The 288,358-nt window shown below is 36.9% G+C and overlaps 1 protein-coding gene, 1 long non-coding RNA gene and 1 pseudogene across 4 annotated transcripts; 1 reads left to right on the top strand and 2 right to left on the bottom strand.

Annotated features, from left to right (window-relative positions):
• The first annotated feature begins 30,551 nt into the window (after positions 1 to 30,551).
• LOC121498094 (thymosin beta-4, Y-chromosomal-like) lies at positions 30,552 to 30,698 on the top strand. Its single transcript, XM_041768094.1, has one exon. It carries the CDS (start codon positions 30,564 to 30,566, stop codon positions 30,696 to 30,698), a length of 135 nt encoding a protein of 44 aa, XP_041624028.1. The 5' UTR covers positions 30,552 to 30,563.
• Positions 30,699 to 89,082: 58,384 nt separating this feature from the next.
• On the bottom strand, positions 89,083 to 271,702 carry LOC121497915. 3 transcript variants are annotated; one of them, XR_005989561.1, is made up of 4 exons: positions 271,621 to 271,702; positions 257,087 to 257,197; positions 256,541 to 256,638; positions 89,083 to 89,178 (listed from the first exon to the last, which is right to left on the bottom strand). It is a non-coding gene; the product is annotated as an uncharacterized LOC121497915 (long non-coding RNA). The 3 variants fall into 3 exon arrangements; XR_005989560.1 differs by lacking the exon at positions 89,083 to 89,178 and adding an exon at positions 250,491 to 250,707; XR_005989562.1 differs by lacking the exon at positions 89,083 to 89,178 and adding an exon at positions 250,491 to 250,695.
• On the bottom strand, positions 113,318 to 113,386 carry LOC121498264 (annotated as a pseudogene).
• Positions 271,703 to 288,358: the final 16,656 nt, after the last annotated feature.

Below are 288,358 nucleotides of genomic sequence, written 5' to 3'. Positions count from 1 at the left end.
TCAGGGTCCTAAATGACAAGAACATGAAGCCAAGAATACTTTATCCAGCAAGGCTCTCATTCAGAATAGAAGGATAGATAAAGAGCTCCCAAGATAAGGCAGAAACTGAAAGAATATGTGACCACCAAACCAGCTCTGCAAGAAATATTAAGGGAGAATCTGTAAAAGAAAGAGGAAGCCCAAAGAAATAAGCCACAAAAACAGGGACTGAATAGGTATTAGGATGACACTAAATTCATATCTTTCAATAGTAACTCTGAATATGAATGGGCTTAATGATCCCATCAAAGGGTGCAGGGTCTCAAACTGGATAAAAAAAGCAAGACCCATCTATTTGGTGTCTACAAGAGACTCATTTTAGACCTAAGGACACCTCCAGCCTGAAAATGAAAGTTTGGAGAACCATTTACCATTCAAATGGTCCTCAAAAGAAAGCAAGGGTAGCAATCCTCATATCAGATAAATTAAAATTTAACCCAAAGACTGTAGTAAGAGATGAAGAGGGACACTATATCATACTTAAAGGATCTATTCAACAAGAGGACTTAACAATCATGAATATTTATGCCCAAATGTGGGAGCTGCCAAATATATCAATCAATTAATAACCAAAGTAAAGTAAAGACATACTTCGATAATAATACACTTATACTGGGAGACTTCAATACAGTGCATTCTGCAAATGACATATATTCTAAGCACAACATCTCCAAAGAAACAAGAACCTTAAATGATACACTGGACCAGATTTCACAGATAGTTACAGAACGTTACATCCAAATGCAACTGAATACACATTCTTCTCAAGTGCACATGGAGCTTTCTCCAGAATAGACCACATACTGGGTCACAAATCAGGTCTCACCTCACACCAGTGAGAATGGGGAAAATTAACAAGGCAGGAAACCACAAATGTTGGAGACCATATGGAGAAAGGGGAACCCTCTTGCACTGTTGGTGGGAATGTGAACTGGTGCAGCCACTCTGGAAAACTGTGTGGAGGTTCCTCAAAGAGTTAAAAATAGATCTGCCCTATGACCCAGCAATTGCACTGCTGGGGATTTACACCAAAGATACAGATGCAATGAAATGCCGGGACACCTGCACCCCGATGTTTCTAGCAGCAATGTCTACAATAGCCAAACTGTGGAAGGAGCCTTGGTGTCCATTGAAAGATGAATGGATAAAGAAGATGTGGGTATGTATACAATGCAATATTCCTCAGCCATTAGAAACGACAAATACCCATGATTTGCTTCGACGTGTATGGAACTGGAGGGTATTATGCTGGGTGAAATAAGTCAATCAGAGAAGGACAAACATTATATGGTCTCATTCATTTGGGGAATATAAAAAGTAGTGAAAGGGAATAAAGGGGAAAGGAGAAAAAATAAGTGGGAAATATCAGAAAGGGAGACAGAACATGAGAGACTCCGAACCCTGGGAAACGAACTAGGGGTGGTGGAAGGGGAGGAGGGTGGGAGGGGGTGGGATGACTGGGTGGTGGGCACTGAGGTTGGTACTTGATGGGATGAGCACTGGGTGTTATTCTGTATGTTGGTAAATTGAACACCAATAAAAAAATAAATTCATAAAAAAACAAAACAAAACAAAAATCAGGTCTCAACCAATACCAGAAGAATGGGATTGTCCTCTGAATATTTTCAGACCATAATACTTTGAAACTTGAACTCAATCACAAGAAGAAATTTGTAAGAAATTCAAACACGTGGAGGTTAAAGACCATCCTGATAAAAGATGAAAGGGTCAACCAGGAAATTAGAAAAGAATTAAAAAGATTCATGGAAACTAATGAGAATGAAGATACAACTAACTGTTCATAATCTTTGGGATACAGCAAAAGCAGTCCTGAGAGGGAAATACATTGCAATACAAGCATCCTCAAAAAAATGGAAAAAACTCAAATACAGAAGCTAACCTAGCACCTACAGGAACTGGAGAAAGAACAGTAAATAAAACCTACACCCAGCAGAAGAAGAGAATTAATAAAGATTTGAGCAGAACTCAATGAAATAGAGACCAGAAGAACTGTGGAACAGATCAACAAAACCAGGAGCTGGTCTTTTGAAAGAATTAATAATATATATAAACCATTAGCCAGCCTTATTAAAAACAAAACAGAAAAGGCTCTAATTAATAAAATCACAAATGAAAAAGGAGAGATCACAACCAATACCAAGGAAATACAAACAATTTTAAAAACATATTTTGAGCAGCTATACACCAATAAATTAGGCAATCTAGAAGAAATGAACGCATTTCTGGAAAACCACAAACTACCAGAACTAGAACAGGAAGAAATAGAAAACCTGAACAGGCCAATAACCAAGGAGGAAATTGAAATAGTTATCAAATACATCCCAAAACGCAAAAGTCCAGGGCTAGATGGCTTCCCAGGGGAATTCTATCAAACGTTTAAAGAAGAAACAATACCTATTCCACTAAAGCTGTTCTGAAAGATAGAAAGGGATGGAATACTACCAAACTCGTTCTATGAGGCCAGCATCACTTTAATTCTAAAACCAAACAAAGACTTCACCAAAAAGGAGAATTATAGACCAATATCCCTGATGAACACAGATGCAAACATTCTCAACAAGATACTAGCCAATAGGATCCAACACTACATTAAGAAGATGATTCACCATGACCAAGTGGGATTTATCCCTGGGATGCAAGGTTCAACACTCGTAAAACAATCAACATGATAGATCATATCAACAAGAGAAAAAAACAAGAACCATATGATCCTCTCATGAGATACAGAGAAAGCATTTGACAAAATACAGCATCCATTCCTGATCAAAACCCTTCAGAGTGTAGGGACAGAGGGAACATTCCTTAGCATCCTAAAAGCCATCTACGAAAAGCCCACAGCAAATATCATTCTCAATGGGGAAACACTGGGAGCCTTTCCCCTAAGATCAGGAACATGACACGGATCTTCTGCACAGCAAAAGAAACCGTCAACAAAACTAAAAGACAACCTATAGAATAGGAGATGAGGATGTCCACCCTCACCACTGCTATTCAACAGGGTACTAGACATCCTAGCCTCAGCAATCAGGCAACAAAAAGAAAAGGCATTCAAATTGGCGAAGAAGAAGCCAAACTCTCCCTCTCAGCAGATGACATGATACTGTACATAGAAAATCCAAAAGACTCCACCCAAGATTGCTAGAACTCATACAGCAATTTGGCAGCATGGCAGGATATAAAATCAATGCCCAGAAATCAGTGGCATTTTCATACACTAACAATGAGACTGAAGAAAGAGAAATGAAGGAGTCAATCCCATTAACAATTGCACCCAAAAGCATAAGATACCTAGGAATAAACCTAACCAAAGAGGTAAAGGATCTATCTAAAAACTACAGAACACTTCTGAAAGAAATTGAGGAAGACACAAAGAGATGGAAAAATATTCCATGTTCATGGATTGGAAGAATTAATATTGTGAAAATGTGAATGCTACCGAGGGCAATTTACACATTTAATGCAATTCCTATCAAAATACCATGGACTTTCTTCAGAGAGTTGGAACAAATCATTTTAAGATTTGTGTGGATTCAGAAAAGACCCCAAATAACCAGGGGAATATTGAAAAAGAAAATCAGACCCAGGGGCATCACAATGCCGGATTTCAAGTTGTACTATAAAGCTGTGATCATCAAGACTGTGTGGTACTGGCACAAAAACAGATAGAGATAATGGAACAGAATAGAGAACCCAGAAATGGGCTCTCAACTCTATGGTCAACTAATATTCAACAAAGTAAGAAGGACTATCCACTGGAAAAATGACAGTCTCTTCAATAAATCATGCTGGGAAAATTGGACATCCACATGCAGAAGAATGAAACTAGACCACTCTCTTGCGCCATACACAAAGTTAAACTCAAAATGGATGAAAAATCAAAATGTGAGACAAGAATCCATCCAAATCCTAGAGGAGAACACAGGCAACACCCTTTTTGAACTTGGCCACAGCAATTTCTTGCAAGATACATCTAGGAAGGCAAGGGAAACCAAAGCAAAAATGAATTATTGAGACTTAATCAAGATAAAAAGCTTCTGCACAGCAAAAGAAACCATCAACAAAACTAAAAGACAATCTATAGAATGGGAGAAGATATTTGCAAATGACATATCAGGTAAAGGGCTAGTATCCAAGATCTATAAAGAACTTATTAAACTCAACAGTAAAGAAACAAACAATCCAATCATGAAATGGGCCAAAGACATGAATAGAAATTTCACCAAGGAAGACACACATGGCCAACAGGCACATGAGAAATTGCTCCACATCACTTGCCATCAGGGAAATACAAATCAAAACCACAATGAGATACCACCTCACACCAGTGAGAATGGGGAAAATTAACAAGACAGGAAACCACAAATGTTGGAGACGATGGGGAGAAAGGGGGACCCTCTTGCACTATTGGTGGGAATGTGAACTGGTGCAGCCACTCTGGAAAACTGTGTGGAGGTTCCTCAAAGAGTTAAAAATAGAACTTCGCTATGACCCAGCAATGGCACTGCTGGGATTTACCCCAACGATACAGATGCAGTAAAAAACTGAGAGACCTGCACCCCGATGTTTATAGCAGCAATGTCCACAATAGCCAAACTGTGGAAGGAGCCTCAGTGTCCATTAACAGAAAAATGGATAAAGAAGATGTGGTCTGTGTATACAATGTAATATTACTCAGCCATCAGAAAGGACGAATACCCACCATTTGCTTCAACGTGGATGGAACTGGAGGGTATTATGCTGAGTGAAGTAAGTCAATCGGAGAAGGACAGATATCATATGGTCTCATTCATTTGGGGAACATAAATAATAATGAAAGGGCGGATAAAGGGGAAAGGAGAGAAAACGAGTGGGAAATATCAGAGAGGGTGACAGAACATGGAGACACTTAACTCTGGGAGATGAACAAGGGGTGGTGGAAAGGGAGGTGGGCAGGGGGTTGGGGTCACTGTGTGATGGGCACTGAGAGGGGCACTTGATGGGGTGAGCACTGGGTGTTATGGTATATATGTTGGCAAATTGAACTCCAATAAAAATATATACAAAAAAAAGATTTTAGCATTCACACAATGGAATACTATTCAGGAATGAAAATGAATGGCCACTGAATACATGCCACCATATACTAATGCATCTTAAAAACATCATACAGGTGAAAGAAGCAAAGGAGTTCATATTGTATATTCCACTTATATGAAGTTATAGAATGGGCCAATCTGTGGTGGTCAGAATAAGAAAGGTGGTTGCTTACAGGTGGAGAATTGAGGAAACGGACATGAGAGCTTTCTAAGATGATGAAAATATTCTTTATCTTGAAAGTAGGGTGGGTTATACAAGCTCATATATTTGTACACCTAAGTTTCATATATTTCATGATACGTAATTACCCTTTAATGATGACAGGGATGAAAAACTACAAGGAGAGATATTTTTACCCAATGAGATTGATAAATATCTACAAATTTGATAATACATCCTTCAGTCAATGCCGTGAGTAACAGATACTCTCACAAGGTGGTACTGAGAATATAAATACTAATTGATATTTGTTATGGTGGGGAATTTGGAAATATCTGGAAAGCATTCACACGTACTTACCCTTTGATACAACATCTCTACCTCTTAGATTCTAGTCCAAAGGTATATTTTCAAAATACAAAATAACTGATGGATGAGTTTATTCATTGTATATTATTTTTGATAGTAAAAATTAGAAATAGCTTAAAACTACACTCAGAAACTTTTGCAAATCACAATAGATTTACACAGATTATACTATGAAAATTCCTCTTAGCCTATCCTCAAAATGAGTAAGGAGCCATTAACCTGAATAATACAACAAAGGGAAAGGAAACAACCAAACTTTGGGATGGGTGGGTAAAGATTAATGGATGCTTATACTAAGCTGGCACTCTATGTTCAAACGTAATAAAAACTTCTTTCAAAAAGCTGTAGAATGTTTTCAGACCACATTCAAGAAAATGTATAAGTTTAAACTTTTCATTATTAAACATAAACGAAGAGACCAATTCTAAATCTAAAGAAGACAATAGCTGCCATTAATTTGTAAGAAAATACATAATAAAGGTAATATAGCACAATTATAGGAAAAAGTCATTTCAATAAGTAAATGTAAGAGCAACATCTTAAAAAAATTAGATACATCTATTGCAAATCTAAAAGAGAGAAAATGGAAATAGACCAGGAGAACAATGACAGAGGGAATTAGAATCATAAGAGAATAATAATCATGAGCATGATTTTTGATACATTTGAAAATCTTGACAAATACTTGGTTTTCAAGGAAAAAAAAGTGACTAAAATATTAATCAAGAAACTGAAAATGAATAAATTTTAAAATTCGTCAAAAGATGTCCTCTAAAACAGTCTTTTCAGTTAGTGTGATGAACGATTTCTTTCTAATTAAAGATGTAGTTTTAAGGAACAGAATACAATGAATTCGATGGAATTGGTCATACCCTAACCTAGCACAGAAAAGAAACTAATCTATGAATGTGCTTGTTAAATCCTAAATAACACAAAAAGCTGAAATCAAACATTAATGTATATTAAAGAATAATCCAGCGTGATCAAATAGGGTTTATCCCAGAATTGCAAGTGTAACTTTTTTCTTTTTTCTCCATTTTCTCCCCTGTTCCTCAAAATATGCCTGCAGAATATATTGGTGAGAGAAGTATTAGAATTTTTTTTTTTTTTAAATCACTCTATAAGCAGGTGAATTCTGATAAAGAGGACAGCCATTGTAATGGATTGGGATCAGAGATCTTCCAAGCAGCTCAGCCTAGGGGCACACTCTGAACATAGAAGCAAAGTGGGCATGGAGAGATCAATAGGCAATAAAACAGGTCTAGTCATAATATCCCTAAAAACTGTTCAAACTCAGCTATCTCCAGTTATGGATACATAATCATAGGGTCCACGGAATAAGAGACTCACTATGTAAAGAGTTATTCACTATGTAGCAAAATTTCTTGAAGATATTTTGATCAGAGGCCTAACTTGAATTACTTGTCTAGTCACATTCCTTTAGCCTATTCCTCGACCTGGTTCAGTTTACCAATACATTGCTCCTTGAAGAGCAAGAAGCTTACAACACTTGATTAAAGACTCTGTTATGTGGTCTAAGAATATATTATGAAAACCCCACCTCACCTTTTTTAAAGGAATGCGGAGTTACTAAACGTCATATGAGTGCCAGGGAACAAGAAATAACCCAACATTGCCACTGGGGGTAGGGGGTAGGGAGGGAGGAGTAGATGCTTCCACTAAAGTAGCCAACACTATTTTTTTTATTCATAAATGTATGGCAGTCAAGTCCAAAACTGTGAACTACCAGAATAGGACTAGCATTTCTGGTAATAAATGGAATTTTGACTAAGACTATTTTTAGGAGGCCTAATGTACTGCAAGTTATATAATGAATACTAATCAAGTTCTTGCATAAATAGATGTCCTGAACAATGGACAGAATCCCTGTGCTGCCTGCTTGATTCATGGAATAAGGGCTATTGTGGTAGAAAGGACAGTGGATCTATCCTTACCAGTCTCATACTTTTACCTCTAAATCGGATTTAGTGTATTTCATCAGGCGAGCTAAGGACCTAGAAAATGGGTATATTTTTTAAAAAATGCTATTTGTAAAGATGCTGTAGAAGTTTTAAGAATGTGGTTAATTAAAATTCCACAAAGAGCTCTTCTTGTCTGGGCTGATAATATTGTTAGCCATTTCCTGCCCTGGAGGGATTTACTGATTCTAAGGGCAGGTGAGAATCTACTTGACCTAGGAAAAGACACCCTGATGGGAAAAAGAGAAACCAGCAGAGTTTTGACAGATGTGGTGGATTGGAAGCTGGAAGACTCCCAAACAAGTGACAATTGTCACCATGCGATTTTAGCTAAATTCTGGGATTGTGCAAGACACAGAGGCGCAGCCAAGAAATCTTATATAGATAGAGTAAAATCTCCTGCAATGCACAAGAAACAAGTCTTGCTACAGTGGGAAGTCCGACACAAATATGCAGTGTTTCTCAAGATATTTGCCAGATCTTAAACTGGGTGGGATAGAAACTGAAGCACTAAACTCACAATCTCCAAAGAATAGAACTTATTCTTATGTAAATTTTAGGGCTAAAGAGCTGAGACTAACCACAATTCAATTAAAAGCCAAGGAGGCTAAACCTGGGGAACAAGAATGAGCCACAGTTGAACACAATTTTACTAAATATCACAAGAAGACAGGACAAGTGAATCTGAAGATAATTTAGTTGCAAATGTCCAAAACACAAAAGAAACAAAAAGTAAAGTAATAGAAAATAGCCAAAACACCAAGAAAAAAAATTTAACTAAACAGAAATCAACAAACATGTAAATGAATTTTCAGAAGCAATACCAAAAGAGATAATTTTTTTTAAACTCCACTACTGATTAAAGATATCAACTCAAAAATTCAAGAGGCTAAGGAAATCAAAAGAAGAATCAATAAAGAGAAAACAAAACCATGGTCAAACTAATAAAAAACAAGACCAACGGGAAAGTCTGAAACAGCCAGAGAACAAAAGACGCATCTTCACAGAAGTAGCACTAAGATATTTATTTCACTGCTTTCACAACAGAACTATGGAAGTCAGAAGACAATATAATAATATCTTTAAAGTAGCGGGGAAAAAAGTGCTGACCTAGAATTCTGTACCCACTGAAATATGCTCCCAAATCGCAACGGAAGCAAAGATGTGTTCCAAGACAATCGAGAGTGGAGAAACTATTTTTAGCAGACTCTCACTATAAGAAATACTTTAAGAAATTCTTGAAGTTAAAATAGTCCGAAATGGTAGCACAAACTGCAGAATCTAATGAGGTAGCACAGTGTTTGGTTCTCCTTTTTCATGTAAAACATTGGCTGGTTCAAAAGCAATAGCTCAGGGGCTGAAAAGCTTAGAAGGAAGTTGTGGGAGGATTGTATATCAATGGCTATAAGGAGTCAGGGTCAAGGTCAAAGCGTCAGGTGGTCAACTGGGGTCTTGAAAGGTGTATACCTAAGTATATAGATGAACTTGAAATAGATTTACCCCTAGAAAGACTGAAAACTAACTGTAGTAATCAAGGACTCCCTATTTGCTGTAGTGATGTGCTTATATCCTAAATGCCTGCTAGAAACAAAACTAAGTCCTCTCTCTCTGAAGAAAGATATCATTATCCAAAGCCTCAAATTATCTCTTCAAAGTTTCATTAATAATGAAATTCCCTAGAATTCAGTAAAAGACAAATAGGCAAAGATGATGAAAAATGATGAACTGGGGAAAAAACAGCAAATTGTAATAGATTCAGAAGCCCAAATATTGGAGTAATCAAGCACAGTTTTTAAAACAGCCATGAATTTCATCAGGATTAAAAACTATATATAAAAAAAAAAAAGAATCTGATGACAACCCCAAAACAGAACAATGTAACAAATTATGAGCTAAATCGGTGAGTTTTACAGCAGATTAGACATAGCTGACACATATTTTGTGAATTGTATTACAGATATGAAGAAAACATTCCAACTGAAGGGGAGACAAAAGAACAAAAATACAAGAAAGAACATAGGAGACGTATGGTATATGTTTAAAATTTCTTAAATGACATGAAATCGGTGTCCTAGGAAGCAGGAGAGAGGGAAGAAGACAGAATCAAGAAGAGATGATGGCCAGGCAGCCCCAGTGGCCCAGTAGTTTAGTGCCACCTTCAGCCCAGGGCCTGATCCTGGAGACCTGGGATCGAGTCCCACATCAGGCTCCCTGCGTGGAGCCTGCTTCTCCCTCTGCCTGTGTCTCTGCCTCTCTCTCTCTCTCTCTCTCTGTATCTCTCATGAATAAATAAATAAAATCTTAAAAAAAAAAAAAAAGAAGAAGAGATGATGGCCTAGAATCCTATGAAGCTGACAAAAGATACTTACAGGTTCAAGGACCACTACAAACCACAAGTAGTATCAAAAAGAAAAAACATCATCTGGGCTTATCATATAAAAGTGTTGAAAACAAAAGAAAGAAATTTAAAAATTGTCAGGAGGAAAATAAGCAGGATCTCTGAAGGGTTAACAGTGAGACCATTATCTTCTCAATAGAAGCAATTGAAGACTCTATTAGTCTGCTAGAGCGGCCAAAACAAAGTACCACAGACTGGGTGGCTTACCCAGAAATTTATTTTCTCACAGTTGAAGGATAGAAATACAAGATTAATATGTTAGTGGGTAGGTTCCTTCTGAAGCTTCTCTTTAAGCTTGCAGATGGCTGTCTTCTCTGTGTTTTCCAATGTTCTTCCCTCATTTTATGTGTCCAGATTTACTCCTCTTTCAAGGGCACCAGTCATAGAGGATTAGGGCCCAACCCACGACCTCATTTTTAATTTAATTAAATAAATAAAATATTTTTAAAAATTAATGTATTTGAGAGAGAGAGAGAGAGAGAGAGAATGCTCAGGGGGAGTAGCAGGGGGAGAGGGACAAAGGAGACTCCATGCTGAGCCAGGAATTCCCCTCTGGAATTATAATTACAATCCCCCCCACCCCCCATCATTCAAAATGAAAGTAAAATTAAGAACATTCCAGAGAAAAATTGAAAAACTTAACAAGTAGCAGACTATGATAAAGAAAATTCTAAAGGAGATCCTCAGGCAACAGCATCTATTCTTAAGGGACAGAGAAGCAGGGAGAAATGAAGAGTAAAAGAAAGGATAAAAAAAAGAAAGGATAAATCAAATCAAATAAATAAATATTGACTGTGAAAGAATAATCTTGGCTTCCAGCATTCAAAATGTACATAGAATTAAAACATGTATTAACAACAGCACAAAACAAAGCATAGTGAATAGAATTCAAATATTCTAAGGTCCTTCAATTACAAAAGAAGTCATAAAGTATAAATTCACATTATAACTTAATTAGGTAAAGTGTTGTCATATTTAAAGTTATCATTAAATCAGTAAATTGGGAGAGAGTAACAGAGATGGCAGTTAAGATATATGCATGTTTATATGTATAAAAAATATATATGAAAGGACTTTGTATATTCAAATAAACAATTTAAAAATGAAATTTTCAAAGGTCCCATTCATAATAGCATCAAACATCATCAAATTTCTAGATGAATAAAGTAAAAGATATTCTAGACCTCTCCATAGAAAACCTCAAATATTACTGAGAGAAATTAAAGATCTGAATAAATCAGAGGATATATAGTATTCCGAAATCAGATTATAAAAGCATCCTTTTCCCCAACCTGATCTGTAGATTCAGTGTAATTCTAATCAAGATCCTGGTCAGTTTTGTGCTGTGAAAATTGACAAGAAAATTCTGAAATGTGTACAGAAAAGCAAAGAGCCAATAATAGTTGAGACCTTTTTGAATACACAGAATAAAATTGAGGGGCAATACTCTATCGGAGAACAAGAATTATTATAAAAACACAGTAATGAATATAGTTTAGAATTACTGAAAAGATAGGCATATAATCAAAACACAAAACAGCGTCCAGAAATAAATCCACATATACCACCTACACCTCTACAGTCACCTGACTTACAGCAAGGTTACACCATAATGCAATGGGTAAGGAATGATCATTCTAATGAGTCGTGCAAGAGCATTAGGTTATTTATATGGAAGAAAATGAACTTTGATCTTTACCTTGTACCATTACAAAAATCAAGTCCAAAGAGCTTATAAATCTTAAAAGCAGAAGATAAAATAATAAAGCTTCTGAAAAATACCATAGGAAGCCATCTTCCTGATTTGGGAGTAGGGAAAAATTTCTTATATATACACATCCTATTCAAAAGGAAAAATTTTTAAAAAATAAAAAAATAAAAAAAACAAAAGGAAAAATCTATAATTGAATGAAATAAATTGTTTTTCTTCATCAAAAGACATTATTAAAGGGGTAAAAGGGCAAGTCATAGAGTATTAAAAGATATTTATAAGATGAACACCTGACAAATGATTCATTTTCAAAATTTATTTTTAAAAAACCCTCCTTCACTAATAGAAAGTTAATCTAAAAGGAAATTAATAAAAGACATAGCTGCTACTTCCCAATAGTGGATATCCAAGTAACCATAAGTAAATGAACAGGTGCTCAACCTTATGAGACAATGGAGAAATGTAAAAACCAGAAACTTAATCTATGGTATTACCAAATGACATAGTGAATCACTTCTGTAAAGGGGCAGGGCATATGATTATGAGGGGGAATGTGGAAGGCATTTGGGATACTGAAAAGCTTCTCTGTATTATCTGTGTAGTAGCTATTTGTGCTCACTTTGTGGGCTCAACACTTTGTGGGTTCAACACTTTGTGGGCTCAACACTTGTGATTTGTGCACTTTTGTATTATATTCCTAGAATAAGTTTTTTTTCAAACTGTGAAAATGAATGAACTAGAGGTACATTCAGTAACATGAATAAATCTTAGTAATGGAATGAGGTAACAAAAGCAAGTCTCAGAGGACACTATATAGTATGATATTCTTTCTAAACATTCAAAAATGAGAAAAACTGCATTATTTAGGCTTATACGTATGTGAGTAAAAGCAACCTAATACTAAGTAAGGAAATGAAATGGTACAAAAAAAAAAATCAGAAAAAAATAGCCATCTTTGAGTGATAATTAGACAATGGGATAGGGGATTTCATATAGTTTAGAAGTTATTTTTTCTTAAAGATTTATTTATTTTGCAGGCAGAGGGAGAAAGAACCTTAAGCACACTCCCCACTGAATGCAGAGCCCAACCCGGGATGGATCTCACCACTCTGAGATCACTACCTGAGCTCAAGAGTCCAAAGCTCAAAACACAACACCAGCCAAGTGCTCCTAAATTTAAGTTATTAATAACATTTTAGATGCTGAAATGTGTGCTGGGTATATGGATGTTTGTTATTAAAATGGATAAATAAAAATAGGTCAGAAATGGGTGCAATGACTAGAAATGATGGGGTCATGAAATAAGGACTATGAATAAATTATATGCATTTGTGAGCCAAACACTAAAAACATTAAAAACCAAATACGGCTCAACTAATTCTGAAGCCAGTCACTTGGAGAGCAAGGTAGCCATGATCATCAATGAGAAAACTATCTTGCTGAAGTGCATTTAATAATATGGAAAAGAGAAAATGCATATGACCAAGGTATATCTCAGGAATTCGACAGCATATCTATTAAAGAGAAAAATTATATAATCATTAATTTCAAATTAGAAAAAAAATTGGTAAAATTCAATACCTATTCATTATTTTTTTAAAAAGATTTTATCTATTTATTCATTGAGACAGAGAGAGAGAGAGAGAGAGAGAGAGAGAGAGAGAGGCAGAGACACAGGCAGAGGGAGAAGCAGGCTCCACACACTGGCTGGCTGTGGGACTTGAACCTAGGTCTCCAGGATCACACCCCAGGCTCCAGGTAGCACCAAACCACTGCGCCACCAGGGCTGCCCCCTATTCATTATTTTTAAAGTTACTTACAAATAGTAAATAGAGAAGATTTTCTTAGGACTGGAAAGAAAGGATGAAATCTTTCTTTACTTTCCAACAATATGATTGTCTCAAAGATAATCTTCATACAAATTATTAAAACTTCTAGGAAGATGATTCAAGAGTTGAATATAAGATCAGTATTCAGAAATTTTATGAGGAACAGTCAGAAAATGCAAATTAAAAAAAAAACTATGACACTTTCAATTGCAGCAAAAAATAAATTAGGAATATATCTAGCAAGAGATACCCAATACCTTTTTTAAGAAATTAGAAGACTTTATTAATGGACTATAATAATTTTTATTACTGCATAACATTACCACAAATTCAGCAGCTTAAAACATCAGTCATTTATTATCTCACAGATCTGTAGGTAAAATATAAAGGCAGGCTAAGTTAAGTTTTCTGCTTAGGGGCTCACGTGACCAAAGTCAAGGTATCAGTCAAGTTTGGCTTTTATTTAGAGCTCCTAGGAAAGAAACTACTTCCAAGCTTATTTGGGGTTTATGGTAGAAATGAGTTCCTTGTATCCAAGGGCCAAGTTCCCCATTTTCTTACTGGCTGTTGTTTGTAGGGATGGCGCTAGCAACTAGAGTCTGCCTTTAGGTCCTTGCTCTGTGACTCCCTCCATCTCAATAATGAATTTCCCTTACATTGAATCCCGGTCAAGCCCTGAATTTCTGCCTTCCTTTTCTGCTACCAGCCAAAGAAAACTCTCTACTCTTAAAGGGCTCATGTGATCAAGTAAGACACAGCCAGGTAATTTCTCAATATTAAGGTGAACTGATTAGTAACCTGAATTTCATCTATACAATCCTTTTGTGTATAAAAATAATAATAATCATGGGGTTAAAGTCATTGGAGCCATCTTAAATTCCTGCCTGCTCTAAGGACATTAAAGCAGAAAAATCATTTCAAATCATTATGTTTATAAAAATGGTGACTCAAGGGCAGCCCCGGTGGCTTAGTGGTTTAGCAACACCTTCCACCCAGGGCGTGATCCTGGAGACCAGGGATCAAGTCGCACGTCAGGCTCCCTGCATGGAGCCTGTTTCTCTGTTTCTCCTTCTGCCTGTTTTTCTCTCTCTCTCTCTGTGTGTCTCTAAAAAAAAAAAAAAAAAAAAAAAAAAAAAAAAAAAAAAAAAAAACCTTAAAAGAAAAATGGTAACTCAAGTATCAAAATGATTGTTTTATTTGTGATTTGGTTGAGCTACAAATAACAGAAAATCCCCAAATAGGGGAAACCTACACAGAAATAAGCTATTTATTTATATTACTCTGGTTTTAATAATTCATATTTATCTTTATTTCAATACCATGCTATATTAATGATAGCTTTATAGTAAGTCTTGAAATTAGGTAGTATGAATCCTCAAACTTTATTCATTTCAAAACTGTTTTGGCTATTCTAGAATAATCTTATAACAATGTAGATGTTTTTAAAATTTCTTTTTATTTCCCTACTGCACTAGCCAGGACCTCCAGTAAATTTGAAATAGAAGTGGTGAAAGTAAAAAAAAAAAAAAAAAAAAAAAGTGGTGAAAGTAGAAACTGTTGTCATATTCCAAATCTTAAGAAAGTGCTAATATTTCACCTTAAGTAGGATGTTAACTGTAGCCTTCATATATTTTCATTATTTGTAATTCCCTTCTATTCTAAGAGTCTTATATGAATGGATGTTGAATTTTATCAAATGCTTTTTTTAATGTTTATTGAGGAGTATGTATGTATTTTCTATTTATTTTGCTAATATGGTCAATTACATTGACTTCTTGACTGTTAGCCTTAATTTCTGGCATAAATGCCATTTGTTTAAGGTATATTATCCTTTTGATAAGTTTGCTAACTTTAAAGCATTTTTATGTCTATTATTATGATATATATTGGTCTGTAATTTTCTCATACTATCATTGTCAGATTTTGGCATAGGATTATTTTGCTCCCATAAAACAAGTTGGGAGGTATTCATCTTCTCTTTCTGAAAGAGGTTGGGTATAATTTTTTAAGTGCTTGATGAAATTTATCAGTGATGTCATCTATATTTTAAACTGTCAGGCCAAGAGATGGGTAGCTGTTAAAATTCTAGCCTGTTTTTCCTATTCTCAAAAAAGTTCTGGGATGCTTGGGTGGCTCAGCGGTTGAGCACCTGCCTTAGGCTCAGGCCATGATCCTGGACTACTGGGATCAAGTCCCACATCAGGCTCCCTGCATGGAGCATTCTCCCTCTGCCTGTGTCTCTGCCTCTCTCTCTCTCTGTGTCTCTCATGAATAAATAAGTAAAATCTTAAAAAAAAAAAAAAAAAAAAGTTCTGCCCATGTCAGGCATACTTCTTCTTTTGCTCACGCCCTGAGATTTTGCAAACATCCCAGTAATGGAAGCAGTCACTGGTCCCTGCTTACCAATGAAAGACCACTGACTTCAGAATTTTGTTAATTTAGATTTCTGTGCATCTATAGCTCTTAGTACCTCTAAAGAAAAAAAATATATTATTTTTCTTTTAGTTGATCTGGTGTTTTCCTTTGTTGCTTCAGTAATGAGGACCTTTGGTGACCATACAGAACTTCTTCAGAAACACAACTCTCTACTTCTTAATTTTTAATCTCAGGAATGTGATTGCCCAAAATTCTCTGGATTTAAGAACTCCTGAACAGCATATTGTCTTTGCTGTTTTAGATTTGGCTCAAAAGACAAACATGCATAGGTAGACTAACATTGTGCTTTTAAGTTCAGTCTTTAGAGTCCAAGTACCTAAGTCCAAATTCAGGACCCATCAAGTTACAGGCTCAAGGCTTGAATTACGTAAGCTTCATTTTTCTAGTCTGTAGAACAAAGATAATAATATTGCATGTAGTTAAAAACACACTCAAAAAAGACTAAGAACAATATACGGCACAGAGAAAATACTCAATAAATACAAACCAAAAAATGAAAGACATTTGGTTAGACCTAAGATTGGATCTGCCCAGCTTTGGTCCTAACTAACTCTTGATTTCCTATGATTTATTATAATTTCTGAATCAGTGAATCCATTCAATAATTTCTTAAATTTGTTACTGCTATTAAATATGGGATGAGTTCGAAGATCATCTCTACTAGCCACCAACCTTATTCGGCCCTATTAACAGGAGGGCTCTGTTAAGAATGGGGTTTAGAGGGGGCACCTAGATGGCTCAGGCAGTTAAGTATCTGTCTTTGGCTCAGGCCATGATCCCAGGGTCCTGGGAACAAGCCCCAGGTCAGCTCCCTGCTCAGAGCAGAGTCTGCTTCTCCCTCTTCCTCTGCCTACTACTCCTCTGTTTGTGCTCTATCAAATGAATAAATCAAATCTTGAAAAAAAAATAAAGAATGGTGTTTAGAGTGACACGTGAAACTCAGTCTAGCAGTATCTTGTAGCGATGCTGTACTAAGACTGACATTTGGAGTGAGGTAGCAGATTACCTCTGGTTGGACAGCAACCTACACTAATCCAAGCATCATAAGATTTCAAAGTAATTTTGGTTGTGGATATTTATTTTGAATTTCCTACATGGCTAATGATGAGGATATTACATTTATTATTATTATTTTTTTAGCTGATAGCTATTCCTCTGAGCAAATGATCAATGTCAAACAAATCACTTGGCTGACTCAAAGGATATTGCTTCTATGAGGCTTTTCGGTACCTGAGGCAGAAGAGAAAAGAATAGGATTAGGACCTAAAAGAGATTTGATGGCTATCATTTCCACAATAGGAATGTTGACAGCAGGAATAAATAACTTTCAGAGAGCAACTTGTTAAACTGGGTTAAAAGAAGGTCTGTACGGGCATGGCCGAGTCTGATGCCGCCTGCCAATGTGATTATATTTTATTACTCAGCTGAACTGTATGCCATGATTCAGTTTGTGGTTATCTAAAGGGGTCACAAGCTGCAGTAGCTCATATTTCCTGAACATATCTTGGCAGAAATTGTAGATTGTTTTAAGAGAATGCCAACTAGTGTGAGAGATAAAGACAAAGGGCTCCTTTATAGTTAACATTATCAAACCACAAACCAAGGAAAGGCAAATAGCCTCCTTTGTGGGATTCCAGGGATTGTTCAGGCACATCCCAGAGACAAGGAATGTTCTACTAGAAAACCACACTTTACAACCACAAGATTTATGCTCATGTGCCATGAAGCCCCTGTCTTTGAGTCCAGTTTCTCTGGGTAACTCCATTGTATTGTTTTGAGATCTCTATCCTTATTCAATTTCAATAGCTTCCCCCTGGGTCTTGTCATCTTTCACTTGTAGTATATTTCTGAAATTATTAAAAATCTTTTCTTTTTCCCCTCCTACCTTATTCCCATTCTGACCTGTTTTCCAATTCTTTGACTTTTCTGTCCCTAAGCAATTATAAGTCTCCTCCTGGGTTCACCTATTTACCTATCTAGTCTAGATCTCATAGCTAACCAATTTATTTATCTCCTTATTAGCATAATCCATACTTTTTCTCCCTTAGTTAAGCTTCAGCAACAACTGCCCGGTCTTGGGTCAAGCTAAACATTCTCCTTGTCTTTCCAATACTGAGGCTGCTCATGTTGCTGAGATTGGGGAGACTGGAAATGCACAGCTTCTACTATGACTAAAGCCTGCTGCAAATCTCAGGGTCATTATTCCAAACTTTCAACATTCTTTGCAAGGTCTTCCATATCATATTGTCTTTGTGCCCTCTCATACATACGTGTACAACTCTCAAAAATTATCTCTTTCCTCCCAAGGAAATTAAAGATGACCAGGATTCAGCATTTTCAATTTAGAAACTGCCTCCACTGACTTATGCATGTGAGAAGTAACTTGGAAGTGTGATTTTGACCTGAGTCATGGTGTCAGCCAAGACTGCTGATACCACTGGTTATGTGTGTGACCTTCAGTAACATAGTTACTAATCTAATCTTTGGTTTCCTTACATATAAACTGATGAAGATAAAGGTACTTTCAAGTAAGAAAGCCCTTAGTAGAGTGCTTACCAGTTAGTAAGGACTCAGGAAATGTTCATTATGAAAATTATTTCTGTTACATCTACATTCATCTGTGCATCCTTCTATCTCACAGAGCTATTCCTGGTTATGCTCAAGACTAATTTCTCCATATTCTCATGTTTTGTTAATATTCTCTTCCAATTCTGCATCTCTTATTATGTATTTTTCAATCTCTCAGCATATAAATTCATACACAGACATGTACACACAAGCATTTACACACTCCCTGAAATCCTATATTCTCCTATGCAATCCTAGTTTTGATTTCTTTTCACAATTATATGTCTATAAAGATAGTTATCATTCATTAGGTTGGTTTCTTCAACTCCACTCCAGTTGCTACACACACACACACACACACACACACACACAAACACACACACAAGACATTTGACAAAGTAATCAATAACTTGTACATTTTTAAGTCCACAGATATCTAATGCCATTTTCAGATTATAATATTTTAAATTTATGTGCCTAATGTTATGTGATGCAGTTTTGGGTCTATTTATACATTTAATTCTTAAAATAATGCTAAGAGGTAAGTGTCATGATTCTTATTTTATATAGGATGAGAGAGAAGTGCCACCCTTTCAGTTACCATTATTCCCTGAGTACACACTATGTCCCTGCTTTCCATGGAGCTTACAGTTTGGAGAAGGAGACAGATTATAAACTGGTTGGCAAACAGCTCTACTATACCAACTGAGATCAACGTTCTAAGGAAAAATAGAGTTCTGTGACTGACAAGAACAAGGGGAAACCTGTTGGAAAGGTCAAGAAGACCTCTCTGAGGAGATGCAGTGAAACTGTTACCTGAAGATTGAAACATGTCTTCCATGCTAAGTAGAAGTAGAAGAGAGGTCCAGGAAAAGGAGACACCATGTTTGAATCTAGTGCCATGGCTGGACAAGAACTTTCAGAGTTGGAGTTGGGTTTCAGCTTTTCCTAATGGCCCCTGGCAAGGTAGCCAATCATCCTCTCTTGACACCATGCACACCATTTGTCTATTTTTTTCACTAGATCATAAGCTACCTGAAGATAGGGGTGCAGTCCTTGGCTCATGTGTAGCCTACAATAAGTGACAAATAATAAAGAAATGTTTATTGAACTAATTAGTGGCAACTTACTCTACCAGGTATTGCCAACCTATTTTTTTGACAGGGAGACTGATAGCTTTGTCATTTCAAGCAGGGTCTTCATATCCCCTGTGGCCACTCTATGCTCCTCAGCATTCTTTTACCTGGTCCATCTGAAGAGTTATGTGCAGTCGACTGCTAGTATCTAGGTGATTAGTGAGGCTCAGGGACTGGGATCTATGTGCTATATTAGCACAATTTAAATAGCTCCCTCTTGCTACAACCATTGGATTTTATATCAAATGGTCACCAATTAGCATCAAAGTTGGGCTGATGAAATATTGAAAAATGCTAGATTTTTCTTGGGAGATTTATGAATATGCATGTTGGAAGCTGCTCTTCCTTCAATGTGGCCTCCTGGAGAGAATATTAAACTGGAAGGTCAAAGCTCTGAGTTTTATTCTTGGCTTTGCCACTCACTCCCTCAGTGACCTTGGACAAGTTGCTTAGCCACTCTGCAGGCAACTGTTTCCTTGTTGGTAAAGATGTGAGTAATGATAGCTGAAACTGCCTTCCATATAGGGAAGTTGTGAAGATTAATGAGATACTGTTTATAAAGCACTCTGAACTCTGAAAGAAAGGTGCTGTATAAATACAGAGTGTTGCTATCGTTATTCAACAGTATCTTTCCTGCAAATTCTCTGTATATTTCTTAAAAGCTGGGAATGGTGGTCAGAATGTATGGATTATTTTATATGGCATGCACCTATTTCCACCCCTGGTAAACTGTCCACTGAGTTTGCCTCTATCCTATTTCTTATATATAACCTTTCCTTGAAATAAAAAACAAATATGATTTTTAAAAATTCAAATGGTTTTAGAGGAAATCATCTTTGGTGGTCATTTGTGGACCGTTTGTAGGAACCATTTAAGAGTGAAAGCCTAAGATCCTGATTTTCATGATAGGTTACTCAAGGGACAAGATATGGGTAATATTTTCTGATTAATGATGATTTCAATCTGGCCCTGCATCCACATTTCCCCAACCAGTAATGAAGCAATGAATTGGAAATCAAATTGCCTACTCTCCTTTGATTTCTTTTCCCTGAGTTTGAAGGTCTTTGAGTAGAAGGGGCAATGGAAAAAGAAGGGGAAAACAAGAGAGACAAAGATCTCACTAATTCTCAATGATTAGACTCTGCTGTGGTCATACATACTAAAAATGTGAGACTGGCTGCCATTCCCTTCATTTGTATCCATTATACTTCAAATACTACGTTTCTCAGAACTAGCTACTGTCTTAAATGTGATACCTTAATATTCAGAATGTGTGGAATGTGGGAAAATTGATGTTCCTCTGAGAATCTCAATCTTGCATTAGCAGACTCTTTTGCATTTAATTTTGTCCCTTGTTTATATTAAAGGCAGAAGAGGTTTCTTTTGACATGTGAAATTTTAAAATGTATGTAGGTAAAGTCCCTTGGAGAATTCTATTTTTCATCTGCTTATTAGGACCGATGGGAACAGCTCTTTTCTCAGATTTTAAAGTTCCAGATGATCCACAGTTGTTATAAGTGCATTGGCCTTATGGTGTATTTGTTTCTAGAAAAGAACTGGAACAAGTAATCTGCAAAATGCATGCAGTTGGAGTTATTGTATAAGCTTTTGAAAACTACTGATTATCCCCTAAGACATGTTAAAGTTTAGGAAAGAATATGTTCAGCTAAGTTTGAGGAATCCTGCCAGAATTTGATAAAAAGAAAGCTAGAAAATAATCCAATGTAGTAAATTATTTTGTTTTTACCTTACATGGTTGCATGTCTTTTCTTTTTAACTGTAGCAGATTTATCTTTGTGAGGTTATCTAAATGATATACTATATAGCAATGTATTATAAATAATATTATGCTTAAAATTTAGGAAATATGAGGTGTGCTCTTTGTATCACTTCTATTTTAGACTTTTTCCCTGAAGGAGAGAGAATGGGATTGATATATGTTTCAATGACAATAAAAATGCACAAATCATGCTTGTATTTCATATAATAGAATTATAGAAAGTAATGTTTCTGATTCTTTGATAGCAATGGAAGAGTGAGGATCCAGAGTTGATCACTCCGTGTAATCTTTCCAACACCCTGAAGCCCACTCTTTCTAGTAGGATCAGATCTAATGTTGAAAGAAAGAGGGGAGGAGAAAGAAAGGAAAAGACATAGGAAGGGAAGAAGGAGAGGAGGAAGAAGGGCAAAGAAAGGAGAAAGGAAGAGAAAGAAAGGAAAGGAAACAGGCCAGGCTACTTTATTCTTCTACCACTTTTGACATCAACATTAAAAAGGAGAAACCATTTGTTGTAGGCTGAAAATAATTCCCCAATGATGTCCACATCCCTCATCCCTAGGACCTATGATACGTTGCCTTATACGGTAAAAGGGAATTATTAAATGTAATTCAGTTAAGGATTCTGAGACAGGGAGATTATTCTGGATTACCCCAGTGGGCACAATGTAACTGTAAGAGTCATAACAAGGTGGCATTTTAAGCGTCATACAGAGAGAGAAGCTAAAAGGACAGAGGCAGAGGTCAGAAAGGAGAGAAGATGCTATATTACTGGCTTTGACGATGAAAGAAGTGTCTATGAGCCAAGCAAATTGGGTGATCTCTAGAAACTGGAAAAGGCAAAACAAAACAAACCCCCCAAAATCAAAAACCCAGATTCTCCTCTGGAGTCTTCAGAAGGAACACAAATTTATTTTAGTGGAGTGAAAGTGATTCTGGATTTCTGACCTCTAGAACTGTAAAATAATAAATCTGTGGTGCCTTAAGCCAGTAAATTTGTGGCAATCTGTTACAGTGGCAATGGGAAACGGATACATCACTTTCAGGTGATCTAGCCAGTGTCCTTCCTGTCTCAAAGTGAATTAGTGAGCAGTGTTTCAAGTGAACTGTGAGCAGGGGGCAGTAGTCTGTACTTTGATCCTCGTATTTTAGAGGGAAGCAGGATGCACTGCCCTAAAAATTGCCACCTGATGGCTCGAGCTCTAAAAGTTGGCCAACTTGCCCTGCGGAGGGAGCCCATTATGCTTAGAAACTAAAAGCTGCTCAGGAAACTCTAGACCCACCTTCCCTTACTGCCCCAAACTTCTCAGATTAATAAAAACCGAGAAACATTATACTGCTTTGTCAGTTCTCATTTGGGATTTTAAATGTGACTGGGATTTTGGTAGAATCCTAGAAAATAGCTCAATAGAAAGCAAGGGTATTTAACAGGAAGGCGCAATACAGTAAGAGTAAATGTGTAGGGGAACACATGAGATGGCATGAGGCAAGCAGATGCTAAGGAAAAATACCTCTCACGAAAACATAACGTTTACATATAAAAAATCACAAGTACAAATTTCTAAAATATTTACTAAAAGACTTATCCAAAACCAGTTTTTAATGATTCACAAAGTATTCAGGTGGATCTTATAACTGTGTGAGGTATATATAATTATATATAGTATATATTATAGTGCTTTATAATTTTATTAAATTTCCACTGAAACTAATATCCCAAACTGTTGAATTAAATTGTACATTGGGGCAGCCCCGGTGGCCCAGCGGTTTAGCGCCACCTGAGGCCCAGGGCGTGATCCTGGAGACCAAGGATCGAGTCCCACGTCAGGCTCCCGGTGCATGGAGCCTGCTTCTCCCTCTGCCTGTGTCTCTGCCTCACTCTCTCTCTGTCTCTATGAATAAATAAAATAAAATCTTAAAAAAAAAAAAAATTGTACATTGGTCCCCTGAAAACTTTGCGAAGATATTTCACTAATACTATTTGCAACCAGAAGAATTCAGCATGGTACAGAAGAAAGAACATAAGATTTACAGGCAGGAGGATTCCAGTTAAAAGTAGCATTTAAAAAAAAAAAATTGGGGGTAGCCTGGGTGGCTCAGTGGTTTGGCGCTGCCTCCAGCCCAGGGCAGGATCCTGGAGACCCAGGATTGAGTCCCACGTCAGGCTTCCTGCATGGAGCCTGCTTTTCCCTCTGCCTGTGTCTCTCTCATGAATAAATAAAATCTTTTAAAAAAATAAAAATAAAATTTCAACAATATTGTTGAGTCCTGGTCCTGTGTCTTTGGACAAGCTTCAACTTTTCTAAGCCTTGGTTTACTCATCTCTAAAATGGGGGTAGAAATATCTCTTTCATAGGATATTAAAAGGATTATAATAATGAATGCTTATAATCTCCCTTTTTTCATTTTTTTATAAGTAGGCTCCAAGTCCAACATGGGGCTTGAACTCATGACCCTCAGATCAAGAGTTGCATACTCTACCAATTTAAGCCAGCCAGGCACCCCAATCTGCCTTTCAAAGTCTAATACGGAGGCCACTTAATTTTCCTTTTCAGAAACTTCAGAAATCAACAGGGAGAATTTCACTAGATCTCAATAAAATAAGCCAGATAAGCAGGAGTAAGGATTTGAAATTAGACTAATTCACTGAGTCAAGATAAGGGGAGCCAGGGACAGGTGACCTGGCTGCAAATGCCCAAGGCCTATTATCATTTAAAATGCTAACATTCCTTCCAAAAGGCCTCAACATTGTTCCAGCCTGAGTCCTGCAGGCAACATGGAATCCAAGCTGATATAACAAGCTTAGAGATGTCCACAGGCAAGAAAAGAACAATGTAGAAATGATGTCCATCAAGACAGGGTAACAGGGCACAAGATAAAAATAAGGCAGTTTCCCAGAAGGAAAACTGAGAAACACAGACTTAGGCCAAATCTTCCTAAGGCCAAATTTTATATATATATGTCAAAGGGAGTGATGGTCATGCTGAAGTTTAGGAACTAGATGGAAGTTTGTTTATATCCGGGTCAGAAAAGAATAGCAGCAAGGGAATCTTAGATCCCCTGGCCAGGATTAGTCTAAACAACAGGGGAAAGAGTCTGGTCCACAGGTGGTATCAAAGAAAAGTTACACTGGCCAGAATTTTAAAAGCAACACTTTATTCAAGACTATTGCAAAAGGCGGGAGAGAGTAAACTGAATTCCATTGAACAAAAGGTGGGAGAGATTTAAGCAATGGGGTAGGCTAGGGGAAAAGTACTAAAGAATATTAATGGGGGGATTAGGCTACCAGGGTTTGCTAATTGGTGCTTATGGAAATCACATGCTGGAAGACAGGGTGCTATCTTTCTTGAGGATTACATTTCAAAGGGATGGCTCCCAAATCTTTGAGAAAGATGTCCATGTATTAAAGCTGGCGAGAGACTGGGAGATTTATATCTCAAAGGGATAGAGAACGAATTTATAATTGCAACTTATCTAAAGTAAATGCCAAAGAAAAGGCAGGTCAGGGCATATAGTCAGGGAAGAAAGCTGTCCCGAGTTTAGTCAAACTGAGGAGAATGTTAGAGCTTTTATAACTAGTCGGGAATAAATAGCTATAGGACTTTTAAACATGGTCCCCCAAAAGACCTGAATGATACTCAATGATAACCTTTGAAATGCATGGTGAATTCGAAAACAGAATGGCCTTTCTGGTAGTTGGAGGCATAACAAAGACTAAACATAGAAATCATGGCTCTCTCTCTCTCTCTCTCTCTTTTTTTTTTTTTTTTTTTTTACAAAGGACTACTCTACTACTTCTTAAAGATTATTATTTATTTATTTATTTATTTTTTATATTCCCAGGTCAGATCATTCTAAATGTAAAATGGGGCCACTTAACAGTATTTTCTAGGCTTTATTTCTCCAACTGTGAAACCTCTGGAGCACCTTTTATTCCCTTCAAAGTCTCTAGTTCCTTCCCCAGCTATTTGCAGGAACCCCTTAGGGATCTGTTATTGTGTACTCACAAACAAATCTTTTGAGCTAGCAAGAGTGCCTCCCACTCTCTTTCCCTCCTGCTCTGATCCTCTTTGGTGACCTGGCAGCTGAGCCCTTGCTCCTGCTCTTGCTGGAGATCCCTGCCAAGGAAAGTCTGAGACAATGTCATCCCTTGTTCCAGCATCTAGCACCACCACGCACTGCCTTTGGCTGCTGCTGAGGCTATGGGTGATGGAAAATGAAAAAAAAAAAAAAAAAAAAAAAACCACAAAGCAAACAAACTAAAACCAATGCAGACCCCAGCTCTCATTTTAACGGGAGTCACAGTTGGAATCATGGGCTGGAGCCAGATGTGTGTCAAATACCTGATGCCCCAAGGAACAGAATGCCTCACTTTCATGGTAATCCAAGATGCTTTGGATTTCCAATGACTGCAATGAGGTTGTAAGAGAACAGTTTATTCGGTTTATTCTATTCCTTCTCCCCCTTCCAGGTCTCAAGGACACAGAGGTGAGTGAATTGGTTTGGGAAAATATGAGCGACAAACAATGTACTATATTATATTAAGATTTACCCTGTTCTCCAATGGCTGAGACACTTTACAGAACCGAACAATATGCAAGTCTCTGCCATTAGGATGGGATCTCTCCCTAGAGGCCACTCAATTCTTATCCAAATAAACATTTCCAGGGCCTGCCCTGCCTGCCTGCCTTGTTTACCAGACAAGTCTGACAGTGGTGTCCTCAGTCTACACCAATGATGAGCCACTAGAGTTCTCAAGATAAATACAGCTGGCCCAGGTGGAAGCATAGAAAGAGGACTCTCTTGTGCCATAATTGTTGACTCTATGGAAAATTCTAGTGCCTAGAATGAAGGGTCAAGTTCATTTTGGCATTGTCCTACTTAGTTAGGCAGATTATTTTATCTGGAAGCATGTAACTTACTTTTCCATGGTACTCAATGTACCTATTATTGTTTTTGAATTCTGGGAGAAAAATAATGTGTCACATTGACAGTTTCCTTTTTCTGAAGGTTATTTTTGCAGCCAGTTTGCTTACCACTCATTTAGAACCAAGCATCCTTTGTATTTTCTCAGAAGCTTAGTTCTAATCAATTTGGGGAGGAGGAGAGAAACTTTCAAGACAGAGCTGATTGAAGAGGCTAGTGCCTTCAGAGAGAAGCATTAAGTAGTTCACGGGCAGTGAATGTTCCTCTTCAGATCTACTAGAATGTCTCTCCTTTAGATAGTTCAACTAGATTCTCACCCCTTTTAAAGTTCAGATCACCAACCTGGATGAAAGAATTGCAGAATGGGAGTTTTTCACTGTGTGGAAGAAAATATATCTCCAGATTAATATACTTTTATTTTTAAATAAGCACCCTTTAGGGATCCCTGGGTGGCGCAGCGGTTTGGCGCCTGCCTTTGGCCCAGGGCGCGATCCTGGAGACCCGGGATCGAATCCCACATCAGGCTCCCAGTGCATGGAGCCTGCTTCTCCCTCTGCCTGTGTCTCTGCCTCTCTCTCTCTGTGACTATCATAAATAAATAAAAATTAAAAAAAAAAAATAAGCATCCTTTATTTCAGTTGTCATTCAGAATGAAATTTTGAGGGCAAGTTAATTTTCTATAGAAGTTGAAATGATTGTTGAAAATAACCACTGGAAGATACGCTTGTTCATCAGGTATCTCCTAATGCCTATAATAGCACCTGGGGCAGAGGAGGTTCTAAAAAAATAATAAAAGTGTTGATAAGTGAATTTCAGGATTTATAAAGAGATCTGTTTTGATTTAATAAGATTCATAGCTTGGGGTCAGCTCTGAGTTCTGTTTTATTTTTGTACTTTTTTCCATCTGAAGCTGGTTAAACATCATCTGGACCTTACACGGGTCTCTCCAACCCTTGTCATTTCTCAGTTTGCTTGTGTAAAGTGCAAGTTTTGGGCAAGAAAGCTCTAGGACTCCTTCAATCTCTATAAGGCTAAAATTTTCAGGTTAAAGACTTTTAGGTACAAATGACCAGAAATCAGCAAATCTGTGCTAATTCAATCTCTCCGCTTGAAGGAAAAAAAAGAAAAAAGGGGGGGGAAAAAAGTAGGGTGCAAACTGCTTCAGGTCCACTAGGGGGCAGGTGCTGGGACACATCTGTGGTTACCGAGAAACACAGAACAGTACCACATGAGTTACTGTGGCACAGATATACAAGCTATTTGACCCTTCACACTTGAACATCACAAAATAGTTTACAAGGAGGAAATATTGATCCTCTTTGGGCCAGTAACAGAGACTGTGGTATGCTCTGAGCAAATGACTTACTGCAAAGCACAGAAGTTCCACCAAAGATATGGTCTCTGACTCCAACATTCTGTCTCTTACTTACCTTTGAACACTGACCATCCCTCAGCTGAATTACAGAACAAGGGAACCTGAAAGTTGTCAGGAAACCTAGAAATGGTTTCACCCAAGAGGTACCATAGACGGAGCAACTACCTCCTTCATCTTACCTCCCCCAACACAGTCAGCCAGAAAGCAGACCGAGCAGCCGAGCTGGAGGTGACCTTCAGAGTGGCTTCTGTTGGAAGCACTCAGAAAGAATTTTTAAAATCAAAGAAGAAAACATCTTGAAAAAATTGGCTGCTGGTGGAACTGTCTCTTCCAAGTTGACATCATCAATCAACCAACAGTGTAGGAGAACTGTCAAATCCCAGCAGCATGAGGGACAAGAGAAACCATCAGACACCTGAAAAATGGAGGACTGCTCCACACAGCACAGCTGGAGCCCGGGGCTGTTATTTGGGGGGAGGGGACAACTTACTGGGGTGGGGGAGAAAAGGAGAGGGTGTTGGCGGGGAGGGAGGAAAAAAACCCATCAATTAAAATATGCCTGATTCATAATTTTCTCTATTTCTCAGCAGAATAGCTTTCTGCCCTGCCTTCTGCATTGTGCACAGCTATCTCAAAATTCATTTTTCAGCTGTTATTCATACTTCAGTTTGGTGTTTCTGAATGTATTCTTTCTCACAGTAACTGTTGACAGGTCCAGCCCTGTAACCATCTGGCTCCTGAAGTAATGAGACCAAATGAAATGGAGCTTGAAGAAATTAACATTCTTTCCTTAATCTATTAATAACTGAAAAGTGTTGATTTTAGTGACAGCTAGATACTTTATTATGAGGCATATTGGTTAATTAAGAGCATCATAATGAAGGTTATAGGAATGCATATCCCTCCAGAAATACACATATTTTTTAATAAGCATAATTTGATTCTTCTCACAGGCTCAAATAAAGTCAGTGAAAATGTTATGCACAAAGAAAATCTCAACAAAGAATAAACAGACAATTTTGTATGTACGCACCGTGGTTATTGTTGTTTTATTATGTTAAGTGCGCCCATGTCTACCAAATACAGCTGCTGTGTATCAATAGAAGTTGCAAATACTTACAGGTCTTTCAACTGCATCAACCTGTCCCTCGATTCTGCTTCCGCCCATCCGTTTGTTCTCAGGTGATATTTGCAGCTTTTTAGGGTCCTTATTGGGGCAAGGAAATCCTCCAATTTACCAAAGTTAAAAATGCATAGACTTTCGATATTTAGATCATGGATGATGAGATTTCCTTGCTCTTCTTTTTTGTTTGCAAATATTTTCTTTATGGTCATAAAAATTTTACAAAAACAAGACTTTATGGCACACAGAGCTGTCATTAACCACAGGCTGGGTATTTCATCTTTCTTCCTCACCTTTCCCTCACATTGAGCTCAGACAAGTTCTGGGTTCCCCTTGCTGCAGTGTTAATGTGCAGGCACACTTAGTCTAGGAAGTTAGTTAGCCCCAAATCTCATTGAGAAACTATTTGTTCTGTGTTTTCAGTCTTTGCTCAACTTTAGTTTCTCTAGTATGCACTTTTTAGGGAAATTCAGTATCATTTTTATTCCTGACTGGTATCCCAGTAAAAAAATACCTACAAGTCAATTCCCAAAATTTTCTCTGCTAAAAATTAAATGATGTGTGTGTGTGTGTGTGTGTGTGTGTGTTTTCATGGCACAAGTTTGATGCACTAATTCCTTCTTGTTCTCCCCCTCATTTTGCCATTGTCTTCTCACTAACTAGACAAGAAGTCCCCGTGGAATAGTTGATTTTTCTCTCTTGCTATTTCTCTCCCGGGACATACCATACAAGATTGAGTGGAAAAGTAAAGTAAAGGTCTAGATAATTCAGGCAAAAACTGGTTAATGACAATTGGGTGTGTGTTTTCCAACTTTGGGCCTTAATTACCCACTTTGGTTGTCAAAGTTGAAAAATTACTGAACTGAGACCAGATCTTTAATACAAATATTGCTTTTCTGAACAGAGAGAATGTACTTCTTCCTGGTTTTCCCGTTGTCTTTGATGGGTTCAGTCTCCCTTTGAGTTCTTCTTTCTTATTATCCTGACACCTCCTCTCTCCCTTTTCTTCCCCATCCTTTGTATTATTGATGCCAGATGAGTGTCAGCACCTTTATAGCACCACGCTCTCAACATAAGACTCAGGAGGCACACAAGGAACACACGTCATCATTCTGTGATAAGCATGTCAGTTAAACCCTGATGGGTGCTTATTCCTATTTGTCTTGAGAAGTAATTCTGTTTTTCAAAATACAGCTAAATTGCATTATGAAGCAGAATTGTAGAGTCAACTTTACATAGGCTATAATATACTTCGTCTGGCCTTCTAGGATCCCTAGCCAGGGCTCTGCATATCAGAATCACCAGGCTGAGGGACTGGAAACAGATTCGAGGTCATTGTGAGGTCTGATTTCCAAAGCAAGGGCAGAGAATTCTCTATCTCACACTCTTGAGCTGGGGGGGGGGGGGGGGGGGGGGCAAAAAATCCATAAGACAAAGTTAAAAACCATGATAGAAAGGTCAAGGTCATGCTTAGTATGTTTCATACCCCAAATTGGAATAATAGTGCTCAATAGTTCTTTCAAAGGATTGAAGATAAGAAAAACTAAATAAAAACTTTGTTGGAGGTGATTGATGGTGGCCACTGGGCAGACCAGACCTCACTCACTCCAATGCCTCGCTCCCCTCGCTTCCTCTGCAACCATGTCTGACAAACCGGGCATGTTTGAGATTAAGAAGTTCGATAAGTCAAAATTAAAGAAGACAGAAACACAAGAGAAAAATTCACTGCTTTCAAGAGAGACAACTGAACAGGAGAAGCAAGCAGGCGAATCATAATGCGGTGTGTGCTGCCAAAGTGCACTGTCCATTCCACAAGCATCGCCTTCTTATTTTACTTTGTTTAGCTGTTTAACTTTGGAAGAGGCAAAGAGGTTGGATCAAAGAATTGAGAACTACTGACAGGGAACACCACACCTGCCTCTCCTGTCTGCCTGTCTTGGGAGCAGGGAAGGAAAAGAACTTGCATGTTGAAGGAAGAAGCTGGGTGGGATGACCCTGAACTCCAGAGTTAAAACCAAGCTGGTCTCAGGTGTCCTGCAGGCTGTAAAATGCAGTGTAGTAAGAGTGCCATTTTTTTTGTTCAAATGATTTTAATTACTGGAAGGCTCAATTTTTTAAAATATGCAAATAAAAAGTTTTATTTTTATTTTTTTAGAGATTTTATTTATTTATTCATGAGAGACATAGAGACAGGCAGAGACATTAGGCAGAGGGAGAAGCAGACTCCCTGCAGGGAGCCCAATGTGGGACTTGATCCCAGGACTCAGGATCATGACCTAAGCCAAGGGCAGATGTTCAACCACTGAGCTACCGAGGAACTTCCCCAGTTATGCTTTCAAATAGGTCCATCCCTCTCACACAAATACTGTTCGTGACAGGGTATAAAAGTTCAGCATCAGGCACAGCTCCCTGCCTGGGAGCCTTCCAGCCTTTTCCATCCTATTTTTTTTTTTTTTTTTAATTTATGATAGTCACATAGAGAGAGAGAGAGAGAGGCAGAGACACAGGCAGAGGGAGAAGCAGGCTCCATGCACCGGGAGCCCGATGTGGGATTCGATCCCGGGTCTCCAGGATCGCGCCCTGGGCCAAAGACAGGCGCCAAACCGCTGCGCCACCCAGGGATCCCTCCATCCTATTTTTTTAAAAGATTTTATTTACTTATGTGTGTGAGAGAGGGAGAGAGAGAGAGAGAGAGAGAGAGAGAGAGAGGCAGAGATACAGGCAGAGAGAAGAGAAGCCAGTTCCTTGCAGGGAGCCTGCAGGACTCAATCCCAGGACTCCAGGATCACACCCTGGGCCCAAGGCAGGTGCTCAAGCACTGAGCCACCCAGGTGTCCCTCCATCCTATTTTTCTACTATCATCAGACAATACCTACTTTAGACCTTCCTGGCTCTCTTATCTCTTAGCTTCCACTCCTGCTCCCAGCTGATGCTTCGTGTCCTCAGTTCTCTGTCCTGACAATCCAGTTAGACACCCTTCTCTGGCCTGAACCTCACTCAGCACTACCTTTCAGTCAATAACTTATTATTTTCTGGGAACACCATAAGCACTTACTACTAAGGGTAAGAAATGTTCCTGTTATTAAATAAAACTTGAGAAAATTTATACCTACCTCACCGGGTAGTTGAATCAGATAGCACTCCCTATATATCTGCTTTAATTCCAGACTTAAAATATTACTTTACAGTTTGTTTAGATCTTCTAAAATAAAAAGAACCATGCAGCGAACATAAGGCTTTTATATGACTTGCAGATGGCTTGGGACACATGGTAAAACACCGATGTATTCCTGTAAATGTTTTCCTTCTTTCTAAGGTGAAGGGGAAACATTGGGTCACTTCATTTTGTTACAGGTGAAACAGGGTCATTGGAAGTCTGCTAATATTAGGGTAGAAATTTAGAGCCTTATAGGATATAAATATAGAATATGGTTAAGTCTATGAAATTTGCCAAATTCAAACTAAGAAATTTGAGACCAAAGGATTTAGAACAAATTTATGACCATGGAACCACATGGATTTATTTTGACAAGAGCCAAAAAATTATTTGAAAATTAGAATAACACTCCTTAAACATGTAAAACATAACCAATGCTATCTAAATGAGGCCTAAAAATAACTGTTAGAACTATTTAGAACTTAGATAAGTTTGATTTCTGTTCCACACCACAATTTGTATTTCTCTTCAAACATTTTGCTCTTATTATAGAACAAAGGATATATCCCAATATTATAAATGTATAATTCTAGTCAGAAAAAGCATAACAGAGCCTTGGCAGGATACTAATTTACTCAACGGCCAGAATACTTTTTTTTCTTATTTTCTCCTTTGTACAAAGTAGAATATATAATATATTCGTTAATTCAAATATGGGAGAGACTAACAGATTTAGAGAACGTATTTTAAGTGACGTTCTTTCACTTTTAAGTACTTGTAAGTTATCTAAATAAGTAACGTTAAGATGAAATTATCCTTTTTTTCATACTAAAGATTTTTCTATATATTATGAACAGTGTAAGTGGAGAAAATAATTTTTCCTCTCAGTTAAGAGACTATTCCCTCTAAGTTCCTGTTTTACTATACATTTACATAGCATGCCCTTCTTTCACAAAGTTACCCCTTTTGGTTCAATTACGTCAATGTCAAATGAATGAAGTAGCATTATTTCCAGAGTCAATCAGGTTTTGCTGTATCTAAAAGCTTACGATGCGTTGGGAAATTTTATTTTCCAAAGGAATGCCAGAAGTTTCACATTTTATACTGATATCTACAAGCCTATGTGTCAAGATTCAATCAAGGAAGCCAAGCTCCTATGAGTATCATAGGATAAGATAGTTATTTTAAGAATAAGGCTGGACACAAATGTGCAGAAGCTGGGTGCTGGTATGCATCTACTCTGAAGCACTGGTGCAAGATGGGAGTTTGCCAAGGAATCTAGGAAGCCAGGCTGGTCCAGATTCTGGGGTGGGGCCATGAGGGAGGCTCCTGGAGAGGTCCACTTCCACATTCAGAGGAAGGCTGTTGCCTCTGCGTCTGCTGGATCATGTGGGGGTGACTACATGTTCAGAGGGAGGGGGAGGACAAGCTGGAATTGGCCACAGCTCTCAGACTGCCTTCCAGCATGCGAACCCACAGAATGAGGTAACTGCTACTTTCCACCTTCCAAATTTAACATGAATTTCTCTTTTGCACCACAAATTCGGAAAGGTACAGGAAGAGGATGCTGGGATACGTAGTTCAGTTTCATCTTGTTGCTGCAATACAAACCACCACAGTCACATGACTCCATTTGGTTTACAGAACATTATGTGAAGGGGGTACAAAATCTGGGGGGAGGTGGGCAAATGCACAGCATACACAGCTCATGTTTATGAGCAGGACATCATTTGGAAGGAGAGACCACACAGCCCATTCAACAGTGCAAGGTGCCATTCCATAAAGCATCAGAATAAATGCTACTGCCAAAAAAAGTGAAAATGCTGAAAAACGCTGTCTTTAAAAAGCATGTTTTTCATACCAGTTTCGTTTCCTACTCCCTACTTCCATTCTCTTAATAGCTTTAAGAATTCTATGGGGGGGGGGGCGGAGAAAAGGGCTACACTATGCAGACAGATCTGAATAGCTTGTCTGATTTCATTCATTAGAACGAAAGAATTCATCAACTTTTATGATTTCAGAATGACCTTCACTATATCACATTTGCAGAACATAGGCTCTGTGAATAAATGTGAACCCATTTTGTTGAAAGAACAATGTCTTTTCTGAATTTGAACCTTTTCACTGGTATCCAAGAGAAACAGACTAAGAATCGAGTAAACTGCATTGAAATTTGTTCTATTTACCAGATGGGTAATTCCCAAGGCTTTTCCCTTCTTACAAGTACCTCGAGGGAGAGGCACATCCTTTGAGAGAGAGAAGCAGGAGAGAAAAGATCAGTCTGAATGATAATGAGTCTTGCCAGGAGAGACCTTTACCTTATTTCAATGGGACAGACAGCTTTTTTGATGTCAGTTTAGAACTCCCATTAGCTATGATAGGAATTATAGGTTTATCAAGAGAAGAATATACCCCTATGGATTAGGTAGCAAAGGTCTCCCTCTTTGAGCTTCATTATTATTACAAAAACCTCATTCATACAAGGCTAATGGGAAGTAGACACACGCTTCAGAGAAAGGATCTCATGGGATGAAGTACCACTCAGCTAGTTTCTAATTCATGCTCTTACGGAAAGAGAAAGATTGTTGCTGTGTTTTCATGTAAATTGGTCCCTCTTCTACTATTCATCACCACCACCCTCTAATGCCATCTTCTCCCACCCTGGGAGAGCACACTGACGTGGTCCCGTCATGGACTTAGGAAAGCCCCCTAGACCCACCAGATACAGCATGTCTGTCCTGAGCCATACGGATTATTCTCTGTCCCTAAGAACATCAGCCCCAAAGATATATTTGTAGATCAAATCCTTGGAGCATAATGACCTCCTGGATGTTTCAATATTTGGAGAACTCTTTGACAGAGTCAATAAGTCTTAGTATTATACTTTATTTGGATTGGGGAATTGGTTGACATTATTTATCACAATGTGGAAAGCAGTTTGGGAGCATTTCCAAATGACACTCAGGAGAATCAAAATGAGTTCTCTCTTTGGGGCCCTGAAGGGAGATTTCAAAGTTACCAGGTCTTATGTAACCACAGTTCCAGGCACCTTGTGAGGAGTGAAGGTAGTGGAATACTAGAAGGTTTTACCAAGCAAAACTGTTTCTTTTTTTTTTTTTTTTTTTCTTTCCTTCAATCTCAAAGTAAATGTCTGGTTTAAGTGATGGACAGTAATAGCAAAGAGGGATCAGCTGGAGAGCCCATATCAGGGAGATAGTCAGAACTCACAGAATTAATTGGGAGCAAAGAGGCCTGAAACACCTGTACATAAAAAGAAAAACAAATATATGATTATTGGTGCAAAGATGCTAGCCTGTCTGACAGAGGGTTTTACTAACTGGTCTATTAACTGTTGCATCTGGCTGTGCACTGTGCTCTGTTCTCCCTGGCTTTTTTTTTTTTAAACCTCCTTTATATTTTTGAGTCTGTTCTTTATAACGCCATCAAAACAAAGGCACCTGATATTAACAAATGATAGCCATAGCTTGGGTTTGGGGGAAATCTCCTGGGTTTCTCTCCGAGCATGCATTCTCCGTCAAGAAAAAGCTATTTCCAAAGGTCAGAGAGGAGATGCATATTTATGTTACATGCATTCATGTGTGTCTATAACCATATAAATACTATAAATATATTTTATGGGAACAGGGATTATCTTCTACTTAGCATTTTCCATTTTAGTGGCTTTCCCTTTTACTAGTTGAATACTCATTGTATTCTTTATTGGGGCTACATTCAACTTAATTCTCTTTGCAGACATAAAGCTAGCAGGGGCTACAACAGGTCATCAGAGCTGTATCTTTTTTCCTTATTCTTTTCAAATTAATACCACTCATGTTGAGCCTTAGGTGAGCTTCTTACAGTTCTACTCTCCATAGAGATAGAGACTAGTTGTAGGTCATAATTATAAACGATCTGTCTTAAAGGCCTTGATTATGCAAGGTATTGAAAGAGGACTCCAGCTATCTCCATACTGATCTCAGTCCGTACTCTCTGATTAAGTTTTTCTTTCCAGCTTCTCTCTCAATGTTGGCAGGCAAAGCATCCGTGATGGGAAGCAAAACTACCCCCTTAAGCAATAGGCACTACCCTGAGCTAGCAAAGCCCCCACGTGATGAATCCTGACCTTCACTGCCCCCTTGCAAGTACCCACTGACCTTTGTCTCACATTCTCCTTATATAAACCTGGAAGTATTTTTGGCACTTTGGAGACAGTCTTTGAGATGCTGGTCTGCTGACTTTTCAGGGCTGGCCTCACCGAAATGGGTTCCTCTTTTGTTTCACACCCAAATCATCTCTTTGCCTTTGGATTTTGTCAGCAGCGAGTGGCTGACCCTGGTCTGTTTGGGACCTCCAGAGCCAGGTGCTTCTGCCCTCCTGTACTCCGGCAACAGTACCATCTCCTCTTCAATTTACTAAGTAATTTTTTTGTTTGCTTTTGTCTTTAAGACTAATTTTGAACAATCTTTCTAATTCTTCTTTAAATTCTCCACCTCCTCATTTAGTCAGGAAACAGAATCCAAATCATCGCTTTAAAATGGGTCAGAATAGGACTGAATATTAAAGAGAGTCATCCCTACAGTGACCTTAAGGATGCATCTATTTCATTACAGAAATAATTCTTTTGAGTAGTCTAGAGCCCTAGGTGCAAATTGACAGACTACACTCTGAACCTAAGCTTTTTTTTTTTTTTTTTTTTTTTTTAGGTTCTATTACTTTTTCTATAAAAGTTGAATTTTCATGCATTCCAGTAGCACCTATACTCTCCTAATCACAGTAAGGTTCAACTCTGTTTTCTTATATCCCATCTAATTCACAGACTTGTGTTAATTGCCTTCCAGCCTCTGAATCTCTGATCTTAATAATATTGCTACAATATTGACCCATGCTTCATTTGTGGTGCTCCATGAACATTCATAATTTTTTTAACTTGTACATACGAGCCAGCCATTTTCCTTCCTAAACAGTTTTTCTCTCTGTACTAGTCTGCTCAGGCTCCTGTCACAAAATACTACAGGCTGGGTAGTTTAAACAATAGTTACTTATATTCTCATGGTTGTAGAGTCCATGACTAAGATGCCAACTAATTCAGTTTCTGGTAAGGGCTCTCTTTCTGGCTTACAGATGACCATCTTTTTACTACGTCCTCACAGGGACTTTCATTTGTGTTTCTGAAGAGAAAGAGCCCTCTGGTCCTTCTTCCTCTTCTTGTAACGCCACAAGTTCCATTAGTCTAGGACCCTGCCCTTGTGATTTGTCTTAACCTTAATTGCCTCCTCCAAGCTCAATCTCCGAATACAGTCACATTTGGGGTTAGGGTTTCAACATATAAATTATGAGGGAATGCAATTCAGTTCATAACATTATCTACGTAATTTTGAGACTATTGTCTTTGTGCCACTATCTAAGTCATAGACAAATGTGCGAGAAATAAAGACTCTTGCTTGGATTACCATGACCAAAACATGCCCTTGAACCATGTGGACAAAGAGGCAACATTTGTATAACAAAAGAAATACTAAAAGATAAATTAACATAGGACTTCATTTTAGATTTTTATGTTTACTCTATGGCTAACCACTAGAATAGTTTAAATTATTGTTGAGCAAATAGACATCCCAACCTCTTCCTATTGGAAACATGTTCATGAAGAGGGGCTTACTTCTCACATTTTAGCCACTTCCTTGAGAACATGTTGGCCCAAAGAGGGTAAGAGATGTGTGGAGCAGATGGGCTCTTCCTGCATCTTGGAGCCAACTTGATCCAGCTTGGATCAACCAAACCCCATGGACCCTTACTGTCCATAAGAATTACATAAATTATAATTATGTGCCATTGAATTTGGAGGGGTCTTTTTGGGGCAGGTTGTAAGAACTAATATAGATAGCAGTATCCTCAAGTGGGGTCCTTTGTAAAAAATATTTGTAATAGAGGTAGAGGTTGTGGGGGATGAAGAAATTACTATAAAAGACCAGATGAATAGTGACAAAAACTTCTGAGAAAATAGTCTTTATTATATAGCAGTACAACTTTGATTAGAGTCACCAGCAATAACCTAGAAAATAGAAATTATACAGAATAAACTCTTCTCATTGAGATTTTCAGACAATAATCTTGAGTTTGGGGACAATTAGTTATCAGAAATAGTCAACTAAATACATTATCTAATAAATAATACAGACCCTCTCATTTTGGTTGGCAAAATTACTTTCCTCCAATAGTGTTATAAGAAGATTTTTCTTCTCTTTCTGTATATTGGGACATCACATCAGCAAAGAGAAAGGAAAAGTGTGACCTTTCCTCCAATTACATAGTCTTATTTCTCCTGAAAATTTAAAACTCAAGATGAAATGAAGAGATCTAACTTGAGAGCCATATAAAACACTATGAGCATACAAATAGACAACAGAATTTATACAAAGTACTTTTGTGGTACTCTATAAAGTATAAATAAGGTTCTAGACCCCTTTTCATCTTTCTCTGAAAAGATCCAGGGAACCATGGATTTATTCATCATGGTGTCAGAGTTGGTGACTTTAATGGATAATGAAAAGTTGCCATAAACCTTGAAGCAAAACATTCTGTGTCTCTCATAAATAAATAAAACCTTGAAAAAAATAAGAAAAAATTCAAACCATGAAAAGTAACCAGTACTATTAACAGGGAACTTGAAACTAAAGTAGGAGAGAACAGTATTTTTTTTTTAAGATTTTATTTATTCATGAGAGACAGAGAGAGAGAGGCAGAGGGAGAAGCAGGCTCCATGCAGGGAGCCTGATGTGGGACTCGATCCTGGGTCTCCAGGATCACACCCTGAGCCAAAGGCAGGCACCAAACTGCTGAGCCACCCAGGGATCCCCGAGAACAGTAATTTTCTTAAGGGAGTTTTCATAGTATATGACTCAAACCCAAGACACCAAAAAGGCCTGCAAATGTGGTTGCAGAATCACCAGTCAATGTCTAAAATGCAAGAGATGTCATGGTGTCTTTTGAGAGATGGTTCAACTGAAAATAAGAATTTTACCATAATCCTGGGAGAATGTTTTAAAACATGGGGAAATAATGCAGAAACTATAAATCAGAAAGACTAATAGTGGACTCCAGCAAAACTGTAGAACTATTTGACAGATGGTATGTGAGAACTTAAAAGAGAAAACAATCATTACTAGGGTCGGAAGCTGTGATGATAGAAGTCATTTTATGCTTTTAAAAATACCATCTTTCATGAAATGGAGGAAATCATTGATTATGAAGAACATCATGATTTTATACGACATTAAGAAAGAAAAATATTACCACTTGAACAATGGCATGCCATCTATTCTAAGATTCATGTCCATTTCAGATATATTTAAATGTGAAATAGACGTACATCCCAGAGTGGGAGAAATATGACATCACTGTTTCTTTTCCAGGTGATCATTTCCTGGAGGCTGCAAGTGGAACAAAGAAAGGCTAGAGTAGGGACAAGGGAATTTCTCCTTCTTGTTTTGCTTCCTCTTTCCTGTTTCGTTTCCAATTCTTTTCATCAACATTCTGCCAATGCAATTTCTTTATCCTGGATCAGCATTTTGTTCTAGTAGCAGCAATTGTTTACAGTATGCAGGTGTACAGCATTCTCATAACCAGCACCATTACCCTCTCTCAGAACTGTCAGCACCAGCCATGTAAAATTCGCTTCTCTGATGTCTTTGTGTCAGCTCTATTGGGCTCCCCTCTAAGATATCTGTTTACAGTAATCTAATTGTGTCTCTCTTTTTCTCCCAGCCCTAGGGGTGGTAGCTGATCCTACAGCTCCTACTCAATGATACCTAAGTGGTCAATATTTGCCTGTTCCATTAGCCAGTGTTTTTTTTTTCATCTGGGGATGGCAAGTGAACAGCAAACTCAAGCCAGCAAGGGGTACAAGGGTATGGGGTCAGGGTCAGCCTAAGGTGGGGGCGTCTGGGAAGAAGTGAAAGAGAGGGCATGCACTTATCTGAGGATGGACCTTCTAGCAGAGAGGAGTGTTTGGCCTACTAGAGCCAGCCCTGGGCAGGGGTGGTTGCTGAGGCCAGAGGACAATAATATATCTTAAATTATTTAAAATAATTCATGTGGCTTCTGTCTAGTGATTAGATCCTGATTGATACAAAATGTATACATGCATACAGAAGGAAAGAAAGAAATGAAAAGAGAGAGAGAAATAAATGGATACATTGTTGATCTGGATAAAGAATTCTGGTAGGTTATAGAGAGGGAGCCTTATATGCTGATTTAGTTTATAGGTCACCACACTGAACAAAATTATAATACTGGAGCAGCTATAGAATAGGGAGAATCTTTTCTTAAAGCAGCCTCTGCTGACCAAAAACAGGGTGAGTTTTTGAGTAATGTACATAACTACTCATGGGCAATAAGTTGAGTATAATTACTTCCACATTATGTTAAATGTCTATTACAAAATAGCTACTTGGAAAAAATCATTACAGCACATACTGTATGTATGTATGTATATATACCTGTTTTATTTTTCTCATACAAACCTGTGACTCTGAAGTCTAGAATGAAGATGACCATTATTCCAGCATGGACCCCACTTGGATGACTCTCCAATATAGCTTTCAATAAAAAAATCACTAATTATGCTAGAAGACAGATGTAATATGAAGAAAATAGAAAGGGAACAGACCCATAGGTGATGGGAAATACACTTTAAAATACAACTATGATTAAAACATTCAAGTACATATAAGAAAAGCTGGACATTTTCAAAGGGTATATGAAATATATAAAAAGGAATAATATGGAAATCTTAGATCTGAAAAACACGATTGAAATCAAGAATCATATTTAGTAATTGGATTTAATAGCATATTAGATGCAGAAGGAAGAGTTAGTGAATTGGAAGATAGGTCAGTGAAATGAATCCAAATTGCAGCCTAGAAAGAAGGAAGGAAGGAAATGTAAAAAAGAAAAAAGAAACATAGGTCTCATATTAGATAAAGATAATGATTTAACATGTGTATAAATGGAATCCTAGAAGGAAATAGGAAAGGAACATAAGAAATTCTGGAAAGAATACTGGCCAAAATTTTCTCAAAACCATAAAAGCTATCATGCTACAGAATCAAGAAGGTCTACAAAATCAAAACAAGTAAAAAAGAAAATTGTAGACACATCAGGTCACATCAGGTCAAAAGTATACCTTCAACTCAAGGAAGGAAGGAAGACGGCAGGAAGGGAAGAAGGAAGGAAGAAAAGGAAATCTTAAAAAGAGCCAGAAGTTTTTGACAAAGGAACTAAGGCAATGCAATGGAGAAAAGACAGTCTTTTCAACAAATGGTGATGAAGGATTTGGAATATCCATACACAAAAGAAAAAAACACAGACCTTACATCCTTCACAAAAATTCACTTGACATGGATCATAGCTTTACATGTGAAATGCAAAACTACAAAACTCCTAAAAATCAACGGGAGAAAATCTAGATGACCTTGGGTAGGAGATGAATTTTTAGATGTAATACCAAAAACACAATCCATGAAAGAAATAAGCTGGACTTAAAAACTTGTGCTCTGTAAAAGACACTGCTTAAAGATAAAGTAAGGCACAGATTGAGAGAAATCTGCAGAAGACATACCTGATAAAGGACTATTATCCCAAAAATATGAAGAACCTTATGAACAACAAGAAAACAAACAAGCCAAATAAAAATGTGCTGAAGACCTGAACAGATACCTCACCAAAGAAGATATACAGATAGCAAGTAAGCATATGAAAATATGTGCTACATCATATGTCATCTGGGAATCACAAATTACAACGACGAGATACCACTATACACCTGTGAGAATGGCCAAAATCCAGAACACCCACAACACCAAATGCTGGCAGGGATTTGAAGCAACAGGAGCTCTCATTCACCGCTGGTGGGAAAGCCAAGAGGCTTTGGAAGATGGCTTGGCAATTTTTTTTAAGATTTTGTTTTTATTTGAGAGAGAGGGAAGGAGCACAAGCAGGCAGAGTGGCAGAGAGAGAGGGAAAAGCAGGCTCCCCACTGAGCAGGTTTGAACCCAGGACCCCAGGATCATGACCTGAGCTGAAGGCAGATGCTTAACTGACTGAGCTACAGGAGCCTCAGCAATTTCTTATAAAACTAACCATGGTAATTATTTATAACTACCTGTATGCAACCACATGAATATATCTCGCAGACATGAATGAAAGAAATGAGACACAAAAGAGTAACAGCTGCAGGATTCCATTTATATCAAGTTCAAAAACAGGGAATATAAATTTATAATGATGGAAACTATAACAGTGGTTACTTTGAGGCTCTAATGACTGGGAGAAAACACAGAGACACTCTGGGGGTGCTAATGTTCTATATCGTGATTTGGGTAGTGGTGATGTTTTGTAAAATTTATTGAGCTGCATACATAGGATCCACATACTTTTATGCACTTATATTAGCGTCATATGGCTGAAATCCTTCTGAAAGTGCTTGATGCTATACAATTTGTGGTTTATATTATCACTGTTTTGTTTTTGGACACATTAAGTAATTTTAACTTTAGGAAGATCAAAAGATTACATAGGGAAGAGAGGAAATGTGTCTACCGTTAACAATAATACAGTCACAGGAAGTTAAAACAAACATCAAATACTGATTTAAGCAAATTGAAGTGTTTGTGTGTCGGTTTGAGGCACTTGTGTGTGTGTGTGTGTGTGTGTGTGTATCTTTTAATGATACACAAGCCTTTGCAACTATAGAGTTAAATACCAGAAGATACTGCCCCAAGAATTATAATCTCTGCTTCACTGAGAGTAGAGAAGGATGTGATAGAGGGGGGATTGACTAACATTTACTGGAAAGGACCACATGCTAAATATTTTAGCCTGTGTAGACCATATGGTCTTTAATACAACTATTCACCTCCTTCCTTCTAGTAGTAGTGAAAACTACTAGTAGAAGCAGCATGAAAACTACCTTGGACAATATGGAAACAAGTGGGCATAGACTCTGGGTTCCAATAAAACTACATTTTACAAAAATAGCTGGTGGAAGGTGTTTTGCTGACCCCTGGGAGAAGAGGACTAATTTTCACTACAATCACAATATTATTATTTAATGATTAAGCTTCATGTTCCCTTGAGGATAAAGCTATTTCAAAGAAAAAAATCACATCATTAGCAGGTTCTTGATAGCCTTTGTAGTAGTAGTCTTCAAATATTTTTCTCTGCTAGTCCTTAAAATTATCTTGAAAAATCTATGTATCCTTGGCACATTTTTTAAAAATTTTTTTCTTTTTTTTATGATAGTCACACAGAGAGAGAGAGAGAGGCAGAGACACAGGCAGAGGGAGAAGCAGGCTCAATGCACCGGGAGCCCAACGTGGGATTCGATCCTGGGTCTCCAGGATCGCGCCCTGGGCCAAAGGCAGGCGCCAAACCGCTGCGCCACCCAGGGATTCCCCCTTGGCACATTTTTTAATGGTCATCTAAAAATCTTGACAAATCAAGACAAATGCTGCCTAATCTCACTTATATGTGGAGGGAGTGGCATTACCTTTAGAGGCTATTGAGGTTTGGGAGACTTAGAAGCAGAAAGGGACAATATTCCTTCTTATTATTTCATTTTCCAGAGACTTCTTCCTCTCTCTCCTTCCTGCACTTCCACCAGCTGTGACTGAGGTCCCAGTCTAATATGGCTCACTACCAGTCCTCCTGTATCTAAAAAACATGAACTCATAAAAGCAGTGAGTAGAATGGCATCTGCAGGGGCCGGGAGAAAGGGGGAAATTAGAGTTGCTGAGTATAAAGCTTCAGTTCTGTGAGATGAGAAGTTCTAGACATGTACCACTGTACCCACAGTTAGCCACACACTTAAAAATCTGTTTAGAGGGTACATATCACAGTAAATGTTCTAACCACAATACAAATAAAAATACTCCAAATGTCTTTTAAGAATTTAATACCCACAATTTCAATTTAAAAAATTCATGGCTCTGCATTATTAGGAAAACTTTACAGTATTATATTCTCTCCTTCACATTCTATTTTATCTCACCTTGCCCACGTTTTCCTCTTTAATATGTTTTTATTCTTAAGTCTTTTCTTTAAAGTAATTTTTAAAATATTTTATTTATTTATTCATGAGAGACACATAGAGAGAAGCAGAGACACAGGTTGAGGAAGAAGCAGGCTCCATGCAGGGAGCCCATGTGGGACTCCATCCCAGGACCCCAGGATCACACCCTGAGCCAAAGGCAGACACTCAACCGCTGAGCCACCCAGGTGTCCCTTATTCTTGAGTCTTGTATTAAGTTTATAAAGGATACATCTACTACAAAAATCTGCATATAAGTTAAAATTTTATTTGTTAAATTCTCTCTGACCATAGGTCTCTAAATGTTCAAAAATAATTTTCCTGGATCAAGTTATGAGAATGATTAGTAATATATAAATATAATTAGCACAATAAATATATTGCAAATTTAGAAAGTGATTTAAACAAAGATTAAAGTTTGGGATGCCTGGGTAGCTCAGTGGTTGAGTGTTTGCCTTTGGTTCAGGGTGTGATTGTGGGGTCTGGGGATCGAGTCCCACACTGGGCTCCCTGCATGGAGCCTGCTTCTCCATCTGCCTGTGTCTCTCATAAATAAATACATAAAATCTTTTAAAAAAAGAAAAAAACAGTAAAGTTTAACTGTAAATCAATCTTATAATAACACGAATTGTTTTTACCTCAATCAAAATTTATTGAAGCAAAAATATTCATTGAATATTATTTATTACTAGAATGAGATAGGACACAACAATGATGCTATTTAATTCATTGTGTTTATTATTGGAAAGTCTGAGAGGCCTTCCTAAAAAAGCAGGTAGGAATTACAACCATGTTACTTGATTCTTCAAAATTTTCTTGAAGTATATGCTCAATATCAGATAGTAATCAGTATCAGCAAAATTACTTTTTAACGATGTATGGGCTGACAATTTGAATAGGTCCTCCTTCAAATATTTTGGAAAGAAAGAAGTGCAGGGGGCATGTGGGTGGCTCAGTGATTGAGTGTCTGCCTTTGGCTCTCATGTTTGCGGGATCCAGTGCCACATCTGACTCTCTGTGGGGAGCCTGCTTCTCCCTTTGTCTATGTTTCTGTGTCTCTCATCAATAAATGAATAAAATCTGAAAAGAAAGAAAGAAAAAGAGAGAGAGAGAAGGAAGAGAAAGGAAGAGAAAGGAAGAGAAGAGAGAGAGAAGAGAAGAGAAGAGAAGAGAAGAGAAGAGAAGAGAAGAGAAGAGAAGAGAAGAGTAGAAATGATCTGATTTGCAAAATCATTTGTTACTCAGTCAATAGAAGCTTTCAATATCTCAGCTTCTGGGAAGTATACCAAAGGCTTCACGAAGATTTAGCAATTATTAATCATGCCTTCTTGAGGCTATTTTCATAACCCAACAGATTCAGAAAGAGTTGGAAAAATCTAAACATGGATTAATTACTTCAACGCATCTTTGCTATAAAGTTTGCTATTACATGCTTTTACTTTATCATATATTTAAATAACTTTTTCAATCCAAATTTTGGAGCTACAGACTGAGCTCCTTCAATTTGTGGATACAATCTAATAGGCAAATATAGCTCTATCAACAATTGGTCCAATCCAGCTTCCAGAAAAAGTCTAAGTTGATTTTTCAATTCAGATACATGTCTTAAGTTTCCTATCAAGGAATAAGAACAAAAGGTCATAAAAATTAAAACTATACAGTATAATTTACTTATCTACATCATCCTCATTTATAAAAATAAGAAATTTTCTTTCCCATAACTTATTCCTTAGTTATGATTGAATATATTTTCTAGTTAAGATTATAATTTGTTTATGAAGTAACATATGGCATGCCTTCAGTAAATGTGGCTTAACATGTAGGATTAGCACGTGAGGATATTTAAGTAAAAAATCACATTTTAAAGCTGAGATAACAAAATCAATATCTTGAAACATCATAATTGTACTTTTGTTTTAAAAAAAGATTTTATTTATTTATTTGGGAATGAGCAAGCCAGCATAAGCTTGAGCAGAGGTGGGGAGCAGAGGGAGAGGGAGAAGCAGACTCCCCGCTGAGCAGGGAGCCTGATGCTGGACTCAGTCCCAGGACCTTGGGAACATGACCTGCCCTGAAGGCAGATGCTTATCCGATTGAGCCACCCAGGTGCCCCAATTGTACTTTTCCTCAACATTCAATGAGAACAAAAACTATTGCTAAAAAAATCTGGTTGGGTAGTTAGAATATAATTGTACTTTTTGCAATGAAATGGATAATATTAAACATTCTGTAAAATGAAACAACTTGGTGATGGAGTGCACTTAAAGTACTTTAGTACAACTCTTTGTACAGTACAATTCTTTTTTGTACATAGTGGGTTGGTATTGTACGATCCTTTACCTGATTTGACAAAGTAGGTTTTAAAGTCTTTTTTTAGTAATATGCATAGATTTTTTAAAAAAGGTTATTTATTTATTTATTCATTTGAGAGAGAGAGATAGTGAGCAGAGGGGAGGGCAGAGGTAGAGGGCTCCTTGGTGAGCAGGGAGCCCAGTTCAGTGCTCAATCACAGACCTGAGATCATGACCTAAGCCGAAGGCAGACCCCCAACTGAGTCACCCAGTTTCCCTAAATAACATGCATAGATTTTAAAGAAGCATGTAACATTTTATCCATAGGTTTTATTTCATGTACCTTGAGAAGTTTGATTTTCCCAGAACATATTCAAATAACTTTAATTGAATCAGTCTAATTAAGCTGCTTTAGATATTTAAAGATCCATTTCTTTCCTCTTAATACCTAGACCTGGAGGGATCCCTGGGTAGCGCAGTGGGGATCCCTGGGTGGCGCAGTGGTTTGGCGCTTGCCTTTGGCCCAGGGCGTGATCCTGGAGACCCGGGATCGAATCCCACATCAGGCTCCCGGTGCATGGAGCCTGCTTCTCCCTCTGCCTATGTCTCTGCCTCTCTCTCTCTCTCTCTCTGTGACTATCATAAATAAATAAAAAATTAAAAAAAAATTTTTAATACCTAGACCTGGAAATGGGAAGTGTAAATAACTTTTTTAAATGGCTATTTAAATATGCAGAAAACAAGTAACTCTAGGGTTCCTTATTTCCTACTGATATTTAAAAAAGTGTTTATTTGGCTTGGCTTTTGTCCCTCCCTTAAAAAAAAGAGGCAAGTTTCCTGTAACAGTACAGAAGTGGAAACATCAGGGATTTGCACAAAGATTTTCCGAGACCAGGCTTTGGAGGGGCCCAAGCATTGTGTTTGCAGGTCATTTTATTTTCATAAAAAAAATGGGTAACAGTAAAATAGGGTAGCTGCCTCTCTTCACTTAGACCTCCCTTCCTTCCTCATTCCCTCAGTGCTAGAGTGGCCTCAGGCTTTTTGGATGAAGTGACTAAAAGAGTTGAGAATACATTTACTTTGGATTTAATGGGGTATTTTTATATCATGCACTGTCAGGTTAGTCACTACCATGTATACTGATCACCCCAACTGTCCTAATATAGAAATGTCTTTCAGGAATACTCCCCGCATTGTGGGGTGATGTGAATTTAGAGCACCACGATGGGAACTCGTCTGAAGAATCTTGCTCCCAGAAATTTGTGGATGGTGTGGAAGAAACAAGACAGCATGGGGTGGGGGGGCATCTTCCCAATCTTACAGCTCATGTATGAAACTTTATAGCGATTGTCTCACGTTTGACAACGATCCTAAAACAGTCACCAGTAACAATAGTTATTGTTAGTACCAATAACTAAAAGTTAGTACCAATAGCGAGTTCTCAAACTAACAGAAAAATATCAACATTATCAAAACTAAGATAAAAATTTCCATCAATCATGCTAGACGAAAGACTGATTCTCCTTCTATGGTGTCCACAGGTGATGTGAGCAGACTGTTAAATGAAGAGATGTTTACAATATATGCAGGCCAGAAATGAAAGGGGGGAAATGAGGTATTTTTTCATTTAGGTGGTTAAGAAAAACGGTATCTCTCTGAATGTTGTGGTATCTGTCACATTTGTCAGCATTTTCAAATTTGAAGCAAATATATTGGATTTTTTCTCATTCTTAATAAATCATCACTTGTATGTAATTTGGTAATATTAATTTTCTATCCGGAATGGAAGAGGTAAGATCATTAAACAAAAATTGTCATTATTCCCAGTAGTCTCACACCAAAAACTGCTTGGCTTCAGAATATTCCAAAAAGGATGGAATACTCCATTTCTAATTATTTCTTTTTAACAGAAATACGTGTGAGACCAGGGTAAGATTAGAAGACTTACGATTTTATGGTGACTTGATTGACCATTAAAAGCAGATTCTCCACAGCAGTATCTTGAATTTTCTTTTTATTCGGCTCTCTGGTTAATTAACAGCCCCAGGATCATTGGGAGATTCAGGAGGGGATAGGGGCGACCTCTCTTTTATAGATTAGGAGAAAGACTGCTGTAAAAGGGATAGAGGAGGGGAGGAAACGGGATCCTATGTGACAGAAGGAGGATGAATGTGGGCTGAAAGACCTAGAAATTGGGAACTTTGAAGTCATGCTAACCAGTGAACCCCTTGGAAAGTTCATGAATACCTTCCAGGGCAGTTGTGCTCCAGTTCAAATTCCTCTACTTCACAATAGCTAGACTGGGGCTTTAGACACATGGGGATCACATTGATAAAGTTGTGTGCGAGACCCCAGTGTGACACCCAGGTGGCACTACATCTGTCCCTGCTCCCCATTTCTGTGTATCTGTGTCCAATTCATGCGTTCTTCCACACTCTCTTCTCTGGCTTTCCCTTTCTTTCCCCTTCATTTGTCCTATTAGCCCTTTCGTTCAAATGTCTCTCATCTGGCTGCAAACCTGCTTGCCTCTTCCTTTCACCACAACCCTCCGCATCATTTCTACCTTCCCTCTGGCTCTTTTGAAGGTTTTAAGTCAGTGCAATTTCTTTTTTTTTTTTCTTTTTCTTTTTTTCCTTTAGAACCGTGTAAGGTTTACAGAGAGACAGTGCAGAGAGATCCCATAAACTACTCTCCCCACCACAACACACAGAGTTTCTCCTACTAGTAATACCATGCATTAGGACATCTGTCACAATTTACACACCAATACTGATACATCATTAACTAAAGTTCATAGTTGATATTAGGCTTTACTCTTTATGTTCAATAGGCTTTGACAAATGTTCTTTATCTACCATTATAGTATCATATGTAATACTTTCACTGTCCTAGCAATCTCTTATACTTTACCTATTTATCACTCCCTTCCTCCCCCCCAAAAAACACTTTTCCTTGAAAACATTACAACCCAAACCAAAACTGCCTGATGTGGCCATCAACAGAGAAGAAAATTTATTTATTCATTGCCAAGCATTCTTAGAGATGTTCAATAACAATAATTCACATACCATTTATTATTCCATTTGGTTATCACAATAATTATAATTATCTTTACTTAGGGATAAATGTTATCAAGTCTCAGAAAGTCCACACAACTTTCTCAAGGCTGTGTGGCTAAATGAAGATGGATGTGAGCGGAGCCAATATCCATATTCACTGATAGTTGACCACTGGTGTCTTTACCACTTCTTAAAAATTCCTTTGCTTTAGCAGAGAGAACAGGTGCACGTCAAGGGGACACCCGTTTGTGACTGCTAACTTTTGAGTATTCCATCAGTCTTGCCTATGACTCGTTTATCAGAAGGTGGAATTTGAGTGCCCTTAAAAAGATTCCAATAATGCATAAAAGTATTTAATGACCTCTCTCTCTAAAAGCCCACTCTGAATGAACTAAAAATTCTACTATTTCATCATCTACAGACTAATTTATTTTATTCTCAACCTTCCTACCCAGTATTTAGGGCTATGTTATCCTTAATAAAGTGTTAGTACCAGACATTTTTAACGTCAACTCAATTTCAGCTAGATACCATCTCAGGATTTTTCTGTTTCAACTGCAATCTTTTGGTTATGTATTTTTATTTCAAGTTTTTCAAACCTTCTGTACACAGCTGATCCTCACACAAATGATGACTTTTAAACCTGTGTAGAGACAGACTCAGCCATGCTTATGTTTTAGTTTTCATAAACACAGTGTATGTGATGCAGAGAGCACAGTTTTGTTTATGCTGACAGCTGTGTGTGAATATTTTTACTATTTTGAGAAGTGAACAGGTTGAATTTTTGGGTGCACAGGCAAGTTAGTACATTGTTATTGGCACAGTAGCACTTCCTTGCAGATTAATAATAGATTTTCTTCTTAATTCTAACTTCTTTCAGAGACACAACCAGATCACGAAATGTATAATAATGTGTAAGCTCCAAAATTTTTTCACTAAATGCAATCATGAAAAAAATTTTGTAAATCTTAATTACTTAAGTGATTAGTCAAATTGGCAGACAGCATTAAGGGTGGGACGATGCAGGAAATAATATGTGAGCCAGATTCTTATTCCCAACTCTCTTTTTGTTGTAAGCCAGGCATCTTTAGGGGCTGCTGTTAATTTTTCCAAGTGATTAGTACATCAAAATGACAGCTAACATGTTGTTTACTGAATGCTATCAATTGATTATTGTATCTTAAGTTTCAAAGTTATACCATGAAAACAATTCAGCGTGTCCTATTAGTCACAGAACTGATCTTTTTTTAATTATCAACTTTATTTTTCAGAGTAGCTTTAGGATTTTAGAAGATTCCATATATACATGTCCCATTCGTCCCATCTCTAGGTACCATTTCCCCTACGATTAGTATTGTGCATTAGTATAGTGTATTTGTTATAATTTTTTTTTAAAGATTGTGTTTATTTATTGGATGCAGAGAGAGCGAGCGGCACACAGAGGGAGTGGGAGAAGCAGACTCCTCGCTGAGCAGGGTGCCCAATGTGAGGCTTGGTCCTGGGACCCTGAGATCATGACCTGAGCCAAAGGCAGACACTTAACTGACTGAGCCAACCAGGCACCCCTATTTGTTACAATTAATAAACCAAATTTGATACGTTATTAGTTTAAATTAGGGTTCACTCTTTGTGTTGTACATTTCGGTGGGTCTTGACAAATGCATATCATATATCCACCATCACAGTATCATACAGAGTACTTCCTCTGCCCTAAAAATGCCCTGTGCTCCATCTATTCATCAATACGTCCTTTCCCTGACTGGCTGGCAACCACCTATCTTCTTACTTTCTCTCTAGTTTCGCATTTTCCAGGATGTCATACAGTTGATTGTTCTGCATGTAGCTTTTTCAGGCCAGCTTCTTCACTCAGCAATATACATCTAAATTTCCTCCATGTCTTTTGTGGCTGAAAAGTTTACCTTTTGGGAGCACCTGGGTGGCTCAGTAGGTGAAGCACCGGGCTCCTGATTTTGGCTCAGGTCATGATCTCAGGGGTGGTGAGATGGAGCCCTGCATACTGCTCTGTGCTCAGTGGGAAGCCAGCTTGGGATTCTCTCTCTTCCTCTCCCCTTCCCCAACCCGGCTCTCTCTCTCTCTTAAAAAAAATAAAATAAAATAAAGTTTACCTGTTGTTATTGCTGAATAATATTCCATTATATGAATATACCCCAGATTGTCTATTCATTCACCGCCTACAGAATGACACTTTGCTTGACTCTGTTTTGGGTAATTAAAAGTATAGCTGAAATAAATATTTTGGGGGTAGCTATTCATAACAGCCTAAGTTTCCTACTCATTTGGGTAAATGCCCTGAAGTGCAATTACTGGATCGTATGTTAAGACTAGGTTTAGATTTGTAAGCAACTGCTACACTGTCTTCTAAAATTTTACATTTCCATCAGCAATGAATGAGTGTTCCATATCATCCTCTCCCACACTTGGTGTGGTTAGTCTTTTGGATTATAACCATTTTAAGGAGAACAGTGGTATCTCATAATCAGTTTGATTTTCCTTTCCCTAATGACATATGAGGTTAAGCATCTTTTCATATGCTTACTTGCCATCAGCATATTTTCTTCAGTAAAGTGTCTGTTCTAGCCTTTTGCTTGTTTTGTTTGTTTGTTTGTTTGTTTTTGTAATTGGCCAGCTGTCTCATGGGGCTTTAAGAATTCTTTGCAGGGGCACCTTACTGGCTCAGTTGGTAGAGCATTTGACTCTTGATCTTGGGGTCATGAGTTCAAGCCCCATATTGGGTGCAGAGCTTACCTAAAAAAAAAAAAAAAAAAGAAAGAAAGAAAGAAAGAAAAAGAAAGAGAAAAGAAAGAAAAGAAAAAAAGTTCCTTGTGTATTTTGGATAGCAATGTTTTAACAAATATGTCTTTTGTAAATTTTTCCTCCCAGTCTATGAGTTGTCTTTCATTCTCTTACCAATGTCTTTCACAGAGCAGTTTATAATTTTAATAAGGTACAACAGCAATTTTTTTCTTTATTGTCTCATGCTTTGGAAATTTTGTCCAAGATGCCATCACCAAACCCAATATTATCTGATTTTTTTTTTACTTTATCTTTTGGAAGTTTTATAATTCTGTATTTTACATTTAAGGATGTCAATTTTGAATCAATTTTTATGAAAGGTATAGGGTCTGTGTATATATTTATTTTTTTTTACATGTGAATGTTCAATTTTTAAAGCATTATTTGTTTTTGTTAAAATGACTATCATTTTCCCTGAATTGTCTTTGCTCCTTTGTGAAAGATCAGTTGAATGTTCATTTGGGTTCATTTCTGGGCTCTCTATACTGTTCCACTGATTTATTTGTCTTTCCATCAGTACCAGGAAGTGTTGATTACTGTAGCTTTAAAACCAACCCTAAAAATTGAGTACTGTCAGTCATGTTGGCTGCATCGGTTCTTTAGCTTTTACATACACACTCAAGAATCAGTTTGTTATTATCCATAAAATAACTTTCTGGGATTTTTATTGGAATTGCATTAAATCTATAGGTCAAGATGAGAAGTTTTTTCTTCTGATCACATCAGATTAATGTGTTCTTTTTTTTTCTAGTTTCCTAAAATAGAAACTTGGATTCCTGATTTTAGTTATTTCTTCTTGTCAATATATCCTTTTAATGCTATACATTTCCCTCAAGCCCTACTATGTGGCATCCCATAACTTTTGATAAATTATATTTTCATTTCATTGAATTCAAAATACTTTTAACTGATTTTGAGACTTCTTTGGTCCACTTGTCATTTAGAACTGTTTTGTTTAATCTCCAAATAGCTGGAGATTCTCCATCTATCTTTTATGGACTTCTAGTTTAGTTTCATTGTGTCTAAAAGCATAATTTATAGGATTTCTATTCTTTCAATTTTGTTGAGTTATTTGGCCCCAAATGTGATCTTTCTTGGTCAATGTCCAAATGAGTTTGAGGAGAATGTGTATTCTGCTCTTGTAGAATAATCTATAAATATCAGATCCAGTTGATTGATGGTACCCTCAGTTCAATGTGTCCTTATTAGTTTCTGTCTGCTAGATTTATTAATTGCAGATAGTAGGGTATTTAAGTCTCCAATAACAGTAGTGTACTTGTCTATTATCCTTTTAGTTCTAGAAGCAAAAACTTGCTTCACTTACTTATCTATTGAAGTTTTTATTTTAATTCCAGCTAGGTAACATACAGTGTTATATTTGTGTCAGGTTAGACAATATAGTGATTCAGCCCTTTCATACTTCATCCTGTGCTCATCATGACAAATGCCCTCCTTAATCCCTATCATCTGTTTTACCCTTCTCCTCGCTCATTCTGTTTCCCTCTGGTAAGCCTTGGTTTGTTCTATAATTAAGAGTCTGTTTCTTGGGATGCCTGGGTGGCTCAGTGGTTGAGCATCTGCCTTCGGCTCAGGGTGTGATCCCAGGGTCCTGGGATTGAGTCCCACATGGGGCTCCCTGCTGAAGCCTGCTCCTCCCTCTGCCTGTGTCTCTGCCCCGCTCTCTCTCTCATGAATAAATAAAATCTTTTAAAAAAGAGTCTGTTTCTTGATTTATCTTTTTCCCCATTTGCTTGTTTTGTTTCTTAAATTCCACATGAGTGAAATCATATGGTATTTGTCTTTGGCTGACTTACTTCACTTAGCATAATACACTCTAGCTCCATTGCAAATGTCAAGGTTTTATTTTTTATGGCTGAATAATATTCCATTGCGTATATATACCACATCTTATCCATTCAATTCATCGATCAATGGACACTTGTTGCCTCATTTAATTCTTTATTCTTAGGCACAACAGATTTAGGACTGTTTGTGCCTTCTTGGGGAATTGACTCTTTTATCATTATGTGGTACCTCTCTTTATTGCTGATAATGTTCCTTGCTCTGAAGTCTGTTTTGTCTGAAATACAACAATTCCCATATTCCTTTTCCTATTAGTTTTAATATGGTGTTTCTTTCTTCAAATCTTTACTTTTTAATCTATTTATATTTAAAGAGGGTTTCTTGCAGACAACAAGCATTTGGTGCTATTTATTCACTCTGAAAGTCTTTTAATTTGTGTATCTAGATCATTCATAAAGTAATTATTGATATAGTTGGATTAATATCTACTTTGTAACTTTTTTATTCATTGCTTTTGTTTATTATTTATATTTTTGTATTCTATTCATTTTTTCTGCCTTCTCTGGTTTTAATTGAGCATTTTATATGATTCCATTTTCTCTCTAAGCATATTATAATTCTTCTGAAAATTTTTTGTACTGGTTGTCCTCAAGTGTGCAATATATCCTTACCATTAATTTCAGTACACTTTCAAATAACATTGTATAATTCATGTGTAGTGCAATACCTTAGAATATTTTAAATTCCACTCTCCTGTCCCTCTTTGCATTCATGTCATTTATTTCACTTGCACATAAGCCATAATAATTTAGTACATCACTGCTACCATTTTAAAAGAAACTGCTATTCATAAGATCAATTAAGAATGAGAAAGATAAAATATTTTATTTTACCTTAGTCTTTTTCTAATGTTCTTTCCTTTATGTATATTTGAGTTTCTGATTTATATCATTTTTCTTCTCTTTCTTCTCATTGAAGAATTTAACATTTCTTGCAAAACAATTCTACTCTTGATGGAATTTGGCATCCAATCAAGCTATCCTTCAAAGTGAAGGTGAAAAAAGTCTTTTTTTTTCAAACAAATAAAAATTGAGGGGATTATAGTCTAATGGGTTTATTTTTTTCTTTCAACCTTTAACTCTATTATTTATTACTTGCTAGGTTTCTATAGAAAAGTCTGATATAATTTTTTTTTTTAAGATTTTACTTATTTATTCATGAGAGCCACAGAGAGATGGAAACATAGGCAGGTGGAGAAACAATGTCTTCTGTGGGGAGCCTGATGTGGGATTCAATCCTAGGACCCTGGAATCATAACCTGAGCAGAAGGCAGACACTCAACCAGCCTTCCCAGGCATCCTGTTTTTTTGTTTTGTTTTGTTTTTTCAGTGTAATTCTTTTTCTTGTTGCTCTATAGGCAAGTTTTCCCCTTCTGACTTCTTTCAAGGGTTTCTCTTTGACTTTGATTACCTGCCATTTTAATATAGTATGTTTAGGTGTAGACTTAGTATTTATCCTACTTGTTGCTTGAGCTTCCTATAACTGTGTTTTGGTGATATATGTCATTAATTTGGGGGAAATTATCAGTCATTCCTACCTCAATGATTTCTTATTTCTTTATTTCTTCTGGTATTACCTTTATACTAACATTGTTCTTGTGTAATTGTCCCACAGTTCTTGAATATCCTGTTCCATTATTTTCTCTTTACTTTTCAATCTGAAAAGTTTCTACTGCCATATCCTCAAGCTCCATTGTTCTTTCCTCAGCTGTGTCCAGTCTACTGATGAACTCATCCAAGGCATTCTTTACTTCTGTATCTGTGTTTTCAATACCTAGCATTTCCTATTGATTCTTTTCAAGAGTTTCCCTATCTCCACTCACTTCATCCATCTCTTTTTGCATGCTTCCCACTTTTTCCATTAAAGCCCTTTGATTATTAATTATAGTTATTTTAAATGCCTGCTCTGGCAATTCCAAAATTTTTGCTACTTCTGAGTCTGGTTATGATGCTTACCTTGTCCCTACTTCCTTTGGTCTTTGCACTTTGCTTTGTACTTTTTTTTGGTTGAAAGCTAGGCATCATATATTGGATAAATGGAACTGAGGGAAATAGGCCTTTAGAGTGAGGTTTTATGTTTATCTAGCTGGGAGTTAGGTTGCATTTACTGTTTCCAATAGTTGCAGGTGTTAGAGTCTATGGTTTGCTCTATCATTCTTGTTTTTGTGTCACCCGTTGTCTTTGGGTTTCCCTAGAGACTCCTTCTTAAACAGAGTCTGAGCCCAGCAGTTCTTCCAGCTGTAATCTGTATTATACAGGAGCCTTGTTGTGGTGGTGGTGAGGTATATAGTCCATGTTCTAGACCTATGATAAGGACTCAGGCTTTCAGTGGGCCTATGCCCCTGAGCTTTGGACTTCACAAGTGCCTTCCTGATCCCCATTCCCTGTTTAATGTAACACTAGAAGGCTAGAGGACCTGAAGCCAGGTATTTCTCTTTCCCTGCATCAGCAGACTCTGCCAAAACTGATGTTGGTTAGGCTCTGGTCATGTATTTTACTGAGAGGGCAGACCTTTCGAGGGAGAACAGCATGATCTGGTTGTATTTCAAAATTATTACTTTTCCTCTGCCTCATTGGAAACAGAAGGACATATTTCTCTGATCTTCACCCTGAGATCCTAGTGGGGCTCCTAGGGATATAACTCATAAAAGTGTGGGAGCCTTTCAAGCCTAGGATCCCAGGCATTTTTCTCTCTCAAGCTGGTTCACATTCAATCTCCAAAAATTAACCAATTACTATTTAACTTTTCCTACCACCTGCTGACTCCTGGCAGTTTCCGCTCCCAGTTAACTCTAATTCTCACTATTCATCCATCTCTCCAGTTTTCAGGGCAGCAGTTTGCCCTGTGATCTCGATTCTCTAATGGATCTAAGAAGTCTTTCAGTTTGATGTTTAGTGTGTTCTACTTTTTGCTTATGAGGATGAGAATAATGACTTCTAAGCTCATTACAGGCTAGACTGGAAACCAGGAGTTGACTTTTTTTTTTCTACATCAGTCATGGTGCAGTTATGGAAAAACACTGATGAAAAAGTAGCTCTTTCACGGAGAAAATTTCTGCCTTAGGAGTCATCATGAATCAAAGGTCCCCAAACTTTTCCAAGCCCAGCAATTTTCATTATTAATTGCATGTTTTGGGAGTATGAGTTACATTAACCCCAAGACAGGAGATATCGACATATAAAAGAGAAAGCTGATCTATAAAATAATAATTAGAAATGTGGTTGTCAGAATAGTCATGTATTTACAGTACTTGACCTGTATGGATAGGTTAGCATGGGAAAACCAATCATAAACTAGGTGAATGAAAAAAGAAATAAGAAAGAGGCAAGCTGCATATTTATTCTTATGGCATATTTCTGACAACTGCAACCATCATGAGTTACCCATGCCTCTCTGAAGATACTTCTGTTCAGAGTTGATCTATACTATCTATACTGGATCATTTATACCAGAATGCTACTCTTTACTCCCCATTAGCATTGTTGACATATTACTTAGACAATTTCTCAGCTTTGGATTCCTCTTTCTGTGTTCAATGCAGACTATTACTGTTAAGGCAACATCCCTTTAGATAAACATGATTAATTAAATAGTTTAGCTTATGTTCTCTTTAGTCTTGGTTATAAAGGCCATGTATTCAGGTAGTATTTGGAACTCCTCTCTTTTATCTTGACCACATGAATTGACTATTTATTGACTGACTGGTATCTGCCAGGTGCTATGCAAGAAGCAAAAATAAGGTGGCAAGAGAGACTCATAAATATCCTCATAGAGTCTACTCTTTTTAAAACGATTCTTTAAGAAAGTAATACATCTATTTTTTGCTGCCTGTTATGTTCGGTTTTAAAAGATGACATTTTTTAATGAAGTATTACAATTTTGGAAACATGTGCTATGTTTTCTAAGCACTGTCTTATCACAATCCATGAAATCATATTCCTTTTACTGAGAAATGAAATTGTATAAATTGTAAACTTATTGTGTAAACTAAATTGTATAATTGTTTCATTTATTGCATAGATGAAATTGTAAAATGAGGATAATGCCAAATCAGAGACTGGATTTCTAGTCTCCCTAAAGGGTAGTTCTCATCACTTTTCTCTTCAGAAAAGTAATATTAGTATTAACTAATGAGTATTAGTTAGTATGAACTAATGAGTCATCCTGAAATCAAAATTATGCTGGCCATGAAGTCCTCTACAATAGGAATACACCAAAGCTGAAATAAATCATTGATCCAATAGTCAAAGAGATACTCCAGCTTCACCTTTGTAACTGATATTTGTAATATTTTGTAATACTTTGCTTCAATATCTCTGCCAGGAAGCATGTTGTTAAGAAAGTAAGTAAGGGGTGTTATGATCTTCACTTGATAGACACTAAGTATGACACTTTTTATTAATAGTGCCCTGTTTTGCGAATCAATTTTTTACTTTCTTTAAAATTGAGATAAATGCTTATTGATGCAATATCCTTCTTTTTTTATCCAAGAAAGGTTCAGAGTATACAGTAAATTTCCACAATTTACTAATATTTCCACAATCTGTATAATAGAAATAAATGGTTATACACGGTTCACTCTTAGGAAAAAAATAATTTTTATATACTTCCCATATGGGCTGCACTTATTTTCAGGCAATGAGTCACTTTGATTTGAAATGTTGTCCTATGCCCCAGGAGGGATGGTTGCCAAACCCCAGCTTAGGATAGGAGAGTAGTTCCTTATTCACTCACCCAAAGCATGGGGCAATCAAAGTACAAATGCCAACCAAATTGGAGTCTTTTCCCCAGCTTACAGTTGTTGACACGGTTAAGTGCAGACTGCAGTGAGCACAAGTGCCTGATATGATTTCAAAGGGCGATGAAGGAACAATGGCTCTGACACAATTCTTGATATAGTTCCCTCAATGAAAAAAAAATCCAGAGTAATACTGTCCAACAGAACTTACTACAAAGATGAAAATATTCTTTGTGCTGTTGAATGTGATAGCCACTAGACACATGAAGATAAAAAGTGGGTTTTTTTTGATAAAACGTGTTTTTAATGTAGCTAATACAACGAAGGAATTAAATTTTTAATATTCCATTTTAATTTATTTGAATTTAAATCTTATTGCTCCTTATTGTTAGTGACTACAGTATTGAACAGATCTGGAGAGAAAATCATCACATATAATGGGATCAGATTTGTCACAATAAAGCTACTGAAGAATAATTACATAGAATGAGAAATTACATACAAGAGAGTCTTGAAATGAGTAAAAATGGTTATGTATTTCCAGGTCAGATAAGCTAAGCTTAAATCTCAGTTCTCTTACCTCCTGATTTTATACAATTCTTTAGCCTATTAGGTCTCCCTCTGCCTCACTGTCCTACTTTGTAAAACAAATTAATAAATATATTAGTGATCAATAAATTCTCATTTAGGAAATGTAATATTTTCAAAGTATTTTGCTCTTACTGAAAGCAGAGAAACAGCTAAAGAGTTGACACATGCAGTCTCTAAAGACATCTTGAAGAGAACTTTATTATGAATAAGGATACAGTTATACAACACTTAGTAAGTTCTCTGAATGTTTCAACCATATGTATTATATAGTATCTTGTTTTGCCCTCACAATAACTGTATGAATTGCATATTATTACTATTAGCTCTATTTTACCACAAGGTTATCAGACTAAGTCATTAAATAACATGCTCAAGGTCATATTGCTATTGAGTAGTAGAAACATAATTTGACTTCAAGTTTCTTCAGTTCTCAGAAAGTGTTCTTTGACATGTGTTTTACTGACTCCCTACAGTAAAATAGTAGGACCTCCCATATTCTTTTCTTAATAAAATGTACTAGACATTCTGGCAACGCTTCCCACTACAAAATATCTAGAAAAGCTATGAAGAAATGCAACAAAGCTCCTATTGCATGCATACCTGAGTGTGCACAAATGTCAGAGAAATCCCCAGGGTCAAAAATAATAATTATAAAGATGCTAAAGCCTAACTGGCAAATGAAAAAGAAGCCAATGGTTTCTTAAAGATGATACCTAGGAGTGCCTAGGTGGCTCAGTCAGCTGAGCGTCAACTCTTAATTTCAGCTCAGGTCATGATCTTAGGGTTGTGAGGTAAAGCCCTGCATTGGCTCTATGCTCAGTGAGGATACTGCTTGCCCCTGTCTCTCTGCTCTTTCCCCCCATGTGCACTCTCTCTCTCTCTCTCAAATAAGTTAAAAAATAAAATAAAATATTAAAAAAGATGATACCTACAGTACAAAGAATCAAAGAAACTGAATGTCATTAAAATTAAAACCTTTATTTTCAAAGGACAGTATCAAGAAAGTGAAAAGACAACTCACTAAATGGGAGAAAATACTTGTGAATCTTGTATCTGACAAAGGATTGTCTTAAAACTTAAAAATAAAAAGACAGCCCAATTAAAAACTGGACAAAGATTTTGAATAGATATTTCCCCAAGGACAATATGCAAATGGCCAATAAGTATATGAAAAGATGCTCAATATCATTAGTCAATGGAGAATGCAAATCAAAACCACAGTGAGATGCTATTTCATACTTATGAGGACGGCTGTAATAAAAAAGACACAGTGTAAGCAAGGATGCAGAGAAATTTCTGCTTTTATACATTGAAAATAAATGCAATACATGTAAAGTGATGAAGCTGCTTTGTAAAACAGTTTGGTGCTTCCCCAAAATGTTAAAGATAGAGTTATCATATCACCAAGCAATTCCTACTCCTAGATATACATTCAAGAGAAATGAAAAAAAAATATGCTCATACAAAACATATGTGGCAACACTATTTACAATAGCTTTGTAGTGGAAATGATGCAAATGTCCATAAACTGACGAATGAAAAAATAATATGTGGTATGGCCATATAATCGAACATTATTCAGCCATACAAATGGAATGAGATACTGATACACGCTACAGCCAAGATGAACCTTGAAAATATGCTAAGTGAAAGAAGTCAGACACAAAGGGCTCCAAGCGTATGATTCGTTTTATATAATATGTCCAGAAATCACTATTCCACAGAGACAGAAAGGAGATTAGTGGTTCTCAGTAGTTAGGAGAGGAGCTGATGGGACATGAAAGCTGAAGAGCATGGGCTTTTTTTGAGGGTGATGAAAATGTCTTAGAATTACGTGGTGGTGATGGTGGCACAGCCTTATGAATATATTAAAATCTATTGAATTTTATACTTTAAGGATGAATTCTAAGGTGTATGAATTATATCTCTATAAAAGTAAAAAAAAAAAAGAAGACGTCAATGACACTTTAAAGGCCACTAACAGTTCAGAAGAAACAAGATAGGAAACCTCAGGAAATTGGAACGTAGATGCTCACATAAAACCTGGGACATCAAAACTACATTTTCATTGCAAGAGGGGTCTGTAAAATACTCACCTATTGTCACTACTTGTATGGCCTGGAAGACGGAGTCAAGAAATTAATTTTGGATTGTGGTGCCATGGAAGCCTGGTAGAAGGACACACATAAGTTCTCAGGAAGAAAGCATCCATAAGTCAGGTTCCTCTGTCTGTCCACAGATGTAGATAAACCAGACTTAAACTCCAAATCCAAAATTACTCAATCATCAAAGGAATTAACAATGTTGACTAAAATGCTTCAGAAACAACCAAAGGCATAATTAGAATCCCAAGGATGTCAGGTATTGGAATCATCAGACACAGAAACAATATTGACAATTATAAGTTTAAAGAAACAACATAATCTGAAAGTTGTACAAATATCAAGAACTATAAAAAGTGACCAACAGATATGACAAAGAAATAAAGCTCCTGGAAATAAAAATATATATCAAATTTTTAAAAAATAATTGAAATTAGTAAATTATGTTTCTGAAGAAAAGATTTGTTAACTGAAAGATAATTATGGAGAAAAAACTACTTAGACATAGCATAGAAAGATAGAGAGACAATTAAGTGATATGGAAGATGGAATGAAAAAAGATATACTATACACCTACTTGGAGTTCAATGGGTGGTGGAAAAATGAGGAAGAGAACATACTAGTTGATAGGTGAGGATTTTTAAAAATTGATGAGATTTAGGAAGCATAATTATTTTTTAAATAACTTTTAAAAGTACAGGAAAAAAGAAAAAGAAATATTGCCTTCAGAGGAATGACAGCGACAGAACAGTTGTCTCAAGAGCGTCTGTGAAAGACCAAAGTGGGAGACTATTATCATCAAAACACTGAGTGAAAATACCACTGAATCAAGAACTCTGCTCCATCCTCAAGGACAGATCATATGATATGGTGGAAGTCTCAGCAAATTTAAGAAGGTTGAAATCACCCCAAGTATCTTTTCCAACTACAGTGGTAGGTAACTATAAATCAACAGCATGAAGAGAGCTGGGAAACCTACAAATATATAGAAATTAAACAACATTTCTGAACAAACAATAGATTAAAGAAAACATCAAAAGGGATGAACACTGGGTGTTATACTATATGTTGGCAAATTGAATTTAAATAAAAAATTAATTACAATTAAAAACAAACAAAGGAGATTTCAAAATAAATGAAAATGGAAACACAACATGCCAAACCATATGGGACACTTCAAAACTAGTTCTGAGAGGGAATTTTATAGTGATAAATATATATATTGAGAAATTAGAAAGCTCACAAATAATTTAACTTTATACCTCAAAGAATTAGAAAAAGAACAACAAATGAAGCCCAAAGTTAGCAGAAGGAAGATAATAATACAGATCAGAGTAGAGATAAATGAAATAGAGACCAGAAAAACAGCAGAAAAGAGCAATGATACTAAAAGCTGGTTTTTCAAAAAGATAAACAAAACTGACATACCTTTGTGAAACTGAGAAAAAAATGAGAGAAGACTCAAATAAAATCAGAGAGAGGAAAAATCACAACTGACACTATAGAAATATATAGGACCATAGGAAACTACTATGAACAATTAATTATACAACATATTAGATAAACTAGAAGACATGGGTACCTCTCTAAATCATAGAACCTACCAAGACTAAGTCAGGAAGAAATACCAAGGCTAAACAGACCAATAATGATTAAGGAGATGGAATCAATAATTGAAAACCTCCCAACACAACAAAACCCCCAAAACAGATGGCTTCACTGGTTAATTCTATCAAACATTTAAGGAAAATTTAATACCAATTCTTCTCAAACTCTTCCAAAAAATGTAAGAGGAGGGAATATTTCCATCTTATTTTATGAGGCAGCTATTACTCTGACAACAAGGCCAGATAAGAACACTACAAGAAGAGAAAACTATTGATCAATATCCCTGATGAACACAGATGCAAAAATTCTTAACACAGTATTAGTAAACCAAATTCAAGAACTTATTAAAATGACTATTCACAATCAAGTGGCATTTGTTCCTAGAATGCAGAGATGGTTTAATATATGCAAGTCAATAAATATGATACAAACATTAATAGAATGAAACATAAAAATCAGATGATTACTTCAATAGTTGCAGAAAAAGCATTTGACAAAATATATCATTCATAATAAAAACCCTCAATAGATTGAGTATACAAGAACATGCCTCAATGTAATAAAAACCATATCTGACAAACCCAAGGCTAACATTATAGTCAACAGAAAAAAAACTAAAAGCTTTTCTTTAAAACCAGGAACAAGACTAGAGTGACCACTCTAACCATTCTTATTTAACATAGTGTACTGGAATTGGACTTCTAAAACAATTAGGCAAGACAAAAAAACATATAAGGCATCCAAATAGAAAGAGTAAATTTGTTATTTGCAGATGACACAATCTTTTATATTGAAAATCCCAAATTCAACTAAAAAATTGTTGGAACTAATCAGTGATTTCAGTCAAGTTCCAAGATAGAAAATAAACACACAAAACCTGGGTGTATTTCTATACATTAACAATGAAACATCAGATATGCAAATAAAGTAAACTAGTTCTTCATAATAGCATCAAAAACAATAAGATACTTAGGAATAAATTTAATCAAGGAAGTAAAAGATCAGTACAATGAAAACAAGACCTTGTTGAAAGAAAGTGAAGAAGACACAAACATATTGGAAAGACATCCTGTGTTCATGTTTGGAAAAGCTAATGTTGTTAAAATGTTCATGCGACCCAAAGTCATCTATAGATTCAACATAATCCTTATCCCTATTTCAATGGTATTTTTTAGAAACAGAAAACAATCTGTTTAAATAGATTTAAATTTAAATAGAACTAGAAAAGATCCTTCTATAGTAATTCAAACAGTATGGTACTGGCATAAAAATAGTCACATAGACCAATGGAACAGAACTGAGAGGCTAGAATGAACCCCCTCTATATACGGGAAAATAATATTTGACAAAGGAGCCAGCATCATCCAAGAGGGAAAAAGAGTCTTTTCAAAAAATTACACTGGAAACACTGGATAACCACACGGAGAACAATGAAATTGGACCTCTATCTTAAACCTCTCAGAAAAATTAACTGGAAAGGAATCAAAGACTTGTACCTAAGACTTGACACCATAAAACTCCTAGAAGAGAACACAAGGGAAAAAAGTTTCCTCGACATCAGTCTTGGCAATGACTTTTGGGATAAGACACCAAAAGCACAAATGTCAACAACAACAACAACAAAAATCAACAAATCAAACTAAAAAAGCTTCTGCACAGCCAAAGAGAACAACAAAATGAAAAGGCAACCTACAGAATGGGAGAAAATATTGAAACCGATGTATCAGATAAGAGGTTATATCAAACATTTATTAAAAACACATACAACTCAATAACAAAAAAAGCAGACAATCTGATTAGAAAAGGGGCAGATGAACTAAATAGATATTTTTCCAAAGATGAAATGGCCAGTATCACTAATCAAAAGGTGCTCAATATCACTAATCATCAGGGAAATGAAAATTAAATCCAAATCCACAATTAAATCACCTTTTCCCTGTTACACTATTATCACAATAATAAGAAATAAATGTGGAGAAAAAGGAAACCTTTGTGCACTGTTCGTGTGATTGTAAACTCATCAATCCACTGTGGAAAACAGTATGGAGATGTCTCAAAAAAACAAAGATAGGCCTGCCATATGACCCAGCAATCTCACTTCTCAGTATGTAGCCAAAGGAAATGAAAATAGGTCATCAGAGAGATATATGCACTCTAATGGATATTACAGTATTATTCACAGTAGTCAAGATACAGAAACAACCTAAGTGTCTGTCAATGGATAAACAGCTAAAGAAGTATGTGTGTATATGTGTACTATTCATTCTTGAAAAAATGGAAATCCTGCCATTTGCAACATAGATACATATATCTGTATCATACATGGTTAGAAGTATCTGTATAATATACAGCTTATATGTAGTCTATAGTCTATATTATAAAACTGTGTCACAAATCTTGCATTTGTTAAGAGACTAGGTCTTAATTGTTCATATCACTAGACCAAATGATAATTATGTAATGCAGCAGGAGGTGTTAGCTAATGCAATGGCAATCGAATCACAGTACAAATATACCATGTTAAAAAAAAAAGAATTTGTTTCAGTTAAACTATCAATCCAGAACAATGATGAATCAAGATATTACAGGCATACAAAGCAGATTCATCAACAATAAAACTTACTTAATAGAGTTTCTAAGGTATGTATCTCAAAATTCCCAGAAGCAAGATCTGAGATGTAAAAAGTAATATACAGAAAAAAAAAAAACAAGAAAATTGCTAAACATTTAAGTAAATGAAAATAGAGACACCTATTACAGGCTTTCCAGTTATGTAGATAGGAATTCAGGTAAGATTATCCACAGAACTAAATTTTATCCTCAATATTTGACATTGGATACCCAAGATAGCCTGAATGCTTTTAGCCACAATGCATTTATGTGTGTGTCTGCATGCATATGTACAGACATGCATGTTTCTAAAGCCTCATAAATGCCTAATAAAATTTTCATTTAATTAACTGATTTCTCTTTGTTCTTTTGCCAGAAATTTACAGTGAATTCATCTAGTTCTGAATGGACAGCACTCGTTCTGCTTTACACACAGATTCTACTAGGTGGTATGACCAGTGACAGATATTTCTGAAAATTATACGATCCTGGAATTGCAAATGAGAATCAATTAGTTATTCAAGCTTCAGAGATAATTGGAAACAAAGACTATATTCAACTCCACAGCCTCTTTCTACTGAGCAAAAGTCATTTCTTTTTTAACATTAACTAATAATTATCATAAACCTGTCAGTTTTAAGACAGTTAAACCCTAGACTGGTTATATAGGATATGTTGCCACTGAATTTACTTATTTTTTGTTTTAATCCAGATTCCACGATTTTTTTTTACAATTAATAATTTATTGATTAAATGAAAAGACATAGGGAAGAATCTTGACTATTGGATGGGAAAAATCACCTTTCAAAATCCACAGACGTCATGATAAGGTAGATCCTAATGTGAATTAAGTTTTCTTTCAACTAGAATTACTGCTGAGCCCAATGGTGATGCATTTCCAACTAATGGTTTGTCATCTTCAAGGTAGAGAGGAACAAAACAGATGATTAACTCAAGTAGAACTTCTAGCTTCTCAAAAATACAAGTATGTAACAAAAGGATATGTTCTAATAATTGTCCTAATTCTGTGATATAATTTTATTTATTTATTTTTTATTACGTTTTAAAAAGTTTATTTATTTATTTGAGAGAGAGATCAGAGAACACAAGTGGAGGGAAAGGCAGAGGAAGAGGGAGAAGCAGGCTTTCTGCTGAGCAGGGGGCCGACCTAACGCTGGGCTCCATCCCAGGACCCTGAGATCATGACCTGAGCCAAAGGCAGACGCTTAACTGGGCCACCCGAGCACCCCTCTGTGGTATAATTTTAGGTATAAAGTCAGAAATTTCATAAATTCTGCTCTTCAAATGACCACTTTTCACCATCAACTAATCAATCAATATGAAAATAAATAAAATAATACAGGCAAAATTGATGTTCCAAGTGGCCAAACTCATTTCAAAGAAGTTTCCTTCTTAATAATTTCGGCTACTGCACTGCCTTCATGCACAGGGCATTCAGAATACATGGAAAACATTTATTTTTATTAGCCTTTCATTTGTTTAATTTCTTTTGGCAGTTGTGGTTTTTACAGCATAGACGATATGACTAATTTATGTTTTCCTAATTGGACAGCTAAATATTCTTGTATATATTAGTTTTGCACTGTGCCTAGATGATTCCAGAGAACTCTAACAAACTAATTAAATAAACCAACACACAATCCAATTTATGATTCATCCATCATTCATCTGCTACTGATTTTAATATCCACTCACATCCCTGGTGTGCATGAGTTAGCAGAATATATAAGGAGAAAAATAAGACTAATAATGCTTTGTGTTACATTTCCTGTGCTGGCTGATAATTAATATTAGCAGGTTATACTTCCATTAGAAAAAAAGATATATGATATCTAATGATGGGCACAATGCCTTTCATTCCATATTTTAAGGTAGACAAATGTTAGAGTTACCAACTCACTGATACCCTCCAAATTAGGGACAGCTGCTTTCAGTGGTCAGTAAAGAGAAGATCCTATATCTCTTCTAACTTTTTGATTTGAGAGTGAGTTTGAAGGCAGAACAGTGTTCAGCCTCTCAGTGGCCTGAAAGCATAGGTATTTGCTTTCATTAATGTTTCTGTTGAGGTAACCCAAGTCTTGCAACAGACAATATATTCCTTTTACCAGAATCTTAGTGTAAAATTCTGAAATATTCTGAAAATCTATTTTGGAAATGTTTTACAAACAGGTAGAGTATATAAACATCAGAGAGTACGTATGAAATGAATTTATCAGGAAGTTTAATATTATTGTCCTGAATATTTTAAGTTCTTCCTAAAACCTTACACATGGTGATCTGCTCAAAGTGTTGAAAAATGCCTTGGTTTTACTTTGTAATCAACTGCATTCCGAAGTTATGCTAAAAACAGGAAACTGAAAACCCTGGTGATTATTATCTAATACATAATCCCCAAGCATGAGAGAAAATCTAAAATTACCTACAAAAAATTATTGTAAACACCAAAAGATAAAATTTGCTTGCTCTCCTTTGTTTGGTTTAAATACTTCCTTTTCCCAGAATTTCTGTAAATTGCCAAACTAAATTATAAACAAATTTAACAGTCTCTCCTATATAATGGGCAATCAGTAGGGCTCAGGGAAGTCTATATATTGCCATCTGCTGGTTGGTTTTCTGAGGTTTCATTATCTATCTAGGTTTTTGAAGGTCATGTTCAAAAATCTCCACAAATAAACTTAATTGTACAAAGTGAGAAATGACCCATTTTATTTTATTAATTTGGGTTTCCATATCACAGCTTGAAAATTGGAAGTATTTAGCCATGTCATGGATATAGTAGCTTTATTAAGTGGCTGGTTAATCTCGCTTCATTAATTATGGCTTTTAACTTTAAGCTGCTGTGTATTTGAGTAGCCAGACCAACAGTGATCAGGGACAGGGGAAGAAAAAAAGAACTGCTGGCTAGCACCTGTAGGGGGTGACACCACTTATGAGACACATGTCTTGAGGCATTTCAAAGTATTCTTGGCAGGTGTATCATAAACAGATCCTCAGCCTATGCCAGGGTGCTGGCTATTGTAATTAAAGTTACATTATAAAAAGCTCCTGCTGTTTCCCTCTTCTGAAAAACGCTGACAGAGACTCCCTCCGACAACTATGACAATATTTCCAACACCTCTGCATTTGCTATTCCTGTGGCTGCAAACAACAGCATCCACCTTTACATTAGTTACAATGCAAATTAGAGAGGGCAGCGAGACACAAGAAGCATAATTGTACATACGACAGGACAGTGTGCCTTTGGGTCAGAGGGCAGCCTCTTGAGATAGTGACCGGGAAGGAAAGACCATTTGATTTTTTTAAAACCCAAGAGGGAAAGCACTTCTATGAGCTAGGAATGAACTCAAACTATAATATCACAAGTAAGGATAAAACATAAAGAAGGTTGCTAAAGCTTAGGGATATGAGGTTTCATTCAGTATGATACCAAAATAGGTTGGTACTTTTATTCGTTTTACAGGAATTTTAAGAATTTGGCAGAGAACTGTGTGTCTGGAATGGCTGAAAACCTGGAAAAAGAAGAATAATTAAATGACTCTCTTAAGACTTGCAGTCATCTAATTGTAAATGATAAATGCAGGCAATAACACTTCAGTACTCTGTATCTAAACTTAGTAGTTGTAAGAACTAAATATAGTGACAAAAGGTAACAGCTGCTTTACAGATCAAAATACTAGCTTTCCCTATCACTGGAAGACAGTATTAGATACTTTTAAAAATAGTGCAGATGTGTTACTTATGGGAACATGAAACTAATAGCAAATTTGTAACTAGGAATAGGACAGGAAAGAACACATAGTTTGCTTTTATAATTCTGTCTCCCCTCCTCAGTCTTGGCATGCCAGCTTCCCCAGCTCTTAGGGAGGCGCTTTACAGACTTATTTCAACTATGTGTTCACAAAATCTTGCCATAAAGGGAATTGTCTTAAATTGTTAAACATAAGGTACTTCCCATCAGATTAAGTTGCTTTAAATAAAGAATGTTTTCCGTGTCATGATGAGCTGATGAGCACCAGGTGATGTGTGCAATTGTTGAATCACTATATTGTGCACCTGAAACTAACATAACACTGTAGGTTAACTAACTGGAATTAATATAAAAACCTAAAAAGCCCCTCCCCCAAAATAAAGTTACAAGGAGCAGCAGTAGCAATAAATAAATAAATAAATAAATAAATAAATAAATAAATAAATAATAATAATAATAAGAGGAATGCTTCCATTTTAATTATTTAAAAAATGCTTCATTCTTCATCCTTCCATGTGCTTGTGAAATTCCTTTCAGGGGTCATTCAGTCATTCATTCCCACTAAAGTGTTTATTGAGCACCTACTCTCTGTGCCAGAGACATAGCAAGTACTGGATATAGAAAACCTAAACAAATCTGACATAATTTCTCCCCTTATGAAATGTATTCTAGTGGACAGTCTGATAATAAAGAATTCAATACGTTGATGAATAAATACAGAGAGAAGAAGGTGAACAAATTTGTGGAACAAAGGAAATACTGAACAGAGCTAATCTGAGATATTACAATTTTAAAAATGTCTACATACAATCCTACAATAAATAATATAACCTTGCAGAAAACCACTGTGGATGCATATATGCACTTGAGTCTAAAGGGGATGGTCTCTGACATTTAACCTCTGCATAAATTTCCCATTCAGTAAATTTAAGATAATTTTTGCACATACTTTATAACCAGAGTTCTGTGACAGGAATATTCAGTGTCATTAAAAAAAGAAAGAAAAAACAGGCTTAGCTTCTTGGAAACTACCTACTTTGACCCTACAGAATTTTGACATCGTCCTACCACCGTATCTGGGTCTCTTTGTTGTGACCGTGTATCCTAATTTTGCACGATGAAGGGAAGGCTAAAATTCTAGATAGGACTAGAGAGATGATATATAAAAACAAAATGATATGGATGGAAGGGAGGGGACAGAAAATACCAATTGTTTGCAAGAAAAATGGAACTTCATATCCCATTAGTGTGACGGGTACAGGGTATACACTGCCGTGACCACTTTAGAAGCCTGTGTGGTAGAAACTACTGAAGCTGAACATGCATGGACCCACTATGATCCACCAATTATACTTCTAGAAAAACATCCAACAGAAAGAATATATATTTTCAACAAAAGACATGCATTATTATTTTCCTGGCAGCACTGGGTATAGTAGCCCACAACTCTAAACCATCCAAATGTCCATCAATAGAGGAATGGAGAAATTGAAGTATATTCACAGAAGGCAGTGCCATACAGTAGTGAGGAAGACTGAAATACAACCACATGAACAATCTGGAGAAGCTCCAGGATATGATATGGGGCAAAGAAAACTAGGCACAAAAGAATAAATATGATAGGAGCCTACTTGCAGGAAGCAGAAAAGCAGGGAATAGCCACCAATGGCAATAGAAGACAGACAGGTGGTTCTATTTGGGGGTTGATGAGACTGGAGAAGAGAAAACCATGGGCTTCCAGGTCACTACTATTTTATTTTACTTTATCTGGGTGCTAAATACAGGGACATATTTGTTTTGCGAACTTTCTTTAAAAAGAAAATATTTATTCATGAGAGACATAGAGAGAGAGAGAGGCAGAGACACAGGCAGAAGGAGAAGCAGGCTCCCTGCAGGGAGCCGAATGTGGGGCTCGATCCCAGGGCCCTGAGATCACACCCTGAACCAAAGGCAGATGCTCAACCACTGAGCCATCCAAGTGTCCTTGTTTTGTGAACTTTCAACCATATGGATGGGTGGATGGACTTACAAATTGCATAGATAAAGGTGGGTGGTAGTTCAATTAAATATTTTTACAAAAAACAAAACCAGGAAGTACTGAAAGGCTTCAGAATGCCTAGGTGTCCCTGCCTGTCCTCAGAATTAATACCAGTTGAGCCAATCTCAATGCCACAGTAACTTGACTCTTTCCCCTGTACTCCCAGCCGTCTTTGAAAACCAGCCAATTCTGGAATCACTGGCAAGTTTATCTTTGCCATTGCCCTCCCTTTATCCTTACCATACCTCATCCGTTCACTTTAAAGTCAAACTGTGATAATGATTTGTGACTAAAGATCCATTATTTTAATTGACAAGTTTCTGTAGTAGATTGCAATGTGTTACTAATTCTGAGACTCCATGGGGAGACAGGAGTGCTTTGGGGGCTCTATTAATAGTAGTTTTAAAAATAGGTGAGCAACTCTACTTCTTCTGGGGGATAAATAATAACACGTAACTTTTGGGAATTGGGGGTCAGGGTGAGGTGTCATGCCAAAAGAAATGGAATAAACCAATGTCTTAAAGTGTCTCCAAGGCTGCTTAAAATGGAAAACCTTTTCCCCTCTCTTTCCCCATAAGACCCTTAGTGATTTCCTATGATTTTTCCCCATCCACTTTCCCTTCTCCCAGACTTGACTTCAAAATGTACTTTGTGCCATCTCTCCATAGTCCATGATGATATTCATGAAGAACAATCCTTTTGTGTAGTAACCTTTAGTAGCAGGACTAGCAGGATTCTTTTTATCCTAACAGTTCATACTTTGAATTATAATTTCACTTCTATTTACAAGGATTCCCTTAGGTAGTCTTGTTAAGTTATGAATGGAGAAAACACCATTTCAGGCCATTTTTCAAGCCATGGGCGTCCAAGACCCATCATTCCCTCTGCCTTTTCCATCCGTTTTCCTGTTTTCTGTAGCATCATTAGAATGGAATGATTGAACTCCAATTTCACTTGAGCTGGCATCCCGTGAACTTGTTCCCTATGAGGCTAAACATCTGCCCAGGTATTTCCATGTTCCTTTCTGCCTGTGATGTTATAGGGTATAAAATATGTGTCCCACTAAAGTTCTTGTTAATGAAAATAGCAGCGTGATGGATGGGATAAGCAGTCAGCAGTCTCAGGGCCCCAGTGTATGGTTAGGCTTTCTGCTCTTTGGGGGGATAAAATATAACCAAATTGGGAGCAGGTTGAATTAAGACTCATACCTGAACATGCCTTTTAATTCTAGGGGATATTGAAGATAGTATGATTGAGGACAGCCTAATATAAGGAAAAATATGTTCCCAGGTAAGTACTGATACAGTCATATAGGTTGTATGTAGTTTAACTTTTGGGAATAGGATTTGGGGCCACCTGTGCCAATGTGATTTAACTGTTTATTCCAGAAAAAAAAACCAAACTTAAATCAATGTACTACTTTGCTGTTTGCTATTTGCTTCAAGAAATGCTTCAAAACCAATTTTTCTGGGCTAACAGTTTGCTTCTGCAGGCAAACAGCTTTCCTATTGGGACTTTTTAATAAACAGTCTACATATCAAGTCTTTCTACAAGACCTTAATCTTACTGTATCCACAAATCCTAACTATATATGTCACAAATCTGTCCAATCCCATTTTTCCGCCTATCTTGAGCTTTAATTCATTTGAGTTCAAACTTGAGTCATCTCCTGACTTCCTACTTCTGGTGTGGTACTGAGACACTGCCATCCACTGATCCATCCATCCATCCATCCATCCATCCATCCATCCATCTTGGTACTACTCTTTCTAACTATAGCAAATTTTGATCATTAAGTTTTTCCAGTGAGCTCTTTAGAAGACTATGTAGTCAACAAGCAATGGAGAGGAATGTTACTACATTATTATTAAGGCTGGGTTATCCAACAAATAAAAATTTAAAAAATTTAAAAAAAGGCTGGGTTACCCATAATTTTAAAAAAATCATTGTATTTTAACCACAGTGAACACATGCTTAATAAATTCGTTTCTTTCATACATCTTATTAGTCATAAATATTTTAGATGTTAAAAGTTGCTAGATGCATCACCCAACTTTTTAAAGGGTTTGACAAAAAAGAAAAGTAGATTTTTGATTCCACAGAAAGCATCTTAAGTCAAAATATTTGTGAAGGTGAGCCAGACTTTTTTTATGTGTTTCTTCAGGCAACTCCAGGCTCAACTTGGGGAATATTTAAAGATGGTCTTCTGGTTAGTGTATAGAAATGCCACTGACGTCTGGGCATTGATTTTGTATCCTGCCACACTGCCAAATTGCTGTATGAGTTCTAGCAATCTTGGGGTGGAGTCTTTTGGGTTTTCTATGTAGAGTATCATGTCATCGGCGAAGAGGGAGAGTTTGACTACTTCTTTGCCAATTCGAATGCCTTTAATGTCTTTTTGTTGTCTGATTGCTGAAGCGAGGACTTCCAGTACTATGTTGAATAGCAGTGGTGAGAGTGGACATCCCTGTCTTGTTCCTGATCTTAGGGGAAAGGCTCCCAGTGCTTCCCCATTGAGAATGATATTTGCTGTGGGCTTTTGTAGATGACTTTTAAGATGCTGAGGAATGTTCCCTCTATCCCTACACCCTGAAGAGTTTTGATCAGGAATGGATGCTGTACTTTGTCAAATGCTTTCTCTGCATCTAATGAGAGTATCATATGGTTCTTGGTTTTTTTCTTGCTGATATGATGAATCACATTGATTGTTTTACGAGTGTTGAACCAGCCTTGTGTCCCGGGGATAAATCCTACTTGGTCATGGTGAATAATTTTCTTAATGTGTTGTTGGATCCGATTGGCTAGTATCTTGTTGAGAATTTTTGCATCCATGTTCATCGGGGATATTGGTCTGTAATTCTCCTTTTTGGTGGGGTCTTTGTCTGGTTTCGGAATTAAGGTGATGCTGGCCTCATAGAACGAATTTGGAAGTACTCCATCTCTTTCTATCTTTCCAAACAGCTTTAGTAGAATAGGTATGATTTCTTCTTTAAACGTTTGATAGAATTCCCCTGGGAAGCCATCTGGCCCTGGACTCTTGTGCCTTGGGAGGTTTTTGATGACTGCTTCAATTTCTTCCCTGGTTATTGGCCTGTTCAGGTTTTCTATTTCTTCCTGCTCCAGTTTTGGTAGTTTGTGGCTTTCCAGGAATGCGTCCATTTCTTCTAGATTGCCTAATTTATTGGCAATAGGCAATAAATAAATAAATAAATAAATAGTAGCTGTTCATAATATGTTTTTAAAATCGTTTGTATTTTCTTGGTGTTGGTAGTGATCTCTCCTTTCTCATTCATGATTTTATTAATTTGAGTCTTTTCTCTCTTCTTTTTAATAAGGCTGGCTAATGGTTTATCTATCTCATTAATTCTTTCAAAGAACCAACTCCTGGTTTTTTTTGATCTGTTCCACAGTTCTTCTGGTCTCTATTTCATTGGGTTCTACTCGAATCTTTATTAACTCTCTTCTTCTGCTAGGTGTAGGATCTATTTGCTGTTTTTTCTCTAGCTCCTTTAGGTGCAAGGTTAGATTTTGACTGAAGAAAGAGAAATTAAGGAGTCAATCCCATTAAAATTGCACTCAAAAGCATAAGATACCTAGGAATAAACCTAACCAAAGAGGTAAAGGCTCTATATTCTAAAAACTACAGAACACTTCTGACAGAAATTGAGGAAGACACAAAGAGGTGGAAAAATATTCCATACACATGGGTTGGAATAATTAATATTGTGAAAATGTCAATGTTACCCAGGGCAATTTACACGTTTAATGCAATCCCTTCAAAATACCATGGACTTTCTTCAGAGAGTTGGAACAAATCATTTTAAGATTTGTGTGGAATCAGAAAAGACCCCAAATAGCCAGGGGAATTTTAAAAAAGAAAACCATAGCTGGGGACATTACAATGCCAGATTTCAGGTTGTACTACAAAGCTGTGGTCATCAAGACAGTGTGGTACTGGCAGAAAAACAGACACATAGATCAATGGAACAGAATAGAGAATCCAGAAGTGGACCCTCAACTTTATGGTCAACTAATATTCAACAAAGGAGGAAAGACTATCCACTGGAAAAAGACAGTGTCTTCAATACAGGGTGCTGGGAAAATTGGACATCCACAAGCAGAAGAATGAAACTAGACCACTCTTACACCATACACAAAGATAGACTCAAAACAGATGAAAGATCTAAATTTGAGACAAGATTCCATCAAAATCCTAGAGGAGAACACAGGCAACACCCTTTTTGAACTCGGCCACAGCAACTTCTTGCTGTGGAGAAACAAGAGAAACAAAAGCAAAAATGAACTATTGGGACCTCATGAAGATAAGAAGCTTCTGCACAGCAAAAGAAATGGTCAACAAAACTAAAAGACAAACTATAGAATGGGAGAAGATACTTGCAAATGATGTATCAGATAGAGGGCTAGTATCCAAGATCTATAAAGAACTTATTAAACTCGACAGCAAAGAAACAATCCAATCATGAAATGGGCAAAGACATGAAGAGAAATCTCACAGAGGAAGACATGGACATGGCCAACATGCACATGAGAAAATGCTCCGCATCACTGGCCATCAGGGAAATACAAATCAAAACCACAATGAGATACCACCTCACACCAGTGAGAATGGGGAAAATTCACAAGGCAGGAAACCACAAATGTTGGAGAGGATGTGGAGAAAGGGGAACCCTCTTGCACTGTTGGTGGGAATGTGAACTGGTGCAGCCACTCTGGAAAACTGTGTGGAGGTTCCTTAAAGAGTTAAAAATCGACCTGCCCTACGACCCAGCAATTGCACTGCTGGGGATTTGCCCAAAAAATACAGATGCAGTGAAATGCCAGGACACCTTCACCCTGATGTTTATAGCATCAATGTCCACAATAGCCAAACCGTGGAAGGAGCCTTGGTGTCCTTCGAAAGATGAATGGATAAAGATGTGGTCTATGTATACAATGGAATATTCCTCAGCCATTAGAAACGACAAATACCCACCATTTGCTTCGACGTGGATGGAACTGGAGGGTATTATGCTGAGTGAAATAAGTCAATCGGAGAAGGACAAACATTATATGGTCTCATTCATTTGGGGAATATAAAAAATAGTGGAAGGGAATAAAGGGGAAAGGAGAAAAATGAGTGGGAAATATTAGAAAGGGAGAACATGAGAGACTCCTAACTCTGGGAAACGAACAAGGGGTGGTAGAAAGGGAGGTGGGTGGGGGGTGGGGGTGACTGGGTGACAGGCACTGAGGGGGCACTTGATGGGATGAGCACTGGGTGTTATTCTGTATGTTGGCAAATTGAACACCAATAAAAAATAAATTTATATATAAAAAATGATGGTCTCCTGGGGGCACCTGGGTGGCTCAGAAGGTTAAGCATCTGCCTTTGGCTCAATTCACGATCTCTAGATCTTGGGATGGAGCCCCAGGTCAGGCTCAGTGGGGTTCTGTGAATGGTCTAAGACACGGGTCTGGTTTTATTCTTTTACATGTGAATATCCAATTACCCCAGCACCATTTGGTTGGCGCCCTTGTCAAATAATCGTTGACCATATATACTTGGTCTGATCTTGGGGCTTTTGATTCTGTTACATTGATCTATGTGTCTGTATTTTTTATTTTTTATTTTTTTGGTAAAGATTTTATTGGAGAGATAGAGAGAGATAAGAGAGAGATCCAAGTAGGGGAAGGAGTAGAGAGACAAGCAGACTCATTGCTGAGCCTGGTGCCTGACAAAGCTCGATCCCAGGACTTGAGCTGAGGGCAGATGCTTAACCCACTGAGCCACCCAGGTGTCCCTATGTGTGTTTTTATACCAGTTTCACATGTTTTGATGAGTAGCTTTATCATACACCTTAAAGACAGGAAGTGTGATGCCTCTGCTTTGTTCTTTTTTCTTGGAGTTTTGTTTTATTTTTGTTTTTCTATTTGAGGTCTTTTGAAGTTCCACATAAATTTTAGGAGTGTTTTTTTCTTCTGTAAAAAGTGCTCTTGGAAACTTCATAGAGTGCAGTGAATCCATAGATGGCTTTTGGTAGTATTGACATTTTAACAATATTATGTCTTCTATTCATTGTGTGTTCAATTTCTTTCATCAATGTCTTGTAATTTTCACTATAACGATCTTTCATTTCTTTATTTAAGTTTATTCCTGTTCTACTGTTAATGATGCCATGATAAATGGGATTTCTTTTTCAGAAATTTCATTGTTAGTGTATAGAAACACTACTGGTTTTGTATATTAATTTTGTATTCCGCAACTTTCCTGAATTCTTTGCCAATTACTTTTTTCTTCAAATCAAATTGTTGACTTGCTTAGACAATTAACTCGGCTCCTTACTTTCCTTGGAATATAAAGTTATATTCTAACAGAATCTACATGTTGAAAATAACTACAAACTCAAATATTCTTGATATATAAGTTGCTTCTACTAAAGCTGTTTTATTAGCTACAAACTGATATTTTTTGATATTCGAGAATAGTTAACACACTATATTTTTATATTTTTATTGAAAGAAGACAAGCATTAAGAAACAAATGATAAAAAAAAAAGAAACAAATGATATGGAAACAAGTGCTCTAGAATCTTCTCATATGTATATATCCCTTTATTGCCCTTAAAAGTACACAAAGTAAGAAAGATCCTTCAAACATTCGCTTTTTTACATTAACCCTATCCTTCTTAGAACATGCTATTGTTATGATACTTTTATATATTTTCAGCTTACTCTGATCAGCTCATACATTCTAGTGGCTTCCCCAATACTGGTGAAGATTCACAACTATTTTGAGTGTTATGATGGTTAATATGGTAGTAGAGTGAGAGAGTCAAAAGGGTAGATAATAAGTAGTCAGGTATCATTTCTCTGATGTTGTATCATTAGCCTATGCATAATGTTCAAGTATGTCCCTATGTAGAAATGAAAATATCGTGTCTATCTAGGTTTCCTTTTTCATGGAGGAAAAACTATTTTATAACATAGTTTATTCCTTTCCTCCATTTTGTAAATTCTAAAATACAGACTACTCTTTCTCTGCTGGATAAATACAATATGCTGCTTATAAGAGCATAGACTAAAGACTAAGATCCCTAGGTGTTGTCTCTCTCATCCTTTCTATTTCTATGCCCTATATTTTCTCTTTCAATTCATACAATTAATCAAGAAAATATTGTAAAACACAATACCCAGTAAGTGTGTGCAACTAATCTTATAGCTTGGCTTCTTTAAATTTATAATTTTAGGTCAATATCCTTATCTTTCTATATACTATATTTAGGTGCTATCAATCAAGGTGCTTTGGTGCTAAACAAGGTTTATCTTATTTATCTCCAGATTCGATGCAAAGCCCCTTTCTCTTTTTAAAAACCTGTTGTTTTTTTTTTACATCTGGTATTTTCATTGCTTTTAAAATCCTTTATGTTTCTATTTTAAAAGTAATAAATGCATTTTGGAAATATATAACATTTTTAACTTAAAAAAATCATTAATAATACAATCACTCTATGATGGCCACTATTATGTACATGCCTTAAGCCTTCATTTTTACCCACATGTACAAACTGTGATTACAAAAGAGTTTTCAATTTTCATCTGAGCGTCAACAATCCTTAACAGTTTGCCAATTTGCTTCATCTATTATTCTACTTGGTTGGGGGGGTGGGTGGAAGAAGAAACTTGCACTAGAGTATTTGAAAACAAATCCTAGGTATCTTCTCAGTTTATCCATAAATATTTACAAACACAGTTCTAAGAGTTAAGTGATTTTTAAAACCTAACTATAATCTTATTCACATTTTACCAAAGTTAATACATAATCAACACATAATCTCTTACTATCAGCTAAAATGTAGTCCATTGATCAATGTAGCCAGTGGTCTCAAAATGTCTTTTATTCAAATAAAGATCTAAACAAGATACACAAATTTCAGTTTTTTGATGTGCATCTCATGGTTCTTTAGTATATAACAGTGCTTCCTTCTTTGTTTTTCTCCCTGACATTTATTTGTTGGAAAAATGAGTTATTCTGTAGAATTTTTCAAATGCTATGTGTTGGTAATTGCCTCTTCAAAGTGCCATATAACTTGTTTTTCTGTCCCCTGTATTTCCTTTAAAGTGTTAATTGAATTTGGAGCAAGATTTCCCCCCAAAATTTCTACACGGATGAAAATTTTCTGTCTATGTTATCTAAACTGTTAGCCACAAGCAACAGATAGCTATTGAGGACTTCAAATGTGGCTAAGTTGATTGCAGAATAAACTCTTACTTAAATTTAACTTATTACCAATTTATTAGATTTTTAACTATTAAATTTAACTTTAAATAGACATATATGTCTAGCAATTTACATATTGGGTGGTAGAGAAAGGGCTTTACTGCATTCCAATTTCAGATTATATCACACTAACACGTACACACAGGTAAAAAAAATTTTAATAACACCTCACAGATAGGATTTTGTTCTTCCAAAGGAATGGCCTCAGAACTTGTAGTTTAAGGAAGCTAGGATCGATCAGTAGATTAAGACATTGTTAACCTGATCTTCCCACTTCCAGCTTTTCAGGCACAGTTTCTGCATTCTTATATCGTTGTTGCCTAGATCTGTTATTTCATGAGGGATGAAAAAAATGGTGATTTTCCTCTAACTCTATCCCACCTGAATTTATTAATTATAATTCTTCAATAAAGGAGAACGTTCTCCAATAACTCCTTAACATGAAATATAGCTTTATATGATAAACAGAATAAATCCTTGGTTATTTCCTCTTAATTACCATCTTAAAAATTATGAACTAATGGCTTATTATTTTTGTTGTGTTTTATTCTGTTCCTATGATTAATCTTTTTGATACTCAAATTGTTTCATCTTAGGAGTTTCTTGTGTTGTTTGCTATGTCCTTTTTAGAATACATTTCTTACTATAGTAAAAAAATATATATATATATTTACTATATTTTACTATGTTATGTATATATAACACAAAATGTACCATTTAACCACTTTTACATGTACAGTCCGGTGGCATTAAGTACATTCATAATGTAAAATCATCACTGCTATCCATTTCCAGAATATTTCCATTATTCCAAACAGAAACTTGTACTCATTAAACAATTCACCATTGCCCCCTCCCTTAACCCTTAATAAATCCTTTCGTGTCTCACTTTAGTTAATATAAAATTTTCATGGTTGATTTATGTTTCAGCATACATCTCATGTTCATTCCTTTTTGAAGCTGAATAATATTCCACTGTATTTCTATGCACCTTTTTAATTATTATTATTTTCAACTCATCTGTTGATAGACCCATAGGTTATTTCTGCACTTGAGTTATTGTGAATAGTGCTTCTATAAGAACTAGTGAATATTGATTAAATCCCCGATTCCAATCCTTTTGAGATACACCCAAGAGCGGAGTTGCTGGATCATATGGTAATTATGTTTAACTTTTGAGGAACCACCCAATTGTTTTCCACAATAGCTGTACCATTTTTACATTCCCACCAGCAATGCACTAGGGTTCCAGCTATTTCAAATCCTTGCCTACATTTTTCTATTTTACAAAAGTCAACCTAATAGGTGTGAACTAGTATCCTGCTGAGGTTTTGATTTGCATTTCCCTAATGGTTATTTTGAGCATTTTATATGCATATTGGTCATTGTACATCTTCTTTGGAGAAATCTCTATTCAATCTCTTGTCTATTTTTTATTTGGATTGTTTTTTGTTGTTGAGTTTGAGAAGTTCTCCATATGTTCTGGATATTAATCTCTTACCAGATTTGTAGTTTATAAATAATTTTTCCCATTCCATAGTCGTCCTTTTTCCTGTTGATACTAACTTTATGCACAAGTCTTAAACTTTTATCAAGTCCAATATGTCTAGTCTTTGTTGCTGCCTGTTACTTTGGGTGTCATACCTATGAAATTATTGCCAAATCAATGTCATGAAGGTTTGTCTTTGTTTTCTTCTAAGATGGTTTTAGCTCTTCCATTTAAGTGATCCATTTTGAGTTAGTTTTGTATATATTACTAGGTAAGGACTCAAACTCATTCTTTTACATGTAGACATCTAGTTTTCTCAGCATCATTTGTTGAAAAGACTTTCCTTTTCCCCATTAAATGTTTTTAGCATTCTCATTGAAAACCATTTGACCATCTAGGAAGGGTTTATTTCTGGGCTCTCTGATCTATTCCATTTGGTCTATATGCTAGTACCACATTATTTTGGTTATTATAGTTTTATAATAAATTTTGGGATTGAGAGTGTAAAATAACTTTGTTCTTTTTCAAGATTGTTTTAACTATTCAAGGTCCTTTGAGATTCCATAGAAAATTTAAGATGAGTGTTTCTATTTCTGAAATTAGATTTTTTTTTATATGTTTGGAATTTTTGTATTTCTGGAATCTCAACATTGTTAGGAGTCTTAATAGGGATTACACTGGATCTGTACATTACTTTAGGTAGTATGAACATCTTGACAATATTAAGCTTTCTAATTCACAAATATGGAATGTCTTTCCATTTATTTATGTTTTGATTGCTTTCAAAATTATTGTTTTCAATTTTATTTTTTTAGTTTGCAGTATACAAGCCTTTTGATTCCTTTGTTGAGTGTATTTCCAAGTATTTTATTCTTTTTGATGCTATTATAAATACAATTATATTCTAAATTTCCTTTTGGGTTATTCATTGTTAGTGTATAGAGATGAATCTGGGTATTGTGTGTTGATTTTGAATCACATGGGCTCCATGATCACTTGTATTTTTCACCCCTAGACAAGAAGTCTTTCCAGGTAGAGGATTTACCCATTAACAGGCTTAGCTAACTCTTTTGTTCCCTTTCACTATCTATAAAGATTTTTATCTGGAGAGGATTTTTTTTATGATAAATTGTCATTACCAGTTTAGTAAATCAATGTTTTTAGGAGAATAGATAGAACACTGGAGTGCATGGATATCTTTACAGTAAAACATTTAAGAAATGTTTGGGCAAAGAATATAACTGACTGAACAGTTAAACTGAACAGAGACCACAACCTACAATAAACAAACTGTTTAAACACAACCTGTTTCTCCCTTCTTCACCTAATATTTTAAATAATTTGATTACATGGCTGAGGTAGTGTATGTTTTCCCATTTAAAAGTTACTTTCCACTTCTCTATGCTCTGGTCTTTGGAAGGAAGGGATTATGCTGAGTCTACTTTTAAGAAGTAGAAAGTCATGCTCTTCCTCCTTGAGGACCATGTATCTACATAAATTATTTAGAATTCTTTTGCATGGGAGATTTGTCTCTCGTTAGCTTATCGATTTGCCCATTTTATTTATATCAATATGGACTTATGGGTCCTTATTTTATACTTAGGATTAATATTTAATACTTTATTTATCTCTCAAATTATTCTAGCTCTGGCAATAGGGAGGGTCTTCAGATAAGCTCATGTCCCTGTGGCATGCCTCCTTCAATTGTGGTTTTTTTTTTTTTTTTTTCTTGGTATTTCCTTACTTTCTGGTACTGTAAAATGCACCAGACTCATCTTGTATATTCTCTGCTGTAGTCCTAGAATCAACCATTTCTCCAAGGAGCCCTACCCTCTTTTATTGGAGAATGGTATTAGAAAGTGAGATCTGGATATGAGGCATGTTCATTGTTATTGGGCCCTCAGATAATAGGACAAGAAATATATATGTGTAAATTGTAACATGTTGTATACATTTTTTCATAAATATTTCCACATGTAACAACTTGCATTTATATTAAAATAAACATGACTTAATACTGATGCCTCCAAATCTAATCAGTTAACATATGGATCAGTCTAGCTTCCTTCCCTTGGTTACCTGTAAATTTCCACTCTTGAGGTGTCTTCTTAACCCATCATCAACTCCATGAAGGAATCATGCTTTATCTGTCCTGATATAGTTCTCTGTCATGTGTCTAAGTGAAAGCATGATGACTTTCTACTTGATGTGGTCGCTGCTTAAATTCCAAGCCTCTGGTGCAGCTGCTTTCAGTAGAAACTGATTGTTGGTGTTAACCACATATTATGTTTCCAGCCTCTTCGGGAGCCTACCCTTGTTTCCAGGCCTCCAAAGAATGCTCACAATAATATTCTGTTAGGAAGTACTGTATTGATTTCTGTGATGCTCTTCTAATTTCTCAAGAAAAAGTGTCTCTTCATGTTTTATCTGTGGTTCAACCTGTAGTTGAAGAGTCACCCCAAGGGATTATGTCATTATCATAAGTCTATATATATCACATATCATTAGGCTTAAAGCAGAATGGATTCAGGTTGTTGTTTTTTGTGGTTTTTTTTCTACAAAGGTTCAGATGCATGTGCCCTCTGGGATGGGCTACATTAAGGGATCAGAAATATAGGAAGAATCCCCTCTGCAATGAACCAGCTTGTAATTATCCTAAGTGAAAGGCAAATGCATGCTGTTGAAATATTAGTTCATTGACTTTGTAGGTGGGATAAGAAGATTGGACACATTCCCAGATTTATTCTGGGAAGCTACATTCAAATTTCAGTTCAATTCCTAGTTAATAAAGAGAAAAATGCATGTGAGGAAACTGTCCTACATTTCAACTTATATTATTGGTTGGATTTCTAGTTCTCTTTCCTTGTGTCTTTCTCTCAGACTGTTAATCACAGCAGCTACTGGTTTCTTCCTAAATTGCTTTTCTCTTTTCTCAGTATATTATTACTTTTACCAGATTTATCTCATGCTTCTCTCATGTAGGCCTCACTCTACTTACCTATTTCTCACTTTCTGGTCTCTCTGATGAATGGGCCTTTTTTCTATTGCCTCAGAATTAATTCTTTTTAAGTAAGAATAACTCTGGTAGTCCCAAGGTGCAAGTGAGTAAGTACTCACCATTCCTACTGCCATACTTAGTTTGGAAAAAAATATATGCTCCCTATTCCTCCGCTTTGTTGCAACACACCATGTGGCTTTTGCTAATGTTGAAGGTAACAATGTGTTTTTAATCTAATTTACTAATGTGGAACAGCTTTCTTCTGAATCACAGTGGTGTAACCATTGACAACCAGAGCTTTGGCTCATGTTGAGTGTGAGTGCGTAGGATCAGGAAATAAAATTTTCCAGTATCTCACTATCCCAATTTAATCTTTATCGATCTTAGTGAATTAATTAGCAAGTAGTAAGTGGTGCTATATCAGTAAATGTTTATGAACAATTATGTAGTTTCTTTGAACACTTGTCGTCCAAAAGCCATGCCATCGAGTTCAACCAGGCTTTTATTGTTGTTCTCACTTATTTTATTGGATTATTTTTAGACATTCTTCACCACATCCTCCATTTCAGTCTCATGCTAACAACTGACATTATCCCTTATTCACCTAACACTCTTTTTTTCCTCTCTAGATCTATGCTTTTATGCATCTTTTCAGGGGAGAGGTGTCTTATATCTTAGAGTAAATCTCCTCTATATTCACTCATTGTCATAAGACCCATTTGGGGGCCTTTACAGCATTTCTGTCTTCTCTCTTTTCTGCTTTGAAATAAGCTCAAGCCTCCTTTGGTTTAGGAAAAAACAAACAAAGCAAAGCATGACTATTTTGCATTTTGAGGCTACCATCTTATTGTTGCCAGTCTCTTAAATCTTGGTTTTCCATGTACTATCACCCATTTTCTTTGGCATCCTGAAATCTGACTTCCCTCCCCATTACTGGACCAATTATGCTCCTGCAGAAGTCACCAACGGCCTTGTCATCAATTTTACAACATCCCAACTGCTCATTATCTCTGTCTTGACATTGTTGGATTGAGCTTTTGAAACTCTTCTCTTGGTTGGTTTTCTTGAGACAATAGTGCAGTGTTCCCTTCATTGTTTCCCCTTTTCCAATTTCTTTCTTTCTTTCTTTCTTTCTTTCTTTCTTTCTTTCTTTCTTTCCTTCCTTCTTCTTCCTTCCTTCCTTCCTTCCTTCTTCTTTCTTTCCTTTCTTTCTTTCTTTCTTTCTTTCTTTCTTTCTTTCTTTCTTTCTTTCTTTCTTTCTTTCTTTCTTTCTTTCTTCTCCCTAACTACAGCTATCCTGAAAATTGGTCCTCATTAACTCTGCTCTCTTATTTACACTGTCTTCTACATGCAAACCCATCTACACTCAGCAGTTCAACCATAGGGATGATTTAAAGTCCTTATATGTAAGCAAGACCCATCTTCTGGATTTCAGCCCTGGATTACCTACTGGCCATTTTCATTAGGTAGCACACTTTCACCCTAAACTGAGGATCTCTAAATTAGAAATAATTCTCTTTTTCTGGCCCCTAAGTTGACTCATCTTACTATTTCTGTATTTCTGATAGAATTTTTATTATTATGCTTGATGCACAGGCTATCTAAAATGTCAGATTTTTGTGTGTCTCCATTTCTCTTTCTGTCCATATACTTAGATCTCTGCTTTTTCAGTCTTTTGGCCTCCACTATTGCTCATGACTTGGCTTCATGCCTGGTTTATTGCCTTCAACACTTAAGCAAGAGCCTTCATCTCCAATTTCTCTTTGTATCAAAATGCACTTAAAAACTGAGAAGATCCTAATTTTATTACAGTAACACTTTTATCCCCAAACAAGCTTTCCTCAAAAAGAATGCCATAGTTTCCTTATGGCCCATACAGGAGACAGACACCTCACTATAAAAGTCTTTGAATGACAGATAAAAGCATATTTTTATTCTTTTTTAGGAGTCTTTAGTTGGGAAGCTATGTAAAAACAATGAAGAATAAATATATTATTGCTTTAATTATATTTGGGGGGATGGGTTAGTTGGGTGGAGCTTAGCGGCAAGAATACCATTTGGGAGTTATTTTAATAATCCTCAAATGAAGTGATAAATAAGAACTTAAAATGATATAGTAGAAGGACCAACCTAAGAAAGGAGAAATCATCCACTGTTACAGATTGATGTACGGGTTCTGGGGATGGAGCAAAGGAAAAAACTAGAAATAACTGCCAGTTTCAAGGACAGTGATATGTAAAACTGTGGGAAAATTAAATTTATAGGAAAGTAGGAAAATAGAACTGTACGGGCATGAAGTTTGTGATTTCCATTTTAAATATATAGTGTTATTGATATTCTCAAGTAATATGTCAAACAGACAACCTGAGATATGTTAGGAACTTTTAAACATGTGATTCCTTCTCTGAGCAATTTTCATGGTTTTTCCTAAAAGAAAACATCGAAGAGCCATTTATAGGTCCTAGTCATTTAAGCCTGAGAGGATGATCTGCTACTTCAGAGCAAGTAGGCCCTATAGATTTCAATCATGCATCAGGTTCAGAAAGAATCATCACATAAAATTAATTATCATAATTAATAAAATATTAATTATATTTTTTAAACATAAAAAAGATTCCTTTATTCATGACAGTATTCCTATCTTGCTTCTTCTGGAGTTACTAAGGGAGGTGAGGAAAAGAGAGAAGCTATTAATTCATTCTCATTATTTATATTTCAAGAAGTGTTGGTTGATGTTTGTTTGCTTTTATGATGTTCACACTTAATACCCTTTCCAACTGCTAATTCATTTAATACTCCCCTGTTCACTTCTTCTCCATGAGTATTGGGGATTCAATCATGATTTTTTTTTTAAGTAATGCTTTTGCTAAGAAACACACACACACTCTGGTCACCATCACCTTCATGCAAAGCTGCCACTCTGGCTTTATGCACCCTTTCAAAATTATTTACTGTTTTATAAGTAAAATTTAAACAATTTTATACCTGCCCAACTCAAGCAGACTGGTTTCTATCTAGGTCTCAGAGAATTTCAACCCAAGTTCTAGGCAAAGAAAATTATTACAAATGTGACAAAAGCATATAATAGAAATTTAGAGTAAATGGGAAAAGAGTAAGAGAACCCAGGCTCTCTTAGGCCAATATTAACCAGCCTACTATATAGAAAGTTCATAAGCAGAACCTGGGTCCTATGAGACTAATCCTCTAGCCTAGGACACACACTAGGATGGGCTAAGACACCTACCTGGTAACTTTAAAGCTCAAATATGTTCACTTTGCAGAAGTGGGACTAGGAATTTAGGAGCAAGACTTTGAAGGCTTCCAATTGCCCAAATAGTTTCAGTAAGGCCATTATGTATCTCACTGCCCAAAGGAGGGTTTCTATAAACAATATCTCTTTCTGGTCACCAACATTTGCCCAACTTCAGTGAAATGGCACAGAAAGTCACTTAGAGACTTATATGGTCATGCCTATATGTGTAGATGTAGATATATGTGTGATCCCACACCTCAGACACAGTATTTTTCGCCTGCTTCAAGTAGTAGCTTTACTTTTTTATCATTTTCTAGTCTGCTTTCTGACTATAGATAGCTAGGCTCTTTTGCATCTTAATGTATATTAAGGAAAAAGATGTAAGAATTAATATGTTTCAACAGAAGTCACACTTCAATCTATACATACTTATCCAAATGTCCAAAGAGGAAAAAACAATCTGGAAATGCAATCAGAGATTCAGCATAGGGTACAATTCTTCCTATGCTTTCGGCCTGTCTTCAACAAGATTAAACATTATGTACCCTCTGAATCTCCCTAACCTTTTTGTTCACTGAAACTTCACTCTTTGTCCCACCTTTCGGGATTCAACTAATACAGTAATATTATAGCCCTAAGATATTATTAGCTAATAATCACTTTATATTTTAACATTTGAAAACTATTTTCCATTTTAAATAAGAGATCTTAATGTCTTGATTAAGGAAATATATATTAATTAATGTCTTAATTAATGAAATGTGTATACATATTTCACTAAACATATTTAGGTACAAAGGTCATAAACTCCTTTCAATTTACTCAAATGTTCCTGATATATCAGTTTTATAAATAGTATCAACCTTTTTAAAGAAACATCTTCTGGCTGCATTGATTTTTTTCTATTATTTTTCTGTTTTCTATTTGATTGGTATCTGCTCTATTCTTTAACTCTGGGTGGCCTCCTGCAGCTACATTTGAGACTGTGTATTTGAAATTCAATAATTGCATTAAATTATCCTGCTCTGAATGTTGTTTAAGTACTTAGCTCATGCTTGCACCATCAAGTACCTCTCCACTAGGCTAGCAGATAATATAAACAAATACAAATATTAATATGAACACAACAGCATGGATAAAAGTTCACTGAAGCAAGTTAGTTATTGAACCTCTCAGTACCCTTCAATCTACTTTATTTACCTTTTCTGCTAGCAGACTGGGAGCTTTCAAATATGCCCATGAAAGAAAAAAGGCCATCCTACCTTTTTTCCTAGAGGTTATGCAAAAAATATTTCACTGTACTCAGATAAAAAAAAAAAATGCATTTTTGCACATCCTTTCCTGGGCCTGTGTTACTAACTTGGTGAACTTTGCTGCAGAAGCAAAGGCAACACAGGACAAGCATGGTCTTACCTCAACCTTTGGACAGCCAACAGGATTTCAAGTTACAGCAAAGTCTCTCCAGGGTCATGTACACTGTGATTTCAAATGAAGTTGCAGGTCTTTTTCTCTTCAAGTTGAAAGAACAAAAAATGTCAACTTCAGATTATTGCTCAACATCTTTCAAAGAATAAACATTAATTACATGCCTATTCTGTGTCAGGTACTGCCTAACCATATGCATTATTTCCTCCAATGTTCATTACTTTGGTGGGAGAGGTTGACTCATCGGGACCCATTTTCCATTGTCAAGGCAATTTGTGATCTTAGTAATTTAAAAGAAAAAGACCAATGTACCTAGAAATAACTCCGGAGGTTTATATTCTGTGAATAGCCAAAGAACTATATGGGAGGCTGTCAATGCAGATTTTAATAAGACTTAGATACACCACAAAAACCTCGTCCTGTAACAAAGCATTACTCAGACCTTTCCAATTTCAGCTCCTTGCTGAAACATCATAACCACCCACAGCACATGACAGGGGATCTAGGGATTACACCAGGACAGACAGGTCAAATCATCTGTCACTGCTCCATTTGCCTGCGATGGGATAGATGCTGGATCTTCATGTTGTGATTTCTTAACATTTCTGACACTGTTTTACAACACATTGGAGCACCTGTCTCTCCCCAATGCCTTCCTCGACTGATACAAATATCCAGAACCAGTAGGTCCTACTTATTGAATACATGAAAGACAAAAAGAATTTTAAGACCAAATGGGAGTATAGACTACCAGCAGAGGCCTTTATTGAATGGATAAAAAAAAATAGAAGAATATACTATTGCTCAAACCAAAAAGGCAGGAATCCAAAATATTGCTTAAACTTAGAGCAGCAAAGATTCCAGACTCTCACTGCTTAAATGGAAAGCACAAAATATACCCTCAATTCTGATGCAGGCCCTTGAAATCTACTTCAACTACTTTTACTATGACTATAAATTCTTACTATAATGACAAAAAATTCATACAACTTATTTCTAAACTATCAAGTGGAATTTTGCCCTAAAGAATGAAAGCTCCATTTCTGGTTAAGGACTCTCTCTCAGTGAATACTTTCCTTCATACAGACTTTCACACTAAATTTCATTCTGAATTTCAGATTCATCTTGCATAAAATTTTTCTTAATGAATATCTTCCTTTTATTCCAAGTGTAAATCTAGAATTCTTGCCCAAACCTTTGTTTTATTTCTCTGGTAAGCACCATTGTATATCTGGCATAACCTGATTTTAAATACTCATTTGGCTCAGTGAGAACTTTGCAGAGGAAAATCTCACTAATTGCAGAAAATCTTTACATTTTTCTTCCACTTTCTCTGGTATTTTTGAAAATGGTTTTCTCCTCTAGCTTAAGAAATGAATTTTAGAAGAATGAAGACAATTCCATGGATCTTTTATTTATATTACACATTTGCCATAGGTTGGTTATAAAGTGACAACCTCCAGCTCTATTTTCCCCTTTACAGAACTTTGGAATTATTTCTTTTGAAAAAAAAAAAAAAGAACAGATAAAACTCAGTGGAGCTTCTATGTCTGGAGCCTTTCCACAGGGGAGATAAATTTCAGGATATGAGTACGAGAAGTAAGTTGTATTACATCCAATGTTCCAATCAAGGGAAGTTTATAAATGGCAGATTTTCTGTGTTGTTGAGATTTGTGGACATTATGTCTGTTCAATTACAGAAAATAATTTGTTAAAAATCAAGAGCATGTTGTCTACAGTTTGGATTGCTTAAAAAAATAGAAGCACATGTTGGAGAGTAAAACTGTACTCATGACATAATCAGTGACCCTGATACAATTATTTCCCTAATATTCTGAAGAGAGAAATCTGGGATCTCCAACTCAAACATTTTTCTCAAGTTTATCATATGCTTGATGAAATTAATATATGTCTGCACATTATTAAAGAGATAATAGGAGTATAGCTTTTACCAGGCCTCTTCATTGACTGGGTATTTGGAGAAGGCTGTGGTTTCTCTGTGTTTCCAATAGCAAGACTTTATTGGACACTTGCTAGAATATTGGGTAATAACACTATGAACCTCTCAGTGGCCCATAGAGACACATTGACCCTTGGATGCCCTACACGTAGCACAGTGCCTGACACAAAAGTACTACTTAGTGATTTTCTTTTAAACTGCTTTGAGATAACTGAGAAGAAAAGAGGGTTTCTCTCATTGAGTTTACAATCTTACTGAATACATTTAACTTGCACAAAACAAAGGGTTTGACAAAAATTACCCAGAAGAAAGTAATTCTAACTGAAGAAAATTGCCAACTTCAAAGTTTAAAAGAAGTTTGGTAAATCTACTATCCTTCTGTGGATTTAAAAGTGAGCCTTGGGGCGCCTAGGTGGCTCAGTCAGTTAAGTGTCTGACTCTTGACTTTGGCTCAGGTCATCATCAGGGAAATGAGATTGAGCCCCAGGATGGGCTCTATGCTCAATGGAGAATCTGCCTGAGATTCTCTCCCTCTTCCTCTGCGCCTCTCCCACTCGCTCACTCTGTATTTTAAATAAATACATCTTTGAAAAGCTAATAAAAACAATAAACCTGAGCCTCTAGAAATATATCTCTAAGTGGTTTGTGAGTAGAACCAGATCAGAATTTTAAGACTACAGCCAAGATTTAAAGGTCTTCCAAGAAAACAAACACGTTATTGCTTTCTGGTAAATAAATGTATTTGAACTGTCAATAGTAAACAAAATGAAGGGAGGGGGTAACATTTATCATTGATCTGGAAAGAAATCCACAAATTTGTAGCTCATTATCTCTTTAAAACTTCTATTTGTTTGTTTGTTTTGGCAAACAAGAGCATATTCATTTAATATCCAGGCTGCCAAATTCCAGTGGCACTGGGTATTTCTTGAGAAATTTCAGAATATAAAAGGGGCAAGCAGATTAGCCATTAAATATCTTGTTATACTGTGGACTTCCAAAGAGAAAGAAGTCGAGTATGGTAGCATTAAACAATACACATAAAGCAATCAAATGCCCAGAAATGATCTAACACAACCCTGAGACAAATCCCTTTAAATTGCTTAAAGGCCTTGGCTTTTTTAAATGATATATTTATTTAGATACTATTTATTTAGATGAATTAATTCATACAAGTAGCACAAAATTTTTAAAAGCTCAGTCTCCCTCTCCTTCTAGTATTCCAGATGTGCCATCTCCTTCCCCAGTTTCTATGGATCCTATCAAAATATTTTATGCATACCTAAGCACATTTACATATGTATGTATACACATATAAATGCAGATATATACATATTTATTTCTAAAAGTTTTAAAATCTGAAATATTTCAAGTATATAGAAATTGTGTAATATAGTAGATAGCCTGTACTTAAAATATAGATGTTTAAAGCTTAACATTTTTGTGATTTTTGTTTCAAATGTAATTTTTTAAAGAAACGGAATGCTGGAGATACAGTTGAATTCACCAGTAATCCTGTTTTCTTTTTCTCCTCTGAGGCTAACATTACCTGAAATTAGTGTGTATGCATGCTATGGTGAAAGAGTTAGCTAAATAATTCTCAAGTCTGTTGTTGTATAGGCACCAAATTATTAGGATTCTCTGGCTGTTTTTTGCTGACTTTAGCGAAGTATTACCAAAAAAAAAAAAAAAAAAGGAGTTCAGGCAAGAATGGACATTTTTCAAAGGGCAACTACGAATTCTTTGTTGAAAGGAAATAAAGCTGGGCAAACATAAAATTAAGGGTGTCTTCCTACCGAAGCTTAATGTTTCAGGGTGATCTTAATCCAACACCATTACAATGAGGGAGAGGACAAGTAAATCAAGTATCTCTAGGAAGTGGGGGGCTGTGGGAGTTTTATGCCTTGGTGAAGGGGTATATTTTATTGCTAACATTGTTTAGAAAAGCTGGGAAATGCAGAAATTAACAGGAGCCCGTCTTTTGGTTTACCATTGCTTTTAAATTTTTTACACACATTTCACCCCCTCATGGACTCTACCCTACGCAGACATTCCCATTGCCTCCTCTTCCTTGGTGTGTCAGTGGACCATAGAAGTCTGGAAATAAAAGAAGTAAGGTTTAAGAACCACACCCCATAAAGAATTTTAAATGTGGCTAATGGGACAAGAAGTAGACAGGAGGTAAACAGATTTAGTTTACAAAATTCTTCAAAGAATTGTACTATCAAAAAAATCCAAAATCTAACTTCCAAATTCCATGTTTCACCTGTGAAGCCCCCCAAGAATGTTTTAATCTTGAACACAAACATCCTCAGATGTGTCCCCAGGTGGATAGACAAGAAGAAACTCTTAGAAAAATAAGACAGGGACCATAAAAAACAAAAACAAGGGAGTTAACCTACAAGAGAGTAGAAGCAGATTTAGACAGATGGCCAAGCAAGGAACTTACTTCTCTGCCTGGGTAAGGAGTGTCTGTGATTCCTGAGCACCAATGTTTGATTACTTCTATGGGTCACTGAATGGGGGAGTGTTACTGTAGTTCTTCATTATTGCATTCTGGGTATGTTCATGTCATAGTGTAGGAGAGCACATGGGCAAGATGTTTTCGTAAATTGTTAGACCATGGAAAGACATATCCAGACCTAATGGAGACAACCATGTCTAGCCAAGAAATTTTGGCCAGTTGCTAGCCATAACTGCCTGGTGCTTTAAATTGTCTATCTTGTGAGGGGAGTGTTCTATGGAAGAGAAGAGATGTGTCTAGAGATATTTGGATGGGGAGTGGGAAAAAGTGAGTCACACTGCTGTTTGTCTCCCCAGATCCATTCTGGTTTTCTTCCTAAGGTTTTACCCGCCCAGTGAGAGACTACATTTCCCAGCTCGGACATAACTAGGGTTTTAGAATGCTAGCAGCAATGAGTACAACTCCTTCTCATTTTCTTAAAAGGAATTGGCTACTCTATTCCTTTTTTCTCTTTCCCCAACATTTGGTGCATTATCTTGTTCATGATTCAGTTTTGATCATATAGATGAGGACAAAGCTGGCAAACTAAATGACAGAAGGACCCTGAATTCCTGGATGACAGATGTACCTCCACTAACTGGACTGATCACACAGACTGCTCTATGAGAAAGCAATGAATTTTCATGGTATTTAAGCCACAGAATTTTAGGTTCTCGTAATAGCAGCTTGGTATTTAGCCCAACTAATGCAATACACATTGTTTCAGTTTATTCATTTTAACTGTCCTACAGTGTATCCAAATGTATTTATGTATTTCCTTATTTATGACCAGTTACAATATTCCTAGCTTTTAGCTCCTGCAACAAATGCAGCATTGAACATCTCTCTGTGTATTATGAGATTTTTCTAAGGCTCTGTTGTCCAAGACAACAGTGACTAACCACATGCTTTAATTGAATTATTTAAATATTGAACATTTATTTTCTCACACTAGCCACATTTTAAATACCCATTAACCATATTAGTCATTTTCTGGGCTATGGCTACCATATTGTGACAGTATGTATATAAGACATTTCCATCATCACAAAAAGTTCTTCTGAACAGCATCGTCCAAGAACAAACCTAGTGGAAAGATTACAAGGTTACAGAATATGCACATTTCAATGTTACTAGATAGTGTCAAATCACACATCAACATAATTGAGACAGTTTATAGTTCATAAGAATTTTTATTTGCTGACATCCTCACCTAAAATTTATATTCCCAAATTGTAACTTTTGCTATGCTAGAGGAGGTAACTAGTACAACTGAGCAAATTTCCTTGTTCTAAATTTTCCATGGCATTTACTGTATCTGTCCTATTGTTCTATTAGATGTTTTGGCATTTTCTTAAATATCCCAAGAGCTTGTTATATTCTGGATACCAATCCTTGTTGGTTATATGATTTGCAAATATCTTCTCTCCATATGTGGCTTGGGTTGCTTGCCAATTGCAACAACATGGATGGATCTAGAGAGTATAATGCTAAATGCGAAACGTCAGACTACATGATTTCACAAACACTACATGAATTCACTCGGGTGGAATTAAGAAACAAAACACAGAAAAAAAAAGAGACAAAAAGGTCACACTCTTGGAGAAAAAAGTGGTGTTTACCAGAGGGGAAGTGGGTCAGGGAATGAGTGAAATGAGTGTTGGGGATTAAAAGCACACTGATCATGGTGAGCACTTAGAAGTGCCTGGAATTGTTGAATCACTATATTGTACACCTGAAACTAAGATAACATTACATGTTAATTGTACTGGAATTTTAAAAATTAAAATGAAAATGACCTAAAAGAAACTTTAAAAACAAAAAATACATTGAAACTTTGTTACTGGTATTTTGGTTTTAAACCAAAGTTTATAATTTTAATATAAATCCATATCTCAGTTTTTTTTCATTTAGGTATGTTATTTCATTTCATAATTAAGTAATTCTATCTTATATCAAGTTAATAAAGATATATTCATATTAAAAAGTTTTGCTTTTAACATTGAGATCTTTATCTGAAAGTTTCTGTATCATGGTGGGAAGCAATATAGTTTTAATTTCTATCATATAGATATTTAGTTGTCAAATATCATTAATTAAATAATCCATCTTTTATACTTTGACATATAAGGCCAATTCCAGCACATGCCAAATTCCCTTATTTTCTAGGACACTTTCAGAGCTGTCTATTCTAACCCATTAGCCTATTTGTCTATCCTAATAACATGTTTCATTTTTTAAAGCTTATTGAAATGAGATTATCTTAGATCATTTGAATGAGCCCTCAGTGTAATCATGGATCCTCAGTAGAGAGGCAGAAGGAAACTCGTGAGCATGCATGTACCCACGCACTCATTCACACACCCACACCCACACACACAGAAGAATGTGACATGAAGACAGAATCAGATATTGGAGTGATGCACCCACACATCACGAAATAACATCAGGTAAGGAATGGATTCTCTCCCAGAGTGTACAGAGAAAACAGCTTTGTCAACACCTTGATTTCAGCCCAATGATACTGACTCGGGACTTCCAGATTCCAAAACTAAATTTCTCCTATTTTAAGCCACCAATATTACAATGATTTGTTACACCTGCTACAGAAAACGAATGCAGATTTTGATACCTAGAAGAGATCCTTCTGGAATAAATACTCCAATATGTGGAAGTGGCTTTGGAAGTGGTAATAGAAATGGATAATGGTACAGAATGTTGTAGTGAATAGAAGTGGCCTCAACTGCCTTAAACACACTGTTGGTAAAATAAGGATGTTAAAGGAGTTGAAGGAAATGAAAAACATAGTACTGAAGATCTATGTCATCTGAGAGAAAACAGAGCATCATAAACAGAATGTTTGTAGACATATGAATGCTAAAAGCACTGCTCATGAAGATTCAGAAGGAAATAAGGAGGGTGTTATTGGAAAAAGAAAGATGATCCTTGTTTCAAAGTGGCAGAAAATTTAGCCAAAATATGTTCTACCCAAAAGAAGTCCAAAAGATAACCTTTTGTTAGTACTGAAGACATTGGACACATGACTCACGGATTGCCTCAAATACCTCAACAGAAGCAAGGAATGGAGATGGACTTATCCATGAAAGATCTGTGTAGGTCCTTTTTGTCTGGTAGTATGAAAGCCTGTGACATACACAGGGTTCCCTGGGTGGGGGTTGGGGGAGAAAGAAGAAAGAAAAAAGAAAAGAAAAGAAAGGAAAGAAAAACGTATATAAGGAATTGGTTCATGTGATTATGTAACATGGCAAATCCTAAATCTGCAAGGTACGTCAGCAGGATAGAGACCCAGAATAAGCCCATGTTACATGTCAAGTCCAAAAGGCCTCTTCTTGAGGAATCCCTTTTGCTCAGGGTGTAGGTCAGCCTTTTGTTCTAGCCAAGACATCAACTGATTAGATAAGGCCCACCCAGGTCAGAGAGTAATCTGCTTTGCTAAAGTTTTTTCTTTTAACTAAAGTATAACTGTCCTCTATTAGTTTCAGATTATAGGACATAGTGATTCAACAACTATATACGTTACCAAATGCTCACTGTGAGAAATATAGATACCATGTGTCACTATACAAAGTTATTACAATATTATTGACTATATTCTCAATGCTGTGCTTTTCATCTCCATCTTATTTTATAACTGGAATTTTGTACTTCTTAATCTCCTTTATCTATTTTGGCTATCCCCCTACTCCTCTACCTCTGGCAACCACTAGTTTGTTCTCTATGAATCAGTTTCTTTTTTGTTGTTGTTTGTTTTGGGTTTTTTTTTTTTTTTAGATTCTACATATAAATGAAGTCATATGGTATTTGTCTTTCTCCATCTGATTTCTTTCACTTAACATAATATACTTTTACTAGATCCATCCATGTCTGTTTCACTGATTTAAATGTTAATCTCATGCAAAAACACCCTCACAGAAAGACCCAGAATAATGTTTGACTATCTGGGCACCATGGCCCAGACAAGCTGGCATATAAAATTAACCATCACAATATTATCCCAGAGGAAATAACCTGGACTAAAAGCAACAGAGACAGAACAAAATGAAAGGAGGCTGTCAGACTGTCAATATTCAATAGGCTGGAAAAAGGTTGATAAAACTACTAAGCAGCAAAGAAACACTACCTTTCAAGAAAAAGGGAGGATAACTCAGAGCGCAGCCTTGCCCTCAGAAGCTGGAGCTGCAGGTGCAGAGGTAGAAACCAGCATCTCAAGCCCCAGAGACTTGAAACTAATAGAATTTCCCCCATTGGACTGAAAATTTGTCTATGATTAGTGACTTTTTTATTTCTTCCATTTTCTACCCTTTGGAACGTGTATGTCTATAATTAGTATATTATACTCGTCCCATCATTGTATGTTAAAAACCAGTAACTTGTTTTCTATTTTCACAAGTCCATCCATGGGGGCAAATTCTGGGCCAGGATGGATCATATCCAAGTCTCATTCATACCAGATTTAGAGAATTCAAATGATGAGATTTGGATGTGATGATAATTAGATGAAATTTTGGAATTGAGTTGATGCTCCAATGGACTCAGACTTTTGGGGTTGCTGGGATTGGTAAACATATTTCTCACGTGGGAAGGAGATGAACCTTTGAGAGCCGAAGGTGGTCCCCACAAAAGACATTTATACTATAACATCTGGGACCTGTGAATGTTATCTTATTGAAAAAAGGGTCTATGTCAATATGATCAGGGTAAAGATCTTGAGATAGGGAGGATTATCCACATGGTCCCTAATATTCAATCCCACATATTCTTATTAGAGAAGACAGAGGGAAATTTGAACACATGCACACAGGGGAGAATTCAAGTAAAAATGGAGGTGGAAAACAGAAGGATATAGTCACAAGCCAAATAAATGGTGTACCTAAAGCCCTCGAGGAGTGGAACCTTGCTAACACCCTGATTTCAGTCCAGTGATACAGATTTTGGACTTGTAACCTCCAGATCTCTGAAAAAAAATTCTCTCATTTAAGCCAAAAACTATTATAATTTATTACTGAGTCCATGTGAAACTAATAAATATATTTTTATAATTTCATTGAATTTAGAAATGAATTTGTGGAGGATCATCTTTATAGCTTCTTTCCATCTGTCGTCATGTATATACCAATCATTTCCTTTGATCTTCTAAGACTTCCATGATTTTGTGGAATAATGATGGTAATAGAAAATATCCTGTCCCCCTTACCATGCTTAAAGATACCACTTCTGTTTTACCATGAAATATTATGTTTCTATACACTAATGATGATGGATACCTATTATCAATTAAGGGACTCTCTTTTATTCTTTCTTTTTTTAACTTGTAGTTTTTATCATGATTGGGTTGAGAATGATCAAATTATTTTTTCTGCTTAGAATTTATTTTAGTTATTTATTTTAGAGAGGAAGGAGAGAGAGAAGGGGTTGGGGAGGGGCAGGAGAGGGAGAGAGGATCTTAGACAGGCTTCAGGCCCAGTCCTGAGCCCAATGCGGGGCTCAATCTCACAACCCTGAGATCATGACCTGAGCTGAAATCAAGAGTTGAATGCAGAATCAACTCAGCCACCCAGGCGGCCCTTTATTTATTTAGACTGCCTTGGGGGCTTAGGGGGTCCCTGAAACTGCAATCTGATGTCTTCCATCAGTTTGGAAAAGTCCTCAACTACATAAGGTCTTCAACTGTTGCTTCTCTCTCTCTCCTATACTCCCATACTCTAAACTTTCTCTACATATTCTCTACATCTTGTACCATTATATTTTCCATCAGATTTCCTATGCTTCATTTTTCATGTATTTTTGTACCCTGTCATCCAGTTCATCAACTCTAACCTATTATTACAACCACTAACCTCCATCCATTTAGTTAACCCATTGTTTCAGTTCTAGACTTTCCATTTTTATTTTTTATTTTTTAGACTTTCCATTTTTAATAGTTTCTAATCCTCTGCCCAAAATCTCAGTTTCTTATCTCTTTTAATAGCTAACTCATTTAATCTTTTAAGATGTACTTGAGAGAGAGAGCGCGTGCGCACTACATGCAAGTGGAAGGAGGGGCAAAGGGAGAGGGAGAGAATCTCAAGCAGATGCCCCTGGGAGCACAGAGCTCCATCTCAGGACCCTCAGATCATGATCTGAGCTGAAGTCAAGAGCTGGACACTTAAACAACTGAGCCATCCAGTTGCCCTTACTCATTTAATCCTTTAAAACATATTTTCCTGTCTCATTTTTTTTTTTTTAGGAATTTTAGGTTGCATTCACCCTATTTTCTCTATTATTTAATGTCCTACATGTATTGTTTCCTTCATTTACTTTCTTTGGGGTTACTGCACTATTTTATTAGTATCTTGATTTAAACACTTAGAAAATAAGATGGAAAGTGAATGCCCTAATATAAATTTCCTAAATTTACTATCTTAAATATTATTATACATGATTTGATAAATATATTATTTCATTCTGACAGCTTTTAATTTCTTTTTTCTCAGATCTTCCAGTTACAGATTTTTAAATTTTCAAACTATGATGTTTCAGATATATTTTTATTATTAATTTCTAATTTTTTTTTTACTCTGGTCAAGAATGTGTCCTATACTAAATTCTTTTCTATTGTTGAAACTTTGTTGTTGGTCAAGTAGATTATTTACCATAAATATCCCCTGTCATTTAGAAGAATGTTTATTTACAGTGGAGATTTTACCTGAGTCTGATTATAAGATACTAGTTCATTTAATAATTTTTGGTGTCCCTCCCCTAAATATTACTGAAACAGGTACGTTAAAATTTCCCATTTTGATTTAGGTTTGTTTCATATGCTTTAAGGCTATGTTAGGAGAGGGATACAAGATTATTTATAATGACTCTTCTTTTTATCTTTAAAATGTTTTTTTTTGTCATTCATTTAGCTTTTCTGTATTTTCTATTTTGCCTGAACTTAATAGCCCCATATACTATTATCCCATCCTGTGTGTACTAGCATCTTTTTCCATCTCTTTACTTTTTTATACCTTTACTTTAAAAAAAAAATAGGCACCTGCTGTTTAAAGAGGTACATCTAAATCTTTCTTTTGATAAGTGAACCTGTTCACATTTACTATAATTGCTGATAGAGTTCAATTCATTTTGTGTCTTCTTTTTATCTTGTCTTTCTCCCAAGTTTGCCATGATAATGATTAAGTTTTCTGTCTGCCTTTGGTGAGATGCAATGTTACTATGATGGGTCTCAATGTAGATTTTTATTTATCAGACTCTTCCATTTCAAGTCAGGGCATTCTGTAATTCTGTGAATTCCTCAGCCATTTTGTCTTTACCCCCCAAGTTCTATTCTGTGTTTGGGGAACTCCTATTACTCAATCTTCTGTGACTCTCAACCATTTTTGAGATTGCATTGTTTAATATGCTTTTTTGCATTGTTTAATATGCTCCAACATATATCCCAATTTACCCATTCTAGTGAAATTATATCTCATTCACATTGTGAAAACCTCTTTTACTCAATGGCTCAATTAATATCTAGCATTCTCTGTTACTTCCCAGTCTTGTTTGTCAAAGTGTTATTGTCTACCACTGAGATTTTATTTTATTTTTTTAAACTTTATTTATTCATGAGAGACACAGAGAAAGAGAGCCAGAGACATAGGCAGAGGGAGAAGCAGGCTCCCTGCTTGGAGCCTGATGCAGGACTCAATCCCAGGACCCTGAGATCATGACCTGAGCCGAAGGCAGACGCTCAACCACTGAGCCACCCAGGTGTACCTGTCCTGAATATTTTTAGTATATGTGCTGCCAAAGTGAGCACTCTCCTGAATATTTTTAAAGCCCTTTAAGTCTCTCACACTGTTCTCTTTTCTCAAGTTCTTGGAACGTTAATCCTCTTTGTTTTCAAAGTGCTGTGTCTCGGGGAGCCCCTGATTGCCTAGGTTATGGGAATGTCCCAACAGAGTGGTTTTACATATGCCTCTATCAGCTGCCCCACAACATTCACTGGTCCAGCGCCCTTTATATGTTCATTTCTTGGCCTAAAATTTCTAAACTCCAAGGTCACTATAAATTCAAACTCTACACCTGCATATAGTATGGGATTTCAACTATTAAGACACTTCTATATTTTTATCTATAATTTTAAATAAAGGCAAAATTTATGATTCTCTGCATTAAAGATTTTATAATCTCCTAGCCACAAAGAGGCAGCAGTCCTAAAATTATTGAAGGGATATCATGCCCAGCTTATTGACTTGCGGGGTTAAAGCAATACTGCCTATCCTCACATTGTTGTTAAGACCGCAGACCCACATCCTTAAAACCCACTGCTCTGTCCACTACTCACATGAATCATGGCAGCTTTCTCAGTTTGTGAGACTCTTAGCTTATTTCCATTCCGTCTTAATTTCTAACACCTGGGCTTTATTTTTTCCTTTTTTTGAGCTTACTATTTATAGAAAGCAATTATGGTTACTATATTTTATTCACCATTTCTATGGGTTTAGAGTGAGAAGGGAGTCAGTTTTACTTAAATACATCTTGTTTTTAGTTTCTTATTCCTTAACAAAGTCACATACTGTTTTGTACCTTATTTTTTTCAACTAATAATCTTGCAGTTATTCTATATCAATAACTATAAGTTGCTTTTGCCTCTGAATTGCTGCATAGTATCCCACTATAGTTATGCAGAATATTTATGTAACAAGACACTATTTGCTGTATTTTTAAACAAAATGTTTTCGCTGCACAAGATGTGGAGAAGATAGAACATGAGTGTATGTTTCTAGCTCTTTGCCTCTCATGTATAATTTTTATGTCTAAACATATGATTTGGTAACCTATACTATCATTTAAAAATACTGAGCATACTTTAATTTTTGATATTCCTTAAATGCTCTTCAGTAACTACCATGGCTATCTAGTAATGCATTTAATTATTTAAATGTATATTTGTATTTTATATTTGTATTTTAAAGTTCTTCCAAACTATTCACTAATAATGTAATGATGCACATCATTACATGTGAATATTTTTAGATCGCTCATTATTACTGCTGATTTAGAATTACTGTAATGGATAGTCAGTTCTAAGGTATATTTTTTCTTTTGATACATTTATGAAATTGCCTTCTAAAATTGTATTCTAAAGTCCCTCCAAAAGAGTATAAATGACTATTTCCTCATACTCTTTTCCATGTTTTCACATTTTTAAATTTTTGCTAAAATGGTGGGCAAAAAGTTGGCATTTCTTTGTTTTAATTTACATTTCTTTAGTGGAGCTAGGGATCTTTTCATATGTTTACTTTTGTTTCCTCCTTGAATTGCCTATTTATCCTTTTACCCATATTTTCTATCAGAATATTTTTTTTCTTTTTCATGTTCATCATTTGGTTGTCTATACCAACATCTATTTTCTGGAAGAGCACACATAGGTGTTTCCTTATGAATCCTTGTATTCCTTAAAATATCTTTCTATTTTTATTGTGTATGATTGACAATTTGCTCAGTATGTAATTCTTAGGTCCCATAGTGAAGCAAGAAAAGTTCTTCCAGACTTCTCTGCTTTTCCATTTGTCAGGCAAATGTGTGTGTCCTGAATTCCCTCACAAAGTACACCCATTTGCACTTATAAACTGTCTTTGAGTCTTAAAATGCCAAGTTGATTAATGTAATTTTCAGTTCAGTCTTCACTTGGCTTGTATAACTAAGGATAAAGCCTGCAATGTGAGTGCCCCCAAGCAAAGCAATCCTATTTTGGAGCAATTTTTCCTACGTGATTGCTATCAAGCAAAACTGTTGGGCTGGTGCTCAAAACTTTGCCTGGGCCTCCACCTATCTTCACTGGAAGGGTGCTTTGTCTACCCATCATGATGCCCTCTTGCACAACTAACCTTCCATGAGCCATTACCAAGAAAATCCAGGATTCTCCACATGCGTGTGGTAGAATGTAACTGATCCAAAGTGGTAGATCAGATGTCACATCTTATACTCTGGTATCAACTTGCCCTCTGCCCTCCATGTCAGTGGGTATTAGTGGAGCTTTGTTATGACTTTTTCCTCCTTACTCAATCTAAAACTGTACTGCTTCATCTAGATGCTGAGAAGTCTAACATCTTGCTCCACTGAGTTTCATTGCACAATATCTCACAATAAATCCTAGAAATTTCTGGCATAGGACTGACACGTTTCTCATTTTCCTATCTTGGGAGCAGGTTTTTTAATTCTTTACTCCTTTGATCGTTTACTTAGAGATTTGAAAGGATGAAATAGAATTCAGAGAACTGAATTTTATCTCACCAAGAAGTCCCTAGAGTTTGACCTTGTGAAGTAAAACAATGTGATCAGGTACTGTGACTGATATGTATTTAAATTACCCGAGGTAACTGTGTACAAGGGAGATCTCCAGAGATTCAGACTGAGTATCTCTAAGATGAACCCAATACATTTTATTTCTAGTAAGTAACTTCCCTCCCAGGTGATTCCAATATAAGTCCCAATATAAGTCCCACCACTGTTTGAGAAACCCCAATATATACAAAAATATTTAAATCAGTGGGTTTCCAAGCATGGACCATAAATTGGTAAGTAATGCCTATAGATTAGCTTCTCCTGAGAACTTGTTTGGAAAGTAAAATTCTAGGCCCCAGCCCATGAGAAACTCTGGAGGTGGTGCCCAATGATCCGTGCTTTAACAAGTCCTCCAGGAGTTTCTAATGCATGCTCAATTCTGAGAACTGCTAAACTAGTAGGTGAGTCAGAAATCCCACCCACATTCTAATCTGAGCTCTGTCTTTAGATAGCTCAGTGACCAGAGGAAAGGAATTCACTCTCTTTGGACCTCAGCTTCTCTACTTAAAATATAAAGATGAGAGGCCAAGTATCTCCAAAAGTTTTTAAGGCTTAATCACAAACTATTTGGCAGTACTTTCTATGTTATCTTTTTCATGAAATTGTATGTGATTGAGCCTTAAGGACTATCATTTATATTACATAGGGATGGCCCAGGATTCAACAACAAATATTTCAATAGAGCTAATCAATCAAGTCTAGAACAATTCAAAAAACAGATATAAACATTAACAATAATTCTGAATGTGGATTTCCTACAAATACTCAGAGTAGTCTATTAAGAAATAGTTGTTTTTCTTTCCCCTCTCCTTTTTTTTTAAATATAAAAAAGGCTGGGATTCATTGACATGTGGTTCACCAGCTCATTTTCTTCATCTGGCTCATTTGATCTTAATTACTAGGGCTAGTTCTTGAATTGCAGCAGCTTGTTTTAAGGAGCATATGGCAGAAGGTGCTAAGCACAGGCAGCAGACAATGTGTTACTAAAAGGAGAAGAAATTTTCCTTTACATAAGAAGCCATATGCAGTCCAAATTTATCCATACTGTATCACTGAAATGTGTATTTTAAAACTTCATGTATGATTTTTCACAGGTATTGGTTTCATCCTTTGCATATTCAACATAGACCCTGTAAAGAACAGGCAAAGATTTTGAAAGAGTCCATTTCAAAACACTCCCAGACTGTTCTTATGAATATATTAGGGACCACCATCCATTGTCTCCTCTTGAAAGGTTTTGTTGAAAGCCTAACACAGTCCTAAGGCAGGCATCCTTACCCCCCACAGCATCCTTATTCTTCAGGTCTCCAAAAAGGTCTTGATGTCAAGGTCCTCCATCCTTGAAAGCAGCCGTACTGTGAAAATTTGCCACACTCCTACTTTACAAGAAAGGAAAGCAACGAGTTGGCTCTTTTTCTCTGTCCTGACTCCTTTGTCTCTCTCACTGAGAGACAGTAGGTCTCTGGAGCTTCTCCCTTTTACACCTCAGAGAACCCCCGTGAAGCATCAAAGCCATGGAACATGGCAGAGTGCCAGCCTTCTGAATGTGGCCTTCTGCAAATTTTCTTTATCAACATAGTTCTCTATTGAAATATTATCTTGAACACTGCATCTCTTTCTCCCTCATCTGGCTTCATTTTCTGTCACCCTTACTCAGCAACAGACCTCTGAGGGCACACATTAGACACTCAGTCTTTACTGAGATTTCTTTTTACAACAAATGCTCTGTCTCATAATCATCCTCAGAGCTTTAGATTCCCAACTGTGGCACCTCCAAAATCTAATTGCTTGGCACCACATTTCTGACATCACAGTCTGTTGCCATGGAAAGTGCCACCAATTCAGCATGATGACTTCCCTGCCAGAAGGAGAGGATGCACTGGGAGGGAGACAACATTTGTTTAAGCATAAATATCTTTGATATTTAGCAAAGAGGCAAGAGACTATATGGAAGACAACAGAGAAGGCAAAAATTCCAATTTATATGAGGCTGTGCATTCAGGGATCTTCTCTGGTAAAAGTCAGGGCTCAACTTTCTTGAGGTCTTCCTTCACATTGTTTAAGAACCTCAAGGTGATTATTTCTTTGACTTTTGAGTTGAGAGCAATATTGGAATGCGAAAGCATTTAGAGTTTGAAAAGCAGAATGTCCCTTCAAATGCTGCATCTGCTTTTTTGTGTTGCAATCAGAGGATTTTCTTGTAGAAAGATGAGCAGCAGCCATTCTAAATAGAATTGCTCATCTCAGCACAGCCCTTCCAATGAAGCCAGTTTACAGACAATTGAAGCTAGCTTCTCCCTCTCGCATTTCTGCTAAGATACAGGCTCCCATCTCTCCCAGGAATAAACTCTCCTAATAATGTCTACTGTTGATTTTACAAAGCTTCCATGAACAGTCTTTGCAAGGGCCTTGCCAAAACTCAAAATCTGCTCTTATGGCATAGATAGAACTTAAGAACACTGTGTCTGGAAACTTACGAAATTTATAGTCTGGTTTTTACCATGATCTAATGGTACACCTCATAATTGGCTACGTAGGATTCTGAGTTAAAAAGCAAATTTGCATGCATGTGGCTACCTCTCTCCTTGTCTTTTTCCTAGATTCTTATTAAAATGGAATTTTTAAAAAGGAGAAAGAACTGTATTATTTTCTTGACCTTAGATACTCCAGATCTACACCAAGAACACAGAAATTTCTGCAAATGGAACTGGATGGAAGATTAGGACTATCATGATCCTCTACTGCCTGCATGAGAAGTAACAGCATGCCTTAGAGGCCCTATAGTGGACTTTCACTAACATCTCTGAAGTTCAGGCAAAAGTTGTGTGTATGTGTGCTATGGGTCAGGCAGTTCCTCTGGGTCTCAGGAGGCCTGGGAATGAACCAGGCACCACAGGACACTAACAGGAAGCCCAAAGTGATGCTTACTCAATTTTCATTTGTAGTTGATATTCTTACAAACAAGTTATAGAGGTCCTGAAAGGCAAGTGGGTTGGGTTAAGACTATCAGTGGCTACATAAAATATGGCGGGGGCGGGGGGGGGGGAGGACTTGAGCAGAGAAGGAATACCCTTGCTTACAAATCTCTTCTCACTTTTCTCACAAGTTATTTGGATATCTGAAGAATAACACAACACAATAAACCCACAATTCCTCTCTCTCTCGGTCTCCCTTAGGTCTCCTAGGTCTAGAGTCTTCAAACAGGAATCACAAATTCTGGGAGAAACCATGGTGGGTGACAACACTAACCATGAATATATCTTCCCCGATGAGGATTAAAGATAATAGTTTATGTGAAGCTGTACTCAAGTTCAAAGGCAAGGAACGTGCTGAAGAACTGGCACAAAATTCTTCTGGGAAATAGCTTATGCAGGAAATAAGAATGATTCAGAGGTATTCTAATTCACATTCTCAGGAAAACCCAAGAGAACATTTCATGTAATGTCAGGCAACGTAGAAGAGTGGTTAAGAACAAGACTTCAACAAGTTCAAATCACAGCTCTGCTACTTATAAACTTATTCATCCATTCCAATACTATCTTGTCTCACTTTTCCCATTTGTAGAGTGGTAATAGTATTTACCTGGGGGAGGTGGTCCAAGATGGTGATATAGGAAGATCCTGAACTCATTGCCTCCTCAGACAGCCTGAAACTATACCTACTTACAGAACAAGTTCTCCTGAAGAACTGAGGGGTGACTGAACAACTTCTGCACAGCAAATGGTAGAGGGGCCACATAAAAAAGGGTTTAAAAAAAAGGACAAAGACAGTAAAAATGATAACACCACTTCCAATGTGGTGACCTGCAGTAGGGAGGATTATCACTGAAAAGTTGACAGGCAAACTCATTCATCTTGGTGCACAGCAAAAAACAAAACAAAACAAAACAAAAATAACAAACAAAAACAAAAAACAAACAAATGAATCCAGCATTTAAAAGTGAAATTAGACTATAAGGAAAGAAATCTCTACTAGCCATAGAGAATCCGCTGAATGGGCAGGTAGCTGACTGAGCTCTCTATGAATCAGAGGAACCCAAGCACTATTTTTTCTCTTCTACTTTGATAATACAGACAGGAGCAGGATCCAGGCATATTAGCAGGCCTGCTAAAGCCAGCCCAGCAAACGCTGGGCCCTTGGTTCATGCCAGCTCCGGCTATAATACCTGAGTGTCCCCAGTGTGGCATACCTTAGAACCCCTCAGGGTTATGCCTACTCTAATTCCAGCCATCCCACCAGGGAAACCCTGGTGAAGGGTGCTCTGGGACACCTCTAGCCCATATCTATTCCACCCATTGCTATGCCTCTAAGGTGGCCTAGGTGAAGCACCTCCAGTACAACATCTGCCAGTCCCCACCATAATGGCCTTCAGTAGAACATTCTCCAAGACCCCAATATTTCCCTGATTTTAGCTGCCCCACCAAGACATCCGGGTGTTATACACCCTGGGACTCCCAAGACTATACTTGTTCTACTTCCACCATCCCACCAGGGTGGCCTTGAGCTGTGCTAACACCAGTTCCAGCTAACCTCAGTGCTAGTACCTACTCCAGTTCTAGCCATTCCATCAAGGGAGCTCTAAGGGAATGTACCCTGGGACTACCTGTCTCATGCCCACTTCAGCTCCAGCCAGCCTACCAATGTCACTAGTCATATGCAGTCTACAGAGGGGATACTCTTACACAAGGCCATTCCTTCAACACTAGGATAGGTAGCTGTTGTGTTTAATTCATAGAAATAAACACAGAAAGTAAAACAAAGTGAGGAATATGTTCCAAACAAAGGAACAAGATGAAACTATAGGGGCAGAGGACAATAAAATAGAGGAAAGTAGTTTATCTGACAAGTGGTTGAAAGTAATAGTCATAAAAGAGGCACCTTAAGGGCTCAGTTGGTTAAATGTCTGCCTTTGGCTCAGGCCACCATCCAAGATCCTGCAATCAGCCCTAAGATAGGCTCCCTGTTCAGTGGGTAGCCTGCTTCTCCCTCTTCCTCTGCCCTTTCCCCCCTGCTCAAGCTCATGCTCTCTCTTTTGCATACTTTCTCTATCAAGTAGGTAAATAAAATCTTTAAAGAGAGAGAGAGAGAGAGAGAGAGAGAAAGTAATAGTCATAAAGATGCTCACCAAACCAGGGAGAAGAATGTAGGAACTCAGAACCTAAACAAAAAATATAAGGAAGAAACATCAGAGCTAAAGAATACAAAAACTGAAATGAAAAATACTTGAGGAGAAATCAACAGTATGTTAAAAAATACAGAAGAATGCATCAGAAATCAGGAAGTTAGAATAGAAATCATCAAGTAAAACGAGCAAAAAGAAACACAAAATTTTAAAGTAAGATAGCTTAAGAAATCTCTAGAACAATCTCAGGTGGAATAACATTTGCATTATAGGGGTCTAGCCAGGAAAGGAGACAAAGAGGCAGAAACCTTATTTAGAGAAATAATGGCTGAAAACATTCATAACCTGGGGAGGGAAACTGACATCCATGTTCAGAAGGCATAGAGAGTCCCAAGTAGATGAATCCAAAGAAATCTACACCAAGACATGTAATTAAAATGACAAAAATTAAAGATAAAGAATCTTAAAGGCAGCCAGAGAAACGCAAATAGTCACATACAAGGGAAACTCCATAATACTTGAAGGCTTCAAGTGATTGGCAGGATAAATTTAAAATGTCAAAAGGAAAAACTTAAAACCAAAATTACTATACCCTGGAAGATTATTATCAGAATTAAAGGAGAGTTATAGGGATGCTTGAGTGGCTCAGTCGATTAAACATCTACCTTAAGCTCAGGCAGGTCATGATCCCAGGGTCTTGGGATTGAGCCCCACATTGGCATCAAGCTCCTTACTTAATGGAGAGTCTGTTTCTCCCTCTCCCTCTGCCCCTTCCTCTGCTTGTGCTCTTAGTCTCATGCCTCTTTGCTAAATATCAAAGATATTTATGCTTAAACAAATGTTGTCTCCCTCCCAGTGCATCTTTTTTTTTTTACGAAAATAATAAGAGTATTAAAGAGTTTCCCAGACAAGAAAAAAATAATAGACGTTCATCACCACTAATCTGGCCTTGCAAAAAAATGTTAGAGTGTTCTTAAAGCAGAAAAAAGGGAATAACTAGAAATAAATATGTATATCAAAGAAAAAATATATAACTGATAAAAGTAAGTATAAATGCAGAGTATTGGCCAATGAAAAGGCCAGTATGTAGGCTAAAAGACAAAAGAGTGAAATAAACTAAAAAAGTGTATGAAGGACAAAATTAAAAGATATAAAATATAACATTAAAGCATAAAATATGGTGGGGAGGGAGAGCTTTTAGAATGCATTCAACCTTAAACAACTATCAGCTTAAAATAGGTACTAAATATATACACGTGTGTGTGTGTGTGTGTGTGTGTGTGCATGTGCGCACATACATACTGGCTTAAGTATGGGAGATATTAATATCTCCCACATATATATGAACTTCATGGTAATTAGAAAAAATCTGTAATAAATACATTAGAAAATGAAAAGAAAAATAAAACAGCACTAAAGGAAAAACATCAAACCACAAGGAAAGACAAAAGGAGTAGACTACAAAAACAGAAAACAATGAACAAAGTGGCAATTAGTGAATATCAATAATTACTTTAAATGTAAATGGACTACATACTCCAATCAAAAGACCTAGAGTGGCTGAAGGGAGAAAAGAATAAATACCTATCTATATGTTGCCTACAAAAAAGTCACTTCAGATCTGAAGACACATACAGAATAAAATCGAAGGGATGGAAAAAGATGTTCCATACAAATGGAAAAGAAAAGAAAGCTGGACTATCGCACAAAATAGATTATTTTTTAAAAGACTGCAACAAAAAACAAAGGCCACCATTTCACAATAATAAAGGATCTATCTAACAAGAGGATATAATAACTGTAAATAACTCTGTACCCAGCACTGGGGCATATAAATATATAAATATTAACAGAGATAAGCAGTAATAAAATAAGAGTAGGGGATTTTAACACCTCACTTGTATCAATGGATAGATAATCCAGACAGAAAATCAATAAAACTTTTTGGCACTGAATGACACTTTAGACCAGGTGGACTTAATAGATATATACAAAGCATTCCATTAAAAAAAAATCAGAATACATGTTCTTTGGAAGTGTAGATGGAACATCCCCCGGGATAGATCACGTTAGGTGACAAAATATGTCTCAATAAATTAAAGAATATGAAAGTCATATTAAACATCTTTTATGACAACCATGGTATGAAACTAGAAATCAATTACAAAAAGAAAAATGGAAAAATACTAACATGTGGAGGCTAAATGACAAGAGTCAATGAAGAAATCAAAAAGGAAATAAAAAAAAATACATGGAGACAATTAAAATGAAACACAACATTCCCAAATCTATAAAACACACAAAAAAAGCAATCCTAAGAGGGAAATTCACTGTGAGATAGGCCTGCCTCAAGATACACACAAAATCTCTAATAAATAATCTAACTGAAAAACTAAAAGAAAGAGAAGAACAAAGCCCTTAGTGGAGGTAAAAGAAACAGAAGCTTAAAAACAAACATCAATGAAATTAAATGCTGTTTCTTTGAAAAGATCAACAAAATCTATAAACCTATAGCCAAACTCATCAAGAAAAAAAAGAGTACAAATGAAATCAGGGGAAAAAATAAGTTACAACTGACAACATCACAAAAACACAAAGTGTTAAAATATGTCCACAAATTGGAAAGACTAGGAAAAAATGGACAAACTCCTAGAAACATACAACCTTCCAAGACTGAATCAAGATGAGAAAGTCTGAATAGACTATTACAAGTAATGATATTCAATTTGTAATTTAGAAACTCCCAAGAAACCTAAGTCCTAAACCAAATGCCTTGACTGGTAAATTTTACCAAACATTTAAGAATAGTTAGTACCTATCTTTCTCAATTACTCAAAGAAAAAAAAAATGAAGTGGAAGAAATAGTTCCAAACTCATTTTATGAGGATATAATTACCCTGATACCTACACCAAAGATACATACACCAAAATAAAAACAATAAAACACAAACCAATATCTGTGAACACAGATGCAAATATTTTCAACAAAATAGCAGAAACTGAACTCAACAATAAATTAAAGGGAGCATACACTCTAAGTGGGATTCTTGAGATGCAAGGATGGCTCAACATTCACACAACAATCAACATGATGTACCACATTAATAAAACATAGGATAAAAATCATATAATCATCTTAGCAGTTGCAGGAAAACCATTTGACAAACTTCAATAGACATTTATAGAAAAAACTCTCAACAAAGAGTACAGAAGGGACATACTTCAAAATAATAAAGATTACATATAACAAACACACAGCTAACATCATATGTAATGTGAAAAAACTATAAATGCTTTTCCTCTAAGCTCAAGAATAAGATGAGGATGCTCATAATTACAATTTTGGGTCAGCATAATATTGAAGGTTCTAAGTAATAACAATTAGGCAAGAAAAAGAAATAAGAGGCCTACAAATTGGAAAAGAAGAAGTAAAACTATCACTTCTTACAGATGACATACTTTAAAATATTTTTTTTTTTTTACTTATTCATGAGAGACACACAGAGAGAAGAGAGAGAGAGAGGCAGAGTCATAGGCAGAGGGAGAAGCAGGTTCCTTGCAGGGATGTAGGTCAATCCCAGGACCCAGGGATCATGATCTGAGCCAAAGGCAGACACTTAACAATGAGTTACCCAGGTGCCCCATCAGTTGTGTTTCTACACACTAATAATGAGCTACAATGAAGAGAAAATAAGAAAATAATCCCATCTACAATTGTATCAGAATTAATAAAATACTTAGGAATAAATTTAACCAAGAGGTTGAAATCCTTTGTATTGAAAACTATAAGACACGGATGAAAGAAACTGAGGTAGCAAAAAATTAATAGAGAAATATTTCACACTCAGAGACTGGAAGAATATTAAAATGTCTAAAGCCTGGAAATAAACCCCTGCTTACATTGTCAATTAATCTATGATGAAGGAGACAAGAAAGTTAAATGTGGAAAAGACAGGCTCATCAACAAATAGTGTTGGTAAAACTGGAAAGCTACTTGCAAAATAACAAAACTGGACACTTATTTTTTACATCATACACAAATATTAACTCAAAATAGATTAAAGACCTAAATGTAGGATGTGAAACCATAAAACTTAGAGAATAGTGAACTTTTGGAGATCCATCTTACCAATATTTTTTTGAACCAGTTTCCTCAAGCAAGAAGAACAAAAGTAAAAATAAACAACTGGGACTGCATTAAACTGAAATGTTTTGCAAAGCGAAGGAAACCATCAACAAAACAAAAGGCAACCTACTAAAAGGAAGATGATATTGGGGCAAATTATTTATCTTGATAAGGCTTTAATATCTAAAATATATAAAGATTTCAATTAGCAATAATCGCACCTCGGATAAACCTCACTGGCTACGATACTTAAGACTCCTAACTCTGGGAGGCGAACTAGGGGTGGTGGAAGGGGAGGGGGGCAGGGGGTGGTGGTAAATGGGTGACAGGCACTGGGGGGGGGGCACTTGACGGGATGAGCACTGGGTGTTATTCTGTATGTTGGTAAATTGAACACCAATAAAAAATAAATTTATTAAAAATAAATAAATAAAATAAAATATATAAAGAACTCATAAAACTGAATCCAAAAAAAATACAACTTGGTTTAAAAATGTGCAGAGAATCTGAATACACGTTTTCCCAAAGACACAAACACACCACAGCTGCATAGGGAGTCTCAACATTACTAATCATCAGGGTAATGCAAAAAAAAAAAAAAAAACTGCAATAAAATATCACTTCACATCTTCAGACTGACCAGTATCCAAAAGGCTAAAAATAAGGAAGTGTTGTGCACTGTTGGTGGGAATGCAAATTGGTGCAGCCATTGTGTAAAACAGTACAGAGGTTTCTCAAAAAATTAAATACAGAAATGCCTTATGATCCAGTTATTCCACTACTGAATTTTTATACAAAGAAAATGAGAACACTAATTTGAAAAGATATATGCACTCCTGTTTATTGCAGCATTACTTACAATAGCCAAGATATGGAAGCAAACCAAGTGTCCATCAATAGATGAACAGATAAAGAAGATGTGATATATGTGTGTATGCAATAATATTCTGCCATAAAAAAATGAAATTTTCCATTTGCAACATGGATGCCTCTAGACGGTATGTTAAGAAAATAATCCCAATAAATATAAATATCCTATTTCACTATATGCATAATTAAAGAAATAAACCAAATGAACAAACAAAAAAAGAGACAAAAACCAGACTCTTAAATACAGAGAAAAACTGGTGGTTGCCTGAGGGGCAGTGGGTGGGGGGAATGTGTGAAATAGGTAAAGGGGATTGAGACCATATTTATCTTGATGAGGACTGAGAAATATATAAAATTGTAGAGTTACACAGGAAACAAACTGTTGGTTATCAGATAGGGAAGCAGTTAAGAGTGAGAAAAATTGGTGGAGGGGATTAAGATTTACAAAGTTCCAGTTATAAAATAAATCATGGAGATGCAATGTACAGCATAAGGAATACAGTCGATAATATTGTAGTAACTTTATATGGTGACATAGTAACTAGACTTTCTGTAGAGATCATAATATACAAAAATATTGAATCACTCTGTTATATATCTGAAACTAACAAGGTATTGTAGGTCAATTATAGTTCAATTAAAAAAGATTTAGCCAATAGGTTTATTGTGCATTTTACATAATTTATACACTGGAAAAAATGTGTGACACAAATTAATTATGCAACATGAATTAATCATTATTAGGAAAATAGAGCAATCATAAATAAGCCATTTAAAATCAGTAAAGACAGCAAGAGATAAAAAACACATTTGCTCTATTAAAAAATAAGAAAAAGGCAGTAAACAGAAGAGTGAATACTATGTAAAGCAGAGTTGTAAATTAGATACCAAGTGGTAGAGTTCTTTCCAAAATTTAGAGAAGTAAAAGCAACAGAACTATGAATTTATTTAAATAATCATGAAAAAAGTGATGCAATTATCACTAAAAAGGTGATCCAAATATATCATACAAGAACCATTCTGAGGAACAGAGCAAATAGAGAAAACACTTATCAAAGAAATTACTAAAAATTTAACTTCTGATCAAGATGGTGCACACTCATCAGGGAAATACACATCAAAACTACGATGAGATATCACTTTATACCTGTCAAAATGTCTAAAATTAACAACACAGGAAACAAAAGGTGTTGGCAAGGATGCAGCAAAAGGGGAACCCTCTTGCACTTTTGGTGGGAAAGCAAACTGGTGCAGCCACTCTGGAAGACAGGATGGAGGTTCCTCAAAAAATTAAAAATAGAACTACCCTACAAGCCAGCAATTGCACTACTGGGTACTTACCCAAAGAATACAAATATACTGACTGAAGGGATTGCATGCACCTCCATGTTTATGGCAGCGTTATCAACAATAGCAAAATTATGGAAAGAGTCCAAATGTCCATTGGCTGATGAATGGATAAAGAAGATGTGGTATATATACAATGGAATATTACTCAGTCACAAAAAATAATAAAACCTTGCCATTTGCAATGATGTGGGTGGAGCTAGAGTGTTATGCTAAGCAAAATAAGTCAAAGACAGATACCATTTGCTATCACTCACATGGAACTTAAGAAACAAAACAAATGAACATAGGAGGAAAAATAGAGAAGCAAACCAAGAAACAGACTCTTACTCATAGAGAACAAATTGAGGGTTGCTGGAGGGTAGGTGTGCAGGGGATGTGTTAAGTGAATGATGGGTATTAAAGAGGACATTTGTTGTGATGAGCACTAGGTATTGTATGTAAGTGATGAATCACTGAATTCTACACCTGAAATTAATATTACACTATATGTTAACTGGAATTTAAATAAAAATTTGAAACTAAAATACATACATACATACCTAAATTTTATTGGGGGAGTAAAAAGCAGAAATTTTATGCTTTGTGCACTCCCCCTTAAAATACCAATGACAAAAAAATAACGAGAAGATCAAAAATCTTTATATAGGTGGCACTGAAAATTTAAATTAATAGCTAAATGAACACCAAATGATATAGAAATATTAAGTAAGTCAGTGTTAGAAGCAGGTAATAGAAACTGAGATGCAGACTGTGAAGAATAAAGGGAAATAAATGTATGGTATCAAGATAGAGAAAATGTTTTCTTTCAACCCGTATTTATTAAACTGGCAATTTGTGGAACTGGGGACTCAGCAATGAACCAAATCCCCTTTCACTGGAGGGTAATTCTACTGAGGATACAGGTTAATTATTGGAAATGATAGGATGGGTAGAATTTACCAGCTACCCAGTGCACATAAGGGATATTTTGACTAGTGGATAGGAGGAGGAAGAAGAAATAACTAATGGGTTTTGGGAATATTATCATTTATAATTGAAGGAGAGATCAAGAATTCCCCAACAAAACTCAAAGGAGTTCATTACCACCAATGGAGCCCAATAAGAAATGTTGAAGAGAATTCAAGTGTAAAAAAAAGACCAAAAATTGAAGAAAATTATGAAAAGAAAATATTTCACAGGTAAAGGCAAACATATAATAAAGGTAGTAGACTATTTACTTACAAAGCCAATATGGAGGTGAAACCACTAAAATAGCAAAACTAATTACATCCATAATAATTAATCAAGGAACAAATTTTATTTTACACAAAAATATCTAAAATATGGGATCACATACATAAAATCTGAAGGGGGTAAAAACTTACTGCTTTTAGAATGTGTTCAAACTTAAACAACCACCAACTTAATATAGACTGCTATCCACATTAGATGTTACATGTGAACCCAGTGGAACCACAAATCAAAAACCTGTAATAGTTAGATACACAAAAAATAAAGAAAAAGGAATCCAAGCATAACACTAAAGAAAGTCATCAAACCACAAGAGAGGAGAATAAAAGAAAACAAAGAAGAGCAACAAAAACATTTAGAAAACAGGGACCAAAATACTAGTAAGGACATATCTATCAATATTTACTTTAAATGTAAATGGGCTAAATGCTTCAATCAAAGACATAGGATGACTAGGTAGATTAAAAACAAACAAAAAAACCCTAAAACTCATATATATGCTGCCTACAAGAGACTCAGTTCATACTTACAGACACTTACAAACACAAAAATGAATGGAAAAATATATTCCATGCAAATGGAAGTGAAAAAAAAAGTGAGGGTAGCAAAAGTAGATTTTAAATAAACACTGTAACAAGAGACAAATAAAAGCATTACAAAATGATAAAGGAAATCAATCCAACAATAGGATATAACAATTGTGGGCATATCTATGCACAGAACATAGGGACACCTAAATACATAAAGAGAATGTTAATAGAAATAAGGGGAGAAACTGACAGTAACACAATAATTGTAGGGGGTTTTAACATTCCATTTACATCAATGGATAGATCTCTCAGACAAGAAAATCAACATGGAAACAACGACTTTGAATGACTACATTATACTAGATGAACCTAGCAGATTATAAAGAAATTCCTTCTTAAAACAGCAGAATGCATTCTTTTCAAGTGCAGATAGAACATCTTCAGAAACAGATCATGTATTAGGCCACAAAACATGTCTCAAATATGAGAAGACAGAAACCATATCAATTATCTTTCTGACCTCAACAATATAAAGCTAGAAATCAATTACAAGACAAAAATGAAAAAAAAATACAAACATGTAGAGGTTAAACAACATGCTATTAAACAGTGATGATACCAAAGAGGAAATTTAAAAATGCATACAGATAAATGAAAATGAAAACACAACAGTTCAAAATCTTTGAGACACAGCAAAGGGAGTTTGAAATGATGTTTACAGCAATATAGGACTACCTCAAGAAATTAAAAAACAAAACATGGAAATAAAAAATCTAGCCTTACACCTAAAGAAAAACACCTAGAAAAAGAAGAAGAAACAAAATTAGTAGAAATAATAAACACTAGAATAAATATATAAAGATTAGAGTGGAAATAAATTCAACAAAAAGAAAGAAAGAGAGGGAGGGAGAGAGGGAGAAGGAGGAAGGGAAAGAAGGAGGGAGGGAGGGAGGGAGGGAAGGAAGGAAGGAAGGAAGAAAGGAAGGAAGGAAGGAGAAAAGAAAAAAAGAAAATATCAATAAAACCAAAAGCTGGTTCTTTGAAAACATAAACAAAATTGATAAACCTCCAACCAGACTGGTCAAGAAAAATAGGGGACTGAAATAAATAAAATCATAAATGGAGAAGGAATAACTGACACTACGGAAGTACAAAGAATTATGAGAACAGTATGAAAAATTATATGCCACCAAATTGGACAACCAATTTGCAAGAAATGGTTAAATTCCTAGAAAATTTTCAACAGACCAGTTATTGATTACAAAATTAAATCAGTAATCAAGGGACACCTGGCTGGCTCAGCAGTTGAGCCTGTGACTTTGGCTCAGGGCATTATCCTGGGTCGAGGGATCGAGTCCAGCATTAGGCTCCTTGTGAGGAGGCTGCTTCTCCCTCTGTCTGTGTCTCTGCCTCTCTCTGTGTGTCTTTCATGAATAAATAAAATCTTTAAAAATAAAATAATAAATAAACCAGTAATCAAAAAAAAAAAAACAAAAAACTCCCAACAAACAAACATCCAGGAGCAGATGGTATCACAAGTGAGTTCTACTAAACATTTAAAGACAAGTTAGTACCTATTCTTTTCAAAGTATTCAAAAAAATAGAGAAAGAAATGTTTCCATACTCATTCTATGAGGTCAGCATTACTCTGATCTTAAAACCAGATAAAGGTGCTATTATAAAAGAAAACTACTGGCTAATTAATATCCCTGATGAACATAGAAGCAAATATTCTTAAAAAATATTAGCAAACCAAATTTAACAATCCATTAAGACAATCACTCACCATGATCAAGTGAGATTAATTCCATGAACACAAATATGCTTCAATATTCACAAAATCAGTGTGATACATCATTAACTATAAAATTGATTTTTAGAAAACTGTATCATCACAAAAATCGATGAAGAAAAAGCATTTGACAAAATACAACATCCATTCATGAAAAAAAGCTTTCAATAAAGTGGGCCTAGAGGAAACACACTTTAATGTAATAAAGTCTATATATTAAAAAAACCCACAGTTAACATCATACTCAGTGATGAAAACAGGAAGCTTTCCTTTTAAGATCAGGAACAAGACAAAGGTGATCACTCTGTTATTGAATATAGTACTGGAAGTCATAGGTACAGTGAATGGGGAAAAATACTCAAACTGGTAGAAGTGAAACTGTCACTATTTGTCAATGACATGATACTATACATAGAAAACCCAGAAGACTCCAATAAAAAAATATTAAAGCTGATAAATGATTTTAGCAAAGTTGCAAGCTTCACAATTTAGTTTGCAATTTAGTCAATTTGCAGGATACACAATACATAGACACATGTTGTGTTTCTATACACAAATAACAAAGTGGCAGAGATTAAGAAAACAATTCTATTTATAACTGCACCACAGGGAATAAAAAAGCTAGGAATAAATTTAACCAAGGAGATTAAAGTCCTATACTCTGAAAACTTTAAGGCACTGATGAAAGAAATTGAAAAGAACACAAACAAATGGAAATATCCGGGGATCCCTGTGTGGCTCAGCAGTTTAGCGCCTGCCTTTGGCCCAGGACGTGATCCTGGAGTCCCGGGATCAAGTCCCATGTCAGGCTCCCGGCATGGAGCCTGCTTCTCCTTCCTCCTGTGTCTCTGCCTCTCTCTCTCTTTCTCTATGTCTATCATAAATAAGTAAATAAATAAATATTTTAAAAAAGAACTTAAAAAAAAAAAACAAATGGAAATATCCACCATCCCCATGGATTGGAACATTGTTAAAATATCCATACTACTCACAGTAATCTACAGATTCAATGCAATCCCCACCAAAATATCAAGAGCAATTTTAACTGAACTAGGACAAATAGTCCTCAAATTTGGAACCACAGGAACCATGAAGGAACTCAAATATACACAGCGATTTTGGAAAAGAATAACAAAGCTAGAGGTATCAAAATCTCAGATTTCAATTATTGTAATCCAAACAACATGGTACTAAAAAAAAAAAAAAAACATGGTACTGGCACAAAAATAGTTTCAAAGATCAATGCAGCAGAATACAGAACCCAGAAGGAAACCCACATATATATGGTCAATTAATCTATGACACAGGAAGCAAGAATATACAAAGGGGAAAAGACAGTCTCTTCAATAAATAGTGTTGGGAAAACTGGATAGCTACATGCAAAAGAAAAAAAACTGAACCACTTCCTTACATCATACATAAACTAAAAATGGATCAAATGTTAAGACCTGAAAACATAAAATTACTGAAAGAAAACATAGGCAATCATCTCTTTGACAAAAGCCTTAGCAACATATGTATGTACACATCCCTTCAGGCAAGGGAAACAAAAGCAAAAATAAAGTCCTGGAACTACACCAAAATAAAAAGCTTTTGAAAAGCAAGTCACCAAGAAACCAAAGAGATCCTGTTGAATGGGACATGATATTTGCAAATGATGTATTGGGTAAGGCATTAAGATCCAAAATACATGAGGAACCTGTATAACTCAACACTGAAAATATGATTAAACAAGGTGCAGAGGACCTGAATAGACCTCAATTTTTCCAAAGAAGACATGTAGATGACCACTAGACACATGGAAAGATGTTCAATATCACTAATCATCAGGGAAGTAGAAATCAAAACCACAATGAAATACCAAATGATACATTACCTCAGTAAGAATGGCTAGAATCAAAAAGACAAGAAATAACAAGTGTTGGTAAGGATGTGGAGAAAATGAAACCCTCACATATTGTTGGTAGGAATGTAAATTGATGCAACCACTGTGAGAAAACTTCACCTTTAAAGAATGAAGTTTCCTTAAAAAGTTAAAAAGAAAAAAAAAAAAACACCATACAGTCCAGTAATTCCACTACTGGTATTTAGCCCCCAAAAGCTAAAACATTAATTTAAAAAGATATATGTATTCGTATGTTCATTGCAGCTTTATTTACAATAGCTAACATATGGAAGCAACCCAAGTGTTGATAGATGAATGGATAAAGAAAATGTGTGTATGTGTGTGTTCACATATGCACAATGGATTATTACTCAGCCATAAAAGAAGAATGAGGTCTTGCCATTTGTAGCAGCATGAGTGGACCTAGAAAATATTATGCTCAAGGAAATATGTCAGACAAAGGAAAATCCTGTGTCATTTCACTCATATCTGGAATCTAAAAAACAAATAAACAAAACAGACTCACAAATGCAGAGAACAAACTGATGATTGTCAGAGGGGAGTGGGCGGATAGGCCAAATCAGTGAAGAGAATTAAGAGATATAAATTTCCAGTTACACAACTACATTTCAATAATAAATTATTTTTTAAAAGCTAATTGGTTGGCTCAGTATGTGGATGCAAGCCACAAATACACAGTACCTGCTGTAAAGCTGTTGCCTTAGCAGAGGGATGGAATGGTCTGTTAAGAACACAGTGAGATGTCATTTCAGAAACAACACCCTAAGAAAAGCATCAGGATGTGGTATATACTGGAAATCAATGATTATTGCATGATTCTATGTCCCAATAGGTAGAAAATAAGGGTTGAGGAACAAAGGAGTGTAAGGTATAGTCTGGCTTATCATCAGTTCCAATGACCCCTTGATATTCTGGATTTTGTGTCCACACAATTCTGGCCTCTACAGACACAGAGGGAAGCCCAGCTTCTCATACAAATGACAGCAAGAATATCACTCAGCTTTAAGCTTTAGCAGCTAGACACTTTGGGCTTCTCATGCCAAGGAATGATCTGGCAAGAAGAGAAGTCAAAATCTTGGCAGCAGTAACTGACGGGGATCATCAAAAGAATCTTAGTAAAATAAAACAAATGAAAGGGTCTACATATATCAGTAACAACAATACAAATAGGGTAAATTTATCTGCTGAAAGACAGAGGAGTCTCAGGATAGATTTAAGAGCAAAAAGGATATCTGCTGTCCTGCAGAGATACACCTAAATCAAAACTATAGCCAAAGTTTAATAAAAATTGCGAAGACAGGGAAATTGCTTCAATGGTTCAAATTTTGTGAAAATATACCCAACTGAAAAATACCAAAGGGCCAAATGAAGTCTCACAAAGATATTTAAATTTGTGTTGCAGCATTCTCAAAAATCTAAGAAAAAAAATCCCAAGGATTAAAAACAAAAACAAAAACAAAACCTCCAGGGCACATAGATGAATTAAGTGTCTGCCTTTGGCTTAGGTCATGATCCCAGAGTCCTGGGACTGAGCCCTACATTATTGGGCCTCCTTCCCCCTCTCTCTCTGCCTCTGCCTACCACTCCCTCTGCCTGTGTACTCACTCACTCCATCACTGTCACATGAACAAATAAAATCTTTAAAAAACCCCAAAACTCCAAGATCATTAAACAAGATTGACAAAGAACCTTGGGAAACAATAATACTCAGAGCATATGCCAAAATAAAATTTTAAAAATTTTAGGTGTGCAATGGGACAGAAAATGTAGCATTGAATCCTTGTAAGGAACGTATGTGAACCTGATATACCTCTGCATAAAGCTGGGTACTTTGAATGAAAGGGATTCACCTCCTATACACAAGCCTAGTGGGGGGACTAGTGGAGGGACTAATGGGGGGGGGCGAGGGGAAGGTCTTCATCAAGAAAATAAGAACCTCTGTCTCTGACATAGTTCCAAAAGAGAGGGAAGTTTGGGATCCCTGGGTGGCGCAGCGGTTTGGCGCCTGCCTTTGGCCCAGGGCACGATCCTGAAGGCCCGGGATCGAGTCCCGCGTCGGGCTCCCGGTGCATGGAGCCTGCTTCTCCCTCTGCCTGTGTCTCTGCCTCTCTCTCTTTCTCTCTGTGTGACTATCATAAATTAAAAAAAAAAAAAAAAAAACTCAAAAGAGAGGGAAGTTTCTTCTGAGAAGCTGTAACCACTGACTCTTCTCATATGCATCTCGTTTCATGTTTATACTTCTATGAGGTCCAGGACACCTCAAACAGAGAAACTAAAGTAGTCCTCGATATTTGAAAATCAATGTGATTCACTATATTAATATACTAAAGAAAAAACAGAGAATGATCTTAATTCAGGAAAAACATCTGACAAAATTTGCATCATTTCAAGAAAAGCACACCCAGAAACCTAGGAATAGAAATTACTAACCTAATAAGAAACATTATTTTAAAAAATGACAGCTAGGGATGCCTGGATGGCTCAGCAGTTAAGTGCCTGGCTTTGGCTCAGGGAGTGATCCTGGAGTCCCGGGATCGAGTCCCACATCGGCTCCCAGCATGGAGCCTGCTTCTCCCTCTGCCTATGTCTCTGACTCTGTCTCTCTCTGTGTGTCTCTCATGAATAAACAAATACAATCTTTTAAAAAAAATGACAGCTATTATCAACCTTAATGGTGAAACACTGAAGGCTTTCCCATAATGCAACAAGCCAAGGAAGTTCTTATTAACTTCTTCAAGACTGTAGTGGAATTATAGAGAGTGCAATAGAACATGATAAAATTTCCTTTATTCAAAAGGAGAAAATAAAAAGTCTTTATTCATAGATGATATGACTTTCTATATCAAACACCCAAAATAATATACAAAAAGCTTCCAAAACTAATAAGTGATTCATCAAATTCTCAGGTCAAAAGGTCAACATTGGAAAGAGTTTATTGTAATTCTGTATACTGGCAATGCAAAATTATTGGCATTTGAAACTTTTTTTAAAGTAAACATTTTTTAAATGTTACTATCCCAGGAAAAAAAACTCATCTTAAGTATAATATAACAAAATATGAATGAAGTATGTATATTAACATTTTTAAAAATCCATGAAATCAATCAAAGAGCCAGATAAATTAAATGATTTAGCTTGTTCATGGAATGGACAACTCAATATTATTAAGAAATTAAGTGTTCCCAAATTTATCTATATAGTCAGTGCAACCTCAACAAAAAGACCAACAGACATTTTTGGAAATAAGATTTCAAAAGTTCTACGAAGTGGAAAAGTAACTAAAATAGCCGAAATGATTTGGAAATTTAAGGATAAAGTTGGAGGACTAATGACACCTGACTTCAATACTTACTATAAAATTACAGTATACAAGACATTGTGAAATTGGCAAATGGACACCTAGATCAGAACAAAATAGAGAGTCCAGAAATAGACCCACACAAATATAGTCAACTGATTTTTGACACGGTTACCAAAAACAATTAAATGAAGAAAGGATAGTCTTCTTAATAAGTGATACTAAAAACAATGGATTTCCATATGTAAAAGAAAAAAAAATCAGCCTCCAACACATCTTCTACAATATTTAACTCGAAGCTGACCAAATGTAAAACATAGAAGTATAGTAATTCCAGAAGAAAAATTCAGAGAAAATCTTGTCAACTTGGGTTTGGCAAAGGATTTTTAGATTTAACACCTGAATTAACCATCTGTAAATGAAAAATGTAGTAATTTGGACTTTTTGAAAATTTAGGAATTTTCTTAGTGTTAAGACTGAATAATCAAGCTACAGAGGGGGAGAATATATTTGCAAATTACATTTATGATGAGGGACTTGTAGCCAGAATACATAAAGAACTGTCAGAATTCAACAATAAGAAACAATCTACCAAACAATCTATCTTTCGTATTTTTTTTTTAAGGGTAACTTCTGCCAAGATGATGTAACAGGAACCAGATGTATCTTCCCACAAGAAATGACAAAGAAAGAAAGAAATCAATCACTCAATCTGAATTAATGGTTTTCAAAACATTGGATCCCAGTCAACAAAATACAGAAATTCCTGAGCAATGAAAACAAAGTGAGCCCTAGGATTGTCCAGCTTACTACTCTAAGAGTTTTCTGGCAGTTGAGCAGGAGGGAGAATACAGGTGGAGCTCATCAGACTCTTGATTTGACACATGCCAGAAATTCTAGAGAGACAGAAGCACTTACAGTTTGTAGGAAAGAGTAGTAGAGAATAAAGAGCTATACAGAGAAGAAACAGAGGTCTGCCTAGGGTCACCCTTGAGTATTCTTCAGAGGTAACATCAGAGTTCACAGAAGACCTGGATGGAAGAGTGCCCATTCCCACAACCCAGACTGGAAAGCCTAACAATCCATGGGCACTGAGCATGGTACTCAGACAGGTAATGCCTCCATAGTAAAGAATTAGCAGTAGAGTAAATCAACTGCTATGGTCTCATCTAAGGAATCTTCAAACCAAGACCCAGAAGGATGCAGCTGTTTCCAAGTAACTCAAATACATGCCAGATCAATGTTCAAATATGTTTATAAGAATACAAAAATATCAGCCCCCCCAAAATAAAATTCTCAATGTTTTCATCCAACTAAAGATTATCAAGCATTTAAGAGTCAGAAAAATATGACCTGTAATGAGGAGAAAAATTAGTAAATAGGAACCAACCCATCTATGATATAGATGTTAGACTTATCATACAAGGACATTAAAATATAACTATTCCATATGTCCAAAGAAGAGAGAAAGAATAAATAATATTCAAAATATAAAAATAGACAAACATATATACAGCAAAGATGACAAAAGTAGGGAGAACATGTATTGAAAAACGTAAAAAAAATCTGAATTTAACACAAATTTCTAGAAAAAATAAGGATTCTAAAATGGAAAAAAGCAGAAGTAGAATACTTTTTTTTGCCCACTATGTCATAATGACTAATATCAGACTCTGAACAGGATTGCCTCAATTCAAATCCTGGTTCTAAAAGCTTATCTGTGTGATCTTGGACAACTTAAAATTTCTGGGCCTTGGTCTCTTCATTCTAAAATGTGGATCATAAATAGTACTTACCTCACAGAGTTATTCTGAGAGGTTAAAATGAGTCTAGAGGTTCAGTATTTAGAATGGGGTCTAGTACATAGTAAGAGCTATGTAAGGACTACCTCTTTAATAATATTACTACCAAAGGTCATCATGCCTATTACAAGGAACTCCACCTCTTGGTGTAAAACCTAGAAAAATTCACCTGTGCATCAGAAGACATTCACTGCAGTGTTAGTGTATTTTTATAAACATTTCACAAGTGCCTAAATCTCCATCAACATTAAAATGGATAAATTAATACCAATTATATTTGCGTAATAATATGAGGCAGTACATTAAAATGAATAAAAGAGTGGCAGCTACCATCATAGACAAGTCTCAAAAACAACATAGGGTCAATGAAAAACATAAGGTTCAGAAATATGTGTGTAATATGATGCCATAATATCAAAAGTTAGAAGATGCAAAATAACATGCATGTGAACTCATGTATACACAGCATAGAGAAATGTGTAAGAAAGGTGGACCACAAAAATTAAAATAGTGGAGTGGGAAGTGGAAGGACACACAGGAAAGTTCAACCATAGCTGTAAATTTATTTGTGGCATCTGCAGCAAACTATTAGGATATACTGAAACTTACTTTATCGAGGCATACATATGAGTATTTTATTATCATTTTCCTGTTTTAAATGTTTCCTAATAAAAATAATTTTCTGACTAGAATGAACACTTGAGTATTAAAGTTGAAAGAGATCAAGAATGACAAACTAAAAGAGAGGAGACAAACATTTAGACATAGCTTGATGAAATTTTTGAAAATCAAGGATAAAAGATATTGGAACTATCCAGTCATAAAAAATCCACTTAACAAGGGGGAAAAATCGTAGGGAACTATAAACAGTTCTCTAACACTAAATGGCAAAAGTCACAGAGCAAAGTCTACAGTTTTGAAGAGAGACTGGGTATGAGAATTTCATGTTCCCATCAGCTGATGATTGGGTGTAAGGGAACAAGGATATTCTTAGTCATTGAAGGATTCAGAAATTACACCTGAACTCTCTCTGAACTATCTACTGAAATACATTTCAGCTGACCAAGAGATCAATCCAAATAAGAAAACCTGTAAGTCATGGTATAAAAGAAGATGAACAATGTAGTCTGTAAATGTAGTTAAACCCAAGTAATTATGAACCAGACTTAATACATTATCAGTAGTAACATTTGACAAATAGATTTATACACCAAAAATTCATAATCTTATAGATCTAAACTGACAGTTTGAATCAACAAAAAGTATAAACATTAAAAGAGATAATGCAATTTGGAGTTCCTTATATAGCAGGAAGAAAAGAGAAATTTCCATTTGTGTCAGTTGTAGTTTACTTAATTTTTAATTCTCAGTAAGTAGAATGACTTAAAATACAACCAAGACTTCTGGTTTCAAATCTAGCATGTAAAGATTTTGGAAATCAATCCCATTCTGAGAAGAAAAAGTTGGACAAACTGAAAGTTAATGTCTTTTCCTGTGCTTATCAGAGAACTGAGTTTATAAGTCAAACTGAAGCCATAAAATCTGGAAAGACAGGTGAATCCAGGGTTATGGCCCAGATTTGCCTAACTGGGGAAGAAGCCAATGGAGTTAAAACTGGTAGAAATACTCAACTGGTCATTTGGATGAATTGCTGAAGGCTGCAGTTTGACTGGTCCAAGTGTGAGAAACTCCTGGAAGCTGCAGTCTTAGAGAAACCCCCACATTTCCTGGGCTTCTCCTTCAGGAAACCCACCTGGTTGGAAAGATCAGAAAAAGAGTCTCTGGCAGGTGGAAGGGAAGAGTAAAGCTTATGAAATATGCCTTGAGTTTTCTCAAAAAGGAGAAATATTTTCCAGGATGAAAGATTTTACCACAGCATTGCTCAAGAGCCATGGGAGAGGGCATTGCTCTCATTCCAGCTCCCTCTAACCCTCCTGTCTCACATAAGGGAAATAGCAGTCATCTATATGTTATGGGCTGAGATGTGTCCCCTCAAAATGTCTATGAAGTCCTAACCTCCAGTACCTCCAAATATGACTGATTTTGGAGGTAGGGTCTTTGAAGAAGTAATTAAGTTAAAATGAGCTCATTAGGGTGGAACCTAATTAAACATGACTGGAATTCTTATAGAAAGAGATTAAGACAACACACACAGAGGAAAAATAAAGGTAGAAGACAGCCAAATGGGACATGTGGGTGGCTCAGTGGTTGAGCATCTGCCTTCGGCTCAGGGGGTGATCCCTGCATCCTGGGATTGAGTCCCACATCGGTCTTCCCATGGAAGCCTACTTCTCCCTCTACCTGTGTCTCTGCCTGTGTGTGTGTGTGTGTGTGTGTGTGTGTGTTTCTCGTGAATAAATAAATAAAATCTTTATTTAAAAAAAGAGTTTTAAGAGTCTCTCTGCAGAAGAATACTTAGGGATCCCCAAAGTTAAAAGGAAGAAAAAAAGGATGCTAGAGGAATTTGAAACAACTAGTACATATACCTAAAGAGAACATGAGATGAAACCTACATCCTAACTAGAAGGACATAAATCTCACACTAGAAATCTATTTAATTCAATTCCTATTACACAATACAGGTTCAACTTTCCACCAAAAATTAAAAATATGCCAAAAAGCAAGAAAAAAAAGAGTCTGAAGAGAAAAGGTAAACATCAGAATCAGACTCAGGTATGAAACAAATTGTGGTATTATGAAGCAGGAAATTTAAAATGACTATAATTAATATGGTAAGAGTTCTAATAGAAAAAGTAGACAAGGGGATCCCTGGGTGGCGCAGCGGTTTGGCGCCTGCCTTTGGCCCAGGGCGCGATCCTGGAGACCCGGGATCGAATCCCACTCAGGCTCCCGGTGCATGGAGCCTGCTTCTCCCTCTGCCTGTGTCTCTGCCTCTCTCTCTCTCTCTCTCTGTGACTATCATAAATAAATAAAAATTAAAAAAAATTAAAAAAAAGAAAAAGTAGACAATAGGCAAAAACAGATAATATAAGCCAAGACATGGAAGTTCTGAGAAAAGAATCAAAAGGAAATACTAGAAATTAAATACACTGTAGCTGAAATGAAGAATGCCTTTTATAGGGTTTTTGGCAGACTCAGTAGGCTAAGGAAAGAATTCGTGAGCTTGAAGATAGGTCAATAGAAACTGTGAGAACTGAAATGCAAAGGAAATAAGAATGAAAGAATAGAATACTATATCCAAGAACAATGGGACAATTTCAAAAGACACAACATGCATAATTAGAATAGAAGAGAATGGAGCAAAATTAATATTTGAAGTAATAATAGCTGAGAATTTTCAAAAAGTAATGATAGATATCAAACCATAGATCCAAATATAGTTTAAAAAAAACTCTACCTAGACATATTATATTGTAACTGCGGGAAACCAAAGACAAAAATAGTATCTTGAAAGAAGCCTTTCCCTGTAGAGAATAATACACTTTGCCTGGAGAGGAACAGGGTAAGATTTACAGATCTCTTATCAGAAACCATGCAAGCAAAAAGAAAGTGGGAGGAAATATTAAATGTACTGAAAGAAAAAAAAGAAATGCTCAACCAGAATTTTATCAAAATTCTATTTCAAAAGTGAAGGAAAAGTTAAGTCTTTCTCAGATAATCAGAAACTGAATTCACCACCAGCAGGCCTACCCTGCAAGAAATTGGAGGAAATTTTCTTCATGTAGGAGGATAAAATAAAAAATTTGGATATGCATTAAAAAGGAAGAGCATCAAAAAAAAAAAAAAAAACCAACAACAACAACAACAAAAAACCGAAGAGCATCAGCGAAGGAATAAAGGTAACATAAAAACTTTTTTCTTATTACTAACTGATATAAAATGTAACTCTGTTTAAAGTACTAATAGTAATTACAGATTGGATTGTTATAGTATTTTGGTAAGTGAGATGAATGACAGCATTGTCACAAGGAATTAGTAATGCTCTATTAAAAGGCACCTGCACTACACTTGAAACAACAGTGTCAACCGAAAGTGATCTTACATTAATTAAAATTAAATGTTTTAAACTCTAGAGAAACTATTAAAGTATATATTCTTAAAAGTGTGATAGATATGTTTAAAAAGGGTAAAATGAGATCATATAGAATGCCCATATAAAACCAGAGAAGGCAGAAAAGAAGCTTCTGGCAATAAAGACAAAACAAGTACAAACATAATCACTATTAATTCAATTATACCAGTAATCATTTAAATATGAGTGATGTGTATAGGCTAAATAAAAGAAGGATGCAGAAAAGGGGGAATCCTCTTATATCATTGGTGGGAATGCAAACTGGTACAGCCACTCTGGAAAACAGTGGGGGAGATTCCTCAAAAAACTAAAAATAGAACTACCCTACTATCCATCAATAGAACTCCTAAGTATTTACCCAGAGGATACAAAAATACCAATTTGAAGGGAAACATGCACCCCAGTGTTTATAGCAGCATGATCTACAATAGTGAAATTATGCAAAGAGCCCAAACATCCAACAACTGATGAATGGATAAAGAAGTTGTGCTGGGGGCACCTGGGTGGCTCAGTGGTTGAGCATCTGCCTCTGGTTGAGCATGGCCCAGGTCATGATCCCAGAATCCTGGGATTGAGTCCCACATCAGGCTCCCCACAGGGAGCCTACTTTTCCCTCTACCTGTGTCTCTGCCTCTCTCTCTCTCATGAATAAATAAAGAAAATCTTTTTTAAAAAGTGTGTAGTGTATATAATGGAATATTGTGTGTTATATAAATATATAAATACACACACATATAATGGAATATTACTCAGCCATCAAAAAGAATGAAATCTTGCCACGTGCAATGACATGGATGGAACTAGAGAGTATTATGCTAAATGAAACATCAGTCAGAGAATGACAACACATGATTTCACTTATATGTAGAATTTAAGAAATAAAACAAATGAACTTGATGGGGGGAGGAGAGGAAGAGAGAGTCAAACCAAGAAACAGACTCTTAATTATAGAAAACAAACTGATGGTTACCAGAGGGAAGGTGGAGGTGGAGGGGAAATAAGTGAAATAGGTAATAGGGATAAAGGAAGGCATTTGTCATGGTGAGCACTGGATATTTTATTAGGTGTTAAACCACTGAATTCCACACCTGAAACTAACATTACACTGGATTTGGCAACTGGAATTTAAATAAAATCTTAAAGAGAAAAAAAGTAAAAAAAAAAAATCAAAGATGGAGATTGTGGGAGTGGTTTTATTAAAGAAAAGCCAGGGCACCTGGATGGCTCAATGTTTGAGCGTCTGTCATTGGCTCAAATCATGATCCCAGAGTCCTGGGATCGACTCCTGCATCAGGCTCCCCACAGGGAGCCTGCTACTCCCTCTGCCTACATCTCTGCCTCTCTGTGTCTCTCATGAATAAATAAATAAAACCTTAAAAAAAAGAAGGTCATGAATAAATAAATAAAACCTTAAAAAAAAAAAAAAAGAAGGGCAAAGCTCTGTTACTGGTAAAAAAAAACACATTAAGGATGGATAGGTTAATAGCAAAAGGAGAACTTACATCATGCTATCAGTAAATAAAAGAAAGTTGAAGTTAGCTATATTAATTTCACACAAAGTAAATGTAGCAATCCTAACCATGTATGCACATAATAGAGGAACAAAAACAGTGAAACAAAAGCTGACAGAACTGAAAGAAGAAATGGACATATTCACTGTTACGGAGACTTCAACACCTCTTGCCAGTACTTGAGAGGTCAAACAGGAAGAAAACCAACAAGGATATAGTTAAGCTGAACACTACCAATCAACTTGAATTAACTGATAATTTCAGAACATGCCTTTTAAGAAAAATGATCACTTTGTAACATATATAAATATCAAATCATTATGTTGTACCCCTGAAACTAATATAATGTTAGGTCAATTATATCTCAATAAAAAAGAAAAGTAGAAAAACACACACACAAAAAAAAGGCAGAATGAACACTCTTCTCAAGTTCTCATGGAGCTATCACCAAGACAGACCACATTCTGGGTGATAGGACACACCTTAACAAATTTAAAAGAAAAAAAATTATACAAAATATGTTCTCAGATCACAATGGAATAAAACTTGAAATCTATAACAGAGAGATAGCTGGGAAATCTCCAAATATTTGAAAATAAAGAATACACTTCAAAGTAAGACATGGAAAAAAATTTTTTAAAAATAAGACATAGATCAAAGAAGTCTCAAAAATAAACACTTTATCAACTGAGTGCAAATTACTAAATTTCTGAGATGTAGCAAAAGCAGTGGTTAGAAGGACATATATCGCATTAAATGCATAAATTAGAAAAAGAGTAACAACCTAAAATCAATAACCAAAACTTCCACCTAGGGAAACTACAGAAAGAAGAGCAATTTAAACATAAAACAAACACAAAAAAAGAAATAACCAAAATTAGAAAATAAACCAAAGAAATTGAGAATAGGAAAACAATAAATTCAATAAAATTCAAATCTTATTTGAATGATCAACAAAATTGATAAACGTTTAGCTAACAAAGACACCATATGTAAATCAACACTGAAAGAAGGGCCAACATCTATTGATCCTCTGGACATTAAAAGATAATAAACTCTACACCCACAAATTTGATAATTTACATGAATGAACCAATTACTTGAGAGATGGTAACTAGCAAAATGAATAGGAGAGACACCCTAAATACTCTTACATTTAATAAAGACAGTGAAGCAGTAATTCATAACCTTTAAAAAAGAAAAAAAAAAAGAGGCCAGGCCCAGCTGGATTCATCGAAGAATTCTACCAAATATTTATGGAAGCAGTTATACCAATTCTTCACCATATTTTCCAGAAAACAGAGGCAAAGAGAATACTTCTTAACTTACTCTATGAGGCCAGTATTTCCCTAACACCAAAACCAGTGGAAAAAAAATTTTAAGAAGGGAAAACTACTATTATCTCTTATGAATGTATGCACAAAGTTCCCACAAATTATTAGCAAATAAAATCCAACAATATATAAAAAAGAATTACATACTATGACCAAGTGTGATTTATTCTATGCATACAAATATTATTTAGCAAAATCAATGCAACCCATTACATCAACAGACTAAACAAGAAAAATCATATATTTCTATAAATCAACACAGAAAAAAAATTGACAAAAGTCAAGCACCCTTTCAGGATAATAATAATAATAATAATAATAATAATAATAATAAAAACATCCTCTTAGTAAACTAGGAATAGAAACTTCCTCAGCTTGATAGAGAACATCTAAAAAGAAAATCTACTGGGGGACCTGGGAGGGTTCAGTCAGTTAAGCATCTGCCTTCCGGTAAGGTCATGATTTCTGGATCCTGGGATCCAGCCCTAAGTTGGGTTCCCTGCGCAGTGAGGAGTCTGCTTCTCTCTCTGCCCCTCCTCCCAGATCCCGGCTCTCTCTCTCTCTCTCTCTCTCTCTCTCTCATATGCACTCTCTCCCCCAAATAATAAAATCTTTAAAAATAATAATAAAAAAATAAAAGAAAGTCTATTGCTGACATCAAACAATGATAGGAAGTTGGATGCCTTCCCCTAAGATGAGGAATAACACAAGGAAGTCTCTTCTCATCACTCTTATTCAACATCATACTTGAAGTTCTGCCAGTGCAATAAAAAATAAAAGATACACTAACTGGGAAGGAAGGAATAGAAGTATCTTTTTTCACAGATGACATGATTGTCTATGTAGAAAATCCAAAGAACTACCCCCCAAAATCTCCTGGGACTAATAAATGATTACAAACATGGCTTCAGGATACAAGGTTAATACACAAAATTCATTGACTTTCCTAGAAACTTACAACAGATCATTGGAATTTGAAATTAAAAAACGCAATACTATTTTAGTAGCTCCCAAAATAATTTATTTATGTATGGATCTAACAAAAGATGTATAAGATCAATAAGCAGAAAACCATAAACTTATTAAAGACTTATGAAGATCTATATAAATAGATACTTTTTATTCTTGGATTGAAAGACTTAGAATTGTAAACAATGTTTATTTATCCCATCTTGACCTATAATTTCAACTTCAGCCCCAGCAAAATCCTCATTGTTGGATCTCAACAAATTGATGCTGACACTTATTTCAAATATCAAGGTCTTAGAATAGCCAACACAGTTCTTAAGAAGGATGAATTTTGAAGATTCACAATACTTGATTCAAGATAGATATAAGCCTATAGTAATCAAGACAGTGTTATATTAGTGAAAGAATGGGCATATGGATACATGCAACAGAATAGACTCACATGAACACCATCAACTGATTTTTGAGAAAAGGAGCAAAGGCAATTTGATGGAGAGCTAAGTCTTTGTGACAACGGTACTAGAACAATTGATGTCCGTATGCAAAAAAATAAGAATTTAGTCGCAAACCTCATACCTTACACATAATTAACTCCAAATGGATTACAGACCAAAAATGTAAAATGCCAATCCATAAAACTTCTGCAAAAAAAAAATGAGAGAAAATCTACATTGACCTTAGATTTGGTGATGCATCTAAAAATGTAACACCAATAGCATTTGAAGAAAAAAAAATAATGGCTAGCAGAGAAAGGGATGCAGGCTTCTCGCTGTCACTGTGGGAAGTCACAGATAAAGGGAAGGAGTAGGCTAGAGTGATCCATGTGGTGATAGATCAGAGAAATCAGTATTAACCCATATTTAGGTTTATACAGACACAGATGGTCACATACAGAAGTATTTGCATGAATACATACAAACATAGGGTAGCATACACACAATTCCTTCCTCTGCCTGCTGAGAGTGCCTTAGAAGAACATCCTGGAAATAGTGAGAACACCTGGCAGGCAGATCTTCATTTCTAAAGACTGTACTCCAGTCAAAGGAACCAGGGCTCCTTAAATGGCTGGCTCTCAGGCTGAGGCAGGAAATGACAAGATAACTCTGAAGCATTTCATAATGCTGCAAAACAGGAAAACACTATGAAAGAAAAGACTCATATAATGATGGAAGTGTTACCACAGGAGCCAAATAAAAGAGTTCCCAATGGCCGAAGCTGAAATGATTTAGCATCCAAAAAACCCAGAAAGTTAAAAAAAAAAAAAAAAGTTAGTACCGGATTACAGCCCAAAGTATCAAATGAATATCTATGCATTCATACTGATATAAGTGATTAAATAAGAAAATAAGATGGTAGACAAATCACCTATGCAGAATTCAAAATAATTTCTGTAACTACTCTACACTGAAGGAGGTCCAGCAGAATTTCTTACTCTTTATGTGTAGTCTGTGCATAATGACTTCCACTTTGAGTGCAATATGGAAAGGAAAAAAGAGAAGTGAAGTTTTATAATAGAAAAGAAGAGACAAACACTACCTCATCCAGGTGATCAAGCTTAACCTCAACAGTAATAAATCCTCCTGATAGTACATATTCTTCATATGATGTGATGAAAATTACATTTTACTTCTGTGATCTTCCTCCCCAAACACATTATCCAGCCTAATTTTGAAAACAAAACAAAATTTTGAAAACAAAACAAAACAAAAAAAACAGCAGAGAGATCTCAAGTAAGGGACATTCTATATAATACCAGTGCTTCTGAAATCTTTCAAGGTCATCAAAAAAGGAAAGTCAGAGACATTGCCACAGCCGAAAGGAGCCTAAACAAATACAGTTAATGAATGTAATGTGGTACCTTGGATGAGATCCTAGAACAGAAAATGGACACTAGGAGAAAACTGAGGAAATCTGAATAAAATATGAGCTTTAGTTTATTTATTAGTAACGTGTCCATATTGATTCATTAGTTGTGGCAATGTACCATGCTAATGCAAGATGGTAATAATAGGGAAAACTGAGTATGGGATATATTGCAAGTCTCTACCATCTGAAATAATTCTGCAAATCTAAAACTATTCAAAAATTGAAAGTTTATTTAAAAACACATAAATATATTTTAATAAATATAAAAATATGAAAGCATATCTTTTGTATTGTTTTTAAAAAGATAGGTAACACCCAGTCTTGGCAAGGAACATTCTTATTTTGCCGGTAGGACTATAAAATGGGACAGCATACTTTCTACAGTCTTTTTACTCTTATGAAAGTTTCCAGGAGTGAAGAAAACATAAAACTACCATAGGCTGGTAAAAAGAATGTTCACAGCAACTTTATTCATAATAGCCAGAAGTTGAAAACAGTCCAACATCCCTCAACAGGAGAATAAATAATTTATGGTATCTTCATACAACAGGAGATACTTAGCATTAAAAGATATTTATCATCCATCTCAATAACATGGATGAATCTCAATACCTCTCTTAAGCAGAAGAAGCCAGACAGAAAAAAAAAATATACACTGTAGGATTCCATTTACATGTTTTTCTAAAGCAGGCAAAAGGACTCTACAGTGAAAGGATTCAGAAAAGCTTTGTCTGAGGAGGTGTTGACTTAAGGAGGCCCAAGGGAAATTTCGTGGGTAAAAGAAATGTTCTACATCTTAAAGGGGTATAGCCTACATGAGTCGAAATTCAGAGTTGTACACAAGATTTGCACATTTCACTCTACTTAGATTTTAACTTCAGAAAGAACTGTAAATACACAAGAAAAGTAATATCAATGTATCTAACCCTTGAAATAATGGCAACCCCAGCTATATTTATGATGATTGCATTAATGTCATATTTGCTTCCTACTATGATTTATCATTGAGATTAAGTGCAGGTTGAAAGAATAATTTAAAATTCAATAATTAGCATTTTTGGCTTTTGAGGCTTTTAGAAAAATAAGTACAGCTAATACACGATGTTACATTAGTTTCAGGTGTACAACATAGTGATCCTACTTCTCTATACGTTATGCTGTGCTCATGGCAAGTGTAGCTACCATCTGTCACCATACAACCCTATAATTAGCATGTTTAAATGTTTACTATGAATCATCGCTAGAGCAAAACATCTATAAAAAAACAATTATTGCCCACTTCACAGGTGAGTAAATTAGGGCTCAGAGAGAAAGGAGACTTGTTAAGATTACTCGGAAAGGATAGGGGTAAATTCCACAGACTACTAGTATCTTTGGGGCTGGCTCTTCAGCACGTGGGGGTAGGAAGCAGCAAAAGCCAAGGTTACTAACGTAATGAATGGTGAAGTCAGCTGAGTTTTCAGGATTTCTGGGCGAAAGCGACATGGAAATCAGATGTGGAGTTTTATTGCCTGATATGAGGAATTAAAGTAGCTCACCAGGAGAAGCAAGTGTTTTCCTGACACTAAACTCCAAGAGGAATGTAGAACTCCGGCCAGGAGTCCTTGTATAAGAGCCGGAGAGCACCCTCAGGCCCAGTGCATCAAGTAAGTAGCAGTTTCACAAAACTCATTCTCGACCTGACCCCTTTCTCACCCTGATGTTCCATCAAAACCAGAAACTGGTTGCAGGTGCCTTGCTCTGCTACCAACTTCACCCACCAAGGAGCTCCATTCCAACACAACCAATTTCATTCGCTGTAGCCTGCATTAATCAGCCTATTAGTAATCATGCTAATTGAACTATTTGTTGTGAGTTCAATCTGATCTGCTACTGAGGAAAATAAACATCTTGGTTTATCCATGGCATGTGTTCTCAAGAAATGCTTCACTTAGCACCCAGCTGTAAATCTGAATAAAATGGAGAAGAGAAATTTCCACAGACAAATGTTTTGGCTAACTGTCTCCTATGGCATTTCAACTGAAATCTTCTCTTCAAAAATATAGCTGCCATTTGAACCAATATTTCTTCAGTTTATTCCATTTCCAATTAGTGGCTCAGCTTTGCGTTGGCATTTCTGTTTTAGCAGCTGCAGTGAAATCAATGGGCCAAATGTTGCCTCCCCCCTTTGCCTACACTCCACTTTTACTGATACACACAGGCAGAGCGCAAGTACCACGGAGCAAAAAGCTGGCCCAGAATAGCTACTGTCCTATTCATTAATGCCTCGATGAGTCGATGACAGCAGAAATCACTGAGAGGTTTTCTGAAAAATATAAACAACCTTGAGTATGGCTCAAACGAAGGGTCTTACTTATAAGCAAAAGGGTTATTAAAAGCAACCACACAACTGCAACTGGAGGGGGTAATGCTTTCTTGCCTCCCAGTATCAAGAAATCATGTCTCATAATAAAGATAGTCCTATTACAAAAATTTGAGGACTCCCTTTGTAGAACAGACATCGAATTAGTAAGCATCTCTCAAGTAGAGACTCAGCGCTGTGCTAGCCCTACAGGACTTGATCAAAAGCAAAAGTTATTCTCCTTCTGCAGTGATGTTAGAAATATTTGCAATGACTAGATTTTCCAAAGAAATGGAGTGAAGTCGTAAAGAGCAAGGGGCATGGCTTTTGCCCAAGGGCTTGAGGCATTGCTCTGTTCCTCAGATGCCTTTCTTTCCCACTTGAGAGTGTGAGGTTTGTCTCAGAGCTAATGGCTGCAGGATAATTCTAGTCTTGGGATGGAGGAAGATGATTCTGTTTTATCTTCGGATGTGAGGATATATGAATCCTTATGAGTAGTGCTGGCCCTCCCAGTGTGCTGTCCAATATGGTAGCCAGCAGACAGATGTAGCTACATCAATTGAAATGTTAAATTAAAAAATTCAATTCTTTACTTGCGCTAGTCCATATCAAGTGCTTTGACTGCCAGAAATATACCATCTCCATCATTGTTGAAAGTCTTACTGCACAACCCCACTCCACGTAAGTGAAAAGACTCCTGAAGTCACTGCCTTAGATGATTCTGGTTGAATTCAAGATTCTCTCATTTTAGAAGACCTTGATACATGACAGAGACTTTCAATCTGACTGCAAAACCACTGACTCAAGGGGGGTGAGTTCCTGCTACTCCCAGTCACAGCATGACCGCAAGATCATGTTCAAAAGCAGCAGTGTACTGGAAACCAGAGTCTTGACCTCAGGAAGCTTATAATCAAGACATTTCTCTCCCTCTTGCCTTTCTTGTCCTCTTGCTTTGTCCATGTATGTCTCCCTTGGTGTCACATACTCTCCCTCTTTCTCTGATTATTTTTTGCCTTGCCTACTCATCAGTGAAAGAACTCAGGCTCATTTATGCCCTGGAAAATTAATGATTTAATAGGAGAAGACTGGTTGCTAGGTTTGAAGACAGAAGTTTTGACACCATAAATTTGCTTCTGAATGAATTCTTTGCATATCGTTGTAAAAATATTTCCCTTTCCCTTTGAGAACCAATGGCATCCACCAGGATACAGTGAAACCTTTGGGTATGCAGCAATGTCTTGCCAGACGGATGAACTGGTAACTGTCCGAGCTTATCAAAACACTATTGTGATGTCAAGACAGCTGCAAGACTGTTTCAGGAAAGCCTAATTACAGTGGCTGGGAGACAAGCTTGAAAGGAGAAAATGCTGTCCCTAAGTAAGATAAGCAAGTGGAACTTTACAAATGTATATTCTCGTCCTCCTTGTCTCCTCTGTTGCCAACAGGCAGCCAAAAAGCCAGCAGGGTTCTTTCAAAGGCTGTCTTTCCATTAGGACTTCAATGGCATTGGCAATAAAAGGTGAGACAGAAGGGCATGCAAAATGGAGCTGAATGCCACCCTGGAACCAAGTTTATTATGCTGAGAACATACTTGTTGCTATGCTAATGGGATAGGATTATAGTTCTCTGACTATTTAAAATTTTCCAGCACAAATGAGGCAGTGTAGTGGGGCTGTTACATCATGTAGTTTCTCAAAGGGCTGATGGCTCCTCTCCATTTACACCTCCTCCTCTTGCACATGGCCCCTTTTCCTGGTGAGAAGACGCTTTTGCTTTTCACAAAGTGGTCTCATTTGCTTGGAAAACATCATGAGACTCACTTAGGATTCATAACAGCCAGATTTCATCAGGACTCCACAAAGGTAAAGATGTCTTGGCCATGTTCCAAATGTGTTCAAGTCCTCGTCCTTCTACCTCTCTCTGCTCCATAGCTACGCCACCAAAAACAGCAAGAGAAAAGAAATGGGCCATTCAGCTGAAAAGAAGCATTGGAGTTGAAAGGTTTGGTTTAGGTGTTTTATTTTTTTTTAATCCTCCAAGTTAAATTGGGTTCCACTATCTGGATAAGACAACAGCAAAGGAAGGTAAATCCAAGGGAAAAGGAAGGTGAAGAAAAGATAAACTTGTGTTGGAGAAGTCTGTCCTTTATTGGGGATGAAGCTTAAAAATCAATGGTAAACACAAAGTACCTGAAACAAAGAGTAACCCAAAACCAAAATGTTTACCTTTACACTCCCCAAGTCTATCCACTTGTCTTAATTACTATGACCAGCCTAACCTAAGCTAGCGTCTTCCTACAACTGGAGTCTATGGTCTCCTGATGGTCCATTGGTCCAGCTGCTATTGCTTTGCTCCAAGGAATTCATTCTCCTCGCTGAGGGCAGTCATGTTTGAACTTCTGCTTAAGTATCTCTAAGATTCTGTGGTGCTTTTTACATAAAAGCAACCTTCCTTAATATGATTAACAGGTTCTATAAATCACAGCCCCTCCCCCACTTCTCCAAGAAGCCCCAGCCTACACCGCTATCATAGGCTTTCTCAGTCAAAGCCTTCTCTCAAGTATCATACTTTAGCCAGTTTCCAGGTATTCATATATCCCTATCTCCTCTGTTGGAACCCTCTTTCTTCATCTCTTCACCCATGTAACTAATTTTTCACCTTTATATCTCAGCCCGATAGATCCTTCTCTTTCACCAGGAAGCCTTCCTCAACCTAACTAGGCAAGAAACCTTGAATGTAGTCTCTGTTGTCTCTGTATTCTGACTTTACCTTTGTAATTGTTACTGAGGTTTCATTTTCACATTCATTGTATGCATATTTGATTGATGCTTTTTCTTCCCCCACTAGCTTTGTAAGGTCAGGGAACAGGTCTTTCTTGCTTATAATTATATTCTTGGGACCATGCTGGCACCTGGCACTAAATAGCAACTCAAAATTATCTGAGACATTAAGACAGACTAGGAAGGAGGTAGGGACTTATCCGGACATAATACAATGCATTCTCTGAAGAGTGGGACTGAGCCTATGACTCTTTGTGGTAACTTCCTGATAAATGATTGTTGCTTTATCTAAAGCAGTTGGAAATGATGGACCGAAAGAGCAAACAGTTAGGTCTAGCAGGAAAGTGTCCTATGTATAGCAAAGAGCACATCTAGGAGAAGAGAAGTATACATGTGATGAACAGCAGCAGAGGTCTAGCCTGGGAGTGTCTTTCCTTGATTTGGTGGCTTTATTCCAGCCAGACTCAATGTGTTCTAAGACATACAGCTAAAGTCAATTGTAAGCCCTTTCCTTTAAGGAAGGGGACCTTAGCTGAATTTGCTTTCATCAGATATTGGAGGCAAAAGGATGGAATACATGGCATCCGCCAAGCCCTCAGATCCCAAATCAAATTATACAAGTGTTACCAGTGAGCTTGCTAAAGAGCCAGTTGGACAGCATTAAAAGGTACCCCTTGTAAAAATTAGCCACAATAGCTTATTGACTCTAGGGTTATTTCCCCAAATGTAGAAATTTCAGTTCACTAAATAGGGTGGTAGTCTATAAAATATCCTAACATACTGCCTAGCATGCTATTATTTCACAATAATTAATTTTTGTTCAATCCGGTACAGACTATATTCTGTATTCTGTATTCTGTTTGGTATTTGCTGAACCTAAACAATAGCAGCTCCCCAGACATTCCTGTTAGGTCAGCCGAGAGCTCCATCCAAATCCTAGTGCTCCCTTTGCAACATTAAACTTGCATTTGGAGATGCATGTTTTTGTGTATTGTTGGAAGCTTTGGTGACCCTGAGCTCCTCGTAAGATGGATGTTAACTTGCTCCACCTAGATACTGTGCGGAATGACACATTTCTGTATTGTCAAGTTGTCATTTCTCAATTGTATGAGCCCAACAAAGAGCAACAAGATTTTAACATTAAACATTATTGTAATGTTTAATAATGATAACATTAAATCCATTATTACTCTTCCTTATTACAAACCAGGGCTAAAGCAAAAAAAAAAAAAAAGAATATAGAAAATTTAACAAAATTCATGTCTGTATGTTCCATTTAAATTCTGGCCTTTAGCCATGAATATTGAATATTCATGAATACTGTTAAATAAAATTTTCTACATCAGCTACATGCAAAAGAATGAAACTGGACCATTTTCTTATATCTTATAAAAAAATAAATGCAAAATGGATTAAAGACCTAAATGTTAAAACAAACAAACAAACAACCTAAATGTAAGACCTGAAACCATGAAAATCCAAAAAGGAAATGAGAAATTCTTGGACATCAGTTTTAGCAATATTTTTTGGACCTGTCTCAGACAAAGGCAACAAAAGCAAAACTAAGCAATCGTGGCTACATCAAACTAAAAAGCTTTTGCATAGTAAAGGAAAGTAACAACAAAACAAAAAGGCAACTTACTGAATGGGGAAGATGCTTGAAATGATCTGATAAGGGGTTAATACCCGAAATATTTAAAGATCTCATACCACTCAATACCAAAAAAAAACCAAAACCAAAAACAAAAAAAAAACACAAAAAAACCCAAAACAATTTGATTACAAATGGGCAGAGAACCTGAATAGACGTTTTTCCAAAGAAGACATACAGATGGCTGCCAGACACATGAAAAGATGCTCAGTATCACTCATCATCAGGGAAATGCAAACCCAAGCCACAATGAGATGTTACCTCACACCTGTCAGAATGGCTAGGATCTAAAAGGCAAGAAATAATAAGTGTTGGTGAGGATGTGGAGAAAAGGGAACCATTGAGCACTAACGGTGGGAATGTAAATTGGTGCAGTCTCTATGGACAACAGTATGGAGGTTTCTCAGAAAACTAAAACTGGAACTACCATATGATACAGCAATTATACTTCTGAGTATTTGTCCAAAGAAAACAAAAACACTAATTAAAAAATATCCATGCAACCCATGTTCATTGCAGCATCATTTAGTATAGCCAAAATATGGAAGCAACCTAAATGTCTATCAACAGATAAATGGATAAAGACGATGTGGCATATATATGCTATGGAATATTACTCTACCATAAGTAAAAATGAAACCTTGCCATTTACAATATGGACAGACCTAGAGAGCATTGTGGTAAGTAAAACAAGTCAAAGAAAGACAAATATCATATGATTTCACTTATATGTGAAATCTAAAACCACCACCACAAATGAACAAACAAAAGGGAAACACTTATAAAGAAAACTGGCCAGGGGAATGCGGGATGGGATGAGGAGGAGTGAAATAGGTAAAAGGGATTAAGAAGTATAAAGTTGCAGTTATAAAAATAAATCACAGGGATGTAAAGTACAGCACAGGGAATATAGTCAATAATATTGTAATAACTTTGTACAGTGACAGATGAGAACTACAATTATTGTGGAGGACATTTCATAATGTATATTAATGTCAAATTGCTATGGTGTACACCTGAAGGCACAATAATATTGTATGCCAGCTATACTCCAATAAAAACAATTCTGGCATTCAGATATTGGACTTAATGAATGATTTTGTAAATAAAGTTGTCGGAGTTAAGAAGGACTCTAATTTATTAAATTCTTGATTTTTATCTAGCAATTTTATAAAAACATGAAAAAATAAGGAGATGTTCAGATTTGTTTACATCATCCTTAGGTGCTTAGTTATAGTATGAACACCATGGTTTTCTATACTGAAATAGAAAAAAAAAATCCTTAGAGACATGTGTAATCATTTGGATCTAGTAGTGCAGTGTTTATTCATTCATTTTGAGTCCATTAGAGTGTAAATTAGATTTGATTTGCTTGCTCTGATTGGCTTAATTGCCCCAGTTACAGCTGAAGTACAAATAAAATTGTAATAAATTGAACAGATGTTTAACCTACTCTACTAAGATCTTTAATAGTCAATTCCAATTGCAATTTACATTCAGCAATTTAACAAGACCCTTAGGAAACGTATTTGATTATTAAAACAAGCTGTTTCTGTGTGTGATGGAAACAAGACCATTGTGTCACATGTTTTGGTCTGATTCAATTCTTTTATATTTAATTTTATCTCATTAAGGGGAAACACACACACATAAAATGAATGCATGGCTTCAGAAGTTAGTTTGCCAGATTAAAAAAAATGGACACCACATTCAAATTGATGCTAGGAGGGAAATTTTTCAGCATTGTGAAATATCTTACAAAGAAACAAATCCTATTACATTTTCCAGGAACATCTTCACTAATAGTCTTTTTTATAGCCAATAGGAGAAACTCACCTTAAGTAAAGCATCAATTAGAAAACAACCAATTCCATTATTTAGATTCTGCATGTCAATCATCCTCAACTCACGTAGAATTAAGAAATATCCTTACAAAACACACATGGCCTTGCATTGTCTTCCCCAATACTTGCACTTTAATTTAATGTGACTGTTAAAGATACTGTATAACTTCTGTGTGATCTGTTGTTAAGAATGCTTGGCAGAAACTGGCACATTGCAGCTCTTGTATTTCCTCAGAAAGGAATTTAGGATGGATTTTGTGTCTAGTTCTATAAATTTATAATGTGAACCTCCAAAAAGATTTCCAGTTATTATACGCTGAGGCCATGTTTCAGTAAGAGGAAAGTTAGTTTACCAGGATGATAAGCTTGTCGTATGGAAAAGAATCAGTCGAAAACCAAATAAACATTAAGAATCAGCTAATCTTGGAACCAAAACTCAAACGCCTACAGGAAAAAGGGAAACAGCCTGAATGAGTGAAGCTCCCAGAAGGGACATTGGTGAATTGAATCCCTTCTTTAAAGGGATGGGCACATTCAGCTCTAGCCAATCACTGCAGTGATAGAACGCAAGACCGAGATGACAGAGATTTGGAATTTTCATGAAACACTCAGAATCCAGATTTTTGTAAAAAAACTCTCTTGATTTAAAAATTTGCAACTACTTCAAAAAGTTTCTTAGTATTTTCCATGTTCAACAGCAACCAAAAATTTGTGAACCAAGCAATTCCCAGTTTAGGTAATGCTGTTTACTCATTGATCTACTTAATCCCAACGTGTAGAGTTGATGGAATAAGACCCTGAAAATTCAAGTGATCATTATACCTTAATGGTAAAACTATAAACTAAAACCATTTCTTCAGTAAGTTACAGGTTCTGATCCCAGTTGCAGCCCAATGTAGCTACCCAACCTTGGGCAAATAAATTACTTAATCTCTAAAATCCTCAGTTTTCTAATTAAAAAAATAGATGTAATAATAGTATCTATAGCACAAGCTTGAGAATAAAGTGAAATAATATGTAAAGAGCACTTAGCTATTACCTGGTAAATATTCAATAAATGGAAATGATTACTGTCATCAGTATTATCATTCCAGATCATTCTGAAAAAGGAAATAATGATAAATCCCAATCTTATGGATAAGGCATTTTATTAAAAACGCATTTCAGATAGGAAACCATACAGTTCTTATAAGAAAACACAAGATAAGAGTTCCTTGGGATACCTGGGTGGCTCAGCAGTTGAGCATCTGCCTTCAGCTCAGGGCGTGATCCCAGTCCAGTGATTGAGTCCCCACTGGGCTCCCCGAGAGGAGGCTGTTTCTCCCTCTGTGTCTCTGCCTCTCTCTGTGTCTGTCACGAATGAATAAATAAAGTCTTTTAAAAAAAAAACTCCCTTGACAAGGGTTTTGCCAATGACTTTTTGGATGTTTTACTTAAAGCACAAGCAACAAAATAAAAAATAAACAAGTAGGACTGTATCAAGCCAAAAAGCCTCTGCATGACAAAGGAAATCATTGACAGAAAGAAAAGGCAACCTACTAAATTGGAGAAAATGTTTGCAAATCAGATTTTCTGATAAGGATTACATATCCAAAATATATAAAGATCTCTTACAACTCAGTAGGGAAAAAAAAAACAATTAAAAAACGTGTAAAAGACCTGAATAGACATTTTTTTTCAAAGAAGATATATATGAATGCCCAATAGGTACATGAAAATGTGCTCAACATCACTAAGCTGAAGAGAAATGCAAATCAAAACTGCAATGAGATACCACCTATTAGAATACCTATATTCTAATACCTATTAGAATTAGAATTAGAATACCTAATATTCTAATACCTATTAGAATAGGTATTATCAAAAAGGTAAGTGATAACAGATGTTGGTGAGGATGTAGGGAAAGAACCCCTGTGTATTGTTGATGGGAATATAAATTGGTACAAATCAACAAAGAAAACAGTACAGAGGTTACTCAAAAAATTAAAACCAGAACTAACATATGATCAAGCAATTCCATTCTGGGGAATATATTAAAAGGGAATGAAACATTATGTCAAAGAGTTATCATCTCCCATTTTCACAGCAGCATTATTCACATCAGCCAAGGTATGGAAACAACCTAAGCATCCATCAACAGATGACTAGATAAAAAAGTTGTATGTATATACAATAGAATATTATTCAACCATAAAAAAGGAAAGAAATTCTGCCATTTGTGACAACATGGATGGACCCGGAGGGCATTATGTTAAAGACAAATATTGTATGATCTCACTTATAGGTGGAATCAATGTACATATATAAAATAAAAATAAATATATATATCTATAGAAATAAATATATAAAACATATATAAATTATATATTATATAATACATATATGTATAATTTTAAAAATAAGCCAAAACACATAGAAAAAGAGACCAGATTTGTGGTTACCAGAGGGGCAGGAGAATTTGAAGGAGGTGATCAAAGGTACAAGTTTACAGTTGTTGGTTTTTTTTTAAGATTTTATTTATTTATTAGTGAGAGACACACAAAGAGAGAAAGAGAGGCAGAGACATAGGCAGAGGGAGAAGCAGGCTCTATGCAGGGAACCTGATGTGGGACTCTATCCCGTGACTCAGGATCATGCCCTGGGCCAAAGGCAGATGCTCAACCACTGAGCCACCCAGGCATCCCGTCAAGTTTCCAGTTTTAAGTACGGGGAATGGAATGTACACCATGATGACTACAGCTAACACCGCTGTATAGTATATGTGGAAGTTGTTAAGAAAGTTGATCCTAGAGTTCTCATCACAAGGAAACAAACATTTTTTTTTTCTGGCATCTATATGAGATGGAGGATATTCATAAACCTACTGTGGGAATTGTTTCAGAACATATATAAGTCAGATCATGAGGCTGTACACCTTAAACTTAGATAGTGCTTTATGTCAATTATGTCTTAATAAATCTGGGAAAAATCTATTTCAAAATCCTAGGAGACAGGATACTAAGGAAATGCCTCCATATTCTCCATTTCTCTGACAGAAGTTAAAGAAGTGGTTTAAAAGAACATCAATGGAAAAGGAGAACCCAAAGAGATGTCTCTAAGAAGCATTGTATTCACGGACTACCTCAAGAACCTCACTTCCAGTAGATTCAGGGGCATTGACCAAGCAATACCTCCCCCCATCCACCAACCCTCAACACTTTTGAAAAAGATCGTAACAAAGCCAGGAGGGGAAATGGTTTTCTTACTAAATGTTTATGTTCACCATTTTGAGGCAAAGTAAAACAACACAAAATAAAAAATCTTAAGCTATTTGTTTAAACTAATCCTGTCCTTTTATTCCATCTAAATCCACAGTGACCTAACGCTTACAGAACCTGCCTTCATTACAGACTCTTTTTTTGATATCTACTATGTAAATATGACAATTTCTTGCCACATTTAAGCTACATGAAGCTCAGGAGTGATTTCCCAATTATACCATTGCAGTCAAAGGAAAGGAAAAATGACATGCTTCTAACTAGAATATCAAATAGGATATTTTGGCTATTTTCCACATGTTCAAAAAGGAGAAGGTTTGAGTAAATGTGTACAAAATTTGCAAAGAGAGAAAAATACAGAGGATATTGGGATACTACGCAGTCTGAAAACCTTGTTAAAATTTCAAAAGAGCTGGGTGCCTAGGTGGTTCAGCTGGTTAAGTGTCCGCCTTCGGCTCAGGTCACGATCCAGACCCAGAGTCATGGGATTGAGTTCTCCACTGGGTTCCCTGTTCAGTGGGGAGTCTGCTTCTCCCTCTGCCCCAACTCCTACTTGTGCTCACTCTCTCACTCTCCCTTTCTCTCAAATAAATAAATAAATAAATTCAGCTGAGCATTAATCATGGTACACCATAGTTAAAATGGATGAAAATTCTATACAAAGTTTAAATCTGTGTGTTTTAAAAATAATTTTATGTTTTCTCATTAGAAGTAAAGTATTTCTAAAAATTACAGCACTTTTGCAAATAACATCCTACACTTTAAAAAAGTACTTTATATGGCTTTGCAAATAATTCCCTTTGTTTGTTTCACTATATAGTGAAAAGAGCGAATAACATCATGCAATGACACTTAATTTGATTTTTTGGCATGATCCTTGGCAGAAGGTGGCTCTGTTGACTTGTATTAATAAGGAAGCACACATTCTCCTGGTAGCCCACAAGGATTGGTCAAAAAATAAAGCAACTGTGAAAGAGTTAAATCACACCTTGAGCAAGTAAACTAAATATTTTTGAGAGTTTTCCTAGCTCCCACATAAAAATTACTTTAAATAAAACTTGAATTATAAATGATACAGCTCTACTATAATACCAAGGGATGAAATTTTGGTGAAATGATTGGTCTCCTTTTTTTCAGGAAAAAATGTGCTGGGAGCCCTCTATACCTAAAATTACGTAGAGTGAAAAGATTGCCAAGAGCCATCTAATTGTGCTCAGTATTCTTGGCACGTTTCACCTCTAGAATACCCTACACAGGACAGATCCAGGGAATGTGACAGTCTTTCTGTCAATAAGAGGATTCTGCAAAGCCTTCTCTGTGGCTTCAGGGCAAAACAGTCTGGCACCTCCAGATCTTCCCAAACAGATCATCTGTTCTTTTCTGGTTAGCCATGTGTATCTAGAAACCATTAAGAAGTCCTTTTAAAAAGGCTTCTCTACCCTTTTGTTCTAAATGAGCTCTTATTCTCCTTCTATTCTTCTTCTAACACTCTCTCTTCTACTTCAACTAATGGAACTGTGAGAACTCAAGGTGGACAGAAGACATTTTGCCTCTGTGGCAAAGGAGCCCATTTGAAGGTTTCCAAATATCCTTCACCGGGACAGTGAGACGTAGTACATCTCTGGAGACCCATCCAGATAGCTACACAAAGTTGGATCCTGTGTGGTATACTTAGACAAATCTTTTATTTTTTTATTATTTTTTAATAATAAATTTATTTTTATTGGTGTTCAATTTGCCAACATACAGAATAACACCCGGTGCTCATCCCGTCAAGTGCCCCCATCAGTGCAAGTCACCCATTCACCCCCCACCCCCCACCTTCCTCCCCTTCCACCACCCCTAGTTCGCTTCCCAGAGTTAGGAGTCTTTATGTTTTGTCTCCCTTTCTGATATTTCCTACCCATTTCTTCTCCGTTCCCTTCTATTCTCTTTCACTATTATTTATATTCCCCAAATAAATGATTACATATAATGTTTGTCCTTCTCCAATTGACTTATTTCACTCAGCATAATACCCTCTAGTTCCATCCACGTTGAAGCAAATGATGGGTATTTGTCATTTATAATGGCTGAGGAATATTCCATTGTATACATAGACCACATCTTCTTTATCCATTCATCTTTCGATGGACACCGAGGCTCCTTCCACAGTTTGGCTATTGTGGACATTGCTGCTAGAAACATCGGGGTGCAGGTGTCCCGGTGTTTCACTGCATCTGTATCTTTGGGGTAAATCCCCAACAGTGCAATTGCTGGGTCATAGGGCAGATCCATTTTTAACTCTTTGAGGAACCTCCACACAGTTTTCCAGAGTGGCTGCACCAGTTCACATTCCCACCAACAGTGTAAGAGGGTTCCCTTTTCTCCGCATCCTCTCCAACATTTGTGGTTTCCTGCCTTGTTAATTTTCCCCATTCTCACTGGTGTGAGGTGGTATCTCATTGTGGTTTTGATTTGTATTTCCCTGATGGCAAGTGATGCAGAGCATTTTCTCAAGTGCATGTTGGCCATGTCTATGTCTTCCTCTGTGAGATTTCTCTTCATGTCTTTTGCCCATTTCATGATTGGATTGTTTGTTTCTTTGGTGTTGAGTTTAATAAGTTCTTTATAGATCTTGGAAACTAGCCCTTTATCTCATACGTCATTTGCAAATATCTTCTCCCATTCTGTAGGTTGTTTTTTAGTTTTGCTAACTGTATCCTTTGCTGTGCAAAAGCTTCTTATCTTGATGAAGTCCCAATAGTTTATTTTTGCTTTTGTTTCTTTTGCCTTTGTGGATGTATCTTGCAAGAAGTTACTGTGGCCGAGTTAAAAAAGGGTGTTGCCTGTATTCTCCTCTAGGATTTTGATGGAATCTTGTCTCACATTTAGATCTCTCATCCATTTTGAGTTTATCTTTGTGTATGGTGAAAGAGAGTGGTCTAGTTTCATTCTTCTGCATGTGGATGTCCAATTTTCCCAGCACCATTTATTGAAGAGACTGTCTTTCTTCCAGCGGATAGTCTTTCCTCCTTTATCGAGTATTAGTTGATCATAAAGTTGAGGGTCCACTTCTGGATTCTCTATTCTGTTCCATTGATCTATGTGAACTTAGACAAATCTTTTAAATGTCAAGTTCAACAGAAAAGACAACAAGGGTCAATTATGAAGGTCTCTGCCCGAATTACTTGAAGGAGTGAATCATTACCCATTTATCAGAAAAGCATCCTAAAATGATCAGCTCCTTACTAATTAAGGAACTACTTATACATTCCTCCCAACTTAGGTCAATTTACAAAAAATCTAAAGTAGTTGTTGGCCAGCAAGAATTCCCAAAACTTCCTGGAAATCTGTAGAGTCCAGTAGGTGTACAAGTCTATAAGCATTTATACAACAGCATAGGCAGGGTGGTTGGACTGAAGCATTTATTCTTTAATGCAGCCACACATTATGTCCGCCAATCAATAATGATGAATCTGCCATGTGGAGAATAGGCTTTAAAACTAATGAGAATGTTGTATTAGTTTCCTACTGCGGTTGTAACAAATTACCCCAAATTCAGTGGCTTAAAACAACACAAATTTATTATCCTAAAATTCTGCAGTCAAAAGTCTCATGAGGCTTAAAGTGTCAACAGGCCTGAATTTCTTCCAGAGACTATAGGCCTATAAGGTGTTATTAGCTGAATTGTGGCCTGCTAAATTTCCTATGTTGAAGCCCTAACTCCTTCCCATGTGACTATACTTGGAGATACTATCTTTAAGGAGATAAGGAAGGTCAAATGAAGTCACAGAGGTGTGGCTGTGATCCGATGGAACTGTAACTTTATAAGAAGAGGAAGAGATGCCAGAGATCTCTTTCCATGGAGATGAGAGCACTGATGAGAAAGCTGCTGTCTGTAAGCTAGGAAGAGAGACTTCAACAGAATCCAGCCTTGCCAGTACCTTGATCTTGGATCTCTAACCTCCAGAAGTATAAGAAAATAAATTTCTATTGTTTAAGCCACCAGCCTGTGGTAATTTGTTACCATAGCTTGGGTGGATTGATACAAGGGGAGAATCTATTTCCTTCTATTTTCCAGCTTCTGGAGGCTGCCCGTGTTTCTTATTTTATGGTCGCTTCAAAGTCAATAGCACAGCATCTTCAAATAGCTCTGACATTGACACTCCTGCCTCTAAGAAATCATCCATTGGGTCCACCCAGATAATCTAGGACCTTATATTCATTCAAGATCCTTCACTTAATCGTAACTGCAAAGTCTTTTTCCAGGTAAAGTAAAATATTCATAGGTGTAGGAGATGAACATAAAGACATCTTGGGGGATTCATGATTCTGCTAACCATTAGTTTGAAATACACAAAACAACCAACTCTGCAAACCAGAAGTCTTCTCTCTGGTGCAGATCTCTGACTAGTAGAAGAAAGCAAGACTCTGAAGCCCTTTACAGAAAATGGAAGGACTCTAAATCCAAGGCCAGGTCACTTCAGGCCCTATTTGGGGATGGGATCAAGAGAAAATTCTTCAGGATATAAACTGACAAAGCCCCAAGTTTTGCCCAGCCTGAAAAAACTAGTGTGCCCACAGTGGTTCTTAACCATCCATTTGCTTGAAGTCAAAGAATAGCCTCTCAAGAAAATATTCTCTATGTACATAGGACCTTTGATATTAAAAATAAGCTACAAAAAATAAAAAATAAAAAAATAAAAAATAAAAATAAAAATAAGCTACATTAGTATGCACAAATCCATAGTCCTCAGATGAGAATTTAGCACATGACTAAAGATTATTTGCTTTCAAAAGCATATTAGTGATGGTATTGATGTTTTCTCAATTCTTTTGGAGTCACGTGAACCAGGATTTTCATTAGTTTGGGGGTTAAATCCAGTTCTATAGTTTAGATAATTGTATTTTCTTTACTGTTTGTTCTTAGATCCTATCTTCCAACTCCAGTTTTTATTTTCCCCTTTGAGCCACTATTTCTCTCCATCTCTTTTCATTATAAATTACACAAAATAGACACCGTAGTATGCTGTCATTCTTCTGAAATTATTTCAGTGCATACTTTTTAAATTGGTGGGATGGATTTGCAATAATTCACCATTTTGGGCCCCTTTTTTTCTTCAAAAGCCTGTGTAGGGATCCCTGGGTGGCAGAGCGGTTTAGCGCCTGCCTTTGGCCCAGGGCGCGATCCTGGAGACCCGGGATCGAGTCCCACGTCGGGCTCCCGGTGCGTGGAGCCTGCTTCTCCCTCTGCCTGTGTCTCTGCCTCTCTCTCTCTCTGTGTGACTATCATAAATAAAATTTAAAAAAAAAAAAGCCTGTGTATTTACTTCCCAGAGATAGAGATCAGTTTGATAGCCATGGGATAAAAACATCTTAAGACTAAACGGTTACTTTGACTCTCCAGCAAAATGTACCACCTTCTTGCATTACAGTTACATATGGTTAGCTCCCAACTAGCCAAAATCCACAGTTTTTAATGAATCCTATCATTACCACAGTCCATATAGGTAGATGAAGAGTTGAGGCTTTTTAAATTTTTTTTAAATTTTTATTTATTTATGATAGTCACACACAGAGAGAGAGAGAGAGAGAGAGAGAGAGGCAGAGACATAGGCAGAGGGAGAAGCAGGCTGCATGCGCCGGGAGCCTGATGTGGGATTCGATCCCGGGTCTCCAAGATCGCGCCCTGGGCCAAAGGCAAGCGCCAAACCACTGCGCCACCCAGGGATCCCAGAGTTGAGGCTTTTTGAAAAGGAATTAGTCTTGGCACATAGGACTTTAAAGATCATGTGAATAACTTTTAAAAAGATATTTCTGAGGATCCTATTCTATGGAAAAGCTTTCCAGCACATATTTTGAGCAAAACACATGCCATAGGCATATGCCCAAAGTAAAAAGCCCTGCAACAGTTAATAAAAACTCAAACAGATTTCTTCTTTGATCTGTTTCAATTATCTAGTTCCTTCCATTCCTATGTGCTGTGAGAGAAATTATGTTTCTAGTTTTCTTAAAATACCTCAAATGTGAATTTTAAAAGTATTTCAGATGCATTTCCTTGCATTTTCCTCAGTTTGTGTTTTGTGTAACATCTTCATTGAGATATAATGCACATACCATAAAATTCATTCATTTAAAAGTACAACTCAATGGTTTAAATATATTCACAAAATTGGGCAGCCATCACCATAATTTTAGATTTTACCATCCCATCTTTATTAGCAGTGACTCTCCATTTCTCCTTACCCCTCAAGCTCTGGGCAATCACTATTTTCTATCTATAGATTTCACTATTATAAACATTCTATATAAGTGCAATTATAAATATGTGATTGTTTTTTTATTTGTTTCCTTCATTCAGCATAATGCTTTCAAGGTTCATCAATGTTGTATTATGCATTAGTACTTTATCCCTTTTTGTTGCCAAATAATATTCCATTGTATAGATATGCCACTTTTTTCAGTAGATGGACACCTTAGAACATTTCTACTTTTGAGCTATTATGAACAAATGCGTCTATGAATATTCATGTTCAAGTTTTTAATGTGTACCTATGTTTTCATTTCTAATGGTTACATAACCATTTAGAGTGAAATTGCTGAGTCATATATTATGTTTCACCTTTTGATGAACTTTCAGATTCTCTCTTCCAAATCATCTACATCATTTTATATTCCCATCAATGGTATATAGAGGTTCTACTTTCTCCCTAACTCTACTGTCTTTTTTATTGTAGCTATCCTAGTGGATGTCACATAGGGTCTCATTGTGGTTCACAGGCCAATGTGTTTACTGACTATATCTATTTAGATTTAGATCCTTTTCCCGTTTTTAATTAGGTTGTCTTGCTATTGTCCTAAGAATTTTTATATATTCTAGATACAAGACCCTTATTAGGTTTATAATTTGTAAGTATTTTCTACTTTCTGTGGGTTGTTCTTTCACTTTTGTGACAGTGTTCTTTGAAGCACAAAACTTTTTCATTTAGATGAAGTCAAATTTATCAATTTTAATTTTGTTCTTGCACTTTTAGTGTCACACCTAAGAAACCATTGCCTAATCCAAGGTCATGAAGATATAGGGCTATCGTTTCTTGTAAGATTTTTATAGTTTTAACTATTATCTATGGATTCTGACCAATTTTAGTTAATTTTTATGTTTAGTATGAGGTAGGGGTCCAACTCTATTCTTTTACATGTGAATATCCAATTATACCAGGACCATTTGTTGAAAAAAGTATTATTCCTCCCATTAAATTTATCTTGCCACCCTCCTTAAAAATCAATAGGTGGTAAACCTAAATTTCTTCACGCAATTCTGTTCTATCAATATATCAATTTATCCTTATGCCATAGTTAGTGTATGGATCTCTTTCACAGAAATCATAGTTCAGGAAAATAGTTGAGTATTTTAAACTAACACGACCACCAATAAACAAACCAAAAATGCAGACAGAGGGGATCCCTGGGTGGCTCAGCAGTTTAGCACCTGCCTTTGGCCCAGGGCATGATCCTGGAGTCCTGGGATCGAGTCCCACATTGGGCTCCCTGCATGGAGCCTGTTTCTCCCTCTGCCTGTGTCTCTGCCTCTCTCTCTCTCTCTCTCTCTCTCTCTCATGAATAAATAAATAAAATCTTTTAAAAATATCAAGACAGAATATTTGCCACAATCCTTACTTTACACAACAGTAAATGAAAATAAATTGGAAATATTAAGTGACTGCCTATACACTGAAAACAGTGAAACTAAAGCAAGAAACAGACTCAGTAATTACTACATCCTGGCTGCATGGTCTACAGATAATGAAGTATTGCCTGCATGTGAGTTATTTTTACCTAATCATCATAGCAAATTGCTCTTAGTCATTAAAATCAGTGCTTATAGTAAGTTACATAGAAATATTAAAATTAATTCAAAATCTAAATACAAATATACAGGGAATAGTAAAAATTCAAGAGCATATCATACACAAGGAATCAAAATAACAAGCATTTATTATTGGAATGCCTGGGTGGCTCAGCGGTTAAGTGTCTGCCTTTGGCTCAGGGCGTGATCCCAGGGTCCTGGCATCGAGTAACACATCAGGCTCCCTACACGGAGCCTGCTTCTACCTCTGCTTATGTCTCTGCCTCTCTCTCTCTCTGTCTTTCATGAATACATAAATAAAATCTATTTTTAAAAAGGCCTTAAAAAAAACCCAAGCATTTATTATGAACCAGACAGTCAATTTGCATTGCTGCATTTAATGATGATAATCTCATGATCTAGGTAAAAGGAACTGGCAAATTTACAGGAGATAAAATATGGGTACAGTATGTTTCTAAACATCATAGAGGTAGCTGTGGACAAGTTGGGATTCGAGCCTGGATTAGTCAAAACTCAAGAGTTGATAACAATTACACTTCTTTTTTAAGTCTCAAGACCAAAGACTCCATAATATTTCAACCCAATAGTTGAAACCCCACATAACACTGACAAATGAATCTCTACTGATATTTTAATCCAACAATCCTATCAAATTGTAATTATAATGTATAGTAAATTCGCTAGGAAGATTAAAGCAAATTTCAAGTCTAGGTTCAATAGGGATTTAGAGAGCTTCTGCACTGCTAGCTGCCAGTCCACCTAACCCACCTATTGTTTTACACACATAGGAACTGATTCTCAGAGAGATTATGTGAAGCTCAACATGCTACTTAGTGGTGAATCCCAGCATAGATTTCAAATACTGCATTTTTTAACTCCTGAGTCCACTAAAATAGGCATGTGTTGTTAATTACTATTTGATATAATTCTGAGTTACCCACTTTAGGACCTGAAACCTTCTAGTCTGTGCTTTCTCTTGAACTGTTCTTACTTCAGAGCAGCGACCACAGACACTGATAAGAAACTCACTCATCCCACCCCTGCTTTGGATGACCATGTCCAACCTTCTCAGCTCCAAAGTTCTCTTCACCACTCAGTGAGGCAGCTTTTGTCTTCTACTTTTTCCCAACTACCATTCCAACCTCACCTATTTTTTGTGACTTTCATGATGGATAGATGTTTGGTTTTTCTCTTTCACTGATGTACCCCTCCAGTCAAAATACAAAAGAAAAACACCTATAATAAAAAGGTAATTCACTAAGTTGCCATCATACTTCTTACATTCAAAATGATGTATACAGTCTCTCCCTGCCTTTAGCTCTGAAAGTCAAAGCTAATTTTTAAGCTTTATCTTAATAAATATTAAAATAGTCACTTTGACAAAGTTCTTTGCCTTCTAGAGTCATTTTGTTCTATTCAGTTTTTGATGGATGAAGAAAAAAAAGTCTTGCTTAGGAGTCTAGGTCTTTGTGCCTATGTAGGATATAAATTTAAAAATAAAAACGTTCAAAGTATTTATCAACTCACAAAGATTCAAGAAAAACCCAAACTGTTATTTTTGCTTCTCTTGTAAACATAGTTAACTTACATTATTTTTTTAATCATCAGCTTTCCTGTGGGAATATTATTTCCATTAAGTCACTTTTGTACCAGAATCAAAACACAGGACATAACAACTAGCTGTTAACTTAAATATTCAGGTGCCTTGCCACAGTTTTGAACTTCATTCAAAATCTCCTGCATACCAGGTAATACCACTTTAAAAGAAGTAAGCATTTTATTAAAGTGAGATTCCTACACATGAGGAACAACATGGTAAGCTGTGATCTGAGACGACAGTTGGTTTACTCTTACCATTTGATCACAAAATTTCTATGCCATCTGTGGGAAGCCACACAGGCAAATGTGTCATCACATCTAATAATGAAAAGAAAAAACAGACAGAACGTGCTGGAGAAACAGACTGCTTTAATTACCCCCTCATAATGCTCCTTGAGAATTTGGAAAAAAGCATTGTGCAGACAAGTTCTTTATATAAAGAAGTAGCCAGTACTAAAGATTTTTTTTTAAGAAAAATATAAGGATGAATGCCCTAATTCCAGCCTATCCAGTTGAGAGTGGAAACCAATGTATGGTCAAGGTTGAGCAGAAATCTTGGAAAAACAGACCAGCCAGGAAAATAGTATGATTACTGTCTGTAGTCCATTATTTATATTCTTAAAATTTCAAAGTTATATTCCTTTAACTAGAATATATCCTTTCTTCAGTTCTACGAAGGGAGCATAAGTGAAGACTGCTCCAAGACACAGGGATCTGACCCAACCAACATCTAATGGTGACAGTCATTGGCCTCCAACAATCATTCTCTCTTTTTTCAAGCTTAGACCAATGATCCATGTTGAAACAGTATTCTTAATCTCCCTATCACAGGAGTTCTCAGAAATGTAAGAGAGTACTGGGGTCTTTTCTTTAAAAACAGTAAGAGTTGTCCTGGGCAGGTTAAAAAAAAAAAAAAAAAAGGATGGGAAAGATAGTGATTCATGACTTGACCCTCATCAGTGTAACTATTACAACTCACAACAATTACAATCACTCTCCCTTCTTCACTCTGAGATTGGTCCAAGTTATAGTTCCATAACCAGAAAAGAACTGTTTCATTTCTTCTCACTTTCCATTCAATTTGTGTTCATTTTCCATTTTATTTTTGTTCATGTTTACCCCAGTTGTCTTTACACTTCCACTGACCATCACTTCTAACTCTCACCAGTCGGGTAATTTCTATGCACACTAAAGTACAAATCTTCTGAAGACCACACTTCCAACTGACATTGGGACAGTAGCATTGAAATGAACAAAGAGTTAACAGTAGACTGGGGAAGTGACTAATGAATGATCTCTGGACACAGTGACAGAGGTGCAGTCAGACACTAGGCTTATAGCAAAGGTATTAGGGTGTAGCCTTGTGTCTCTGTGTCCTGGGAATTCATTCTCAACATTAACTCCTGTTGGCCTCCTATCAAACTTTATCATTTATTCATTCAATAACTATTTTTGAGCTGCAAAAATGAGCCAAGTTCTAGCAGCACTAGAAAAACAAAGAAAAATATGTTATGAATAAGTATCATTAACCATGAAAACTCACAGTCTAGTTAAAGACAAACATTACAACGCATACTTTTCCTAGCCTCCCCCCTTTGTTGCACTTTGAAAGCAATATCCAATACTACAAACTCCTACAAAGTTAGTAATATAAAAATATGTATAAATATTAAAGATTGCAAATGACATATGAGTGTTTGAGTAGAAAATGATTCCTGTTAGATCAGTACATTTTTAAAAATATTATAAAGTTTTAACTCTTTTTTTCAAAAATGTTTGCTGAGCACCTGCTAAGGGCCAGATGCCATTCTAGGCACCGCGGATACAATAGTGCATGTCACAGAAGATCTCTGCCTTCTTCAAGTTTATATTCTGGTAAGTGAAATTTAAAAAGTCTTTTATTATCTAAGTAAAATGCATAGTATGTAGCAGAGGGAAAAGTGCTAAGGAGGTACTAAACCATGAAAGAAAGACCAGAGGAGGGATGGTAGGGCATGCCTGAAATTTTAAATTCAAGTGGCCAGGGAAGGCCTCACTGTAAATTTGACTTTGAGTAAAGACCGGGAGTAAATGACTAGCAATCGTGTAGCAGTCTAGAAGAAAAACATCAATAACATTCGAAGTAAGTACAGAAAAATTTTGACTTGTTTTCCATTTAACACATGGCACAAGTGTTTCATTTTACTTTAAATTTCCTAAGAAAAACCATTATCTGTCAACACATACATTGAATTATGACAAGTTTGGTTTCAGAATTAAATATATATTAAAATGCCATATAAAATTTAACTAAATGGTAAACACTATTTAAAAAGGCAAAATTGTTTTCACCATCTTATATGTGATAGTTTTGCATTTTGTGCTTTAAAAAAACAACAACACAGGTTTGACTATTTGTGAGTACGTTTCTGTAAATAACATATTGCGAGTGGGTATAGTCTTAATTCCCAATAAATAAAAATCAAATTGGAAATAGTCATAAGTATAGCTTCTCCTTTTTAACATTGGATTTTGAAGTATTGGTTTTTGCTGAAAGTTCAACCTAAAAATTTGATCACATGAGTGTGATTAATAGCTCTGATAAAGTTCACATTGAGGGATATTTGTAGATGTCACATCATTTGCAATCTATTAATTTATTGGATTTCAAAACCAAGTTTCTTTGTATTCCATAGAATTTATCAGGCCTGTTAGGAATTTAAACAATGCACAGCCTATAGTAACAAAAACACATAATTTAGAGTTGTATAATGATTATTACAAGTAGAGTTTGGCTGAATTATAAAACACCCAAATTGGTCATGGTTACTGATCTTTAGGAACTGCCTCTCTTGATCATCCATCCTTAGAAACTCTCTAATGAATCAGTTCTAAAGGAAAGAAAAAGCTTACATAATTATTTTACTGCCTAACAGCTTAAATAATGATTTTATTGCTGGATGGACACCAGCACACTCTTGAACACTCTGAACTGCCTGTGGTATTTTGGGAAAATTTAAGTTGGGAAATACTGTAATTTGGCAACTTGATCACAAAGAGCTAGAGCAGAAGGGAATGCTTGGCCCAGTGAGGGCAGAGAGGACCCACACTCCTTGAAGCCTTAAAAGAAGAGTTCCTCTGAACTGTAAGTAGCAATTAGGCAGTGGAATAAGAGGAAAGGTTTGGGCAGCCCCAGTGGCTCAGCGGTTTAGCACCACCTTCAGCCCAGGGCCTGAACCTGGAGACCCGGGATCAAGTCCCATGTCAGGCTCCCTGCATGGAGCCTGCTTTTCCCTCTACCCGTGTCTCTGCCTCTCTGTGTCTCTCATGAATAAATAAATAAAATCTTAAAAAAAAAAAAGAGGAAAGATCTTCCATATAAAGGTATAAAGACATAAAGGGGCTCAGTAGGTTTACAAACAGCCTGGGGTTCAGCATGATGAGGCCAGATGTGAACGAGGAAGAAATTGAGACAAGAAGTTGGCAGACTCAAAGGGCCTTGTACAAAGAAGTTTGGACTTTATCCTGAGGTAGTGGAGAACCATCCAAGTCTTTTATAATAGACATAAAGTATTCTAATGGCATGACAGGAAAATCACTGGGACTGTGGGAATGGTAAGGACTAGATACCAATAGGACCTTACTTTCATTCTGACACCCAGCCTAGAGGACTCACACAAATTAAGAAGACCAAGAGAAACCTTGCTTAAGTAATACCATCTTTTCTTCCACTCTCTGGTATCTTTCAGTTAGAGGAAAGCATTGTTCTCATGCATTCTTGGTTGAAAAATCACTAAACTTAACAATACAGGATGAGTTATTAGCACTGAACGTTTTATGGACTATTTTTTTCCTAGAGCAAAGAGAAGCCCATGAGGTAAAAATGAAGGACAGTTTTCCCACCCTAGGTGGTGAGCAGACTATCCCAGGTAAATAATCAGTCTTTAGAAGTCAGGAGAAAACAGGTGGTCTAGAATTTGTAGAGATACTAGAACAGGGGGAAAAAAAAGATACAAAGGCAAGATAATGAGGAAAGTGAGAAATTAGGGCTGGACATGTAAAATGGAAAGAATGTAAGCCGAGAATTTAGAACCCTGAGTTCTAGTTCCAGCAACTAGCAGATGGCAGGTATGTGAAGGTCCTGGGATTTTACTCTATGTGCAACCTAACAACTTGATCTCCCACAACCTCAAGGGAGTTGCCAGAAGGCACAAAACTCCTGGATCAGAGACAAAGGACAGTGTTTTTACTAACAGCAACACTGACACTATCATCATTGTTTTGCCCCAGTCCCTTGACCACCAGTTCCTGTAGGACAACACAAAAAGGTTCAAGGGTATCTGTATGTGCTGGCTTATGGGAGAGGGACCCTGAGCTTAGCAAACTCCTGTCTTTTATAATGGGAAGCAAACAAATTGTCCAACCTTTGCTCTGGAAGGAGACATTGTCTGCCTGCCATTAGAGTTCACTATACAATATCTTTGAAAAGACAGTCCAGAACAAAAGACTGTGTACAACACACGCAAAAATGCTAGCTCCATGGAGAGCTGTCTCCCAATAGTGTAACCCTAAATTCTTGGTCAGGTTATTTGTCTTTACTGTGCTTGTGTCCTTATCAAGAAAATGAGGAGATCATTACTCAATTCATGAGAGAGTCTGAAATAAAATTTCATTCCAAATTCACAAAGAACCATAATGATGAGTACTTAACTTCTTGTTATGTTGTAGTATTTTCTGATAGCCCTGCTGAAAATGTAATTCTGCTCCTAGATATTGTACTAATAACCTACAACTAAGGGAAATGCAGCTAATTCCAATACAGTAAGACTTAAGGGTAACCTCTGAAACTGGAAAGATGTAGAAAGTTAATTAATGCTTTATCTAATTTAGCAATTGTACTTACAGACACCTTTTCAACTTTCACCAATCCCTATTCCTAAAATGTCCTTTGAACCTACTCTTTTGTCTTCTTACTGGTTGCCTCAGTAGGTAATTATTTTCAAATTTTATGAATGCTAACAAATAGGTTTTAAAAATTTCTAAGTTTTGGGCCACTGGGTGGCTCAGTTGTTGAGTGCCTGCCTTTGTCTCAGGTCATGAGCCCAGGGTCCTGAGATCAAGTCCTGCATCGAGCTTCCAGCAGGGAGCCTACTTCTTCCTCTGTGTCTCTGCCTCTCTCTCTCTGTGGCTCTCATGAATAAATAAGTAAAATCTTTTTTAAAAGAAAAGTTTCTCGGTGGTGGAAGGGGAGGAGGGTGGGGGGTGGGGGTGAATGGGTGACGGGCACTGAGGGGGGCACTTGATGGGATGAGCACTGGGTGTTATTCTTTATGTTGGTAAATTGAACACCAATAAAAAATAAATTTATTTAAAAAAAAGAAAAAAGAAAAGTTCCTAAGTTTCATTACAGGGTTAAATGAGATAATATAAACAACTGTCTGAAGGTATCCAGAGCATACCAGGCATTCAATAAATATTAGTTCTTTCCTATTACAGTTCTAACATTCTAGGATTTGAGGGTACTAAGACTAAATCATGCCAACTTTATTATTTTGTAATAAAATCACAAAGCCATATTGTTTCCTAATAGTTTTAAAATAATGACCATTTTCACTGCTTGCCATATATTTTCAGAATCAATGTAATTTTGATTGCATCTACCAATGACAAATGGTATTTAAATGCCTCCATTTGCTAAAACACATTTGTAACTGGAGCATTACTTTTAATTATCTCCCATTTCAGGTTCCTTTTCAGTAAGCTGGTTTCTCTCTCCCCCAAATCAGTCTATCACTTTAGTTTCAGAAATGGAGGGAGAGAAGACATAATTCTGGAAGAGGGTGGATACTATTTAGGGAATTAGCCCACCCAGGCCAAAAGAGGAAGGTAAAAATGTCTGCCCCTCCTTTCCAGCTGTTAGTAGGAAGAAAAAGAGCAACAGAGTTAAGAGTGGGATGCAGTCAGACACATGCTTGGGCATCTGCAGTGCAGGGCTGGAAATCCAGGCCTGAGGACACCAGTTACACTGGTTATGGGCAACATGGAGGGCAGAGGAGCTCTTTTCCAAGTCCCTCTTTTGTGCAAGTCTTGGAACAAAGGGCTCTGAGCTCATTTCAGAGGGCCTCAACAGGCCCAAGTGGGCATGGCCAGAAAAACTGACAATGAAGTTTGCTAACAGTTCTTTGCTTCCCGCGTGGCATGGGCATTAAGGAAAAGGCAAGGAGTCTGTTATGGAGCCCACCATGGGCAGGCAAGATCACCCCATGGCAGAGGCTTTCAGGTGGTCATCATGACACAGGGGCCAAATGATAGATGTGGCAGTGACTCAAAGGAGTCTTCAAAACGGATGAAGGCCAACAGCAGGCTGAGTCATCACAGACAGTTTTCTAAAGCACTGAGACCCTAAAAACCACGTATTGTGCATTTATACACCAAAGTTATCAATAACAGATATAGGTAGGTTACCTAGGATCAGGCCTTAATGAGTAGAACCATAATGGAGCTAAGTTGACATCAGCTATCACCCCCAACCACTTCTCCCAGTTCCAGTCCTATGGTCCTGGCCTCATACTCTTAGATGCCATCTTGGAAAACAGCAAAGAGAACATAGGGGAATCTGAAACTGAAGGTTGTCCTAAGAATGCTTAAGCCTAAGGAAACAGATCAAAGTTATTTTGTCTTACTTGTTTTATATCAGACTGAACTAAGCTGTTTTGTTTTCTCCTCTACCCAACAGATAGCCACTTGACGAGAAAGATCAGTGTGAGTACATCTGCGACCCCACTACATATTTTTTTGCGCTGTTCACTTTCCATTATTGCTGGGGGTGGAAGCAGTTAGAGAAGGCTCACAGCAACGGAGGAGCAGTCTTGAATTTTGCTTTTTTTAGGATGTCAAACTCGAGTATTGTGTTATTTTTTCATACAACATCAACTATAATAGCTTTAGAGTGCAAAGTTATAACATTAAATAAAAAGAACTATGAGTAGCTGTACAAATTGCTCATTAGAGTTGATCACTTTTTTTTTATGCCAGCAAAGCTCTGCAGACTACAGAATAACCCAACTGAAAATCTACAAGTGATATTGTCCACAGCACGAAAAGATTGGTAAATACAGCCTTCAGTCTGTCAGCTATTGGCATCAACCTCCTCCAAATCAGGTAAGTAAAAACTGCATCTGACTTATGAGTAATGCAAAGCATGGCTCTTGGAAAAAAATGGAAAGGTTTGTAGTGATTTAGAACCTGGTCATTTGAAAACTTGATTATAAGGTAAAATATGCAGAAGCTCTAAGAAAGATATAAAAATGTCATGCAAATAGGGGAGCAGTCGGGGAAGAGCTGAGATCAAATAAAATTTTCTCATGAGGTGTGCTACTTTATTTTCGTTCACTGAGAGACCGTATATTGTGACAGTTAAGGGCACAGGTCCAGATGACAGCTGCCCTGCTCTGGAATCCTGCTCTGCCCCTTACTGACTTTCATATAGTCACTCAACCTCACAGTGCCTGGGTGTGCTCACTTGTAAATGGGGATAATAAAGCATACTGGCTTCACTGGTTGTTGAGAACTAAGTGTTAATGTGTGTCAGGTGCTTACAAGAGTGTCTAGGATGCAGCCAACTATTTACATCTTATCTGTCATGATCATTGTCAATAGCAACATTATTACACAGACACTACACTAGTCTGTGTGGGGCATGGGAGCAAAACCCCTGTTCTCAGAGAGCTTACAGTCTTACAAGTGGTAGAGATTAGACTCAATAGCCTTGGATGTTTTCCAGTTAACAGATCAATAGGTTGTAACATGAATATGAATTGTCCTTTAAATATAAAGTGCAACATGTGTTGAAAGCATTGAAAGTTACTACAAAGTGGTTTTCAAATGGTCTTCTGAGAAGCAATGGGGTTTGAGTGCTGAGTCTTCTAAGGGGAAAGGGACAAGAGGAAGAGAAAGATGAGGGAAGGAGACAAGGAAGCTTACTGTATCTCTTTCAAGATCAATTGTCTTTTCACAGATTGGCAATCAACAATTGAGGTGTATGAATAAACAAATTGCAAGGCACATGTATCTGTGTCTAAAAGCGCTTGGATATTTGAAAATCTTACCCAGCTTAAGAATTTTCCTTCCACTCTTGCTATTAACACAATAAACCATTAGATCTTAGGAAAAATAACAAGTTCAAACTGACTCTTATTACAAGTTCCTGAGACCAAATTTTACACTTGATCCAATAGCAATGGCCCCAAAATACATCTTTTGAGAAGTAGATTGAGGTATTCCATTTTTCAAAAGAAAAAAAAATCAAATAATGGTGGCAATTTGAGTATGCAACAAACTTGTGTATGAAAATCTTGTTTGAGTTTTTTTTTATTCCCATAAGTTTTCCTCAGTAGTTGGTGCCTATTACTAAGTGGTAATAGAACTCAATCAATAAATAAGCAGTGAATCAAGGTTAATGAAAAGCCTGGTAACTGAGCTTGGATTATTTTCAGACACTTGGACTATGATTTTGTAGAGCACACATACTACACTGTTAGCTTTTTCTTCCCAGTCCACTGACCTGTCCCCACACCCTGTAACTTTCAGGAGCTCATGCATCTAAGGGAGTCTGATACCACACCGTACATGGACTTAGAGCTTTAAAACAATGAAACAGAGAACCTGATCTTCACGCCCAAGGGCTCTCAGGCCAAACCTGCAGGCTATTTGAGAAGTTGCAGGGTGATGAGCAACCGTTAACATCAGCTACGCTATTTGTGATACATAGCGACTCATCCATGGGCCACAGGACTGAGAACTCTGTACTCAAGAATATTGCATCCTTAGTCTCCAAATGAACAGCAGTTTGATTTGACTGCAGAGTGGAAGAATTTGGAAAAAGCTTTTTCTAGCTTTAATTCCATGGAGCCTGTTTGCCTTCCCAACACCCTTTTAATTATTAGGAAAAACACCAAGTTGTAGGAGAGATCACACAACGCCTCGGGAGAGAACGCTTACATCCCAAGTCTGCACTGTGACCTTGGGGACATTATGAAGCCAGTCAAGGGGGGGTGGGGTGGGCTGATAACAATGCCTTTCCCAGACAAACCGGAGAGGAATTTAGGGAAGAAGGAGGAAATTCTATCTATACTAAAAATCTCCAGCCTCAGCAGCCTGTAACAACAAAACAAGGTTATACTTCCTCATTTCCAGAAATTTGCCTACCTCAAAGAGTTCCCACAGCTTTCTGGAGCATTTTCCAGGGAATCTTTCTCTTGTTTGCCCAGGAAACAGATCTCTGAAGCTCTTCAAGTCACTCTCTTGCTGTTGACTTGCAAGATAAGACCCCCACAGTGCAAAGCTGCTCATCTGTAATGACCCAGCAGCAAAGCCCAGACCAAGTTACAGCTTTTCCCCCATAGTCAAGGAATCATTTAAAAGTGCTGTGCGAACTGGCTACTCAAATAGCCTACAAAACCAAACTGGCCTTGGGTACTGTCTAAATCCCACTCATTGGTTCCAGCTGTCCTGCTTCTCTCAACTTTTTTCCTTTCCTCTCTTTAACTAGGAGTTAATGAAGGCCTCTTAAAGTGCCAATATAGAACTCATTTCCCAGAGCTTACAGAAACTGGAAACCTTGAATGTATGCATTATGAAGTCAAACTAAATGGGATACATTATTCATAAATACATTTTGAAGTATGAGAGAGAGAAAAAGAGAGAGAAAGAGAATTATAGGCCCATACCTATTTCTAAACAGTGGCCCATACATAATATGTTTTAAACATTCAGGAAACCCAACGGACATTCACAACCCTGCTCAGTCTTCTTATGAACTACTGATCTTTACTATCTTTCCAAGATCATAGCTGTGTAAATGTAGATTCTGTGATCTGAAAGTGCCAGGGTTATCTGGATCTCAAACTCGAGACCAGGTTACATTACACAATAAGATCTGCAGCTTAAGATTCAGGAAATGATATGGGAAAAAGGAAAGATTTCTAATGTGTGTGATTCATTCCCAGTACTTTTGCATTTTAGAATTTCTAATATTTTTCTTGTTAATTGTCTGTCTCACACTAAACTCTAATTTCTTGAAATAAAGAAAATATCACTATTTCGCTTATTAATTTAAACCCAGATATTAAGTCACATAGTTGGCACTCAAAAAAATATTACTGAAACGACTTAGAGGCAGCTGAATAAGCCAGGCGGTAGATTGGCAAGTATGGGGCAGGTCCTCATTCTTTGATGAGTCTGCTCAAGTAACAAGATAATCCCAAAGGGTGGAGAGACAGTTTGGGCAAGAGGAATTGGGGATTATAGAACGTTCTAGTCAAAAGGGATAGGAGATAAATGACTTTTTGGTGCTTACAAAGCCCCGTAATAATCAATTTAGGGGAAAATCCAGAGTTCCTAATTCCTGATTTTAAGTGCCATATTCTCCCAAGCAGTGGCTGGAAAGGAGAGAAGCGAATGTCAGAATATGCTGGAGCTACTGGCAATTGACTCTCCAGGCTTCTTGTACCTCCTATAGATAGATACAGTGGCCTCCTGTTCCAAAGACTCAATTTAAAGGATTGAAAAGAAGCAATATTTGTAGAGTTGATCCCTGAACTGACCAAAGGCAAGAGAGGTTTGTAGGAAGATGGTGTCAGGGGGCTGGCAAAGAGAGAGTGTACCCAGGGTGCAGTTGGTGGGTTGGCAGGGAGGGTGGTGGGGGAAGGTTCTGGGCTTTGAGGAGCAGCACACACACAGAACGAGTACTGTGCTGTGTTGTTTTAGCGGCAGCTGGCAAGTGTGGGAGGGTGTAAAGAGATCACAGAGGGGGAGCTGTGGGAATCACGGCGGCAGTGAGAAGCCACTGTCCTCCATCTTCAAGCCCTGACTGCTCAGCAGGATGGTGGGTCTCCAGACTCTGGGAGTCTTCTCCTCACCAGGGAGTCTCCAGCCAAGAGTTCCTCGCACCTGAGACCCTGCCCTCCCTGTGTTAGGGCTAACTGGATATTCCTACTTCTCCCATGTCAGAAGCTGGTCCTCTCGGGGGCTCTTCACCCCATTTTCTCAGAAGTCTAACTCAGACATCTGTTCACAATATTGAATTTCTAACTCCAAAAGTTGAAAGGCTTCACACCCACTGCTGCTTCTAGTCTAACACTTGCTGCTTAACCTGAAGCCAGATAACTGTGCAATGACAAGTACAGAACTTCCCTTATGTTTAAGAAAAATAAAAATCTGACACAAAGTCTATAAAATGTAATGGTGAGCCAAGGGGACATTTCCACTGACTTAGCTTCTACTTGCCCTGTGACAGCATGATCCTGCTAATCTAACCTTTAAGCCACAATTTCGACTTGCAAAGTGATTTATAACCACCTTTGCAAACCTGATGGTGACAGTTTGGAAATGCAACTGGATTCTGTGGTTACAAATAAGCTATTTTTGCGCACCTAGCTCTATACTTCGACATTTGTTCTACTTCGTAATCTACGCCAGTACGATCTCTACTAGCACCTTGGATTTATCTGGCACTGTTCTTCAGAAATACCTCAGGATGCTTTTCATAAATGTCATTTCTTTATTCTTTCAGGACTCTCATTGAAAAGATCCTTAGAGGCAGGCATAAAATAAGAAAAACATTCTTTATTTCCAAAGAGTTCTATCTATTAAGCATTTCCTGTTTCAATGAGCTTCTCTTCGCCATTACACATCCTTTTTACCTTTCATGTCTGTGATTTTTCTCTTCTGTCTTCTACCTGCACCCACTATTTTAAGCTTATATGCTTGTAGGACTGTCACTTTTTTGGTTCCCTGGATCTTACTGTCATTATCCCCTTGCCATATTCCCATTCTTTTCCTTTGCCTAAATTATATCAGGTGGAGAAGATTTCATCACATATTCTGTCCTTTTTTTAAATTTTTTCTTCTTTACTTTCTGAAAGCCAAGTTCTGAAAATAATATAATTCCAATGTGAACTTCTGGACTAATTTTCAAAGCCAGTCACGATGACTCCACTGGTTCAATGTTTCAAACATATTACCTTATTTCAGAAAAGCCAGCATAACTTCAGCAGGGATGGCATATAGTTGCTTAGCATAGTTTTTAAAATCAGACTTAAAACTGTTTGATGAGTCATATGTTGCACTATATGGATTAATGTTCTTTTTTCTCTGTTTCATGCTCATCTCCGAATTCTTAGTGAGAATCATGCTATGGAGTTAGCAACAACCTAGTCAATAACAGGTGTGGAGAGTTCCAGGCTACAAAGAGTTTACATCCAACCTCTGTGGAAGTACTACCATTTTTTTTCTTAATAAACACACATGCATCCATTCTTTGTATTCATATAACAAAAAAAAAAAAAAAGTGTGTTGGCACCTACCGTATTCAAGGAAAACACTCAAGTCTGGTAATGTGGTAACCAAAGCCATTCAGTCTGTTTCCTCGTGGGAGACTAATCTACTAGTCACATTTTAAAATCTGAAACCTCAAACTTAGAGCACTCAGAAGGCAAGCAACAGGGCTCACTCTATGAGATCATAGAACAAGGAGACAAAGGCCTAAAATAGGTGCCAGTGGGAATCAGACAAAGTGTCACCAAAGAATTACAGTTGACTATGATCAATATGCTGTCATTCGGTCTCTGGGACTTGTCTTCTAGTTGAAGTCTTTGACCTTGAACAACATCTCTCCTCTTCTCCAATGCCCTACCCCCTACACCCCACCCCCTGGTAATCACCTATTCTTTTTTTTTTTTTAAAGACTCCACATATAAATATCACGATATTTATCTTTTTAAAAATATTTATTTATTCACGAGTTACACACACACACACACACACAGAGGCAGAGACAGAGGGAGAAGCAGGCTCCAAGCAGGCTCCATTCCAAAGTGGGACTCAATCCTGGGACTCCAGGATCATGCCCTGAGCTGAAGGCAGGTGCTCAACTGCTGAGCCACCCAGGGATCCCCCAATATTTATCTTTCTCTGTGTGTTTTATCTCACTAAGTGCAATACCCTCAAGTTCTATCCATTTTGTTGCACAGGGCAGGAGCTCCTCCCTTCTCACAGCTGAATACTATTCCACTATATACATACCCTCCCTTTTTATCCAATCACCTGTTGGCAGACACAGGTTATTTCCATATCTCGGGTATGGTGACCAATGCTGCAATAAATGTGGCAGTACAGATATTGTTTTGATATTCTGTTTGCAGTTCCTTTGGTTATATACTCAGGAGTGGGATTGCTGGACCCTATGGTAGTTGCATTTTTATATTTTGAATAACCTCCATAATGTTTTGCATTGTGGCTGAATCAAGTTACATTGCTACCAATGGTGCACCAGTGTGCCCTTTTCCCTCACCACACCTCAAACGACATGTGCTAGCTCTTGTCTTCTTGATGAAATCCATTCTAGCAGGAGTGGGGTGATACCTCATTGTGGTTTGGATTTGCATTTCCCTGATGATTAGTGATGTTGAGCATCTTTCCATGTACCGGTTGGCCATTTGGATGTTTTCTTTGGAAAAATGTCTATTCGTGATTTCTAAGAGACTAGATTTTAAATGTTCTCACCACAAAAAAAGAAATGATAATTATGTGATGTGATAAAGGCGTTAGCTAAAGCTATAGTGGTAATCATATTGCAATATATAAAAGTATCAAATCAACATGCTGCACACTTTAAACTTACACGATGTTATATGTAAATTATAACTCAGTAAAAAAAGAATTACATTTGACTTGAAATTTGTCAGAATGGGAAGAGGTTAAATAGGAGAGTGTAGGGGAGGAAGGTCCAGTCTAATAGAATGGTTAATATTTAAGTCCACGGTGTTAAGGGAAATAGTCTGACATTTTGAAGAAAAAAGACAGTATGTCTAGACATGGGGAATTAAGATGATCAAGCCTGAGGGGCCAATCCACAGAAGCAATGGAGAAATTTTGTTTTTGTTTTTTAGTTGCTGAGGGCTTCAGGTTCAATTATTTTCACTAATGGGACATGTTTTTGATTGGTGGAGTCAGGTTGTGTTTTGGAAATACCCTGGATGCAGTATGGAGAAAACAGGGTGGAGAAAACAGTCTAGATTAGATGACTAGGGATCTGTTAGAAATCTATTAGGAATCTAGTAAAATAAAGTAACATTATTTGGATGGTTGTAGTTGAGCTACAACGGACTGTATTACTTTTAGAAATGTGTAGAAGATAAATTCGAGAGACTGGTAATGGATTGGACTTGAGTGTAAGAGAGAAGGAAGCATCAGGATGGCATGTAAATCTCAAGGTTTTACAATTAACAACTGGTGCCAGATTGGGGAAATGGGAATATCACATGTTTTAATTTAAAGAGCTTGAATTTTTGTATTTTTTGAGATAACTAAGAGGATATATAGAAGTGACAGTTGGATGAAAAGTGTCTAGAGTCCAGAGAAATCTGGGATGGAGACATAAATTTAGAAGTCATCAGTATATAGGTATGATTGCAGCTCAACCCTTGTGGAGATTCCCCAGGAGAGAGACTTAGAAGAAAAGATAAACTATGATGAAACTTTGAGAATATACAACATTTAAAATACAGAAGAATGTGTTTTAAAAATACTGGAAAGGATCATGTTAGGGTCAAGAGGAAATGATAGGATATAGTTTTCTGGAAGCCAGGGTAAGAACATTTTTCAAGAATAAGGAGTCCCCTACCTCATATCATGTATAGGAATGAACTCAGAATATGTCTAAGACCTAAATATCAGTGCTAAAACTATAAACCTCTTAGAAGAAAATATAGGAGTAAGTCTTCATGATCTTGGATTAAGCTATAGTTTCTGGATCAGATAGAAAAAGCACGAGCAACAACAACAAAATAGATAAATGGGACATTATTGGAATTTAAAAATGTATTTCAAAGGACACCATCCACAAAGTCAACCCACTGAATGTAAGAAATTTTCTGCACATCATATATTTGATAGGGAACTTACATTTAGAATAAATAAATAATTTCCATAATTCAGTAACAAAAAGTAAATAACCTAATTTAAAAATGGCAAATAATCTGAATAGATTTTCTGCAAAGAAGTTTCACAAATGATCAATAAGCACATAAAAGAGTTCCAACAGTAGAGATTAGGAAAATGCAAGTCAAACTGAAATAACAGGACACTTCCCAACATATACCCACTCCAGCCCTAGTTGTCCCCACAAGACAGCCTCAGTTTGGCATGCCCTGAGACTGGGGCCATCCCAGGAAAAAATCATCAATAAAATATTAACAAACCAAAGGCAACAATACATTAGAAAGATCATACACTACAATGAAGTTGGGTTTATTTCAGGAATGCAAGGATGATTCAACATCTGTAAATCAAACAACATTATCTAAATGAAGGATAAAAATCACGATCATCTCAATAGATGGAGTAAAAGGTTTTGGCAAAATTCAGTCTATTTTGATTAAAACTTTCAACAAAATGAGTATTAAAGAAATGGATTTCAAAATAATATAGTCCACAAATAACTAGCCTATAGCTAACATCATACTCAATGTGCATAAGCTGAAAGCTTTTCCTCAGGGGTGATAAATAAGTCAAGGATGCCCACTCATGTCATTTTTATTCAACATAGCATTAAAAGTCCTAGCCACAGCAATTAGGCAAGAAAATGAAATAAAAGGCATCCAAATTCAAAAGAAGTGAAACTGTCATTATTTGCAGATGACAGGGCACTTATAGAGAAAACCCTAAAGACACTACCCAAAAGCTGTTAGAACTAATAAGTGAATTTGATAAAGTCACAGGACACAAAAGATACAAAAATTGTTTGGATGTCTATACCCTAATAACAATCTATCTGAGAAAGAAAATAAGAAAATAATCCCACTTACAATTGCTTACAAAAAAAAAATAAAATACCTGGGGATAAAGAAGTTAACTTAGGAGATGAAAGACCTGTACTCTGAAAACTATAAGACATTGATGAAGCATTGAAAGAATAAATATTGTTAGAATGTCCATACCACAAAAGCTATCTACAGATTCAACTTAATCCCCATCAAAATACTAAAGGCATTTTTCACAGAACTATAACAAAGAATCCTAACATCTGTATGGAACCACAAAAGACCGCAAATAGCCAAATCATTCTTGAGAAAGGTGAACAAAAAAAAAAAAAAAAAAGAAAGGTGAACAAAGCTGGAAGTACCAAATTCCCAAATTTTTAACTGTAGTACGAAGCCACAGTAAATGAAACATTTTGGTACTGGAGCAAAAACACACACATAAATCAGTGAGATAGAGAGCCAAGACACAAAGCCATGAATATATGGTCAGTTAATCCATGACAAAGGAGACAAGAGTATACAATGGGGGAAAGAACAGTCTCTTCAATGGGTTGCATTGGGAGGACTGGGCAGATACATTCAGGGGAGTGAGGCCAGACCACTCTTACACCATAGAAAAGATGAAATCAGGGTGGATTGAAGACTTGATTATAGAACCTGAAACCATGAGATTCCTAGAGAAAGGAATGGGTGGTGAACTCTTTGACATCAGTCTGGACAATATTTTTTTGGACTGTTCTCCTCAGATAAAGGAGACAGGAGCTATGGTGGGCAAGTGGGATTAATCAAACTGGGAAGCTTTTGCACAGTGAAGTAAACCATAAATAAGCAAGATGAGAAGGTGACCTACTCAATGGGAGAGGATATTTGCTGATCATGCATCTCATGAGGGGTTAATGTCTGAAATGTGTGAAGAACTTACACAATTTACTATCAAAGAAACAAAAACCCCAATTTTAAAATGGGCAGTGGACTTAAATGGGGATTTTTCCAGTGAGGAAATGCAGATAAAAGCCACAGTAACTTATCACCTCACACTTGTCATATTGGCTGTTATTAGGGAGAAAAAGATAACAAAAGTTGGCGAAGATGGAGAAGAGGGGATCCTTGAGCACTGTTGGTGGGAATGTGAATTGTTACGGCCATTGTGGAGGGTAATGTGGAGTTTTTTCAAAAAAATTGGAAACAGATATACCATATGATCTAGCAGTTCCTTTTCTGAGTGTTTATCCATAGAAAATGAAAACACCAATTTGAAGAGATGTATGCACCCCTAAGTTCATTGTAGCATTGTTTATGATGGCTGGGATATGGAGACAACTGAAGCATCCATTGATAGCTAGATGGATAAAGAAGATAAGGGGTGTGTGTGTGTATATATATACACACACACACCTATGGATGGAATGTTACTTAGCTATAGAAAATAATAAAAACCTTGCCATTTGAAGCAACATGGATGGACATGGAGGGTATTATGCTGGGTGAAATCAGCCAAAGACAAATACCATGTGACTTCACTTATCTATGGAATCTAAAAACAAAATAAATGAACAAACAAAACAAAATAGAAGCAGGCTCCTAGATACGGGAAGCAATCTGTTGGTTGCCAGAGTGGGGAGAGGCTGGAAGATGGGCAAAGTGGACAAAGGGGAGTAGGAGGTACAAACCTCCAGTTATAAAAGGGGTAAGTCATAAGGATGTAATGCATAGCATGGAGGTATTTAGTCAATAAAATAATAGCTTTGTAAAATGACAGATGGTAACTAGACGTATCATGGTGATCAGTGTATAACAATACTGAATCTCTATGATGTATACCTATAAATAGGAGATAGCATGTCAATTATACAATTTAAAAATTAAAAAACATTAAAAACTGAAATGAGGTACCACTATACATCTATTAGTATGGCCAGAACCAAAAACTCAGATAATCACACGTATGGGCAAGGATGTGGAAAAATCAGAACTCTCATGCACTGATGGTGGGCATGTTAAATGGTGTAGCCTCTTTGGAAAACATTCTGCAGTTTCTCTAATAGTTAAACACAGAGTAACCATATGGCCCAACAATTTCATTCCTAGATATAAACTCAAGAGAAATAAAAACATATGTCTACACAAAAACTTGTGCACAAATGTTTATAGCAGAATTATTCATAATAGCCAAAAAGTGGAAACAACCCAAATATCCATCAACTGATGACTGGACAAATAAAATGTGGTCTATCCTTGCTTGAAGTATTATTCAACAATAAAAAGGACTGAGGTTTGATCTACACTGCATGTGGATGAATCTTGAAAACATCATGTTAAGTGGAAGAAGCCAGTCACAAAGGACCACATATAGTATGGTTCCACTTACATGAAGTGTCCATACTAGGTAAACCCACAGAGACAGAAAGTAGGTTGGTGGTTGCCTAGGGCTGGCAGTTTGGGGATAAGTGGGGGTGACCGCTAAAGGGCATGTTCTAAAATTGTTTTTAGAACAATGTTCTAAACAGAAAATGTTCTAAAACTGATTGTAGTGATGCTTGCAAAACTCTTTGAATATGCAAAAAGCCCACTGAATTTTGCACTTGAAATGACTGAATTATCTCTAAATAAACCTTTAATTAATAAAAGAATAATGGAATCCTCAAGAAAGTCAAAGTTTTCTGAGGAGGCTAATAGGTAAACACTGTAAACCGCCCAATGAATTTTGAGCACAGACATCAGTGGTGACCTTCCTGAGATCTATTTCGATTGCTAAATTGGAGGGGGTGTGGGATCCAGATTGGAGTGAGTGGGATTACTAGCAGAAAGTAAAAAATTGAATGCAACAAATACAAAAAGTGTTCATTCATTCATGAAAATTGACTGTTAAAAAGAAACAGATGATGTTTGATGAAATAAGCAGTCAATAAGAGCAATGGAAGAGGTGTGAGCATGTTTGATGTTGATGGGAATGACTTTATGAGAGGGAACAGTTGATTAGGCAAGGCACAGAGAGGATAGCTGTTTTGTTACTTTCCTAAGAAGTCAGGATAGTGTTGTTGTTGCCAGGCTGCCTGGAATTAAGACCTACCTCTGTGAGTTACTAGCCAGGTTACCTTAGACAAGTTATATATGCCTTAGTTTCCTCATCTAAAGAGTGGAAGCAAAATAAATAAATAAATAAATAAATAAATAAATAAATAAATAAATAAATAAAATAAAGACTGGAAGCAATTATGGGATCAATTCCCAGGATTGTTGAAAGTATTATGAATAAAGTTTTTAAGCAAGATCTGGCACATAAGGAGCACATTGTATTCACATGCTTATGATTAGGAGCCAAAAGAGTGGTGGACCTATACGTCTTGGAAAGCGGAGGGACATCCCTTCTAAAATAACTGGAGTAGAGAAGGAAAGAAGAGGGTACGTGTCAATGGTGTGCATGAGTAATTGTAGAATATTAGATGACTTTTTTAAACTGATGGTTTCCATCCTACCTGAGGAGGAGATGAAGTCAACTGATAAGAGAAGCAGGTATGTTTATGAGTTAGGATGGTGGGGCATACAGAGGATGAGGCTGAGGTTGAGACTAGGTAGAAAGTTAGAAATGGTTGTCATGGATTGGGGGAGCAAGTTGGTTAAATAAATGTCACAGGAATATTAAGCAGCATGTGAGACATGTTTTAAAAATCATGAATATAAATGGTACTTACTTGCCATTTGTTGCAACCTTCTCCAGCAAGGCTCAGCTGATCATGTACAGATGAGGGAAAAATAAGAGGATTTTTATAAGATAAGTAGTATGAAAAGGAAATCAAGAGGCTTATTCACAAGACTTGCCAAAAAGCTAGATCTAGGAATCTCTTTGCTAAGGAAGGGAAGAAAGAAAATAATCATACAAGACTGGCAAAGTGTAGAGGTCCCTCAGGTGATTGGGGGTTCCAATGATAATGAAAAAATAATCATAGTGGAAATAGTTTCACAAACAGATTGGAAAAAGAGGGGACTGATGTCCAAAAGTAGGATTTTTGAATTGGTGACTGTAGAAGTGGAGCAGTTTCTGATGACAAAATACATAGTGTGACTGCAGGAATAGGCGACCACATAAATGAGAGGTCCCTTGAAAGTGACATGATCTGGAACTGAGAGACCAGGATGTTAGAAGGATCATCCACATGTTGGAGTCCTGCAGGATGATTGTGGGTCTTGGATGAAGAAGATGACTAAACCAACTGTCAATTTTAGATGAATGAAGGAGGGTACATGGGAGGCTGGTGAATGACAATAAACCCAAAGTGGGAGGATTTTTTCTCTTCCTTTTTTTTCCTCCTCTCCTTCCTCCCTTCTTTTTGTTTCCTTTCCTTTCTTTTTCTTTCTTCAAAGAGAAGTCAGATAGAAGGAAACAAAAAGAAATTCAATCCACTTTCAGAATTTAGGATCCTGGGCAACTTTAAAGATATTAGAAACAACCCAGTGTAGATTGGGGAAACAATCTCCTCACCTCCATCTTAATATATAGTTAATGCATTTGGTGAATTTGACTCCAATATCCACCTTTAATTTCCATATTGCCTCTTTACATATGCAGATTTTTATGTCTTTTTTTTTTTGTCGCCCTTTCATTTTTGCATCAACTCAATTCCAATAGTAATTACCACTAATAAAGAGAGTTAATCAGTATTTTGGTTTTCTTGTGTGCACTGCACTGATTTTACATCTAGGAACAGATCTTGCATAATGGTCTACTGGATCTAGAGATGAAAGTCTGGACTCTTAGCCAAGAACTACTTGGCTAAGTACTTTTTGATAAAAGAAAGAATTATCAGAATAAAGATCACTGCTTTGCTGTTTTATGTGCAAATAAATCATTGTTGTTAACTTGTTTATTATGTCCAATGTTTGTTATTTGGCTCCACTACTAGAAAATTAACTTTACAAAGGAAGGAATCTGTCCACTTTCTTTATAGATATGTTATAAGCAGTAATAGGAATGTCTAATACATAGTAGTCACATAATAAATATTTGTTGAATGAACAAATAAGTTCTTCTAAGTCACAATCGATTGTTGAGTCCCTGCCTTTACCAATGCACTGAAATTGTCATGGGTAAACTTATGGTTTAATTGGAGAGACAGAACTTGCACATGTAGAAGAATATTAGAAAATTCACAAAACAACAAGGCGATCTCCTTGAGCTTCACTCTGTGAGAGTATGACATAACCTGCCAGAGAAAACAAGAAAAAGGAAGGGGTGGAATTTAGTCCAGTAATCTTTTGCCCAGGAGAGCAAAAATAAAGACCAGAGAAATAACGGAGCAGGTGCGTGAAGGTATAACGTACGGTGTAATATAGCAATTTCCCAAGTGTCATATTTCAATAGTAAGTCTTATGAGAACCATGGTCAATCAAGTGAATCCATGAAATGTTAATGGGATTTCAGGTTTCCTCCAGGAAAGCCTAGCTATAGGAAGTTGTAAAAAAAAAATGGGAGTAAGAAGTAAGAAGACATGATACATAGGATCCTTAGGGAAATAAAGAGACTCCAGGAACAGCCTTCCCTGTCTGCCCCACCATCTATGCATTTTCAGCTTAGCTCACATTTCCATTCATTTATGAATTTCCTCCCACTTCCGTAAGGTTAGGAATGTACTGTCTAGTTAGGGTGATATGACATACATATGGATAGCCATATAACAACGCCCTTTGTAGCAATCTCAAATCTGATTACTACATAGACCTCAAATTACAAGAGGAAGAATTTACCTAAGTTCCACAAGAAGACAGCACAGCCTTGCAGATGCAGTAAGATACATGTTACTTTAGAAAACTACATTCTTAGGATTGGCAACAGCAAGACAGTGAAACAGGGATTTTCATCCCCCACAGAATCATCAATTTGGACAAGAACCCCCATAGATAAGAGTAGCTTTTTGGGATACTGGGAGTCCAGTGGAGAAAACTCAGGACCCTGTTAAAGCAAAAAGTCTTTGAAGAGTGGAAGAGTGACAGTTTAACCTTACCCGATTCACCATGCCTCCAAGGCAGCACAGCTCAGGGGGATCAGGAGAGATCTCTTCAGACTCTGATTTCTCACATGGGAAAGAGAGAAAATGTGAATAAGTACCTGATTTCCCCCATGGTGGAGGATGCAGCTTAAGATGCCCAGTTTTTTTTTCTGGAACGAGACAACGATACTCACTCTTGACACTTCTATTCAACATAATACTGGACCTCTTAGAGCAATTAGGCAGAAGGAAGGGAAGGAGAGAGAGAGAGAAGGGAAGGAAGGAGGAAAGGTGGGGAGGGAAGAAGAGAGGGAGGGAGGGAAGAAGGAAGGCAGGAAGGCAGGAAGGCAGGAAGGAAGGACGGAAGGAAGGAAAAAAGAAAGAATAAATATAAGGTATCCAAATCAGAGAGTAAAATTTTCTCTGGAAATAACTTGATCTTGCACATAGAAAATCCAAAACACTCCACCAAAAAGCTATTTGAATTAATAAACGATTTCAGGAAAGTTAAGGATATGAAATCATTATACAGGCAAATATTGTTTTATTGAGCTTCACTTTTTTGCTCTTCACAGGGATTACATTTTTCAAAACTGAAGTTTTATAGTAACCCTGTATCAAAGAAATCTATCAGCACCATTTTTCTAACAGCATTTTTTCCCTTCATGTCTCTGTCACATTTTGGTAATTTTTGCCATATTTCAAACTTTTTCACTATTATATTTGAATTGCTGTAATCTCATGATAAAACTTTAATGGATGATGAGCTACTTCTAATGAATGAGCAAAGAGCATGATGGGATGAAATCTTGAGATGGAATCTACTGTTGAAAATGCTGTGAAGACTGTTGAAATGACAACAAATTATTTAGAATGGTACATTAACTTTAGCTGAAAGAAGTTCTACTGTGGGTAAAGTGCTATCAAACAGCATTACATGATACAGAGATTGTTGGTGAAAAGAAGTCAATTGATATAACAAACTTCACTGTTGTCTTATTTAGAAATTGCCACAGCCATCCCAATATTTAGCAACTACCACCCTGATCAGTCAGTGTCCATCAACATCAAGGCAAGACCCTTGAAAGATCCTTAAAAAGATTATCCTTAAAAAAGATTATGACTCACTGAAATATTGATGATGGTTAACATTTTTTAGCAAAGAAGTATTTTTTAAATTAAGGTACATAGATTTTTCGAGACCTATGCTTTTGCGTACAAAGCATAAATAATACACTATAATATAGGATAAATCTAATTTGTATATACACTGTGAACTCTAAAGATTCATTTGACTTGCTTTATCATGACATTCGCTTTATTCTAGTGCTGATACTCACAATACCTACAAGGTATGCCTGTATAAAATTCAGTTCTGCAGTTTTCCTAACATCATTTATTGAAAAGACTGTCTTTTCTCCATTATATATTCTTGTCTCCTTTGTCATAGGCTAACCAACCATTATAAGTGGGCTTGTTTCTGGGCTCTTAATTTTGTTCCATTGTTCTATACATCTAATTTCTGTGCCGGTATCACATTTTTTTTAATTACTTGTAGCTTTGTAATATAGTTTGAAATCTGGGATTGTGATACCTCTACCTTTGTTTTGTTTTGTTTTGTTTTTCAAGAATGCTTTGACTATTCAGAGTCTTTTATGTTTCCATACAAATTTTAGGACTTTTTGTGACAGTTCTGTAAAAAATGTTACTGGTATTTTTTATAGGGATTTCCCTGAATCTTTAGAACACTTTGGGTAGTATGGGCATTTTAACATTAATTCTTCCAGCCCATGAGCACAAAATACCTCCATTTGTGTCATTTTCAATTTCTTTCATCCAAGTCTTATAGTTTACTGCTGGTCTTTCACCTCTATGATTAAATTTATTCCTAGGTAGTTTATTCTTTTTGATGCAATTGTAAATGGGATTGTTTTCTTATTTTCCTTTTCTGCTATTTTGTTATTATTGTACAGAAATTCAACAGATTTCTCTATATTAATTTTGTATCCTGCAACTTTACTGAATTCATTTAGTAATTTTTTGGCAGAGACTTTATGGTTTTTCTATATATAGTATCATGTCATCTGCAGTACTTCCAGTACTCTGGTGAATAGAAGTAGTGAGAAAGGACATCCTTGTCTTGTTTCTGATCTTAGAGGGAAAGCTCTTAGCTTTTCCTCATTGAGTATGATGTTAGCTGTGGGTTTGTTATATATGACTTTATTATGTTGAGATATATTTCTTGCATTGTATTGAGAGTTTTTAATCATGAATAAATCTTGAATTCTGTAAAATGCTTTTTCTGTATCTATTAAGATAATCATATCCCTCATTTAGTTAATGTGCTATATCTTATTGATTGATTTGTGTATACGGAACCATCCTTCATTCCTGGAATAAATCCCACTTGACTGTGGACAACTGTTGCATTCAAAAGCATGAAACTGGGCCACTTCCATACACCATACACAAAAATAAACTCAAAATCTATTAAAGACCTAATTTAAAATATGAAACCATAAATCTCCTTAAAGAAAACTTAGGCAGTATGGGGCACCTGGATGGCTTAGTCTGTTAAGTATCCAACTCTTGACTTCAGCTCAAGTCATGATATTGAGATTGTGAGATGGAGCCCTGTGTTGGGGTCCATGCTGGGTAGGGAGCCTGCTTAAGATTCTCCCTCTGCCCCACCCCAAACAACTTGCACGTGCATTCTCTCTCTCTCAAGAAAGAAAGAAAGAAAGAAAGAAAGAAAGAAAGAAAGAAAGAAAGAAAAAAGCAAGCAAGCATAGGCAGTAAAATCATGGGTGTCAGCCTTAGCAATGCTTTTCTGGATATGTCTCCCTAGGCAAGAGAAACAAAAGGAAAAATAAACAATCAGGACTACATCAAACTAAAAAGTTTTTGCATGATGAAGGAAACTACCACCAAAACAAAAAGGCAATCTAGTAGATGGGAGAAGATATTTGCAAATGATATATCTGATACAGAGTTAATACTCAAAATATATAAAGAACTGGGTAGCTCAGTGGTTGAGCATCTGCCTTCAGCTCAGGGCGTGATCCCAGGATCCAGGATTGAGTCCCACATCGGGCTTCGTGCATGGGGCCTGCTTCTCCCTCTGCCTGTGTCTCTGCCTCTCTCTGTGTCTCTCATGAATAAATAAATAAATAAATAAATAAATAAATAAATAATATATATATAGTTTTTAAATATATATATAAAGAGCCCATGACTCAATAGCAATAACAATAATAATGATCTGATTTTTTTTAAATGGGCAGAAGACCTGAATAGATACTTTTCCAAAGAAGACATATAGATGGTCAATTGGAACACAAAAAGATACTCAATGTCACTAATAATCAGGGAAATGCAAATCAAAACCATAGTAAAGTATCACCTCATACCTGTCAGAATGGCTAGTATCAAAAGACAAGAAATAACAAGTGTTGGTGGTGATGTGTAGAAGAGGGAACCCTTGTGCACTGGCAGGAGACATGTAAATGGGAACAGACATTGTGGAAAAAACAGTATGAAGGTTTCTCAAAAAGACTGAAAATAGGGATCCCTGGGTGGCGCAGCGGTTTGGCGCCTGCCTTTGGTCCTGGAGACCCGGGATCGAATTCCACATTGGGCTCCCGGTACATGGAGCCTGCTTCTCCCTCTGCCTGTGTCTCTGCCTCTCTCTCTCTCTCTCTCTGTGACTATCATAAAAAAAAAGACTAAAAATAGAAACACCATATGATCTAGCAATTAAAATTTGGGTTATTTACCCAAGGAAAATAAAGATATTAATTTAAAAAGTTATCTGTACCCCATTGTTCATTGCAGCATTATTTCCCATACCCAAGATACAGAAGCAACCTAAGCATCCATCTATAGATGAATGGATAAAGAAGTCATGGTATATTTACACAATGAAATATTGCTCAGGCATAAAAAAGAATGAAGTCTTGCCATTTTCAACAACATGGATGGACCTAAAGGGTATTATGCTAAGTGAAATAAGTCAGACAGAGAAAGACAAATACCATACAATTTGATTTATATCTGGAATATAACAAAGCAATAACAAACAAACAGCAACAACAAAATAGAAACAGAGTCATAAGTATAAAGAACGGATAATTGCCAGAGAGGAAAGGAGTGGAAGGATAGGCAAAACAGGTGAAGGGGATAAAGAGGTACAAACTTCCACTTATAAATAGGATTGGGTGATGGGCACTGAGGGGAGCACTTTATCGGATGAGCACTGGGTGTTATGCTATATGTCAGTAAATTATTGGAGAATAAAAAAATACAAAAAAGAAAAAATAAATAAAATAGGTCATGGGGATGAAATGTACTGCAGAGGAAAGACAGGCAATAATATTGTAGTGATTTTGTACAGTGACAGATGGCAACTACACTTATGGTGAGCACTGCATATTGTATGTACTTGTTGATGACTTTACTGTACACCTGAAACTTATATTTTATGTCCGCTATACCTCAATTTAAAAAGGTCAGTTGTATTTCTATACACTAACAACAACATGACAAATAAATTAAGCAAACAATCCCAGTTGCAAAGTATCAAAAGAATAAAACACCTAGGAATAAATTTGACCAGGGAGCTCAGCCAACTGGATTACAAACATCTGGGGGACTCTTCTGCTAGTGTGAACTGAAGTCTCTCATGGGGCTGCAGTCACCTGGCACCATATGACTAGATAAGACTAGTTGACCTAAGAACCTCCTTTATGCAGCTGGTAGTTCTTGCTGTCAGCTGGGAGCCTCTACTCTTGCATGTGGCCCTTCCTTCTCCTTCCCATAGGCCTGCCCAGATTTCCGTACATGGTAATGTCAGGCAACATTCCACAAGAATAAGAAGGGGAGTTGCACCACCTCTTAAAGCCTAGGTTCTGGGGCTCACGTGATGTCACTCCTGCCACATTCTCTTGGCTAAAGCAACTCAAAAGGCCAGCCCAGATTCAAGGAGAGGGGAAATCAGTTGCACCCTTTGTGAGAAGAGTAGGAAAGTCGTAGAGGAAAGAGCCCTGTGTACAGACATGGAGGATATTGCATCCATCTTGGCAAGCAATCTATCAGAGACATGTTATCTTCACCGTCAGACTGTTGAGTTTGATCTGCTATGACTACCCTGAGACCTAGGGCCAGAGTCATGTTTGCTCACTCTCTCATAGATCCCTGTTTCTTTTCCTCTAAGTTCCTTTCTCAGCTGGAAGTTATAGATGGGAAGAAGTGATTATTAGACTAGTATCTCTCCACCCTGAGAACAGAGACTAGTTGTTTTTACTCACTCTTTTATCACCAGCACTTACGCTGTTCATATAACATAATGGCCACTGGATAAATTCTGTTTGAATTACTGAATAAATAAATGGACGAATGTAGAAGTTATGACGGGTAATACGTAAACCATATTTTGAAGGATTGCTATGATTGCAATAGTCATAGAAGAGTCAGATGAGTCTACTAATTCATAGGAAAGAAACAACGTGTGGAACACTAAATGGCTGAGATTTCAACATGAATTTCATTCAAAATTTTTTAAAAATGATAATTGGGTACAATTATTTTAATACTTTAATATAATTACTAGAACTAAAAGAAAGTTGTTATAATACACAAAATTAAATAACCTCTTGAAATAGAAAATTATGAAGCATTAATGGTAATTACATACCTAAGAAAAGCTATCAATACTACATTAGAATGCAGTGTATAACATACAAAATGAACAAGCTGAAATATATATTTTTAAACTACAAGCATATATCAAAAAGGGAGTCTATCATATAAATAAAAAGGAATAGAATTATTCTATTAGAATATGTATTATGGAAAATATTGAGGAAATACATAAAGATCAGCACAAATTATACCAGTACATATCAACATATTTGTAACAGCTACGTAAAAATAATACATGCCAGCAAGTAGGTGGACAGGAACTTTGTTTCATAATTAGTTTGTATGTGATATGCAAATACAGAGAAAATACTCCAGGGTATATGGAACAAACAAACAAACACATGGAGATATTTCTCTTTTAAAGAAACTCTTGCAAAGATTCTACCCAAAGAAATTCAAACAGAAGATCCCAATAACTTTAAGAATATCTTTAGCAACAAAATATATTATCATGCTGCAGCCTAAGAATAGAGCTATCAATATATGCATGGAGATTTTTTTCATCCTCAGTGGGAAAAATAAATGTGGCAATTTTATTGAAATTTGGAATCCTATTTACACAAAGGAAAAATAAATGTGGCAATTTTATTGAAATTTGGAATCCTATTTACAACCTAATGGAAAATAAAATTTTAGATTAATGGCACAGAAATAAATAATACTTTTATAGATAAAAATTGTTTTTAATTCTTTTTCACTAGAATAAATAAGATCAGAGAAATACTGTAAGCAGAATCTTTAAAATAAATACATACACACCTGTATGTGGTCTAATTTAATGACAAGAGAAGAACCAGAAGCAGAACCATCTTTAACGTTCATGGGACACAGGGCAAACTAAAAAATGGAGATCCCTATAATACTTGGAAATATTTGAAAGTTATAAATCATGATAACAAACCATTAAATAAGTTATTTCTATCTATTTACCTTGACAAAGTTTCCATTTTTTTATTCTGGGATTCCTCTGAACTCCACATCAGAACATGACCTACCTGTGACCTGACCTTTGGCTTTTTACTGCCAGCTTTATGGAAGACCACATGCACCTCACATACATGCAGGTCAATGCCCCAGATCAGCTGCCACATCCATGCCATTCACATCCTCTCTGGGTACTATTTCTTGGCCACCCTTTGAGCCTAAGGGCCCACATTCCAACAATAGAACATACCTGGGAAAAACACCTGCATACTTCTTGGAATCAGACATGAGGCAGACCAAGCAGATACCTTATAGGGACCAGAAGGGGGCTATGCAAGCTCAGAATGAACAGCTGCCTCCAACCCCCACACCAGTTCCATGGACTCCTCACCTCACTGACAGGACATCACCACAGTAGGGCCAGAGCAAGGCATCGTCTCACTCAGTCTAATGTGGAACTAAGCAAAACGAAGGCTGGGTCACCAGTAATCACAATGAAATCATGCTCAAGAAAAGAATCATTCTCAAGAAAGAATATTCTTGATTCTCATTACATCCATTTTTCACTTATGTTTTTTACTATTTAATTTTAAGTCTTAGAATTTCTGAGGTTTAAAGGGTTTTAAGATTTTATCTCTTTATTCATGAGAGACACAGAGGGAGAAGCAGAGACATAGGCAGAAGGAGAAGCATGCTCCCTCCAGAAAGCCTGAGGTGGGACTTGACCCCAGGATCATGACCTAAGGCAAAGGCAGATGTTCAACCACTGAGCCATCCAGGTGGCCTGGTTTAAAGTTTTAAGATGCAAAATATCTGATAATCCACTCCAATTCAAAAATATTTATCAAGGCCCATTGATGGTAGAAGATTGTGCTAGTTACCAAGGCTATAGAAGTAAAGAAACATTACTCCTGCTTCAAGGATGTGCACTTTGGCACACAAACTATAATAGACCTTCAATTCTAAAATGTTGTAACAGCAACAGAATTCATGTGAAATAGTGAAATTACATGATGTCCCACCACTTGAATGTGACCTCTACTATGCCAGAGATTGTTCCATTTGCTTGCTGCTTTATACAAGCAGCTAAACTAATAGCTGCCCAAAGTAGGTGGTCAAAATTTATTGACTGAGTGAAGAAAAGGGAAAGAGTAAACACTGGGCACCTGCTATGCCTCAGATGCTTACATAAATCACAATGGCTATTGTCCCTATTTTACAGATGAGAAAGAGATGACATAAAGAAGTAACGTCCCTGAATTCCCAAAGCTGATAAATTGCAGAGACCATTCTAGAACCCAGATATGACCATAAAGCTCATGTTCTTTCCACCTCATCCATATCAGAACCAATGCTCGCTTCCTATAACAATTAGTTGTAATATCTCCTTTATTATCCTGCAGTGAAATTTACAGACAATATATATTTGCATATACAAGTCTAGAAAAATCAGTGCAGAGTCCTGATTGTAAAATAAAGAAGGAATAAAAGGAATGTAAGTTATGATAAAGTAAAACCTACATAATAAGACATAATAACATAGACATAATAAAACAGATACTTGTCCTTCTACATACGTTCTCCTTGACTGTAAAAATTACAAGTACAGAATGAGAGAGGTGACAGCTATTGGCTCAAATGCCACAACTGGAGGGGCCACTGACTCCGTAACATTCCAAATAAAACAATGGGCAGTCTTCTCTCAATTTACATGGCAGCCGAACTCTTGGAACTCTTGGAAAATTCACTGTACATTAAAATCATGCAGAAATGCTAGACACAGAATACCTCTTTATTGTATGAAACCACCTCCCACCCGCTAAAGGCCAACAGTGCGTGCTATAGACCAACAAAAACTCCTGAAAGATTGCCAAAATGCCCCATAGAGGGCAGCACCACTTCCCAGGCAACCACCACCTTGCTGGTCCTCTGGAAAGAGCTATGAGAGTCCAAGCAGAGATGCTTTCACTCTACCTTGCTTGATCTGAGCTGTGGAGGTCAGCAAAAGTTTCACAGGGAAGGCAAAGCAGAAGGTGGGGCTCATCAGCTGAGGACTTCTCCAGCCCAAGACCCTGGGAGCACTTTCCAGAAGAAAACCTGCAGGAAAGTCTCAGGCAGATCTTGTTGATCAGAAATAGAATACAATACAAAGCTCCAGGCTATTGTCAAGTCTGTGTGGTGAAAATGTAATTGCTAACTTGGGTACATTTTAAAGACCTCAGCACGAACTAGGGAAGTCACGTTCTTCCCCCGGAGCAGTACAAGGGTATTAGCAAGTGTCCTCCCTATAAACTGGGGGATGGTGTTCTTAAGTCTCCTTATAAAGCTCATCAGTGATACAGTTCCTCAGTAACATTAGGAGCACCAAGCTTACAAAGCTGCATATTTAGAAAGAGAAGCAGGACTGTCTGTGAGGACTGTGTTTTTTCCCTATGAGCTGGGTACTGTGTCTCTCGTATTTCTGGAACACAGTCTCAGTTCTTTGACACCTTGGGCATAATCTTAATCATGATGGTATGCTTAATAAAAGTCTCTGTTTGATTTGAAGTCTCATCTACTGTATTGAATCAACATAGCCCTGCATTTGTGCCTGCATGTGTTGGAGATGCTGTTAAAGCATCTGTCCAAATTAGCACACTTAGCTTCATTTCCTTCCTTGGGGGAATCCTGTAATTTTTCTTACTCTAGAATTTTTAAAGAGGCCCTAATTGTTTATATTTCTTGTTGTGAATGAGTCCCTTGGAGCTGCTAACAAATGACTCATAATCAGTTGGACTAGATGGTCTCTAAAATCCCTCCCCGTTCCAACAGTCTATGATTTTATAAGTGGTCCGTTAATTTCCCTAATCTCCCAAGAACTCAATGTCACAGGCAGATATTGGGAATATAAAGTGATTCTGTCACATACTTGCACAATTCGGATACAAGGTACAATGGGAAAGGTGTTAAGGAACAAAGGAACTGCTTTAGGTAATTAGACCGGGGTTGTGTTTGAAAAGATTTCAGAATAGGATTATCTATTAAATGTCTAGAGCAGGGAATACTATCATGTATTGGCAAAGAGGCTTAAGGAAGTTCTACTAGAAAAATAGAATGATCTAAAAGGGAAAAGGAGAGCACAAAACAGAAACATTTGAGAGATGAAGTTATAGATCTATATAGTGGACATTGGCAATTGAGCTCCAAAAGTAGTTTTGTTTGGTCCCAGTAATTTACATATAAACAAAGAAAACAAATAAACAAAACCCACTTTAGATTGATTCCAACTCCCCCCATAGTGGACTAGCTGCTAATAAATGCATCAAAGACCCTGCCACTGTCATCTGACGAGGATTTGTTTGCTCAATAGAAGAAGATGCCCATGTTTGGGGAGAGGCCCCATTTCCCACAACTTTGCCATTTTCTATTTTCATGCAACATATAAAGTGAACTAAGTTACTTTGATTTTTATTCTTGTTATTGGAAAATAGAACTATTTCCACCTATTTTTGTCTCTCTATATGCTAGTTACATACATAATTGCTGGTTTCACAGAGCTATTCTATCCTCATTTCTGAGACCTTCATCTTTACCAGATCTTTCATTCCAAAGTGAATAAGTAATGAAAATTTACATATATTTTTTTGATTGGGACATTATTCTCTAGTCCATTGACTGATCTTCATTGGATTTCTGTATTTCTTCATTTCAGCTGCATTTCCAATTTCTTTTTTATTTATTTTTTTAACTATGTTCATCTTTTATCCTCTATATTTCTGAGATTTCCTCAAGTGAACATTGGCTCATCTGTTTCATACATTATCATTCACCTAAAATAATCTTCTTTTCCAATTCTTCATTATTTTTATAAGCATTCTGTTTGGGGAGGTGTGTCTTGTTGGTTATCCCATTGCCTCTTTATTTCAAGATCAGCCACATCTCTTCTCTGTCCTTCTGTGCCATTATTGTACTCAAGGAGCTTTTCATCTCATTTGGGTTTATGCTGTTGTTTCCTTTTCAATAATTCCTTACTGACATTCTCCCACCCTCATTCATTCTCTCTCCTCACCTGCCATCACAACACTGCTGTTGCCATGTTCCTCTCTGCCATTCCCTTTGTGACCCAACTCTGTCTGCTACCCCAACACCCAGTATATAAATCCATCCTTCTGGGCAGTCCTGGTGGCTCAGCGGTTTAGCACCGCCTTCAGCCCAGGGCCTGATCCTGGAAACCTGGGATTGAGTCCCTCGTCGGGCTCCCAGCATGGAGTCTGCTTCTGCCTCTGTCTGTGTCTCTACCTCTTTCTCTGTCTCTCATGAATAAATAAATAAAATCTTTTTAAAAAAAATCCATCCTTCTTACGCCAGCTCCCCAGTTTAACTCTCATGTCTCCTATCCTGTAATCCACCCCCATCCCTTCCTCCTGTCAAGTGATCATTTCAGTAGAGTTTATAAGAATGGACATTTTATTTAGCACTTCGGTGAAAGCAAAACCCCCCAAACCAGAATTCAAATACTAAGACACAAAATTGAGTAGAATGTACTTCTTCATTTAACAAGTACATGCTGAGTATAGCACTGACCTAGATCTGGCTTTGGGACAGAGAATTATCAGACTTGACACCTACCCTCAGGGAACTCTCTTCTTTCTTAGAAATCATAAAATCACAAACTAAACATGATTGCTCTAAAATGTCTGAAATAGAGGAGCTTGAGGTCTTAGCTTTCTGAGTAATATGTCTTACGAATGTTAAAATATTTGAGACACAGGAGACTTTCCTTGGCAAGTAGGAGGTTTCATTAAAGATGCAAATTGGTATCATGGATCCCTGAATGAAGTCACTGTAGACTGAAAAGGAGTGAAGTGATATGCATCCAAGTAGGATAGTATGGAGAAATAATGTAGTTCTTAGGAAAAAACTAAAACCCAAACCATAATGGAGTATTTATGAAGATAAAGCAACATAACCAGAACTTACTGATTTAAAACAAAATAGAAAGTTCAATAATTATAGATGAAGATTTGCTGAAATCAGAGCAGCCAGCCATACCTGTTCAGTGCTACTTCTCCCAGTCTTCAGAGGCTCTGCCAAGAAGAAAATGTGTTCACCAGATTTGCCTCCAGGGAGCCAGTGTGACCTATCAGAACTGCCAGTGATTTACCATTATACCTGCCCTTCTTCCTACATGACCTCAACCCACACACAAACTGAAGTTTTATTAGTGAATTAGTTTCTGCAGAAGGAGGTAACATCATTGTTCAAATTAACAACTGCAAGGTAGTTACTTGAGAGAATCTAGACATGATTTCCAAAGTCTGTGGAGGTGGAACCCCATGGTCTATGAACAAGAGCTCGGACCTGATCACAGATTAATAGGGTGTCTTGGAAGATAAAACACTTCCTGTCAGTGGGAGGTTTCAAGCACATGTGAAATGACTGCTTGGGACAGGGACTCTATAAAAGGCATTCATCCTTGCCTAAGAGGTTAAGTTAAATAACTTCCAGGGGAATTTGTAGAATGTATTCTTTTCACCAAAAGCTCAGTTTTTCTGACTTTATAGAATGAATCTAGATAAGTTTATTATATACTTATTCTTTTACCTTCTTGAAAATGCCTTGTTTGTGATATGGGAATATAATACTTATTTTATAGATTGTTATGCAGGTTAATGAGAAAAGTGCCAACTCTAGAGTCAATCATAGTCAATAATTGACATTTTCTTTGACTCTCATGTTTACATAGTGATAATTTTAACATATACGAAGTAAAAGATTATTCATGGAATAAAACTCTGTGCTTCTGAAGGATTTTCAATAGGATTCATGTGATAGAACACAGTTACATCTTATACCTGGCACAGAAAGCAGGCAAAATTGAAAATTGGCTGTAAAAAGGGGATTTCTAGTAAAACACAGATCAAACCTTACAGAAACTAAGTTTTCTTTCCCAGTGTTCCCATGGCTCTGGGTTTCTTCAACTTGTTTTTTGTTGGTGCTACTGAAAATTTGTTTCAATAAACCATCAATCATAAGATATTATAGGAAGATTCTCACAGCAAAAAGAAATCTGTAAGTAGAAGTACTATATACTCTGCTAACAGTCTTCCACTGCAAGTGAGAAAATAGAAAAAATGGAATCCATGAAAATAATCTGCAATATCAAAAAATTATAACATTGCACTGAGATTTTTTTTTACATTGCACTGAGATTAAAAGAAAAAAGCACATTTGAAAGAATTACAACAGGAAATAGCAAACTGCATTTCAAGAAAAACCAAAGCTATGGCTATCAAATAAGCAGTGAAATATGCAATAAGATAATTCGTAATGGGGACAGGGAAGAAATGGTTATGAAGCAGGTAGAAATGAAAAGGCAACAGAATGAGACAAGAAGAAATGTGATATGAAGGACAAGCTTGAGTCATGAGGCTAGAATGCAGCAAACTGCATTGACTCTGATTGAATTAATATCACATTTTTAATTATTACAAGTTTAGAACAAGCTTTCTATCTGGTTCAGCTATTTATCTTTCCATCTTCTTTTATAACACTTAAAAAATTTTCATATTTTCTTCCTTTTGGTAGGATTTTTCAAGATCTAACAAATAGAAACACCACTGTAATTTTATACAAACAAAACACATATTAATTTGAAGAGAACATGCATAAAATGAATTTGGCAAGTGTCTCCATTTATTTATTTTTCATCCATTGACTAAATGGTATAACTTTTTTCATGTAAGTATAACACAATTTTATTACATTTATGGCTATGTATTATAACTGTTCACCTAAATAAAGGCCCTAAAATAACTCACTCATAAAGGTGAAGCACTGGGATTATTCATGCTAATGTCACCTTTATAGTAAACACATTTAGAGTAAGCACCATTTTAGAAATTTTATCCAATAAACTAAGACTTCTAAAAAAGAGTGCAAGAAAAAAAAATCAGTGCAAGTATAAATATTTAAAATAACAAAAAAATTTTTAATGAGCAGATTCAAGGAATTCTACTTTCAGGAAAATCAACTCAAACTTACTATAACTAATATGAGGGATTTTTTTTTAGATGGTCAATTGTTCCAACTCTCTGAAGAAAGTCCATGGTATTTTGATAGGGATTGCATTAAATGTGTAAATTGCCCTGGGTAGCATTGACATTTTCACAATATTAATTCTTCCAATCCATGAGCATGGAATATTTTTCCATCTCTTTGTGTCTTCCTCAATTTCTTTCAGAAGTGTTCTGTAGTTTTTAGGGTATAGATCCTTTACTTCTTTGGTTAGGTTTATTCCTAGGTATCATGGTTTTGGGTGCAATTGTAAATGGGATTGACTCCTTAATATCTCTTTCTTTAGTCTCATTGTTAGTGTATAGAAATGCCACTGACTTCTTCTGGGCATTGATTTTGTATCCTGCCACACTGCCAAACTGCTATATGAGTGCTAGCAATCTTGGGATGGAGCCATTAGAAACGACAAATACCCACGATTTGCTTTGAGGTGGATGGAACTGGAGGGTATTATGCTGAGTGAAATAAATCAATCGGAGAAGGACAAACATTATATGGTCTCATTCATTTGGGGAATATAAAAAATAGTGAAAGGGAATAAAGGGGAAAGGAGAAAATAATGAGTGGGAAATATCAGAAAGAGAGAACATGAGAGACTCCTAACTTTGGGAAATGAACAAGGGGTGGTAGAAAGGGAGGTGGGTGGGGGTGGGGGTGACTGGGTGATGGGCCTTGATGGGGCACTTGATGGGATGAGCACTGAGTGTTATGCTATATGTTGGCAAATTGAACTCCAATAAAATTTTTTTTAAAAGATGGTAAATTGTAATAGGATTAAATTAAATTATAGATATACAGTACCTGGAACAAATAGCAATGTTCAATCTTTGTTAGTTTTTAATGATATTTCCTTTAGCTAGTAAAAAGTATGTTTATGTGCTAAAAAGTGCAAATTTGGAAGAATGCTTTGATATGGCTAAAATAGGAATTCACAGGCCATAGACCATGCATGTTTTTAGCCTGACTGGATATTGACCAATGGCTTACCAGTTTACACTTCCATCAGTAATTCTTCATGCATTTTAAATAAATCAAGTTACACCTAATCTTTAAGATCCAATTACTCCAAAAAGAGAGACACACCATTCTTCTATGCTAGCAATTGAATACTTTAATGGAATTCTCTACCTAAATATAATTTATTTTAACAGAGAAAGGTATACTAACTCTTCTATTAAAGATGAAAATTTACCAGTGTCCAGCATAACTCAATTGAAGAATAACTGAAAAATACTAAAACTCATACAGTTTCTTGTTGCCTATTCCAACTCATTAATATTAGAACATAATGAGTTCTATATTATATATGTATATGGTTATATATTGAGTTCTATATTATATATATATATGGTTCCATATTTAAGACTATAGTCTTTTCTCATTTTTATGTACTTTGCTCATTTATTAGCTCAGTAAAAATTGAAGATTAAAGTTCAGAATTGCCATAACAATTGTGTGGGGAGAGGAAATATAGGAAGAAATAGGAGGGAATAACTGACAGGATGATTGAGAAGGGAGAGTACCATTCCCATCAATATTTTAGTGAAGAAACTATATATACTATAGAGGCAATATGGAAATATGGAAAATCCTAACCTTGAACTTGATTGAAATGTTGGCTAAGAAGCCCATAACTTTGCACATAATTTAGGTAAAATAATGGTCCACTTATCAAAAGCACAAATGATAATTCAGTCTCTTTTCTGACAATGGAAGAAAGTTTATCTCAGTGTCTTCCATAAGACCTTTGCGTTTTATTATATAGCATCTCAGGATTGAAACTGATTAATGTGCAATTATACCTGTGACCTGCAGCAGTTATATAGGTTTCTAGATTGGAAATTGCTCACACTTGAGTCATGTTTTTCCTGTGCACTTGAAGCAAGCAGTATAGTAGTCTAGTGGGAGGCATGGGTGGCCAGTAAGGAAGAGCAGAGCCTGGGAGAAGGGTCCTGGGAACCTATAGTTAGGATGAGTAAAACCATGTTTGGAAGAAAGTGTAAAGATAAATGTGGGCACAGTAGAGCTTCTCAGTGTAAAGATAAATGTGGGCACAGTAGAGCTTCTCAGTTAATTTGAAGCACAGCCCAGGTCAGAACCTATGTCCCCAATTGCCACTACAATGCTTTTTTTTTTTAGCTCCATGCTTGAAGGGAGGCTTAGTGAGTGGTTGGATATGAACCACTAAGAAAGAAGAATCAAAGACAACTCTGAGATTTGAAATTGGAAGAACCATAGTACTGCTCTCATATAATTATGAATATCCAGAGGTAGTCCCTGCTAGGGTTCCTTGGTGAGAAGGTTTAGTTTTCACCGGGGAGGGAGCAGGCTTAGATCTTAGAGAAGGGATTTGTCTGTGCCTGGGGCAAGCTATTCTTAGAAGGCCAAACTGGCTTTAAAGTTTACAAATCAGTGTAGGGATTGTTGAATATTGGTGAGCAAGCCTGTGCAGGGATTGGTAAGCCCACATAGAAGAAATACACAGAATGATTAGACTGTTCTGTAAGAAGCAAATTCTGAAAAATATCAGAGTGAAAAGTACTGTTGAAACCATTATTATGAATGTATAATATTCAGTAAGAATGGTTATGTATAATTTCTGGGACATAAAGCAGTCATTTAGAGTATTTTTGCCCCAGCAAAAAAAAATGTACAGCTATTAAAATATACTGCTGGATCATTAGCAGAAATCAATTATTACCTTGGCATAAACAGCAGGGTGAGAACAAGTTAAAATTAACAGGCAGAATGTGATCCCATTAGACCAACCAGACAAGAACTGAAGTGGTTTAAACACATATGAGGCCCTTTCCTATCATTACTGCAAAGTAGCTGCCAAATTACTTAAACTCATCCAGCAAGAATGGGTCAAAGCATAATTGACAAGAAAAGTGGAGACAAGGGGAGGGGAGGGACAAAGTAATTAGAAAGGAATAATTAGAAGAAAATTTGGAGAGGTAATTATTTGAAGTATATTCAAGGTATCTAAATCAGATTTGTAATTAAAACCCAGTAAGTGTCCTTCAGATACCTCTGAGTAATTCAAGGAGTCAGAAAGCAGAAAAGTCCCCCAGACGCTAGAAATCCAGTGAAGCTGTACACATGTCAGGCATCTATGGCCAGACCATGTTGGGTTGTCTCAGTGCTGAGAGGCTTGCAGAAAATGTTTCTATTGCCCTCTGGTCAATGTCTAGCCCGAGGAGAAACAGCAGCAATGAACAGAACTCCACACTGACTTAGGAACATGATCAGGAGTATATATGGAAATTAGTTACAAAGACTTCTAGAATCTTTCAAAATTTAGGAGGACTGAAGACAGCCAGCTTTTTGAGTCATTAGAAACACCTATGAATCTACTTATCTATGACAAATCTAAAGGCAAAATTAAATAATGACCCTTAATAGTTTGAAAATTAAATTAGACCCCAGAAAAGTGGGGAAAATGAAATGTTTGGTCTCTTGAGATTAAATAAATATAATAAAAATGGATTTCCCTTGGAATTTAATGTCTAGCTCATAAATGTGTTAGAAAAATATCACTCATTTCAAGAGAAAATAATAAACTCAAGAAAGAAGGAATAAAAACAAATGGACCTTTATTAAATATTTCAATGGATTTTAAAATACTATAATTTTTCAATTCACAAAAACTATTATAAGAGATCATAAATAAAGTTAAAGGAAACCTAACGTGTCTGCATAGGGAAAGAACTCACAAAATCAAGCCACATACATTTGCTCATAGAAGAGCATTCTAGAAAATTTCATCCTCAAAATACTGGAGCTCTTAACCAGATAGCACAAATGTCAGCAATTATTCTATATTATATTGCTTTGAGTCTTCTTTAAATTAATATTACTCAGACATATTTCAGGGAACAGTAAATCTTCACATCCAACAAAATTGATAAGAATTTTAGAAATGACTGTATACTTTCCCTTTTTACTCTTCATAAAAGACATATTACAATATTTAATTCCAGTTATTGGAATTTGTGACCAGAAAATAAAATAAAATAATAACAGAAGTCAACAAACAAAAATTTCATTAAAAGTTTTCTTTTGACTTTGAAATTAGCCTTTCCCCAACATGCAGAGTGTGAATCATGGGTCCTGTAGAAAAGAGTGCTTGAGACATTATTTTGTAGTAGGCTTTTTAAAGATAGAAACTTGCATAAGCACTTCCACTTGAAGATATAAGAAAAAGCATGATTTCAATAGTGGCAGAACCTTTCTAAACTATTCTGAACATAATCACTCATCAACTTATACCACAAGTTGGTTTTCTTCAAGAGGTTAAAACACTGGTCATTTCCGTGCCTTTGATAATCAGAATATCATACAGAAGAATTTAGCTGACTGGGTCTTTTGAAAGTTATGGTAAAAAAAATGAATATGGTTCAAATGAAATAGATTGGTAGACAAGGGTTATGTGGAAATAGCCATTAGGGTGGTGAAAATGAGATTCAAAATTAATTCAGCTTAATCCAGCAAATGTTTGTTAGATTTATATGTAAGGCTAAAGAGGTGTTCTAAATTAGAAAGATACAGAGATTAATAAGGCAAGTTTCTTTCTCTCAAAGTCTTCACAGCTTAGAGGTGAAGCAGATATGTAAACTCTGTAACAAAAGTATAAACCACAGTGTTATAACAAATTTATAAACCCTCAGAAGAAATTTATATTGACTAGGAGACCTTTAAGGAAAAGGACAAGACCTCCAGGGGCAGAAAAATTTAAAGAAATCCTTCAGTGGAAAGAAATAGGATAAAAAAAAAAAAAAAAGCATATGTGTTCTTGGAATGACAGGTATTCAAATGGGATAGACACAAAGGGTGGTAGGGGATATAAGTCTGACCAGAAAGTTTGGGAATAATTGTGTAGGGCTATTAAGTTCTAAGCCAAGGGCTGGCACTTTGTTCTGTAGGCAACAAGGAGACAGCACAGTCTTTTGAGTAGAACAAGATGATTAGATCTATATTTCAGGCCAAGCATTTACACAGCCGTATGTGGAGTGGATGGCAGCCAGGAGTGACTGCCTCAGGAGGCCAGTTCCAGAGATTGCTGCAAGACTCTAAGTAAGAGGATATGAAAGCAGTGGCAACAGTAAGTGGGGTATGGCCAGAGGGAAATGAAATGAGGCAATGGGTACAAAGTCAGACGACAAACTGAAACAATAGGACTTGTGATCCTATTAGCTTATAGGAATTAGCAGTGAAGATAGAAGTGAAGATACCTGAAATCACTGCCTTTACTTATTTGGAAGTGATTTCAGGCTTGCAAAAAGTTATAAAAAATTAAAGAATTTTAATTAGGTTGTCCAAATGTTACATTTTATCATTATTCCCTTTTCTCTCCCTCTCTCTTCCTCAGACACATCACTATAATATTTTTCTGGAAAAAAATAAGTCCTTGACCTCTAAATACTGAACATATTTGAACTTCTGAAGTTTGAGGTATTGGAAAATTTGTGACAACAGTAATCTAGTGCGTGAATATGGAAGAAGAAGATCAGGATGGTTTGTGGACTATACAGTGCAATGAGAATAGGAAAGAGCACAAAAATGTCCTGCAAACCTTATATCCTCATTTTTACCTTACCAGTCAGTGTTCCTTTCTCTGACTAGAAAGTTTATCCTTTTCTGGCAAGGGTAAAACTGAAAGGATCACAGTCAGAGCAGTGATTGAGATGGAGGGGGATTCACCTCTGCAGTTAGTTTAGTCAAATGCAATCTGGTGATCAGATATTGCTAGACATTATGCTAGATATCTGTCTTCTCCCCAGATCTGAATCTTTCATTTATTCACTCAGTAGATATTTATTAAGGGCTTAATATGTCAGACACTTCTACACACTGGAAGTTCAGCAGTGAACAAAATAAAAATTCCTGGCTCTAATGAAATTTATAAGCCTAGTGGGGAGAAAGAGACATTAAAGAAATAGATATGCATCATGGGATAAGAAGGACTATAAAGAACAATTGAGCTGAATTAAAAAAAATAGTAACAGGGACTCCTGGGTGGCTCAGGGGTTGAGAGTCTACCTTCATCTCAGAGCGTGATCCCAGGTCCTGGAATGTAGTCCTGCATTGGGCTCCCTGCAGGGAGCCTCCTTCTCCCTCTGCCTATGTCTCTGCCTCTTTATGTATCTCTCATGAATAAATAATAAATAAAATCTTTAAAAAATAGTAACAAACCAGGTTTAGGCAGCATCCTTAATTAAGAGGTCAAGAAGGGCTTCTCTGATTACGTGGTATTTGGACAGAGATTAAATAAAATCAGAGAGTGTATCACATAGATATTGCAGAAGGAGAACAGAAGAGGAGAGAAAACAATGGCACTGGACTGGGAACATATTTAGTAGGTCTTGGAAACAGCAAGAAGACTTCTATTAAATTGGATATATGCCTAAAGCAACAACCAAAACAACAAAATGAGGAATTACAATTAATAAGCTAACAGAGGAGATTAAATGAAACTATAACAAATCCTCAATCCCAAAGAAAGCAGAATCAGAGGAAAGGGGAAACAATGAACAAATGGCACAAATACAAAACAACCAGTAAGATGATAAGCTCAAACATAATCACATCAAAAATTACATTAAACATAAATGATATAGATACCCAAGTAAAAGGCAGAGATTGTTGAGAGGCAGGAACAACGTAGTATGGTAGCAGGTTCCCAAGCTCACTCCCTCCCACAGATAAACCAATACTACAGCTAAATATAGAACAACTATCTACAAAAACAAATTGAAGACTAGCATAACAGACTTTACACAACTAAGGATATACAGGTAAACCTCAGAGATATTGTACTTCCATTAGACCACTGCAAAAAAGCAAATGTCACAATGAATTGAATCAAATGAAGTTTTGGTTTCCCATGCATATAAAAGTTGTTTGTACTATATTGTAGTCTATTAAGAGTGCAATAGTATTATGTCTTAAAAAACAATGTACAAATTTTAATTTAAAAATACTTTATTGCTAAAAATTGTCAGCCATTATCTAAGCTTTCAACAAATTGTAATCACTGATCATGGATCATCATAACAAATATAATAATAATGAAAAATATTGAAGTATTGATAGAATTACCTAAATGTGATGTAGAAACACAAAGTGAGGAAATGTTGAGGAAAAAAATGACAATGACACCAACAGATTTGTTCAATGCAAGGTTGCCACAAAACTTCAGTTTACAAAAACAGTACCTGCCAAGTTCAATAAGGTGCAGTAAAATAAGGTATGCCTATAAAGAAAAAGTCACATCAAGATAGATAGGAGAGGTGGAGACATGGTTTAGTTAGAACTCACAACTCCAGCATGAGGTAACCAATAAACAGGAGACTATCACAACTATAGAGGTGCTCCCATGTGAACAAAAGGCCAGAGCCCCATATTAGGCCTCCCAGCCCAGAAACACAGGAACTCATAATGTCTGGCTTTGGAAACCAGCAGGATTTGTGTCTGGAAGAGCCAGAGGGCAATAGGAAATCAAGACTTTGCTCTTAAAGGATGCACACAAATCTCACTCACTATGAGTCCCAGTGCAGAGGAAGCAGTTTAAAAAGTGCCTGGGTTACACATGGAAGAGATTCATTGACTAATTTTAGGGCATGTGCCAGCGGGACAGAGATTTGTTGGAATGTTTTCCAGAGATGAGAGTGCTGGCACATGCCATTGTTTTTTTTACATTCCTCTCTACCAAGCTGGCCCAATTGCTGGTGGAAGCCATTTATGACATTTTCCATCTAATCTGCTAGCCCTGCTCACCCTGCCTCAGCATTCTCTTGCAGATTCCCCAAACTAACCTGCCAATCTTGGCCAGCACCCCTCCCAGGCAACCTGCTCACCTCAACACACTCAGTAAGTGGCCTCAGCTCACACCAAAGCAACCCACAAGTGGCTCCCCATACACTAGAGTGCTTGCAACACTTGCAGCTGAGCCTCTCAGCCAGACAGGTTAGGAGCCAACCCTTCTCATCAGCATACCCATAGTAGGCATGCCCAGGCTCACAGAAAAACACCCAGGGGGTAGTTTTGCACATTGGTGAATTCACACCAATCATAGCCCAGCCACAATAGGGGGGCACATGCAGTTCACACAGGGGACATCCTCTGGGGAATCTGGCTTGGCTGACCAGGGAGGTTTCCTCTCCTGAACCACACATGACAACTTTTACATAAAGCCACTACCTCAAACCCAGGAGATGTATGAAACTGATCTATCTAATACATAGAAACACACAGAGTTAGTCAAAATGCAGAGACAGAGGAATGTGTTCCAAGGGAAAGAACAAGACAAACTTCAAAGCAAGAACCAGAAGAAAGAGAGATAAGCAATTTACCACATAAAGAATTCAAACTAATGATCATAATGACTTGATCATCAGACTTGAGAGAAGAGTGGATGAACTCATTGAAAACTTCAATAAAGAGATATATAAATATTTTAAAAGAACCAGCTGGAGGTGAAGAATACAGTAACTAAAATGAAAACTACGCCAGAAGAATCAATAGCAGATTAGATAATACAGAAAAATAGATCAACAATCTGGAAGAAAAGGTAGTGGAAATCACTCAGGTGAAACATAAAAAGAAAAAGAATTTAAACAAATGTTTAAGGGACCTCTGAGACAACAAGAGTATTAACATTTGCATTATAGGGGTCCTAGAATGGGAAGAACTAGAGAAGGGGACATAAAATCCATTTGAAGAAATAATATCTAAAAACTTCTCCAAATAAGGAGAAATCAAGAAGAGCTACACCAAGATACATTATAATCAAAGTGTCAACATTAAAGACAAAGAGAGAATCTCAAAAGCAGCAAGAAAAAACAACTAGTTATGTACAAGGGACTTCCATGAGATTATTGGCTGATTTTTCAGCAGAAAATTTGCAGACCCAGAGGGAATAGCAGGTATATTCAAAGTACTAAAAGGAAAAGACTTACAACCAACAATTCTCTATCCAATAAATTTATCATTCCAAATCAAGAGAGAGATTAGTTCATCACCACCAAATTAGCCTTACAAGAAATGTTAAAGGGAATTCTTTAAATGAAAAAAAGACCATAACTAAAAGTATGAAAATTATGAAAGGAAAAAAATCACATTCGTAAAGGAAAAAATAGAGTAAAGGTAGTGGATCAATCAACTACTTAGCCAGTATGAAGGTAAAAAGACAAATGTAAAATAATATGGACCTACAATTATTAGTCAAGGGATTGAAAAACACCTGAGGTAGAAATATTTATATCAGCCAAAATAGATTTTAAATAAAGACTGTAATGAGAAACAAAGAAGGGCATTATAGGATTAATGATAAAAAAAAATCACTCCAACAAAAGGATGTAACACTTATTAATATCTAGGCACCCAATATAGGGACCTAAATGCATACAGCAAATATTAACAGGCATAAAAGGAGAAATGGACAGTAATTAAGTCATGCTAAGGAATTATAACACCCCCTATATCATAGGATAGATTACCCAGACAGAAAACCACTAAGAATATATGGCTTTAAATGACACATTAGAACAGATGGACTTAATGAAATATACTGAGCATTACATCCCCAAACAGCTGAATACAAATTATTATCGAGTGTCCATGGAAATTTCTCCAGGATAGATTACATCAAAATCAAAATCAACTCTCAATAAATTTAAGAAAAATCATATCAAGTATCTTTTCTGATCACAACAGTTTGAAACCAGAAATCAATTACAAGAAGAAAACTTGGGGGAAAAAACAAATCTGTGGAGGCTAGACAGCATGGTACAAAACAATCAAAGTATCAATGAAGAAATCAAAAAGCAATTAAAAGACTACCTTAAGACAAACCAAAATGGAAAGACAACATTCCAAAATCTGTGGCTCACAGCAAAAGCAATTCTAAGAAGGAAGTTTATAGCAATATGGGCGTATCTCAGAAAATAGAAAAATCTCAAATAAATTATCTAACTTTATATCTAATGGAGTAGAAAAAGAACCAAACCCAAAGTTAGTAGAATATAGAAAATAATAAAGATCAGAGAAGAAATAAACGAAACAGAGACTTAAAAAAACACACAAAAGAAAAGATAAATGAAACTAAAAGTGCTCTTTGAAAAAATAAAGAAAATTGATAAGCCTTTATCCAGACTTACTAAGAAAAACGGTGGGTTCCAATGAGTAAAGTCAGAAATGAAAGAAGTTACAACCAATACCACAGAAACATAAAATATTACAAAAGACTATTATGAGCAATGATATGCCAACAAGTGACTCAACCAGGAAGAAATGAATAAATTCCGGGATTCCTGGGTGGTGCAGCGGTTTAGCGCCTGCCTTTGGCCCAGGGCGCGATCCTGGAGACCCGGGATCGAAACCCACATCGGGCTCCCGGTGCATGGAGTCTGCTTCTCTCTCTGCCTCTCTCTCTCTCTGTGTGTGACTATCATAAATAAATTAAAAAAAAAAGAAATGGATAAATTCCTGGAAATGTACAATCTTCCAAGAATGAATAAAAAGGATTAGAAAATCTAAATGGAGTGATTACTAATAGTGAACTTGAATTAGCAATAAAAAACTGCCAACAAACAAAAGTACTGAGCCAGATGATCTCACAGATAAATTCACAAAACATTTAAAGAAAAGCTAGCACCTGGCTTTTGGAGGTTCCTCAAAGAGTTAAAAATAGGAGGTTCTCAAAGAGTTAAAAATAGACCTGCCCTATGACCCAGCAATTGCACTGTTAGGGATTTACCCCAAAGATTCAGATGCAATGAAACACCGGGACACCTGCACCCCAATGTTTCTAGCAGCAATGTCCACAATAGCCAAACTGTGGAAGGAGCCTCGGTGTCCATCGAAAGATGAATGGATAAAGAAGATGTGGTTTATGTATACAATGGAATATTACTCAGCCATTAGAAATGACAAATACCCACGATTTGCTTCAACGTGGATGGAACTGGAGGGTATTATGCTGAGTGAAATAAGTCAATCGGAGAAGGACAAACAGTGTATGTTCTCATTCATTTGGGGAATATAAATAATAGTGAAAGGGAATATAAGGGAAGGGAGAAGAAGTGTATGGGAAATATCAGAAAGGGAGACAGAACATAAAGACTCCTAACTCTGGGAAGCGAACTAGGGGTGATGGAAGGGGAGGAGGGCGGGGGGTGGGAGTGAGTGGGTGATGGGCACTGAGGGGGACACTTGACGGGATGAGCACTGGGTGTTATTCTGTATGTTGGTAAACTGAACACCAATAAAAAATTAATTTATTAAAAAAAAAAAGAAAAGCTAGCACCTATCCTCAAAATATGCCCCAAAACTGGAGAGAAATAAGTGCCTCCAAACTTATTGTAGAAGTGCAGAATTCTACTAAGACCAAACCAGACAAAAGCAACACACACATACAAACACGCACTGGTGATCAGAGAGTCTCAACAAAATATTAAAAAAACAAATAAAAAAATACATTAAAAGAATCATGCACCATTATCAAGTGGGATTTAATCTATGAATGCAAGGATGGCTCAAGATCCACAAATCATTCAATGTGATACATCACACGAACACAAAGAAGGATTAAAAAATCATATGATCACCTCAATAGATGTAGAAAAATCATTTGATAAAATTTGACATATATTTATGATAAAAACTCACAATAAAGTGCGTATATAGGAAATGTACCTCAATCAAATAAAGGCCATATGTGACAAGCCCAGAGATAAGATCATACTTAATGAGGAGGAGCTGAAAGCTTTTTCTCTAAGATCAGGAGAAAGAAGGATGTCTGTTCTCATCACTTTTATTCAACATAGTATTGGAAGTCCTAGCCATAGCAATCTGACAAGAAAGGAAATAAAAACCATCCAAATTGGAAAGACATAAAACTTTCACTGTTATCAGGTGACATGATACTATATATAGAAAATCCTAAAGCCTCCATCTAAAAATATTAGAGCTAATAAATTCAGCAAAGTTGTAGAATCCAAAATTAATATATATATAAATATGTTGTATTTCTATGCACTAATAACAAACTATCAGAAAGAGAAGTACAGAACGTTATCTTTCTACAAATGCATTAAAAAGAACATCTAGGAATAGATTTAACCAAAGAGGTGAAACCTCTGTACTTTGAAGACTGTAAGACACTGATGAAAGATATTGAAGATGATACAAACAAATGGAGAGATATTATACTCTCATGGATCGGAATAATATTGTTAAAATACCCATACTACCCAAAGCAAACTATAGATTCAATGTAATCTCTATCAAAATACCAATGACATTTTTCACAGAACTAGAACAAAGAATCCTAACATTTATATGGAACCACAAAAGACCTCAAGTAGCCAAAGCAATCTTGAGAAAGAACAAAGCTAGACATATCATACTCCCTGATTTCAAATAATATACAAAGCTACAGTAATCAAAACAGTATGACACTGGAACAGAAACAGACACATAGATCAATGGAACAGACTACAGAATCCAGAAATAAACCTACCCTTACTTACGTGATCAATTACTCTTCAACAAAGAAGACAAGAATATACAATGGGAAAAAGACAATCTCTTCAATAAGTGTTTCTGGGAAAACTGGATAACTACATGCAAAAGAATGAAACTGGACACTTTCATGCAACACTTATGAAAATAAACTCAAAATGGATTAAAGACTTAAATTTTAAGACCAGAAACCATAAAACTCTTAGAAGAAAGCATAGGCAGATTTCCTTCACATGGATCATAGCAATATTTTTTGGACTTGTGTCCTTGGACAAGGGCAATTATAGAAAAAACAAAGGGAACTAAATCAAACTAAAAAAAGCTTTTTGAAAGAAACCATCAACAACATGAAAAGGCAACCTAAACCTACTGAATGGGAGAAGATATTTGCAAATGATATAGCCAATAAGAGGTTGGTATCTAAAATATATAAACCTACACAATTCAGTATAAATAAAACAAAACAATCCAAATTAAGAAATGGATGGAGGATCTGAATAGACATTTCTCCAAAGAAGACATCCAGATGGACAACAGACATAAAAAAATGCTTAACGTCACTCATCATCAGGGAAGTGCAAATCAAAACCACAATAAGATATTACATCACACCTGCCAGCATGACTATTATCAAAAAGACAAGAAATAACAAATGTTGGCGAGGATGTGGAGAAAGGGCAACCCTCATGCACTGTTTGCATTCCTGCAAATAGGAATGCAAAATGGTGCAGTCACTGTGGAAAACAGCATGGAGTTACATCAAAAAATTAAAATACAAATAAAATCCAACAATTCCAATTCTGAGTATTTATCCAAAGAAGATGAAACCACTAATTTGAAAAGACACAGCACCCCTATATTTATGGAAGCATTATTTACTATATATTTAAAATGGCCCAATGTCACGGGCGGCAAGTCCATCTACGGGGAGAAGTTTGATGATGAGAATCTCATCCTGAAGCACAAGGGGCCTGGCATCTTGTCCATGGCCAATGCTGGGCCCAACACAAACGGTTCCCAGTTTTTCATCTGTACCACCAAGACTGAGTGGTTGGACGGCAAGCATGTGGTCTTTGGCAAGGTCAAGGAGGGCATGAACATCGTGGAAGCCATGGAGCGCTTTGGGTCCAGGAACAGCAAGACCAGCAAGAAGATCACCATTGCCTACTGTGGACAGATATGATTAATCTAATTTGTGTTTTATCTGAACTTCCAGACCATTCCTTTAGCTCAGGAGAGCTCCCCTCCACCCTCACCTGCTTGAAATAGCCCAGAGTTTCTGCACTCTCCCCCCGGTTCTGCGGGTTCTGTGATTCCTTCCCCCAGGTCTAGCCGGATTGCAGAGTTCAGTTTATGATGATGAAATAAAACCTAAACCACTATATATATATGATATATATATATATATATCATATATATATAAATGATATATAATATAATATATAATATGTAATATAATATAAATAATATAATAAATATATAATATATATAACATATATAGTAAATGTATATGTGATACATCACATCTTTATCCACTTATTTATTGATAGACCATATTATATATATGTGTGTGTGTGTATGCATGTGTGTATATATGTGTGTATAAATATATATACATATATGTGATGTGTATAAATATATATGTGTATGCTATAGTATTTTGATAGGGATCACAATAAATATGTAGATTGCTTTGGGTAGTATAGACATTTAACAATATATGCTCTTCCAGTCCATTAGCATGGAATGTTTTTCATTTTGTTTTTGTCTTTTTCAGATTTTTTCATAAGTTTTCTATAGTTTTCAGAGTACAGATTTTTTATCTCTTTGGTTAGGTTTATTCCTAGGTATCTTAGGGTTTTGGTGTAATTGTAAATGAGATTGATTCCTTGATTTATTTTTCTGCTGCTTCATTATTGGTATATAGAAATACAACAGATTTCTGCACATTGATTTTATACCCTGTGACTTTGCTGAATTCATGTATTAGTTCTAGTAATTTTTTGGTGGAGTCTTTTGGGTTTTCTACATAGAGTACCATGTCATCTGCACATAGTGACAATGTGACTTCTTCTTTGCTGACTTGGGTTATTTTTATTTCTTTTTGTTGTCTGGTTGCTGAGGCTAAAACTTCCAGTACTGTGTTAAAGAATAATGATGAGAATGGACATCCCTGCCTTGTTCCTGACCATAGAGGAAAAGTTCTCAGTTTTCCCCATTGAGGATGATGTAAACTGTGGGTCTTTCTTATATGGCCTTTATGATGTTGAGGTATGTTCTTTCTGTCCCTACTTTGTTGAGAGTTTTTATCAAGAATAGATCCTGTATTTTGTCAAATGCTTTGTCTGCATCTATTAAGAGGATCATATGGTTCCTATCCTTTCTTTTATTAATGTGGTGTATTGCATTGATTGATTTGCAAATATTGAACCACCCCTGCATCCCAGGAATAAATCCCACTTGATCGTGGTGTATGATCCTTTTAATGAACTGTTGGATTCAATTAGCTAGAATCTTGTTGAGACCAATTCACTTGACTTAATTCACATTTAAGAGTACTCTATTCAAACACAGTATAATATATATTCTTCTTGAGTGCACACAGACAGAGCATTTACCAAAACTGAATACATAGCTCATTTCCATTACTCCAAGCAAGAGCATTCAATGATCTACATGGTACCCTCCTTACTTTGGCTCACAGGGAGCCACACAACTTCTTGTCTTCTTCTTTAAAAAAAAAATCATAGATAAAAACAAGTACAATCACAAAGTTCTTTAAACAGTTACAATCACAAAGTTCCTATTTTGTCAAAAAAAAAAAAAAAAGTCTGTGGTCTAGACCAAAACTATAGGTCAGTCCATACATCTTATTCTCCTTATCTGCTTTGTTTGGTCAGCCAACAAAACTGAGCTCATTCTAAGGTGTGATAGTCATTCTTAAATCATTAACTTCCTCTAAGTTAAACTCTAATTTTGCTCTTTATTGCTGTGTTTGAGGAATTTTCAGTATTCACTATTATGGAGTTTCAATAGCAACCATCCAATTTAAATAATCACATTTAACACCATCAAATTAGTGAAAAACACCATCTAGATGTAGTGTTGCCAGATTTAGGAAATTAGAATATAGAACAGATGCCCAGTTATATGTGAATGTCAGATAAACAGTAAGTACTTTTTAGCATAGGTATGTCCTAAATATTGCATGGGGCCTATATATTTTAGATGATCACCTGGAAACAGCAGTTGAAGACCATACGGTAAATTCTCAGGGTGGAGGACTAGAAGGCCATAGTGTCTATACGTGGCAGGGAAGTGAGTAACCAAGGGATCCAAAACAAAACCAATCAACAGGACAGAGGGATGATCAGAAGCACAGAATCAGAGCCACCAATATGTGGCCCAGGAATAACCTCTGTGACTTTCCCCAAGAGGTGGCCATTTGGCTCCAGCATGAACACTGGTACAATCAGCCCAAGTGTAGCCCTCAAAGCCTACAATCCACAGTTGTCTTGAATCTTTCTTATGCTTTTATATGCAGTAATTAAAATAATGCTGCTACTGCTATTTTTATGGATGTATATTGCTCTGACTTTCAAAATGAAAGCTTTAATCTATAATCGCACACCAAGGCTCTTGAGCAAAGGATACAGTCTTTATTCATAAAACCATTCCCTCAAGTAACCACTCTGCATGGGTTAGATTAAGGGAGAGAGGAAAAAGGAGGGGGACAAAGGAGGAGGAAGCAAGTGAGGAAATATGAATAAAATTGCTTTTGCTAATAATGAACTCGTAGTTCTAGGAGGCAAGGAAAATGGATATGCTTTAAGAATTCCTCGGGGCTAAAGCAATCGTTATTTTTACATTTTCAACCTCTAATTTGAGATCTTTCTTATAAAAAGAATAAAGCCGTGCAGTCTTAGAATAGTAGTAGGCTTATATAGCATTGAGCACACTACATTGACTGCAACAACCAAACCTTTTGAAAACAGAGACACCAAAACACCATTTGGTCCTCTATCTTCAGACAGGACTGTTCCGATATCTCTCAGGCCAAAGAGAATTGATTCTAATTTGGGGGGAGGGACAGGAAAAACTCTTAGGGGAACAAGATTGTACATCTTCTTCGCTAAATTATTTCAGTCTCTCCTGACAAAATAGGCAGGAAGTTTTTTTCTCATAACTCACCCCAATAACTCCTATTGTAGTTTAGGTTGACATTCTTTGAGATCTATTAATATATTCATTCCCTGGAGAGAAAGAACAGCTAGTTACTATCTTCTGGACAGTCCTCATTCAGGCACTGAAAAATCCTCTCTAAATAATTCCATCAGCCTTCTCCCAGATTTAATTATTTCATCTTGTAACCTTTGTTAATAAGTCCTATTTTTCAAGCCTTTGTTCATTTTTAATCATTAGTTACACCGTTGCATAAAGATCAGTGCATAAACCTTTTGAAAAAGTGAAAAACTCAAATAATTCATTCCAACAAATGAAATGCTAATGCTGTTGCTATGTAGCAACGCTAGGTTCATTAGATGCCTTTGCTCGGCATACCATCTGCAGATCTCCTTCTTTTATCCCACCAGCCTTGGAACATTTTAAAGGGTGGAATGTGTCATAACCCATTTATTTTGACTAAATACCAAATCACATCTCTGCTTTCTATAAGACAAAATGAGGTTTGTCACACTTGGACTAATAGTTCTTAATGAAGATTATGTTCTTTTATCATTATTTTTTAACATTCTCCTAAGAGAGACATTTTCAATTTGACTAATTGTTTAATTAATGACTATAAAGCAATTTGATGAAACACAAATAGCACGTAGCACAAATTCTAAATAACTATGATTATTATTTTGAGCCAAATGGGATGAATTTTCATTGCATGAAGCATGTCAATAAAATAATTTCTCATAAGCCTCAACGAGACTCTGGGCAAACTTGTAAAATAAAAAGAGCAAGTGAATATGTCCTATTAGACTCATATTATTTACCTGTGCGTTCTCTTCTCACCTTCTGAAAATGCCCTTAACCCATTATAGGCACTCAAAGCTCTCCTGCCCCTTCTGAGTGACAGGACTGCCCCAACTGCACACTCTATCACTACCCTATCACCACCGCATGCTTGAGATAGCCCACTCTGGGTCAGTGACCTAGATATTTGTCAAAACTACGTCTCGTCTAGCCTATTTGCCAAATAGACTTCTCTGCTTAATTTTGCATAACTAGTCCAATAAATTTATCTGCTCTAGTGACAAAAAAAAATCTCTAAAAGAAAAAAATCATAAAATGAGAGAATAATGTTAATGATATGAGGAGCATCCTTTGACCATTAATAGAAATATTTGGGATCATGCTTTTTCTAACTTAACTCATGAATCATCAAATTTATCTGTATTTCCATCTTTTGCATTATTTCATCATATGCTCCAGATATTACTTTAGCATTTTTTCAGAGTGGACTTACATACAGATGGACAAATTTATTCTTCCTTTTGCTGGAAGTGCTGTATTGTTGATTCACCAACACTAAACTCACAGTCAACACACTAACTCATGCCTAAATAAAGTATATCTAACACATTTTTTTTGGTAAGGTACATCACAACCTTCTTACACTTAGGAGCACTAGCCAGCACTTCAGCATTATGCTTAGTGGCCATATTAAACAGCAAAATCACCAAAACACATACACAAGAAAGGCACAAAAATGTGGAAATGTTTGCCATCCCACAAATCATGAAAAGGACAACTGATTATAGTATGAGTGCTGAAGCAGGAAGGTAGAGTGTTGTTCAACTTCAGCTAGAGGGGAACAGGTGCTTTAGGCAACTCACATTATTTGCAGCTCTAATGGTCCCAAAACCTCACAATTTGGGGATAATTATATCCCAAAGCTGCACTGATTTGGGGATAATACGCATCAATAAGAATAAAACATTTAGGCATAATTTAACTAAGAAGGCGATAGATCTACCGAACAAAAAACTACCAAACATTTATGAAAGAAATTAAAGCAGATACAAATATATCTGAGGATACTCAGTGGTCATGGAGTAAAAAACTTAAGGCTGTTGCCGCACCTGGATAGCTCAGTCAGTTGAGTATCTGACTCTTGATTTCAGCTCAGGTCATGATCTCAGGGTCTTGAGATGCAGCCCTGGATTGGGCTCCTCACTCATCAGGGAGTCTGCTTAAGGATTCTCTCTCCCTTTCCATCTCCCCTCCTGCTGCTCATGTTCTCTCTCTCTCTCTCTCTCTCTCTCTCTCTCTCTCTCTCTCACACACACACACACACACACACAAATAAATAAATAAATCTTTAAAAAAATTTTTAGAATTGTTAAAATGTCCACACTACACCCCCCAAAATTTACAGATTCAACACACTCTCTATCCAAATCCAAATGGCATTTTTCACAGAAATAGAAAAAACAATACTAAAGCAATTGAGCAAGAAGAAGAAAACTCAATTTCAAAATATATCATAAAACTAAAGCAATCAAAACAACGTGGTACTGGTATATAGACATATAGATAGATGAAACAGACTAGAAAGCCTAGAAACACATGCATAAATGATGAACTAATTTTTGACAAGGGTGCCAAGAATGCAGAATGGAGAAAAGGATAGTCTTCTCAACATATGGTGCTGGGGAAACTGGATCCAGATGCAAAAGAATGAAATTGGACTTTATACCATACAAAAAAAATCAATTAAAAATGGATCAAAGACTTGAACCCAAGACCTGAAACCATAAAAATCCTAGATGAAAACATAGGGGGAAAGGTCCATGACAGTGGTATTAGCAGTAATTTTTTGGTTGTGGCACCAAAGCACATATAACAAAAGCAAAAATAAACAAGTAGGACTACATCAAACTAAAAAGCCTCTGCGTGTGAAAAGAAACAATCAACAAAATGAAACCACAATCTGCAAAATGGGAGAAAATATTTGCAAACCACATATCTGACAAGAGGTTAGTATTCAAAATATACAAGGAACTCCTACAACTCTTTATCAAGAAAGCCCAAACAATCTGATTAATAATAGGCAAAGGATCTGAACAAACATTTCTCGAAGACATACAAAGGTCAAAAAGTATATGAAAAGATACTTAACATTAGTAATCACTAGATACCTGTAAATCAAAATCATAATGAGATATTACCCTATGCCTATTAAGGTGGCCATTATTCAAAGAGAGAGAGAGAGATAACAAGTGTTAGCAAAGATGTAGGGAAAAGGAAACTCTTAGACAACGTTGGTAGGAATGTAAATTGGTATGGCCATTATAGAAAACGCTATGGAGTTTCCTCAAAAAATTGAAAATACAACAACAATATGAATCAGCAGGCTCACTCCTGGGTATATATATATATCCAAAGGAACTGAAATCAGGATCTGTAAGAGATATCTGGAGTGCTATGTTTTTTGCAGCATTATTTATAATAGCCAAGATAGAGAAATGGGCTAAGGGTCCATCAATGGATGAATGGATAAAGAAATTGTGGTATATACATATAACAGAGTATTAATGAGCCTCTAAAAAAAAGAAGGAGATTATGCTATTTGCAACAACATGAATGGACCTGGAGGGCATTATATTCTGTGAAATAAGACAGAAAGAAAGACAAATACTCTATGATCTCACTTTTATACAGAATCCAAAATCAACACTCATAAAAGAAGAGAGCAGAATGATGGTTGCTGGGGGCTGGGAAATGAGGAAGTGATGGATAAAAAGCAGAAGGTTTCAGTGCTACAAAGTAGGTTCTGGAGATCTACTATACACCACAGTGCCAATAGCTACCAATGCTGTATTGTATACTTCAAACTGCGAAGTATTGTATACTTACAACTCTTATCCTATGTTAGGTATTCCTGCATTAAAATAACAAGCAATAGTAACAATAATAACGGTAAGAAGAGACTTTGGGAGGTGACAGATCTGTTTCTGCCCCAGATGATGACTTCACAGATGTATACTTATCCCCAAACCCACCTAGGTATATGCATTAAATATGAATTGCTTTTTTATACAAAAACAGTTTAAAAAATACAAATTAGTGAGTACATGAATTTGGAAATTGAGAATCCATGAATAATTAGGATTAACTATACTATGTCCATTGTACAGATGAGGAGGAGATGTAACTCTCCTTACAGAGAGTTTAAAGGGATAAATAATTTGCCTAAGGTTATCTAGCCAAGAAAAAAGTGGAAGTCCGCCTCTAAAACTTTCTGGATCCAAATCCTATAAGCTATTATGCCACAATGCTTTCCATATGGGTTTCATCATTGTTACACTGTCCTATTGCGTGACATCCTTTGTCTGGTCCTGGTGAAAAGTACAAACAAGCATCAGGTATCCCCAAGCTTTATATATCACAGAATACTAATATCATCATTTAGAGATGTATTCTAGCCCCTTTCTTCTCTGTGAGAGAGGAAACCTGTCTTCTGATGAATCTACATTCCTTACAGTAAGTTCAGAGCTGGTGTTGCAATGAATTAAGGGTTTCGGAGTCACACATCTGATTTTTAAATCGGCTCTTCTCTTCGCTAGTTGTGTGACCTTAAAGATCTCATGTATCCTCAGAACAGGAATTGTAATGCTGATTTCATAGGATTATCCTGAAGATTAAATCAGACAGCTAGTATAAGGAATTTAGCTCATAGTAAGTGCTTGAAAATTAGCATGTACTACTCTTCAGTATTTGTTCTTCTGGTGCCTCCCAGAACCTATTCCACAAAGGGACTTTCCATCGTTTGGTTTCTGCATACAGGCTTTTAAAAATCAAAAGTGGAAACAATTGTCTCTTCTATCATGACTATGATAATAACAGCCACATTGCTCTGCAAAACCCTACAGCTCAGCTCTAGCTATGCCCCCCTCTTTGTCAAGGGCAATATAGACGTGTGATACATGTAAAGTAGCTCAAGGGTGGAGATTCCAATATTCCATCATCAAACATGGCTTGAAAACAAACCCTAACCCCCTTAGAATTAAAGCTAAGTCTGCCATGAACAGTTGTTTCTAAACTTCCACCTCTTTAAAAAGCACTGTGTTTTGATTTTCAATTCTAGTTCAGAAATCACTCCATCTGGCCTGGCCAATCAGGATGCACAAGAAGCACCGAATTTAGTTTATTTTATTTATATATATAATACCAGAGGATGTGTTAATGTAAAAATGAAACCAGGTTTGCAATAATGCTGGGGAAAAAAATGAAAAGATTTCACGAACATTTCTCTAAACCTAGAGGGTTTGGTTAAGATGGGAGACTCAGGTGTTTCAAAGTAAAGACCACAATCCCCTCTTAAGATGATGCCTAAAAAAATTTTACTTCATGGCAGGCAAGGTTAAAAATAAGAATGACAATGCTGTTTTAAAGTATGAACCAACCACACAGGGAGAGGTACCTACGTCATCTGCTTTATCCACATAGTCTGCATAACGGAAAGATCATTTCGAATTTGAATCGCCATTCTTTTACTTACTTTGTGACATGTGCAAGTTACTTGCTCTCATCAAGCCACAGTTTTATTTATTAAAATGGTAAAAATGATAACAGCCTTACAGTGTTGTTGCCAGAATGGAAGTTAGAAAATATATGTGAAATTTCCTACAACAGAGGTCTTAGTAAATCTCAATTTTGTTCTTTAAAAATGAAGAAACTGTTGACTGGCAATATAGATTTAGGATGAGTCTTTTCATTAAAATATTTCAATCGTTTATTCAAGTTTCACTGACCTCTTCTGTGTGCCAGACAGCACGCTAAATCCTGCAAGTCAGAAATCCTTGTGTTTTGTGTGTGTGTGTGTGTGTGTGTGTGTGTGTGTGTGGGCAGGAAGGGAGTGGGTGTTGGTGGAAAAGGAACATGATACTATCCGTGGATGTCTCTTAAGAGATGTATAAATCTTATCCTTTTATGTACCATGAATTTGACATATTAGCAAGGACTCTACTCTTACAATAATCCCCAAAGGGAATTAAATGTTATTTCTTTCATTAAACTTTTTCCCCTCAACATTCTAAGCAAAAGCAATAACCTTATACTCTAAGTTCTTAATATACCTCACTTTTTCTTTTTAAAAGAACTAATGTACTCAGTTCTTCATGTGATAAATATTTACTGGATTCACAATGTAGGCAAAACATGAAACAGACACCTTGAGGAAACAGTATACCTCATATTATTTCCTGTCACCTGAAGTGTCCATTTTCAGTAAGGAAATTAAGATATACACACAAATGTGTACTTTAATTTTATAAAAGCAGTAAAAAGTGCCATGAAGCTATAAGAAGGGAAAAGATCTCTTTTCAGTGGGGTCAAGGGAGACTTCTTGGAGGATGTGTTTTAAAGGATGATTGGTAGTTTGATAAAGAACACAAAATAAGAAAACACAAGTTCTTTTGGGTTCAGCAGAGACTAGTTAAGTATGGCCTTGTGTTGTTCATTATCTATTCATTTTCACATCTTATCTTCCCATCTACTTGACAGCCACAGAGACTGAGTTTAACTTTGTTTCTCCCACATCACATGACACACAAGGTCATACGTACATGTATCAAGTGGTTGAATTTGAGGCCCAGATTGTACTAGCCTACTTCAGGCAACAGTCTGTTCTGCTTTTCAATATTCTGGGAAGGGAACCCTACAATGCTCTCAAAGTCAAAGTATTTCTGTTGGGGCCCTACAGATACCTCCAAATCCCAAAGGATTTAATCACCACCTATGGGCATGTCTGCATGCCAACTGGAATGCGTTTGAGTCAAACATGTGATGTATGCCTCTTCTCATATTCAATAGTATTTGTGGTACCTTCTTTCTCAAGATTGACAAGATGCTTCAAAGGGATGTTGTCCATCCATGGCCAGGAGATGGAGTCCTGGGCTTTGATACAGGAGTGCCTCTTACCTTCCTTGTTAGAATTTGCTCAAAGGGTCCAATTCAAACCCTGTTTCGGGGCTCACTTCATTTCTAAGTCAGTATCAAGTCATGAAGTTACTACAGTACTGAATTAGCATATGCTGTTGCAATTTTTTGGCATGAATACAGTTTTTATGTAGTTAGAAAAGGTTATTACTATGGTTTTTGGAAGGGAAAAATAAATGGTTGGGGAAATAGATATGATATCATTTTTTCAAAAACTATACATGTTCCAAATACCCAGCACCTATCTCAACACAGAAAGTATGGCCCTGAATTTTAATGGCTTTTGGACAAGAGTCCCAGCTTTCTGTGTATCAGCAGTCTTAATGTCACATCATCTATGAACTAAATGATGTGTTAAGAGAATTGGAAAATACTTTTCACTTCTGGAGATACTCTAGGATTGTTTTTGTTTTATTATTTTCACACTATCACATTGCTTTTTTGGTTCCTACTGGGGAGCCTAGAGATGAGAACTGATTCCTTATCCTTGAAAATATTTTATTATGGAGTATAAACCAGTCCATTATTATTTCAATGGCATGGTCTGGTTTTAAGCAAGAGTATAATGATCTCTCACTGAATAAATGCAGACCAAGTTTTTAGCAAAGTCAATGTAGGTCAGTAGGTAGGTTGCATAGGAAAATCTCATAGGTCAGAGTCAATGTAACCACTACTTTTGGTCCCATAAATGTATCACCACGGCTCTTGATTGTCATGTGTTACATGGATAGGAAAGATAGTGGTAAACTATGATCCTAATTTTTGAAACTTTTCCCCTGAAATAAAATGGAATAACAGAGTAATAACAGAATAAATAACAGAAACTCTGGTCCTCTTTCAAAGTACTAGAATTTAAAATGCTTCCTTGGGGATCCCTGGGTGGCTCAGAGGTTTAGCACCTGCCTTCAGCCAAGGGTATGATCCTGGAGTCCTGGGATCGAGTCCCACATCAGGCTCCCTGCATGGAGACTGTTCTCCCCTCCCTGCATGGAGCCTGCTTCTCCCCTGCCTGTGTCTCTGCCTCTCTCTGTGTCTCTCATGAATAAATAAATAAAATCATTAAAAAAATGCTTCCTTTACTCATGAAAATAATTGCTGTCTGTCTGAGTTAGAAGAAAATTCAGAGTTTAGCTGGAACCATTCTTGCTTTTTCAAAGTCTCATGGCTGGTTGGTGATGCAGTAGCTCTCACAATCCATACGTTTTAATTTAAAGTCTCTGAACTCCTTGGTAATATTCTTTACCTTGCTTCTGTGTTTGTGTAATGACAGAAGCATAATGTTTCTCTCTACAATGTCAAGCTTTCTCTATAGGCAGAGCAATGGCCTCAAAGAAGTCAAATTCTTAGTCCCCAGAACCTTTAAATACATTATGTTAAATGCCAAGGGAAGATTAAGATTGCAGTCAGAATTAAAGTTGGCAATCAGCTAGCCTGAGGTTTGCTAGAGTATCCTAGATTATCCAGGTGAGCCAAAGTAATCATAAGTGTCCTTATAAATAAAAGAGGGAGGCATGAGAGTAGAGTGAGAGTGATGCTATGTGAGAAACATACTGAAGCTATGTTGGCTTTAAAGATGGAAATATGCCATGAACCAAAGGATGTGGCATCTTCTAGAGGCTGGAAAAGACAGGGGGATAGCTTTTCTCCTAGAATTCCTAAATGAATGTAGCCATGTTGACATGTTAATTTTGGCCCAGTGAGACTCATTTTGTATTTTTGACTTGGGGAACTCTAAGATAATAAATTTGTGTGGTTTTAAATCACTTAAGTTTGTGGTAGTTTGTTATAACAGCAATAGGAAACTAATACACCATTCAATTTCCTTTTGAGCATATTGGAAGGCACTAAATTTGCTTCCTCTTGCTAGGCTTAGAGGAGGAAAACCCCCATCAGTTATTTCTCCAGGTAAATACTCATGAAACTCAGTAAAATTGGTACTTAGGATACAATCTAACTCCATCAGTTGCTCAGTGTCTCTGCACCCACCCTAAGAAACACAGCACCCAAATAAAAGGTACAAACCGCCCTGTATCAGCCAAGGGTGTAGCAGGGAACAGATGGCTCCTTCAAAAACAGTAGTTGAAGAGAGCTTATTAAAATGGTTATTTGCAAAAGGGTAGGCAGAGTTAAAAGTAGTAGTAGAGAAGGGATGATAAAGCAGCACCCAAGGAAGAACAACAGAGACAAATCAAGCCTCAGAATAAAAGGACAAGGCCTGAGAGTCATTCCCAAACCTCAGGGAGACCTAATGCTGTAGAGAGGATAGTCCAGCAGGAGCAATGGGCTCTGATACACAAATAGAGCTCTTGCCAACCTCAGAACATGGAGAGAGGATGCCAGGAGAAGAAATACCTGAGCTTTCTTTCTTTCTACACTCTGGTTTCTACTAGTTCCTCCCAATAGCTGAAACATAAAGGAAGTCAGAGGGTTTATGTAGTCAACAAAGGTCCACCCTCCAGGGCACAGACCTGGGAGAGAAGGGAGAGGCATGAATCTAGAAGACCAAACAGAGAAATACAACATCCATGATCCAACTCAATAGACCCTTCTCCCCTTGTCCACAATATGAGAAGTCAAATAGCCTTGCTCTTATCTTATATAGTGAAAGGATACTGTGTGATGGGAAAATGAAAAAAAATATTTCAGGAGCATTCAGATACAGCTCTTTCCACTATTATCAATACATAATATAGTCACAGAAAAATTAAATAATAACACAACCTCCTTAAGTTAAAAATACTTTGACACATTTGATACTGGCTTAATAAAAGGGCACTACACTGCAATCTCTTCAAAAAAGGTTGGTCGGAATCACCAATGCCAAAGATAAGATGCTGGCTGGGTGTACCATATTACTCTGGCCCAGCACACCATTTCTTACAGTGCTATGATTTATGGGATTGTAATTTTTTGGCCAGGAAACAACAAAAAATTTACTAAAATTTGTTTACTTGATCTTCTAATGTTTTAGTAAGATGGATTTCCATGAGCTTTTCTATTATACTGATAGAAGATAAAAGATAGACAATGAAATCTCCTAAGGACCAACAATGAATCCAAGAAAGTAGGCTTAGCACACTTACTAGCATTCTTAAGCTGACTAGAAGACATTTACAGTAATAATAATAATAATTAATATTAATAATAATTTAGTTCTGTAGTCAAAGTGCCATTGATCTAAAGAGACTGTACAACTTCTGATCAGCACTTCTGGGTTCATATCCACTGTTAGTACATAATGGGCCACAGTATAGAGAGTCATTAAATTTGGAATCATCTTGAATGATTCCATTGAATATGCTGGATCCCTTTAGCATCACTAAACGATACAAAGAGAAGCTCAAGGGGATGGTAATGTGAAATCAGTACACACAATACCATCATGTTGAAACATGAACCCTGGAATGTAGTCCATTCCAATTCAGCTACTGGATGAAAGCAGGAAGCTCTGCTGCCTTTAATCCTGTCACTCATCCCTTCCTAAGTGTTAATAAACACAAGAGAGAAGCAGCATTAAGATCGGCATGAAAAATCTTGGAGGTCTTTCATCATCCAGTGGCCACGGTGATGAGTAAATCCATGTCTCATAATGTGTGAACAGCCACCTGTGGGCTGGAGCCAGTGAAAATGGGTCATAGGCTTTGAGTCCATGCAAGTTACCCCCCACTTTTCACGTCCTTGGTGTTAGAGGTTAGATGTAGCCTGTGGTACATTTATACATAACAAAGGACCCAGTTCTGATAATGAAAATTGTGTAGGGGGTCACTGAGGACTGAATTTGGCTTTGTATCAAACACATACAAAGAGCCAAGTTTACCCATATTCAATTTCCTAATTATCATTTGTTTCCAAATTGGCTATACTATTTCCATTCTGCCTTTCCAAGTAGAAGAATCAACAATATTTATTATCATATAAATGCTACTTCTAACATCACTAAATTTTCTTCGAACTTGTGGATTTAACAATTCTACAAGATATTAAATAATCCAGTGCTTTGTAGAATGCCTGCATTTCCCATTGCCAAAATATTTGGAGATCATGCTCACTATCCAAATATACAGCAGAGTAAATAAGGCAGAAAAGAATGTTTTTGTATTTAATACATAAGGTGATATTAACATTAATATGTTCTGAAGGCGTTTGGACCTTCACTTTCTCCCACACACATTGGCATGATTTCAGATAGAAAAACTTTTGACATTTAATCAACTTAGCAAAAATCTTTATTTCCTACTGAAGTCTTGGTAGTCATTTGTGTTATTCACATATATTTATAGTTTTTTTCATCCCAGGTACATGGCAGGCTACATGTCCCCTTGAAGTTGGAAAAAACCATCTGACTTACTATAGTTACTAAAGAGTCAGTAGAATTAATGTGTATCAATTGTGGGCCAAAGCCTGTAAAATGTATGCATGATCTTCTTTGTTCCCACCTCCCTGTCAAAGTTACCAGTGATATTTTAGAGGTTGAGTCTCCTTCAGTCTGGGGCCTCGGGGCCCCTGCTAATCTGATGTGAACATGCAGAAAGAGTAAGAACCACACTATACGCACTGAAGCTACCCTCTCTGCTCTCTCTGGAAATGACTAAACCTTTCTCAGAATCACACACACACACACACACACACACACAAATGCCCACATGGCCCTAAGGTCTAAGCACTCTCTCACAGCTGTGCTATATTTCACAGCCCACACTGGCATTTAAGATGCTTGAGATTAGTGGGGTTATTACCAAATACAGCCATGCCTCTCCTGATGAATAAAAGACAACTTTAAACTTGTTAAAATTTATGTCTTTCACAATAAAGTGTCAACTGAGAATAGAGACAGTGTATTTGAGTGGAAGGAAGCATGAGTTTCGTAGTCACCTTGATCTGGCTGAAGCAGAGGGTTCATCACTTATCACGTCTGTGATCTTACGAAGCCACTTAAAAGGTTTGAAAAATTTACTTTTCTCATCCTTGAAATGAGATAATATGATGTCTTTTGCAGAATGCTAGAAGGATAAGTGAAATAACTCATCTCAAGCAACTAGCTCAGGATAAGTAGTAACTCTCAGTGTCTATTTTTTTCTCCCACTCTGATCCCTTCAGATAATGAAGTGTTAGAAGAATTGATAAGATGAGGGTTGGTTGGGCAAATTATGGCTGATAGACCAAAAGTGGCCCTCTGCCTGTTTCTGTAAATAAAACTTCATTGGATCACTACCACATTCATTCAATTATGAATTGTCTATGTTTTCTTTCACACTACAAATGCAGAGTTAAGTAGCTGCAACAGAGACTGTATGGCCCATAAATCCTAAAATATTTACTATTTGGATTTTTTCAGAAAAAGTTTGCCAACCTCTACACTAGATTCATTTATGACCTGGACAACTCAATTTCTCAAATTAGTCTCAGACTTATTTTCCCAGGATAGATCAATATTGTGTTGTATAGTAGTTGCAGGTTATGGAAGCTAGAAGTCAAATGATAACTGCCTGGCATTGACATTACCCAAGATTTTACAGTGAGTCATGAAGCACATGAAAGGACAATCAAAAGGTTGCTCTAAGTCTACTTCTTGAATGTCCTAAATAAGCATGTGTGTTTTCGCTTAATCATTCATTTCACAAGTATGTGTTTAAATGCCAGGTATATGCCAGTGAACTATGCTAAGCACAGGGGATATGAAGATAAATATGGTACAGTCTTGCAAACCAGAAAAGCTCCTAGTCTAGTAGAGTGTAAAATACGTAAATAAATAAATAAATAATGACAATTCAATGAGATAACAGCTAATATATAAGCATACACACATAAGCAAACTGGAGGGGATCCCTGGGTGGCGCAGCGGTTTAGCGCCTGCCTTTGGCCCAGGGCGCGATCCTGGAGACCCGGGATCGAATCCCACGTCAGGCTCCCGGTGCATGGAACCTGCTTCTCCCTCTGCCTGTGTCTCTGCCCCCCCCCCCCTCTCTCTCTCTCTGTGACTATCATAAATAAATGAAAATCAAAAAAAAAATAAGCAAACTGGAACAAGGAGATGAAAGAAGGTGGTGTCTGACCAGAATGTACCAGATTCCTTGACATAAAGCATCCCACACTGAGAACCTCTGGCTATGGGCATGTGGAAGCAAAACCTAGATCATGAAGACACTAAACAGACCCCAGGGTAAATAGAACGTGCACCCTCCATACTCTTGTTAGAGATTTTGGATAGTACCTTGATCTAGACCCTATTTTGGTTCCCCAGCTTTCATTTCTGGAGAATTTTTTGTGACATTTCTCTTGACCTTAGAGTTGGTGCCTCAATACCACCATCTCAATTTATTCTTTGTTAGACCTGACTTGGTTCTTGTCTCCTAGATCTGGACTTGCCCAGAGTTATACTGATTTTTCCATTTGGCTCAGAAACCTCACCTCAAGCTTTAGATCTTCTCTTACTGGCCCTGATATGCTCACCTCCTTACTCACTTCTGACCTAGATGTGCCAATGAACTTTGCCCTTCTCCTACTATTATTGTAATCCTACAATTTGATTCTGTTGAGTGGAGTGTTATCAAAAGAAAGATTTTTCCAAGGAGCAAATGCAGACAGTTCTTACAGTTGCATGGAACACAATATTTAAAGTTGCAGAGATGTGAAAAAGGAAGGTGGGTTTAGTTACCCAAATAAATTTCATATGGATAGTGTATACTGCAGAGCAAAGAGTGACAGAAGATTAAACTAAAAAATAATCAAAAGCCAGATTGTGGAGGACCTTGGAAATCATGGAAAAGAAGATGTACTTCATTCTGTGTCTGGTCAAGAATCACTGTCAGCTTTTAAGCAGAGAGGCATATGATCATATTTGTGTCTTAAAATGTTGCTCTGGAAGCAATATGGTATATGACTGCAAGAGGAGCATAGAAGCTTTAAGAGAAAGAAAGGAGTTACCTAGCAATTGTCATATGCCTGGTAAAAATGAAAGCCTAACTTGAAAGCAGAGAAGAGAATGAATTTGAGATATATTTGAGAGGGAACTGGAGATGGTGAGGAGAAAAAATCTAGCTAGAACAATGCTTCTCAAACTAGCTCAGTGAAGTCCTTATAGAATTCATAGCCACTGTGGAGCAATACTTTTGTAAAATAAAACAAAAGAAAGTGATCATGTGCTTGGATGTTGCAAAAATGTCAACCTGCTATAAAAGTTTCTAATGCTTACTTTAAATTTGTGTATTTACCATGCCACAGTGTAATCTGTGGTGTAACACTCATCCACAGACCACACTCTAACTAGCATGTGCTAGAAGGCCTCCAGGGCTTCTGGTTTGGATGACTAGATGGATAGAATGGATGTTAGCCAAGTCAAGGAACAGAGGGAAAGTGGATTTAGAGGTTGAGGATGAGTTTCATTTTAGATATGTTATTCTTGATGTCCCAGTGGAACACAGATGGAGAAATCCATGAGGTTGCTGGCAATTCAGCTTGTATGCGTTTCATTTGTAGAGAATGTCTCACATATGGTAGGTAGTTAGTGAGGTTTTTTAAAATGCATAAATGGAAGCAAACTTCCCATTTATTTGTCTGCAAGGTAAAGACACTGTTCCTGTTGGAACAAGCAAGACAGGATATTGGAATAAATATCATCTAATGATAGAATTCTAATCTCCGACTTCTGTGATTACACCACAATCTGAAAATCGGAAAAGGAAGACTGTTAAAACAGTTCAGAACATGTAAAGTTGACTTTCTGCACTAAGGAAAAATGGGAAAAGGCAGTCTTTTTTTTCTCTCTCTACGTCATTTGTTCATCATCAGTAGCGTACTTCATGTGTCTGCTACACCATAGTGGACTGGGTCCAAGTTTACTGAGCAATCACAGAAGTTAGCCGAGTTGTTTTGGTAGAAGGTACAAATCTCAGTCCCCACAACTCAAGTGCACAAGGCATGTGATGTTTTCTGTATGTAATATCACTTTCATTTGTAATCCATATTGTTTCAGGAGAAAAAAAAATCACTCTACCTTTTATCCAAAGTTGCACCTGAAAACTGGGTTCCTGTAGAGTGCTGGCGTGGTGTGGGCTATCTGGTTACTGGTGGCCGACACTGCCTGACCTCTCCCTGCCCTACACTCAGTTACTTCAATGACCCTCATTTCTTGGGTCCCATCACCAATCCACAGCATTCGCTGCGGTGATACCCCTTGCTCTGACCTCACAATCTCTCAGACATTTCTTAGCCCTCCTCCATGCCTCCCTGGTCAGGGAACTTCATGGGATTAAGACTTTCTGCTACAATTATGCCTTTACATGCTTGAAAAATCATTCCCCTGCTTCCTACACTGTACTTTGCTCATTCAACAATCTCTACTGGTGAGGATCTTCTGAGCACCTATTATGTTCCAGGCCTTTTCTAGACTCTTGGGGAACTTCAGTGAGCAAAACTGACTAAAGCTTCTGGCTTCATGAAGCATGTGTTCTAGGATGGCGAAATATATTATAAATAATAAGTATAATAAATAAGTCTAATAATACAGTATGTTTGAAGTTGATTGAGTGCCATGGAATAAAGCAGAGCAGAGTAAAGAAGATTTAGGAGTGCAGGCCAGGGGCTGTGGTTTGAAATTTTCAATAGGCTTGTCAGAATGGAGCTCATTGAGAAGGCAGCATGTGAGCAGATGAGAGAAGTGAAGAAGTTGGTCAAGTGTAGTTAGGAAAAAGGCATTCCAGGCAGAGGGAACAGCAGGTGCAAAAGCCTGGGGATAGGAGGAAGCCTGTTCAGGGAATAGCCGGGAGGTCATTGTGGCACAGTGAGCAATGGTGAGCAAAGCAAGTGACACATTCAGAAAGGGAACGGGATGGACTTTTACTCTGGGTGCAATGGAAAATTCATGGAGAGTTTTGAGCAGAAGAGTGACATAATCTGACTTGGATCATAGAGAGACTGTTCTGGTTGTAATGTTGAGAAAACACTACAGGAGGAAGTTTGGAGCAAAAGGTCCCATTTCAGTGGCAACGGAGGTGGGGAGAAGTTTTTGGATCCCAGATGTATTTTGAAGGTATAGCCGATAGAATCTCTTATTGGTTTGGACATAGGGTGCGAGAGAAGGATGAGTTGAGGATGACATCGATATTTTACCCTGAACACTGGAGGAATGAATTACCATCAGCCTCGCAGGGCAAACTGTGGACAAAGAAAGAGTTTTGTTGAACAACATCAGGAGTTATACTTTTGCTCTTAGGCCATGTTTCTACACATTGGTATTCCCATTGCTAAATACAGTGCCTACCGCTGGGTAAGCAGAAAATACATGCTGAGTGGGCAAATGAGTGAATGGATAATTAAATACAATCCCCACAGGGCGGGCAACCTGAGGTCTTGCTGCTTTCTTGGGTAGCACCCAGGAAGCACTGGGCAAAATTGCTCTCCGCTTGCAGATTCCTAAAAACCGCCTGAAGTTCTTTCACCATGTTTCTGGTGGGGACTGTCAGTCTGGTACAGGGGGAGAGTACTGGCTCCATTCTCAGAGACAAATATCTCGGTAGTCTTGCTTCCATTCCAGCGATCCTTCTCTACCCACTTGTCCAGACAACTTTTATCTATTTCCAGGAAAAAAATGCTTACTTGTATATATCTTCCAAGTCCAAAGATTTTATGCCTGGGTTTCAGCTTTGAAGACACCCAGAGTTAAGAATCATAATCTCGTAGCACCTGGCTGGCTCAGTATGTGACTCTTGATCTCAAGGTTGTAAGTTTGAACCCCTCATTGGGTGAAGAGATTACTTAAAAATAAAATCTTTTAAAAACAAACAAAAAAAGAATTTCACTCTTATTCTCTGAGTTTAAATCAAATGATCCAAATGGGGCAGGACAAATATTTTAATGTATTAACCAGTGGCATGCTGCTGACCAATTTCTGGAAAGGCAAGAGGTTCGAGGGGAATGCCAGGAATGAAATACACCAGCTAACACATCAGATATTATGCTTTTACTTTTTGATCATTTCGATGAAGCCGATTTGCCCCAGAATGGGCTCTGTCTGCACCATCATCTTGTAATTGTTATCAGCTTGCCCATTGATCCAAAGTAAATTAGGCTGATGATATTTAAGCAAAACAGATCCGGTCCAAGAAATTATGCAAAACGTAACAACGTTGACACTGGTCATACTGTGCAAGCTAATAATTAGACACTGTCTATGTCATTTTCTGAACTTTCAGAGAGAACATTAAACAGCAAGGCATTTGTTAATGGTAGAACATTTCCAGGGGAAAATGGCTGGCAGGAGAATTGAGGAGCAGGGATCAACAGTGCGCAGTGCAGAGAGGGAGATGCACAAGGGGCTGAGGAAAGAGCCAGAAAATAGATGCCTTGACAACAGGACAGAGCATCTCCCACCTTCACATTCCACCAGTGCTATCATCCTATCTAATTAATTCTTTTTTATAGGTTAATATCTACCTCTTGTTTATGAAGATGCCAACTCCTTGTGTGCTCATTAAATGATAACAGATTCTTTAACTCATGAGGGAGAGTTTCTGAAACCCTTGAAAATCACAGATTCATAAAGATCACCGTAATATACCATTTTCTCTATACAATGTACTTTCATCGAACTGCAAAAGTATATGTAAATGATCCAAATCTCACTTGATGATCAGCTTCTGTCCTGGCTGCAAACACTTGACTGAATCCATTTCACAAATCTCGCTTTTTATAATTTTCCTAAAGAACATATGGCTGGCTGGTTTCTATAATAGCTTCTACTCACCAAGGAATTTACCATTTCACTCTTAATCCAAAAGGTCTATTTTCTGCCAAAGAACTAATAGTACTTTTTTTAGTCTCCTTTACCTACCCAATCATTCTAGAAGTTGTCTTGGTTTTAGGCTACACATATAATATTCTCTTGCAGAAGTAAAATATTTTCATAGACACATGGGATCGTAAGTTGAACCCCACCCCATTCCTAAACACACGCATCCCAGCCTGCACCCTGGCTTCTGGCCACATTAGTCTCTAAGATAGTGAGTCCTGTTCACCAACTTCTAAGATTCAAATTAATTTCTCAGCAAAATTGCAAATTATTTCAGGTCATGAACTTATGCATTACCTACAAAGAGATAACCACAAATGTTAAATTCATGAAGACAAAGGTTTTACTCTTGTTTCCTTTGAAAATAGAGCAATTTATTTGAAGTGAGCTTACACAAAATCATAGTAGCATAGGCTAAATTTGAAGAGCTCTTCATTCATAGAACAAAAATCCAACATAATCTCTTAGGTACTATGCATCAATCAGAGATGATTCTCTTTTGGCTCCTGCCCCCAAAGAGCATACAGTCTGCCTTGAAATTTAACCACTTATTCAAAAAATGTTTGTTGGAATACCTGGGTGATTCAGTGATTGAGCATCTGCCTTCGGCTCAGGGCATGATCCCTGGGTCCTGGGATCAAGTCCCACATCAGGTTCCCTGCAGGGAGCCTGCTTCTCCCTTTGCCTATGTCTCTGCCTCTCTCTGTGTGTCTCTCATGAATAAATAAATAAAATCTTTTTTTAAAAAAGCAAAACCAAAAACAAATGTTTGTTGAACAGCCACTATGTCCCAACCACTGTCCTAGATACTTGGCATGTTGTAGTGAGATAAGCAATGCTCATAGGGAGGAAGGGAAGGTAAACATTTAACAAACAAATAAATAAAATAGTAGGTAGTGATAAGTGCTGTGGTAGAAATATAGCAGGATATTATAACTCAGAACGAACAAAGAAGCTTCTTCAAATGAAATCAGAGATAAGGCACACTGTGGTCTGTGCCGAACCCTGCCTGCCATCTTGTTTCTGTCTGGCCCATGAGCTAAAAACAGTTTTCACATTTCTAAGTGTAAAAAAGATCATTGGCTTTTATGAGAACAGTTGCTCAAAGCATTAAAGACATTGCCTCTTAGCCTGCAGAGCCTAGAGGCTTCACTATCTGGCCCTTTACCAGAAAAAGTTTGGAGACCCTCAGATTAGGTGGTCAAAATAGGACTTTCTGTGGAGGAGATGCTCAAACTAAGAACAGAACAGCAAGGAAGAGTCAGCCATGGAGAGATGAGGAAAAAAACGCCAATTCAAAGATCTCAAAGTGAAAATGGAATTGGCATATTTCCAGAAGAAAAAGAAAGCTAATGTAGTTGGAGGGTAGGCAATGGAAGAGTTCAGAAATGAAGTGGGGGCGGGGGGAGCTCCATAGTACAAACCAGGCCTGAGTGAATGGAGATAATTAAATTTAAAATATTGGAAGTGGCGATCCTTGAAAGCTGCATAGTACTTCATCATGCTGATGTTTCCTGATTTATTTTAACTCTTTTCAATGGATGGTACTTCAATTATTTCCAGATTTTCTGATTTATAGATAAAATTTCTGTAATAGCACAATGTAAGTATCTTGACAAACTTTTGGAAGTAAATCAATGAGGTAAGTTCTTGACAGGATTTTAAAAATTTGATAGCAAAGTGGCTATCATGGATATTGGGAGAAGAGAAATAGGAGAGAATTTGTAGTAAAAATGATGTGAGCAAAGATTAGGAGTAGGAACCTCACTAACATGCATGAGACCAAGTGTCAACACTGGGTGGGCTGAAGCAAAGAAAGTGTAATTTAATGGGGAAAAGGATAATGTAGCTTTATAAAACATAGAGAAAGTCCTGATATCCATGGATCCAGATAGAGTAGGATGGATGACCATAATACTTACATGTTCCCTGCTTCTGTGACTGATCTGAGATTGGGGGGGTGGGGGCGGGGAGGAAGTAGCTGTGCTTTTGGGTCTCTTGATACTGATCTTAAGAGTTATCTTCAGAAGATGTGGACCCATGGTAGTAGGGGAAAATGGCAAATGTTCTGAGTAAAAGACCAAGTGGAAAGTATTTAGATTGGTTATAGAAATTTAAACAATGACCTTCCTTAACTCTTATCTTCCTCAGCTTCCATAGTTTAGCTCACATGTGTTGAGCTTCTATTGTAATGTGAAACTGAGAGTTTCAAAGAGAGGAAGGAAAATAAACTGAGCTGCTGCCTTCAGTGAGCTTCCAATCTAGTTGATTTCCTCAGGAAGAGTTAGAGGCTACCTTTTTTGCTGGAGCCTCAACCTGTCTATACCCCTCTGTCATAGCACATCTCACACATATTTTATGACTAATTGTACAGCAGATCACCCCACCGTGAACATCTGCAGGATTGTACTTCCACCTTATATATATCATATCCTCAGTACCATATCTAGTTGTTGGTACCTACAAGGTGGAAGATACATATTGATTGAATGGACAGGCGAGTGATTAAATATGATCCCATGGTCATTCTACAGAGGTCACAGGGGAGACACACACTCACTCATTTCCTATCAATCTGTGGCTTTCAGGTGACAATGAAACAACCTGTCAACTCAGTTAATTCTGTATGGGCCAGGGGTTGGGGGTTGGGGATTAGTTAATTAAACTTGTCAAAGTTGATCAACCTCTCCATTTAACCTGTAAGTCTAGTTTCACTGGAAGATAAATCTCTCTGGACTCCAGATTCTCATCCTGAGAAGCACATGAGCAATCAGAATAGCAAATGTTGGAAAGCCAGTGGGCCAGCACTCTGAAGGTCAGCCCCACGATTGCCTTAGGCAGGTTTCTCTGTACCTCCGTTCTTAAGAGAAATAAGAAAAAAAAAGTCAACCTCAAAGAACTATCTGGAAATAAAAGAGAATAACGATTAACTCAGAATCTAGGACAGAGGAGCTGTTGAGTATATACTGAGTGTAGATCATTCTCATACTCAATATGTATGCCCTTCTCCATTCTTAACTAGATTAGAAGCTCCTTGAAGACAGAGCCCATGTATTACAACTCTATATCCTGCCTTGATTCATAGCACAGGAAAGTTGGTGGCCACTCAGTAAACATTTGCTGAATGGTCTGAAGAAAGGATTTCAATAAGCTAAAGAATTCTTTGTATATTTCTTTTAGAAAATGGAATTTACCATCTTCTAATTATAAAACTAGTATATGATCATCATATGTAATTTTTAAAATACAGAAAAGTATACAGAATTAAAATCACTCATTATCCCAGATCAGGAAGCAGAAATAATATCTGAAAATGTTTTGATCTATTCACTTCCAGCCTTGGTTTTTCCTATACATTTTATGTATGCACACTTTTTTCTTTAAAAAAAGGACTCCTAATGTCCCTATTGACTTATAACTTGTTTTTATTTCTCTGCTTTGCAATGGATTATAAGTATCTTCAAATGGCTCTCCTTTTTTGAAAAACATGATTTTTAATGGGGTAATAATATTCTCTTGTACAATAAATCATTTACCATTTTCAACTGTTGGACATTTATGCTGTTTCAAATTTTTCACTATTTGAAATAATGCGAAGATGACTAACCTTGTACTTAAATATTTAACCACATCTCTAATTATTCTGTTACATTCACACATTCCTGGGAGGCCATCTAGCATAGCAGTAAAAAAAAATTCCGAATATCTCATCCTAGGTTAAAAGCTGAGATTTACTACTAACTACAGCTATGTGTCCTGAGGTGGTTACTTAACCTTTCTGGGCCTCAAAAATGCATAAAAGGAGAAGACATTTCTATATATGCTTATTTGTGAGTACAAGTTTACAATGATGTGATATAATTACATAGAGTGAATAGATGATGTCTACACAGATTAGTATGTCTACATATGCACGCTATACCAGCCCTTGTTTTAAATATCAAGGCACTTATTCTTAGGGCAGTTGAAACTTAAGTTAGGTACACAGTCTAGGATTTTAGACACTTTCTTTACTGTAACTATTGTTCGTGTGTTCAAATAGATGAGTAAAGGTGAGAAACAAGTGGTATGTTTCACTGAGTGCTGTTAATTGAGTGATTTTGCTAATTAATATACTACATTCTAACAGAATAGTTAGAGATGTTAATTGTCTTCTTTATTACAAAGATGGAGTTAATGCCAAGGATTTGAGACAAATAGCACTTAACCCCCTGAACTCTGGATGAAGAGGGAGATGGATGTTTGCTTTTGATCATTCCAGTCTTTTCATGATCTGAATCAATAAATACTCCTTATAGCTTTGAGTCATGGTTCTAATTAGAGTTCTCCTGGTCCTGGTTTACGAAGTAAAATATAAATCAAAAGATTATTTGTAAATTCCAACAAGCTTTCTGGGCTCGTGCCACCGTCATAAAATAGTTTAAATGCCACCCGTTTGTTAAAAAATGCTTTCCCTATGCCAAAATATTTATACTAGCAAATTCAAATTATATTTGAAAGGAAAGGGTATTTTAAAGCTATAGCTGTATTACGTAATGCTATCACAAATAATGGGGTATATGATAAGTAAGTTCATACCTAAATGGAGAAAATGTATTCATATATGTTAAGAACTTCAAAGCAAAAATTAATAGGAGGGTGTGATGATTATGAAAGGATCGTGTAGGTGGCATGTCTAATCCAGAAAAAAAAATTCAAAGGAATTTTCACCCACAAAAATCCCTTGCTTTGCCAAGGTACAGAAATCAAAACATAGCAAAGTGAACATTGGCCCTGAGTTTTGCCCAAACATCTAAAATTTTTTAAAAATTAAAGGGAACATTTTATTCCAAATTTGTAAACTCCTTTAAGTGAAATAGAGGAGTCTATACCATAGGTAGGGTTAGGTAGGAATCCATCCTTTGCTTGTGAAAGGTGGGTGAGATACTTGTAGATTAACAGTTCAGCTTGAGAATTGCCAATTCTCCATTCCAGGTATAACCACAACGCCTACTCAGTGTGCTGCTTGAATGAGTCATTCATATCTTTAATTGGTTGTTTGGTGTGTTACAGGGATCACCCCAGCCTCACTAGACTATCACCCTCAGGGGAGCAGGGACAGGACATCAACCTTACTTCAGCATGTGGAGCAGAGTACGTGCTCAGTGCATATATGTTGCATGAATGAATAAATGCATGAATGAGTTGGTGTGTGTCTTTCTTTCACCCTCCCTCCTGTTTAAGTCAGTGAGAAGATAACTTCTATTTCCTGTCTCTTGAAGGTTGCAGATTTAGATTCCTATTTTCTGAAGTTGCCTCCTGTGTTTGCCCTAGTACTACCCCATTTTGTAATGGACCTGCAATCTGCTTCTAAATACAAGTAATGTAAGGGATCAAAATGATTGCTCAGCAGTGACAAAGTTCTTTTTTTTTTTTCCTTAAACAGTATTAGTGTAGCACACTGTATTTGTAGTGCCTGATATAAATATTGCCATATTATATGTAAGTACACACATGTTAATTGCACACATATAATCTAACAACGCAATACAAACTATTAGTATCTCATGTCTTCTGGTATCCAAAGGGAAGACTCTAGGTTTCTTCTACAAGATCTTAAATTCCTACAAATTACTGAGTTCTGCCCCCTCCCCAGATAAGAGGTTTTCTTGTGAGTAAACGGTCCATACTGGCTCTTGCCTGATTTTTGGCTCAGGAGGCCCAGGAGGCATCAATTGCATGGATATTTAAGTCAAGATTGAATGAGCTGGTTCCATGGAATTCCCAGAGTTGCACAAAGCCAAGAGGGAAACTACAGGCTCCTCTTGAAAAAAAAAATCCACTACCACTTTAGCAGCAACATATTTGCTTCACATTCCTCATAGCCTTTAACCTCAAGCAGAATAATTCATGTGAACCCTAGCACAATAAAAACTATCATGTAAGCATAGACATGTCATGTCTTCCCTTCTCTTGTGTCATAGGGACTCACTTATTGTTATGCTTGTTTTGATATATTTCTGAATGTACTTTCATTGTCCAAAACAGTTATTCATAAATATCCACTGACCTTTTTTTAATTTTTAAGCTTTATCGGTTAGCAAAGAAATTGCAGTATCACATTAGTTTGAAGAAAAGACTTGATAGGAATCCTGAGTCTCATCGTTCAACAGGAGGAATGATGGTTTCTTGGACTCAGGGTGATGAGGAATGTTATCGGGCTTATTCTTATTTCTCATTTTAGTGTTCACCGTGAAATAGCATATTGCAAAATCAGTGTGTTTCTTCGTATCGCAGTCTTACTACCTCTTAAATGAAAATGAGATTATTCCCCCTTGTGTCACAAGGATAAAAGGGACCCTGGGAAGACTTAAACAGCCTCTAGAAAAGTCTCTCAATAGACTTGTGCCTCTGAAAGGCACAACGTAGCCTTGTGATCAGGGAGAGTGCAGGACTCAACAGTACAGCAAAATAAACTCATGTTTTTGCAAGTGACCCATCTCCTACCCTTCATCCTCTCTCCAGTTTCAGAAATCTCTGTCTCTGTCGGCTCTATCTGATCCTAACTTTTAAGCTCTCAATTTCAGTTTATTATGTAGGAGGCTCTATAGCTTAGGCTTCAGAGTTAGCCAACTCTTGTTCAAATCCCTATTCCTCAACACTTAGCTTATGGTGTGACTAAACAAATAACCACTCAAAACCTCGGTTTTCTCATCTGTTAAATGAAGTTGCTCATATACAAAGGAATGTGGTAATTACTCAATAAGTGTTAATAATATTAATATCTCTTAGCTAAGGGACTTGGGTATAAATTATCTAAATATCATTGGGATAATGAAGGGCAAATGGAAGATATTTTTTTCTCACTACCTAGGATACTTGTATATACAGGTATCCTAAGTGAGTGGAAACAACTATGATACATCAGTCCAAGTTAATGTCAACAACAAGGGAATAATTAAAACTGCGACCTATAGCTGAAAATAAGGGTCCTATTTTTTTCTCCCCTACTTTTTAAATAGTCTAGACCACTATCAGCTACGTGTTGAATATCTATACACTATCCTGGTGCCAGAGAAACAGAAAATGGTATAAGATAGTTTCCCAAAAAGAGCAGATAAGGCTGATACACATCAAATAATTAGAAAAAAAATAGCACCCACAATAAGGTAGCTAAGACTTTAAAACAAATTATACTAGTTGGAAAGGACTTTTGGGTTTTAACTTGATCAGTGGAGTCAGGGTGAACAAAAAAAGAGGAAGAATATCTTGAGCAAAACTAACACCATAACCATAGATTTGGAGAGAAATAGTAACATGAAATATTTTGGGACATAGGTGGGGAGGGTGCAATGCTGACTGTTATGTATATTGAAGGTATGTTGCAAAGTTGTAGGGACAATGCTTAGATAAGTGGGCTAGGACAGCATTGAGGAGAGCACTGAAGGCCTGCACTTGGTGCACCATTCATTAGGAATAGGAAGCAAGAGAATAAGCAAGTATTTTAAGAATTCCTCGTATGTAGAATGGGGTAGTAGCAGAAGAGGTAGAAAGCAGGAAGAGTCAGTTGTGGGCCTGTACTTTTCACACTCATATCGTAACTACTTTATGCATAAAAACTGTACCTCAAAATTTGGTTTTTAATTAATTTGGCCTTTTTACATCTGCATATCAGTGGAGCAAAGATAAACCAAATGCCTAATCTGGTTTAAAACACTGTCCTATCTAATAACCATCTACACAGTCCTTACATCTCTTGCTGAGTATCTCTTAGACAATGGCACTCAGTCTCTGAGACCATCTCCATCTTCTAAGATGGTGTTCAAGTATATGAAAGGAGGGAGGTGACCTGTGTTCCCATGAGATTCGGTGAGGAGGGGGAAGGCATTTGTGTTGGTTCTTGGGTAACCACTGGCCTGCTTCCACTGACCTCAGCACTAAAGTTTTTTCCCTAAGATTCACCTCCCCAGCTAGACTTGAAGCTGCAATCTGCCCTTTTATGAATCTTGTAATCTGATCTCTCTCAGTGTATCCAGAACTTGGGAAGACACCTCAGCTGACCTGGCCTCATCTTTTTACTACTCTACCCACAGAAGTATCATACCATCCTGTCTCTAACCTCTACTGCCAGTCCCTTTAGCTGCCATGCTCTGCCCAATAGCAGGGTTTGAGCCAGGCCAAAACTGAGAATGCCTACGGACAGACAATGGAAAAGCATGGGAACCCTAAAACTCAGATCCTCCCTCTGTTTGATATGTCATGCCACCTAGTTTAATTTACTGTGGCTGCACTCCAGATTGACACATGGCAGTTCTGCCTGCTTTTGTTTGAATCTAAACTAGAGAAGAAAAAAATTGCACTTCAATTATTTTTTTAATGGGGAACTTATACAAGTTTATTGAATGACATTAAAGGCAACCACATAATTGTCATAATATACCATATTCATGGATTGGGAGACAATACCATAAAGGTATTATTGCTAAACTGTATTATACTTACAATGTAGTTACTATAGCAATTATTTTCTGAAACTTAGCAAGCTAATTCTAAAATTAAATCATCAATGAGATATTATCACAATCAACAAATTAGCTAAAATTAAGATGTCTGACAGTAATAAGTATTAGAGGAGGTGTGGAGAAATTCAGTTTCTCAAATATAATGGCGGCCTGTTAACTGGCACAACCATTTTGGAAAATATTTCAGCATTATTTACTAAAAGTAGATAAATACACATTATGGGTGGAATTGTGTGGCCTAAAAAGATATGTTCAAATCTCAACCCTAGGTATTTGTGAATGTGAACTTATTTGGAAATAGTGTCTTTGCAAATGCAATTAAGTTAAAATGAGGTCATATAGGATTGGAATGGCCCCTAATCCAATGGCTGATACCTATGTAAAAGGAAGGAGAGAGGATTCAGAGAAGAGGCAGAGACACTCAGGGAAAGGTATGTGAAAATGGAAATAGAATGCTATGCTGCCACGAGCCAAAGGTTTCTGATGACCCCCAGAAGCTAGAATAGGCAAAGAAGGATTCTTCCCTAGAGACTTCAGGGGGAGCATGGCCATGCTGACACCTTGATTTCAGACTCTAGTCTCCAGACTGTGAAGAAATAAATTTCTTAAATTGCCCAGTTGGTGGTACTTTGTTAGGCTGCCATAGAAATTAATACAATATGCACACTCTAACCCATCAATTCCACACTTTGGATATACTGTATAAATTAATACAATATGCACACTCTATAACTTATCAATTTCACTCTTTGGATATACAATTCCACTCATGGATATACATACACCATGTGTTACACATGTATGTCAGATGTAAAATGATATTTACAGCAATGCTCATAGCATTGACCTGGAAATAACCCAGATGTTCATCAATACCAAATGGATAAATTTTATCATTCAACACTATGAACAGAATGCTTATTATACACTAAGCACTGTTCTGGTCCTTTGTAGGATTTATGTTCCATTTGGATAAGACAGATGATAAAAAATATATATACAGGTATAGATGAAATTATATATGCTGATAGAAACAGATCAGAGCTATGGAAATAAAAATGTACAATAAGGTATTGGGGATTGGAAGTACCAGGCCGGTGCAAATTTCAACATTACATGAGGGCTCAGGTGTTATGAACTGAATTGTGTTATCCCAAAATTCGTATATTGAAGCTCTAACACCCAATACCCCTGTGACTATATTTGGAGAGATAGCTTTTAGAGAAAAAATTTAAAATGAGGTTCTTAGGGTAGACCCTAATCCAATCTGATTGGTGTCCTTATAAGAAAGGACACACACACAGAGGACACACAGAGAGACATCAGCAATGTGCATGCCACAGAGAAAAGACCACATGAAGACACAATGAGAAGTGGCCGTCTATATGCCAAAGAAGAAATCAAACCTGCTGACACCCTGACCTTGGACTTCCAGTCTTCAGCACTGTGAGAAAATAATTCTATTGTTAAAACCACTGGGTCTGTGGTATTTTATGACAACCCAAGCAAACCAATACATCAGGTATTTCTCACTAAGAAAATGAGATTTGCACAGATATCTGTAGGAGACTCTGGGGGAAGAATGTTTGAAGCAGAGGAAACAGTCACAATAAAGAATCCTGAATCAGGAGTTTGCCTTATATATTTAAGGAGCAGCAAGGAAAGCAGGTATCTGAAGGAAAACTAGAATATGAAATGGGTTAGGGGATATTAGAAAGAGTTGAAGAAACAGAGTAATAAGAAACAGTAAGTAGGGCACCGAATATGATTATCAGGACTCTGGCTTTTGATCTGAATGGGATAGGAAGGCATTTCAGGAGGTTATAGAGGGATGAGATACCTCATAAACTGCTAAAGGCAATGCAAATTGTACAACCACTTTGGTCAGACTTAGATTTAAAAACAATCATTCTTTTCTTCTTCTTTCCCTCTCTTCCTAAACAATTTAATCCAGAAGCCATCAGGTAGCACAAAGCAAGGGAGGCATTCATACCAGCAGAACAGAGGGATAGGGCCATAGTGACCCAGAATGGGTGTCAGAGCCCAAGTGAAGTGAAAAGGTCAGCTACATGGGAAGCCTGCCCAGCTCACATTGTCAGAGACCAAGCAGGATAAGGAGGGCATCTATGTGGCCTGACCAGGGGGTACTGGGCCCAAGCATGATGAAGAGAACCACCACTTGGGAGACCCAGTAGGAAGAATCAGAGTCTAAGGGTCTATAGAAGGCACTTCTACAGTGAGGTAGTTTAGTGTGGGAATCAGAGCATCTGTGTGTGGGAGGCGTGGGGTGCAGCCCAGAAAGTGCTATTACAGCCCAAGTTGGGTGAGGAGGGTGTCTATGCTAGGGAGCGGGCGGTAGTGCAGATGGAATAGTGGTTACAAATAGTGAAATATATTAGAAATAATGGGAGCCAAGTTTCTCATGGTTACAGAAGGGAGTTATAAATATTAAGGGAAGAAAATTAGAGAAAACCCTGTGGTGTTGGAAGGTAATTGTAAAAAAACAAAACAAAACAAAAAAACCACTTCTTGCTTTTTAATATATGTATACTTATGAAAATAATCTAGATGTGGATATGTGTATACACAAGCACACATAAACAACATACACACATACATTCCCTAATACTGTCCACTTGAGAAGACTGGAAAAAATGATACCCCAACAGCAATGAGTACATTTAGCATCCAAATCACGGCTTCTAAATGCTGTATTTCACCATAAGGGAACTAGGGGTGTTTGGAGAAGTGCTAATTCCAAACCTGGTGCAAGCAATGCATATGATAAGACTGGGACATCTTCGTGTACTAGAAATCACAGAATTATTAAAATAATATGTTAAAAGGACACAGAAGTTAGCTGGAAGGGGTTGCCACTGGCCAAATATGGGGCAATGTGAGCATGATAATAATACAAACCAATTATAACTCATTAAATAAAATAGAAATCATAAGTCCATACATTTTAAATACCTGTAAAGTGTGATGATAAATGGGATATTTACACAGTTTCAAAGCCGCTCCGCCCTACAAAATTCTTAATAATTACAAACAGGAAGAGAGTACACACTACCAGCAGTTGAAATCATGTAGCATCGGTGAGGACACAGCATTATTTCTATGATATCCTTAACCAAGATATATAATCTGAATCTAATCATGAGGAAACATCAGCAACTCCAAACTGAGGCCAAAGAAATCACCTGCCTATAATCTTCTAAAGTGTTATATGAGTAAAAGACAAAGGAACTATTTCAGACTAAAGACTCTAAAAAAGACATGACAACTAAATACAACACATGATTCTGCATTGAATCCTTTTTCCATAAAGGACATTATTAGGACAACTGGCAAAATTTGAGTGACGTCTGAGGAGTAGATGGTAGTAATTTATCAATTCTGGTGGTAGTGTTACTTAGGAGAGTATCCTTGTTTGTAGGAAATATACCCTAGGGTAATAGAAAAAGTTGGGGCCTAAGGACAGCAACATACTTTCAAATGATTCAGGAAAAATGTTTATATTCTTCTTGAACATTTCTATAGGTTTGTAGTTGTTTCCATTTTTCTTGCTCCTTTTTAAATTTAAATTCAATTAACATAGGATGTGTATTAGTTTCAGAGATAGAGTTCAGTGATTCGTCCACTGCATGTAACACCCAGTGCACATTACATCCACATGTCTTCCTTAATCCCCATCTCCCAGTTACCCCATCCTGACCCCTACATCCCCTCCAGCAGCCCTCAGTTTGTATCCTACAGTTAAGAGTCTCTTATGGTTTGTCTCCCTCTCTGATTTCATCTTATTTTATTTTCCCTCCCTTCCCCCATAGTCATATGTTTTGTTTCTTAAATTCCACATATGAGTGAAGTCATATAATTGTTCTCCAATTGACTTATTTCACTTAGCATGATACCTCAAAATTTTAAAAAAATTAAAAATAAGAATTAAAAACAGGTACTCAAACAAATACTTGTGCACAAACATTCATATAAGCACTATTCACATCAGCCAAATTCTGGAAACACCAAATACCCATCAATGGATAAAATGATAGGTAAAATGTGGTGTACAGAAAGGGATATTATTCAATCATAAAAAGAGATGAAGTACTGATACATACTAGACCTAGATGAAAGCTGCATATGGTATAAATGAAGAAAGTCACAAAAGATTATATATTGTATGATTCCATTTTTTAGAAAATACCCAGAATAAGTAAAATTACAGAGATAGAAAGCAATTTGTGGTTGGCAGGGAGTGCAAGGAACAGGGAGGAGAGTGATTGTTTAATGGGTGTGGGGTTTTCTTTTGGGATGATGGAAATATTTTGAAACTTAATAAAGGTAATATTTTACAGATCATGAATGTACTAAGAGGCACTGAATTATATACATTAAAATGTGTTTTATGTTAGCTTCATCCAAATAAAAACAAATTAACCTCATTCTTTAAAAAGAGAGAAAGAGATCATTCCAATTGCTATATTGAAAAAATTCTGTGTAGTGGGGTATAAATATAAACTCCAGTTAGCACCCTAAGGCAGAAAGCCAGTTCAAGTAGTGAAAATGGAGGTAGTAGGAAGTAGTTAGAATCTAAATGTATTTTGAAGGTAGAGCCAACAGAAATTCCTTAGGGATTAGATATGAGGTGTGAAATATAGAAAGGAATCTAGTAATTCTGAGGATTGTGGATTTACCAAGTGAAAGAATATGGTTGCCTTCAATTAATATGGAAAGGCTGCAGCAGAGGCTGAATAATTAGAGTTAAGTTTGACCACGTTGAGTTTAAGGCGATTAGAAGATAACTGAGTAAAGATATGAATAGGCATTTGGGTTTACAAGTCTAGAACTTGAGAGAGAAAGTGGGCTGTAGATTCAAGATTTGGTAGTTATTGCTGCAGTGATATTTAAAACTGATACAGACAATGGGAGCATCAGTGAAGACACAGAAAAGAAGAGGAACAGGGACTGAACCCTAAGACATGTCTGTATTCAGGAATATGAGGAAAGAGATGTTCAGAAAAGGTACTGAAGGGTTATGAACCAGTAAGAAGTTTTAACCCTTGGAAAACCATGAGAATGTTGTCCTGGAAGCTATGTGAAGAAGACAGCAGGGAGGACTGTGTGATAAAATTTGTGTCAAATCTTGCTAATATCTCTCACAAGACAGAGATTTTTTAAAGCTACATATTGGATACAAACTCATTTGGGATTGTTATCGTGTTTTTTTCTTTTTTAATGAAATTACCCTTTTATCATTGTGAAAGGTCCTTCTTTACTTCTGATGAGGTTCTATACCTTAAGTTATACTTTCCAATATAAATGTAGCCACATTAGTTTTTTTAATACTGTTTGCATAGTATAACTTTTTAAATCACTTTACTTTCAATCTATTACTGTCCTTATACATAAAGTGCATCTTTTATAAACAGGACATAGTTGGATCTTGCTTTGTAATTCAGACTAATAGGAACTGACAATAGAGTATTCACTCCTTTTGCATCTAATGCAATTACTGTATGATGTAAGCCTATGATCTAATTTCTAGTTGTCCACTGTCCTTTGTTTAAACTTCCCTGCCTTCCTTTTAACAAAAATTTTGTTTTTTCATTGTGGTTTTTCTTTGTTGACTATATACTTCTGTATTTAGTTCAGTGGTTATTCTTGACATTATTATATGTACATGTACATTTTCAGTTTACCTTGAATTATTCTATCGTTTCATGTGTAGGAACCTTGCAAATGTCACTAACCCCTCCTATCCTTTGTGCTACTTTTATGTGTTTTACTTTCACATATGTTATAAAATACATGAATAGGAAATTTCAAAATCCTTCAAAATTACTTCTTATGTTACTCTTCATTTGTATAGATCTACAATTTGGGAATGTTTCTCCTTTAGCCTGGCAATTCTTCTGTATTATTTCTTATAGTATCAGATAATCTCAACCTAAGCATGTCAGAAAACACCTCTATGTTAGATTCATTTTAAAGCTTATTTTTGGTGAGTAGAGAATCCTAGGGGAGCATTTTTTTTTACTCAGTACTCCAAAGAAGTCATGCTAGTATATTCTGGCTTCCATTATTTTTAACTAGAAGTCAATCTCATTTATTTGTTTTTCCCCTGAATAATGTGTCTTTTATCCTTTGGCTGCTTTTAAGATTTTCTCTTATTCTTTGCTTTTCAACAATTTGACTACGGCATGCCAGGGTGTAGCTTTCCTTGTATTTTCCCACACTGGAGTTTCATAAGCTTCTTGAATTAGTAGGTTGATATTTATCATCAATTTTAGAAATTTTTCATCCATTCTCTCTTGAAATATTTACTCTGCCTCATTGTCTCTTTCTTCTCCTTTAGGGGCTCCAATCTCAATTATTAGACCATTTGTTATTGTCTTTCATGTCACAAATGCTATTTTCTCCATTCTTTTTCACCCTCTATTTCAGTTTAGATCATTTATATTCATTTTCACATTTACTTGTCTTTTCTTTGTGTCCAATTGGCCATTAAGCCTTCCTACCTGGTGAATTTCTAGCTTCAGATATTGCATTTTTCAGTCCTATATTGTCAATATGGTTCCTCCTTGGCATTTCATGGGTCTTTTAAAATTATCCATGTTTTCATTGACTTTTCCTATATTTTCATGTATTTTCTTTAAAAGAATTATAATTGTTGGAGTCTTTAATCTGTTCATTCCAACATCTGAGTCATCCATGGGTCATCTTCTTTTAACTATTTTCCCTCTTGGTTATTTCTCATAATTGTTTGCATGTCTCATACTGTTTTATTGCATGTCAGGTATTCTGATAAAAGAATTGTAGAAACTGGAGTAAGTAGTGTTGTAGTGTTCTCTACTGGAGAGGAAATACACTTTCTTGTGCCTGACAACTAGTGTGAGTAACTAATTACCTTGATCCAAGCAGGGATAGCACTGGGTTGGAGCCGAGTTTCTCTAGTTAGTTCTGGTTCACTTCTAGTTTCAAATGTTTTGAAGGCAAGGTCTGTTCTATGTGTATTGATCCCTCTCTACTTCCTAGCTGCACGTTCAGTTTCTCACATCTATTTGTACTCAGCAAATGCTAGAAAGAGGCTAGGATAATAAGCAGGAATTAAGGAGAATGAGCACTGAAGTTGAGAGGCAGCTCCATGTTCCAATCCATCACCAGATCATTTAAAGTGCTATTGGCCACTCTTTACCCCAGAAAAAGTCTGTCAGCCTGTAGCAGACTTTGCTATATATAATTGTCCTGCCCATGTTCAGACCTGACAATTTGCCCCTAAGATGAAATTGCCTTTACTCACTTAGGAAAGGTTTGCCCTTTTCTGGAATGTATTTCCTTTAGATTTCTTTGCATCCATAGTTCTCTGCTAGCTTTAAAATATATAGAGATTTTATAGTTACATATTCTATTATGACAGGAGCAATGGTTTGTCATGTACTTTTCATCCTGGCTACAAGATAAATTTTTGACCTTTATCTTCTTATTTCACTTTCCTCCCTTTCTCTCCCAATTTCCTTCCCACAACCCAGGAAACAGAGGTGTTTTTATATACCTCCTCCTTTCCAATTCCAAATGCCTGCCTAAGCATTAATCACAAATTCTGGTAGTTTCTATATATTTTGAGAGTACTTTATGACCTGAATCCCTGGTTTAGCACTTTACATGACAAAATGTAGGGAGATTAGTGCCAAAAAAATTTATTAAATTTCTTTTCAACTAAATAGATAGGCTTACAATATAATTATCTTTGTTGCAAAGATGTATTTTGAATGCCAAAAGCTGACATTATTGCTGTACATGTAACAAATCCTAATCCCTAACTCCTACAACCAGGAGATGGATGTCCCAAGCCAATTAGGGTCAAGTTTGTGGATTTGAGATAGTAAAAAAGATTGGATTACACATTTTAAAAATATTAGTTTTGTACACATTTAAAAATATTAGTTTTGTACACTAGAACCTTACATATAAGAGTAACGATGAGAACTTAAAAAGAGAGAGCAAATGCAAAAGGCTGCTTGAGGGGCAGATTCTTTAGGAAAGTATAAACTTATTTCCTCTTTTCACAAAACATTAATTTTTTATAGTTAAAAATATATATTTTATATTTTATATTTATATTTTAACATATATATATATATGTTAAACAGTGTTCCCCCAAAATTCATCTCTATCAGGAAGCCAGAATGTGATCTTCTTTGGAAATAGATGTTTTATAAGTGTTATCAAATTGAGATGAGGTCCTACTAGATTAGGCCGGGCTCCAAATCCAATGACTAGTGTTGCTTGAAGGAAAGGGAGATTTCGAAGGTACACAGAGACATGAGGAGACACACAGGGAAGACAGCCATGTAAAGAAGAAGGCAGAGACTGGAGTGATACAGACAGAAGCCAAGGGATGCCAAGGATTGTCAGCAATCACCAAAGCTAGAAGAGAGACATGGAACAGACTCTCTCTCAAAGCCCCTCAAAGGAACCAACTCTGCCAACACCTTGATAACCAGACTTCTAGACTCTAGAACTCTAAAAGAATAAAATTCATTTTTTTAAGACACCTGGCTTATGGTAATTTGTTAAGGTAGCCCTAGGAAACTAATCCAGTCGTTAATTTTTCTAAAACAACATCATGTAGGGGGAAAAAAAAAACAAGAAAATTTATGGTTTTCTTTTGTTTTTCTGATATTGTTAATAACTTGCAGTACAGGGAAAGGATTATTTGTATATACATTTATCACATGTATCTATACAGGAGAATCAAATTTCTAACTATGAGAACAAAAAAAAATAATAAGGAATCAAAGATGATATCAACATGCTTGGCTGAAAGACTGGTGACAATAAGAAAATGTTCCAAAAATATTAGGTAAAGGAGACAGTCTGACAAATTAGCAGGTTGATGAATGTGTGAGGCCTGAGAGGGCAACATGAAGTCAAGTGAGGAAATTACACACATAGTTAAAAATAACACAAATCCACGTTACTACTAATTACAATGATACCATTTATTGAGAACTCCCCTGCACTCTGCTATTTGCTTTACATCATCTAATTGGAAAAAAAAGAAAACAAACCTATGCAGTAGATATTATGATCCCAATATTCAAATGAGAAAAAAATGAAGCTCTAAAATTTTAACTTGATGCATGCCACACAGGCAAGTAGCAACTCCAGGTTTTGAATTTCAAGTCCGTAGGATTGTAAAATCTTAGCCGTGAACCTTAGCTTCTGTACTCTACCATCTCATTTCGAAGGGGGGGGGGTATCTTTTTTTTCTTGAGTATTGGTTTATATGGAAATTTCAGATTCTTCCAATTTTCTTTGAAGAATATTATAAATGATTCATAGGGTTCTTCCCTAAATCTTTCCTGAAGCCATATTTGACTTGATATTTGTTTTTTAACTTCTAATTCTCTTACAGAAATAGGGACCTTTATTTATTATGGGGCATACTCAGAGTTCTTGATGGGTCCATTCTGAAAAATAATTAGGCTGAGTGAAGCTTCTCTGGAGAAGTTGAATGAGTCCTGACAAATTGATACAATTGAACATTTATAACTATATCTTTATGTCAGAGAAAAGTTTTGCATGAAAAAGCTACAGTATTTGAAAAGGAAGGAAAGATAGTAATTGTAACTCAGGTACAAAGCAGCAATTCCAAATAACCTATTGGTTTGGAAATCAGATATTCTCACCAATCGATTTTCTTATTTGGCCTGAAAAGGAAAAACATGGAGCTAGAAGAAGGGTTTACTTTGGATTCCTTTAAATATTCGCATCCTTTTCAAAGAGTAAATATCCTCTCAAGTTATACAAATTACAAAATGATGTCACGTATCTTGTCACCGAGTATGAGACCTTAAGCCTACTGAGGATTTCCCCCAGATGGCTATCATGACTGATTGTCAGTCACAAGCCCTGCCTGTACTGATTCAGCGCCTCAATTGACCAGACATTGAAACCTGCCACAACCCAGCTCTGACGAAGGGAGATAAATAGCTGAGTATGGTCAGTGAGCTGATCATTCCAGTGCCAACATCTCATTTCCTGAATGGTATCATGGCACATTTAACAGGAGAGATGGCTAGATGGCTAGAAATGGATCCCCTGTGCACTCACTGAGATAAAGCCCTCTAGATCAGAAATACCATTGCCAAATGTTATGGTGTCCAATTATCTGTGGCGCCTTCTCCATAGTTGCTATTGCCACAATACCTAAGCAATTAAACAATTCTATTGGCGTGGAGCTCTATCATCCTTCTTGTGCTTAAATGACAGAATTGATTGTCTGAGGTCACACGTAAGGTCAGTACTCAACAATCACTACATGAATACTTGATGGTGTTTGTGATGAAGTCAAGTGAGTAACAAATTGAAGAATACAAATCTCTGTCTTATGCTTTGCTTAGACTTTGAGACAGACTTCTAATACAACCCTTCTTCCTGGAAACACAGAATGAGAAATACGGCTCCAGACAATTAAAATAATAGTCATTAAATCTACAGTTATCTAAAAATTAAAAATTCATTTCAAAAAGATAATATTGAGGCCCCTTTTTGTTGGTGCTTGCTATATTGCTGTTTTGGCCATTTGAAACTGCTAATCAATATTTTATTTCACTTTTTGAATTCTTATCTGTTCACTTGACATTTATTGCTGTTGATGTTAAAGATGTTTGAATAATAGTACATGGTTGGTCTGTTTCATGGTTATTTATATTTCTAAGAAATCACTATATGGTAAGAGCAGAGAATGGCCATATAAAATGTTAGGTCAAAAGGATATGGCTGGTTATTACCTGACTATTAATTCCTATTATATGCATTTTAATATGTCCATGAATTAGTTAATACCTAGAAGTGAAAAGTTTAGGATTAAGAAGAACACATTTTCAAAAGGCCATATCTTCCTATTATTATAATACTACTAATTTTTGTTGAGTTTTATTTAGAATAAAATTCCTTCCATTCTGGTCATTTTGCACACTTTCAGCTGCGTTAAACAAAAGGCAACTCAGAATAGCATAAACAATAAAGACATTCATCACAATAATGAAAGTCCAGAGGTAGGTCTTTTGCAGAGATGGCTAACTTGGCTGCTACATGATATCAGCAAAGACCTAACCTTTTCTCAGTTTCCTGAAATGATATTGGTTTTAATATTTAAAGCTCAAAGTCCTGGAAACAACCCCAGTCCTGGACAAATGGGATGGTTGGTCACTCTACTAACCCCTCCATCCTTTTTTTTTTTTTTTTTTTTATGATAGTCACACAGAGAGAGAGAGAGAGGCAGAGACACAGGCAGAGGGAGAAGCAGGCTCCATGCACCGGGAGCCTGACGTGGGATTCGATCCCGGGTCTCCAGGATCGCGCCCTGGGCCAAAGGCAGGCGCTAAACCGCTGTGCCACCCAGGGATCCCTAACCCCTCCATCCTTAAGCTAAAGTGTTAGCTTTAGTCCTCAAGCTGTATCTAAAAATGGCTATATCAGCTCTAAAATTCCTCATTTAAATGCATTCAGAGACAGAAAAGAACAGGCCTCTTTCTCTGCCTCTATATGAGAGCAAACGAGCTCTTAGAATCTGTCCAGTAGACTTCCCCAACATCTCATCAGTCAAAACTGTATGACATCCTCTGCCCTCAACTGGTCATTGGCAAAGGAATTGGCATGATGGACTTAACCTAATCAATGGACTTAGTCTAATCAAGGTTCAGCCCCTGGGGCTGGGGCTGGGGCTGGGAAGCCATCTTCTCAAAACACAGTAATAAAGAGAAAAAGGAAGAAAGATACAGGGTGCTGATGGATTTGGGTAGTGTCTGTGCCGCAGGTACTACTGGATGCCATGGGATTTTATTTTTTAACTTATCCCTACCTCTCCAACCCAATAGATTCCTTGGGGTAAGGAGATCCCTTCTCCATCCACACTTTGTAATATCGGGGGAGGGAAGGAGTGGGACTTTCCTAGGTGATTCTAAGACTCCTTGTCTTCTCTGCATTGCAATTAGAAGCCATAGCAATATAAGTTGGACCTCCATGACTTCAGACAAGTGGTGCCAGTGTTTTTAGTGTTGTCACACTCCAGGAAAATCAGACTCCAACTTGAAGACCCTTTATCAAATAAAGGATTGCTTGTTTCTTTACATTGCGCCCCCAGATTTTTATAGTCAGTAGCAACATTACTCCTATCATCAACAGGCTGAAATGTCACCGTTTAATATGGCATCAAAGGCAGAGAAACCAGAGGACAGGGTGTGGGACAGGGGTCTTTCACATGATCTAGTGTTACTTTGAGAAGCTACCTTAATGTTTGTATCATAGATAGTTAGTCAATAAAAGGCTCACTAGTAGAACCATCAATTTATGTGTAAAATATCCCTCACTTGGAGGGAATGTTTTGTCTTTTCTTCCAGAACCAGCAACACTCACTTAGAATTTGTTTTCAATTTTTCCCCCAGATTCTCCATAGCCAAAACATCAGATTTAAGCCTCAATGCTTTTTAGTTGTAGCATTTCAAAAAGGTAGGCTGAAGTAGCATCTAAGTTACAGGTTAAAAAAAAAATTATATACCAAAGGTGTCAAACATTAAAGTAAGCCATTTTTCTGCCTAAACTGGTAGCTATCTTTGTGAGATTTAGAAATGACTAAAGTAACACCTCCAATATTTTCAATGAACTGCAATACAATGACCCTGTTAGTTGCTTTTTCGGCCTGTGCTGAGGATTTCTATCTACACTAATTCTCCCTCCCCGGAGGACCTCATATGCCACATCTGCCATAACACATCAACAGCAGCAAATGTCCTTTGCAAATGCAAATATTTGTAAAATATTCTCAGAGTAGGTGGGGACAGAGTTTGCCGATAGTTTCAAATAATTAAAGGGGCTCCATGTGCAAATGTCAAAATAGGAAAAATTTAACAGAAAATGAAGCAAAGTGACAATACAAATGGCCAGATCTCCCTATTATCACTTGCTGTACATCTCACAAGACAGCTGATTCCCCGCTCTGTATGGGTTCTAGCATTCAGTGATTTATTGGGTAATTCAGCATTTGCCAGTATGTCTTGTGCTAATTAAATGCATCGCACTCTATTCAGAAATGTCACAATTGATTTGTCTTCTGCAAGCACTGACTTTATTTCAATCTTCTGAAAAAGATTTTATGAGCCCCAGATAACTTATCCTGGCACATTCATCTCCCTGGGTAGCTTCTGTGTGTGAGGGCAGTAAGAGAGGAAACCCTCCGTGAACATTCAATACAAATACGTTTGCAGACATCTTATTTATCCGTTATGTGCCATATATCTGAGAAACAGCATAGGTAGGGTAAAATTATAAACTGCCCCATTAGCCTGTAAAAGCATTTAAACATGACAGAAGTTAATGTAAAATGATATTGGCAGATCTCATTGGATGATGTTAGATCAATCCAAAAAAGATGCACTTTGAAAGTGTGTAATTTATTATGAGGTGTTTACTTATTCACAAATTGATTTTGACTGAACTTAGCTATTAACTAACTTGCATACGAGAGGAAATCACCTAATGTCATTTCAGGGACAAGGAGGGAAAATGCAGTTTAGTGTTTTTTAGGAGACATACCACACTTCACACTCATGTAGAATAACAAAGGTGGACAACTGATTGTTGGCCCTTATTTAATTCCACTGCACTCCACCCTATGAACCCAGAAACAACCTCCATGTTCGTATCTTCATTAAGGATGAACCACAGAAAAACATCTGGCTTAGTCCAAGGGAAATAAAAATTCAGTCCCAGTCACTGCTTGTGAACATCTGTGTCAAAGAAAAAAAAGAAGACCATATATGTCCAAATGTAAAAGAACAATCACTGCATCTATGTGACAAGGAAAAGGTTACTCAAAGAAAAGATGCTATCCCATCTTTAGCAAGAAAGTTTTAGAGGACATTTTTCTGGAAATGAGTACCTCACTAGCTTGTATTATTCCATTTTTCTCCTTGTTTATATTAACATTTGGGTTTGGGTACAAAAATGTATGACCGAATAGTAAAAATATCAACTTTCAGAGTCACTTGCTCTTCTGGTAAAGACAGTCTCTCTCTCTTTTTAAAAAACTAAACATAATGCTAATCTAAGGGCAGAGCTTGTTATGGGGTTCAAGAAGGTAATCCATTGAAATGTCCACTGTCTTAGTTTCAATCTATTTTAGGGAAAGTGAAGTCTATGTGAGACTATTAATTTATTCAGAGATCCTTGAAATTAACCATTTTACCCTGCTTCTAAAATAGTGCAGTCAAATATTTTTAAGAGTTTAATTACTTTTTTTTTTTGAGAGAGAGAGAGAGAGAGAGAAAGAGAGAGATAGCATGTGAACAGGGGGAAGGCCAGAGGGAGAGGGAGAGAATCTCAAGAAGACTTTGAGCTGAGTGCAGAGCTATTGTGGGGCTTGATCTCATGACTGTGAGATTATGACCTCAGCCAAAACCAAGAGTCAGATGCTTAACCAACTGAGCCCCCCCAGGAGCCCCATATTTTTAAAGTCACTCCACAGGATTGAGTTTGTTATAAAGTAAATCTATAAATGACTACAGAAAGTCCTTCAGCAAAAGCTACATTGAATATTCAATGTAGCAGTTTACCAATGAATTTATGTTTTTAAATTTTAAGATATATAGTTGACCCTGAAAAACATAGGGATTAAGAGTGACCACCACACCCCTGCACAGTTAAAAATCTGTGTATCACTTGACTCACCCAAAACTTAACTACTAGTAGCCTACTGTTGACTGGAAGCCTTACTGATAATATAAACAGTTGATTGACATATATTTTGTATATTATAAGTATTACATATTATATTCTTAGAATAAAGTAAGCTAGAAAAAAGAAAATGTTATTAAGAAAATCAAAAGGAAGAGGAAATACATTTACAGTACTGTACTACATTTATCAGAAAAAAAAACCTGCATATAAGTAGACCTACACAGTTCAAACCCATGTTATTCAAGAGTCAACTATACCATTCATTTCATTGACTTCAGTAGGAAATTGAGATGCAAATTCTTTCTTATGTGACCCTCCTTACAAGTATACAAAGAGCTGTAAAATGGCAGAACTGGAATCAAAAACAGCCTTCTATCTTCAAATTCTACCTCTTTCTACCATAGCACATCATAGTAGAGTTGTACCTGTGTTGTAGGGCACTATATAAACAAATTGAAAACATTACCAAGGAAGATGGATGGACTGACCCAATTCTAAATCATTTGGTTTATTATCATATTTTCTTAAACACAGAACCATAATGGGTGTTCAGATGTGCTGTCCAGGTCTCCCCCTTGAGAGTTAAGGCCCTTATTCCAAGATGCTGGAATTATTGGTTACTGGATTCTTAGCTCAGTCCCTCTCCAGGAACTGCCATTAGTCCAAGGTCACACACCCTTCCAGAGGGAAATGCATATCCAATAGCTGGCCCAGAGATGTCACTTGTCTTGAAGATCAGAAGACTCTGAAGATCATTTCGGTCATAGAAGTTCCTGTGGAAATCACTGAGGGTTCAGAGATGACATAAACAATTGGAAAGATATTCCATGCTCTTGGAGTAGAAGAATATTGTTAAAATGTTCATAGTACCCAAAGCAACCTATAGGTTCAGTGCAATCTCTATCAAAATACCAAGAGCATTTTTCACAGACTAGAAAAGAGAATCCTAAAATTTGAATGGAACCACAAAACCCCCAAACAGCCAAAGGAATCTTGAGAAAGAAGAATAAAGCTAAAGGTATCACAATCTCAGATTTCAAGATATATTTTAAAGCTATAATGATCAAAACACTATAGTATGGGCACAAAAACAGATACATAGATCAGTAGAACTAAGATAGAAAGCCTGTAAATAAACCCATGTTTACATGGTCATTTAAATTATGGCAAAGAGGACAGAACTATAAAATGGGGGAAAAAATCAACCTTTTCAATAAATGGTGCTGGGGAAATTGAATAGCTTCCTACAAAAGAATGAAAGTGGACCACTTAATTACACCATACACAAAAATAAACTCAAAATGGATTGAACACCTAAGTGTAAAACATGAAACCACAGAACTCCTAGAAGAAAACATTGGCAGTAGCCTCTTTGACATCAGTCTTAGCAATATTTTTCCAGTTGTGTCTCTTCAGGCAAAGGAAAGAAAAGTATAAATAAACTATTAGGAATACAGCAAAACAAAAAACTTCTGCACAGTGAGGGAAACCACCAATAAAACAAAAAGCATCCCACTGACTGGGAAAAGCTATTTACAAATGATATATCCAACAAGGGGTTAATATCTAAATACATCAAGAATTTATACAACTCAACACAAAAAAATAATCCAATGAAAAAAGTGGGCAGAGGATCTAAATAGGCATTTCTCCCAAAAAAGGCATATAGATGGCCAAGAGACACATGAAAAGATGCTGAACATCACTCATCCAGAGAAGTGCAAATCAAACCTCAATGAGATATGTCCTCACACCTGTCAGAATGGTTACTATCAAAAAGACAAGAGTGCCTGGCTGGCTCAGCTGGAGAAGCATGTGACTCTTTGTCTTGGGGTCATGAGTTTGAGCCCCACACTAGGTGCAAAGATTGCTTAAATAAATAAAACTTTAAAAAAAGACAAGAAAAGCAAGTGTTGGCCAGGATGTGATAAAAAAGGAACCCTTATGCATTGTTTGTTGAAATGTAGCTTGGTACAGACATTGTGGAAAGCAGTATGGAAGTTCCTTAAAACAAAAAATAAAACTATCATAGTAAAAACAGAACTATCATATGATTCAGTAATTCTACTACTAGGTATATACCCAAGAGAACAAAAGTACTAATTTGAAAAGATATATGCACCCCTCTGTTTATTGCAACATTATTATTTTTTTAATAATAAATTTATTTTTTATTGGTGTTCAATTTGCCAACATACAGAATAACACCCAGTGCTCATTCCGTCAAGTGCCCACCTCAGTGCCCACCACCCAGTCACCCCCACCCCTCGCCCACCTCCCCTTCCACCACAACCTACAGAATGGGAGAAGATATTTGCAAATGACATATCAGATAAAGGGCTAGTTTCCAAGATCTATAAAGAACTTATTGAACTCAACAGCAAAGAAACGAACAATCCAATCATGAAATGGGCAAAAGACATGAACAGAAATCTCACAGAGGAAGACATAGACATGGCCAACAAGCACATGAGAAAATGCTCCGCATCACTGGACATCAGGGAAATACAAACAAAAACCACAATGAGATACCACCTTACACCAGTGAGAATGGGGAAAATTAACAAGGCAGGAAACCACAAATGTTGGAGAGGACGCGGAGAAAGGGGAACACTCTTGCACTGTTGGTGGGAATGTGAACTGGTGCAGCCACTCTGGAAAACTGTGTGGAGGTTCCTCAAAGAGTTAAAAATAGATCTGCCCTATGACCCAGCAATTGCACTGCTGGGGATTTACCCCAAAGATACAGATGCAATGAAACGCTGGGACACCTGCACCCCGATGTTTCTAGCAGCAATGTCCACAATAGCCAAACTGTGGAAGGAGCCTCGGTGTCCATCGAAAGATGAATGGATAAAGAAGATGTGGTTTATGTATACAATGGAATATTACTCAGCCATTAGAAATGACAAATACCCACCATTTGCTTCGACGTGGGTGGAACTGGAGGGTATTATGCTGAGTGAAATAAGTCAATCAGAGAAGGACAAACATTATATGGTCTCATTCATTTGGGGAATATAAATAATAGTGAAAGAGAATAAAGGGTAAAGGAGGAAATATAAGTGGGAAATATCAGAAAGGGAGACAGAATATGGAAGACTCCTAACTCTGGGAAATGAATATAGCTGGGGGCATCACAATGCCAGATTTCAGGTTGTACTACAAAGCTGTGGCCATCAAGTCAGTGTGGTACTGGCACAAAAACAGACACATAGATCAATGGAACAGAATAGAGAATCCAGAAGTGGACCCTCAACTCTATGGTCAACTAATATTCGACAAAGGAGGAAAGACTATCCACTAGAAGAAAGACAGTCTCTTCAATAAATGGTGCTGGGAAAATTGGACATCCACATGCAGAAGAATGAAACTAGACCACCCTCTTTCACCATACACAAGGATTAACTCAAAATGGATGAAAGATCTAAATGTGAGACAAGATTCCATCAAAATCCTAGAGGAGAACACAGGCAACACCCTTTTTGAACTCGGCCACAGGAACTTCTTGCAAGATACATCCACGAAGGCAAAAGAAACAAAAGCAAAAATGAACTATTGGGACTTCATCAAGATAAGAAGCTTTTGCACAGCAAAGGATACAGTCAACAAAACTACTCCAACATTATTTAAAATAGTCAAGATATAGAAGCAATTTAAGCACCCAAAGATAGATATATAAAGATGATATGTTCTATATGTACAGTGGAATATTACCCAACCATAAAAAAGAATGAGCTCTTGTATTTGCAACAGCATAGATGGACTAGAGGATATTATGCTAAGTGAAATAAGTCAGAGAAAGACAAATACTATATGATTTCATGTATATTTGGAATCTAAAAAAAAATCAAAGACAAAAACAGATCCATAAATACAGAGAATAAACTGGTGATTACCAGAAGAGAGGAAAGAGAAGGGATAAGCAAAAAGGAGTGAAGGGAAATGAGAGGTCCAGGTTTCCAGCTATGGAATGAATAAGTCACAGGGATGAAAGGTACAGCATGAGGAATACAGTTAATGGTTTTATAACAAAATAGTTGTATATGGACGGATGGTAGCTACACTTGTGGTGAGCATACCATAACGATACACTTGTAATGTCACTATGTTGTACACCTGAAACTAATGTAATATTGTGCAATGAATATATTTCAATAATAAAAGAAAATCACTGAAGTGTCTGTTGTAATTGCATTGCAATTGGACTTCTCCATTGTTCCAATTTGGCTTCCCTCACTCATTCTTCATAGGTAAAGTTTGTAGTAAATCTGTTGCAATCTAATATCCACTTCAAGGCCTGTTTATGACAGAATGTGACCTATGACAATATGCATAAAATTGATCCCAAAAGTCATCAACAATTTTACATTTTGAGTGCATAAGAACTAACTATGCAGATACAGGTTTTTGAAAGATTCTTATTACCAATTATTTCTGTACTTTCACTCACATATAGTTCACACTTATTTTGTTAGCTGTATTTGTGGTAAAATTAGGTACAATCATCATTTGAGTTTTAGGTTCACAGGAAATAACACAACTGCAATAGACTGTAACCGATTAAAAATGTAAGTAGTTTTGAGAGTTTAAACCTATGTCTGGGGGTATTTCCCATAAAAAGTGTAAGTGGTTTTTTCATCAGCTTATAAAGTTATAAAATGTGAATTGAATAAACACACTTTTTTGTTGTTTTTACTTGGAAAATTAATACTAAGGTTTTCCAGAGGCTTAGAGGAAATATGCAAATAAATGTAAGAAAGCATCAAAGTAAACTATATAAGTGATGGGTCATGGTACAGTCAGAAAATAAAAGCAGGTTCTTAAAAAATAAATGAGTCTGCAAATAACAAATCTATAAAAAGTGATAGAAAGATAATCATCTAAATAAGTTCCAAAGAAGCATTTGTAAAAATGTAGTAGTCATTCATGACAACAAAGAAATACTTAACAAGTTAGAAGAGACTTCTCTAACCTGACAAAGAATGTCTCCCCCAAATCCATATTTAATTGTAAAGTCTCAAATTGAGAAAAAGACAAGGATATCTGTTAATAATTCTACTTAAAATCATACAGTTCTAACCAGTGCAATAAGAAAAAAAAAGCCTAAGAATTAGAAAGAAATAGGGTTCATTATTTGCAGCTAACATGATTTTTCACATAGAAAATACAACAGAAAACTATTAGAATTAGTAAATTTAACAAATTTGATGGTTCCAAAGTCAGTATTTTTAAAAAATTTCTAGAGATCCACAGTAAAAACTGGAATTTAAAAATTACACCATTTACAACAGCATCACCAAACACAAAGTAAATTGGAGTTTAATGTATGCAAGGTATGCAAGACTATCAGGCATTACAGGGAGAAATTAAACAAGATTTAAATAAGTGGATAAATATATTCCATTTATGAGCTATAAGAGCAATATTAAAAACATGTCAGTTAATAAAGCTCAATATATATCTGCCCTATGATCCAGTAATGCCACTCTCAGTTAAATGGAAACAAGTATCTGCAAAAAAAATCCAGTTGTGCTTATCCTTATTCATAATAACCAAAAACTGGAAATAACTCAAACTTCCATTAACAGCAGATTGAATAAACAAATTGTGTTATGCTTATATATTAAAATATTGCTTAGCAATAGAAAGAGAACAAACCACTTATAGAAACAAAAATATGGATGCATCCTGAAAGCATTATGATGAGTGGGAAAACAGACACAAGATTATATACTGTATATTTCCATTTATATAAAATTTTAGAATGCAAAGCTAATCTGTAGTGACAAAAAGTATATCAGTTTTAGCCTGGGGTTGAAGTAGAGAAGAAATAGACTAGAAACAAGGCAGCCCAGGTGGCTCAGCGGTTTAGTGCTGTCTTCAGCCCAGGGTGTGGTCCTGGAGACCTGGGATCGAGTCCCACATCAGGCTCCCTGCATGGAACCTGCTTCTCCCTCTGCCTGTGTCTCTGCTTCTCTCTCTCTCTGTCTCTCATGAATAAATAAATAAAATCTTTAAAGAGAGAGAGAAAGAGACTGGAAACGGGCACAGAACTTTTTGGTGTGATCAAAATGTTTTTTAACCTGATTTTTGGGAAAATTACACAGGTATATACATTTTTTCAAAATTCAAACACTTAAAATAGGTGTAATAAATTTTTTTCAAAAGTCAAAATAAAAAAAAATCACTAGCCATAAACATATACAGAATGAGAACTCATTCTAAATGAATTCAATGTATTCACAAGATATATAGTAATGGGCTATCCGCAGGAATAAAGAGATTCTGCAAATTTTAGATGAATATTTTGAGCTCCATATCAGGATTCCAGCAAAAGACATTACACGCTCAGATAATTTGAGGACAATTTAATAAGAATATGTATTTTTAAATAAACTAACTTATTTGAAAAGAAACTCTAAGAGAAAGTGCAGTAATCCAGAAGGTTATCACCTTAAGACCAAAGGAACAAAGAAGGGAGTGGTTTTCAGCACATAGAAGAGACTCTTACGGAGAGGTCTGCCTTGAATGGACCTTCAGGAAGGAGGTCACCAGCTAGAAAAAAACCTGTAGGGAGGCATGTGTTGGGGCGGGGGGGTAAATACCCAGACTCACCCTCCTTCTTTCTTCTTTTCTCCTGGTAGGGTCTCCATGTGCTGAACACACATGAAAGCCAAAGCCAACAGTACTCAATGATGTTTGTAAGGATCAGCCTTGGGTACAAAGAAGAGGAGAGAAGATGAAGCATGGATATGGAGAGGCAAATGGAATCCATGTAGCATAACTTCCAACACCCCCATCCTTCACACTGCCTCCTAGTTTTTTATTTGGTAGGTTAACAGTGGGCTAAGGAATCTAAAATTTTTAAAGCCATACATTCTATCCTAATGACCAAGGAAGTGCTTGGATCACTGCACAAAACTACCTCTCTGCATTGATCATTAACACATAAAATGTATAATATGGCCAAGACTCAAATTTCATGAGTCCACCTGTAATTACACTCATTTCTTAATACTTATTTGTAGGTTCCATTCACTTCAGAATGTAAAAAGGCATTCAATTTATATGCATGCTTTCTGAGAGTCTGAGAAAGCATATACCACAGGTAAAAAGCACTTCGATGACTATCAGAAAATTCAAGTATTGAAGCTAAGTCACCTGGAAAGGTAGAATCAGGCCCCTCCTTGTCTGGGAGAAGGAGCATACTTTGTGAGAGTGAAGGAGCTTACTACTCAGGTCCTTACCCTTGACGCTTCTTGGAGAGCAGCCCTGAAACATAAAAAAACACAAGAAGCATAAAAAATCAGCAACATCAAGCTATTCAACTGTTGAAGAGATAAAATGATATAGTCATCAGATAGTCATAGGCAGGGATGTCTTCCCAGGAAGGCAGCAGCTGTTGGGTGTAAGGAATCAGTTTTGCTCAGTCATCCTTTACTTATTTTTGCCTGGGGAAGTGGAGTGTCCAGGAATAACTAAGACAAATCAACTCACTTTTCTGGGTTGTTCAATTGCTACCTTCTTCATTCTAAGCCTTTCCATAGAATGAGAGAAGCCAAGAGAGAAGAGAAGGGCACTTGCTCTCAGGTGAGGCAGAAAAACTCAACACTTTTCCCTAATAGCAAGTCACAGGGCCAGGGCCTGCACTTAGGACTCTCCAGATTACTTTCACTGACAAAATAGAGTAAGGTGAGAAAAGTCAGCAAATTTCAACATCAGCACAAGACATAGTCACATTTTCACAGATGTATTTTTTGGTAGTACAAAAATCTCTGTTTAAAGTACTTAAAAGGGAAAAAAACCAGAAATTAAAATATAAATTCTGTAAAGAATGCACTTTGAAGTTATTTTTATCTTGAATTCACGTAATAACACTATGATGCATACCTCATATGAGAAGACAGTTACTAATGCATCTACAATGCTTCCTTTTTCATTTAAATACCACAGTAAGTAGATGAATAGCGTTATTTTATAGAAATAGTATATAAATATGTCATCCCCAAAGTGACACAAAATATAAGCACGATTCTAGGTAAAATGACATTTTTAAGTCTTTCTAATTTTTCCCACAATAAGACATCAATTCTTTTAGAAGAGTTGGTATTATTAATTCCATGCTCTAATTTCTTTTTGTTCTCTAGATCTGTGTTTGACGTAGTTCTACTAGCAAAGGAACTGTTGCTATAGACAAAGGCTGGGAGAGAAAGGAGAGGCAGCTATAGAAATTTCTGTGATCAAGGAGCTTCAATATGCAACCACAATTAACTGACACAGAGGGATGCATGAGTCAGCTTCTAAGTCAGTGGAGAGGAAGTGATTTCTGCCTTTGTGTCCTTACCGGTAATTTCTAGAAGTCATCTCTAGAACTCAGGAAAGGAATGAAAGTTATCATTTCCCTGTAGATGCTCCACTCTGCTTCAGTAGAGACCTACCCCTAACATTTGCAGGATGGGGGTTAAATGACAAACGGGGACATAAATCTGTCTGAACCTTTACATATTAAAATCAGGTTTATAATTAGGAAATAAAATAGGTTCTTCCACCTTAAAGAAACATACCTTGTAGTAACAAAATGGAAAAATGCATATAAAATTCTGGCTTTTATAACACTGAAAATCAGTAAAACAGCGAATGACTATATTTCTGTATGTGTTAGGACATTTTGTTGATGCACCAGTGAGTAATAAGATAAAGACCTATTACACATAAATTGTAAATAATTCCATATAATTTTCTAATTATACTTTTCACAAATCAATAATTATGTTGTTATAATGAAGATATTGATATAGTTTTTGTTAGTAATCACCTAAAGAATTGTCTACTGTAGTGCTTTTCAGTGATAAAATTTGAATATGTTTTCATATAAAATGTAAATTAATGTAAATGTAAAATAGCCAAAAGTATTTTTCATATACTTTTAAAACATCTTTCTGTAACAGATTAGTTAAAATAATAGGAAAATATAAAATATGTTTAATGAATAGCAATATTTTTATTTTGATCAATTTAACTGAATTGCTTAAGCAATATAATTTAAACATTTATTTTTTGAAAATGTAGATCTCATTAAACATATTTATATGACATAAAACTTTGTAATTCTAGGGTCACTGTTTATCTAATTGCCATTGTAAAGAAGTGATATGTCACTTCACACACTTAGACTTACATATATACAAATGTAAGAGTGATATGAACAATTTCATATCACAAAATGTTCTTCCACCAACACCTCCAACTATTGTGAGTATTTATTTACTTTGTAAGTAAATCCAAAACCATGGATTAGAAAAGAAAGGAAATGAGAAAGCTGTAAGTTCTACAGGGAAATTACATTTATGTGAGAGCCTATTAGATTCATGCCATCTTAAAGATTTGGTAATTTAACTAATTTAGCTTTTCCTTAATTAAGCACTTCTACTATTCAAAGCCCACCCCCAACATCCAGCCATTCAGCAACCCAACATCCCAAAGTTAGGAAACCCCTTAAGTGCAACCACCTTTTGTTTTGCGGTCAAAGGGCAGGAAATATAGATAAACTTTCCCTGGAACCTGAAGGGTATGAGTCACTACAGCAGATGTTTAGGATTATGGAAGAGCTGTGCCCATGCTAAGCACCAGCAATTACTCCTGGTAGGTATTGCAATTATATGAGGTCCCCTAAAGTTCAGGGCTGAACTTTACAACCCCACTACAACCCTCTCCACACATACACACAACACCAAAAAAGTTTATACTGGTTTCACTGAATACACAACTTCTTTTTGTATGACTAGATCAGGGATTGGAAATATGGGAAGAGGGTGATGAGTAACACAGTAGGGATGGTGGAGCCCGTGACAAACTGGAAAGATCATGCCTACCTACAGACATTTAAATTCAAAAGCTATTTGCAAACATTTTAGTGTAAATCTTGAGTGTTCTAAGTGCACACACACACACACACACACATAAATTATAACTGAGGGGATGGGTATATAATTAACTTGACTGTGGTAAGCATCTCACAAGGAATACAGTGATGAAATCACATCATATACCTTAAAAAAACACTGGATTCAACCTAAATATATATAATTTTTTGTTAATCACACCTCAATAAAGCTGGAATAACAAATAGCCTGGCCAACTTGGGCTCTTGGTAGAAGTTTGAAACCGATGTGATCCACTGTTACCGAATTATACAAAACAATTTTCTTTACAATAACAAATATGTATGTCACATATTTGATGTAATGTAAGATGTAATGCTTATAGGTGCTACTTAGGAAATAACTCATTTTGCCATCTCAACTGAAAGAAAAAAAAAGCACAATTCAACAATATATATATTTCCAGGGGGAAAAAAAAAACAATGAATGTTTTTAATCACTCCATATGTTTGACTTTTCAAGGATATTATCCAGAGCCCATTGCTTCTCATTGTTACTGCCCCTGAAATTCAGTAACATTACTATCAGGTGGGCAATAATGCCCAGCTTATGACACCATGTTCTGAACTGCTGAACAAAGCTAATATAAGATCGTTTTGAATATCAACTCTCCTACAGCTAAGCTTACAAAGAAGCATTATCTAATATGATCTATTCCTTGGCTAATATTTAAATAAAAAATATGCTTTCGAACTATAATTAATTTCTGTTTATAATGACTCTACTTATAATTCCAGATTAAGAAAATATTCCTTTATTTTCTCTCAAACTTCATTATTTGGGACACCTGGGTGGCTCAGTGGTTGGGCGTCTGCCTTTCGGTCAGGTCATGATCCTGGGGTCCTAGGATGAAGTCCCACATCAGGCTCCCCTCAGATGGCCTGCTTCTCGCTCTGCCTATGTCTCTGCCGCTCTGTCATGAATAAATAAATTAAGTCTTTGTTAAAAATAAACTAAAACTTCTTTATTTAAGGCTAATCACTATTTAGCTTAGGTTAAATTTCACTTAGAGTCAATGAAAAATGGTGCTTCCTGTAGAGTCAGGACTCAGTTTTATCTATTACTTCCCCCCACCCAATGTGGGCAGATCTTGAGTCATATCCTTGACTCCTAATAAGCATTCTAAACAATCAAGAGACTTTTATCTAGATTTTAAACATACATAAAAGCAGAGCATGAATAATAACCCTCCCCCAAATAAAATATTTAGTAATTCTATGTGCCAAGCATCCTGCTAAAATGCTCTATTCATTTATACCTCAGAACCACCCTATAAAGCCTATGAAGCATTATCACCTTTGTTTCACAGGCGAGAAGGACAAAGCAGAGTAGTTGACTTTCTTGTCCAAAGTTACATAGCTAGTAAGTGGCTTAACCAAGAAGACTCCAGAATATGCTAGATTTCAGAGCTCATTCTCCTTATCTTCTCCTTTTTGGCTTGCAGGACAATCTGTGTCTTTGATATTTCTACCCAAACAGTTTCCCTCCATTAACTCCATTTCTATTTCACCTGTTTCTCCATTCAAATTATTCTTTTTGTCATTTTTAACTTGAGTACAATGTTCAAACCTATTTATGAAAACCAATATAGCCTCATCTGATATAGATTGCTTAAAAAAAATGAACTTTTTCTATACCCTTACATTTTAGGCACATTTCAATAGAAATTAACAAGTAATTTAAAGTGATATAAACATATTTCTCCACAGAGAAGAACTCATAACAATAGTTAATATCTCCTAAGATGAAGGAATGACTTGGAAGATTAATGGAATTAACTTTAAAAAGTGATGAAATTTTCATTAAGTGAAGATTCTCATAAGGTATAAAACAAAGTTAAGTATGATTTAATGAATTATTAGAAGAGAAACTTCAGACTATCTGAAACTACTCTTAGTCCAAAGAATCCCCTGACAAAGAACTAGAAAGGTACATAAAAAGAACACATTTGCTGAGGAGTACAGAGGTCGAGGACCACTGTAAAGTAATCTTTACTACATTGCTGATCCATTTTTTGACCTGTACATTACTTTCTGCAACTTGACTCAACCAGTGGTTTAACCCAGACCAAATGGCTGACCTTTACTTGAAAGGTAAATAATCATTTGCAGAAGTTCTTGATTTAGAGATGACTCACTGGTGACTGCTGTCCATGAGCACTGTCCCGTATGGATGGGCATCTGCTTCATGATTAACCTCTGCTATGGGCTCAGTTGACTTGGAGACTGAGCAAATGATTAATGAGTGAAGAATTTGTTTTTTCCTTTGCTACTTATAGTGTCGGCACCAAGGGAGAATGCCATGGCAACCAGAATATAGAGAAGTGGTGACAGGATGTTGCTGAGTGATGACAAAAGCATTTTGCAGGAAGTATTAAAGCTATGGGAAAATGAGTATCAAATAGAAATTAAGTCTTAGGAAGGAAATAATAAAGATAACATGAAAGGGGAGAAAAGAACTCAAGAAAGCTGGACCTTCAGGAGATAGAATAAAACTTTACAGACATTAAACAAAATGAGAGAAATTTCTATATAACACAAAATAATAGCAATGAAATCCACAACTCAGAGTTTTGAGGCCATCAACTAAAATTAGGTATTTTTTCAATCATATCTGAACAGGTGTGATTTGCTAACCAAATGTCATAAACCATCACCATCATCTTCCAGAAGTGTCTAGCAAATGTCAATTGTGCATGACTGGTGAGGTTTTTGGCTTTTTTTTTTTTTTTTGCAAGAAAAATTTCATATCCTTAGTCTTTACCCAGGATGTCACTTTGGTACACATTAAGTGTACAACAGTTTGCTAAGTGTTTTGTTAGACTGACACAGACTATCATATATAGGAATATAGAATAGGAAAAAATAATCAGAAATGGTCCAAAACATATCGCTGAGGAGTTACTAAAATAAATGCCTCTTGACAACATAAATTAATGCCTATGTAAAGATGGCATCAAGCAACGTAGCCACTATATTTAACATGCTGCTTACTGTGAGGGCAAAGAGTGAGCTCTATGCTCATTTCTGGGGTCCCTGAGGAGAGGAGGGAATTCAAGAACATTTCTAGTGATCAGGCGAAAGAGAAACAGCGCAATGTCCTGAAGAGAGGAGAGTTTGAGGTGTACGAATGAAGGTATATGAATGACAGACCCTGCACCTACACTCCAGAGATAAGTAGTGGCCATGACTGGGGTATGGGAAGATATCAGGGAAGATGGAGGGATCCCTAGATCAACTGCAAAAATCCACATGGGAGGAGGGGCTGTGGATTAGAATATTCCAGAATGTAATACTTCTCTTCTTTGCTGACAATCCTATTTATTTTTGGCATGGAAATCCCAGTAAGAGAAAAGCGTTTGAATTTAGGGGTCAGCATAGTTGGAACTGTTTCAGGCCAGCCCAATCCACACTGAAGTTGGAACATCTGAGCAGAAAAGAATAGCAACCAAGGCACAAGAAATCCTGTGACCCTCCAGGGCATTTGGCTGAAGCCAAAAAACTTTAAATACTAGCCTTTAAGCCCTTCTCCAACTGGCTATGTGACCACTCAGGACAAGTCACTAACGACTTTTCCCTCAGAGCCTAAAAATACAACCCAGGATAGCTTGCATGGAATGGCAGAGAAACTAACCTAGCAGTCAAGCCTGTGCAACCTCCTAAACTCTCATTAACAGCATTAAGTATTCACCCAGAAATCACCGTAGATTGCAGTAGGAGCTCCCAGGGTGCTGTGGCATTCAAGCCAACAATGGATGTTCTGGTAGCAGAGCTGGGTTGGTTAGATAATGTGTGCAAAGATGGGGGTGAGGTTCCTGAGGCTCAGAATGGTGCCCAGGAATGGCCAGTTCTCTGTAGCAGAATCACAGCCAGAAGGGAGGAGGGAGGGAATGTGGTCTCCAGCTGCGCTGATGTCTAGTAATTGGTCTCTAAGAAGCAACAATTACTTTTCAGGTGTCCTGTCAATGAAGACCTAAATACATGCCGTACTCTAAAAATGTCCCAACTATTTGTTACCTGCAAATCCATTACTTGAAAATAGCCTATAACTTGAGGCCCTAAAGCATGGAGATTCACCACCTTCCCGCTAACTATCTAAAAAGGGAGGAAACGGACAATGGAGCCGAATATGACTAACCCATCAGTCAGGTCACTTCTGAGACTATTTCTGCAGACCCTTTGTCCCCTCTCCGTCAGGATTAACTATACAGTCCAATTAAACCGAGTGCTGGTCGCCCACAGGGATTCCTTTCATACAAAAATGCAATTCTCTCTAAGATTCTCCGCATTACCTAATGGCCTGCATAGAATCAGTCTGATGGTCTCTGGCTGGGTCCCGGGTGACAAATGGATCACCATGGCAATAATCAGAGGCTCTCACCCTATAGAGGGGCAAGGGAAAATCCACAGCGCCATAGGGGCAGCTTATCTGATTATCTCAGAAGGGCTGTCTCTTTAGAGAGGCTGCTACCGATTAGGCTGTTCGATGCAGGCATGTGGGGCCCATGCCAGAGTGTGGAATGAGGCATATGGTTGGAGATTGAGGAGGGAAAACATGCCAACTTTTGATGCGGCCCAGCTGCCTCTGCTCAGGTGGTCTGGGTCAGCGCTCTGTGAGTAAGACCTGCTCCGCCCCAGGAAAGGGTACCAACAGACACTTGCAGAAACACAACTCAGTAAATCAGCAAACCACTTTGCTAGCAGTACAGGTGGAGGCCAATCCAGGAAAACGTGAGCCTATGAAAATGTCAAAGTAACGTGAGCCTAACTGTGATTATCAACTGTTAGATTTTGCAGTACTTTTGGTGGGACCCTAACTACTAAAGGAGGAACTCTGAGTATTTTTCCTTCTATATTGCCCCCTAACTGATTTGTGACTTTTCTTTGAGACGTCCTCTGACATGAATTAGTAACAATAGAAATCTAGATGAGGAGAGGAAATATACAAGAAAATATATGTCTGTATTGTGTAATCTCTGTTGCATAAGCAGTGCCCAGGGTGCCGAACAAGACCAAAAATCTAGTTTGCCACTCCCGTGTGAAGTTGGTGTGTTCGCGCTGTACAACCAGCTGGGATAAAATTGTTCCAGGCAGAAGTTAATGTATGCACTGCAAGGCACATACATACTTCTCTTTATTACTCTACACATTCAAAGGCCTTCAAAGGATATACTCTCGAGTGTTACTTTTAGCACTGAGAACCATCCAGGGACAGTTCTCTATAGATCATCAAGGGAGGAAATATTTCCTAAGCCCTTATGGAAAGTCCCCACCCTTGGAAGGTCAGAGGCTGACATGGCACCCAGATGACAAAGACGTAGACGGGCCATCAGGCTGCTTCTCAGGGAGAACTCTAGGCAATCAGTTCTGGCTGGAGAGATGGTCCCTTACAGGACTTTAATGAGCTTACTGAAAAATCACACTGAACCCAAACACCAAATGATTTCACAATTAGAAGTTGGAATTGTCTATTCTTTTACTTCTGTGTCACATTTTTGTACTGGGTGTTAATAGGTCCTTCAGCCTCGTTTTCACTAACCCCCTAAGAAGATTGCAATTAAAGAATCTCAACCATGCTGTACCATGTAGGATAAATCATAGCTCATCTCTGTGAAAGTAAAATTTATCTTCTTTTTTCCAAAAACCACTATCTTGGGTTAAATTAATTTGCGCTAAAACGAGTGCGGATTTGACATGGTATTTTGTAGAAATTTTCTTTTTTTTTAAACTGCTGCCATTTAAAATAAATAGCAGCCTCTTCTTTGCTGTGATAGTAGTATAGATTTAACCCATTTACTTAGTCTCGCAGTTTCAATCCCTCAATCGTGGAAGAAACTGAGATTTGTGTGTTTCTCCCATGGGTTCGCGGGAAGGATTACATGCTCAGCATGTAATAGTTTCTCAAAAAAATGAGTGACCTCTCTTGCCCATTCACTCACAATCTTTTTGTACAGACTTTAAGTTAAATACCCTTAAATAATAGAATTCTATTTCAGTTCTATTTGCTAATTCATGAACACAAGGTGTAAAAAACAAACAAACAAACAAACTGTTGTTTTTAAATCCTTGGGCTCATAATGTAGTGAATCTTTGGGAGATTGATGAAAGCAAATGAAGCAGAACATATCCATTTATAAACCTCATCAGAGACACGGCTTTTGGGGCTCAGTTGGTTAAGTGTCTTCAGCTTAGGTCATGATCCTGGGGTCGTGGGATTGAGCCCCACATCAGGCTCCCTGCTCAGTGGGGAGCCTGCTTCTCCCTCTCTCTCTGCTGCTAACCCTGCTTGTGCTGTCTCTCTCTGTGTGTCAAATAAATAAATAAATAAATAAATAAATATCTTAAAAAAAAAAAAGATATAGCTTTCTTCTAGATCAACCAAATGCTTTGTCCCTTCAAATTTCTTCATTCTTCTTCATCCTCAATTCAGGGTGTGTAGGGACATCCTAAAACAAGTTGCCACCAAAATCAATAGCAACTGGGAGCCCTGGGTGTCTTTTGTGTAAGGGGTCCATTGTTACATGGGGGTTATAACCTTTGGAATGAGGCAGATCTGGGTTCAAATCCCAGCTTTACTGTATGTGGCTGGATGATCTCTGGCAAGATGTTCAAACTAGCTGAGTCTCAGTTTCCTCACCCGTGCTCTGGGTTACACACATCTATCCCTTAGCACTATTGGAGAATCAGGCAGATCTGCCGTGGAGCTGCGTGGGTCTCTTCGAGGCTCCCCACATAATACTGTACTTGGACTTGTGATTCTTTTCCTTAAAGAGCTTCTCAACATCAGGTCCCACAAATCTAATCGTATGATGATTAGATAAGATAATTAATAATAAAAGGTAATTGGTCCATAGCAATTGTCCAACAAAAGGTATTATTCTCACCAGACTCACAGGCCATATGCTTGGATCTGGCATTAGATAAATGCATAGAAGCCTACTACATAGTGGTATTGTTTGCAGGTTATACAAAGGTTAACCCTTCTTAAAATAGGCCACACTGAAGCCTGGTAAGATGCAACACATTTGGTTTCAACCTTAATATTAAATGTGTAACCATATTTGGTATATTAGAAAATGAGGCTCTAAACAAATGCATCACAGGATGGGTCAACTTAAAAATCAAGAAAGAAGTGCAAAAGTCAAGACCAAGGGATGTCACCTGCAAGGACCCCAAGGGCGGCCACCTGGAGGGTATGGGGGAGATAAAGAACAAAAGCCAAAACTGACACTCTCCATGGACTCAGTAGGACACCATTTGTGCAAGTACAGCTTGTCATCTGACTACATTAGAATCACCTAAGGAACTTCAGTGTAAATACAATTTCCTCCACCCTACCCCCACTCTACTAAATCAGGACATCCGGAGGTAAGGCCCATGATTCTGTTTAACTAGCTCCCCCACCCAGGTGATTCTGAATTCCACTAAGTTTAAGAGCCCCTGCTTACAACTGAAACCGAAACAATCGATTGGGTATTTCTCAGGATTCCCCCATATGTTCCTGCCTGGCTCAGGCAGGAAATTGGTATTCTTCTACAGTCTGTCCCTCTCACATTTAGAGGGGAAATCTTATTTGTACCTTTTCTTACTTGATAGGTCCACTACAGTTATAGATAAAGAGCCTGCTATTTAGACATATATGTCACTTTTACCATGGTTTCAGCAAGATCTCTTTATATACCCGGGGATAAGATAGTTTAACGCTAGCTGAAATGTGGATCTGCCACACAGAGGATATAATCCTCCTGAAGAAGGTGGATTAGGAGCCCCAAAAAGCCTAGAACAAAGTTTCCAGTGGAAAGGCAAAATGCTTGCTCTCTGGCTCTGTCCTGGTCAACCTTGTTATTGTTAACTTGGATGGAAACTTAGGAAGCATGCTTACAAATATGCGGATTATACAAAAACATGGAAGGAACAAATGCTTAGAAAAGGATAATGATCAAGCTACAAAGTCCAACAACAGGCTGTAATGAGAATCAAGAACAAAGCTATGGAAGCAGGAGTAAAAAGAAAAATCAGAATTGTTTCAGGAAGGCATCATTGATGTAAGTTTTGTTTGAACCAACAGTAAAATACTGTTTAATACTGTTACTGCTGATCTTTTTTTTTTTTTTTTTTTTTTTTCTGTTACTGCTGATCTTATAGGTGCATTTTTTTTTTCAATTCTTGGAAGAAAATGGTTCTAATCTATTCCGTGCTAGTTAAACTGTATTTTTTTTTTTTTTGGAACAGAGGCATTTCTGAGCATGACATTTTAAGAGAAGACATTCTCAGATTACCATGCAGCCAAAATGGGATTGCATCATGATTAGGAGTGTACAAGCTAACATACACAACCTGTGATAGTTGGGGAGGGGTGGTTAGAACCTGTCTTTCTTCAAATAATGGATTGTCTATAGACTTATGCTGTTGGTGCTAGGCAAAACCCTCAATATGTGATAATTATAAGAAAGCCTATTAAGTTAACTGTAAGACAATGAAAGAGTTAGGTAGCTCCAAAAATGCAATGGAGAACCCAGAATGGAAGTGAGCTCCCCATTGTGAAGGTAATCAAGCACTAAATAAGGACTCAGAATCACTGATTCTCTCTACTGATATTGTTGGGGAAGGGGAGTGATAAGTCAGAAAGGCTTTCAACTACAAAGAAAGGTTTCTGTGATTTGTTTTATCTTAGCTAGGCTCAGGGTTTTAGCAGCAAGTTGAAGCAGAAAGAGAAAACCAAAAGGGAATACGGGCCCTCAGTGAAGCATATGGAGCACATACTCCGTGCCAAATGCTATTCTAGGCATTGAGGATGCAGCAGGGAAAAAGCCCAACCCTACTCTTTGCCCTCATAGAGTGTATACTCTACCAGGAGACAATTATGAGAGGAGTTTAGGCAATTTCCTCACTATAAGAACACAGAAAAAGGTGAGAGGGGGACGCAGGGAGTGACAAGGCAGCATAATTGTGCCAAGAAGGACGTATCTGAATACTTTTCAGTCTAAAAAATAAAAAATCCCAAAATTGCTTATCCATGAAATCATTCTATCTATATAAGATTTCACTGGATTCTCCAGAGCATCACAGTCTATACATGTAGACAGCAGATTTTCTGGCCCCATCCCCCTTTTAAACATCCCCAAGTGACCACCTAACTCTATCAATATTGACTTCTGCACAGGAGGTCACCACCTACCAGATGTTACATCCATCACTGCAAACAAGTTCCCCTTGACATATTGATTACTTCATTTTTCTTGTCTTTTGGCCACGACCTCCTTTCCAATTAATTTATTGTTGGTGCTTTTGCTGTGTATATCTTTGATGTTCCTGAGACAAGATTGTCCACTTGAATCACACACCCCGCTGCTTAACTCATACAGGTGCTGTTTCCTAGCTCTGACGAGATGATCTTGAACACTGGCTCTGTTTACCTTGCTCTAGGAAAATTTCGAACAACTTTGCCAAATCTCAACTCCAGAATTGCTTCAGTTTACATGTGCAGACTACCAATGTAGACTATCCCTTCATTGCCCACAGGCATCTGGCACAGAATGCTCTAGTTCTGAGTCATACACAATCAGATCAACTCTTTACTCTCTCTCTGCTTTTATTTCTGATTTCTGCTCATTTCTGTTCACCTCCAGGAACAGAGCTGGGCTCTGGAGGTCAACTGGGAGGGTGTCGGAGTTAATAACCTCTGCAAGCCACTATGCATTGATCTCTAGTCTCCTCGTGCACTCATATTTCTCTCCTTGCAATTAGATGCTCAGCTATCTGCCAGGGGACCTCTTCCCAGACAGTCTCTGATTTGAACTATCTGAGGGCTCCTCATCAAGCTGTTATGGGAGACTAACAACCCACATAGCTCATGCTATGTACTCCACTCTTGGTGAAGGGTGCTGCATGCTTGCCAAGCAATCAAACCAATATCTCAATCATAGAAGATTAATGCCCCTTTGCTTATATCCTTGAAGCAGAGAAATGGCTAATGTGATTCTCTCCTTCATAAAGGCTTCTATGCAGTAAGTGGCTGGGATTAAATTATACAATCACGTCATCTATCTGTTGGAAAGGCTGTCACTCTTATGCTGCATTTGCCAACTTGTCCCTTTAGCAGAGGGGCTCAGCACTGTGAGAAGTGGAAAAAGGAGCATTATGATGCCGGGTAATATAATTCTAAATACCATCAAGGCCATAAAATGGGAAGTAAGTGATAAATAATTTATATTTATCAGAATGACTGAATCTTATTAAAAGTGCAGCAATATGATATCCTCTTGAACAGCACAGACATGGATGGGGAAAGAGATCAGAATTTCAATGGTTTGCTAGAGTTGGTTTGAATTCCTGTTTAAAATCCTATGAACCTGGTGTGAACCTTGTGATATATTTTCTTTTTTCACCAAATCCCTAGAAAACAGAGTGTCAGCCTTATAAGAAGGGAGTAAGCAAGAGGAAAAAAGAAATCCAATTCAAATAAGATAGTTTGGAAAAGATAAAATATGGCAACAAGCAACAGAGGTAAAATGATAAAAAATCATTTCTGTTTTTTTCTTCATTCCGACTCTACTAGCATAAAGCATAAAAATCCACCCATTCATTTATTCATTTTAAAAGATTTTAAGTAATCTCTATACCCAGCATGGGGCTCAAACTCATAAACCCGAGATCAAGAGCCGCACGTTCCACTGACTGAGCCAGCAGGTGCCCCCTATTCACTTATTCCTAATTTATGTCTTCATTCATTCATTCACCATCAAACACCTAAAGCGTTTAAGATACTGTGTTAGAACCTGTGAAAAAACAACGAAGGATAGGTAGGATTCTCACCTTCGCATCATTGACACTCAAGTATAGCACCCTGGCACTTTGTTAAATTTTGGGAAGCCTAGCTCCAGCTTTATAAAGGAAATGTGAGCATCTGTCCAACTAAAACACTAATGAACTTTCTTTTTCTTCATCTATTTTATTGGTATACATCCAAGTTAGAGCTGGTCCAACTTAAAAATGCTTTCCTGGGACCTGACCTCTGGTTGGAAATGTAGAAGTTCAAATCCGTTTGCATTTCTTAAGTAATATAGCCAAAGAAAAGTCATTTTTCAAATAATCAACTAGACTTTACCCCCTTTTTTATGATGGGCACAGAAATAACCAATGATCAGCAAGTCTATCTTTCTGAAAACAAACATACTTCTACACACATGACCGAAAGTTTAGGTTGCCTTTTTATGGCAGGACGTATCTCACATGAGCACACAATCATACCTAACAGTAAATACCTGCTTGATTAGGAACATCGACCCCCTGTTTTGGGCCTTTTCTGCTTAGGGGGTCAGAGATTTGCTTTGAAATAGCGTAGTTCAGTGTGTGAGGGCTCCCCCAGCACCTGGCTACCTTTTCTTTTAGGATAGGCTCCAAGAGTTTAGTTTTGGGTCCAAAAGAGTTGAGTCAATAAATTAGTACTAAGATCAGAATACACACTTCACACTAAGCACTAATACACAATTAGCACTAAGATCAGAATACGTTTCTCCCCATCCCTGCAATTGCAAGCTGCCCTGGAGGGGTGACCAAGTAGGGAAGATGGAGGGTCCTAGCAAAGCCTCCAGCTACTGAATTTCAGCAACAGTGAGCAGAGGAAAAGGGAGCTGGGTTGGCTCCCTTTTCTGCAGCCATGACATTGAGAGCTTTGGGCATTTGGGAGAAGGCCTTATCGCTTTATGACCACAACAGCCTATAAATGTATCCCCGCTCCTCCCCCACACCCTACCTTATTCTTTCTCCATAGCCCTGCTTGAATAGAACCTGGCTGTTAAATCAGCCAGTGAGTTAGCCAATTTCCCCACGTCCAGACACACCAAGCTCTTTGTGCCTTGGAGTCTGTTCTTGCGCTGCTCACGCCTACCTGGGACGGCCTTTCATTCCCCGCCCCTCTCTTGATTCCAGAACACTAAAGTGATCTTTCAAAAGCCAGTGCAGGAACCTCCCCAAGATCCTTTCTGTGTCCCACCCCACCTGAGAGGAATGAACTCTTCCCCCGGTTGGCTTCCTGGTGCAGCTATAATGAACTGCCACACATTCAGTGACCCACTGCAACCCAAACGTCATCTTCCAGTTCTGGGGGGTCAGAAGTCCAAAAATCAAGGTGTCAGGAGGACTGTGACCAGAGGGCACACTGTTTCCTTGCTTCGCCTGTTTTCTGGAAGCAGCTGGCATTCCCTGGCTCAGGACCTCTCCCTCAATCACCCTGACCTCTGTTCCTGCATTCCCCCCTCTTCTCCGGCCCCATATCCTAGACCCACCCATCTCCCTCTCACCCTCATTAGGACCTTTCTTTCTTTTCTTTCTTTTTTTTTTTTTTTTATTAGGACCTTTCTGATAATACTGAGCTCACCTGGCTAAATCCAGCCTAAGTGCTCCATCTCAAGATACTTAAATTAATCACATCTGCAAAGTCCCTTCTGCATGCAAGGTAACATATTTCCAGGTTCTGGGATCAGGACATGGGCTGCTTCGGTCAGGGGTGCATTATGCTGCCTACCAAACATCCTTTTGTTTTTGTTGTTGTTTTCTTTAAAAGGCCTTATTTTGAGAGAGGAACATGTACACATGAGCCTGAGGAGGAGGGAAGTGCAGAGGAAGAAAATCTTGAGCAGCCTCCAGCGTGGGGCTCAGTGTCACGACCCTGAGATCATGACCTGAGCTAAAATCAAGAGTCAAACGCTTAATGGACTGAGCCACCCAGGTGCCCCAGCCACACCCTCTTTTGAAGCCTCATCCTCCTTCGTCAAATATCCATGCATAACAGTCACATATATTTTGTTTATTACAGCCACTCTAACAGGTTACTGGCTCCCAGAAGAAGATACTTTGTGTTTTTATTCCTCCAGTGCCAAAAACTCTGCTTCTTACTCAGCAGTTGTTGAATAAATCCAATTGAATGTGGGAAAGAAACTCAGAGGGAAAAAAAAAACAAAAACAAAAACAGCAAGGAGAACTTTAACTGGAAGGCTATTATTTGACAATAAAGTATAATAAATGAAATTTTACATTTACATGGACACCAAAACAAATGGTTGGGAAAACAATCAAATTCAGCATTTTGACATGATGTTTAGTAGATGACCGCAGAACAAAATCCAACTGATCTAGATCAGGGATCTGCAAACTACAGCCGTAGCCCCCTGTTTTTATAAATAAAGCTTCAGTGAAACGCAGCTGTATCCATGTGTATACATATTGGCTGTGGGTGCTTTTGTGTTTCAGTGGTAGAGTTGGGGTAATCGCAACAGAGACTATATGCCTGAGAGCCTAAAATATTTCCCACTTGGCTCTTTACATAAAACATTTGCTGACTCCTGGTCTAGAAAAGGAACAAGATTAAATCAGAATTTTGTCCCAGACAGGTTGGATAAGCCATTCCGAAAGCTGAATCCCATGCTCCATCATCGTGGCAGCTGAATGCCCAACTATTTAGCTGGGCTCCCTCTTACCCATTAGATGAGTAGACTGATATTCTAATCCAGTTATAAAATTACAAAGCTGGTCAGCTGATTTGTTTTGAATGTCTCAGTGGTAACTGAGATAAAATAGTGGTGTATCCAATTTTTTATGCAGTGATCAAGCTCCAAATTTCCTAACTCCTCCCTTATGAATGTGGACCAAGTCATCTTGTCAGTCTTTAATGTAAGTGGCACCCTAGAAAATTATTTCAGTGTTCAAGATGCATCATTTTTACTTCCTACTTGCCTCCCTGAATGCATTCACAGACACTAAGGAGAAATAGCCTCTCAATTCTCTTAGTAGAAACTGACCTATTTTAAGAGGAAATAAAATGAAGATGAGAAGAAAAGTCAGAAAGTAAAAAAAAAAAAAAATCTGAAATATTACCTTTTTAACAAAGATGGCTTTATAAGTTAAAAAAAAAACATAAAATGAAAAAATTAAAAAAAAAGCCATTATTCTATTTCCATGAACTTAGAACATTTCATATGCTTGGTCTGAGAGAAAATAATTCTTGGTCAAATCATCTTGACCATATCATTTTAAACAATATCCTTTAATTAAAAAAATGTGAGACTGACCATCAGAAACCACCATTATAAAACTACTCACATATAACCTACCTTCTAATTCTCAGGAATTGAAATTAAGAGCCTCGGGTTTCAATTCCAGTCTTACTGCTGGACTTGCCATGTGAACTACAAATCACATACAGTTCTGTGGCCTCAATTTCCCCATATGTGAAATTATTCTAACAATATCTTCCTTGCCTAATTCATAGCATTGCTGTTATGATGAAATGTGGTAATCTTTGTGAATTCGTGCAAGCACTATTCCAGTGAAAGATATTATGATTTTCTGATTGTCGCCTTAACGTCTCCCCAAATTGTCTATGGCATTAAAAATGTTATGGTCATAAACATCTATAATAATGCTCCACCGTTGACTATGAAATTCTCCTTTGTGGATTCCGTGGTTTAGATTTTATTTTGATGTAATAAACGAGCATAATTAACTTTTATTGCGTGTATTATTTGTGGGAATGTGTGAACACGTTAAGTAGAGCCATCTATCTCAGCATTACACAAGGATTACCAAACTGAGAAGTGCTATCTTTAAAAATGGGATGATTTCATTTGCAGATTTGAATTTGGTTTTATTGCTGAAATTAATAAAATGTTTCTGTTTAAAATGAAACTGTTTTCTTCCCAGCACTTCATATTTTTGCTTGGTTAAAGAAACAGCAATAACGTGATTAGATGTCAGTAATTAAATATCTTTGTGGAACAGTATCTTAATAGCATATATTTAGAACACAGCCATACCAAAAACATTCAATTACATAGATGCAGCTTTAATATTTAACAGCTTGTTTCTTAACTACCATCCTTCTGGTGAACTGATGTTGACTATGTATAAAGGAAAGCAAGCAGCTTAGTGTCAAATTAAGAGAAGTAGAATATATTATAATGGTACTTTTTATGTTTTGCTATTCTCACATTCAGCCAAGTATAATGTTTTTATTTAATACGTTTAACTATCAATTCATCTCTCTTATTTTTAGCAACAGGGGCCTTCAATTTTCTCTAAGCAAAATGAAGGTTTAACTGGGGACCAATGAAGGGTAAAAAAAAAGTCACTCCACTTAAGCATCATGAGAAAACAAACTTGTAAGGAGCAATACACAGTATCCCGGCACCCCCACCCCTAAATCCCAGAAAGTAAATTGTGGAAATCACTGAAAGAGGTCTCAGAAAGTAGAGAAGAAAGCGACCTCATGCTCTCTCCTGTCTGGTCCACTTTTACTTAATGTTAGGTGTGAGTTTGTAAATAAGGGGGATTATTCCTAATTTGGAATGGTGCACTGTTTTTGAAGAGAACTCAACAACTTTCCCAAAATTTTAATTTTTATTCCAGTTTCATGACTCCTTCCTGTAAATCAAGGCTCACTGGGAAAAAAAAAAAAAGGTTCCAAAAAAAAAAAAAAAAAGAAAAAAAGGGTTCCCCATTCCATGTTAAGTAGGGTGACCTTCATGAGGGTAGGGATGTGACTCCTACTAACGTCTGGGTCCCCACAGTGATAAGGACCAGGGTGGTTCTCAGCGCAAGATGTCCATCAAGTACGGATTCATTGGTTTGATTGTGGTAGAAGCAATAAACCAGCCTGAGCAGATGCAACTGAGTCTGAGGTTAAATCACAGGTGGTCCAAGGGCAATGCCACCACTTTCTCCCTGTGTGACCCTGGGCATGTCACTGACTATCCAAATAGAAGTTTCTTACCGATGAAATGGGAGCTGATAATAGTACTCACTGTCTGGAAATGTCATAATGTTTAAGCCTTGTTTGCAATTAGTCCCCAATAAATAAATATCAGAGGAAGAGAGGCGAGACACTAGAGAAAAATCCACCAAGGAGCAACGTTACGTGGAGAGAGGGTGCCTGTGTGGATGAGAGCAGGTCTTTTGCGGGTAGGTGGGTGGGAGGCAGATGTCGCACAGGGGAGTAATGACACAATGCCTCATTGACAGGTCTGGCTCCTTCCCTCCCATTAGCTTTGGCTCTTGGGGGGACCAGAAATGAGAAGTTTCTGACTTCGGTACCATGTATCTCCTCTCCTGACCTTTGATCCTTAAGATCTTTTTTCACACCTTCCAGGTCTTTTGAACTTAACTATAATGACAATAGCAATGGGTGCAGGTCTGGGGCAGACCCCATCCTTTGCCTGGAGAGGGCTGGGTGCAATCCTCATTATTCTGCTTATTATTATTATTTTTTTTTTTAGATTTTATTTATTTATTCATGAGAGACACAGAGAGAGAGAGGCAGAGACACAGGCAGAGGCAGAAGCAGGCTCCCTGCAGGGAGCCGGATGCGGGACTGGATCCCTGGTCTCCAGGATCACGCCCTGTGCTGAAGGCAGGTACAAACTGTTGAGCCACCCAGGGATCCCTCATTACTCTGCTTATTAGCGAGCGCTTGATAAATATTTCCTGGAGCCCCACTCGGCTCACTGACCACCTGGCCGCTACTGGGCCCCAGGGCGTGGGGCGTCGGGCACCTGCGGGAGCAGTGGGGGCCTGGAGGGACTGCTCGGGGGCGCATCTGCCCAGAAGGACGTAGAGGACCCAGTGACACATGCCACCCAGCAGCTGAGCAGCTGAGGACCGCCCCCTCCTCCCTTCTGCTCTATTCTCCACCCGAGATCATGATCCGTACCCTTTAGCCCTGAATGGCTATGGGGGGAGGATGGGGGGGCTGAGATGGCAAAAAATAAAATAAATAAAATAAAATAAAATAAAATAAAATAAAATAAAATAAAATAAAATAACTTTATTTCTGTTTCATCTTTCAAGGACTCCAGAGGAGGGGAATTTGATAAGGGAGAGTGGCAAACACTGTGTGCAGGGCTGGGCGAGGACAAACACTGCTTTCCTTCAATCTGCTGGATGGCAACTAAAGCTCTGCCGAAGAAGCAATATTTCTATGAAATCCTCCCTGATCATTTCCACCAGGGTCTGCCCAGCTTAAAAGCCACACTATTTAAAAAGAAATAAGAGCGGGTATTGCTATGAATAATGTGAGCATGTAAAGGGAAAAGCACGGGAGAGTAAGTCAGGGAGATAGCAGTGAAATGCCTTTTCATATTCGACACAGAAGAAACCTTATCTTCCAAAAATAAAAAAAAAATGAAACCCTGATGAATATATGAGCTGCTAATACTCTGCTATATCTAAGGTTCCATCTTGGAGGGGAAAGCAATGATTTCATTGTGGTGTTTTGAAAAGAAACCCACAGAGAATGAAGAGGAAGTGTCTCCACTTGAAGATTGGAGAGTGTGATACCAGGTGCTGAGTTGTCTCCTGTCACCAGCCAAAATAGCACCCCAGATTTCTATAGGATTGGCCGCAAACAGAAGAAGGGGTGCAAAGAAGCACTTTTTTTCTTTTTTACCCCTCTGCTTTAAAAACAATGGCCAGAGTGAGGCTGTGCTGTCCGTCTTAGACAAAGCTGAGAGCTCTTTTTAAGTTCACAGTTACTTCAAAGTCATTAGGGTCAAAGAACATTGAGAGAAGATAGATTACGGAAGACTTTCTGTCTGTAGCATAATAGCGAATCAGCTATCAACCCATCAGAAAAGAACAAGCTGAAAATTGCTTCATTCATTTTGAAATAATTTAAATCCAACTCTTTGAACATAATTAAGTGAAAACAGTTGGCCCCACAAAGAAAGATCAGTGTAGGGAAATGGGCCATACTGAAGCAATACTCCCCCGCTCCTAAACCTTCAAGTCACCCCCGCCCTGGGTTTTCTAGCTATTGCCATTTGGGGCCAGGTCATTTTTTGTTGGCATGGAGGGACTGCCGTGGGCATTGTCGGATGTCTGGCTGCATCCTGCATCCCTGGATTCTGGCCACTAGACGCTGGTACCACTGTCCCTGGAGTGCTGACAACCAAACATGTGTCTAGACGTTGCCAGATGCTCCCTGGTGGGGGGACGGGTGAATGCAAAATCATCCCCAGTGGAGAAGCGCTGCCCTAAACCCTACCTTGCTTTTCATTGACCCACAGGCTGTGGTGCACTTAGATACCTGATAAGACTCATCGGACATCATCACCCACTCCTCAGGTATCAGGGAGGGCCTCACCTCCAAATGTGTTCATCCATTCTAACTTTGGCTCCCCCCCCCCCTCACCTTCCCTTAGATGGATCCTGTGCAGACCACCTTGCTTTCTTAGACATTAGGCTGATAGCTCCACCAAGCTGTCTCAAGGGCTCTATCTAGAGGGTATGGCCTGGGAGAAAAGGAGGAGAGTACTTGTTGCTACATTTGCTGGCCCTGGTTTCAAGTTCTGCCTCTGCCACTTGGAAGCTTGTGAGACCTTTAGGCAAGTCATTTTTTTTTTTTTTTCTGAATCTTGGCTTCATTCACTTATATATATGTATATAAGAATAATTAGATCTGCTCGGTAGCAGTGTTGCTGATTAAATATCACATGTAAAGCCCCTGCCAGCATCTGGAGGTCCTTATTTCATGATAGCTTATAAAGTTGGAAATATAGGGACACCTGGGTGGCTCACAGTTGAGCATCTGTCTTCAGCTCAGGGTGTGATCCTTGGTCTGGGGATCGAGTCCTGCATCGGGCTCCCTGCATGGAGCCTGCTTCTGTCTCTGCCTGTGTCTCTGCCTCTCTGTCTGTGTGTCTCTCACGAATTAAAAAAAAAAAATTAATAAAAATTGGAAATACATTGCTTAGACACCAAAGAAACAATTTGAGGCTAACAACAGGTGGTCCATTGGAGCTGAAATAGTATTCGATCAACTAGGACAAGAATCAAAATCAGAAGTACTGGGAATGAAGGGGTGGTCAGGAAAGATAGGCAGGAACACAGGCAGATACAGATTACACGGGCATTTGCCAGCAGGTTAGTGATTACTAGGATGGTCAGAGCCAGGAAATACAAAATTATGGCAGACAAAGATGGGAATGGAAATAGCTGATGTTGAGCGGAAACACTAACCTGTGCCTAAATTAGATACAAATGCAGCCAGGGGCAGATTGACGGGATCAATCCTTTTTGTTTGTTTGTTTGATTGCATTTCACAAGCCAACTATTTTAATCGCATTGATTTTCTTGCTGGTTTTGAAATGGTCACCTGTTTGTAAAAGAACTCCCTGTTTCCTTTAGATTAATTTATACCTGCTCAGTGTTTATCCGATTGGTTCATCACTTCAAAATCAAAACAAGTTATTGATGAAATGTGACATTTCTATAGCACCTAGTTTTGTAATACATGCAGAATAAAGTACCTGAAAATGTCTTAGTCACATAGTCATTCCAGTCTCTGTATTTTTAAAAGACGTTTATTTACTTGAGAGATAGAGAGAAAATTATTTATTTTAGAGAAAGAGTGGAGCCCCTCTCAGGGCTCAACCTCAAGACCCTGGGATCATGACCTGAGATCATGACTGGAGCCAAAACCAAGACTTAGATGTTTAACAAGCTGCACCACCCAGGCACCACCATTCCAGTCTATATTTTTAAAGGAAAGGTAACTATTTAATACCCAAGAGGAATTAGATTTCAGAAAAGTAATACAAAATGCATTGCATTGTTCAATCCATTTCTAAAATGGATTTCTTTATCTTTAGAATAGCACACTAATGACAATTAGGTAGGTTTGGAAGATAAATGCATTTGCAATCTTCCCTTTAAGTCCAATATTAGTATAAAATTTCACTGTTGCTTAATTAGGAGCTGAGATAGTAGGCCAATATATCCTTTTATGTAACAACAGCTATGAGAGAAATTATTGTGTAGCATCAAAATAATAAAGCACTAGCTGACAATTGCATTTTTCTATCAAATGCATTCCTAATAGCGCTATACAATCACTATTAGGCCAAGCCTTGGTGAAGAGGGTCAGGAAAATTAAAACAGACAGGCCCCTCTTTAAGGCACTTGGTACAATTTAGTTGGACTTAATAGGGTCTTTCTTTGGGAGTCTGAATAGAAGTATAAGCAATTCCACCAAAATTTTCAGCTCTTATTTGTGTTAGAAATGTCAGCTGCTTTTGATCATGTTGATAATGGGGCCCTTTCATTTGACTTGTACATAAGGCTGGGCTCCTACAAGGGATTATTTTGTTTCTCTACGCACTTAACTCTTTCTCTGCTTTCATTTCATCTCAGTTGTGTAAACAACTGGCCATCGGGTAATAGCCCACCAAATTATGAGGTTCCTCAAGTCGGGATTCCGTGCACATCTCATCAGCCATGCGTCTTCGGTTGCTATGTATGTCTTCACATCCATTTTTAGGCGTCATGTATGTTAGCTCTGTTCTATCCACTTTTATCACCCTATTTTTGAACAATTACAAAAAAGACTGTGCCTTTATAAAAATTGTGAATGGAAAAAAATTATTTTCTGTCTTAATAGAAGAGCAAACTTTTAAATTTTAGCAGCAAATGCTACCTCTGTTTTACTCGTTTAGAACAGCGATGTATTTCACTTTTATTGCATTGTCTATTCCATTTTTGAAAACAGTTTAGGGTGCATTTCCAGACTGTGAAACTTTCCATAGCAACAAGATATAAGAAAGGATGTGGCTTTCTTTTGCATTTTCTAGGATAAACAGCTATGAGCTACTTTGATTTTTAGCCTCTTAAATGCATTTCCATAGCATTCACAGATAGAACAAGCCCCCAAATTTCTTGCATGTCTCTCAAAATGAACTGAGTAAACTATTTCTCTTTTGCAACTACATCTTTAATTGGCCCGCGCTAGATGCCGACTTTCAGGGAGGCAAAATCCTTGTGCTGTGCCCTTACATGAGCTATGACATTATTTTCTTTATATATAATCTGGGGGACGGAGAAGTTAGACGTGCTCAAGGAAGCTAATCTCTCTCCCCGCCCTCTTCCTCAGTCTCTACCCCCTCCTCCCTCACCCCCCAGAGCTACATGATCCCCAGGATCTGAATCATGGCTGGGATTCAGTGAAGGAGGGAGTGTGGTATGTTGGGGAATATGGTGGTCATTGCTGGTGGTGTTTGGCCCTGGGGGAAAGTTCACAAGTTCTAAAATCTTGGACCTCACTGTTTTGTTTTCCCTACCTCAGGAGACATTTTATCTCCTCTGAGCTGAGAAGCTTGGCCAACTGCAATAAGGGGCATGATGACTAATGTAACATTTTCCAAAGCTGCAAAAGCACTGATCTACCAGCGGGAGACTCCTGGGTTCAACAGCGTGGCCAAGAAAACCAGACTCAACATTCACACAACCTGGTGTTCTTTTGAAGAATAGTTCTTGCGAAGCAGTGCCTGGATAATGATATTTAAAAAATGAATCATGGCATTTATGACCAAGGGGATGGGCCAGAATAAGCCATCATTTTTAATATTTGTGAATAAAAGGGATTTGCGCTATTCAAATGTGAGGAGCTAATGATAGCTCTAGAGGATAATGCTCTGGAAACCTGGCACCAAATTTCTCTGTTTGTAGAAATCCATGCCGCACACAACCCGTGTTTATACAGTTCTAGTTACTCTACCAAAGGTACCTGTTACATATTTGTTGATGTTCTCTTACCTTGTGTTGTTGATGCTGTTTTGTTTTTACATGAAGAGCTGCCGAAGTGCAGGGTTCTGTTTTATGTTTTTCATGAAATATCTATTTACTTAAACATGGAAGTCTGTAAAGAAACAGAGTAACAGCACGGGAGTGCTGCTTTCTCCAATAGAGGAGCAAAATTTACTACATATCCAAGTATTATATGTTTCTGACTTATTTTTAGTTGTTTTCACTAACAGCTGATTGGAAACAAAAGAATAATGATAACATGTACATAAGGCACGATGAGTTATGGTAAAATTGATGGCCATGAAACCACCCCCCAGGATAAGAAATAGAGTGTTTTCGGTACCTCTGAGGGCTCCTGTGCACCCCTTCATCACATCATGGGGATTCTCCCTAGAGAAAACCACTGCCCTGAATTTTGGCTTGTCATCCCCTTGCTTTTCTTTGTAGTCTGGCACATATGTTGATATGTTCAAACAACATGCAGTTGAGTCTTGAATGTTTTGAGGGGATATAAATGGAATCACTGAATTCTTCTGCAACGTGATTTTTTTTTTTTTACTCAGTATTATTTCCTGTGATGCATACAACTGGATGTGTATTTTGTTCTTTTTCACTGCTGTATGGTACTTTTTACATCATTTATTTTTTAAAAATGTAAGAAGGAAAATTGGCGGTAAAGTATACATCTTCAGTATTTGTTGTTTACAAGAACTTCTATTCATTTTTATCTTTTGGTTCAGCTTTCTGCTTCCTCTGGAGAAGAAGAATGATATATTGTTTATTAGTGCTCAAAGGGAACTAAGATTATTTGGCTCAGTTGTGTATGAGGTACCTGAAACCCAGGTAAATGAAGGAATCCATCCAAGGTTACAAAAGTCATGTCTTTGGGCATTTAGTTCTTGCCTACATTTCATACCTCCTCCAAAGAAAGAGGAGCTCACCTCCTGCCATTCTCTTGTACCTTCTCTTTTCTTCAGGAATAATTCATCAATATACTGAAAGAGAGACTGTGTCTAGACTCACTTCAAAGTGGCCACAGGTCCTGTTTTTTAAGAAAAAAATACAAAGACTTGATAGTATAATGCATGTTGATACTCTTAAGTACTTCTTCCATTTTCCGCCATCTAGAAAATAGGCTCTTTGTGGATTGCAAAGTTTTGTTTTCCCATTTGCAATAAGGGAAAGTAGTGAGAAAAGTAAGTTTTAAAAAAATTAAGTAGCTCTCAAACTTCAGTATGTGCAAGAATCTTCTGGAAATTCAGAGTCCACACTCAGAAACATTGATACAGAAGGACTACAGAAGGGTCCAGGAATCTTTGCTTTTAACAAGCACCCAGATGATTGACATGGTCATCCAATAGCCTTGAGAAACTATATAAAGGAAATGAGCTTGTGCACTGTATTGGAAAACAGGCAAGAATATTCTTGGTTCTCATGAATAAAATGGGAAAAAAATACAGAGAAGCAAAAATGGGGAAAAAATAGGAGCAATTAGAAGCTTGATTTCAGCAAACGTATGGAAAGAGGATGGAGAATAGCAAGAGTACATAAAGATACTATTTTCTTTTTTTTAATTGAGGTATAATTGACATATAACATTATATTAGTTTTAGGTGTACTATGAAATGATTTGATATTTGTATACATTATAACTTGATGACCCAGTAAGACTAGATAAAACCCATAACCACACATAGTTATAAAACTTCTTTCCTGTGATGAGAAATTGTAAGATCTCCTCTCTTAGTAAGATACAAATATGCAATAGAGTATTATTAATTATACTAAACAAGCCGTACCTTCCATCCCCATGACTTATCTATTTTATAATTGGAAATTCTTGCCTTTTGACCACCTTCACCCATTTTGCCCACCCCCTGTGCTGCAGCCTCTAGCTACCACCAATCTGTTCTCTGTATTTATGAGCTCATTTTGTTTTATTTTTTAGCTTCCACATATGAGTGAGATCATATGGTATTTGTCTGTCTCATTTCACTTAGCATAAAGCCCTCAAGTTCCATCCGTGTCGTTGTAAATGGCAAGATTTCCTTCTTTTTTTTGCAGCTGACTAACATTTCATTTTACATATACCACATATTCTTTATCCATTTATCTGTTGGTGGACACTTAGGCTGTTTCCACATCTTGGTCCTTGTAAATAGTGCTCCAGCATGGTGAGGAACTTCTGCAAGTCAGCACCGTAGGATGATCCTGAACTCACGTCCTCCCACGGACACTCCAAATCTATAGCTACCGCTCTGAAAAAGATTGGAAAACTAGATGAATTCTTCTCCACAATAAAGGATAGAAAGACCACATCCAGATGGGTAGGAGAGGCAGAGACATGGTGTCACCAAAGACCCCAGCCCTGGAGTGGCAGCGTATAACAGGGAAGGGTCTACCCAGCCTGGTGCTTTTCCCATCAGAGCAAGAGTTTCATGACCCACATTAGGTACCCCAACTCCTGGGATCTGCACAGGAGACATGAGCCCTCAAGATACTTGGCTTGGAAAACCAACAGACCTGATGTCTAGAGGACCTCAGTAGAAAACTGAGATTCCCCTTTTAAAAAGGGCTCAAGTGGGGTCTCACTTGCCTTGAGACCCAGTGAAAAAACAGCAGATAAAAAAGCGCTTAGACTATACATAGATGGCTTTGGATGGGTTGATATATACTGGCATGGGGATGTGGTTTTTGTCTTCTCATGTTTTTCTAAATAGAATAGCTTGCTTTCTTAGAACTTTCCCTTAGAAATGATTTGGATTATAATAGTAACTTTATCTGCTTAGTATTTTTCTGTTATAAAATACTTTCATATTATTATAACCCATGAAATGATATGCTCCATCTATATTGCCTTTTACAGAGGGGTAAAGTGAGACTCAGTGGAGTTCATCAAAGCTGATGTTTAGTTGAATACTATACATTTTTACATTTATATTTAAAATTAAACATTTTTTAAACTCCATTTTTAAAAAAATAAGCATTTTCTCTAATCTGCTTTCACGAGTAATGTTTGAAATCTCTGAGCAATATTTTTAAAGAATCACATTAAAGCTAAGGAAATGTAGGGTACCTGGGTGGCTCAGTGGGTAAAGCATCTGCCTTTGGCTTAGGTCGTGATCTCGGGGTCTTGCGATCGAGCCCAGTAGAGCGCCCTGCTCAGCAGGGAGTCTGCTTTGCCCTCTCTCTGCCCCTCTCCCACCCTGCTCATGCTCTCTCTCTCTCTCTCAAATAAACAAATAAAATCTTACAAAAAATAAATAAAGCTTAAGGAAATGTAGTCAAATACACCTTTTTCATTGTTTTCGGACAAACATTAAGATTCTAATATATTTCTTTTTCTACAATTTTTGTTTTTAATTTGTTTTAGCTTTGGTTTGCTTTTGGAGAACAATGTCTTCCCCTATAAATTCTCAAATAATGGTTTAACGGACAAATCCTCCTTTCTTCAGTAAATTCTTAGAGCATTATTTTCTTTGCAAAGCAGTGCTTACTACTTACTTTTCAACAATAATTATACATCCTACAGTAGTTTCAGTGGATAGCATTTATGCTTCCATTAATGTAGCTCTTTCCAACCTCTTCTAACTTAACCTACAGATGAATAAAATGATTGATGACATCGCCAAGAAGGTTTGGATTCACCAGCTGACACAAATCCCCGAGGTAAACAGTTGGTGTACAGTCCAGACGTAGTTGCTGATGGGGTTGTGTAAAGGGGATCCTAAGTGAAAAGCAGCTCTTTTACTGCTCTGCCAAAAGCACAGAGAGAGATGTGATGTCCTGTGGACGGTCTTTCCATTCTAACCTCAAATAATGCAGAGAAACTGTTCCAAATAAAAGCCAGCCGTCTCACAGGCATGCAGACTTGGCCAGTTCTGCTTTGAAGTGGCAACTTGACTCGTCAGAAGCAGCCACAGCACCACCCACACAGCTTCTCCAACAGAGCTGACACATGGCCAGTGAAATGTTGTGTCTCTCTTCTCTACATTACAACAACGATTGATTGCTGGTCCTACAGGATTTGATTTGGTGGGAATATGCGCTGGAAGCAATGACTCTTAATATCACAGACTCTCTTTGCCAGAGGAAGAGAAATGGTCAAAATCTGGTAAGAAGAATCAAGATAAGGCCTTTGCAGACAGAAAGTACACACTTTCTTTCTAGGAAGCAATACTCACTCCTCTTCTTAAACAAGCCACTGAAGAGAACTTCAACTTAGTGACGATATCATGAACAGGTGAATGATTCATTTACGTAAACCTAAAACCAGAACTGATCACACATTACAGTGAACTGGGTAAGAAAGCCAAATACTCATAGGTAGAGGCAGCGACTATCACACAGTGTGATTTTAGAAGAATTGAAAGAAAACCTAATTCCAAAATGCTTACACAAGGGGCATCTTGGGTGGCTCAGTGGTTGTCTGCCTTTGACTCAGGTTGTGATCCCTGTGTCCTGGGATCGAGCCCTGCATTGGGCTCCCCGCAGGGAACCTGCTTCTCCCTCTGCCTATGTCTCTGCTTCTCTCTGTGTCTCTCATGAATAAATAAATAAAATCTCTTTAAAAAAATGCTTACTCAAGGTACCACCATGGTATCTGAAATTCACACCATCAGACAAATCACTACTTTGGAATAATGAAGTATATCTGTAAGCATGTTCTCCATGGGGCATTAATAGTTGTTATACTAAGGGAAAAAAACATACATACAGATAGATATGTTCGTTAATGCTCATAAATTTGGGGAAATCTCAGGTTTCAACAAATATCTCTCTTTACTGTAGAACTTATCCATGCTTGGAAAAACTAAAAGTGTTATGATTCTCCAATAACAGACATACACAGGTGGTTTCTCCAAACTTGATTGGCCATAGGATGACCTTTTCTTAAAAAAATGTATCTTACTAAATTTTTAGTTTTTTCTAAGACTAGAAAGCACATCTTTCCCAGATGACCCCTAATAGTATACAAATGTCCTAACAAGATGGTCAATTCATGAGCTCATTATCGTTCATGAATATTGGAGCATGTTTTTCCCCCCATCAAAATAGGTCACTTCAGAGAACAGAAACTTGCAGTCACAAGGGATATACATTTGGGCATGAAAGAGAATGGGGGTTACCTAGAGGGGGCTGGCAGGGCTGAGGACTATTGCCTGACAGACGGACTCGAGTGTAGCACCAAAGAATTACTACCCCTTTCAGGGCAAGGAGAGAGAGCATAATGGGGAGTCCAGAGAACATGAGAAAATCACCAAACAGACCAGAATGGAAGTGAACAGGGAAAATGGAGAGAGTCATCAAAGGCAATTTTTATTCATGAAAATCTTTTGGTTCAAACTCCGTTAACCAGGAGAAATATTCACTATTTCTTATTTCCAGTGGCAGCCAGCCATTACAGCCATCCCTGCTTCAGAGTCCTCCAAATGTAATTCTTTCTGCTGTCAAACATAAAGGAGTATAATTACAGCATGTAAAATAGTGGAGGCCTCCAGCAATGCAAAGTTGGTGCCTAACATGCCATCTAGGGTGACCCTCCGATGCTCTGAACACCAGATACATTTGAACTCCTCCTTTGTGTGACAGAAAATGGGTTCATTTCACTCTTGTAAAACCATTACTCAGAACCACAGAATTTTTATAGGATCTCGCCCATCTGTTGAATTCAAGAAGCAAAACAAAGGAACAAAGGGGGAAAAGAGGCAAACCAAAAAATGGACTCTTAACTATAGAGAAGAAACAAGGTTACCAGAGGAGAGGTGGGGAGGTGGGGAGGGGAGTAGGGGAAATAGGTGATGGGGATGAAGGAGAGCACCTGTGATGGGCACCAGGTGACGTATGGTGCTGAATCACTCTATTGTGCACCTGAAACTAATAAAACACTGTATGTTAACTTCACTGGAATTAAACATTTTTTAAAGCTATAGAAAAAAATAAGGGTATTAGTTAAAAGTGTATATAGGGAATACTTAGGAAAAAAACCCACAATTTTTTTAACCCCACAACTTTTAATTCTGTATTTCACGTGTATTCTTATGATGAGAGTTTTAGATTCTACTCCTAGGGATATTAATTTTACTGCATGACATATTAATTCTCCTGCATGAGATATTAATTTCTCCTGCAAAGTGACGTTTTAGTCAAGACTTTTGAGTTAATACATAAATAAATACCATTCTCATTTTAAAATTAAAATTCTCAGATATTTCGAAAGATTGGGGATCCACTTGAACCTAAAAGCAACTTTGGTGCATTGCCTCTCATTATAGAACTGAATACGGTTCAAAAGTGGCGACAGAGGCTCTATTTTGGGAGATGAGCACGTCAGCACCATAATCCAATGAAGACATGATACATGTGTGGACTGTTACTTTGAACTGCATCCTTCCCCAAGTGAAGGAAAAATGCGTCTTGCCACAGCAAGAGGGTTTTTTTTTTTCCCTTCTTCCCACTTCAAGTCATGTTTTCCACCTTCATACTCACATCCGATGAAATATTTTCATGTGAGGTTTCCACCGCCTGTCAAAAGGCCCAATCTGCCTGTTATGTGATGTGCTGAGATATTTGTACTTTATCAACTGTTAATTAGAGTGATGGCCTGCAAGTGTTTTCTTTTTTTTCTTTTTTAAATTTAGTGCAGCTTTTGGCATCCTGGCTTAGGTTAAAAGTGCAGGCTGACATAACTACTCTCCTTTCACACCTACCCCATGTTCTCTGAATGCTGACGAAATATTTTTTATGCTGATAAGTCAGGCTGTCCTGTTATCTGAAAGAGGAAAGAAGGCAAGCAAAAAAATTAGGGAAATAAACATTTCCATGACTTCACTCATGCCAGAGGAAAGTAATAATCCCACCTCCGAGAGGCCTAAGGGATCACTTATTGCTACACGATTTATTTTTAAAATACTGAATGT

Source organism: Vulpes lagopus, chromosome 8 (assembly GCF_018345385.1).
Source record: "Vulpes lagopus strain Blue_001 chromosome 8, ASM1834538v1, whole genome shotgun sequence".
Taxonomy (NCBI): domain Eukaryota; kingdom Metazoa; phylum Chordata; class Mammalia; order Carnivora; family Canidae; genus Vulpes; species Vulpes lagopus.
This window is presented reverse-complemented; position numbering and strand designations above follow the sequence as displayed.

Bases quoted from the DNA above. Each gene is read 5' to 3' on its own strand.
- LOC121498094 (XM_041768094.1), top strand. From the start codon at position 30,564: ATGTCTGACAAACCGGGCATGTTTGAGATTAAGAAGTTCGATAAGTCA.